We start from the raw sequence: 288358 nt of genomic DNA on the forward strand, positions 1-288358 counted from the left end.
GCCACTGCTGCCCCCCGGCCCCACCCTCCCAGCACGACCAGTGCGACCGGCCCAATCCAGCTCCCCTCCCCACTCCGGCCTCCCAGCTGTCCAGCCCTCCCGACCCCTACTTAATGGCAGCCAGTGCGGGGACAGGCGAGCAAGACCACTGACTCATTGTCTGTGTAATTGCTCTCCCTCCCTCGCAGCTCCACCATTAAGTGAGGCCTTCCACCAAGCCCCTGCAGTCTCAAGTGTTGGTGTTCGAGGCCCTCCTCCAGCCGCAGGTTTCACCTGCGCCTCATCCCTGGTGGTCTGTGGACCACTGTCTCCATTCTCTTGCTCCGCTTTTTCTCTCCTTTTTCACTCGTTTTTCCCCTCACTTCTATCTCCCCCCTTCACTCTCCTTCTGGGTCTTAACCTCCATTTTCTGTCATTTTCCCCTCATTTCAAGCTCCCCCTTCACTCTCATGTGTCTTTCCTCTGTTTTTCACTCGTTTTTTACCCTCATCTCAATCTCCCCCTTTCACTCTCCTGTGTCCTCTGTGTCTTTCCTCCACTCTTTCTTGCACGTTTGCTGCCTTATTTGCACTTTCTCTCTCTTTTTGCCTTTTTCCTCTTGCCTTTTTTAGCCCTGTTTTCCCTGCCGCTGCTGCCCCCGCGGCCCTCCCCCCTACCACAACCAGTGTGACCGGCCCAATCCAGCTCCCCTCCCCGCTCCCAGATGTCCAGCCCTCTCTGACCACTACTTAATGGCGGCCACTGCATGGTCTGGCCGCCGGGGTGCCAAAGGCAAGTCCGTCTGCGCCCGTCTGCGACCTGACTGCGACCAGCGCCAGGAACCCTGGATCTCTGCACCGCCAACGCTACGACCCAGCGGCCCTCCACGCTCTTTACCCAGGCTGCAACAACAACTGCAAGCTAGCATCACCAGCCGACACCCACGGACCCTTCAGCTGTCACCGCTGCCGGCACACCTGCAGCACCGCCAAGACCACTGACCCAGCGCAATCCGCCCGCTAGAACACAACTGAACCAAAGACCCTGCAATGCATCCTCCTCAACGTCCGATCCCTCCACAAACACCCCACCGAAATCTGGGACCTCCTCGACAGCAGTGCCCCGGAAGTAGCATTCTTTAGCGAAACCTGGACCAACACCACCTCAGGACCGGACATCTCCATCACCATTCCCCAAATATACAAGATCTCCAGGAAGAACCTCCTTACCCGTCCTGGAGAAAGAATCGCCATTGTCCACAAATCCACCCTCCGCCTGAGCACTCTCCCTGACGAGCCGACAGACCTGATGGAACACCTTCATTTCAAGATACTGGCCAGCCCTACCTCCACCCTCTGTTGAACCCACATCTACCGACACCCTGGACCCCGCAGACTTTTCACCAACTCCATCACGGACATCATCTCCCTGTATGCCATCGCTTACACCCACTACACCCTACTGGGGGACCTCAACTTCCACCTCGACAACCAACTGGACCCCAGCACCACATCCCTCCTGGACAACCTCCACAACATTGGACTCAGCCAGATCGTGACCGAACCCACGCACTCAGCAGGACACACCCTTGACCCCCTCTTCACAACAGGAAACTCCATCACCTTCAACCACACCACCGAACTCCCATGGATTGACCATTGATGCGTCCACTTCACCTTCAGAACACCCACCATCCCTAGACACTAGCACCTGCTCCCACGAAGAAACTGGACCAGAATCATCGCGATCAGCTAACCTCATCACTCAGCAACTCCACCCCAACCATCGTAGAAAACGACGACGCCAACACCGCAGCCCGAACCCCGCACAGATGGATCTCCAACAGCGCCAACACCATAGCCCCCTTAGGAAAAACAACAACACCCACGCCAAAAAAGCTAGATGGTTCACCACCAAACTTCGAGAGTCCAGACACACTTGCCGCCACCTCGAAAAGGCTTGGAGGAACACCAAATCCACAGAAGCCCACAACAACTTCAGAGGTCCCTCCAACGCCCACCACCAACTCATCAGAAAAACAAGGAAAAAAGTGATTGAAGACAGACTCTCCACTCATGCACACAACAGCAAAGAACTCTTCAACATCATCAAGGACTTTGCCCAACCTATCAGCCAGTCCACTGACATCCCTCCCACACAAGACCTCTACGACAAACTCAGTACCTTTTTACACCACAAAATCATGACAACTTCGACGAAGACAACCAACACACTGAACCCTCACCAACCATCCCTGACACCCTGAAGCCAGCGATCGACAACTGGACAGCCCTCACCACCGAAGACACACTGAAGACGAGGAAGTCGATCCAATCCAGGGCCCCCACGGACCCATGCCTCACCACATTTTCAACAGAGCCGCCGACACCATCACACCCATGCTCTGCCACACCATCAACCGCTTGTTCCCTGATGACTGGTAACACGCTGAGATCAACCCCCTCCTGAAGAAACCCTCGGCAGACCCCACCGACCTCAAAAACTACAGACCCATATCCCTGCTCCCGTTCCCAGCGAAAATCATCAAGAAAGCCATCAACAGCCAACTCGCAACATTTATTGAAGTGCACAACATCCTCATCTCCTCCCAATCCGGCTTCAGAAAAGAACACAGTACGGAAACCGCCCTCCTTGCCGCAACAGACGACATCCGTACCTTACTGGACAAAGGAGAAACAGCAGCCCTCATCCTCCTCGACCTCTCAGCAGCATTCGACACAGTCTCTCACTGCACCCTAATATGCAGACTCTACAATGCAGGGATCCAAGACAAGGCCCTCAACTGGATCCGCTCTTTCCTCTCCGGCAGAACGCAGCGGGTCCGAATCCCCCCTTTCCTCTCAGACCCTACACCTACCACCTGCGGAGTCCCCCAGGGGTCCTCCCTCAGCCCTACGCTCTTCAACATCTACATGGTTCCACTCACCCCCATCATCAGAACCTACGGACTCGACATTGTGTCAAATGCAGACGACACCCAACTCATCCTCTCCCTATCCAATGAACACAACACCGCCAGACACAACTTTCGAGGAGGCATGGAAGCCGTCACCAAATGGATGAAAAACAGCTGCCTACAACTAAACACAAACAAAATGGAAGTCCTCATCAGGGGCCCAAACACAAATGCCTGGAATGACACCAGGTGGCCCCCTGCCCTCAGAAGCCCGCCCACCCCCACGGACCACGCACACAACCTGGGAAACATCCTGGACTCAGAGCTCAAAATGGACCACCAGATCAACTCTGTCTCATCCTCCTGCTTCCACACCCTCCGCCTTCTACGTAAGACCTTCAAATGGATCCCCCTCAAAAAACAGAAAGACCCTCACTCGCACCCTGGTCACCAGCAGGCTCGACTACGGCAACACACTCTGCCGGAATAAACAAAAACCTCACCCCAAGCTACAGAACATCCAAAACACCGCCGCAAGACTGGTCATCAACCTGCCAAGCCACTGCCACATCTCCCAGCACCTGCGCACACTCCACTGGCTCCCCATCGAAGCTAGAGTCACCTTCAAGATGTTAACCCACGCTCCCAAGGCCCTCCACGACATCAGACCAGTATACCTGAACAGCCTACTCAAATTCCACGCACCCCAAAGGACCCTATGATCAGCCCAGCTCCCCCGCACCAGAAAGACCAGATCGGGAGACCGCTCCTCCTTTCGCGCGGCTAGTGCCTGGAACGACCTTCCGCTCCACCTCAGACAGATAACATTGCTCCCCATCTTCGCAAGAAACCTCAAAACCTGGCTCTTTGACAGACCCCCTTCTTGATGGACTGGAACCTGTGAGCCCCCCCAACACCCTCACCTCCTTGAGACCCTCACGGGTGAGTAGCTGTGCTTAACAAACACCTGATTTGATTTGACATTGCATAAACCCTCCCAAGTCAGTAATTAGCAAGCTAAAGATACTGTAATTTGATTATGTGTTGTCCAAATACTTGAGCTATTTCTAATGTACAAGGAACCTTTGGTACGTGTACGAAATGCCCCATATTACTCAGATGATTTACAACTACATTTTAGTAAAACCTTTGCTTGGAGGCATTTCCAAAATAAAATCCATTGACATTGTGTGCCAGGGAGCTGCAGGTGTTGGAATTAGACATAAGAGCCCTGCCAGTATTCTATTCCAGTATTCTATGGTCAGATTTGGCTTGGGCATGTCATACATATCGAGAGATGATTGTGGGCATCCTGCTTTAATGTGGGTCACCACAAATATCACTGTACTATGAGTAAAGTTTTCTTTAGGCCCGGACGTCCTGCTTAGTCAGAATCATGCAATGTTGTATCTGGGTTTCAGTGCAATACATCTTTCCTGCTTATCTGACTTGCTGCTCAGCCAGTGTGGATGTACTGTGGAATGTTGGTGTGCGTGGTGAGGTATGGAATGCCTGAGTGTGGTCTGTCAATTGAGAGTATGGGCTTAGCAGTGAGGAGTCGACCCCTGGTGGGGGTCTGTACTGAAGATCTATTCTATATCTGGTTCTGTACTGCTCTATGCTTGATATCTATGTACATCTAAGAACTGTATCAATAAACCTTTCATCTTTATACTATACCTTGACTACATGGACTTATTACATTCAATCATTTTAATACGGTTGCAGATTCTTAGCTGGTATAAATAAAGTTTTTTCCTGGTAGTCCCAGGAGGCCCTAGCCACAGGAGGTGGGCCTGTGCCTGCATTTCCCGCGCTGCCAGTGCTACAAAGCACCTTGTCATCTCCTGTGGCGCGGGACGCGGTGATTGCTTGCTGTTGCCGCCAGTGGAGGTGAGTGGGGACCCAATCACCTGGGTTCAAGTCATGTGCTGGAGTTGGTGGCCTGGCGACGGCGTCTTCCCCAATCTGGTGAGAGATAGAACGCACTTGGTCACCCAGTTGCTTGCAGTATTCTAGTACCAAATCATCAGATATGCTTTTCAGTTTGTATCCTGGCACCCATGCTTGCCGTATTGCTCTTTCCATCAGTATTTCATGTGGACTCAAGCCTGTGTTCCGATCTGGAATACTTCTGAGTCCCATCAAAACAAGTGGCAAAGCATCTGGCTATTCCATTTGAGTAGATTCACACATTTTTCCCAATCTTGATTTGATTGTGCCATTCAGTTGTTCTACTCCACCACTGGATTTCTACACTTCTACACCACTGGATTCAAGCAAGCCGGGCTGAAGACGGCTGGAATGCCAGAAACCGGTCCTCGGAAGCTTGTTTCCGGTCCAGGGAAGGCATGGCTTGGCAGTTCGGGCTGGACTGTTCCCATGAGGTTTATCCTTGGAGAAGGGGAATAGCAATTAGTGGCTTAAGTATATAGGAGATACAGTGACCAAGATGGGGCGTCTGAAACTGTACATCTCTCCAGAGAAGATTACCAAGAAAGTGTTGGTCTGGGTAAAGAAACACTTTTTATTGTTGGCCCAGATAGAGAGAGAAGCAAGAGAGCTATGCAAACCTACAGTTTGTGCTTAATTTTTTTAAAGTCTTGCCCAGATCAGCCTTACCCAGAAGTGGTCACCATCTCTCAACATCGGTTCCTTCTAACAAGGTTCAGGCTCAGTCTTCTGCACTGGTTATTGACTGAACCACTAGGATGGAGCACAGTTGCTAACTTGGGTCCATGTAGCGGATAGCTTTTCAACCCAAGATACCATGCATTTTGTCCTGTTTTGTGACCACTATCAAGACGTCTCATGTTGCCTTTGCTGAAAGCGATGGGTTTCTCACAAGCTCAACCTGCTCTTTTATATCTCCAGATGCTGCCTAAGGTTGCAATCTAATATGTCCAGTTTTTTAATGGGTGCAGTGAGATATACAAAGAAAAGACCTGCCCTAGAAGTGGGTTTTATTATTTTGATGTGAATGCATGGGCCAGGGTGACTATTTTACTTAACTGTATGGATTGGCTTTTAACTTACTGTTTTAATTGCACATTGGATTACATATAATTACTGAATGGTTCGGTTTTTAGCGTATTGCTTCTATTGCACACATTCTTAGATTTTATGAAAATGTTATATTTTTTTAATTTTGTATCTGGTCATTATTATTTCTGACTTTTATGATTGTAATTAATCGAATAAAGAATAATTGACTGACTGGCCTGCCTTATTATCTTCTCACATTGTAGAGCATCCCTGAGAAATGATGGAGGTTAGTCATCCTCTGCAAGAATGACATTGTATTGGTTGTTAAATGTGACAAGATATATAATTTAAATGTCTCAACAAATATACACTTCAATTTGTATTTCTACATCATAAACTCTATCAGGAGAGTTTACTTGCCTATCAGATGTTACAACTAGAGGTGGGCGAGCCCATATATTAACAGGTATGGCCAAGCCAGAACTGAGCCAAGGGTCTGGCTTGGCTCTTAGAGCCAGTGCATGAGCCGAGCCCTGAAAATATTGGCTATGTAAATCATACAATAAACATTGCCTGCAATTTGATAAAATCCTCTTCAAAATTCAAAAAAGTGCATTTCTTTAACATATGGAAGTTTTAACATTAATATGTCACATGATGGCACTGCACAGGGAACCACTTATTAAAAGGGGTTGGTCCACTCCCCTTTCTTCTGCTTTCTCAGCTTTTCTCTTGCTCCCTCATTTCTTTCTTTAAGATCTTCTGTCCCCTCTTGCTCCCTTTCTTCGCTTCCTCCATCTTTTGCTGTCTCCTGCTTCCCTGAGCCTTACTTGTCTTTTGTGTATTTCACCATACCGCTTCTCGTTACTCATGTCTTTTCGCTCACTCTCCTCACCTCCACCCTCATTTTTCCCCTCTGTAATCCCTTCCTACTCTTGCTCTCCTCTTTACTATATACACTGTCCTTCTTTCTTCCCAGTCTTCTTGATTCCTTCTCACATCTTCCTTCTCATTCATCCTATTTGCCTTTTTGCCCTACCGTCTCTTTCTTTCCTTTCTCTCTCCATGTTTCCTTTCTCCCTTTGCATTTCCAATCCATATTTCTCTGCCATGTGAGGAGATATTTAGTATTAGAAAGTGGAAAACAACACTGGGTGTGGGCTTCCCACAGTAAGGCCAAACCACTAAATAACTAGAAAACTAAACAAGTGCCAATACTGTTATCTTTGAATGGACCACCTCAGATTCTCTACAGAAAGAATTAAACTTAATGTGAGTGCGAGACTTGAAAATCAGTCTGAATGAATCACTTTTTATTTATATTTTTACGACATTCGTTAGTTATATTTCACCAAATTCTACAATCAACATACAACAAGCATTTGCAATGCAATAGGTCTCGCGTTAGGAAAGTTTGAGCTATAGGTCTTGTAAATGACAATTTTTTTATTTATGTGTTGGTTTTGAAAATAGCTAAATTAATAGCTTTGTCATTCACAATGCCAATAGTTATAACTTTCGCAAATGTGACACCTATAACCTGGGGTTGCGCTGAGTGATGCTGTGGTGGTGCTGAGTGGTGCTGTGGTGGTGCTGAGTGATGCTGTGGTGGTGCTGAGTGGTGCTGTGGTGGTGCTGAGTAATGCGGTGGTGGTGCTGAGTGGTGCTGTGGTGGTGCTGAGTGATGCTGTGGTGGTGCTGAGTGGTGCTGTGGTAGTGCTGAGTGATAATGTGGTGGTGCTGAGTGGTGCTGTGGTGGTGCAGAGTGGTGCTGTGGTGGTGCTGAGTGATAATGTGGTGGTGCTGAGTGGTGCTGTGGTGGTGCTGCTGAGTGATGTTGTGGTGGTGCTGAGTGGTGCTGTGGTGGTGGTGCTGAGTAGTGCTGTGGTGGAGCTGAGTGATAATGTGGTGGTGCTGAGTGATAATGTGGTGGTGCTGAGTGGTGCTGTGGTGGTGCTGAGTGATAATGTGGTGGTGCTGAGTGATAATGTGGTGGTGCTGAGTGATGCTGGGGTAGCGCTGAGTGATGATGTGGTGATGCAGAAGGCAGAAAGGCACAAAAAAACGAAAAGACGAGTCTAACAGAGGGCATAAGGGCAGAAAAAAAGGGAAAAATAAGTCTGCATACACTTTGCATCTAGGTGGGTTCAATCCCAGCGAACATTATGTCTCAATGCTCAGAATATTTGTTCAGACAAAATTATGCCGGAAATTTTACAAAGGCCACAGACACCTACTTTAAGGTACAGTGTCCATTCAGCAAAAAGATATTCAGAACTGGGACCAATAATACAAACGTCATAGTTATGAAGGTGTAAGTGCAAGGATACGGGGGTCTCAATATGAAATTTTCACCAGCTATCCACAGCTTAACAATTGCCCTTCATAAGAAGCATTTGAATCCAAGAATAAAACGCTTTTATCGAGAACAGATATCAGAAAAGAATGGTTCCGCCCGCAGAAAGTGGAGTATTCCACGTTCAACATGGCCGTCTGGACACGTGCGCAGTCTATGCCTGTGAAGGAAGCCATGCCCGGTCCAGGCAACCAACCGGATACCTGGTGCTTGTTTTCAACAAATTTCGGATGGTAGTGTCTTGTGTAATTGCAACCTTCTTGTAAACAAGAACGTCAACGAGAGCGTAGCCAAGTGAACCACGCAGCTACGGGTCACCCACATATAATTAAGAGGCAGAGGGTTCGGATGTCAGTCAGGGCTCGACAAATTCACTCGACCGCTCGCATTTGCGAGTGAGATTGATTAAGGACGAGCTATTTTTAGGTCCTACTCGCCCTTTCTGGCGAGTAGGAATACAAACTTGACACTTGACCTCTGCCTCTGAAAGCAGAGGAAATGTGACAAGATAGCAAGATTTAAAGGCATCTTTATTGCTCACAACGTAAATGAGCAATAAAAATGCTTTTAAATCTTGTTAACTTGTCACATTTGCTCAGTTTTCAGAGTTTGAGGTCAAGTTAATTTAAGTTAGGTCGAGGAGATTTTGTAGTTTACTAGACCTGCAGGTCTAGAGCATTTTGTATGATTTGTCGAGCCCTGTCAGTGTTGAGTTGCGGAAAAAAGGAGGATACAGAAAACTCACAAGTTACACTTTAACTACAGTAGTCGTTTCATGTAACTCATGAAGTGATTGAATGAGTTCAGTGCTGATTTGCTGAGGTGCTTTGAAGAAGGAATTCCGTTTTACAATGAACAAATTGTATCACAGACATAACTATGTACTGTCAGGACTTAAAAACAACATGTTCTTTTCTGTATAAGTGAATGCAATTTCAACAAGCATTGGCGCCGCGCGGCTGTAAATGTGACGCCGCGCGGCAATAAAAAAAACAAGTCGGATGGGGTGGGGGGCGGGGGAGAAGGGGAGTGAGCGAGTGGGAGGGAAGCGCTGGCTCTCGGCATTGCGTGGGCGGAGGGCACATTCCTTTGAAGTATGAAGCAAGCAGGCGGCTCAGGAAGCAAATGGAAAGCGCGTGCACGGACATACATGAACTCGGCGCAATCCGCCTGGTTTAGCTTTCCTGGTTTCAACTCAATAGTCTCGACATCTGCAATGCGCAAGCACATTGGCAGAGGTCGAGACCTAAAAAGGTTTGTATTTATATAGCGCTTGTTACCCCTGATGGGGTGTTGAAGCATGCTATTCAGGAAGCCCATAAAGTATAGCAGTGAATTAATATGGTCAAATATGAAAGTAATTTCAGTGGTGGATATTAGTCAGTTATTTGGAGTGAGAAGGGTAGTGGAGGGATAAAAAGGGAAGAAAGGTTTGCATTCATATAGCACTTGTTACCCCGATGGATGTTGAAGTGCTTTCCTTGCGAGTAGCACGCCACTCCGGAACCCATAAAGGATTAGTGATGAAAATTAGTATGGTAAAATATGAAGTAATTTGAGTAGTGTATATGTCATTCAGCTATTTGGATAGAGAAGGGCAGGTGGCGGGATAGAAGAGGGAAAGAGGTTTGCATTTATAAAGCGCTTGCTACCCCTGATGGGGTTTTGAAGCGCAAGTAGCACGCTACTCTTGAACCCATAATTATTATGTTGAATCAATATGGTGAAACATGAGAGTAATTTTTGTGGTGGATATGTTAGTCAGTTATTTGGATTGAGAAGGGTTGGGGAGGGGTAGAAAAGGGAAACGTTTGCATTTATATAGTGCTTGTAACACTGATGGGGTGTTGAGACACTTTATTGGCGAGTAGCACGCTACTCTGGAACCCATAAAGGATTAGTTGTGAATTGGTATATTTGAATATGGAATTTGAGAAGTGAACATGTTAGTCTGTTAATTTTGATTGAAAACGATAGTTGAGGGATAATAAATTGTGAAGGATTGTGCCCTTTTTGCAGCATAATATAGATACCCATACCGCATAACATATATTTGTGCCGCATAATTCTAGCAGCCCAAACAATGGTAATAATCTGTAGAATTGTTTGGCAGCTGCCATTATGATTAAGAAACCAAACCAGTATTTCGCATGGAACTCAGATATATATATATATATATATAGTCACTGAAAAAACCATAGGTTTCACACCAGTTATAGTTAGGTGGAAATTTTACTTGCATAAAACCATTGAAATTCCCACGTTATAGTTAGTTGGACTCACTATAACTTGCGCGTGCAATGCACTGCTGATGACGTCACATATTACATCACTCATGACATGGTCAGTGACATCACTCATGACATCTCAAATGACATCACTGATGACATCATCCAGTGAATGTGTATCTTTCTGAAAAATAAATATTTTTTATATATGTATATCTAAAGGTTGATGGAAGAATAAATGGGTAAATAAATGTCTAAATGGATGTTTTTTTGTGTAAAATTGATTGGTTAACTGACTTATTAAATGTATCTTAGTGAATACATATATTAGCGAGTAATGTTTGGGGCTGCCCTGTTTATGGTGGTGCTGAAAGGCCTGGCAGACTCCGAGATGCAAAGGATGCCGCCACGTCCTCTGCACACGCCAATGACTGTAAACTTACTAAACACCTGTAGAAGAAAGTGAGAGGTACCCCTTAACCAAAATCAAGAACGGAACCAGAGAAGCAGGCAGTCCTCTACGGCAGAATAGTGAAACAATTGTTTCCACCGGGAGGACATGACGAAAGCGCCCCTGGTTCCTTAATTTTTAAAGATAAAAGACGTCATTGGACGAGGAACATTGTTTAAGATACCACACGCCCATTTTCAGGATCCCCAATAGATAATTGAAGCGGGCCATGCATATATAGGAGAGAAAAACGGAAAATGAAGCAAACCCAGCAATCCTAGAAAATACCACGTCCCAACTGAACCTCATTTGACTATATCCAAAGAATATTCTTAAGGGTGATCCCATTGACCCCAGAAATACTACAGACAGAACGTAGTGTCTTGATAAAGGTGGCTTAAAACCAAACTTACCACCGAAACGTGTTGACGCATTTCCAAGTATAATTCTTTAACTCGGACACCTGTGTTGATACATTATAAGACGGTGCATAACACATGGGTGTCAGATAGAGTTTGAATATACACCTTGTATTGTACAATTGGATCTCTTACTGTTGTCTGTCCCCCTTATTTGTATCAATTTTGCTGGTCAATTTTGAATTTCCATGTACTTTTATTATTATTGTCATTTTTTAATTGGTTTTACTTGTGTATAGTGGTGCTACTGTCCACTTATTCTTTTTAATATATTGTGTAATTAATAAACTGTTTTTTTAACTTTATATACGAATTGTGCTAATTGCTTTGTGATCTAAGTTGTTCAATTGAACACCCTACTTAAGGGAACCTTTTCTGTTTACAACTTACTAAACACCACCACCACAGACACACCGGGCACGGCGCTCGCAGCTCTGGAGGGGGGGGGGGCACACTTAAGAGTCTGTACTGTGCGGGACTGGCAGAGACTACATGTGCCGCCCCAGCTCTGTTCCCAAACTTACACCAAGACATATTTAGGCTGCCTTTGTGGCTGCCAATTAGACGCTCTGTTGTCATTCTTTATTTGAATGTGTCATTTTAATCATCCCTGAAGTATGTTTGAGGATTGTATGTTTTAATCTCGTCTGACAAAGTTTCTGTAAACTTCTGGCCACGCCCCCTCTGCCACCTCCTTTCTAGGCGCGTGCGTCCTACTGTCGCCGCTCAAACGGTATTATCTACTCGAGGAACACAACAAAGGGGGTGGTGCGATGGGATGCAGAGATTAGGGTGGCAAAGATGGCTGTCTAGCGGACCACTCTGCCAGACCCCCGCGGTGATGGGCCTCTGCAGCGGGCAGTGCCCCAGAGAGTACACCTGCTTGAAACTGGCATTTCTTTTGTGGCACAGATCACATTGCCCTGTAAAGGGCATCAAGCGCACGTGCATGGAGCGCCCATGGTTCCGGTCAGACAGTTCCACGCTCCAATAAAGATAACATTTACTATATAGCGCTCCACACCAACCGTTTGCTGTTTAAAGGCGCTGTAAACAACGAGCGGTGATATTACCCTAATTAAACTACACAACTTACTGAGCTCAGAAAGTTGGAACCCTGAGCAGGGCTCTGGGGCTTTCGATCTGGAGTCTTGCAAACAGCTGTATGTTTCGAGGGAAAGTCGACTCGGAGAGGAGCTGTTTTATCAAACGGGCGTGTAATCGCCTATGTGTGCGGGCGAAATTACTGCACAGTTTGATAATCCCAAATTTGTGGGAATGTTTCCTAGAATTCAGGGGGATTACATCATTCCAGAGGGTGACAGAATTCAACCAATGGGCGATCAAGACAGGCCGTGTAGGTCCTTTTCTAGTGTTCTCACCTGTCGAGATGGGCCTAAGGATGTCAATATGTAAGAATATAATCGTGTCACGAAAACATGTTCACAGCTCAATCAAACCTGTTTCTTCAATCAACAACCTCCCTCTGATAGGTAAATAAACCCGAGACATTTGTGAAATCAGTGGTACATTGTAAGAGAAGCACTGCAGAGAGCAGCTGCAAAAACCTTCACTCTTCCACACAAAATATCCTCTCAAAACTGCAAAAGGGGGTTCACCAAAGTCCCATCTACGGGCGTAGGTTATGCTCCTTAAAAGGCTGCTCACGCAAATATCATTTTGTCTCCTTCAATATACTGATTTTAATAAAAGTAACTTTTTCGAAATATATTGTTTGGCCACACTAAAAACGAGCTCTTGGCATTGCTGTGGGGAGGGGGAGGACAAATGCGATTCACGGCCTGGCGGCCATGAAAGTGAAAGTACGGCCGGCTGTGGGAGGAGAAATGCCTGAGGATGAGCGCACGCTGTGGGCAGAGCCTTTGAAGTGAAGCCCTTTGAAGTGAAGCAGCGCACGCTGTGGGCGGAGCCTTTGAAGTGAAGCCCTTTGAAGTGAAGCTCTGGGAGGCAGGCGGCTCAAGGAGAAACGCGTTCACGAGCACATGCACTGTTTGAAATCCGCCGTTGGTTTGAGAACTTATTTTGCCTCCTATAATTCTCCCCAATCCATTCCTTGCGGAATGAAATAGGCGAGACCTAAAAAAGCAATACAAAAACAATGTCATAGTAAAAACAATTTAGTTCTCAAAAACTTCATCCTCTACTATCATACTTTGTTGATCAACAATACTTTCCATTCTTACACTCACACACACCCGACAAACATACTTTATTTACAATTCATTATACAATGGTACAAATAGGATCCGATCAAAAAGACAAATCTAAAAGAGATGCAAATGTTTTCACAAATCATAGGTACCATATACATCCCAATACACAATACGATTCATAAAAATCTAACAGTCTCAAACCAGGACTTCACAGAAATGTTTAAAAACATCAGCAAAGCAAAAAAAGTCTAAAAATCAGAACACATGTGTACACATAGCTGATTGTAGTACACAGAGTTGGGAACAAAAAAGGAAAAATAATTCCTATTACCAGAGACAACCGCTAAATCAAAACATAGATCAATTGTAACAACTGTGGACATTTATCCCAATGCAACCCACAGATTTTACGCAGTTTTCTCTTCAATGGACATCGATGAGTTTTGGTGGGCACTAGTATTAGGCCAACACCTTCTTCAGGAATATTACATAAAGTCCCAATCACAAAAATAAAAATCTGTAAAAAATAAACACAAAAAATAAACATTTTAAAACCCCAATCATGTTAATAAAATACATAGGTCCCAATCTTATTTGATACATCAACCCATTGTCCAAAACTCAACACACTGGTGATAATTTATTTTAGGTGTGTCACGTCTAAAATTTCCTCCTCTTAATTGTAAGTCAATGGGGGGGAAATATATTGTTTTCGAATTCTCCCTTGTTCCAATTTCAGACTTTTAGTATGCCATCTGTGGCACTGCCAGGGGGGCACGACGGGTGTGAATGTAAAGAGAAAACTTGTAATGTGCACACTGGATGGTCTGAAACACAGAACAGGATAGAAAAAGTCATTTGTAAAGCTGGAGACCACACTTGGTCGGCCAGTGAAGAACTGTCACCTTTTAAGTGAAAAAGTCCGATAGGTGACTAGGTTTCCACCTCACAACACCCACCCTCTTTGTGATTTATTCTGTGTAAGAGGGTAATGATAATGTTCTGTGCAAGTAGTGCCATATGAACAGTCATGTGATATATGTGTGTTTGTATATGGTATTTCTATATTACAAATTGTTTAATTTTGAAAAGAATGAGAGCCCAAAGCTCTTCTCAGGTGGTGCTATTAAAAATCGGTGCGCCAAATATAAAGGCGCCTTTATCTCACTATGTCTCTCCTTTCACCCTTTCCGTCTGATTATCCTTTCCCGTTTATGTGTCTATCTGTCTTTCTCACAGTTCAATATTTGCTGAGGAAAAATAAGTACTGTTGCCCAAAAGTGAGTGCTGACGGACCCCACCGACTCAAATTAAGGATAATAGTGGGCAGATAAAAAACAGAATTACATTTTTTTTAAATATTTTTAGAAAGTGCGAAATCGACCCAAAGGTACTGAAGCACTTTGCATGAGAACTAGCTACATTACACAAGGTCGGATTAATATTATTTTTTTTTAGGAATAATGAGATATTGAAGACAACACGGGTGGATCCCCAATACCAAACTCGGCAGCTCTGACCATATTCTGAAAAGTCGAATTTATGAAACGAACTGATAAAGTTTTAAGCTCAGAAAGCGAGCAGCACTGCCGTTTTATGGAGAGGGTAGCGCATTGAAGATATAAGAAGACGCCGAAGCTGAAGCCGCCTCCGCAGTCACCAAAGCTCTCGGTGTCCTCTTGTTGCCCACGCCTACGACGGTCGAGGCTGAGCTGTATTCATAGGCTGGTTGTCGGATGACGCACGCATAAATATCCCTCTTCTCGAAGTCTTGATGACGGGAACATCTTCGAACGGATTGATTGATTATCCGCTGAACTGCAATAAGGCGAGATGCGATGGAAAATAACGAAAGAAAAATAAACGGGAAAAGCACACTATAAAAGTTTCAAAATGGATAACAATGAGAAATTTAAATAGGTACTTTTTTATAAGGCATGGTTTTGTACGATTTATTTTTCGATAAAGCTCTTAAATTGACTTTGATCAAAATATTGTGATAAACTTGCAGTTACTGTTTGTCCGAAGTGGACAAACATATTTTTAGAACGCATTACAACATGGCGGCTCGCTCAAGCATTTAAATAAAGCGAGGGCGCTGAACTACGTTTCCCAGAACTCACAGCGCTGAAAGACCGGGAGAGTTTGAGTGTCAATTGGTAAGATCTAGCGAGGATCCGCGCGACCCTGCAAGTAGTTGGGAAATCAAAGAGCTTCTACTGAGGGAGGAGGTTGGTCTTGGAGCACGGCTGGGTGACTGTCATGGGGACATGAAATGTAGCCACAAGCAGCCGGTGGGAGCGGGGAGAGCCACGCCCAGGACACCGAGGCTGCAGGGGGAACATGGTAAGTATGGCCAATATTTAATTACAGGAAGACATCAGCCTTTATAAGGCGAATCAGTATAACATTGACAGGAAGGAGAGCTTTTCTTGTCGTAAAGTGCCTAACTTATAGCTCCAACTATGCTATCTTTGACGTAACAAGGGTTTATTGGCAGTTATCTTTTGTGGCCCGTGCAAAGTCTGGAGCACTAGGCCCTCAAGCAGCCATGCAAATGATCACTCAAACACAGTCTGGGTAATTGCCTTAAGGCATGTGCTCCCAGTCCCCTTTATTAGCATGGTCACCTGACCGTGACAGCTGTGATGGATAGGTGTGGGGTGAGTGTAGAGGCCAGCTCTCTGGGTGTGGCTGGTTACATATTCTAGAACGTGTTCAGTAGATAACTACATCCCTCCCAAACTTAATTGAAAAGAAACAAGTCCAACCTAATGGAAAAAATAAAACCAAAAAACGCCACTGAGTCTTCTGGCAGTCCGTCAGACAGTACTGAATCTCGCGATCGCCTGTCCGTGGGGTTTCAGTTCACCTCATACAATGTTGTTTATTCGCGCCTGCTCTCTTGGTGTTGGAGTTACTTTAGCTGTTTAAACTGGGGGTGCATTAGAAGCACCAGTGGAGTCTGCTGCACAGATATCTTTGAAAATGCCCTGGCTCCATGGTTGGCCAACCTGCATAGACAGATGATGACAGTTTTGTGGTTGAGTCTTCCTCGGAAGCCGTGGTGCTTCCAAGTATCTATGTTTGGAGCAGTTCCATACTTCCCTCGCTTTCACACAGGACGTTTTTGAGGCCCTTTTCACTGGGCTTCCACGGGACTGTCAGGACTGTGCAGTATCTCTCCCAGGCTGTGCGAAAGAGCCACTGAGGAATGGTCAACAAGACCACGTACAAGTCACTTGTTCCGCCAGAAGGGTGAACGTCCAGGGGTGGTTTTTGCGTCAGGGCTCCGCCTGTTACTTTCACCCCCTGGGTTGGCCATTGGAAGAGTGTAAAAAATAGAATGTCTTAATCTGTTTTTAATATTTTTTAACTGTACACACAGAAGACGAACCACTTGATTTTGTTGCTGTGGGTCATGATTTTCTGATTAGTTTTGTGTGACTGCAAGTGACGCTGATCCTTTCCATTCACTAAAGCTGCTTGTGGGCAGGCCCTGCTGAGTCTTTTGTCGGGCTGATGAGCGCACAGCCCTGGGGTCACATTTGTTATTTTAATTTTATTAATTTGTAATCCTACTTTTTTTTCAGGTTCAAGATGTGCATTTCGAACTAAATTAGTTTTGTTTCGCATATGTTTAAAAAAATTAATTTCTGATTGTTTTATTCTGTCTATCCAATTATTCAACATGTCTAATATTGTTGCACCCCCGCATTTTTTGCCAGCAGTAGGGGAACCTAAAATGGATTGGGATCTATAGTATCCAATGTTTTTAGCTTATGTTGATGTGTTAGAGGAGGACGGTTGCTCGGTCAAGAGGAAACTTGCCCTTTTAAGGAATTGCTTAGGAGGAGCAGGTTTGAAAGAATTAGCGAATTTACCTCCCTAGACGGTTCTGGGAACACCTATGTTTTTGAGATTACCGTTAAACAAATGAGTATTAGATTTGGCAGGAAGATCAATACTGTTATGGAAAGATTTAAATGTTATTCGCGTGCTCAATATGAGGATGAATCCATTGAGGATTATGTAGCTGCGTTCCGTACATTAGCTGGATCTTGTGCTTTCGAAACTATTAATTTTGAACAAGTGTTAAGAGATCAAATTATTATGAAAACTAAGAGTAAGAAGATCTAAGAACGTCAATAGATGGGTACGGAGTCTTCTCTTAGTGCTGTATTAAATATTGCTAAAGGGATTGAACAGTCCGAAAAGTTTGTTAGTGAAATTAGGGGTCAAGTGGTTAAAAGTAAGGAAATTGTTCCGGAAGTATTATTAGTAAAGGATCATTCCAATTCTAAAAGAAAATCTTCTTTCCCTCCTAAGAAAGAAAACATGGGAAAAGACAACAAGTTTTTGGGGAAAAAATCCCAAGTGGTGTGTTATAGGTGTGGTGGTTTTGACCATGTAGGAAGTTATAAAGGTGTCCTGCATGGAATAAAATATGCATCAAATGCAAAAAACCTGGTCATTTTAGCAAAGTTTGCAAGTCTTCGCAAAAGATTAATTTCATGTTCTGATCAGATTTCAGAGATTAACAGTCTTTTGTGTGTTGGTGATACCAAGTGCAAAGGTTTTCCTAGTGACAAAATATTAATAAATGGTAGAGAAATGTCCATGCTTATTGATTCTTGTGCCTGGTAGAGTATTATAGGTAGAAATGTTTTTGACAAATTTTGGAGAACTAAAAAATTACTTCTCCCTGATGTTCAGCCAGGTGGTTATTCTGGCCATAAAATTGATCTTGATGGATTTATGTGGGCGATCTTGAGATTAAAAACAGAAGAACTAGAGGTAAGGTTTACATTGCCACTAAAGGTGTGTCCATTCTTGGTTGGACTCACCAACAAGAAATGGGCATGAAGCTAGATCCTAATGCGTCTTCACCTGTTTATGTTGTACCTCCTGACAGTGAGGAATTTACTAATAAATTGAGAGGTAGATTTCCTTCCATCTTCACTGATAATTTAGGGGAATTTGTAAATTTTCAACACAAAATCATTTTAAGGAGGGCGCAATTCCTGTCAGACACAGGGTAAGAAATGTGCCATTGGCGTATCAAAAGAAAATTGTGAATCATTTTGTCTGATTTAGTGTCCCAAAAATCTTTGGGCCTACAGAATCGTCTCCTTGGGTTTCTCCAGTTGTTTTATCTCCTAAGAGCAATGGCGATCTTCGTTTTGTGTGGACCTTCGTAGTTTAAATAAGGAGATATGGGTCGATAGACATTACCCCACATACACGAGCTAATTTCAACACTGTCTGGTGCCTGTGTTTTTTCCACTATAGACCTAGCTAGCGTCTATCACCGGGTAGTTTTACACGAAGAGTCCAAATTTCTAACAACATTTATTACACCAGAAGGTATGTTTCAGTTTTGCCGTATGCCGTTTGGCTTAGCCCGTGCGGCGTCTGTTTTCCAAAGACTTATGAAGGAAGTCCTGGAAGGGTGTTCAGGTGCTATCGCCTTCCAGGACAACATTCTAATTTTTGGGAAGGACTATGAAGAACATGATAAGAACTTGGAAATGGTATTAAAATGTGTACAGGAGAAAGGCCTAACCTTAAAATTTTCTAAATGCAAGTTTAGACAAAATAAAGTGGAATATCTGGGACATGAAATTTCCTGTAATGGGATTAAGCCCAAGTTCAATCCTATTCAAAGTATTTCTAATGCTCCTGCTCCTTCAACGAAAGAACAACTAGTGTCGTTTTTAGGGCTAACAGAGTTCTACAGTAAATGTGTACAAGATTACTTGTCTAAAGTTCATACTTTGAGATCTTAGTTAAAAAAAATGTAAAATTCACTTGGAACAATGAACAACAATGTGCTTTTGAACTTCTTAAAAAATAAATTGTGAATGTACCCTTTTTAAGACCTTCTGAGGTCGGAAAAGATTGTATTGTAACTGTGGATGCTAGCAATGTTGGTTTAGGTTCTGTTTTAATGCAGAAAAACAATGGTGAAGAATATGTGGTTTCATATGCATCCAGAACAATGCGTGGTGCGTAATACAATTATTCTACTATTGAAAAAGAGTTGCTAGCATGGACTTGGGCTGTGCAACACTTTCGACAATTTCTGTGGGGTACTAAATTTCTTTTATGGACGGACCACAAGCCTTTAATCAATATGTTAGCTGGTGGTGGTGGTAGAACACTTACTGCTCGATTGGCACGTTTGGCTGCCAAATTACAAGAATTTCAGTGTGTGGTTGTGTAGCAGGGATTCCGTTCTCCTACTGAACTGTGCATAGAGATCTAGAACATCAGTGACTTAGGGTGACCCAAAACTCACCTCAGTATCCAAAATCCCCTTACCGAGCTAGCTACAGTGTCTCATTGGTCATAACAAACTCCCAATGACTTAGACAAACCAGAACATGAACTTAGGTTACCTCAGGTATCGTGGAACACATGAACACTCTTTCGCTCTTTAATCATTTCAAACCAGAACTTGGAGTAAATGAGGACACGTGCATATTTGAAATATTTATTAATCAATGCAATGTTCTCAAATGCAGTATCTTGTATAATACTAACAAACAGATTATAAGAATCAGTTATCAGCATAGTTACTAGTCCATAGTAAGCAAACGGTGATAGCATATTATAATGTTGAAATGAATAGGAATTAACAACACCTATTTCTCACCTCCCTATTTAGCATATTATATTATATCTATGAAGGTCTCTTTTGGGTTTTAGCAGGGCGGGCCCATACCTCTAAATGTCAGGAGGAGAAGATCACATCATCTGCCACCAGCTCTCTGTATGCGAAGCATCATCAGGTGTGTTCTTGCATTCCCTGTAACTCTATCTTAAACCCGCTTAGAGCCCAATGTTGGCAGCAACTGTATTTATGTTATGTCTAATGTGGTGCGAAGATCAGACCTCCCAGCAACCTTGTATCGAGTTATTCTTAGAGGGTTCAGCACTCACTGTTCAGACAGTGTACCAAGCAAAACTGATACCAGAGTAATAACATATTCTCAAATAAATCACATCGCTCTTCTAGGTTGAAAGCTACAACAAGTATGTGTCATGTGCAAACTGAAGCCGAAGGAAAAATGGCGTTTAAACATGTAATAAGCTCATGCTAACTTAACACAGTATATATAAAGAAGTATCTATATGACCCCCCCCCCCCCCCAATGATCCGAGCACGGTCAAAAAAGGAAAGCCAACACTAGAATTGAGACATAACATGAAAGCAGAGTTCAACAATATTGAGCCAAGCTAAATATAAAAATATATATGAATGCCTATAGTGGCCAAACAAATGTTATCAAAAGACTGCAACGCAGGGCCTCTGAAGTACAAGGATATAGGACTAGGCCGCATAAATCCAAATGTTTATAAGAAAAAAGGGCACTTTTCAAAAATACAAAAGTCACGTGCCATAATAATGAAAGTCTCCAAGGCATCTCATGATTGGACAGAATATGCAAAATATGCAGCAACAGCTTCCAACATGAAATCACTGTCATCATCCGAAAACAGTTCAACCATCCAATTAAGTAATGGGAAAGAACATACGTGCTCCTCCAGCACCGGATCCTCTAGCAACATCAGAGGACAACTTGGTGGGTTCTCAAGAACGCTATGTGCCAGAAACTCTTGCCCCGCTGCGGGTATGTCCCACTGACCCATTAGTCCATGCATCGCTGCCAAGGCCATAATCCTTTCGCCAGAACAAACCAACTCGTGAGCAACTACGGGGCTCATCAGGTGATTAAAATCGACGTCAGGAGATATCGTCAAGCAGAGACACAAATCAATGGCCCAGTCGAAATCGCAGCTCAGGCAATGAAACACAGGCTGGACACATGTGAAATAGGAAAATCGAAACGATAATCCAAAAGCCGTGCTTAAAGTCGCAAGCGGCAGGGTGCCATAGTAATCAAGCATCCGGTTACGAAACAGTGGCAGGAGCAGTTGAACGGCTTCTTGTGCAGGACGGGCATCCATGTTTTATAAAGCAAAACAATATCAAAATGCCTGCAGCCAAAGCCAGCAAAACAGGGAATCCGCCAAACAAACTTGAAAATATAGAATGAAAGAACGCGGGGATGACGCCAAATATTTTTTCAAAGGTAGTCACGAGACCACTGCTAACTAATTTTAAAAAAATGAGCGAGACCAGACGTGTAGGAGGCATTAAAGATTTGATGAACCAGCTCGCAGAAATGAAACGGCAAGTCAGTATTTAAAAGTGCCTGCACCTCTGTGCGTGTGTTAGCTATGTGAAGGACATAAGTTTCACGGGCCGAGCTCAGGGCCACTTCTTTTTGAGACAAAAGGGCTCTTATTCTACTCATACCATTGAACTCCGCTTTCAAGGTTGGGATGCGCGGCCAGATGGAAACATCTGAATTCCCATGTGTGGGAGGATCTAGAACATTTTTGCAACACACCACACGTTCCGATACAGTTACCACATAAGCGATACCGATAATTAAACCACAACACTCCTCGTTATTCAAAAGCAAATAACTACCATTTGTCAATAATGTGAATGTGGGAACTATCGCTGGAACTGGTGTGCCTTTCAAAACACAGGCTAAATTAGGCCGGTCCTGATTACAAGAACCGTGTAACTGGATGTGTCGGCATATTAATGAACTGTCAGGCGACTGCGTGCGTTCTTCACCATTAAGATTCACTTCCTTTCCATCCTTTAGACATCTGTATGTGTATGGTAAAGACAATGCCTCATGGAGGAATGCGCTGCCTAGTGGTTCATATCGCCCTATTGCAATATACCGCATACAATTAGTGAATTTGTACAAAGCAAATGGTAATGTAATTAATCCATGGATAAGCCACGTTGCAGCAGTGGCTTCAGCTACAGAAAACGGTAAAGATTCCAACCTTTCAATATGTAACATAGAAAATGATGCATCACGCATTGAAAGCATGCGCTGCTTTTCAGTCAAATTAAATGGGGCAAAGAGGGAAGACACGTTCATGTAACTCCAGGGCACACAGCCCACCTTAAGAGTCTGTAGTGTCCATGCAAACTGCATTACAGAACGCAATTGATTTTGACCATGGTATAATACAGACACCTCATCATGCACAATGTCAACAACAGAAGAAACAATATTATTCAACGTGTAAATTCGGGAAGAAAGCATGTTAATACTGTTATCGACAACTGCAAGCACTTTTTCCAAACTAGCTTGGTCAATAGCCCTTAGTCGTTTAGCAGCTTCAATTTGTGAAAATTTCCAAATCTCATTGTAAATCTCATAAATCCACCGTTTAGTTCTACCGTTAGCTGGGCCTTTTATAAAATCATTTAGATCTACATTATCACTCAACTGGGACAGATGCAGTTTAACAGCAGCTAATGTGGAATGTTGTAGCCAATTCTGACACAATTTGCCCACTGAGTAAGTTGTAACAGTATGATCTGCCTCAAAACGGGGATCAGGTCTGACTTATGTAAAACCTTCAGACAAACCCAGAAAACTACGTTGGCAAGAATCAGAGCTTCTATGCCACATCAGCCAACTCTTTGGATCCAAACTGGATACATTAAAGGATGAATTGTGCAATAGTGCTTGAAAATCACGAATGGACAATTTAGTGTAATTACTCCAACCTGAATATTCTTCCAATTCGGGGATGGTTGGTGTATTCAATTTTTTAGAAGTTGCCAATACAAAGCATGTTGTTTGTGAAATGGTAGAATTTAGAAACAACATGTGATTCGGGATGAGACATGCACGGTGCAAAGCCTCAGTGCCTTGTACCTGCCAATTTTTGGTACCCCAAACCGATTTAAGGTCAATTATTTCCTTCCATAGCTCGTAGCCATCTACAGCTAACTTGTCTAGAAAGGACTTCGAATACAGCAATTTAGTATCGGTAAGTCTAACTTTGGACATGGACTTTTGTGCCATTTTAAAATAAAACGACTCAGGATTTGATTGATTAAAGTCTGTAAAATAAGTGTATTTTTCCAGAAATGTACTGGAGCTGCCTTGTAATGGAGCTGGGCAATGTTCCCCCTGTGTGTAATTCACATTACCCCTCCTGGAACTTGTTTTATGCAGAAAATGATTACCATAATGTTGAAAGCAAAACAAATCAACATAATTAATAGAATCTAAGTATAAATCCTCAGCATCAAAGGCAGCATAATATTTCAAATCAGAGAATAATGCTTCTACGGCCTGAATATCCCAATCATGAGAACGGATGTTTTGTTTCACTACATCCCCCATATTCACTCTAAGCACATTCGGAACATTAATCACTTCAGTGGGGCCATGGATTTGAAATCTAACCGCATCCCACACAATCCCATCAAGGACAGGCCAAGCAGTGATGTTAACTGTATTCGACTCTCTTTTCAGTCTGTGTGCTGAATGTGACGAGGAAAGTGGGGCCAATGTTCCATTAAGGTGCCTGATTCCTGTTCTCTCTTTGACATAGTGTCCATCGATCAGACGGAAAAAATAAAACACAAAACCAATTGACATAAAAAGATAAATTGAAAAAAGAACTCGCCAAATATATGTCCAAGGGGGAATCAAAAAATGTTTTTTAAATAAGATGACATATGTTGCTAAACGTGAGGGTTTTTTTCAAATGTGTTGAAGTAGAGTCAAAAGAGAATCTGGATTCTATGGCCAAACGAGTCTGTAAATCGGGTATTGATAAATCAGTTGGATAGGTATAATTCAGGTCATCATTGTCATTTAATAGGAAATGTGTTCAATAAAGGACTGGAAACAACAGGCATCTCGAGGGTCACTAGAAGTAATGGCCAACACCGAATGTCTCACCATGGAAGGACAGGATACTGCCGGTGTCATGCAATGAAGAATCGACCACCCTGTGTGTCTTGACATTGTCAATTGAGATAAATCTGTTTTCCTTACGACCTGGAAGTGGTGGTAATATGACTGTTCTCGTGCCCTTCACTCCAAGTACCCGAACCGGTGCACGATATGAAGGACCAAATTCTTTCTTGTTATCGATCTTCTCTCGAACCAGTTCTCCAACTTGTGTTAGCCAGCCAACTACTGAGATCTGCAATGCAACATCCGATGTGGAGGGCAAATGTTCCTTAGCTAGACTGTCTCTGGTCTTTTGTAGATCCTGTAAAACATTGCAATGTTCTTCTACGTCAAAGGCTGCGGCCTGGGCCTTGCAGTCTAGACCGCCGAGGTCAGGAACATACATCTTGATACCAAAGAGCATTTAGTATGGGGTCCGCCCACCCAGAGACCTTCTAGGGAGATTATTAAGAGCACGCTGCACGCCATTGAGATGGGCCAAGCAGTTTCTGCCAGTGCCTATAACTCGAGCTGTCAAAGATTGCTTTAAGTCACGCTTCATCCGTTCCACTACACTGTTACCCTCAGGTCTGTATGGAGACGAAAACTTGACTTGGACCCCCAACGAAACCATAGCATCCTTATATGCCTTAGAGGCGAAAGCCGGACCCTGATCCGAATGGAAGGTACCACAGGCAAAAATCCCTACAAAGACACGCAAATCTCTTATGACAGTCCGTGAATCAGCGCTGCGATGGGGCCATACCCACACAAAGCGTGTGCATGAATCGACTGCTACTAAGATGTACTTATACGCAGTATCAGAAGAAAAAGGACCGCAGTGATCTAAATAAACGCAACCTAGCGGTTTATTAGATATGTACAACTGTGTCTGAGGCGGACGCGCAGCAGTCGAAGGCTTAATCTGCTGGCAAATGTCACATTGAAGGACATAATCGCGCGTCTGTTTATACAGTCCCCGCCACCAGAACCTTTGTTGTAGCTGAGTTACAGTGGCTGAGACGCCCGCATGCGCAGACGCCACACCTTCATGCGCCGCTGTAATCAAAGTAGCTATGCAAACCATGTTGGGAATCAAACGTTCACCAACACCAGGAATTTTCACGTAAGGAACCTTATCGGGACCTAAGTGGTATGTGTACTTCGAAGGGAACCCCGCAGGATATTTACCTCCCTTCTCAGTGGCAGCTACAGCTGCCAAGATGTCATCATCTATTTTACTTTTGGACCGTGTAACAGCTGCAACTAAATATTTGGATACTGCTGACTTCGCTGCTTCATCAGCCAGCGAATTACCGACAGCGTGGACTCCTACGCGCTGATGGCCGAGAGTATGAATCACAAACACGAGTGGTAACTTTTCTTTAAGTTCAGCCACTCGGACCCAGATCATTTTATGTTTTATTGTGCTACCCTTGGAATCACGAAATTCATTCTGAATCCAAAAGAACAAGTTCTCATTGTAAGACTGGACACAGTAGTAAGAATCACTTACGATCAAAGTAGTCACACAAGGATCAGCGTACTCCAACGCAAACATAAGAGCACGAAGTTCCGCTAATTGTGCGGTGCATTCCCCAAGTGTCTGCGTATGCACGACACTGGACTTGAACTCATCGTTCACCATGGCACCGACCACAATGGCGCACGCGGAAACGTAGGCATGTTTAGAGCCATGCGCAACCTGCGCCGAACCATCTGTTTAAATGATGCAATGGAAATCAAACAGGATAGTGTGGTCAGGTGAGGACCTAAAGGCTCTTGTCCCCCATCCAAATGCTGCCTGCACTCTACAGACCCTCTGACTTTCGCCCCTCCTCAGATATGCAGCAATTGTGAGATAGTTTTTGGCAGTGAAGACTCTGTGAGGCCCCCTAATCCCAAATCCCCACCTCAGATAGGCCTTAGAGCTGGCTTACTGAACTGTAGATCCCTAGCCAAACATGCTGATGATGTCTGGCTTTTACTTGAAGAACAGGAAAGGGATATCCTGTTTTTAACGGAAACATGGATTAAGGAAGACAACCTGACCTCCATTGCACTGGCAGTCCCTTTGGGATTTAAAATATGCCTCGCCAACCGCTCTGGGACGAAAAGAGGCGGTGGCGTAGCTATTATTTTCAGGGCTCGACAAATCCACTCGCCCGCTCGCATTTGCGAGGGAGAATGGATCAGGACGAGCTATTTTTAGGTCCTACTCGCCCTTTCTGGCGAGTAGGAAGTCAAACTAACTTTTGTCCTCTGTCTTTGAAAACAGAGCAAAAGTGACAAGATAACATGATTTAAAGGCACTTTTATTGCTCCTAAAGGGAATGAGCAATAAAGATGCCTTTAAATCTTGTTATCTTGTCACTTTTGCTCCGTTTTCAGAGACGGAGGTCAAGTGGGTTGCAGTCAGGTCGAGGGGATTTTCCATGGTACTAGACCTGCAGGACTAGTACCATTTTTCGGATTTGTCGAGCCCTGATTTTTAAAGAGCACTTAATATTAACTTCCTCAGCCCCCACAACTATTCAAGGAATTGAAGGCCTTCACTTCTGCTTTCAGGCGTGCCCTCAGCTCTCACTAGCAGGATTGGTGATATATCGCCCTCCGGGCGGCGTAGATCCCAACCTAATTACCCTACTGGACACGATTGTCCAGAGCTCGCTCCTCCACCCCCATTTCCTTGTGGTGGGTGACTTCAACATCCACATGGATAAACCCGACTGTGCCATGGCAGAGCAACTCAGAGCTACTTTAAGCACGGCCAGTCTTAGACTGATCAATGAGGGCCCTACACATACGGGGGGGCCATACTATTGATCTCATCTTCTCTAATATAAAAAATGTGCTGCCCGAGGTACCACTCCCCCTGACTTGGTCAGACCACTCACTTGTCCCATTCACACTGAACTTGGTGCATGACATTTCTACGTCAAGCAAATGTTACTTCCTAAAAAGGCAATGGAAAAAGCTGACCCCCGAGACTATGGGCCCTGTCTTGGCACAAACCACCCAATCTCTGACAAATAATGCCAATATTGATGCTCAACTCCTCAACGAGTGGATTGGAAAGATGGTCTCCTCCATTGCGCCAGCCTCCCGAGCACTATCAAAAAGAGACTCTCCCTCAGCACCCTGGTTCTCGCAGGAACTAAGAAAAGAGAAAGCAGCTTGTAAAAAGCTGGAGAGACTCTGAAGAGCAAGTTATGGCCTAGAGGAAAGAACTAGGTATAAGGAAGCCTCTAAAAATCTACGGAAAGCTATTAGAAAAAGTAAACAACGCTTTTACGCAGACTCGATTCTACAGGCAGAACAGTCTAGTAAACAGATCTTCAAAGTAGTACAGTCATTTTTTAAACCAAAGTGCATTGAGAGGGAGGTTGCTCCAACAGTTATGCTATGTGAGCAAATTTCCGAGTTCTTTGACCAAAAAATTAAAAAGGTCTATGACTCTTTTGGACCAGTAATAAAAACAGTGAAACAGGACCTCGCGAGTAATGGCGAGCTAGGTGAGACTTTCACCCAGTTCCTGAATATCCCCCTGAGTGAAGTAAGGCAAGAACTCGTCCGATGCAAATCTGGTTCACCCGACGACCCTTGCCCTGCAAAATTATGGAGCTCTATAGCCGACTTCGTAGCCCCTACACTTCAACATATCTGAAACTCCTCCATTTTTTCGGGCATATTTCCGGATGTATGGAAACACGCTACCCTCCTGCCCCTGAAGAAAAAGCCTAATGGGGATCCAGAAGATCTCACTAATCTCCGCCCAATATCCCTATTAGCTGCCCCGGGAAAAATGTTGGAGAAAGTCATACAGCGCCAACGGAGTAAATTTGTAGAAGTAAATAAAATCCTACATGAAACACAGTCTGGCTTCCTTCCCGGCTTTAGCACGGAAACAGCGCTTATTGAGGTAGCCGAGTCAGTAAGGTGGTCGATGGATGCAGGGAACTCGGCTATGCTGGTACTCCTGGATCTGTCGGCCGCCTTCGATACGGTGGACCACGCCAGACTACTCAGCCGGCTGGCCGAGATAGGGATTCAGGATAAGGCGTTGGGTTGGATACACTCTTATCTATCCCAGAGAACTCAGAAGGTGGCACTTGGGACGATCCCTTCGGCACCCAAGACCCTTGGCTGTGGAGTTCCGCAAGGGTCGGCCCTAAGCCCCCTTTTGTTCAACGTCTACCTTGCTCCTCTCTTTACGCTAATTGCCAACTGGGGTGTCAAGGCAATTTCGTATGCCGACGACACACAGTTGGTATTTCCATACTCCAAGATCACGCAAGAGTCCTTTTCAAACTTCAAAGGCTGTCTCCAAGATGTAGCACATTGGATGAATGCAAATAAATTAAGACTCAATGCCAATAAGACCGAAGTTATCTTTTTTGGCAAGGGTCCCCCTCCCGCGTCAGAACTTTGGTGGCCGATGGAGATGGGCCCTGCCCCCTCACCTAGTCACACGGCAAAAAATCTTGGAGTGAGATGGGATGATAGTATGTCTTTTACCTCCCATATCCAACAAGTTGCCGGCTGCTGCATGAGTAAACTGAGAAATCTCCGAAAAATCCTCAGACTCCTTCCAGAGAGCTGCCGAAAAACGGTTATCCACGCTACTGTTACCTCAATGCTGGATTATGCCAACGGACTCTACCTAGGCCTACCAAAATACCTGACACAAAAGCTTCAGGTAGTTCAAAATGCGGCTGCGAGACTGTTACTGCGAATTCCACTCAAGCAGTCAATCTCTCCGCATCTTCGATCCCTGCACTGACTGCCAGTTGCCAGCAGAATAAAGTTTAAAGCACTGACGTTGGCATTTAGATCTCTGCATGGCTCCTGTCCAGAATACTTGAAAAAACGCCTCCCCAGATATTCCCAAACCCGTGCATTGCGGTCCAATTGCCGTGTTCAATTGGCAGTCCCACGTACGAAAAAGGCTCGACTAGGCGGTCGGACTTTCTCGGCTAACGTCTCCGCTCTGTGGAATACCCTGCCACAAGAAATTCAACAGGCTCCTTCTGAACCCTGTTTTAAGACACTACTGAAAACTTGGCTCTTTATCCAACCCCGTTAGCTTTTCCATCATTAGCCCCGGGTCATCTGTGTTCTACTAGCGCCGGGACACCTCCTCGCGAGGTAGCTGTTGCGCTATACAAAATTCAGTATTATTATTATTATTATTATTATCCTCCAACGGCCGCATTGCTAAAGGAGCAGGATGAACAAATTCATACTGTAAGTACTCCTGCGACCGTAAAGTGGCGTCAAATATAAACGTGACATCCTGGGACGTCAAGGATGCAGCCCATTGAATCCACCGAGGGTGTAAAGCTTTGGAATTTGGTACACTGGCTTTCGTAACTGCCTCCAAGGCAGGACACGGGGTAACTACCAACATGCGCTTTCCATGTGACAGGGCACGTTCCTTAAGGATTGCCATCTGTACAGCCGTCAATTTTCTCCACAGTGGAAAATCGAATTTCAGCCGAAGTGTACAAGTGTGACTTGTAAGCAATAGGTACTGTAACTCCTTCATAAAAAGTTAGGTACGTGAAACCCACCGTCCCAGGGATAATTCTTATCACCAGGCTGGTCTGGTTATCACGAGTCTGTAAATATTCAGAAGCGAGCAGATCAGCCTGCAAAGACTGCAGAATAGCTGAATGCTCAGGCAGCCAGCATGATTTGGAAAAAGATGGTTGTATCAAAGCATACCAAGGCTTGATACGCTGGGCGTATTCCGGAATGTATGTTCTCCCGAAATTTAAGAAGCCCAGTAAAGATTGTAATTTTTTCAGTGTTGTCGGAGAGCGCAACTGTGCGCATTTCTCCAGGAAATGAGGAGCCAACCCCTTTCCTTCATTGTTAAGCTGGTAGCCCAGAAACAACAATGTGTACTCCGCAATGTGCGATTTTTCAAAGTTAAACTTGTAACCCATGTCTGCAAAGTTACAAATTATGCTATTAACTCGACACAGATGCTCCCAAAGTTCCTAGTCTGTGAGATAAATGTCATCCACATACGAACAAGCAACCGGGTCGATTCTCTCCAAAAGAGAGACAATGCGGGCGGAAAAAACTCCAGGACTATTCTTATAGCCCATAGGGAGACGCCGAAACATTTTTTGCACACCGCCGCATGTGAAGGAGGTCCATTGGGAACTTAGACCATCCAATCGATGGGCATAAAAACCATTGGAAATGTCAAGCGTGGTTTTGAACCGCTTACGCTCCAGACTATTCACTAGGGCAGAGCCGTGAGTATTCTGTACTGCACAGTTACGGCAATGCGAGTTCAAATGCCGGTAATCTAAAACCAAACGATATGAGCCGTCTGGCTTGTTTACAGTAAAAAGGGGGTTATTCATCGGTGACACACACGTTTCAATTACACCTTGATATTTCAATTGTTCAAGGATAGCCGCGACTGAAGCTTTGGCTTCACGTCGTATGGGATATTGGGGTTGAGGCTGCGGCTGAGACCGTAAAGGAATCTCGTGGCTTGGAGACAATTTATCCCAGCCGCATTGATTGCGGTACACAGCCGGCGCAAGCGCCAGAGCCCACTCTTCTGCAAAATGCAGCGCTTCCACTCTCGAAACAGTGTGCGCGAAACTGGGGAGGATCACCTCCTCCCCTCGCGGAGCTGCGAGAACAAAAGTTGGGGGCCAGTCAGCCTCCGAAAGCAAAATGCCATACGTAGACGAAAGATTTTCCCAAAATACCCCTTTTACAGTTCGCTGTATGTCACCTTCTATCAACAGGACAATTTCAAAAAGTCTATCGGGGGGAGCAACTCTTGTATCAGCTGTTTCAATCACAAAATAAGTATCAGTCGCTTACACCTCCAGTAGTGGACGGAGGGCCTCTCTCACTATGGTAATCTCCGCCTCGCTGTCCAGCAAGGTCAGAGCCCACGTCAGATTCCGAAGCCGCGTTCTCACTATCTGGGGCATATCGATGCGCTGTCAAGGTGGCGACTTTCTTCTTGGCAAACTGTGGTCTCTTGGGTGCAGTGCCTTCCTGCTGCACTCCACGGTTTCGCGGGCGGGGCTGACCACGTCCTTGTTGTCCACCCCGACCCCTGCCGCCCCCTCCTCCACCGGTTGTCGGGGCCGATGAGTCCTGAAAGGAACGAGGAGAGCATTGGTCAGAAGCCTGAAAACGTTCAGGTGATTTAATCATCGCGCGATCGCGCAAATCATAAACCCGATCCGACTGCGCAGGCAACGGAGACGCAGGACGAGAAACCTGCGTTTGTTGTTGTTGCTGTTGCTTACCCTGTTTCTGTTTTTTAGGCCAATTTTGTTTTTTGGACTTGGGCTGAACTTCCGTTTCCGAAGTTTGTCCCTGGGGCTGCTTTTTCTCCTTAACAGAAAAAGGCTTAAGACCCCTAGAAGTGCGACCTACGGTTTTATAAGCCGCCACAATTATTCTCGCCAACTGCCGGGGTTTTTCTGCATCGCGAAGCACCGCCAAAGCGTTAGCCACCTGAAAGTTCACTGCATCCCCCTTGACATTCGCAAGGATCAGATCGCAAACTACATCAAAGGTGCCACACAGACGCTTACCCAACTCAACCGCAGATTCCGGTCCGTGATCATCTTGAACACGTTTAAGGACCAAAGACAGCACGGACATAGACTGGGTGCCGTAGCACCGCGCATAGACCGCGGCAAACGTCTTACCCCAGGTCTCACAGTCAACAAGCTCAGGGGCCAAATCTTTCTGCAAACTAAGCATAAGAATCTGTTGCTTTTCACCAGGCGTCGTATTAGGAAACACAGCCTCCAGCTGGTCAAATTTCTCGGCAAGCCAGAAAGGAAAATCATCCTTATCCTGGGGCTTCTTGCCCATTACAGAATTCACCATGACAGGACTGATTTTCAAACTAGCCTGCCCTGCCGGAAGTGCCGCACACCTCCTGGGGCTGCACCCTGAACATTACGGCTTGTGTAATGCACTAGCGCTCTATATGTAAGGAAGAAGGGGTATCCCCGACTAGAGTTCCTAATTCGGGATGGGCATGGTATTTGAAAAGAAATAATTAGGAACTAATATTTAAACAAAGGACATAAGCGGACTAGTGACAGCACAAACTGTGATTAAACAAAATGCATGGTACAAAATTATTTTATTAAATATTCATTATGGTAAAAAAACATTGTTGTTTAATTATACATGATTATTGTGTGCATGCCTCCATTATATATGTGACTTTATCTACATATACAGACATATATTGTTAAATCTTATACATATTTCATGATTGATAAAGCGGAGGTTTGTTTTGGCACATATGTACATTAAAACATGGCTAAGTATGTCTTCTACGCGCGTTTCGGCTGAGGGCCTTCGTCAGGGAGCCATGTAGGTATCCAAGTGGACCTGAACGTGGGATTGGTGTTGGTTCTCACACGGTTGTAATCAGAAATGGATAGTCTGTCTTGAGGACTTGAGCGCTTTAATGTGTTTTATCTATCTGTTTCCGGTTTTCTATTTTCACATATCTTGCTATTTAGGAGTGAGCTCCCGGTATTAAGCTGTGAGGTAACTCCTATTTGGTGCGAGGCTACGTGCTGCTGATGCCCAGTAGGTGATGTGTTGATAACCTGTATACTGGGATTAATGGTTCTCAAGATGGGGGTCTGTTGACGGTTCTGGTCGCATTGACAGTCTTAGATTCGCGTCAACTGCATATACATTGGGGGTCTGTAGGCTTCTGGGCGTTAACACGTAGGTGCCCTCATGTTGATGGCAGTGTGGAGACACTTGGAGTCACTGGTGTTTTTTCTCTTGCTCGCCTTCCGATTGGGGGGTCCTGTCGGCGTCTATACGGGTAGCGTTACCCGTATAGACGCCAACAGGACCCCCCAATCGGAAGGCGAGCAAGAGAAAAACACCAGTGACTCCAAGTGTCTCCACACTGCCATCAACATGAGGGCACCTACGTGTTAACGCCCAGAAGCCTACAGACCCCCAATGTATATGCAGTTGACGCGAATCTAAGACTGTCAATGCGACCAGAACCGTCAACAGACCCCCATCTTGAGAACCATTAATCCCAGTATACAGGTTATCAACACATCACCTACTGGGCATCAGCAGCACGTAGCCTCGCACCAAATAGGAGGTACCTCACAGCTTAATACCGGGAGCTCACTCCTAAATAGCAAGATATGTGAAAATAGAAAACCGGAAACAGATAGATAAAACACATTAAAGCGCTCAAGTCCTCAAGACAGACTATCCATTTCTGATTACAACCGTGTGAGAACCAACACCAATCACACGTTCAGGTCCACTTGGATACCTACATGGCTCCCTGACGAAGGCCCTCAGCCGAAACGCGCGTAGAAGACATACTTAGCCATGTTTTAATGTACATATGTGCCAAAACAAACCTCCGCTTTATCAATCATGAAATATGTATAAGATTTAACAATATATGTCTGTATATGTAGATAAAGTCACATATATAATGGAGGCATGCACACAATAATCATGTATAATTAAACAACAATGTTTTTTTACCATAATGAATATTTAATAAAATAATTTTGTACCATGCATTTTGTTTAATCACAGTTTGTGCTGTCACTAGTCCGCTTATGTCCTTTGTTTAAATATTAGTTCCTAATTATTTCTTTTCAAATACCATGCACTAGCGCTCTAATCACGGCAATAGCGACAACATGAAGTCGCCTAAATTCACCTTAGTGACAATTGCCGTGATTAGGGTGAGGTGTAAATCCAGCCAAAGCAGGCCAATTTGCGCCTGGAATGGACAAAGGACCTAATCTCGGAGCGGTCAAAGAATGGGGTAGGGCGCCACCAAACCAAACTCCATGCTGCCAAACATCAATAGGAACTTCCTGTGCCCTGTACGGAGTATACTCAGCAGGTATAGGAGTGGCAGTGTATGAGTGGAACACTCCAGAATTTGCGTTCACCTCCGGAAATGTCACCCACGAATAAAAAAGTTCGTACGGGTAAGCATGTTCCGCACTCACCACCATAATCACAGCCAAGCCTTCCAAAGGAACATTATAAACCCGCAAATGATCACGCACCGCAATGCGACTATGCTGCGGAATGTCCACGGCTTGTGCCATGACAGCCCAGGAAAGAGAAAAAACAAAGTAAACCTTGTAGCACAACTGGGTAGTAATTCAAGGAAACCGTTTTAGATAGATTCAAGCTTGAAAAGACCTATTCCAAAAATAGGTAGGTTTTTCCGACACCACCGTTTACCGGAAACAGCAAAGAAGGGGTTCAGGTTTGAATGATATACTACTCGAGTGTCATGATATAAGACCACCAACGATTGGGCGCCATGTAGCAGGGATTCCGTTCTCCTACAGAACTGTGCATTGAGATCTAGAACCTCAGTGACTTAGGGTGACCCAAAACTCACCTCAGTATCCAAAATCCCCTTACCGAGCTAGCTACAGTGTCTCATTGGTCATAACAAACTCCCAATGACTTGGACAAACCAGAACATGAACTTAGGTTACCTCCGGTATCGTGGAACACATGAACACTCTTTCGCTCTTTAATCATTTCAAACCAGAACTTGGAGTAAATGAGGACACGTGCATATTTGAAATATTTATTAATCAATGCAATGTTCTCAAACGCAGTATCTTGTATAATACTAACAAACAGATTATAAGAATCAAAGTTATCAGCATAGTTACTAGTCCATAGTAAGCAAACGGTGATAGCATATTATAATGCTGAAATGAATAGGAATTAACAACACCTATTTTTCACCTCCCTATTTAGCATATTATATTATATCTATGAAGGTCTGTTTTGGGTTTTATCAGGGCGGGCCCATACCTCTAAATGTCAGGAGGAGAAGATCACATCATCTGCCACCAGCTCTCTGTATGCGAAGCATCATCAGGTGTGTTCTTGCATTCCCTGTAACTCTATCTTAAACCTGCTTAGAGCCCAATGTTGGCAGCAACTGTATTTGTTATGTCTAATGTGGTGCGAAGATCAGACCTCCCAACAACCTTGTATCGAGTTATTAGAGGGTTCAGCACTCACTGTTCAGACAGTGTACCAAGCAAAACTGATATCAGAGTAATAACCTATTATTCTCAAATAAATCACATCGCTCTTCTAGGTTGAAAGCTACAACAAGTATGTGTCGTGTGCAAACTGAAGCTGAAGGAAAAATGGCGTTTGAACATGTAATAAGCTCATGCTAACTTAACACAGTTAACACAGTATGACAGTTGAGTATGTTCCTGGTGGTTTAAATGTTCATGCTGACTGCATGTCTCGATTACCGTTGCTCGACACACATGACTTTGCTAACAATAGTTTTGATTTTGATGTTGCATATACAATTGATGATATCAATGGCGGAAACTCCAATGTTTCGTCTGATATCATTTCTGAATCTGAGTGGAAAGTGGCGATGTGTGAGGATGGTACGTTATCTAATATTGTAAAATTTCTGTAGGTTGGCCTGAGGAAAGGAAATTAACTGGTGATCTTTTGTCTTTTTGTAAGAAATTAATCTTTTATATGTTTTCCCATGGTTTTGTAACCGTGTCAGAGAGGCTGGCATCCAGGGTACTGCTCTGGACTGGGTGCGCTCTTTCCTGACCCATTGCCATCAAGCTGTCAGGCTGTCCCAGTTTTCTGCCTCTCAAGTCGAGCTGACCTGTGGTGTCCCGCAAGGCTCCTCCTTATCCCCTCTCCTTTTTAGGTCTCGCCTGTCGATGCGCATGCGCATCGAGCAAGCGAGACTATAGGGGCTCATCGACTCTTTATCTAACTTGCAAGGAATCGTGGCGATTCCTTGCAGTGCCCGTGACTTTTAAGGTCAATGCGCATGCGCATTAAGCTTATGCGCATGCGCATTGACCTTAAAAGTCACGGGCGCGTGCACGTCCGTGTTTGTTTACCCGCTCCGCCCCCTCCCGCCGTGTCGCATTTCTCCTCCCCCTCCCCTCCGTCTTGTACTCACCCTCTCTCCCATCTTGGCCCCTTGCTACCACATCACACCCCTCGTGACACACCACTTCCTGGTATTCAACTTTGTCGACCGGCTCCCCGCTCCGCCCCCTCCCGCCGTGTCGCATTTCTCCTCCCCCTCCCCTCTCTTCCTTCCGTCGGCTCCCCTTTTTCCACTCCCCTCCCCGGCCCCCCCCTTCACCACATCCAGATTGGCCCCTTGCTACCACATCACACCCCTCGTGACACACCACTTCCTGGTATTCAACTTTGTCGACCGGCTCCCCGCTCCGCCCCCTCCCGCCGTGTCGCATTTCTCCTCCCCCTCCCCTCTCTTCCTTCCGTCGGCTCCCCTTTTTCCACTCCCCTCCCCTTATGGAGCTGCGCTGCTCTCTTGTGACGCTTTGGATGCATTGTGGATCTATGGCTGCGTTTACTGCGGCAGCTCCCCCACCTGCAATACTGCGTGAAACTGCTCTGGGGACCTTTATTTTTACTAGGGGTGCATGACAGCCATTTTGTTTATTTAACGTCTTGGATGTCCCCGGACTGAACATGGGAGTTGGCCGATCAGCCTTGTAGCAGTGCTCTTTGAAGATCCTGGTTGACGAGACGGGAGCAGTGTCCTCCATCTGGGTTTTGTTTCTCAGGAGTGTGGAAATCTCTTACGTCATCGTTCAACTGCAGGTGCTGGGGCTCCCTGCTGGGACGCTTTCCTAGCTGTGCGTGGTTGAAATTGCTGAACCTCAGCTGGGGTGCGCCTGAATCCCTCTTCTACAGCCCCTGGGGCTCTTCTTGCTGCCGGGGGCCTTGCGTTTGCCTTACACTCCCCGTGTCTGTGGAGTTTCCATACTTTGATTGGTACTCCCCTCCCCGGCCCCCCCCTTCACCACATCCAGATTGGCCCCTTGCTACCACATCACACCCCTCGTGACACACCACTTCCTGGTATTCAACTTTGTCGACCGGCTCCCCGCTCCGCCCCCTCCCGCCGTGTCGCATTTCTCCTCCCCCTCCCCTCTCTTCCTTCCGTCGGCTCCCCTTTTTCCACTCCCCTCCCCTTATGGAGCTGCGCTGCTCTCTTGTGACGCTTTGGATGCATTGTGGATCTATGGCTGCGTTTACTGCGGCAGCTCCCCCACCTGCAATACTGCGTGAAACTGCTCTGGGGACCTTTATTTTTACTAGGGGTGCATGACAGCCATTTTGTTTATTTAACGTCTTGGATGTCCCCGGACTGAACATGGGAGTTGGCCGATCAGCCTTGTAGCAGTGCTCTTTGAAGATCCTGGTTGACGAGACGGGAGCAGTGTCCTCCATCTGGGTTTTGTTTCTCAGGAGTGTGGAAATCTCTTACGTCATCGTTCAACTGCAGGTGCTGGGGCTCCCTGCTGGGACGCTTTCCTAGCTGTGCGTGGTTGAAATTGCTGAACCTCAGCTGGGGTGCAGCCTGAATCCCTCTTCTACAGCCCCTGGGGCTCTTCTTGCTGCCGGGGGCCTTGCGTTTGCCTTACACTCCCCGTGTCTGTGGAGTTTCCATACTTTGATTGACTGCAGTTGGAGCTGCTTCTAAGCACGCTATTTAGTGCTGAAGAGCTTTATAAGAACATACAGCTTGACCCGTGGTCCTGGGGCCTTACGCTGAAGGCCTGAACCTCCCCCCGATGTGTGCTCTCTCTATGTGCTTCATTGGCACGCAGGCTGACCATAACATGCTGTCGCCTCCCCTATAGGGCCGAACCCCTAGTGCGGTGTTGTTGGGTCTGCCTTGCGACCCGCTGGAGGCTAGGATGGGCCGAGTGGACAGGGCACAACCGAAGATTTTATTTGAGCAGAAAAGGTCTATATCTCGAGACACATTCGCAGAAGACGCCTCCAGAATGCAGGAGCAGCCTATAGAAGATTTGCATCAGGATATCCGCGGCCTACTGGTGACCATGAAAAAACTTTCAGAGCTGTATCTCAGCTCTTGGCACTAAGATGGATGCATTATCCTACAGAATCGCCCGCGCTGTGCCTCCCGCTTTATTCAGGTATTTACACGCTCCCCCCAGCTCACCCGCCCGGCTTCACCAATGTTCCCTCGTCCCTCATTCCACTCCTTTATTCCCCCACTACAGATGTTGCCCATCCGACTGGAAGCACCTTAATTACTGATCTTCCGATCTACATTGTTTTTCCAGGTAACTCTGCCGCCTAAGCGCTTCATCTGGCCACTTCTCTTTCGCACTGCTCCGGTATGTCACCCCACCCGGTCCGACAACTTGGCCATGGTTTGAGTGCTTACTCCCAGATGCCACCACACTGATACTATGCCTTACGCGAGTGAATCAGCCCCAGGATTTCGACATCCCCTCCTCCTGCACTTTGACCTTACTAACCCACGGCTTTTGTACTTCCCATTCCTGGCCCCCACCTTGAAACTGTTCGTTGTCACCCTTTGTCTGACTTAATTGCACATCGCGAGTTCGGGTCCTTTGCCTCTCGCTATTCCGCCTCGGTATGTTCTTCTAGACTCACCTACCTGCCGGCTTCCTAGCCCATTACCATGACGTGATTGCAGACGTTGAGGCTACTCTCTTCATTCTGTTCTTCCCGCTTACTGCACAGCCACCGTGAGCTTCTTCGCCACTCTGTGTTTCACCCCTTCCCCCCACCTGGCCGCCCTTGCTCCCCTACCAATTGCCTACTCACCCAGATGCCCCAGAATTGACACACAACCTTATGTCCAGGCTCTTACTTCACCACCCTGGTAGTGTTCATGCCCCCTGCTCTCCCTCAACCCCTCACCCTCAACCCCTCACCCTCAACCCCTCACCCTCAACCCCTCACCCTCAATCCCTCACCCACACTCACCCACACTCACCCTCACTCACCCTCACTCACCCTCACTCACCCTCACCCTCAACCCCTCACTCACCCTCACCCTCACTCACCCTCAACCCCTCACCCTCAACCCCTCACCCACCCTCAACCCCTCACCCTCACTCACCCTCAACCCCTCACTCACCCTCACTCACCCTCAACCCCTCACTCACCCTCAACCCCTCACTCACCCTCACTCACCCTCAACCCCTCACTCACCCTCACTCACCCTCACTCACCCTCACTCACCCTCACTCACCCTCACTCACCCTCACTCACCCTCACTCACCCTCACTCACCCTCACTCACCCTCACTCACCCTCAACCCCTCACCCACCCTCAACCCCTCACCCACCCTCAACCCCTCACCCTCACTCACCCTCAACCCCTCACTCACCCTCACTCACCCTCAACCCCTCACTCACCCTCACTCACCCTCAACCCCTCACTCACCCTCACTCACCCTCAACCCCTCACTCACCCTCACTCACCCTCAACCCCTCACTCACCCTCAACCCCTCACTCACCCTCAACCCCTCACTCACCCTCAACCCCTCAGCCTCACCCTCAACCCCTCAGCCTCACCCTCACTCACCCTCAACCCCTCACCCTCACTCACCCTCACTCACCCTCAACCTCATGCTAAAGATTTACAAAAAAACCCATAAACAATTCTAAAAGCACTAACTCTAATGCTGCGAGACCTATTGCATTTCTAATGCTTGTTAATTTATACCTGGCCCCGCTAATCCGTTCTCTCCGTCGATTCAATGTCTCCGCGTTCAACTACGCGGACGACATTCAACTGGTTTTCACTATCGACTCCAGTGACCAATCTATCTCCACTTTCCAAAACACCCTCTGCTTCATCAGTGATTGGATGGGCACAAACCATCTGAAACTTAACCCCGACAAGACTGAGCTGGTCCTTGTCGGGGGGCCCTCCAATCCCTTGCACTCTTCCTTTTGGCCTGCCAGTCTTGGCAGCCCCCCTTGTCCCGTCAACTCAGCAAAAAGTCTGGGAGTTGTCATAAGTAACGACCTATCTATGACACCCCAGATCAGCGCTGTAGTTTCCTCCAGCCATTTCCAGCTCAGGAAAATACGCAAAATCTCCCGCCTACTTACCACCGATGCCCTTACTTTGGCCCTGCTTGCGCTAGTCATGTCTAGGCTTGACTACGCAAATGCTCTATACGTAGGCATTCCTGCATACCAACTCAGGAGACTCCAGCTGATCCAAAATCAAGCTGCTCGCTTGATTTACCATCAACCCAGAGATCAGCACGTTCAACCTCTCCTAAAAAGTCTCCACTGGCTTCCGGTTTCTGCCCGCTGTAAATTTAAGCTTGGTTGCATCATTTTCAAATCCCTCACTGGTCACGGCCCCTCCTTCATTTCTTCCTTGCTTCATCCTTATGTTCCCTCCCGCACCCTTCGGTCATCCCAATTGGCTTTACTTTCTGTCCCCAGATTCAGGCGGAAGAAACACGGTGGCCTTAGGTTTTCTTTCTTAGCCCCGTCTTTTTGGAACTCCTTACCTCTTTCTCTTAGGTTGTCCTCCCCCTACTCCACGTTCAGATCTTTCCTCAAAACGCACCTTTTTACTGTAGCCTACTACTAGCTGTCATCCTCTGTTATGTTATTTTCTGTCTCCTCCCTGCTCCCTCTGTACGGCGCCAAGAAACCTAATGGTGTTAGCGTGCTCAATAAATTAATTTAACATAACATAACATAACAAGAGGGGATAAAATAGTTCCTCCATTCAAGATAAGAGAAAACATTATTTCTATGGCTCATGAAGGACATATGGGCATGTCCAGCACCAAAAGATGTATTAGAGAGTTCTATTGGTGGCCGGGTGTTGATGGAATGGTTGATAAATGAGTCTGACTATGTTCTCCATGTTCTAAAAGTGATAAATCAGTCAAAACATTGTCGGCTTATGTTTCCCCTATTGAGTATGTTTTAAGCCCATTGAAGAAACTTTCCATTGACATTATTGGTCCACTTAGATTGTCTCCCACCAAGGATGTGTATGCATCAGTTCTAATTTATTACTTCTCTAAATGGCCTGAGTTGAAAGTTGTAGATAAAATTGGCTCTACACAAGTAATTGAATTTTTGGATGAAGTTTTTTGTCGTGAGGGTATTCCTGCGGAAATTGTTTCGGACAATGGTCCCCAATTTATTAGCAACGAGTTTGGTTTGTTTCTTGGTGGATGTGGTATAGTGCATTAAAGAGTGTCCAACTATAACCCTCAAGCCAATGGTCAAGTAGAATGCTTCAATAGGGTTATTAAATCCAATTAGCTATAAAAAGTGGTCTGGAGTGGAGAAAAGCTTTACGTGCTACTTTGCTGTCGTATCGTACTTCTCCGAATTCGGTCACAGGTTTGTCTCCATTTGAGATGTTGCGAGATAGAAAACTTGGCTCTAAACTCTTACCTTGGTGGATGAAAATTAAAACTTCACATGATTCTACTCTTGACCTTTCTCAAGTCAGGGAATAGGTTCAGAGGTATCAAGAGAAAATGAGAGGCAATGAACGCTGTCTGATCAAATTCTGTTCAAAATCCCGATTGTCGCCAAATTGTGAAGTAATCCAGTAGTCCGGTTCATGAAAGAATGAAGTTTATTCACAGCTTCTACATCCACAGTTAATCAAGTGCTATCTCCCTCTTCCCAACTCCCACTTGCAGAACGTCCACACCAGAGAAACCATAACATTCTAAAGGAAATGTTCTAACTAGGAATACTACGATCAGCTTGGCAAAGACATAGCCTTGAGGACCCGCCTCCACCCCCTGATGACGTGGAAGTCAAGTTTGCCCCGTGTGCTTCAGGCTGAATCCCTGTAGTGCCAGGAGCTTCACAACACTCGGGGAATGGAGAGGATTGTCACCCCATCCTTTCCCAACTCCTCCCTGTGACAAGTTGGGAAATGGTGGGGTAGAGGCTGCAGGCAGAAGGGATGGTAGTTTGTCATCAGGATTTCTGAAGACACACTGGGCAGACTCGAGGTGTCTGCTTCCCACGTTTCTGTTAATAGCAAGCTGTGTGAACACCACTTGCAGCTCCTGGGCTGGTGTCCGATTAGCAGCGGCACTCAGGAGCAGCTGCAGCTTGCAAGGAGTCAGGATTTGGGCACTGCCAGCGTGTATTACCTAGAAGAAGCCTGATCCCAACGGTTCCCGAGTGGACCAACTGCAGGTAGGTGAGTTAAAAAAGCAAAGTGGACATGCATCTGCAAAGCACTACAGAATCACCATCGGTGACAAAGCATGTTGCTCTGACAGTGAATCTGAATTGTTAACCGCATCGCTGCGGCGGCTATTCTGCCGCAGCGCTAAGGGGGCGGGGGGCCACGCGGCGCGCCCATGCTGGTGACGGAACCACTCCGTCACCAGCCGCGGTTGAGCTGTGCTCATGACGGGGCAGTTCCGTCATGGCCCCGCCCGCTTATTAGAATGCGCCCCGCAGGCGCGAAATCCTGCGCCGCGCAGGCGCAGGAGCGGTTCCATCATCAGCACGAAAAGGGTAAACCAAAGTCTGGACTCAGTCTCAGCACTGACAGCAGCAAGGAGTTTAATTGGTAATTAATGGCTAAAGTGTGCTTGCTGGAGAAGCACAAAGTTTTTGTTTTCAAAGTTTTCAGCTCTGATGGAGGAAATAAACTGGAACTCAGAATTCCTAACTCACCTCCTCAGAGGAGATTGGGAGGCTGGGGATGTCGGAGAGGCTGGGGATGTCGGAGATTATCACTAGCCATAAATCAGCAGCAGTGGTCATGGTGTCAGTCTGCAGTCAGGCCCACAGAAGTACTAGCCCATTAGATTAAATAAAGTAAATTGTCCGCTTTGTCGAGTGATTTAATGTTTGTGGCAATGCCGCCTTTCTTTTATAATACAAAACATTTTTAGGTCTCGGCTAAAAGACGCGCATGGCGAATATTCACATAGCCGTGGTGTTTTCCCACGTTCTGCACCACGTGTGCCAGTTACATTAGGGGTGAATTTAAAACGGTGTTGAGCGTGGGAAAGGCATGGCGAATATTCACATAGCCGTGACCCTTTGTGGCGTGTCCAACACAAGCCCAGGAGAGCGGGATGCAGGCTGCATTTTAACGCTGTCCACTTAAGGCACATACAACCAACCTGTTGTGCGAGTGGCCTTTTATGTTTAAAGTTTGGACTAGATCCGCCCCCGGGCCTGCTGTGCTCGACACCCCACCCATAGTGCCTCAGGACCTCTGCACACTTCAATTTATACTTATTTTAGCGTTTTGCAATCATGCTGAAGTCGAACTCATAGCTACAATGGAAGCATTTGGCCCGACGAAAAAGTACGTCTGCTCTGTGCAGTTTGTATGCAACATGCGCAGTTAATTGAGGGGGTGGGTGGGGGGCGAGGGGAACGGTGGATAAGTGGTGAGTGCAGAGTGGTGAGTGCAGAGTGGTGAGTGCAGAGTGGTGAGTGCAGAGTGGTGAGTGCAGAGTGGTGAGTGCATGAGTGGTGAGTGCATGAGTGGTGAGTGCATGAGTGGTGAGTGCATGAGTGGTGAGTGCATGAGTGGTGAGTGCATGAGTGGTGAGTGCATGAGTGGTGAGTGCATGAGTGGTGAGTGCATGAGTGGTGAGTGCATGAGTGGTGAGTGCATGAGTGGTGAGTGCATGAGTGGTGAGTGCAGAGTGGTGAGTGCAGAGTGGTGAGTGCAGAGTGGTGAGTGCAGAGTGGTGAGTGCAGAGTGGTGAGTGCAGAGTGGTGAGTGCAGAGTGGTGAGTGCAGAGTGGTGAGTGCAGAGTGGTGAGTGCAGAGTGGTGAGTGCAGAGTGGTGAGTGCAGAGTGGTGAGTGCAGAGTGGCGAGTGCAGAGTGGCGAGTGCAGAGTGGCGAGTGGCGAGTGCAGAGTGGCGAGTGCAGAGTGGCGAGTGCAGAGTGGCGAGTGCAGAGTGCACAGAGTGCAGAGTGCACAGAGTGCAGAGTGCACAGAGTGCAGAGTGCAGAGTGGTGAGGGCAGAGTGCAGAGTGGTGAGGGCAGAGTGCAGAGTGGTGAGGGCAGAGTGCAGAGTGGTGAGGGTGCAGAGTAGTGAGGGTGCAGAGTAGTGAGGGTGCAGAGTAGTGAGGGTGCAGAGTAGTGAGGGTGCAGAGTAGTGAGGGTGCAGAGTAGTGAGGGTGCAGAGCAAGTGTGCAGAGCATTGTGTGCTGTTGAGTGCAGAGTGCTGTGTATTGGCAATGTTAATGACAATGCCCATTTATTTTTGATTTAAAGAAAAAAAATGTCATGAGCAATGCCAATAGCTCTACCTTTAATGATGCCGAGACCATTGCATTGCAAATGCTTGTTTTCTTTGAGATCAAAACATCTCCATTAATGAGTAAAGCATGATTTATCAGTCTTTGAAAATAATTGAAGTCTCTGCTCTTTTTGAAAACTAGCTAGCTAACAGCAGCTTTTCTGGCGAAAGCATCCAATCCAATGAATGTCTACGCTGTGGGGAGTGTGTGATGTTAGTGAAATCTGGGCAACATTGATTTTCATCGATTTATGTGTTTGGTCACTGTCTCTGTTGATCATGTTAGTGACCTATACAGACATGAGTGCACTGCGGCTTTTGTGTGGACTTTGGAGGGTTTTGGTGTAACTGGAAGCATGTTGCTACTATGCACATAAACCAGAGACTGGACTCAGCAGTAAGTTCCTTAACTTGCTGTATGATTCCTTTTTAGCTCTGTAGAAGAAAATGACCTTGTGCTGTGAGGTATAAAATCCTCTGCTTGGTGGGGTGGTGCCAGGTGGGAAGATATCACTGGCCATAAATCAGCAGCAGTGATTATGTGTACCAGTTTGAGGCCCTGCCTCAGCAATAGTCAATTCGATTTTACTTGTACCATGCTCCTGCACTTACATTTTTGTTGTACTTTTTTGAACTTCAAGTTAGGTCCTAGCCTGCATAATCTTTTAAAAAGATCTCTAAACCATGCACTGAAGACTGCTTGTTTGTTTTAAAATCTTTGTCCAGCAATGGATTAAACACCTTTGAGAGATGTTTTCAATTTGTATGATTCGACAGGCCTTAAGACCTTATTCTGTATTGTCATTAAAAATTGAAGTCGTTGTTGTTGTTTTTTAAATTTGCTAAACAGCAGCTTTTTTGTTGAAAATCATCCAATCCTGTGAATGACTACGAGGTGTGTGTAGTGTTCATATAATCTTGCCAACTTCGATTTTTTGGTATTTAAATTTGGACACTGCTAATCAGGTTAGTGTATAAAAAAGACAAAAGTGCACAACCTGTGCAGTGTGGCCTTTGTATGGAGGGTTTTGGTGTCACTTAAAGCATGTTACTATGCATGTAAATCAGAGCCCAGACTCTGCCTCAGCAGCGAGTTACTTGGTTTGCTGCACAAAGTATTTCTTTTCAGCTCTGTGGGGGTAAGGCTGGATCCAGAAGAGGGGCAACTAGGGATGCTGGAATTGTATGCAGCATCAACACAATAATGCAATTACTCTGAAGGGGGTAACTTCAGGACCACATTTTTCTGTTTAGTCCAATAATATGTTCACACCTCACCATGAATCATTGTCTCCTTGCCATTGGTTAGTCAGATCCTTGAAATAGGTGTGATAACTGGCATCCACGTTCGTTGTCTCTCTCACTGATAAGAGAGAAAGTCTGGCTTACCTACAAAAGTAGGACATTTCCAAGGTACTTTAAAAGTTCTTGTATAAAAACCTATGAAAGCTATTAATTTTTGTTCCTTTTATCTCAAAGTTTGTTGCAAAATACATAATTTTATCCCATTGTTTGTTAAAGATTTGCATGGGAAATGGTGAAAGGCCTCCCAAAAATGCTGTGTCCTGTTAGTGAACTCCGATGCTTTACCCTCCTTCCTCCGCGCACCGCTCAGCCCACCACTCTCAACTTTCACCAGCCGCCACTGTGGGTGTCTCTGGATCTGTGTTCTTGCCATCAGGACTCCGGTGTGCAGTCATCTGCTAGATAGTCTTTACATAATCAGTCTCCCTCCGTGACCTCAATGTCTTCCTGGTGCCTGTCCCAGACCGGCTGCAAACTCATCTCTCTTGTCGGGATTCCCCTCTCACCGGAGTGCTCTTAAGGGTCTTGCCCTTGGATTGCCACATGCCTGTGTTGATTGTTCGGAGCCTCTTATGGGCCCCATGACTTGGGTCACTGAGTAAGTCCGAACAAGACCACGTCCAAATCTCTTGTGAAACCCCACGGGCGGATGGTACAAAGGGTTGAGTATGCTCTCTTCAGCAGGCTCCAGGTTCACTGGGTATAACATATGGTTTCTGGGTGGCCAGCTTGTGAAACCCCAAGGGCGGATGGTACAAAGGGTTGAGGATGCTCTCTTCAGCAGGCTTCAGGTTCACTGGGTAAAACGTATGGTTTCTGGGTGGCCAGCCTCTCACAACGCCAGGGATCCCTTGTTACCCTCCAGGTATTTCTCAGACATATTGCTTAATGCTGGATGTGTGGTGCTCCTTAAGCGGTTCTAGTGATTCACTTGACAATGTTGACAATTACTCATGACCGTCCGTGATCTTCCATTTGATGGGTCTATCAAACTCTTTTCGCTCATCATCTTCTTTGCGATTTAATTCGGTGGCCTTGTGCCACCCTCTTTTGCTCATCGTTATTCCTTGTGACGTGGCATCGTGCCACTTTTCTCATCTTTCCTCTTATTCTTCACGACCTGGCATTGTGCCACACTCTTCTCCCTTTTGACCAGGCCTCTTGATGTGACATGCACTTCACATGGACCTCCCTGGTCATGTCTTGTTCTAGGACTGATTCTCCGCTTCTCTGTCTCCTGACTAGACCTCGTGATTTGACTTTCTCGTCACAGTGACCTCCCTGGTCGCATCCTGTTGTATCTGTAGCACCTGACTCTTGTCCTGTTGGTTGCCCATGAATCTTCTCGAGAACCTCTCATGCATCCTCTTTCTCCCTGTGGACCTCTCACAGGTCCCATCCTTTAGGGATCTTCTTGGTGCTCAGCTTCATGAGTGGAAAGTCACTCTTCTTCCTTTGCCTCTTCTTCACTTGAGGACACACAGCTTGCGCCTCGAGGCTATGCCGTCACGGGTCAGAGGCTTGTCGTCACGGGTCAGGGCTGTTGGCCATTTATCTGGACAATGTTTACTTGAAACTTATGCAGTAACCACCCATGGCCAGCAAGTGGTACTGCAGCATTATTCCTGGGCCCCAGAAGCGTTCTGACCCTGCAAGCCTCGTCTCCCCTCCTCTCTCTGACTGTGCTTTCTTTGCTTATAGGGGAGGCTACCCTCTCTGCTGCGTGCATTCAGAGGAGGTAACTGAGGGGGGCATGCAATGCTGGTGCGGCGCTTCTACTGTTCATGCAAATGCGGGGTTTTGAAACTTGTGGACTGCGGGCGGGCGGCATATCTGTGGCATAACTTACAGCCAGTTGGGGCCACCGCACCCAAGTTCTTCATAGGGTTGTGCAGCCACCGTCCATACAGGCCATGGCCGCCTTTCAGGTGCTGCTGGGGTGCCTGTGTACACCACCTGGGGCAAAGTCAGTCTCGACAACTCTGCCTGCTCCCCAACACGTTAGGCAGGTCCTTCCGCTTTCGGGCGCCGTGGCACACTGCACCTCCCCACTGGGACACATATGACAGGCTGGGGCAGTCTGAAGCTGCTGCCGCAGGTATCGGCATCCCTTCTCGGGCACTCCTACCGGTATGGGCCACTGCAGAACATCGATAACCGTCCTTTACAGTTGGAGGGCTCTTCGCCCTGAATCAGCTCACTTGTGCTGCATCACATAGGGATCATGTGTGGGCGCCTCGGTTTGCCGGGTACACCCAACGTCGGCCCTGCCCTCTCCGTGTTTGCTCTTGGGTGCCGTCCTCTAACCCCTCACAGGCATTTCAAATGCACAGACCACCTCTTGCGGTGCAGGTCGACAGCCTGCAGGCGTCTTGATCCCAGTTCTTGCAGAGACGCCTTGTCCCGTCACTGCTCCCGGTTGCTGGCAGCAGGCGCATGGGGTGCCTAAGGCATGGGCCATACTATCCCGCCTCACTCAGAACTTCAGTGTCACAGCCAGCCTAAACGAGGGTAAGACCCGCTTGCTGCCATTGTAAAGTGTAGGGCCTTTGGCCCTCTCGCTGCCATGGACATGACCACACAGACACCTAGTCGGGGTACCTAGAACTGGCCCAAGGCATGTGCGCCTGGCCCCTTTTATTAGCAAGATCACCTGACTGGTGACACCTGTGATGAATTGGTGTGGGGTCAGTGTACAGAGCAAACTTTGGGGAGTGGCTGGTTACATAGGGTTTCTCGAATTTGGGAGGGATGAGGAGAAGGTTGTTGGAGCTTAGTTTTTGGCCTGCTTTGTGAGTTTGTTAGCGAGGTTACTTAGGATTTCGAGAACTTGTGTATTATGCAGGCTATTTTGAATAAACTCCCCACTTCATTAGGTAACCTGTTGAGTTTCTGGAGAGTGGCAGTGATATGATTGAATCACCTCTCTCCAGAGAACAGTCTAGCCACTGCGTTGAATGTTGACTTCATTGGCAGAAGATGGGTTATTGAAGTGCCAGTAATCGTTGTGTTGCTGTAGTCCAGCTTGGTTAGGATGAGGTTTTGGATTGCGGCCCTCAGGTCTTCAGAGGGAATAAATGGCTTTGATTTTTTTTTTTTTTATGTTTAAAAGTGAAGAAGGCACTTTTTACAGAAGCCTTGATATGTTCTCTCATATTCCGGCTTTTGTCGAGAGTAATCCAAGTGATTTGACAGAGATAGCTGTAGATAGTTTACAGTTTAGTTCAGTTAGACTGTCGAGCCAATGGTGCATGGGTTAGGGATTGTTTTTAGGGTTGAAGAGGCGTTTGGCTTTGTTAGGGTTTAATTTTATGTGGTTTTTTTAGGAGCCATGTGTGTATCAGGGAGAGAGTGTGTAGAGATGTTGGATGGCTGTGAGTGAGGTGATTTTGAAATAGATTCGGGTGGGAAGCAATTCTGGCTTGTTTCGGGATGAGTGCAAGAGGTCCATGTAGAGGTTGAAGAGTGCAGGGGATAGGGTTGATCCTTGAGTGACCCATTGGTTAACAGATGTTTCTGTTGCTGTAAACTTGTTTTTATCTTGATTAGGTTAGATCATTTATTCTGGTATGTTGAGAACCATTGTGGGATGATGCCACTGTTGCCTTCCCTCTTGTGTGAGGGTGTTGAGAAGAGTGTTGTGGTTGACAGTGGCAAAGGCTGCTGAGCTGTCCTGGAGGATGATGAGAAAGGCATCCACCTCGTCAAAGGGAGCTGTGTAGTCCATCAGTGATGTTCATGATTGCAGTCTCTGTACTGCAGCCTTTCCTAAATCCAGATTGGAATGTGTTGTGTAATTTGAATTACTCAATGGGATTGTTTAATGGAGAGAGGACACATTTTTCAACTGTCATGGGTCCGCTGCTACCACCAGGGATCTGCTATAGCTGGCAGTCTTGCAACGGTTTGAGACCCATAATATGCTGGCAGTGCTGCTGCAGCACTGCCAATCATGTTACGAGTTTCCTCACCACCACAGTTTTCATGGCAAGGAGCCCGCCATGAAAAGTGTGGCTTTGAGGAAACTAGGAAACTAGGGGGGACCCTACTGAGCCCCCTGTTGCCTCAGGGCCAGGGTATGCATGCAGGGCTCCCTGTCTGAATGCAACCTCAGTTCCTCCATGCCATGGAGACCATGGCATGTAGGAACGCTGTTTGGCGGTCCCAAGGCGATGCCTTCCTAAGTCTCACATATGAGCCGTAGCAAGGCACCACCAATTTGGGATCATCTGACCTGGATTCCAGTCAGATGCGGCTGCGGAATCAGTACAGGTTTGACAGTGTGGCAGGGAGCGCTGGCATGGCAGCCCGCTGCCACACTGCCTAACTCGTAATCAGGTTCCGAGTTTTTGATAAGGGAGGAGGGGAGAGGGGCAGAGAGGTGTGAGGTCGACTTTATGGATGATCATATTTCCTTGACTTCTTTTTCAGGTAAGATTTAAAATTTGGACCAGTTCGCATTCTTTTTAAGGATGGAGGTGCTTAGCGCTGTAGCTCTGGTATTCTGAGGTGTTGGCATTGTAGAGATCGACATCATTTGGTGAGGAGGTATGTGGCGGCCAATGATGGAGGCAGGGTCTTTGTTGGCCGGAGAAGGGGGAGGTCCAATGCATGTTATCTTGTCTGCAAAGAATTTAGCGAACTCTTCACATCAATTGGTGGATGCATCTGTAGGATGTTGCGCATGGAGCTTTGGTTGTTGATGATCTTGAAGAAGTCTTTGGGATGGTTTCTGGAGTGGTCTAGTTGGGCTCTGAAGAAGGCAGATTTTTCTCTGTAGATGTCTTTTATACTTTAGGCGTTGTTTAGAGAAGGAATAGATGAGCTAGAAGAGGGTTGGTGGCTCCATTTTCTGTCAGTCATTCTGAGTTGTCGCCTCTCATTGTTAAGGTCTGTGTTGAACCGTGATCTGGAGAATTCCCCCTTTTTTTTTTTTTGGATGGTGTCAAGAAGTTGTCATTTTAGTGTTTGTAGTGAGAGGCAAGTTGTTCGGTGGTTGACCTTTCGGGTGGGTGATCATATTTATTACAATATCATTTTCTAATTAATTCATTAAAAAACAATCCATCAGCAGAAGAGATCACCCCCTACTGTAATGAAAAAAATGTATTCAAAAGCTAGCCTTAGTTTTAATAACGGCTGTGTTGTACAGCCATTTTTGGTGTTTCTTTCTGTCTTGCAGCGCAGCAGGGTGTAAAGAGAAAAAAAATTAAGCATTTTAATTCTATATTTCCTTCCTACAACATTTTACCACAGTGGACGCCATTTTACTTTCATGTACCTTAAGAATTAACCCAAAACATAATACCTTGATATATTGCCGTAAAACAACACTGACTGTCCATGTGAAAAACATCATGTAAGTAAGCCACATCGTCCATAGGTTTCTACTAAAAAGAGTGGTGGCCTGTTGTCTAAGTGCTTAATGATCAATTTCCATGTCAAACCCCATAAACAACTTGCACACTTTCTGTCTTAAACACAGGGCTAACTGACTTTCACTCGTTACAGGCTCAGCCTAATTTCATTAGACACTTGACAAATTAAATTGTGAGTACTTTCTTTTGATTCAGAGAAGGAGTCTGGCACCAAGCCAGCTGGCAAAGAGGAAGCAGGGAAGTTCCTCCGATGATGAAGATTGGCACCCTGATGATGTGAGTTTTAATTTAATATCTTTCTACATTTTCTTTTACTGTGGTTTTTAAATAACATGTCTGTGAGGAAGTTTTGGTTGGAGCCCATTGGTACTATACATACCTCTTTGCTGAGCTGCTTAAATAGCCGTTGTGTGTGCAGGATGCAGAACCACGTTTGGTCATGTGTAGTAGCTTTATTATGTGGCCCTGTTGTCATGTAGTTAGTTCTTTATATAATCCCGCAAAAAAATAATAATCTTTCAGGAGCCTCAATAGACTCTTATGATGGTAACACATTTAACCCCTTCACTGCGGCGGCTATTCTGCCGCAGTGCTAAGGGGGCGGGGCGGAAATACGGCGGGCACATGCTGGTGACGGAACCGCCCCGTCACCAGCTTCGGTTGCGCTGTGCTTATGACAGAGCGGTTCTGTCATGGCCCCGCCCGCTCAATAGAACGCTCAGCGCAGGCGCGGAATTCGCGCCGCGCAGGAGCGTCGGGCGGGCCATGACGGAACCGCTCCGTCATCAGCACAGCGCCACCGCAGCTGATGATGGAGCGGTTCCGTCATCAGCAGGGGAGGGGTTAAAGACAATTTACCATGCACTTGCATGAGTTTGCGAAAAAAGGTCCAGGTGGAAAAAATGTTTGCTAAAATCAACCAATATTTACCTGAACCTAACTATTTGGTTGTAGCACAGACCAAGTACCTAAGGACAGGTAGCCGGGTCTTTTAGAGTTGTTCTGGAATATTCTGAGTTAGTATACCCTCAATTCTGTAGGGAGTCACTTTTAAAACATGATGGCTTTTTCCAGTGTAGCTGGCTTTGGCGTACATTTCTTGGTAAGGTAGTTGCTTGTATGTAGCTCCAAGACACTAATAACACCCACTTAAAAGTATTTGTAATTTGTACTATTACATTTCTTTAGGACACTAAAGATGTTACTGCTCACAAATCTTACCCAGCCTTTTCATTCTCGCACGTATCTACAAACTCATTATTTACTGCGCATGGAAACTCGTGTACCAAGTTATGTTTTTTATGCTCCTTTCAGGTTGAGCATTTAATTAACTCCCCTTTTGCTTATTACAGTACATGGATGTTTTCTTTCCCTATTTTAGCACATTATATTCTTGAGGTTTTGATACGGAGAAAGTTCCTCACATACTTAGAATTGTCTCACTCTGCCATCATTCTTTAAGGGCAAATGTAACCGCTGTACCTGATCTGCTTTGGGCTTCTATGCGCGTCACATAAGTATCCTGTGATTGCCAGTGTGATTTTGGGTTGCTTTGTAGACTAACCTGTAATGGAAAAACCCAGAAATTCCTCTTGAGAGTTATATTATGATGAGTCTAAAGACCTACATGAAAGGGTTACACATGAGTCTTATCTGCCGGGTTGCTTTTAGGAGAAGGATGTAGGAGGAATGCCAGGAATTAATCTTTAAAAAAAATCTTTTTTAATATCTAAAACCCCGATTGTCATTTTTGCGTATTTAAATTAAATGTGCTACTTCCTATATTTAGTCACTAGGATGTTCAGGTGTTACTGAGGGGAATATATAGAAGCAGATGCTAACAGCTACAGCCTGACTGTTATTTGTTGTCTGCTGTTATTTATGGCACTTGACTTTTTTTGTTTTTGTGGGGTCCATTTACCTTAGCCCTTCTCTTTTTCTACGTGGGCTTATGGCCTAGCCGAGAGTGCAAGACTCACTAAAAAATGTCCATTGGTCCATCATGAACACAGAATGAGGTGATGCTTGTGCTCTTTGCGAGTCTGGCTAAGATATTCTATGTGTGCCATACCTTTTGATCCCTCCCAAAGGCACCTGGGGCTTTTGCTTTTAGTTGTAGGTGACTGAGACTTATCAGATTACTCAGCCGATGAGTCTAACTCTTTGTGAGCCCACACGCATGCCTGAAGTTTGTTCTGCTTCAATTCCCAGTCCACCAGCAGTAGAACACTTTTCAAAACCTGTAATGTACCCAAGAATGGTCTCTATACTTGATGCATCTAGCATCAACATAGCTACTTGTGTTTGGAAATGGCCTTCCGTCCAGGAACAAGCCCCAATTTTACTCCAGAAGCAAAAATCGTATTAGTCCTTTTTTAGGTCTCGCGCCTGCGATGCATATGGCGAAGCCATATGCCATCGCGCAGGCGCGATACTATTGTTGCTGGGTCTGTTTCCCAGGAGATAGGAGATGTCACGCGCACGCTCTGGAAGGTGATCGGCGCCGGCCGCGCGCGCGTTTCCCAATCTCCTGTCTCTCTGGGAAGCAGACCAGCAAGCCCCGCCAAGGTACCACGAGCACGTCCCACGTGGGCGCCTACCACGAGGACGACCGCAGCAGCAGGGCAGCCTCGCCGCTCATGGCATCTCGCTCAGCGATCGCTCGCAATCACTTTCACCGCTCCTACTCACTGTGACCCGCAAAGGCGACAACAGGGAATAGACGCCGGACTCTGTGCGCGCTGCTAACACCGTAAAGTAAATATTCATCCCTACTACGCAGGAACTGCTGCTCCTGGCAGTTCGCTTTTCATTTAATTTGATAATGTGTTCAGCAAATGAAGTGGTGCGGGCTGCAGTGTTTTACCAGGACAAATGCATATTTTCAATCATTGTTTAACGGGGGCGGCTCAAGGCAGAGCTTCAACCCCCCACTAGCGCCGTGTGCGATAGGAAGAGTAGGCGCTATCAATCGTTATTGTCTGTCTCGCGTGCTGTAATTGCATTTGATAGTCCACTGATTCTTATGTCTGCGCTAATGTTGGGAACAGCGGATAGACAGATGCTCGGGACCAATCATATGCATCCAGTGGGCACTTTGATAAGTTGGCAGCGAGGTTCCGGGTTTGATGATAAATTGTCTCACTGGTCTCTCAGCCTCTCCTGCTCGCTCCTCAGTGATTGCTCTTCCCTTCCGCCATTGAGGGGTCAGGAGTCTCTGCTAAATTTAAAACTGCCATTATTTAAGATGTAGGCGATGCAAAGGCTAGCCCGTCAGTTGATTACACATCTGAACGTTACTTGTTTTTGGTTTAGCTGGTATGTCTTGTTTTTAACAGGGCTGGATGGATACTTTTTTTTTTATATTCATGGTTCTGAGGGGAGACATAAATTGCCATTCCAAACAAAGACGAGTTTTTTTTCTATTAAAAACCTGAACTGGCCCCAACAATTATTAAGATCTGTATCTTTCGCTCCCTGCGTGGATAACGAGCTCTCTCTCTGCTGGACACAGACGCTGTGTCTCGAGGCTCGGTTAATGAAGTAGGCCTTAGGTCGGGAAATTAGCAGGACTCTGACTCCGGAGCCAACCTTTGGTGACCCGGCTGTACATCAAGTGCCTCTGCCATGTCTTCCCTCGTTATCACCCCGTAACCATGTCAACCCCTCTTTGTTTTCATTTCCTGTAGCCTCTTAGCGAGACTGTCGGGTGCTCTCTGGCCAGGGACAAGAAAGAAGGGGGGAGGAAGTCACGTGCATTCTGCCTTTTATGTGCTTGCGTTTGTTTGCTTAAATCAATGGAAACTTCCTATAAAATACTTTTAAAAAAAAGCTAAACTCAATTATTTGTTTTGGAAAATGTGCATCACTCCCCTCGCCCAAGGCATGCCTTTTATTGTCCAAACACAGTGGCTAGCGTTTACAGCAATTTGAAGTGTTGGAGCCTAACTGACAGCAAAAAGCAGATTTAAAGTTTTACCCTGTGAAGTTTACCGACTCTTTAGGTTTCATAGCTACTTATACATGTTCATTAATGTGGCGGTGGCATAACGGTCAGAGCTGCTGACTTTGGAGCTGGGGAACCAGGTTAGAGTCTCGGGTGGGCTCAACATCACTTAATTTTTCCTGGCCTACCAAAAAATGAATGTGTCCTTGTTGTGTAATGTAACTGGTGCTCATGTAAAGCGCTCCAATACATTAGGGCGAGTTCATGCTGTAAAATACTGCAAAAAATAAAGTGTGTAAATAAGGGGAACCATACAGTGGGACTTTGGGCCCACAAGCCATGCAAGAATAATGCCTCATCTACCCATTGCTGTGTGGTAAAAGACAGCCATCACCCTGATGAAGAGAGTATCTTACAGTCCAAAGCTTTGGTGCCACTGTACCTGCTGCACTATTGATAGCTGCACCCTAGGCTTTTAAATGCAACACTGTAAACCCAACCACTTCTACAGCGCCAGGGTATCGGAAAGTGATTTGGGACCAGTGCAAAGGGTGAATGTGTGATACAAATACACTTAAAACACACTATATGTAGCACTTAGTTTGGATGTTTATAAATATTCTCAAGTTTATACAGATTGGGACTGAAGGCACTGATTTATAAGGTGATTTGTCCTGGATCAAACATTTTTGGGTAAAGTGGGGAAGCTGAGATTAATATAACCTGATGTCTCCTGCCTCTGTAGTTAACCACTGCGACACAAGAAAATTGGAGTTATTTAGAGTTTGGTGGACAAGATAAAAGTTATGTGTACCCTGTCAACCAAATTCGTGGTTCGCCAGCTCAATTTACAGACCCCCCTGGATATTGCTATTTTTACAAAAGTCACCACGAAAATTAAAACGGTGACTTAAAAAAAAAAAATCGGCTGATCTTCCGTTTATTTGCTCCTCGCTGTCGCCCAAAAAAAGGTGAGCAACAGGCCAGCTGTCATCAGAGGTGTAAAGTACCTCTGTCACGCCTGTTAATAACTTGCAAACGCCTGTATAGATCTCCCCAGACCCCGCCCTCTCCACTGCTCTTTGTCTCCATCAACCAGTGTTGCCATCAGTTTAAATGAAGATGAAAGTGGCAGCTCACTGTAAAGAGACATGTGTCATTTCGAAGTAGGTGAGATCCATTAAGTAAAGGAGATTACCACTGCTCCCACTAACTCATGAGTTTGTCACTTTCATAATAACTGGCTTCAATTGGTCCAATCCAAAGATGCTGAAAAACCTGACAACCGGGAAAGGACTGAGACATTGGACGCAGTGTCTATCCTTACAGGCATTCTATTGGGTCACGGAGTCAATGGGATGTTGCGGAGAAGTGTGGCTTAATGATTATAGCGGGAGACCCTGATGCAGAGGTCTAGCCCGGGACCAGGGTTCAATTCCCCACCTCGGCGGATGTTGGGCTCAAAATTCCACGGACCTGATAATTCTCGCCTGGGTGCCTATTCCAATCATGGAGTCCAACTCTGGGCAATAGCTTATTTATTTATTTTGAAAGTTTTATATAGCGCGAACAAGACCCTTGCGGGTATCAGAGCTCTTTACAAGGTAAGTGTCTTAGATACATAGGTACAAGGTAAATAACATAAAGTTCAAAGCTAGTCAATGATAGCGTAAACACCCTATCGTAGATACATAGGTATATGGTGCAAAACAAAACGTTCCATGAAGAACTTTTCTCTAGGCTCCAGATATTGCAAAATACTGCTGCAAGAATGGCTCTGAATAAGCCCAGACGTACCCAGTCCTGTCCCCTGCTGCAGTCCCTGCACTGGCTGCCCGTTAGGAAGAGAGCAATCTTAAAACTTCTTATCTTGGTGTTTACATTTTGCATTACAAATGCTATAGGTGTCCCATTTGGGAAAGTTATAACTATTGGCATTGTAAATGACAAAGCTATTAATTTCGTTATTTTCAAAACCAACACATAAATAAAAAATGTGTCATTTACAATACCAATAGCTCAAACTTTCCTAATGCGAGACCTATTGCATTGCAAATGCTTGTTATAGTAAGGTGTCTTTTGTTCCCCATATAAATTCTGCAGTTTAAATTGCACACTTGGGGAGGGTAGGACTTGTCAAGCTGTCCAGCAGGAAGGCTGCTTTCATTTCAGCTCTTTATGGAGTTTGCACGAACCAGGATCTTTACCTGCTCATTCTTGCCAGAGTCCTTGAACTCCCCACTAACTCTTGAGGGGGTGAGGGAGGGGGGGACAAATGAGGGGCTAAGACCAGCTGAGTAGAGGAAGATATTTCATGCTTCTAGCAGAGCAGTTGGAGAGGAGGATTTTGATTTATCCTGTAAGCCGCTCACCGCATGGGTAAGTAAAGAAGCAGAGTTTAAATGAGTGCCCATGCCGGTGAGTCACAGCTGAAGACCAAATTAAGTAAAATGGTGCTTTAACAGTTGGGGCGCATGCTGGGAGGTCCACAAACTCTGTGATGTCAGAAAGGGCCTAGATGTCAGGTTTGACAAATGGAAATCCAAAATGAATGTGCTGAAAGTTGCAATCCCAATCCATCATGTGATAGCTAGACCTAGCGACCTCATTAGAGCAAAGGATCTTTTAGATGGCATTTAAGTGGAAGGGTAAAGAAAGGGGAATTTACATTAATATCTTTAATCCTAGTGTAGCCAAGAGCAAACAAAAGGGGGAAAGACTGATGTGATGGTGCAATCTGCCACATACAGACCAAATACGCACAGCCCTCTTGAGAGCAGCGCACACTAGCTTGGCTGAATGGGAAATTCGGTAAAGTAAATGAGAGGGTAACCACACAAGAAGAAAAGACTAGACATTGAGGGGAAAAGGTGAACAGGTTTGAGGCCATGGTCATGCAGCAATCTGAACGTCTTAAGTCTGGTCAAACAAACAATGGCGTTGATGAAGAAGAGATCTCCTTGCCCAACAGGATGATTCTGGAAACAGAGGTAAGATGATGGCAAATCCGAGTTTTGGGGTTGCTAATTGGTACGGAGAGTTGAAACCACAAACACCCTGATTTATATGGGACTTGGAACTCATTGACTAGCATAATTCCCAATTTGTGGACAAATGCCATAGCCATAAATACAACAAAATCAACTGTGACTCCATCCTAGAGCGTGACAGTAGTAATACCACAAAATTCTTTAGGTTCTCTGTCTTGAGGGACCCAGAGAACATCTTGACGGATGCAAAAGCCAAGTGAGCTCCAAAGTAGCAAGGTCTCAAAATCCTGCGTCTCCTAGTTCTAACCCTCTAGAGGATACAAATAAAATTAAAACTCTAAATACACTGAAAAAGATGTTCATAGATTTGGGCTTGCAAGCGGGTCCTCTCCCTGATTTGTGTAAACTTATGAGGGGAACAACTATATTTTGTGGGAAATTAACATGCAAAACTAGTTTGAGTGAGGGAAAGCAAGAGATGAATGGAAGATCCCGGCATGGATACTTGCACCACTGATGCAGTGAAAGTCTTCTTTCTGTATTTTTTTCTTGGAAATGTAGTTTACGTTATAGAGGGTCCCAATGAGAATGTTGAATAATAACTTAAAATCATTAAAGGTAATGTCTGAATGTTTATGTGGTTTTTAACATATACATTGTTTTACAACGTTTAGTAGTCGGGCGGAGATGTTCTTTGCCCAATATCAAGATCATACTTGGGTTAGTTACCAGCAGTTTTCTCACTAGAAGCTTCTAAAACTGCCTTTGTTCAATTTGAGATTACTACATTGACTTAGCTGAAGTTTTCAGTGGGAAATTCCCTGCTTGTTCTGTATGATATGATTTGCTCACAAAACAATAAAAAATTCAAATAAAAAAAGTACAAAATGCCAACTGTCCATGTTGATGGAAAAAGTTTCTTCTTCCACAGGCCAACCATTTCATGAAAACTGGTAAGAATTCCTCCCCCTAGAGATGGTGGATTATTGCAATAATGTCTGCTGGCCTACCAAAATCACAGAAAAGGCAAATAATCCAGAGTTTGAACATAAAAAACCTCACAAGACCATCACAGGTCGTTTTGGCAAGAAAGGCCTACTCTATTTGGAAAGTCTGATCTTCCACAGTTCCACTATTTTCCTAGTCTTTTACTTCAGTGACATTCTGCTCTTTATGCCAAGTTCATGTATTCTACGGTATCTCTCTTTAGACGTTTCTGTTGATATACCACACGTTTCCACTTTTACTTATGGCCAATGCGCCATTCTTTCATTTGTCCCCCGTTTCACGCCATTGGATCCTCCTGCCCTACAATAGTTTCTCCCTTTCCCTCATATTAAAGTACCTTAGATTCCCCTAATGCGCGCACCTGCTTTTTAGAAAATCAGATGTTTATATTAGTGCTGTTTCTGCTATGTACATGGGGCTCACTCACACCCCAGAAGGCATGTGTAAAGTGCAGGTGCCCTGTAGTATGCATCCTAATCTCTGAACTCCACCAAGAAAGCATGCATGTCTAATATATTTGGTTCATTGAAATGAAGAAAGAATTGTAAACCTGTTTAACATATGAGGATGTGTTTAGGCCTCACCAACATAAACTCTGAACATAGGAGTCCAACATCCATGTTTTGATTATTAGGTATTTGATAGAAGTTGGCCATGGTTCCAAAAGCCATCCGAGCACTTTACAGAGGTAACTTTTCTTGTAGCATGATAATTAATTATAAAAGGCGTGTCAGACCTGTTCAGGGGATACTGGGCCGGCACAAGGGTGCTGGGGTCCATTTGCCTTTGCTATCTTGAGGTCAGTCCTGCTAAAGCTGTGCAAACAGGGCCATGTACACCCTTTCTGCTCTTGACACTTGCTACATTTCCTTCTCCAGATTGTGAGGCATTATACTTCAACATTAGTTCCTCTGATCAAGAAACCCTCGAAGGATTGTTAATATATCGCCCACCTGGCTCAAAAACAAACTTTTTAACAAACTTGTCGTCTTTACTAGAACTGGGTATGTTATCCAGATGCTTTATCAGCTGGGTGATTTGAATTTTCAAATCAAAGAAACCCAGCTAATCCAAAGTACCCTGGTCCCTGAGCTGGAAGCAGAGGGATCAGCGAGAGGTTACACTTCCTGGCTAAAATCTATCTTTGCCAAACTAGCCCCTATGACCGAGGCAGACAGAAATAGAAAAACTCTATCGGCCCCATGTTTTTCCGAAGCCCTAAGATTAGACAAACAAGCCTGCAGGAGACAAGAAAGAACATGGCGGAAAACTATGATGAGGCTGAAAAAGAACAATATAAGCTCATGCGAGCAAGCACTGTTTGAAGCTCAACTCGAGTAAAACCAAGGTGGTGCTTTTTGGAAGACTGGCTCCCCTTTGCTCACCAGGCTGGTGGCCAAGCATCCTGGACCCTCCTCGCACTCCGGTAGTGAAAGCTAAAAATCTGTGGATCATAATAGATGAGAAGCTGAATTTCAAATCACAAGTTTCTAAGGTGGTGTCTTCTGCATTTCTCACCATCAGAACAGTGCGTAAAATTCTTCCATTTGTTCCAAAAAGCGCTAGAAAGACTGTTCTAACTTCCCTTGTTTTGACCAAAATAGACTACTGTAATGCATATATATATATATATATATATATATATATATATATATATATATATATATAATATGATTCTACTGTCCAATCAACTTAGAAGACTGCAGTCGGCGCAGAATGCTGCTGTTAGATTGGTGCTAAATGTCCCCAAGCATCAGGGCCGGAATACAAAAGCTGCACTGGCTGCCAGTAGCTCAATGTGTGAAATCCAAGGCACTGTGTTTAGCACATAAGGCACTACACAGAGTAGGTCCACGGTTTCTTTGGCATATCTTAAACTGGCATTCCCTCAATAGACCGCTGCGATCGGCTACTGCCTTCTAGATGCCCACTTACAGAATCAGGATGACAAACTGGGGGAGGGGGAGGGGGAGGGGGAGGTGGAGGTGGAGGTGGAGGTGGAGTTTCAGTCATAGCACCATTAGGCTTTGGAACTCTCTCCGCTTGCTCTTAGGAAGTTACCTTCTCATTCATGAGTTCAGGGAAAACCTTAAGACATGGCTATTCAAAAACTAAGCTCCCTGTACAGTTTGCGGTCCGTAAGCGCCTAGACACCCTAGGGTATTAGTGCGCTATAGAAATTGTGATAACATTAAGAATGACAAGCTGTCAAAGGCTTTTCAGGGAGATAGTGATAAGGGTAGAGAGGTAAAGGGACACTCTAACTTTCCGCCCAGCACAGTGACTGTCTCAATAAAAAGATAAGTACTTTAGTATCACAGCAAAACGAAATACAACATACAGTAATAGAGGGTTCAGCTGCACGGTTCTGAAACACATCTACAAGGCTCTAGTCAAGAACAGAAATTCTCCTCAATCTACAGTGGTTTAACAGAGCTACTACGGTGCCTACAATATCTACAATGTTTTAAAAGTTATTGAAATGTCATAAGCAAAAATCGGGCACAAGTGTAAGTTCACTCTTAGGCTGTTACACGAAACTGCCATGTTTGGTAACTCACAGGTCAGTCTGTTTGGCTCTTTAGAAAAAGAGTTCCTGCTCAATTGTTAAGCGCAACACTGTCACCCATAGGGGTATCTGGGCTAAGGGTGGGCTTAGTTTGAGTACCACTACGTGGAATTCTGTAGAATTGATCAAAAACTCATATCACCTCAATTAATTAAACAGAAACCTCGCATACCCTTGATAAAACAAGTAACTCTATAATTACATGCAAAAAATGCATATAATCATCTCACTAAAGTGAAAATGAAAATACAGTGAGCAGTGAGAGAGGTGATGATTTTGGTGTCCTCACTAACCATGGGAGAGAACTAGACAGATGCCTTGAACACAAAGAGCACATCATGCTGAACGATTGGTGTTGGTCCCATCCTCCTAGGACCACCCCAAGCACAGTTATGGGCAAAAATAAAATCCCAAACTAAGGCCCTGCAAAGCATTATTGGTCGAGATCTAGAGTGCAGTGAATATTATAGTATCCAATATCAAAACATTCCTCAAGAGGCAGGCTCTCCCACTCAGCTGAGAACTAATACTATAATATTCACTGCACTCTAGAATCTTGCCCCGGATGCTGGTCCTGCTGGTATAAGCAAATAATTTCAGTTCGGATTTTAGAAAGTCATGGAGTTAAAAAATAAAGAGCAAGATTATTTGTTGGTACTAAACATTGAATGTCTATCTAGAAATGTTGCATATACAGAGTTTTGTAGTTTGACTTGTTTTGCACTTAAATTGTATCTAATATGTACCACTGTCTCTTTCTCCCACCACTCCCCGGCAATAGCCAGTTATGAAAGGAGATAATATAAAAACAATGGGTAACCATGGTTTGTCAATGAACATAAAAAATGTTCCACTGCTTGGCCGTCTGTTTTTATCTGTTCAAATTGTCATCTGCAATAGCGGAATGATAACTGTACTAGTCTTAATCCTAAACTTTTTTTTTGTTGTGTTACTTCTACAGGCTCCAAAGAGGCGTAAACCTGGTACTAACTCTCAGGTGCAGAGCTGGGAAACTTTCATATCACCTTTCCGAAAACCCCTGGCCCAGCTGACCAATCGACCTGTTTGCCTGGATAGCAGCAAACATGTAAGTTCCAGTGTTTTCGTACATGCAACTGCCTCAAAACTCGCGCCCTTTCATGGGCAAGGAAAGGTTTGCTTCTCCATTCACGGTCTTAGAGATTGAGACAAAGGCTGATGGGCCGCCTTGTGTTTCATTTTATTTTTTTTATTCTCTTAGGTTTTCAGCACACATAATGATTATTGTTTGGATCATCAAATTAATTAAATGACAATATAGTGAAAAGTGTAGGCTTTACATGGGAAAGTAAGTTATTTAGATGTCCTTACTAGCTTTCATTCACTATTAAAGTACCATTCTGTTATTCTATTTGTAGTTATAATGTTCATTGGTTGGTAGGCAAGTTGATCGCAATGGCTGCTACCCAGGTAGGCCAAGTTCCGACAAGAAACATCTTAGGGTTTTTCATTCATCGCTCACCGCCGCCTAATAAAACACCTAACTGCATTCTGCTGTTATGCAACGGTAGAGAAAAATGTGTGGACATAAGAAAGTTATTTTACTGTTGCACTGATAATCTATTGATAAGAAAGAGGTCACTACTGTCCTCACTCCCTTTTATAGGATATTCATAAGATTTATTTCCTTGCTGCATATGAAATTGAGTCAGTCGGAGGATTGTGAGGGCATCCCCATATCATCAGACCCAAACGAAAGTGACACATTTTAGCAGGTGTTTTCAGCAAACGTTTGAGTAGAACTATAGATTTTTGGATTTCTGTATTTCTATTCTGCATAATAATTCCGGAGAATTGTCAGTAGATCTCAGTACTTTCTGATATATTATTCCCTTTTTTTATTTTATGACCTGAAAACGAATTCCAATCTTTACATTGCATACTACTGTTCGTTAATGTGCAAAGTTCTGAAATGGTTTGTAATAGAAATCATCACTCTGTAGAGATGTAATAACATTTTTAAATTATTATGATTTTCAGGCAAGTCCTGAAATGTTTCAAACCTTTGCGAGCAGAAATAAAATTCTGCACACTACTTTTTTCTGGTCAGTGGCACCCTCTGCATCGCTGAAGGAATTTAGGAAACCTGGGTGTGTGGCTTAGTAATCACTATCTATAGACTATCGAATTTGGTAATAACCATCAGTGCCCAACTTGTTACACCTTCGTGTTTGATTCACCCTTATGGAAACTTTATTTCTTGCAGAAATATAAAGGTGAGCATTGTGCATCTTTGATGACTTGTTTCTTTAGCCAACCTACTCAGTGCATCTTCTGTGTCTTCTGTCTGAACTCCTGCACTGGAGTTCATTTTCCAATATTGCCTCAGTTAGACTTCAAAGCATAACTGTTTCCTGTAAGAGAAGACAATAATTGGTAACCTATAATTGGCAATGTATACAATATCATATCTTACATACCATGTTTTACTTGGCACTATTAAAAGTCCATAATTTTTTAATGTGTACCTTATGTTCATGTGTACTGTCTCTTTATAGGAAGTATTTATTCGAAGTATTTTGTCCAAGCCTTTCAAGGTTCCAATTCCTAATTATAAAGGTAAGTATTTAAAAACTCTATTAAGTGTGTTCTTTCTTTGCAAACGGAATGGTAAACTTATGAAGCTCTATATTTTTATCATATTCTTTACACCAATCCTCCAACCCCGGTTGTAATCAAATTCAGTGATGGCGTGCTCACACATAGCTGTTTCTGTCGGCCACAGATAAAGAAAATGACTTCTGCAAAAAAGCTGAACTGGAGCATGCACCAGCCCGCTTACCAATCCTAAAATGCACAAAGGACTTGGTTGTCCATCATCAATGTAATACAATGAGAATATAGTAAAAAGTGTGGGCTGTGTACCAGAACGTTTGGTATTTAGACGCCATTACTCGCTTTCAAACACTATTCAAGTATCATTCTCTTTTTTGTAATTTTAATTCTAATATGCAAAATAGATATGTACAACAGAAATTGAGAGATTAAAGTATAGTAAGGCCATTTTCAAAGTCGGCATAGCATAGAAGATACATTTGTGTTTTAGGGTCAGAAATGAGTTTTAAAATGTGACTAAAGTGCTCCTAGTTAATCCTACTGAACGTATCTTTTCTACACCACGCCAGCCAATACCCTAGCAATCATTGACTGCAAACAGTGGTATATTGTATGCTGAACAGACCCAATTTAACACCTGTCCGATACATAGAACACTTAGTAACTTATCGACCTAAAACTAACATGACCGCACCCCTTGCAGGCAGATTCATAGCAATGTTACTTATCTATTTCCCGCCAAGTAATCTGAGCTTCTTAATGGTAACCTTGTGCACCAGTATGAGGAAAGAAAACATAGAGATATAGTTCTGTAGATAAAGTAATAATAATCGAGACAAAAACATCTTATCTTTGATAAGATGTAGAACAATAATTTTAAAGTTCAATTTTTATAAATCCTTTAAAGCTGGAGCTAGGCAATGAATTAAAAACATGAACAATTTAGGATTAAGATTATTCCTTGGACTAAGGTACACCCAATGATTCAGGTATCTAATTGACTAACATTTGTTTGTACAAATCATCCCAAATGCTTTAGTTTGTTCAATGATTCAAAGCAAAATAACAATTGAAAAGGGCTTAAATGGCAGAGAAGTTTGGAAAGCGCAAATGCAAGACAGTAGATTTCATACATCCTTTAAATGCAAGTATTTTGTTAGTTTTTCTTTTATATCCATTGTATTCTCTGACTACCACCTTCCTCTTTGACACTATGAAGTTGGTGGTTTTTAGTTGGGAAGTTTACTTTGTTTCAAATTCAGTCTAACATTTCATGAGATTGACTGTTAATTACTTATTCCTGGCATAATGAAATTTCTAATAGCTACTTCCCCAAAAATTTGAGTCTGTTTTTTTCCTGATGTTTTAGGAGCCCTTGGCGTACGGGCACTGGGTATTAAAAAGGCTGGTGTCAGGCGGGCACTGCATGACCCCTTTGAAGACGGGGCACTAGTTCTTTATGAGCCGCCTCCTCTGAGCGCTCATGACCTGCTCAAAGTCGACAAGTAAGGCACCATACTTCGAATTTTATACAACTGTTCTCATGTGTAAGTTTATTTTCATGACGTAGGAGCTCGACCAGTGTTATAAGTGAAACGTGTAAAATATTGTGTGTGTGGAGAATATCCCTGGTATCACACCAGTTTTCTAAAATGTTATTGATTTTTTTGTTTCAAACTGGTGCTAAAGGTCAAAAAGCATGTGTAGCGTTTATACTACGCTTGGAATCGCTAATAGGCCCACATTCAAACAAATTCAAATATACCCCCTCCATGAAACATGTTTTGCTTAAGTGCAGTTTTTGCAAACCACCAACTACTCTGATGTTGCAATGAAACTTGGTAGGTACAGTTACAATTTTAGGGCAGTTTCATTATAATCTAGTCATGTGTAACAATGAAGTGATTGTTCATCAGAAGTTAATACTTTAGGCTTCCCACCTTTTCATTTAGAGGAAAGCTGTCCATCACCACATTTTACTTTTGGTTGAGTATTTATTTTATGTTCTCTTGGCATGCAAGACTCCTCAGTAGTTAGGAAATGTTACAATACAACGGTGCAGAAAAAATCCATCAACAGGCTAGTCCAGCAGTTGTAGAGAGAGAACTGACTAGTAGGTGGCCAATAAACGCGAGTTTGCCACCAGAAGTGGGACACCACATGCTGATTTGGACACAGTAATTCTGTGTCCACATATACTTCACGAGGACAAAAAATTGAATAGCTGGTCTTGGATGCAGAGGTTCTGTCCAGAATCACTATTGTCAGCCACATGCTATCCCTCCACCTAAATCCAGCCCACTTGACGTAAATTATATAGCTTGACTGATTAAAAGAAAATGTAACTCCGCTTCCAAACCTGTTTAATTATACTAATATGCATTTAACAGAAACTACAGGAACAGTATAGCGAGAACCTTATTGAAAACACATATCCAACAAACTCCTATAGCTGTAAAGCATGATAGTGCTATTTGAGAAGTCATGAAATTAAAGTTAGAAATTTGCAGCCTGCTGCTCAAGTGAAATAAACCTTGTCCAATACAAGAAACATGATCGTGTATTGACTTTGTAGGCAGATCCTCCATTTGGGGTGTGTGTGGAGAAGTGTGGCTCAGGGGTTAGAGGCGGCAGACCTGGAGCTTGAGTTCGGCCCGGGACCAGGGTTCAATTCCCCGCCTCGGCGGGTCTTGGGCCCAAAAATTCCACGGACTCGTTAATTCTCGCTCCGGTGCCTTCTCAACTCACGGGTTCACACTCTGCGACTCTGGGCAATAGCTTGCTTAATCTCCACAATGGCCCCTCGTGGTGGGATGCCTGGCTTTCACCGTGTGGATACCATGCCAAGGTTATCTCACAGGGGAATACCAGGACGGGTTCCCTAAGCAAGCGCTGAGATGCCCCCGGGTAAGTCGTGCGCTATATAAGACTCATTCATTTCATTTATAAGACTCATTCATTTCATTCATTTCATTTTTATTTTAATGTATCTCAAAGACAGAATTGCATGACTAAGTACTTGTTTTTTTTGATCCACCCCAGGGAGAAAGTGCCAGTCCATGTTGTGGTTGATCCTATACTGTGTCGAATTTTACGTCCACATCAAAGAGAAGTATGTTTTGATGACAATTTATTTTAAACAGTGTGCACACTAAAGATCTAGGAATTAATTCAAGTTGTTTTTTGTACTGCACACAATTGTTGGGAATTTAGATTAATGATTTAAAAAATCTGAAGATGCCTCTATCAAAAGGTTAGAATGCAAGGAGAAGGCCTCGGGCATTGCTCTTACTTTCTCCTGGGTTGATGGGTCTACTACTCCCTTACTGAACATAGTTAATCATTTCATCTGCAAATGCCATGACTGCTGTGGTGTCTTCTTTGTTTAGCCGTGCCCATTTGACCAAATCTGAAAAATAGTGGGTAATAACAATCACTTTTGCATTTGTAATTGTAGCAGGAGGACATTTCCAATCTGTTATGAGTTTCATTATGATCCAGTCTGCCCCCACTTGGTAATTAAATTGTGATTGTAATTATGTATGTGCAATGTATATTGCACAAACTTAGCCAAAAGGGAGCGAAGCACTGTACTGGATCAAAGGCAAGCATATAGTCAACGATTGATGGGAGAGGTTGCTTGGGCCTGCGAGCAGAAGAGTACAGTTAATGCATTGTGATGGCTTTAAAGAAGTGCGTAGAGATCTAGAAAGTTTTGAGTAGGGAGCTACCCTTTCTGACAGGAAAAGGATTGGGTCAACAATCATACAAAATACAGAGCTCCTTCTCCTGGATTTAGTAAATCATGAGTAAAGTACATCCCTAGGGGGATGTTCTCATTGGACAACAAGGGATTTGCAGTATTGTACGGGTTACCAAATTTACAACTAAAACAATCTGTTGGACCCACAAGAACTATAGAAACCTCATGCACACGGACAAAAGTTTATGTAAAATGTCATTCATTTATTTTATAAAAGTTAAAAATTCATAGTAACACAGAACATGTTATATGAAACAACAAGAAATACACTTTCAATTTTTGCAAAAATTTACACTCAAATGTTAAAAAGAGTTATGAGATTAAAAAATGCTATTATAGTTGGTATGTTTGACCAATAAATGTGATGTTTTAATATGTTGATGTAGACAGTGCTATAATAGCATTTTTTAATCTCCTAACTCTTTTTAACATTTGAGTGTATATTTTTGCAAAAATTTAAAGTGTATTTCTTGTTGTTTCATGTAATCTTTCTGGAGTATAATACCAATAAGTCGATATTTTAGTGAATGTTTCAGTGATCCCTATATGGTATGCAGAATGCCTAGCCCGATACGAGATCTGGTCCCATTCCTTATGGCTCAGCGTCCTGCCTAGTTCTCGATTCCACCGCTCTCTGCCTGGGTTGTGAAAGTGGAAGGGTGGCGGCTGCAACAGTTTGTAAAGATCAGAGATGTGTTTAGTGTCGGACGTGCGTGTGATCAACCACTTCTAGTATGGCGACAACCTCCTGTCAGCTAACTCCCGCACCTGTGGCTGTAACGCCCAATGCCTCGCCTGCCAATAACGCATCCTATCCGATTCGGACAACCGTAATTCCTCCTTGAGGCTCCGAAAAGGGAGGACCCCATTCGTGTCATACAATTGTGCGAGCGCCCTACAACCGGCTGTGCGCCAGTGCGTGAAGGCCCCTGGTTCCATCCCTGGTGTAAAGTCCGGGTTGTCCACTATTGGCGTAAACGGGGAGGGGAACGTAGTGAGCTCATGGACCCTGCAAGTGGCGTCCCACACTTTCAGTGGGACCCGCGTGACATAGGATGCATAAAGATTAGGAAGGCGGTGAGCCCTACGCAGAAAGGGCACCTCCTGCAGCGGGCGACCTGCGACTGCCTGGTCCTGGAAGAGCCAGGGTTTGTCTGACTCCCACCTACTCCACTCCACCAGATACCGCAATTGCTCTGCTTGAAAGTACTTGCGCAAATCCTGGACACCCTGACCCCCCGACTCCGGAGCCAACATCGTGAGAACTCTCTTAATTCGAGGTTTGCGACCCTGCCAAATGAAACGGGCTAGGACTGCTTGAGTCTGCTTGATCCATCCCTTAGGCGGCTGTAGTGGCAGTGCCCGAAACAGATACAAAACCTGGGGGAGGATTGTCATCTTGACCGCCGCCACTCTGCCAAGCCATGATATCATGCCCTTACCCCATCTACCCAGCTCCTCCCTGATCTTCTTACTCAGAGCCTCATAATTAGCTGTGACCGTTGCCGGCAACGTAGGAGCTAACAGTATACCTAGGTACTGTGCTTGGTGCGACGACCAGTGCATAGGGAAGAGCCCCTGCAACTCCGATCGAGTGGCAGCCGTTAGGGAAAGATCCAATGCACCGACTTCCCCATGTTCATGCGGAAGCCAGCCACTGACAAAAAAGCCTCCAGTTCGCTAATACACGCGGGGAGAGCTCGCCTCGGATGGTCCAGGGAGAATATCACGTCATCAGCATAAAGGCTGAGTGTATGGACATATCCACCCATTTTCACACCTGTCACGTCCGGGTTTTGGCGTATCCTCTGGGCGAACGGTTCCATATATAAGGCGAAGAGAAGTGGCGACAGTGGGCAACCCTGTCTGGTTCCTCTCTCGATGTTAAATCCTTGGGAGTTACAACCGTTCACCCGTACCACCGCAGTTTGAAACCTATAGCAGTTAAATACCATAGTGCGGAACTTTTCTCCAATCCCCATTCTCTCCAACACTCCCTCCAAATAGGGCCAGTGCACCCGGTCAAACCCTTTCTCAGCGTCGACAGATAGCAGCATTCGTTCCCCCGGGATTCTGGAGGCTTTCTCCAAAATGTGGACTATCCGCTTGGTGTTATCCACCGTCTGCCTCCCCGGTATAAAGCCCGCTTGGTCCGACTCTACCAATCCGGGCAGGTGGAGCGCCAACCTTGCCGCCAGGATCCCTGTATATAATTTTAGGTCAACATTGAGGAGAGAGATCGGCCGATATGAGCTGCATTTGGTCCGGTCCTTTCCAGGTTTAGGGATAACTGACACTGTCGCCTGTAGGAGATCGGGTGGAATGGCTCCCGAGATGGAGAAGGAATTAAAGAGTCTGGTTAGAATGGGTGCCAGCACGTCACTGAACGTCTTATAAAAGAGTGTGGAGACCCGTCAGGGCCCGGGGCCTTGCCATGCTTGAGTCTGGAGATGGCTGTAATCACCTCCTCAACCCTGATTTCTCTCTCCAAGTACTCTGTTTGTATCGGCGCCAAAGATGGGAGGGTGATCGTATCTAAGTATTTCTCCGCGTTTCCCTCCCCAGGAGATCTTCCGTATATAGCTTTGCATAGAATCGCCGGAAGGTCTCTGCTATCTGAGCATCGTCAGAAACCACCGCTCAGTCACCAGCCTCAATCTCTTTCACTCGACGACACTGGTGAGACTCTCTCAATTTATGCGCTAGAATCCGGCCACACCTGTCCCCTCCTGTATAATACGCATGCTGCAACCTCAGCGCTGCATATTCGGCCCTATCCATGTCCAACGCTGATAGGACTTTCCTCGCCGCCTTCAACTGCTTCCAGATTCTAGGGGCCCCCATACGGCTGTGCACCTGCTCAAATTCCCGGACCTTCTGCGTCCGTTCATCACGCTTCTGACGCCGTTCCCTATTCTCTGCCGAGGAGACAGCAATGTATTCTCCCCTCAGGACCGTTTTAAGCGCTGCCCATTGAGTTGCTAGCGAGGTCTCCCCATTGTCATTATGAGCCTGGTATTCTCTGATCGATTCCTTTATGCGCGTCACCACCATTTTCTTATGCAAGAGCGTATCTCTGAGCCGCCACACCCCGCGGGGTGCCGGTGTCGACGGCAGCGTGAAGACGCCCGAGACCGGTGCGTGATCTGACAGGGAGAGGACCCCAATTTCAGATGCTGTGGCCAAGTCACGGACTAGGCCAGTGACTAAAATATGATCCAGCCTCGCGTAAGTTTTATGTGCATGAGAATAGTAGGAATAGTCCCTATCTGTAGGGTGGAGGTGGCGCCATAGATCGTGGAGATCAAGATCAGCTAATTGACCCTTTCCAGTATGCGATAGTTCCCCCGTCTGTGGGTAACGTTGTGTTGATCTGTCCATAGAGGAATCGAGCACCATGTTCAGGCCCGCCCCTATAATGATATGCCTGTCTGGGGACGCTGTTATGTCCACCAAGGCAGAGTGACGGAAGCGCTCCTGATGGTCATTCGGGCTGTATACTGTCCCTATAGTGAGCGTCAGTGACCCCAGTTTGAACCTGTACGCCAAAAGCCTCCCTTTCTGCTCTGCGAGTTTGTGGAGAACCTCCCCTCTAAAGGACCCAGACACCAAGATTGCCACCCCGCTGTTTTGGAATTGTTCGAGGAAGAAAAACTGTGTGGGGAACTTGCGTGAGCGAATCCTATGGCAGTCACGCGCCAGCAAATGAGTCTCCTGCAGAAGGCAGATGTCCGCCTGCGTACCCTCTAGTAGAGACAAGACAGCTCTTCTTTTAACCGGATTGTTGAGCCCCTTAACGTTCAGGGTCACCCCCTTAAGGGTCACCATAATTAATCAAACCAAAGCGGCAAGAGCAAATGAGCAATAGCTGTAAGAGGTAGAGCCGTGGCCAGATAAGCCCAGGAGCCCCCTTCGGGGCAGCATGTACACACCAAAAGCTCTGGATGGAGCCCCACTCCCTTACCCTCAACCTCCTCCCAACTCCCAACTCCCCCACCCCGAACCCCAAACCCCGGCAGAAACTCCCCAACCGCCTCCCACCTTCCCCTCCCTTGCACACCACAACCAACCCAACCCCAACTGCTCCCCACTGCCCCCCCCTCTTCCAGTCGGGCCCAAGGATCCATTGTCCCAGTCCAGTCCAGGATGGACAAGTCTGTGGAAAAATAATCAAGTGGGCGTCCGGCCACAACCCACTCACCATTCACCCCCCCTCCCCCGGATCCCCAAACCTGCTATGTCAGTGGTGCTTCATCGATCTCCCCCCGGAGTTCTCTCAAGCTGTCAAAGTGACCTCGCCGGCTGCAGTAGACCTGTCCACCTCTTGGATGTCCTCATCCATGTCCGCTCTGATTGTGGTCGAGTCCGGTCGTGCTGAGGACTTGGAGGGGCGCCTCCGTGTCACCGATTGCCAACCATCCCTGGTAGTGCAACGTCTACGTGGAGTAGGCACTGCATAGTCTGTCGCGGTGATCCCCAAGACGCTACAAATATCCTGCAAAGAGCGAAGCTGGAGGAGTGTTCCATTCCACCTGAAGATGAGCCGGAAAGGGTGGCCCCAGGAATATTGCGTGTCGTGGTCCCTCAGGAAGTCTGTGGCGATTTTGAAAGCTTTGCGCTTCTGAAGCGTGATCACCGAGAGATCCTGAAAAAGGGCAATCCGGTGTCCCCTAAAGCTTAGGGACTGCTGCCGTCGAGCTTCACGGAGAATCCGCTCCTTCAAAGGATAGTCCGGCAGGAAGGCCAAGATATCCGGCGGGGGGGCCGAGGCCCGGCGCGGCGGTCCCACCCTGTGTGCTCTGTCTATCCTAATGACAGTCCATCGGCTCACCTAAAATCTCTCTGAAGAGGTCCTGCAGATAACCTGTCGCGTCCTCCCCCCTCCTCTCCGGATGGGACGCCACGGACCCTAATATTGTTTCGGCGAGAACGGTTTTCAAGATCCTCATTGTGTGCTTGGAGGTCAAGCTGCTTGTCTTGAAGACGCAGCACCTCCTGCTGCAGTTGAATTATCTCCTCGTCTCGGGTATCTCCCGCTGCTTCTACAGTGATCACTCTCTCGCCCAATCCATCTACTTCTCTGCGCACTTCCCGCACTTCTCCAGCCACCTCCTGTTTCAGTGCTTGGAAATCGTCCCTGAGTGAGCTAAAAAGAGATTCCAGGAAAGACCTGGTCACTGGGGGCTCGCCACCCACTGCCCCCTGGGAGCTGCTCGCGGGGCTCGACGATTGCTGACCCCTATCTTGCCTCGCCGGGCCCCTCGTTAGCATGTCCTGCTGCGTTCGATCCCCCTTCTTATTTCCTCTGTTGCCAGCCATGACACCTCCTAAAGTGCTCTCTTGGAGCAGCTCCAAGAAAAGAGGCGAAAGTTCCGGGCTAGTCCTGCCCAGTCCGGTAGGGAGCTTAGAGCTGCAGCGTCTCTCTTCCTCGTCTCACCACGCCCCTCTCCACGGCCCGGGAGTCGGGAGTGCACCCCAGCGGCCCGGTAACAGGGCACCGGGATCAGGCAGCACGGGTCCGCACCCCGCAGACCAAACCAGCCATACCCAGTGAGGCACCGGCCCAGCGGGAAAGCTGTGCCTCGCAATAGTGTCCTATCCACTCACCGGGCTCCGGCTCCCCCGCTTTGCACCTCCGCCACTACTCCGTCGTGGCTCACAGTCGTCGTTTTCTGAGACCTGCGCGTGCTCTCGGGCCATATGCCGGAGGTATCCTGTCGCCGGACCACAGTCCTGGCGCCACTCCCGGGCCCGCTCGGACGTCCTCTCCTCACTCCACGCTTGAGACCGATCCGCTCCAGCGGCCTCCCACGCGTCGTCCGGGTCTCGTGCGGGGTCGCGCCGTGACCGCGCACCACCAGTTCTGCTCCCCGGACAAATATAGCGAGCCGTCGGTGTGATTCAGGCCCCCGCTTATGATCCCGGGTTCTCCGGGCCTCTCCCTTGTTTGGCCCACCTTGGCAGCTCAATCGTTACTGGGGCCGCGTGTGTTCGGCGCTCAGGCCTGCGCTTCCGCCCTCCGCTGCTCGCTTAGCGAGAGCTCTATCGGCCACCTCCCGGTCCTCTTCAGCGCGCAGTCCGAACCTGAGTCTCGATGCTCATTGGGGCTCGTCCGCCATCCTTCATCGGTCACCGTCGCAGCCCCGAAATTCGGGCTCCAGAGGCGGCCGGAGGAATCCTTGGGCTAGGCCGCGTCCCCGGTCTCTCTTAGTTAGATCAGCGTGCTGGGACTCCGCCTCTTTCACTCTTGCGTGCGATCCCCGCTCCACTCGGGGCGCCAACACACTCTTGGGCCGCCACTCACCGCTTCCGGGCCATAGAGAAGTCCCACCGCTGCCTCATCAGAGATAGTTTATGATTCAAAACATAAGGTGCTACAAGGGATTTGTTTCAGAAATGTTTGCTCTTAGTCAACGAGTGGTGTCACAATTTCACACTCTTAAGTATCCAAAGGATATCAAAATTGTTCCGAGTTGGCGTCTAACGACAGCATTAAAGGAGATGACATCCTGCTATCATCTCCTTTAATGCTGTCGTTAGACGCCAACTTACAACCACGCTTTATTGTTTAATTTGGGTTGTTTGTTTGAATTAGCTGGAGCTGATACTCATTGTTATGAACCATAGAAAAAATTTTTTTGTCTTTCTTCGTTCATGACCTTTTTTGCTTGAATTAATTTATGTTTACATCCCTTGTCACTTTTACAAAGTAAAGATTCACTTCTGAACAAACCTTCCTGCTTTTGCTCTGTTTTATCTGTGCCTTCCATGCATTTATGCTGTGCTCGGAACAATTTTGATATCCTTTGGATACTTAAGAGTGTGAAATTGTGACACCACTCGTTGACTAAGAGCAAACATTTCTGAAACAAATCCCTTGTTGCACCTTATGTTTTGAATCATAAACTGCCCAAGCCTACAAGGGTTTATTGGGTTTCCCTTGAGAGAAATATCATCAGAGATAGAGCACTGCGGTGCTCCGGACAGCCGCCAGGTAGGCCGCTAAGATGGCGACCCTCGGCTTCGCTACTCTCAAACTTCCGAAAGGCAGTCCCGGTGCAGCTCCAGGGGTCAGCAGAAGTACGTACTCCGGTCTTTCCGCCTCCGCCGTCACCCCAGCGCCAAACGGGGGGAGATCGGCAGCTTTTCCATGGTCTAGGGCTCCGAGGTCGGAGGAGCTCGCGGAGAGTGCGTCCGCTCACCTCGCCATCTTGGCCACGCCCCTCCAAGTGGTGGTTTTAAAACTATGGTAAATTGCATATTCAATTTTAAAAGATGGCATATCCGGATTCACTGACCAGGTAGCAGGGACAACTTTTGGCACGGGCGAGCTGGGCCCAGGCCATCATATTATCTTTCTCCAAAGCACTCTGATATCCCTCGGGATCAAGTTTGCGCTGTATAAAACTTCATAAATGAATAAATATAAATAAACTCCCCTCCCATGGACTCTCACCTCCATTTTAGGAACTGAATAGCTGATTAAAATGAGTTCTGACGTGGCAAAAGGTGTGTAAAAAGGCTGGTCACTTGATTAAGATATTCATCCACAGCCTCGGCATGAGACCAGAGAGCAAACCAAAGCCCCCTCACCCCCCCACTAGAATCACCAATGCGAGGGGTACATAGGGAAAGATTGAGGGGGAAGGGTCAGGAGGGGTGCCAAATGTAGTTTCGCCTGGGGCACTGTCTGAGGAATGCCCGGCCCTGCCAGGTTGGTGTCATTTTTGCAGGTAGACGACACTGAGCATCAGAATACAGCATCGCTGAGTAAAAGGCTTTGTTAATCTGACTCGGAGAAATTAGAGAAAGTTCTTCTGTTTACAAGCAAATTATGCAGAGGCAATTGTTAGTTTAGTCTGACAGCTGAGACCTGCTCTGCCTTTTAAATTTCTGCTGTAATTACAAAGGGGTGGGGGGTAGGAGGGGCACTCCGTCAAGGTCAACAGAGGAAACCGGTTGTGCATTCCTTGCTGATGAAGTAATCCACCTAACTGTGTGGAAACTGCAGAGATTTCGGAGGTGCACTTGTTTGCGTCTCCATGATAAATAATACATTGTTTCCGTTCCGTTCTGCTCCCCTAAAAAACAACATAAAAACGTCTTTATAAAATAATCACCCACTTGAACTTGTGCAGATTTATGCGCATGGTGGCTCGTGAAGTGGGCGCCATGCTAAACTATAAAAATAATAAATCATACAAATGGGTGCTGGGCAAAAACATTTAGTGCTGTGCTGTTACTATGAAAGTGTGCTCCATGCTGGAACTTAAAGCACGGCACCGGAGGCAGGAGGGGAATGAGGGGCTGGGATCGGGCAACATTCTTAAAGTTGGTTTTAACTGATTTCGGCGAGCCAGCAAATGTGCAGCGCCATTCTTGAACATGACAAAAGAACATAAAGTGCGCCTTAACCCCTTGCATGCGGCCGCGATTCTGCGCATGTGCGGCAGAATCGCGAGTGGGTGGGTTTATGACAGCCCCCAGCCGTCATCAGCACAAGAGCACCGTAGTGCATGACGGCTGGGGGCCGTCATCAGCATGGAAGGTGTTAAAACCACAGTGCTTTAAAACACAAAATAAAGAGCGGCCGCACTGCTTAAACAAAACAAGACTTTGCAAGTTTAGGAGAGAGCATGTCGTGAATGCAATAAAAAAAAAAACAAGCGCAGTCCTCACCGAGACCTAAAAAGTTGTCGCCACGCCATTGTGGGAATGGAAAAAGAAAGTGCTCCCCTAGTAATATGAAGACACTGTGTCACGCTGCGGAGTAAAATATCCAATCCTGATGGTTGGGGCCAAAAGTGGACACTGCGGTAACCAGGAGGGACTAAGAAGCCTCCTTTACTGATGTGTATGCCATTATCTCTGAAGAGAGACCAGCCACACCCCAAGCGTTGCATACAGCTATGTAGGCAAATGGTTAGTTTCGTCTCTTGAGTTGAACCTGCCACTTCGGTATAACAGTATATACATCGCGCAGAGAACGATCAGGTTACATGCCATCTTTTGTTACGGTTCTGCTAGTGGTTAGACTACAATTTCTAGAGTGCTGATGCACGCCCTGCAGTTTATGATAAAGGGGGTGATGAAAATGGAGAAACTACAGTTTCCTGCAGGCCTCGGTTACAAAAAAGCTGAGACGAATATTACTAACCTATGAAAAGGAGCAAAGGAAAAGTTTTCCATGGACATAGACGACAGCCAAGAACTGCACGGCCATGGCTCATGGATGGTCCGAGTCTGCCATGTTAGAATTTTAAAACGCTATATTTTCATCTTATTGTTAAAAAAAAATACAGTGATAAATACATAAGTGGTTCTTTGAAAACATTTTCAAACATTTTTGTTCTAGAAAATCCTAAAAAGAAACATATCTCTTTGAGATATTATGAATAGGCTAGGATTATAAAATTAAATTACAATGAATATTAAATATGATCGTATTTTGAAAATAGAAATAATTGGTTCCCACCAGTAGTCGCACGAGGTCGCAGTGAATATGATGGCATGGTTGGAACAGTTTTTCTTCTTTAACTGTTTTTGTATAGAGGTTTTACAATGCAATGCTCTCGCAAAAGAAGCTTCCCAGACAGACACATAGATGAGATCTAATGTTCAAAGTTGTATGTGTTAACAAAAGGTTAGAATTTCTCAAGTTATCTAATGCATGAAGTAACCACAGTGCTCAAAAGAACACGTTAGCTTCTTTTAGATTCTTTACGGTAGTGCTTTGAGGAAGGCAAATGAGTTTCCCTGATGTTGGAGCATGAAAACAGTGCTCCGGGCGAAATCAACATGTTAGTTGTTGTCATCAGAAGTTGCGGGGCCAGCATTCCCGTGGCTTGCATCACTGGGCTTTTTGGTGGAAGCTGGTGCTGCAACGTGCCTCCCTGTCCTTCTGAGAACGAAGGACACTAGGTGACAATCCCCGTCGATCAGGTCCTTTGCCTCAGAGCGGTCGGCCCGCAGCGTTGGTTCTGCTGATCCTCACTGGGGGAGCCCCAGTTACTAGGGCAACGCCGAATGAGCTGCGCTGCAAAGGCTTCCTTCGGCTCTTGTTGCAACTTAACAGAGGGCGGCTGCTGCAATCTTGATCAGCGATCAGAGACCTGGTCCTGGTAGGCTGTAACTAGACCTTTGTAACACAGTAAGACCGGAAGTTACTGCTTTGTACAGATAAATGTACTTCCTAGTCACTATTGTGACCACCTTTTCCTAAATAAGAGCCTTTTGTGAGGACCTAATAAACAATTATAACTACACAGAAACAGGTACATCTACTGTGACTCTGAGCTAATCGCACGAGACACATGGTTGTTATGTCAGTCTCTCAATAGGACTGTCAAAGCCCACTTTCACAATTACTGAAGGGTCAAACATCCTTTTATTTAAATCCTGAAGATGGTCTAATGGACGCAAGCCAGAAATAGACCGAAACGTCGAAATTCACAACATTTTCTTCTTTATCAATGTATAATTTATTTAGGAAAAGGTGGTCACATTAGTGACTAGGAAAAACATTTATTTGTACAAAGCAGTAACTGCTGGTTTTATGAAATTTTTGTTGTACTCCCCTTTTTTTATAAAACCTTTTTTGCAATACTCTAAAACACTTTTGAAAATATACACCAGTGTGCTCATCTTTTCATCTTTATCTTTTTGCTATGTAAGATTAATACATGTTGAAATAATTGTGAGTAATATCCTATGATATAAACGTTTAGAGACCATCAAATTGAGACAGCCTGTCTAGGTTTCTCATTTTGATTGAAAGACCTTTGTAAGGCCCCTTCTACTGGTCAGGGGAGGACCTACTTTTCTAGGTGGATCTAGGCTGTTAGATCGCCGCTTTAGCCCCCTGAGGAGTTGCTGCACAGATAACATGATTTACAGCTGTGTTTACAGAAACGGACCTTAGAGCATTGAAAACAATGAGCTCTCTGGTCAAATGATCTTAGAGAAGGGGAAAAGTAGTCCCTAAACAGATGTTACAGTGGGACAAACTGAAACCTACACTTCCCAGGGCGATTCTCCAGGGAAGTAAAGAATTGTGAAAAAGAAGCCAAATTACCCACTGCAAGCAAGGATTTTTACAAGACTACCGACTATACAAATCAGAATGATGGGAAGAGTCAAAGCCCACAAAGTATATACAACAGATCATCCGGGCGGCGCAAGCGCCGTTTAGGCTTGACCAACAAAGCAGCTCTGCAATTCATAAAAATCATATAACACAAACGGTCTGAGGTCTTTCCCGCAAAGAGACTACAAAATCATTAAATGCATCATTCACTGTACAAAATAATCATCACATAGACAAAGATGAGAGAAGGATTGCAAAAAATACAACACTTTGTGTAAAGCCAGTTGTAGTAAATCTAGGGAGCACATTGCATTCGTCTTCATTAATATAATGTACGTCCATTCCGACAATCAAAAAAAAGTATCCCACCTTGGTAATAGATGGGTTGCACTACTCATCAGCTGGTACACCATACGCTCATGGGCGGGGAAAGAAGCAATACCTTTTTGTTAAATAACCCTAAAACACTCTAGTAGTATCATGCTTCATTATCGGGTTCACCCTGACTCCTAAAGGTCCGGATGGGCTCAACAGTATTCCAAGGAGCACTTAGGAGAATAAGCCAAAGGGTTTTAAAGATTAAAAATCCTCCATAAACTCCAGGTATCCCTTTATTTGCGTAGTTTCAGGGGAAATTAAAACAAAAGAACAAGGGGTTGTGAGGATTTAAAGGTCCTATGACCCTGGTGCCAACATGTTTCAGCCTTTAGTGTCTGGCCCGGGTGGGTCCTAGTCTTTCTTCAGGGCAATTCAGATTCCCCCCTGCATTACAGTAAGGTACTACTTAGTCCCCAATACAATGTGAAGATAGCTGCATCTAAGGACTAGGCTGGAATATACTTATCTTTGATCCGGTACTTATGCTTTGTGTCCAACCGAGAAGTCCGGAAGAGTCCCGGTGGGGAGTAGCAGATTGACAGTGCACTGAAGTGGGAAGTAGGGGGCAAGTGATCATTAGACACCCTATCGAAACTCAGGTCCCTCTGTCAGTCTCTAACTGGGCCCGGGGGTAAAACGTACTGGGGAAGCCTCAGGAAGAGTTGAGCAGACGACCTGAGGGAGAAGGTACAGTTGAAAGCGGAACTTTCTCATGCCAAGTTCCTGCAGGAGAAACGAATAAGGTTCAAACTAGGTGGTAGAGAAAATGTTAACTGCTAATTTCTAGAGGAATCAAGGTCTGTGTCAGCTGCCTAGAGAAAAGGTGGTAGGAAGCCTTTTGGCCAAGGTGAAAATCCCTCTGGGAAATTCTAGTCACATACATTCTGTCATTGAGCCTGTTTATATGTATCTTCTTAAGCTGGGAAAAAGTATATGCATATCTTTTATGTAAATGTGGAACGATTTAACACTGCTGAATTGAGTTCTCTTAATGTTATTTGAAATGTGGGAAGATCTGATAAAAATTGCACAGTGTATCTAATTGTAAACTACTGAGAGAAAGAGAGTAAACAACAAGAATATTTTTATAAAACAGCTCGTATTTTTACACAAAGATTGGTGTAGTGTCATTTTTGAGTGGAATTTCCTTGAGTTTCTGCTGGGTGGTATGCAACCTTCACACATGTGCCTCTATTAGAGATTGTCTTACCCTAGGCCAGGCTACCCTAGGTGACCTGACAACTTTAGGTTCCAACATATTGGTGTCTAGCGGTGGGATGAAAGCTGTGGTTGCGACTACTCTGCAGTAACTAAGTGTAATCCACTAACCTACACCTGGAGTTTTCTCCTAGCGGCCCTCCTAATTTTTACTTTTGCTTTTTCCAAATTTATTCCTGGTGGTGGGGTGGAGGTAGCTTCAGGTTGCCCTTGTAACTCTATTCTTTTTGTGTGTTTAACCTTGAATTGCCTTTTGCAAAATGGAATTTGCACTGGAAGAACTGGACACTTATTCTGTGGCCCAGCTAAACGATTTCTGCCAACAAATGGGGGTGTTTTTTTAAGCGTGGTGCCAAGAAGGGGGAACTCCAGACCAGTTTGAGGGCTTGGGTGGAAGCACGCAGAGAAGGGAAGGAGTAGGATGAAGGGACAGACCGGGACACGGTCATAGAGGTAGAGGGATTATTCCATCCTGAGGTGGAAAACCTACTCCCAGGACCAATGACCTACTCTAGGAGGGGCAGTAGTGTCTCCGGGGGAAGCTTGACTGAAGCGGAACTCACCGACAGGAGGGAAATGAGGCAACTGAAATGGGAGTTGGCCAGGCTAGAACAGGAGAGGGAAGAGCAGAGGATGGCTCATGAATTCAAACTAAAAGAGTTAGAACTCCAGGCCCTGCAACGTGGACCCTCTCCTACTCCGAATGGTGGCAGCGAATCTAGAGAACCAACCAGGGAGACCAGACCCTATTTGCCTAAGGACATAATTGCCAGCTATAGTCAGGGGGATGATACAGCCAAATGGTTGGCTGCCTATGAGGTCTCCTTAAGAGCCCATGGGATCCAGGAAAAGCACTGGGGTGGGTGGGTTGTATAGGTATATGCCTCCTACTGGTCGAGACACCTTGTTAGCCTTAGAACCGGAGGAGCAGACCATCTACCACACCATGAAGCTAGCATTGATCAGGAAGTTTGGGTTAACCCCAGAAAAGTATCGCCAGAAGTTCAGGGGGAGCCACAAGTTAAGCACCCAGAACTGGGTGGACTTCCTGGATTATGCGAGGAAGGCATTGGAGGGCTGGGTACGGGGCAGTGAGGTGAAGGATTATGAGGGGTTGTATGATCTTTTTTTGAAAGAGCATCCACTCGAGAAATGCTTTCCCGAGCTGCGCCAGCACCTGGTGGACAGCAAGCTGACAACCCCCGGAAGCTTGCAGAGGAGGCGGACATCTGGGCAAGTACCCGGGTGTCCTCAAAGGGGACTGGAGGGGATTCCCAAAAGGCCGGACAGGGCGCCCCTCAGAAGAAGGAGGGGGGAGATAAAAAGCGGGAGTTCTCTAAAGGTCCCCAAAACAGTTTCCAGGGAAAGGGAACAGGTTTCACCCCTAAGGCTAACCCGCCCAGAAACCCTCATCCTGGCCAAAGCCAGCAGCCAAGGGTTGTCCACTGCTTCGAGTGTGGTGGTGTTGGACATTATAAGGTCAGATGCCCAAAGAGACCACCACCTCCCACCGGAGGAAAAGCCCCGGGAGTAGCTAGTGTAGCGCTTGGGGAGGAGTTGCCCTTAGATAAGGGGGGTGAGTGGGCGGGTGTCACCTTAGTGTCCCTGGGAGAGCGGGAGATGGTTCCAAAGATCCAGGTGCCCCCGAATACTACAAAGTATGGGCAGTGGGTCACCATCAATGGCCATAGAGGGGAGGCTCTGAGAGATCCAGGAGCCAGTATGACTATGGTGAGAAGTCAACTGGTGTCCCCAGAGCAGGTGGTTCCCAATGTACTCCACCCCGCCGCGATGGCTGACGGCAGAATGGGCGACTATCCCGTGGCTGTGGTTCCCTTTTGAGTGGGAAGGGGTTGCAGGTTCACTTCGAGTTGCCGTAAGCCCTGCCGTGCCAGTTGATTGTCTGCTGGGGAATGACATGGAGCACAATGCTTGGAGAGAGGTGGAATACCGGACGCACTCTGCGATGCTGGGTACACCTGACTGGGCCTGTGTAAGCACAAGGTCTGCGACTGCCCGGAGGGGGAGTTCGCCTGGGTTGGAGCCTGGAACAATGGCCCAACCCTCTGCCAAAAAGGGACAGACCCGAAGACAGGAGAAGCCTGCCTCGGCTTCCACACCCCATGAGACAGATCGGCCACCTGCGGTGGTGGACCAGGAGTCCGTGGAGGGGGAAGTAGTTTGTCTGGAGGACCTGCCCATCCCTGCTGAGTGGCATGTGGAGGGAGGGCCTACCAGAGAGGAGTTCTGTAAGGGCCAGAAGGAGTGCCCTACCCTTGAGGGACTGAGGCGACAGGCTGAAGCCCAGGCAGCAGGGGACGTTGCGGGACACTACCACATTTACTGGGAGGATGAACTCCTCTACAGTGAACCCAAGGTACCCTTACCTGGTTCATCAAGGGCCTTGGTAGTCCCGCAACAGTACCGAGCCTTTCTGCTGGAATTGGCTCACGCAATACCCTTGGCAGGACACTTAGGTCAGGACAAGACCTTTGCTCGGCTTGTCCCCCACTTTTACTGGCCTCAGATGAAAGTGGCGTCCAACACCTACTGTCGGACATGTGTATCCTGCCAGGCCAGTGGGAAAACAGGGGTGAAGCTGAAAGCTCCCCTGGAACCACTTCCTGTCGTTAGCACCCACTTTGAAAGGGTGGGCATCGACATTGTGGGGCCATTGGATCCACCAACATCCATCCACCAGGTTTATCCTGGTTCTGGTGGATCATGCCACACGGTACCCAGAGGCAATTTCTCTGAGGACTGTCACTGCACCTGTGGTGGCTAAGGCCCTAATGGGGATCTTTACCCGAGTGGGTTTCCCCAAAGAAGTTGTGTCCGAAAGAGGGACCAACTTTATGTCAGCATACATGCGGGCAATGTGGAAGGAGTGTGGAGTGACCTACCGGTTCACCACTCCCTATCACCCCCAGTCAAATGGACTGGTGGAAAGGTTCAACAAGACCTTGAAGGGCATGATCAGAAGTCTGCCTGAAAGCCTGCGGAGGAAATGGGACGTCCTCCTACCCTGTTTGCTATTTTCCTACAGGGAAGTGCCACAGAAGGGACCCCTTTGAGCTTCTGTATTGGCACCCTGTACGCGGTCCTCTCAGCCTGGTGAAGGATGGATGGGAGAAGTCTCCCAGGAAACCCCCCCCCAGGATGTGGTGAGCTACATGCTGGCCTTCAGGAGCCAAATGGCGAAGGTGTGGAAGCAAGCTTCTGACAACTTGGAGGCCAGCCAGGCAGTAATGAAGGAGTGGTATGACCACAACGCTCACCCGGTGGAATTGGAGCCTGGCCAGAAAGTGTGGGTGATGGAGCCTGGAGAGCTAAGTGCTCTCCAGGATCGCTGGACAGGCCCCTTTGAGGTGTTGGAGAAGAAGGGTAAGGCCACATACCTGGTGGACCTTAAGACCCCACGACAGCCCCTACGGGTGCATAATGCCAACCGACTCAAACCCCACCATGAGAGGCCCGAGGTCATCTTAATGATGGTGACTGATGGGGGAGAGGAAGCGGAAAGCGAACCCCTCCCAGACTTGTTCTCGTCTCAAGAAAAGGATGGGTCAGTGGAGGGAGTGATTATCTCTCCAACCCTAACTCCTGAACAGCGGGAGGACTGTCGCCAGATACTGGAGCAGTATTCTACGCTGTTCTCCCTTGTCCCGGGAAGGACTCGCCTGTGTACCCATGACGTGGACACAGGGGACAGCCGACCAGTTAAGTCAAAGACCTACCGGCTGTCCGACAAGGTGAAGGCTAGCATCCATGGTGAGGTTGCCAAGATGCTGGAGCTAGGAGTTATAGAACCTTCCAACAGCCCCTGGTCCAGTGGTTCTAGTGCCAAAAGCCGCTCCACCAGGCACCACTCCAGAACTGAGGTTCTGTGTGGATTACCGGGGACTGAACTCAGTTACAAAAACTGACGCTCATCCGATCCCTAGGGCGGATGAATTAATTGACCGGCTGGGAGCTGCCCAATATCTAAGTACCTTTGACCTCACTTCGGGGTACTGGCAGATCTCCCTGACAGATGGAGCAAAGGAAAGGTCAGCCTTCTCCACGCCTGAGGGACACTTCCAATTTTGCGTGATACCCTTTGGGCTCAAGAATGCCCCTGCCACTTTTCAGCGGCTGGTGAATCAGGTCCTCTCCGGAATGGAGGATTTCTCCGCTGCTTATCTGGAAGACATTGCTGTCTTCAGTAGCAGTTGGGAAGATCATTTGCAACATTTGCAAGCAGTTCTCCAGGCCCTGAAGCAAGCTGGATTGGCAATCAAGGCCAGCAAATGTCAGATTGGGCAGGGGTCGGTTGTGTACCTTGGACACTTGGTGGGTAGGGGGACAGTGCAGCCCCTACAGGCAAAGATTAAGGCAATCATGGCCTGGGAACCCCCCAATACCCAGACTGAGGTCCGAGCTTTCCTGGGCCTCACAGGCTACTACCGTCGCTTTGTGAAAGGGTATGGCACTATGGTAGCGCCCCTCACAGAGTTTACCTCAAAGAAACAACCTTGACGGGTAGTTTGGACAGAGGCTTGTCAGCAAGCTTTTGAAAAACTGAAGCAGGCAATGTGTGCGGCACCGGTCCTGAGGGCCCCAGACTTCTCCAAGGAGTTCATTGTCCAGACAGATGCATCAGAACATGGCATTGGGGCAGTGTTATCGCAACTTAATGAAGAGGGCCTGGATCAGCCTGTAGTTTTCCTATCCAGGAGACTGCTTCCCCGGGAACAGAAGTGGAGTGCAATTGAGAGGGAAGCTTTTGCGGTGGTGTGGGCTCTGAAGAAGTTGCGGCCATACCTGTTTGGCTCGCACTTCCTGGTTCAGACTGACCACCGACCCCTTCGCTGGCTAATGCAGATGAAGAGGGAGAATCCCAAGTTGCTGAGATGGTCCATCTCCCTACAGGGAATGGACTTCCGGGTGGAACATCGGCCTGGAGTAGGCCACGCCAATGCAGACTGTCTCTCTAGGTATTTCCGCCTTAGTGATGAGGACTCCCAAGGGGTTGGGTAGCTCTCCCCACTTTCAGCTGGGGGGGACGCGTGTTAGACCTGTCTGGCCTTTTGCGTAGCTCCTCCAATTGTTCATTTATTTTGTCCCCTTTTTGCCCCTCATACCTTTATATCTTTTTGACTCCACCAGATTTTTATATGTTGGCCTGGGGGATGGATGCTCTTTTGCCCTCATGATTTTTCACCTCAGGCCTAGGTGCCTTTCATGACCGGAATTCATCCAGGTCCACAAAATGGAGGTTAACAACTGCCATAACTGCCACTGCCTAGTCCTGACCCATATGTTAGAATAGGAGCATTCCAGAACCTTCTGGCCCCTTCTGGACCTTAGAGGGTCAGCCTATAAAAGGCGGAATGCTAGACAGCCATTTTGCTGGTACCCAGTGTTCTATGAGGTGGGACTGGTGTGGAGTGAGGCAAATCTGAGGTGGAGGATAGAGCTTACAGAGAGTAGGATTGACTTGTGGGCCAGCTGATCTCCTGTACTGACCCATCCCTATCCAGTGCTGACCTATCCCTGCCATAAAAGTCCCCACCTGGAAACTCCTGAACAACCGCTTAGAGACTCTAAGGTAATGGGCCCAGGTGATTGTGACTGAAGTGTCATCGTCGAGGGAGAGAGAACCCCCCCCCCTCGTTCCTCCCCCCCTCAATCCTGCAGGACCAAACCTGAAAGCGGCGGGCCTCAATTGAACCCCATCTTGTGGTCTGCAGCAGACTGGACTCTCATTGTGGTCTCCCTGTGCCGGGGGTCTAGTGTGCCCGTGGGCGTCCTGCCTGGTGCTGAGTTGTCTTGTGAATAGCCAAGGACGGGGGAGCAACATCTGAGGAAGCTCGTCGGAAGAGGCGGGCTCATCAGGGCGTGAGAGCACCGTGGAAGAAGCTGCCCGGAGAGGAGCGTCAAAGGAAGTGTCTTCACAACGTACAGAGCGCAGGCCCAGTAGCGGTGGGTGCGCGTCGGGAGCAGTGTCTCCCTAACGGAGCGTGCGCAGTATCAGCCGCTTTGTGAGGGGGCGTCGAAAGCGGCGCCTCGGTGTCCTGAATCAGTGCGCAGGTCCGCTGGTGTCGATCTAGAGGAAGGCACCGGACGGCGTTGAGAGGCCACCGTCCCTGCGGAGCGCTGAGGTGAGAAGGGCGGGGCGGCTCCGGCATAGGCGGCTGTTTTGTGAGCCTGCACCTGATCAGAGTGCTGTTCGGCGGGGACTGCTTGTGGTGAGTGCCTAGCGGAGCCTGGCTCCATTCAGAGCGTGCAGCGCTGCCTCCTGGGAGTGTGAACTACCGAGAAGTCCGGAAGAGTCCCGGTGGGGAGTAGCAGATTGACAGTGCACTGAAGTGGGAAGTAGGGGTCAAGTGATCGTTAGACACCCTATCGAAACTCAGGTCCCTCTGTCAGTCTCTAACTGGGCCCGGGGGTAAAACGTACTGGGGAAGAATCAGGAAGAGTTGAGCAGGCGACCTGAGGGAGAAGGTACAGTTGAAAGCGGAACTTTCTCATGCCAAGTTCCTGCAGGAGAAACGAATAAGGTTCAAACGAGGTGGTAGAGAAAATGTTAACTGCTAATTTCTAGAGGAATTAAGGTCTGTGTCAGCTGCCTAGAGAAAAGGTGGTAGGAAGCCTTTTGGCCAAGGTGAAAATCCCTCTGGGAAATTCTAGTCACATACATTCTGTCATTGAGCCTGTTTATCTGTATCTTCTTAAGCTGGGAAAAAGTATATGCATATCTTTTATGTAAATGTCAAAGGATTTAGCACTGCTGAATTGAGTTCTCTTAATGTTATTTGAAATGTGGGAAGATCTGATAAAAATTGCACAGTGTATCTAATTGTAAACAACTGAGAGAAAGAGAGTAAACAACAAGAATATTTTTATAAAACAGCTCGTATTTTCACACAAAGATTGGTGTAGTGTCATTTTTGAGTGGAATTTCCTTGAGTTTCTGCTGGGTGGTATGCAACCTTCACACATGTGCCTCTATTAGAGATTGTCTTACCCTAGGCCAGGCTACCCTAGGTGACCTGACAACTTTAGGTTCCAACATGCCGCTTCTGGATAACACCTAAAACCCAGATGCGATTCACACATTTGCCAGTTTAATCCACATTTTGTGCAGTGGGACAGTGTCAATGGCATCACTGCTATATAAAACCAGCAAATAGCCTGCCCCTCTAAATATTGCAGTATTTGTCTATTTAATGTGACTTAATAAAGACCTGATTATGAACTGACATGCTTTCCAAAATGTGGCTTGAACTTCCGATACAATATTACATGACGCAAACATGTTTTTTTTTGTTGGCGTGGCAAAATTAGTGTTGCAAGCAACTTTCTTGGTGGAGTATCAGAGAGAGATGCGACTAAGTGACTCCAGAGTGTCAAGATGGGTCTTTCTTTTTTCTATAATTTAGCCTGATGGAGGACACCAACTAGGAAGTATAGCACAGTGAATTATACAAATTTGAAAACACCAATTTGCATGAAATATTAACATCTTATTACAAATCCCTTCTGGTCTAGGGCCGCTCACTTCATTTAGTCTCTTTAGACCGATTTAGATTTTATTCTGATCTAAGGAACTATAGACTTGCATAGCAAAAGTTGATACATGAGGGTGAGTGAAATGTACAATCCAAACATTTCAGAAATGCTTGTAAAAGGGTCCTTTGCCTCTGCTCCTTTCCCTTTAGAAACCACATTTAAAACTGGTTTTGAGTCACCAGCTTCAATAACTATTCATAGAAGGCCATAGGAAATAGCATAATTTGTGTTTGTAAAGTGCATATAACAGATATTTATTGTTACCTAACTCAGTGTATTTATTTTATCGACCTTGGAAGACTGAAAGGCTCAGATGACCCACCAGGTTTCAAACCTGTGACCATGAGGTCAAACACCGATCCCTGGAGTGGATACATTGGTTCACTGAGCCATCAGACCAGATAAAATAAAATTGTTTTTATCCTTTGACGAAAGGATCTAAAATTACATATTGCCTTCCCTTGGGCTTTTAAAGGGATCTTGCTGATTCAAAAATTGTGACTTGGCGATTTAATAAACTCTTTTCTGACTCGCAATGATGGTCATGCAATCCTTTTTGTCACCAGTGGGTAGGGTATTGTTAGCTGGGCAACAAGCAGTTTAAACCACTCAGAAGTATTTTGATTGTCTGAATAACGAAAGAAATACCCGAAGTCGAATCCTCACATTTAGACAATTATCTTTGTGGTAGAACTGAAGAAATCAGTCAATACACACCTTGCCTGATCCAAACATCACCGCCTCAATTTTAGATGAATGTGTTGCTAGCAAAGAGAAGGACATGGAAAGTTGACCAGTTTATTTCTTTGTCTAATCAATCGTCCTTATTATCTGAGGAAAACCTAGCAAAATGTAAGACTATGTTCCATAAGGGTAGATTCACACACTCATCCATTAGCGAGGACCCTTTTGAGGAATTAAAGGAGATATTTCCCAGGCAGGGGATTGTTCATTGCAATAAAAAAAAATGAAGGACCTGTTTCTCATCTTAGTGCGATCTCTAGAAAATAAGAGGCATGGTACCCAAGTAGCATAATGGCCAGTAAATGTCATCATTTTATATTAAATAAAATCCCCATGGATCAAAATTTCCCAATCGCCTAGAAGGGGGAAATTAGAAGAGCCATTTGCCTTCCAGTGGACAAGTAAGTGGAGATGTGAGGGACTGGATACTGAAAGTGGAGAGAGTCAAAGAAAAGAAACCTAAAGGATGGCACTATCCTTTTCAGATGAATTAAGGTATTGACTAATCCCATTATTTTAGTCCAGAGCCAATCCCTTAAAGAACATACCTCCTTAATTGCTTGTGAAACCTCCAAGAAAGGAAATTGGCCATCCACCAGGTTTCCTGTAACCTAGTTCTTCCAAAACAGGTTCATATAAAAGGCATTAATACTGCTGTGTTCCAACTAGTGCAATACACTATATCACTCAACTGTGAGTCAATATTAGGAGCAATCACTGAACACATCTGGAGGGAACATGGGAGAAAACCAAGAAGCTGACTGAGCAATCGACTGACTAGACCTGAATCTGCGTTAACTAATATAATCTTTAAAAAAGTTTGTTTCATGGCATCCTGTGTGGCAAGCTGGTCCTATTACTAAAACTACTGTATAACATCATATTTACAATTGTTTAATCTTGAGTTTAATCCTGTTTTTTTTCCTTTCAATTGTTGCAACTATGCTTTCTTCTCCTCGTTAGGGAGTTAAATTTCTTTGGGAGTGTGTAACTGGCAGAAGGATCCCTGGTAGTGACGGATGCATCATGGCTGACGAGATGGGTTTGGGAAAGACCTTGCAGTGCATCACACTTTTGTGGACTTTACTACGCCAGAGTCCAGATGCAAAACCTGAAATTGAGAAAGCTGTTGTGGTGTCACCATCTAGTCTGGTAAAAAACTGGTACAACGAAGTTGGAAAATGGTTGGGAGGAAGAATAGAGCCTCTAGCAATCGATGGGGGATCAAAGGATGAGATTGACCGCAAATTAGGTACAGATATAACAATATAATTTAATCTTTAATTGAATATGAATGGCTTTTAAGAATGAGTTTTATATTAACTCCAGTTTATTTTACTCTAACAAAATGTAAGCCTTGTTGAAAAAAACGGTTCTGAGAGAAATGTTTGATATATTGTTGAGGAAATCTACATCTTGGCAAAAAATTTGAACAAATAATGCATAAAATTGTGGCAAAAAAATTGAACAAATAATGCATAAAATTGTGGCAAACATCTGGTGAGTTTTCTAGAGAAACACAAGTGTGTATATATAGACCTCCAGATACATTCAGTCTGCACATTCTCTGTCTTCTAACAATGATCAGAATTGTGTTTTTAGATATTTTTCACCTCAACTTCTAAAGAGTAAATTATGTTCATTCCTTTTAAACATAGCCGAACAATGTAGCAATGTAGCAATGCAATATAATTCAGATGCACATTGTCCATCATTACAATAATCAAGAGGAAATACTTAAGCAGCCTCTTCAAATTATTAGGATAAAATCTGGGTGTGCGTTTAAAACAAACTTGAGCATATCCAACAGCATTCAAAGCTGTTTGTGTTCTAAAAATGCGGCATAAACAGATAGTATACGGAATAGTATACAGATAGTAAACAGACAGCAGCATCAACATGATGGAAGGAATGTTTGCATTAATCTCAGCCACCACCAAATGCTGAGGACCCTCATTTTAGAGCTTTGTGTTTTGCCCCCGATAAGTGGGAATTGATTGAATCTTGTATAATAAAGAGACTTATTTGTTGGAGTATGTATCACTGTGGCAGTGAATACCTGACCTCTTACAGGATACAATACAGCTTGGCATCTAGACAGAGACCCTCCATATGCAAATCAGCCTTGGTCCTGCATCTGTAGGAACAGTACCGCTAGGTCAGGACACCTCAATTATTGGCTTTACTTCCCCCAACCCACCAGACAACTTCACTTAGCATCACTCTCACTCACTCACACCCTGCATCCACAGAAGCCAAACGGTAAGTTGAACATTCACCTACCAAGCCGCTAAATCCTGGAACGACCTCCCCCCAACATCTTGAATTCCTCAAGAAGCTGAAGACCTGTCAATTCAGTTAGTCTTCTTGTGGGACCATTGTCACTGCCTGTATTTAGGCCCAGCCTCACTACACACATACTTTCACCTACTCAGCGCCTGGACAACCAGGGCTCTACAAATCCACATTACATTACATTACAGTGTGCTTAAGGTGTGTACTGATAGAAACAACAAGGTGATGGAAAGAATGTTTCAATTAATCTCAGCAGCCACAGGTGAACACTCGGGACGATCATTTTTCTCTCACCAGGTCGCTAGGTTGAGATCCGCAATATGAAAATCAGTGTTCGCCCTGCTCCAATACGAACAGTCTAACCTGAAGGGCCTTGGCAGGTCTCCTCCAGATTACATTTCATGAGACTGAATGAGTATTTATGAGCACAGCCTTGTCTCTGGTTAGCACATAGCATTCCTCTGCATCAATGTGAGCAGATTCCTATGTATTTAATCTAGCCTTCATTTACTTTGAGATACCTGCTGTTTGATTTGGGGGTCTCTAGTTGGCAGAGGTTGACCAAATAGGGACCCTTTCATCTAGTCAGGGTAAGGGGCTACACTCCTAAATTAACCCCTGCTCATCCCCTTGGTAGCTTGGCACGAGCAGGTAGGCTTATCTCAGAGGCAGTGTGTAAAGCATTTGTGAAAACATACAGTAATATAGTGAAAACACTACAGATGGACAACACAGATTTAGAAAAATATGCAATCTTTACTAGACTTAACACAAAACCAAACGATAACAATCCACAATACTGTACTCAAAATAGGCTTTAAAAAGGTAGAAAATAGCTCAGTTCTCTTAAGGTTGTGAAGGCAAAACTTTACTCTCAAAGTACCTTGGATGCGTAACGCAAAGCAAACAATAGGGTTGCAGGGAAGGTGATGCGTCAATTCCTTACACTCTGGGGAGTGGATGCGTCAGTTCCTTTTTGCTGCGATCCGTTGCAATGACACTCCGGTGCGATGCGACATAAATGGCGTCTTGGTTACGGTGTGACAACGTAGCTGTGATGCGTGCACGCCCGACGGTGACTCGATGATCTTCTGAGCCGCGACCAGCCCTGCGACACGCTTCTCCGGTGATGCGACAGCGACCTCTGCGGCGGTGACTCGCTTCTCCGGTGATGCAACGCGGTTTGGTGATACGATCGTGGCAGCGGCGGCACGCTTACTCAGCGATGCGACGGCAACGCTTCTCGTTGTGGAGTTGCGCTTCTAGCTCCCAGTGACACGCAGTCTCTCAGAAGGTCCAGCACAACAGCAAGCACTTCAATTCCCAGCAAGGAAATTTAGCGGGGAGCTGGGGGTCTTGTGTCCCTGAGACTCCCCACTTCACGCTGGGGGGCACCATGGTTTACCGCCCTCCCGGAGCTTTCTTGAAAGCACTAGACGATGCCATTGCTCCTCGCGTTCTCCTTTTCTCTAAGGTCTTACTCCTGGGCGATTTTTAATATCCATTTGGACACCCCAGAGACACTGAATTCTCGTGCTCTTATGGATTTATTTGACTTGACGCAGCTGACCCAGTGGATTAAGATGCCTTAGCATACTGGGAGCCATTTGATTGACCTGGTTTGCTCTAACTTTGATGTCTCTGTCATGGACCCAACACGAGTTACCAGGTCCGATCACTTTCTGATCAGGTTCTCGTGCGCCATGGGGAAGCCTTTCACTACTTCGGCTCTGCCCCATGGCCTGCCCTCTCGGAAGATCAACATCCCGGCACTATCTGAGGCACTGCTACTTGTACGCCCCGCACCTGTTCATGATCTCGGGGGGAGCGGTGGATACCTTCGACGCCTGGGTTAGCCAGGGGGTTGGTTTTTCTTTCAAACCCCCTGCTTGTAGACAACAGAGATCTTCTCCATCTAACCCCTGGTCTTCGGGCACTTTGAAAGACCTGAAATGGTGGTGTAAAAAATTGGAACACGTCTGGCGTACTGTCCTGCCGCCAAATCTGCCCTTCGCTTTGCTCAGAGGGACTATTATGTAGCCATCAGGAAAGCTAAGAGCGACTTTTATGCGGAACGGATCGCGTACACCAATAATAATAGTAAGGAGATCTTCTCTATTTTCAGAACCTTTTTGTCTCCCTGCGCTTAGCAAAAGGTTCTTACGGTTTTCCCCCAATGGTGTTAGGAGCTGTCCTTCTTTTATATCGACAAAATACAGTTGTTGCGTGTTTATCTAGGTTCCTGATCGATACTGCGACCTTATGCCCCTATTCGGCTATAAATCCATTTATTCCCTATATTGGCATAACCGTTCAAGTGCGATATTCAGAAAGTCATCTCTGGCCTCACACGAACAGAGCCACATTCCAGCATAGTTCTCTGCCACTTCCTTTGCGACCAATTAGTGCAATGACAGAGCAGAAGTCACTATCTGATATTCCTAGATTAACACTCCGAGTTCTTCAACAAGATAAAAACTCAGCAAACCTGGAAATCCCCGCTTGCTGTGTTTTGATTAGTAATGGAACTCTAATGAGCAACTGATAGCTATCACTTCCTAGTGACATCTTTAATTGACGTCTTATGTCCAGCAAACTTGCGTCAAACCAGGCACCTGTCAGGTATAAATATTACCAACGTTGCCTTAAGCAATTGCCTGTTGCTAGCTGTCGTGCACCCTGTTGCTGGTGTCCCATTGCTGCTGCATACAGTACGCTGCTGCTGCTGTCCCTGTGGTGGTGAAGCTACTGATACCATTATCGCTGCTAAAGCGCGAATGATGGTGTGGTATGCTTAGGAGCTGAACAGCCGTCCCTCTGCGAAGAGCCCAGCAGATTCCAGCTGCCCGCGGACGCTGTCCCCCCTCCTTCCTCGACGCGCTGAAGAGCCGCTGCCTTTCTCGTGCAGAGAAATCCAGCTCCGGCGTTTCCGGTCTACCCTTGCGGGTGACAGGGATATCGACCCCCTGAAGGAGATACCAGACCTCCATCATTCTATTCAGAGGTATGGTGTTGACTAAACCCTTAGATGAGAATTCTTGAAGCAAACCTTGGCAAAACCAACTTAACTTAAAGCTACTTACTTACTCCCCTTCCACGTGTTAGGCTTAGGTCAGGCACACTGGGGTAGGCGTAGTTAGAAGCACCAGTTGAGTATTTTAGCCTAATGTATATATGACTGTATATATGTTTTATTACTTTTAAACCATTGTATGGCTAAGAAACCATATCAATGCTTTTACAGTATTATTTCGCAATCCTTATCTTACTGTACGTACTCTTTATAATAACAAGTCTTGCAATTGTGGCAATACATTTCTCTTGTACGAGAAGAAAGACTGTTCAATAAATGTTAACCCTTTATTGACAAACGCCCGTCTCTCTATTCTCTACATATTGTGAAAGTAAACTGCACTAACCTGACTGAGTGAAATACATGTCTATTGTTTCACACGACCCTAGAGATCGACTCTTGATCTGAGGAGCAAAGTTGTCATGTTGCACGGTTGTTGGAAAGCTGAATCCCTTCTTGTCTGTGCCAGGGAAGCTGATCACTTCCCATGCAGAGAAGAAAGTTTCCAGTGACCTCTGAGCTAGTTGGTAACACACCCAATTAAGTTTAGCATAGTCAGTGGAGGCCTGGAATATCCGCAGTTCCACGTCGATACTACTGTTTGTTACTCCAATGCGCAGGGCCTAGTGGGAAACTAGGAACTACACTACACAGTCTATTCAGGACAGCCTAGGGACTTTCTCTGTGTAGCAGAGAAAATCTTCCTCTTTATCTCCTCTACTCCTCAGGGTGCCCACCTCTTTATTTACTCAGTTTCTGCCCGCAGAGGGGCTTGATATTTTAGCCATTCCTAAATCTCTTAAGTCAGGCTCCCCCACAGACCCTTGTCCGGCTGGAGTTTTAGCTGGGGTTGCCGAGATTGTGTATCTAGAAGCAGCTGCAATTATCAATTTATCTCTCCAGACTGCCACTGTCCCGTGGCAATGGAAACAGGCCAAACTCCTTCCTCTTCCTAAAAAACCCACAGCAGACCCTTCTGTACTTACCAACTACCACCTTATCTCTCTTTTGCCAGCTTTGGCAAAAGTTTATGAAAAGGTGGTCTTTCGACAACTCTAGACCTTTGTCGAAGCCTCTGGGGCACTTCAACTGGCCCAATCCAGGTTTAGGACCTCCTATAGTACAGAGACTGCGTTGGTTGAAATGGCAGAGACGGTTAGGGAGTGTCTGGACGGAGGTGGCAGGGTGGCTCTGATTTTGTTGGACCTCTCTGCCGCCTTCGTTACGATACAAAAGAGGGTGGTAATGGACGGAGCATCTGAATCAATCAAACACACACCCAGTCAAAAGATCTGGGTTTAATCCATCACCGTTCTTTAGCCCACTCTGCCACCCCAGTTCAGACATGGCTATATGCAAATCAGTCTGACCCTGTGCCTCATGGGAACAGTCCAGCCCGAACTGCCAAGCCATGTCTTCCCTGGACCGGAAACCAGCTTCCGAGGACCGGTTTCTGGCATTCCAGCCGTCTTCAGCCCGGCTTGCTTGAATCCAGTGGCAAAGTGAGCAAGGGACTCACGTCTGAGTATACCCTGCCACACTTATGGCGGCCAAAAGCGGTACAAAAGGGGGTGGTAATGGACGGAGCATCTGAATCAATCAAACACTCACACCCAGTCAAAAGATCTGGGTTTAATCCATCACCGTTCTTTAGCCCACTCTGCCACCCCAGTTCAGACATGGCTATATGCAAATCAGTCTGACCCTGTGCCTCATGGGAACAGTCCAGCCCAAACTGCCAAGCCATGTCTTCCCTGGACCGGACACAAGCTTCCGAGGACCGGTTTCTGGCATTCCAGCCGTCTTCAGCCCGGCTTGCTTGAATCCAGTGGCAAAGTGAGCAAGGGACTCACGTCGGAGTATACCTTGCCACACTTATGGCGGCCAAAAGCGGTACAAAAGGGGGTGGTATCGTTACGATGCCACATCCGCTCCTTTTCGCCTGGCTTTCAACCATTGGTATTGCCGGTCCCACCTGGGATTGGATAAAATCTTTTTTGGATGAGTGCACTCAGCAGGTCTGTATGCCTCCCTTTTCATCGTCCGCTGGGAAGCTATCCACAGGAGTCCCTCGGGGCTCCACGTTGAGCCCTCTGCTTTTTAATATCTATCTGACCCCTCTGATTTTCCTAGCAGAGGAGCTGGGTGCTAAAATCTTAGCCTCTTCCGACAATACCCAGCTCCTATTTACTTGGAAGGACTCCGACCTGGGCACTTACACCGCCCAGAGGTGCCTCTCATCTGTGTTCCATTGGCCTGCACGGGCCCAACTTAAGTGCAATGAGGAGACGTCTGAGGTACTTTTGTATGGGCAGTTTCCTCCGCCTTTTAGAGAAACCCTTGAAACCCAAGATTTTCTTGCCCCAACTCAGAAGGCGGTCCAGCGAGGAACTTGGGGGTCTGGTTTGTAGAAGATCTGTTTTTCTGATCTTATTAAAAAAACTTACTGGTGTCTGCTTCGGTATTCTTAAGACCCTTAGAAGGTTCTTCCCCTTGTTCCAGAGGTCGGCTAAGGAAATGGTAGGTCGAGACTTTATCCTTTCCCGCCTCGACTACACCAATGCACTGTTCGTCTGCATCCCTGGCTATCTGATGAAAAAACTGCAAACTATACAGAATGCTGTGGCTAGACTTCTGTTCAATATCTCCAGGAGATCTAGTATTCGGCAGCATTTGCGTGATTTGCATTGGCTCCCTGTGGCCCAGCGGGTGCAGTTCAAAGCTCTTACCCTAGCCCACAGAGCCCTTCATGGCCTGGGGCTTTCTTACATCAGGGAGTGCTTTGCTTTCTATACTCCAAGCCGTTCTCTGCGATCAGCCTTTCTATCCCGGATGCCAATTCCCCGGTTTCGAGGAACTCGGCTGGGGGGGTCAGTCTCTCTTGGTGAAAGCATCAACTTTATGGAACACTCTTCCCGCGGATTTGCGGTATAGCCAGGACTTGCGTATTTTTAAGAAACTATTAAAAACTCACCTTTTCAATCAGCTCACTTAATTTCTGCTCTCTGCCACAGCTTACTCACGCGCCAGGACACTCCAGAGTATTAGTGCGCGCTACAAATCATTTATAGCATAATATAACAGACTTCAAGCAGGAGGCAAGCACAGTTCAAGCCCTTGGAGATTCTTCTTCAAGATGATGAAAGCACACTCAGTATTTTTTCTCCTTTCTTTGGCAATGACGCAAACACTGCAGGCCAACCCCCAAACACATAGTACAGAGGTAGTTTCCTCCTTCAGCTTCTCTGGTTCTTCTCCTCCGCAAAGGGTCGTCTTGATTTCCAGAAGTGATCTAAAGTGCTGGGGTCTGGATCCCCCTTTTTATACACCAAAATCCTTTGTCTCTAATGGCAGAGAGTGGATGTACCTACTCCAAATCAGTTCTGTGCAGTCCTGGAGCACTTTGTTTACAGGACTCCTTTCCTTTGGCAGGGTTTTGTTCTTAACAAGAGGACTGTCCCCAGTGTCCACATCATGGATTCAACAATCAGTGACACTAGGGAATTGTCCCAACAGTTGGCCACAATCCTCCTGCTGCTCAGGGGTCAGGGAGTTAGAGAGGTTTACACCCTCCACTGACCCATCTTACTCCTTGACACACAGGAGGTCAGAAAGAGGCTCAGACTCTTCTTCCATCCCAACATCTGTGGCTAGGAGCATGCCCACATCGGACCTCTCTAAGTGCGGCTTCAGGCGGTTGACGTGCATGGCCCTCAAAGGGTTCCTGGGAGACTGCAAGTCCACCAAGTAATTGCGTCACACCACCTCAAAGGGTCCGGTCCACTTATCTTGGAGCGCACAGGGCTCCACTTGGGCCATGACTCACTCATTCTGACCAGGCTAAAGCTTAATGAGTGGCATTCGGATCGTACCACTGCTTCATTTCCTTCTGGCTGGCTTCCAGATTCGCCTGAGAGAGTTGCTTTAGTCGCCTAGTCTGGTTCCTGAAGGCCAGCATGTAGCTAAATACATCCTGGGGAGGTTTCCTGGGAGCCTGCTCCCAGCCTTCTTTGACCAAACCCAGAGGTCCTCTCATTGGGTGACCATAGAGAAGTTTAAAGGGGTTGAACCCTAGAGACTTCTGTGGCACCTCACAGTAAGCGAAGAGAAGGCATGGTAAGAGTACGTCCCACTTACGCCTCATAGGTTCCTCAAGACCCATAATCATGCCTTTAAGGGTCCGGTTGAATCTCTCAACCAGCCCATTACCTTGGGGATGGTAAGGAGTGGAGAACTTGTATGTTACACCACACTCCTGCCACAGGGACTTCATATACTTGGAAATGGAGTTTGTACCACGGTCTGACACCACCTCTCTGGGGAACCCCACGCGGGAGAAAAGCCCCATCAGTGCACGTCCCACTACGGGAGCCTTCACTGTCCTGAGAGGGATGGCTTCCAGGTACCGGGTGGCACGGTCCATCAAAGCAAGGATCAACCTGTTGCCCATGGCTGTCTTGGGATCCAGGGGCCCCACAATGTCAATGCGCACGCTTTCAAAGGGTATGCTGACCACAGGGAATGGCTGGAGAGGATCCTTGTGCTTCCTCCCACTCTTTCCACTTGCCTGGCAAGTCTGACCGGTCCTGCAATGAGTGTCTGAAATCTTGCTCATTTGGGGCCAATAAAAGTGGGTGACAGGCCTTTCAACGGTCTTGTCCTGCCCCAAATGTCCTGCTAAAGGCACATCATGAGCCAGCCCCAGTAGGAAGGCTCTGAAGCGCTGGGGTACCACCAGCACACGGGCTGACCCAGGCTCACCAACTTTAGGCTCACTATACAGGAGACCATTCTCCCAGTAGATCCAACGTGATCCAGACTGATCAATTGCTGCCTGGTTTGCAGCCTGTTGCCACAAACCCACAAGAGAAGGGCACTTTCTGCTCCTCGCAGAACTCTTCGGTGGAGGTTCCTCCTTCCTGCTGCCAATGGGTCGCTCAGGCAGGTCCCCCAGTTCAGCTACCTGTTCCCCTGTAGGTTCCAGGGCATCCCCCTCAAGGTCTGCCTCCTCCTGGACTGTGGGAACTGTGAGGGCGGGTTCCTCGCACCCCCTTCCTCTTCTCTTTAAGGAAGGCACCTGGGCCACTTTTTCAGGCTCCAGGTCCTCTTGAACACCCTTACTGGCTGCCATAGACCGAGTGGTCACGCAGGCCCTCTCAGGCAAACCCAACATCTCTAAATAAGCACTTCGCTCCACCTTAGCCCAAGGATAGCTCTCCAAATCGTTACCCAACAGACCATCAATAGGCATGGCTGGCCTCACAGCCACTTGAAGAGTCCCTGAGACCACCCTCCCCCACCCCCCTCCCACTCCAAGGGAACCTGAGCCACTTTGCAGTGGCTCTCAGTGTTGTCAGCTGCGACAACTGGGTAAAATGCATTGGGGATTACTTGCCCTTCAGACACCAGCTGTCAACTGACCGCTGTCACACTGGCTCCGGTGTCTCTAAGAGCTTCCACCCTATGGCAATTGATGGTCACCCACTGCCTGTACTACTTAGTGTTATCAGGCAGCTGGGTCTTGGGGACCACCTCACAATCTCCTAAAGAGACTAAGGACATCTCTGTGGGACCCCACCCACCTTGGGCATCCATCTCCATCCCCAGGGTTACACTAGCCATCTGCCGGGGTGGTGCACCAGTCGGTGCGGTCTTCCAATACAGTGGACATCTCGCATCATAAGACCAGTGGCCCACTAGACCACACTTAAAACAGGTCTTGCGCCCCATTTGAACAGGCTTATCTGTTGGAGCCCCTGCCTTCTTCTCAGGCGGAGGCTGGGAACCCTTCCCTTGGCGATTACTTTGGGGCCCTTTTTGGAACTTCCTCTATTTACCCTTGTCCCCCCACCTCCACTCTTCTGCTGGGGACCCTGCCCACCTTTGGCAAAGTCTCCCACATGACCCTTTTGGACCCGGTGCTCGCCCAGCGGTCCGCCTCCTCAGCAAGCTTCCTAGGGTTAGTCGGCTTACTATCTATCGGGTGCTTGCGTAGCTCTGGAAAACAGTTATTGGACAAGTGCTCCTATTCAAACAAATCATAGAGCACCTCAAAATTATCCACTTTGGTACCCTTCACTCAACGATCCAATGGTCTGCAAAAGAAAGACACATATTCCACCCTAGTGGTAGACTCCAGTTTTCTGCAATTCCTAAAACTTTCTCTGTATAACTCTGGGGTCAAACCATATCTTGACCTTAGGGCTCCCTTCATGTGGACATAGGACACCTGCTCCTCTAAAGGTAAATCTAACAAAGTGATGAGCGACGCCCCTGCTACGGAAGCTGCACTGGCTGCCCATTGAACATCGAGTGCAGTTCAAGTGCCTCTGCATTGCCCATAAAGCTATCCATGGAGAAGGCCCTAAATACATAAATGATAGTCTGAAAAAGTACACCCCGGGCAGAGCCTTCCGCTCCTCCAAAGCATGCAAACTAACTCCACCGAGATTTAATCTTAAATCAAAGGGTGGCAGAGCTTTGTCGGTCCTCCTTCCGCAAATCTGGACCGAGCTACCAGCAACCTTGCAAGGGGAGCCAGTGCTACTGTCGTTCAGGAAAGCGTTAAATACCCACCTGTTTAAAAGATTACACCTATACTTTAAACCGTTCTGTGGTCACGGGCGGCCCATCCGTGGCAGTGTGTTGTGTTTCTTTCTTTGAAAAGCGCTTAGAGACCAGTGGTGATATGCGCTATACAAAACTATAGTAACATAACATAACAAAGTGTCCCTCCCATCACTAACAAAGCGGCCCCACAAACCTCTCCCCAATCCTTTTCAGGGATCCGGTGGGCCAACATTGCAGCTTCATAAGCCCTAAACCATTGACCAATATCCTCATTCTTGTGGAAATCTTTAACTACTTCTTTGGGGATGTAGGCTCTTGCTTCTACAGGCATTGGCAATGCGCTGCCACCAGAGTGAGGAATCGCTAAACATTTGGCCGTGTATTCCAATTCCCTCAACACTCATGTTCAAAATGCATGTTCTTTTCCTCTAAGGCTAACTTCTTCACTCCTAATTCCATCCCAAGCTCTATTTTCTTGCTCTCTGTCTTTCTGACCATCCATTTTGAGCCCAGCTAGCTCCAACTTGTGCACCCTCCTCTCTCTGTCCTCCAGCTCTCCTGGGGACAGACCTTTGGAAGAAACACTGCTGCCTGCCCCAGAAGGTACTTTCTCACCGGTAAAGCCCACTGGCCTCTCAAGCTGCCCATCTAAATTCTCTGCCTCCACCACCGGCTCCTCCGGATGCTCACTGGCATTCCTAGATTCTACCCAGGTCCTCTGCGCCTTTTGGTATTCCTCTTGGTGAGGCCTTTCAAAGAGATTTTAATTTTTTTGCACAGGGCCATGAGGTTTTGCACATTGTAGGTATCAATCCTCTCCTCTTCCAATTCAAGGTCAACACATGCAATAGAAGTTTGATTACTCGTGGTAGAAAAGACTGCCAGTTCTCAAGAATCAAAAATAGAATAGCCGGTCCAAGGAAAAAGCTCTAACAAATGTATGTGGTTGTGTTATGGTCTGCACTCCCTAGTAGTGTACACCAATCACTGTATATGAGTAACAAATGCAAATCCAAATCCCACTACTCCAACCAATGTTAGATTTGGGGGTCTCTAGTTGGCAGAGGTAGGTACCTTTGACCAAATAGGGACTCTTGCGTCTAGTCAGGGTAAGGGGCTACACTCCTAAAATAACCCCTGCTCACCCCCTTGGTAGCTTGGCATGAGCAGGCAGGCTTATCTCAGAGGCAGTGTTTAAAGCATTTGTGAACACATACAGTAATACAGTGAAAACACTACAGATGGACACCACACAGGTTTAGAAAAATAAGTAATCTTTACTAGACTTAACACAAGCCCAAACAACAACCATCCACGATACTGTACTCAAAAATAGACTTTAAAATGGTAGGAAATAGCTCAGTTCTCTTAAGATTGTAAATGCAACACTTTACTCTCAAAGTACCTTGGATGCGTAACGCAAAGCAAACTAAAGGGTTGCAGGGAAGGTGATGCGTCGGTTCCTTACACTCTGGGGAGTGGATGCGTCGGTTCCTTACTGCTGCGCAGGGGAGTTGATGTTAGCTTCCTTACTGTGTGGGGAGGTGATGCGTCGGTTTCTTACTGCAATCCGTTGCAATGACGCTCTTGGCGTCTTGGTAACAGTGCGACAACGTAGCTGTGATGCGTGCATGCCCGAAAGCCGTGCGGAGACTCTATGATCTGAGCCGCGACAGGCCCTGCGACATGCTTCTCCGGTGATGCGACAGCGATCTCTGCAGCGGTGGCACGCTTCTACGGTAATGCGACCCGCTCCGGCGATGCGATGGTGGCAGCGCCGGAACGCTTACTCGGCGATGCGACGGCAACTGCTGCGGCGGCGACTCGCTTCTCGTCGTTGAGTCGCGCTTCCAGCTCCCAGCGACACGCAGTCTCTCAGAAGGCCCAGCACAACAGCAGGCACTTCAATTCCCAGCAAGGGAATTCTGGGGGAAGCTGGGAGTGAAGTCTTGTATCCCTGAGACTTCAAGCAGGAGGCAAGCACAGTTCAAGCCCTTGGAGATTCTTCTTCAAGATGATGAAAGCACGCTCAGTCCTTTTTCTCCCTTCTTTGACAATGAAGTATCACTGCAGACTAACCCCCAAACACACAGCACAGGGGTAGTCTCCTCCTTCAGCTTCTCTGGTTCTTCTCCTCAGCAAAGGGTTGTCTTGATTCCCAGAAGTGATCTAAAGTTCTGGGGTACTGGTCCTCTTTTTTATACTTTTAATTTAAAAGCTGTGTTTAGTAGCACCTCATAGCAACAGCATATAGAGTGAGAAACCCCATTAGAACTCAAAAGTGAGAGCACTACCAGTGAATGATTCAGCAAGGGGCAGGGCACGTGTGAGGTCTTGTTCTCCCCAATTTACATACATCACAAGAAACCACGCAGAGGTCTAGCAACGTCCTCATTCTCTTGGGTCTAAAGCAAAATGTGATATCCGCAGCAGCTGGGTTACTCTATACCCAAACATCCAAATTATCCGTTGGTTCCATAATTTGTAATTTTTTTGTGCAATAACAATCCACAAACCAGCTACCTCTCCTATCGCTCATAGACAGTATGCTTGCTTATGACCCATTACAGCTCTCTGCTACCTTTGACGAGGTACACCCTATACAACTATAACATACATACATACAGACATTAACACTTCAAAATGAACATTGCCCCTATTTATACTGAGGTTGAACAATCTTCGCAAAGAAACTTATGTAAAAAATGTAACTTAATTAATGTTATCACTATGTTGACCTGTGGTAGTTTAAAGATAGAAAGAAAAGAAATATTCCGAACGTGATTAAAAAACATTTGGTGAAATTGTTTAAGGGCCTGATTGCGACTCTGGAGGACAGGGTTACTTCGTTGCAAATGTGACGGATATTCCGTCCGCTAAATTGCATTTCCATTATAGCCTATGGAACTTGAAATACTTATACGGAGTATCCAATTCGCCAAGATTGTAATCAGGCCCATAGTCTTTCAAATAATTAGTGCTGCCACGTTACAAAAGTAGAAAACCGCAAAGTAAGCCTTAGTAAATAAAATAATGTCTCAAAATAATACATTTTTCACAGTTAATCGAGCAACTGCTGTACCTACTTTGTTTACCTGTAATTCAGGTGACCTCTTGAGGTTACCTCTGTCTGACCATTTGCCATATAATATTACTCAACTCTTCCAGTATAGCCCCTTTACCATTGAGCTTATACAAAAGGACACCCTGACTTGCATACATAATGTGAGTTACAACGTCATCATTAGGAGCCTTGTTGCAATGCCAGAACTTATAAGATGGCTTTCTTACAAGTATTCATTTGGCTACATAAAAAGCATTTTTCAATAAGAAACCCTTCAAAAGACTTGTGTTCACATATAAAACATTAAGGGTAATCCAATAAACATAACAAATGTGTGCAGAAATGCCATCAATAATCTAGGAGTAACCCTTCTGATAGCAAACATCCCAGTCGGAGTTGATTTGATGGTAAACTTAAAATAGTTTTATAAATCCCAACGAGAGGTACCCGCTATATCTATTGCACAAGGATGAAGGGCTGAGTCAGTTCTGTCTGTTTTTGAATCGGCTGTGTTCAGGGTTGCACAACAACTGTAAACTTTAACTAGGAAGTCTTGCAGCTTTCTGTGTCACCATCTCCACATGTAATCATTGGATTCTTGGCAGAGCTGCAAATTCCTACTCTATTATATGTCATTTTATTAAACCAAAAAAGGCATGCTGCTTATTTTTGTGGGAGGTGATATTAAATTATTTGAGGATCACTGCCTTATAAAATAGGTCTTATTTTGCATGTATGTATGCTTTTATGTACGTGTGTGTATTTGTGAAGTGTGTACCAGGATGGAGAGGAATAGTGCTTACCAAGGGTAGGGCCCCAGGAATACGATTAAGGATAGATTACTATATTTCAGATGAAAGTTTAGCCTAGGTAGAACTTAATTTCTGAATTTAATTGTACTTTTTTTGCAAACTTTTCTGAATTATATCAAGTTATATTTTTGTGAATTGGCCACTCACCCTATGAATATATACTGACTTTTCAAACGTTTGCACAGTGATGTGTGGTTCTGTGATTATTTCTCTCATTAGAGCAATGACTAATGGAACAAATTGTTTCTTTCTCTGGTTTAAACATTCTACCATCATCCTGGATCAGTTCCCGCACATACACAATCTGTTTTATCATAGTGTAAGCATATGTCCTTGAAGCCCTTTTGTGAGGATGAAGGATGCTTTGAGGCTGCCTAATGACATGCACACTTTTCTGTAATTCCTCCAAGCTTTGTCCTCCATAAATCATTGCCATTAATCACTCACTTCTCCCACATCTGCTTCTTTAGCTGGATTTATGAGCCAACATGGATCAAGAGTACCAACCCCCATCCTGATAATTTCTTATGAGACTTTCCGCCTTCACGCTGAGGTGCTGCACAAGGGGAGTGTTGGCCTGGTCATCTGTGACGAGGTGAGTTATTCCCGTTACTGCTCAAATCCTTTTTTGATCACAACAAAGTCTTTGGTTCCTCCATGTACACAGCCAATTTTATTTTTTTGCAAATTTACCTGTGGCATTTGCATTAATCAGAAATGATTCATTTTGAGCCCCCAATAAATTAAGCAAATGTGTCCACAACACAAGTGGAGGGATTTTATATTGAGATCAAATTTACGAGAGATGACTATATTGACCATCGTATCTTTTTTTGAGCTTTTATATAAATGCAAATTAACAGCAACAAAAATTAAAAATAAATCCAAATAATGTGCATTATTTCTCAATATTTATCAGAATCGACAACAATGTTACCCAAAGATAATGGAGAGGAATTTGGATTAGGAAAGGGGAGAGTGCATGGATTGTCAAGGAAGCTACCACTCACATTGTGGAGGGGTATGTAATAGATGTGCCATAGGACGGATCCTATGGAGCAATGGGATCTAAATATCAGAGGCCTCCGCGATATATTTGTCTAACTGACAACAAGTACTGTTGGAAAACCTATGGATAGCCTGCAGTGGGGATCATGAATGGCGTACGCTCCAGATGCATGTCACTCATTCCTGCCAAATGTTGTCTTTTCTCCTGCCGAGAAATCCAGCTCCAGTGTTTCCAGGCTACCCCTGCGGGTTGCTGGGAAATCGAGTCCTGAGAGAGAGAGAGAGAGAGAGAGATAAGACCTCCTTTATTCTAAACCAAGGTACGGAGCTGACTAGACCCTTAGAGAATTCTTGGAATAGATTTGTGGCAAAAGAATACTAAACTTTAGCTACACCTCACTTACTTCTTCCCTTGAACCAGACCTATGTTAGGTACACCGGGGTAGGCGTATTTTAGAAGCACCAGTTGAGTACTTTTAGTCATTATTTATTAATGTATGTATTTTATGTTATTTTATATGGCTTAGAAACCATATCATGCTTTTACAGTATTACTTTATAATACTCTTCATACTGTACGCCTTGTACTTTATAACCAGTATTACGATTGTAGCAGTTCACTTCTTATGCTTGAGAAAGAAGACTGTTCAATAAATACTTTTTATTGAAAACACCCCTCTCTCTATTCCTCAGCACCTCTGGTGAAACAAAGCGTGCACCATTGACTGAGTGAAATAGCTATCTATTGTTTCTGCGACTCTAGAGATTGATTTCTTATTCTTGGGAAACAAAGTTGTCATGTTTATGCGGTTGTCAGAAACTAATCCCTTCTTGTGAATTCGAGAAAGTTTCTAGTGACCTCTTAGCTAGCTGACACTCACAATGAAGTCTAATATATTCGATAGAGACCTAGTCGACCTCAGTCCTACGTCTAAACTATAGTATATGTTATTCCAATGTGCAGAGCCTATTGGGAATATAGGAACTACACTACAAGTTGAGTCATTTGATTTTGTCCATCTGCTTGGAGTCCAGTATGCTAAGTGGTTTTGAAGAATTTTTATTGGGCAATTATTTTGTATTGAAGGCTTTAGTGGAAATGGTAGAGCACAGGGGGTTCTCTATTCAGATTTTTGAAGTGTTTATCCCATTTGGATGTTGGTGCAGAATCTGGTTCGGTCATGTGAAAATGTAACAGTTTATAGATTTTGGAAGTGTTATTCCAAAATCCATTAATCCATTTTCAAAAGAAGAGAACCTATTTCCAGATCATATTTTAGCTAATAATAATATAAATATATAATTTTTATTTTATTTTTTAAATAGTGTAGAAATTCAAGTTAGATAGATTTGTAGTCTGTTGGAGAGTAGAAATGATAGGGGTCCTGATGTGAAGTATACATATTTAACTAGAGAAAATGTAAAGATCTATGAAATGATGTTTTTATGTGTATTTATTGTATTTTATCATGTGCTTTTATAGCTATTGTCTAGCCAAAGAAAGAAAACCAGAAAAATACCTTTAACGGCCCAGCTTTGATCATAGTCCATTAGCAAATCAATGTTTATTTTCTTAATATTTCATGGGGATAAAAGATTTTGAAATACACTTAGACATTTATTTTGTCTGAAAGGAGGAGTGTCTTCCCTGTGTCTGTTAGGATTTGTTTGGAGTGAGATGTGCTAAAGCGGGCCTTTGTGAGGGTTTTTAAAAAAAATCTTTTTATTGGTATTTCATAAAGTGTTGTAGAACAAAATTTGCCACAACAGGATGGCTCAACATCTTGAAATTTCACTGTATTACAGCACTCCTCTCTCCACAATTCGTAGACATAGTTCATTACATTACTACATGTATCCTCACATTTGTTTTACATTACAGTTATACATCAGGGTTGTTTAGATATTCAATCAGCCAATTCCAGTAGTTCCTGGGTCGTGTTCTTATAGGCAATTCTTCTTCATAGGTTAGCAGAGTGTCTTTACAATAAATCATGTCTTTTATCCATTCTTTCGCCTTGGGACTCTGTCTACTTCCCCATCCCTTTGATACTCTGCGCTTTGCCATAAGCAATGCCATTACACAAAATTTACGCTACATTGCCCGGATTTCCGGCAACAATCCCAATAAACAAGCACGTATGCTACATTCTATGCAGGAATCTACCATTTATTCCAATTTATGTACCACTTGCTCCCAAAATTCGGCCACTCCTCCACAATACCATGCAAGATGTTATGTTATGTTATGGAATATTTATATAGCGCCTATCACTGCCGGTCTCTAAGCGCTTAACAGAAGAACATAACACACTGGTGCCCATAGAACCCTCAGCTGTTCCACCGCCTAAACTGTCATGAAAGCCTTTCTGAAAAGATGGGTTTTTAGTTTCTTTCTGAAGGGTAGAAGCTGTGATTCCTCCTTCCAGGTGGGCGGGAGCTCATTCCACAGTTGCGGGAGAAGCACAGACCGGGCCCTGCCTCCTTTGGTTTTTAGTTTGAACCTGGGTTGAGTCAGATTGGAGGTTGGTCCTGAGCGCAAGGGTCTCCCGGGAACATACCTCATCAAACGTTGCTTGATGTACTATGGGGCTTTCCCAAAGAGTGCCTTATGGGCCACACAGAGACATTTAAACTGGACTCGAAATTTCACTGGAAGCCAGTGCAACTTCTGAAGCAGGGGAGTTGCATGCGAGTTTCTAGGCAGGGAGTGGATCAGCCTAGCTGCATTGTATAAAATCTGCTCCCTCAGCCCCACACCTTTGGCACCTTGAGTGTTGGTGAAGCCCAAATCTGTGCAGTCTAGCTGGTGTGTGATAGGTTTGATGCAAATATTTGACATGTATCAATCGCAGGTTACCATTTGGTGACAGTAAACCTGTTATGGACCCAGTTGCAGTCCACTCATCTTCCGTGAGTGGATCAATTAGACATTTGTTCCACTTTTGCAATGCTTTGTCGGTTGTGGCTCCTATATCTTCCTGCAATGATGTGTAGAGTCTGGATACCAGGTGCTTGGGTTCAGGTGATGTAAGGAGCATTTGCAGTGTCAATAGTGTCGGTGGTTCGGCAGGGTAGGTCGGGTATAGTGCCTGTATCGCTTTCTGAAGTCTATAGTACGTAAACTTAAAAAGCAGTGTTTGATTTTGAACATATTCGTAGTCCCCTAAGGTCTTGAACATCCCATCCTGATACAAGTCTCCCATTTTGGCCACCCCCACTCGCTGGAGCAATTCCATTCCCACCTTTTCTTGCGTTACCGAGATGTCAGGATGGAAGTGCAGTGGCAACTCTGGTGAATAGAGTGGGAGTTTATTAGTCTTTTGACATATTCGTCTCCACGCTGTTGCTGTTGTATCTATTGTGTTTATGTCTTTTATGCAAAGGAGCACGTTTATGAGTTACAACTGCATCTAGCGGTATTGGCAATGCATCTCCCTCTTCTATTGCCACATGTGGAAGATATGGGATTAGGTGGTACCAATAATGTGCATATTGGGCTTGCGCACATAAATAATACAGGTACAGGTCAGGAGCCTTGAACCCCCCTCGTGAGTAAGGCAATGTCAATGAGTGTAAGTCAATCCGAACCGCTTTGCCCGCCCAAATCAATATTAATGTCATAGTGTTTAGTCTGCGGAACAGCGCTGCAGGCGGTGTTATGGGTATATTGTTAAAGAGGTAAAGTAGTTTTGGCAGTACTACCATCTTGACAATAGCAAGTCTGTCTGCAAGTGATAAAGGAAGCTGGATCCACCGTTCTATTTTGTCCTCCAGTGCCGATATCACCCTTCCATAATTCGTTCGAATGACTATTTCAGGGTCTCTATGAAACCAAACTCCTAAGTAGCGCTCAGGTTCTGTCTGCCACGCTAGTGGGAAGTCAGTAGGGAAGCAATGCGTATTATCTGTTAATGGTAGTAGCACTGATTTGTGTGTGTGTGTTGTATTTGTATAGCGCAAACAGTAACCCGTAAGCATCCCGGCGCTTGTACTCCTACCACAAGGGAACCCCTCCTGGCTTTTCCTTGTGAGGTGTCCACTCCTGGGCATCCCATGGTGAAACCAGGCATCCCTTGTGTATCGGGGGCCGTTGTGGAGATTAAGCAAGCTATTGCCCAGAGTTGCAGCGTGGGGCCCATGCTTAGATTCGGCACTGAGGCGAGAATATCCAGTCAGAGGAATTTAAGCCCGATCCCTCCGAGGCGGGAATCGAACCCTGGTCCCTGGCCAGTGTTCTGCATCAAGGTCTGCCGCTCTAACCATTGAGCCACACTTCTCCACATTTGGTCCAATTAATCCGAAGTCCTGACTGTCTTCCAAGTTTAACATATTCTCTCAATCGGGGATTCAAGTTTACCTCCGGATCTCGAACATACAGTAACATATCATCGGCATATAATGATACGTGAAGGGGGCGATTTGGAAATTGTAATGCCGAATAGTGATGTCCCTGTCGCAGTTTACAGGCCAGTGGTTCGAGAGCTAAGGCAAACATAAAAGGGGACAGCGGGCACCCCTGACGCGTGCCGCGAGCTATGGTTATAGGTTCTGATATGTAATTATTTACCCGTATACGGGCAGTGGGGGCCGTGTAAAGTAGTTGTATCCATTGCAGGAATATCATCGGAAATCCCATTCGTTTGAGTATAGTGTGTGGATAGGTCCAAGCTATGGTATCAAAGACTTTAGCAGCATCCAGAACTACCGCAGCCGCTTTGGCCTGGGGGGTTAGGTAATGTGCTAGCGCAAAGAGGGTTCTTGTGTTGTGGGCCTTAGAGCATGTGGGTATAAACCCTGATTGGTCAGGAAGGACCAACTTTGTCATCAGGTACTTAAGTCTTGTGGCCAATATTGACGACAGAATTTTGGTATCCACGTTCATCAGGGATAATGGTTTATATGATTCACAGCTCTCCGGATTTTTATCCGGTTTCAGTAGGGCCAGAATCGTTGCTTCTTGCAATGTCTGTGTCAGGTAGTAACCAAGTTTCCACGGGAGCGAAGAAGGATCCCTACACTTCCAGGACACAGGAGCAAGAATGCGAACGGATACGCACTCCTGTCTATTGTCCCCTAAAAGTATGAGGGAATTACCCTAGGAGTGTCCACCACTCTCATCATACGAGGGGGTATGCAGGGTATAGCAGGAGTAGTCGTAGGTGGATGTCCAAGCTAGAAAACAAAATAGGCAATACACATAATATATCCTTATTTCACTAACCTTCATGCAGGAGTCATTGACATGCGTGATTATTCAGGTGTGCTTACCCCAATTGTAAATTAGGCAGGCTTTATCGAAGAGTTCTAGTAATGGGAACTGGATAATGGGTAACTGGATATAAGGAATAGAACTCTCGAGGGACATTCACACCAGACAAACACAAAAACAAAAATAGGGGATGTGAGGAGCACCGGCCGGCTGTTGTGGGCAGAAACAGCGGAGCAGTACACACACGAGGAGAGACACCCGGCCCTAAAAGGAGGCAAGGGCGGAGCGCTCACTCTCACAGGAAGGGTTAAACAACCAAGAACTCGCCATGTATTTCATTCATACAACAGAAACGAGAAAAAAGGAGCCAAGCGAAATAACGCCCGCGAAATGCGTGAGAAAAGCAAGGGTAGTCGCGAGTAAACTCTCGCGTAGAAATTCAAGAAATGCCGGAGCTCGGCAAAGACACTCTCACTCTGTAACAACCAGCCAGCGGCTGCAGGGTCAGGGGAAAGAAGGCAAAGAAGCAGGAAAGGTTCCAAGGAGACTCGCAGGATTCCACAGGACGCCACCGAACCTCGAACCAGGAAGTGAAGAGGGGGCGTGGTACCGGAACAGTAAGCCAAGCAAAGGCTACGTTCTGCCGTGCCTCTTTTCACTGGTTAGGGAGCGTCTAAAAACAACAAGCTGTGTGTTTGTAGGGACCTGGGTAAAAGACCACAGCCCAGCAACCTCGCATGTCAAGGCTATTGATTCGTAACAGTCTGTGGCAATAGCATTTTCCCATGTGCATCCCCAAGCATTGCCACCATGTGAGGGGCCAGTAGATCCGCGTACGTTTTATAAAATTCCCCAGTAAATCCGTCTGGCCCTGGTGCTTTTCCATTTGGGAGCGCTTTCATGATCTGTCACCTCTTCAATTGTGACAGGTAATGAGAGATATGCTCTATGTGCATCCGAGAGCCAGGCAAGAGCCACATCGTCGCAATATTGCTCTATTTCTGTAGCAGTGGCCGTGGTCTCTTGCGCATACAGATCACCATATGTGTGCATAAATGCTTTTAAAATACCCTGTGAAGTATGCTGCGGGACACCCTCGTTGTCACTGACCACTTGGACCACCACGGGCGGCGGCCTTCCAGAACAAATGTTCGCTGCTAATACCGCCCCTGGTCGTTCCCCCCCCCCCTCTCCAAAACTCCTTGCCATATGACGTTTAGTGACATATTTCAGCTCGTCGTCCGCACTTTTTTGATATTCCGTTATTTCAGTTCTAATTTGTCCTAGGAGGGCTGGGTTTAGCGTTTGTGTGTATTCTTTTTCCAACTCACGGATTCTACCCTCACGTCGCTCTAGTGTCATGCCTGCCGAACCTGTACTGACGTGGTTGGCAAAGACATGGTTGGCAAAGTTCCGCTAATCACAGATGAGCGCATGCGCAAGGACTGGCGCATGCGTGAGCAGACTATTTAGTCCTTCCTTGTTGTTGTTACGACGCTTTGCGTTCGTTGCGGGATTTGTGCATTGCTTCCGGGTTTGTTGGCGACCGGACTGCGTCGGGGATAGTTTGCTGTGCTCAAGACGTCTTCCCGATTGCACCCTTCGGGTGTAGAGCTAAGTGCTAGTGGTTCTTTTGATCTGCAGTATCTGTGGAGGAGGATAACGTCCAGGGCAGGTTGCGCTGGAAAGTCTGTTTATTTTTGATCGTTGGTTTACGGAGTTGGTATCCGTGTTAGTTATACCGACGGGGGTGATTTATGTCATTGTCAGGAGTGACTCATATATTGTTTCAGCGCTCCAGGACATCTTTTTGAATGTTGATCATAGACACAAAACAGGTACTACTGATTCCTTAAGGGGCTTCTAATAACACGTGAAGTTCTATAGAGAAACTAAAACGTCTCCATTGTGTTTTAGGGAATCAATAGTAGAGGACCAGCTGACTTCTTGTGGAGAAACAGGGAGACATTCTTCTCAAGGCACACCACGTATTTGGTACATTTGTATGCATTATTCATTCTATACAGTCACATTTAGGGTAGGCACTTAGACCTAATATTTATTCCTTATTTACAGGAGTGTTCTTTCCACTGCATATTTGTTGGAACTGGGGTCGCCAGTCCCCTAGGGTAGCATGGCACGAGCGGGTAGGCTTCCGAAAGCTTATGTGTAAAGCGACCATACAGCACACGCAACCACTGAGTCAGAAACATGAGCACGCAATTAGGGACGCCACTCCAGTGAGCTTGTGTAAAAACTCAAGTTAACTTTATTAAGATAGAGCAGGAACAGGGTATTTAGGAATTCATCATAAAATTAGCTTCATAGATCTCCTTTCAGATACCTGTGTGTCAACACTTGGCATTAAACTTCAGTTGAATAAATATTAGATATTTCATAAATAATAAATATTGGATAAGTACATTTTTAGTAAAACACAGGCCTGACCTATGCCTTGCTCCTGGTCAGCACCTGCATCAAATACATTAAGGAGTTATAACAGAAAGCATTTAAATAAATAACAGTAGGCTTCTACTTTTTACTCCCCAAGCAAAGCTGAGCTTTTCAGAACAGCAACATGTCAATAAATCACTGTAGGCTTCTAGTAAATTTACCACTACGTGGAAGAAAACATTTCATTAGTTAGGCATCAACCTTTCAATCAATGTGGATTTCACCATATTATGCATTAAGACATTTCATTGGAGGCCAAGCATTTTCTTAGCAGTAACCTCTTTATCCTACAGTTTAAATTATCATCTAAGAGGGCATCAGCAGACCCCTAACTAGGGTAGAATAACCCTCCTACTAGGTACGAACTAACATCTCACCACCCCCCTGACTAAACAGGCCATTAACACTCAGGCAGGAAGAACCATCCCCTAAGCGTAGGTAAAACATTTCCTTAGTCAGGAATAACCCTTTCAGGGAATAGGAGTAACCCTTCCTTAATCAGAAATCAACATTACACTAGAAGTCAAGCATAGGCATTTCATAAAACAAGAATGGGCAACCCTTTTAGGTAAATACTGCATTAGGCAGATATCCCATTAGGCCTAAATAACCCTGACTTTAGGTAGGGATTGACCACCCTCCCTTAAGCAGGAATAACACACTTCACTGCGGGTAAAACATTGCATTACAGTGTAGCTATGTCCATAAAGCATTAACATGTCCCTGCTCAGCAATCAACAGTTCATTAGGTCAGAGGACATTTCATTAACCATTATGCAAAACATCTCTTTAAGGCAAAAATAACCCTTGCCTAAGGTAAATGAGCCTTTCATTGAGGCAGAATCAACATTTCTTAAACCCAGAATACTGTTTACCTAAGCAGGGATCCTCTAGGCTGGAATAAAACCTTTCATCAGGCAACACCCCTCATTTAGGGCTAATAACTCCTTTATGCCGGGCTACACCACTTCACTAACCAGGCAACCATATCCTTACACAGGATGTAACATCTCATTAGGCACCTGCAGGTTTTCTGGTCAGAGTAGAAACCCCTTCCTTCAACAGGCCACTTGGGCTTAACAATAAATTAGGGGCAGGCTTATCCTCAGGCCCGACAGTCTCTGGAGACTAAACAGGCCCCCAGGCATGCATAGTGGCGGGCACGGTTAATCTGGGGCTCTACAAGGCCTCGCAACACTCGAGGCTCTTTGGGGGCCAACGGGGCCCAGTCCCAGTCTTCCCAGGGGAGGGGCGAACTCGGGGCCTCCTCCGGCCTTCCGCCCGCCTCCCCTGGGGGTTACCTTACTTCTTTGGCCCTCCGGGGTCTTTGCGCAGGTTCTGGAGCCTCACGCGACCGGGCGCGGTGCAGGGAGCAGCCACAGAGCACCAGCGCCAGTCGCAAGGCAGTTCCGGCATTGTGGGGCAAATCGGAGGGGGCTCTCAGGCTTCCCGGCCCCCTCCGCGACGAGCCTTGGCTTCTCTCGGGCAGTCGGGCTTCTCCCGAGGTCTCCTACACGTAGGTTTCCTCAATGCAGTGCCGGCTGCCGATCACAGCGCGGCCGGCAGAGACCAATGGTGGAGCGGCTTCCGGCGGGGGCGCGGCCTATGACGCGGCGCCCCCATCACGTGAGAGGGGTGACTGGATTCAGGCCTAATGCGGCTTCTCCCTCATACGCTGCGGCCTACCTCAGGCTCTGGAGGCCGCCGCAGGAATCCCTCACTCTCCGGCCGGGCCGCGGCGGTGACAGCGGCCCCAGGTCACGCCGAGACACAGCGCCTTTTCTCCCTCACGCCTCCGGTTGCTGAGGCGGCCCTCTCCTGGCACTGGGGGCCGCCTGGGGGCAAAGCACGGCGTTTCACTAGGCGCTACAGGTAGGCGCTTGGCAAGGTTGCGATCAGTGGCGCTCTTCCACTACTTCCGATCGCTTCACCGGCACAGCTACATAAGAGCGCTTTTCAGGGGTCAACAGTGGAGCAATTAACAGCGCTTGGCAGGTTACTTCGCAGCGCTTTACCGGGTACAAGTCTCAGTTCACAGCGCTTTTGAGGGGAGCAATTATCAGCGCTTTTCACAGGCAGGCAGTCTATAGCGCTTGTCAAGGGAACAACTACTTCCAGCACCTCAGCGCTCCTCACAGGGACAGCTGGACAGCGCTAGGTAGGCAGGGCAGGTAGCACAATCAGCTCAGTGAGCCAGCGCTTAGTAGATATCGCCTAGGCCATCAACAGATTGCCAGGCTACAGCGCCTGGACAGTTTCTTTTAAAAGCGCTACACTAGTAACTCAGCTAGGTGAAAGCCATTTCCAGTTTGAACAGGACAGTCCACATGTCAGTGGTAGGTTGCCAAAGAGGTCCCAGGTGGCGTCAGGAAGTGCTGTTTCTTGCGCCCTTAGTTTAGTTGCTTAGTTTTCTGGTTCCTTGAAGGGGGGATAAATTGGTGGCTGGTGTTCCAAGTTTTTCTCAGCCAATCCCTTCAAGTGGTCCCTGGGGGTTCCCTTCCGCGGGGTTAGGTCAGTGGGGGGGGGAACAGGATACCTCAACACTTGTAAAGCAGCACACTAGGCCCTGTCATTCCAGCATCATAAGACCCTGCCCTGACCCCCACTGCCTATCCTCCTGCGTAGGTACTTCCCCAGGTCTTCCCCTCAGCTTCTCTCCTCAGGAAAGTTCCCTCCCTTTCCTTTTATAGTGCCAGTTGACAGTTGGTAATGGCAGTTGGTGTCACCTCACCTGTTCCAGAAGGTTCCAGGAGGTGCTAGGTGGTTCCACCATTCTACCTATGGGCAGGCTGGCAGGCTAAGATGGATACATTGCCTGAGGGTTCCAGCCAGCCCCTGGCTACTAGAATGCGCCCACTAAACCACGCTGCTGCAGCAGTGGACTGTGGCAGCCATATTAGGGGTAGAAGGCGCCTGCATTTTAACACTAGTTTTACACTACACAGGCCCTTCTCCACTACACAAGGCCTACACACTGTTGTTTCAATAGGGGCATTCTAAATTAACAGGGGATAAAAAGCGAAAAATTTCTGGGGAAAGGGCCAAGTCTCACAATATTACTATCGACTTCTTCTGTGAAGATAACAGAATCCAGTCACGTCTAGGTAGATGCATTGCTCACAATGTCCAGGTAGCCCATATTGATGTTTAATGAGATACATATAAAAATAACCACTTCAACGTCTCTATTAATCAGTCCTCTTAATTACAGGAGAAGATCCTGAAGACCATAGAGTGGGTTGTCCAGTTCTCTACGCATCCTGGATTCCTGATTCCTGTGTCTCCCCCGCCTTTCCTTGTTTTGTTTTCCTGCTTTCCCTGCATTGGCATCATCTCTGTTCACCAGTGTATATATATTCCTTGGTGTAGAGTGAACCGGTGTAGGGGAGTTGTGGATAAGCTTCATCTCCGTGGTGTTTCCGAGGCATCCAACTATAGGACACGACAGAACGCAAAGCCTCTAACTAAATTGCCGCCCAAACACCATGGAAGTGACGCTAACTGATTTAGCCAACATGATGGGAAACCTCCAGTTAGAAACCCAGGCATTGGCAACTAGACTGGACAGAATGGACAGGGATGGAGCTGGGGCAGCCTCTGGCACACAGGCACAAGTTATACAAGTAGTTACTCCCGCTCCCCCTTTACCTCTTGCTCCCCCAGAACGTTTTTCTGGCGATCCTGCACGATGTGCAGCTTTCATCAGTCAATGTCAATTGCACTTTATGTGTAAACCCACTTGTTTCCCTACAGACCAATCTAAAGTAGCTTTCATGATCTCATATTTGGGGGGCTCAGCTTCCAATTGGGCAATCCCCTTAATAGAACGAGATGATCCTTTATTGTTGGATTACGACAGATTCAAGGGCGACCTCCGTAAATTATTTGACAAACATACTTTCACCCATGCGGCTGATACAGAGTTGCTTCACTTGAAACAGGGGAACAGAGATCTGTCAACTTATATAGCAACTTTCAATCGTCTAGTAGTAGAAGCTGGCTGGCCACAGGACAAACGTAGTGCTTTATTTTATAAAGGGCTACGTGATGAGTTAAAGGATGCTTTGGCACATGTGGTAGATCCCCCAGATACTTGCCCTGAATTGATAGATTTAGTGGTGAAATTAGACCACAGATTAGGGGAACGTAGAAAGGATAAAACGAAGTATGAATACAGCAAGACATTCTATAGAGAAAGAAAGACAGAACCTGAATCTAGTGGGGTACAGGCATCAGAAGGAGTAGAACCGATGCAAATAGGGAGCGTGAAGGGTCCAATTAGTGAAGCAGAAAGACAAAGGAGACGAGATCATAAATTATGTCTATACTGTGGTAAGGCAGGCCACTTTCTCCGTGAATGCCCTATTAAGCCGAAACAAGGTAGGAGGTCGGAAAACTAGAAGACCCGAGGCCGAAAGAGACTGAGGCATCGGGTCATTCCGGATCTATAGTCTCCTCAAACAATCATATGCAGAGTCATTTCTTTGTGCCTTCTTTATTGCAGTGGCAACATTCTCAAAAACAAATACCCATTATGATTGACTCCGGGGCCTCCGGTAATTTTATGGATCAAGGATGGGCTCAGCAACATAACATTCCTATAACACAGAAGGACAGCATAGAAGAGGTGTGTACCATTGACGGTAGCACTCTCAAATCAGGGCCCATAACGCAATCTTCTGAACCCATCCTAGTGACATTAGTTGGGGTACATACAGAAAGCATGTTCTTTGATTTGATTTTGTCACCACAATTTCCTGTAGTTTTGGGCTTACCATGGTTAAGAGCCCATAACCCTGCGATAAACTGACAAAAGGGTTTTATTGAGTTTGATTCCGAATTATGTAAAGAACATATTAAACATTCTGAGTTACACACTGAAACGGGGGTAGGAGAAGAAGACCACTCCCGAGAGTATGAACCAGATGAGACCACTAAGAGTTGCAACGCTATCTCCAGTACAGAATTACCAGTTGACGAACCAGACACTTCCTCACCGGAGGTTTACCTTCCTTTTTTGTCCATATTCGATGCCAAGGAGGCTACTAGTTTACCCCCGCATCGGGTATATGACTGCAGGATTGATTTGCAAGCAGGAGCGCGTATTCCCACTAGCAGAGTGTACGCCTTAACCGAAAAGGAGAATGTATATTTGCGGGAATATCTCGATAAGATGTTGGAACTAGGTTTCATAAGGGTATCCCGATCTCCTGCATCGTCAGCTCTTTTTTTTATACCGAAGAGAGAAGGGGGTCTGCGGTGTTGTATTGACTATCGTTCCCTCAATTCAGTCACCATTAAGAATCGCTATCCGCTTCCTCTCATTGCCTCGTTGTTGGATCAGGTGAAGACGGCTAAATTCTTTACGAAATTGGATCTAAGAGGGGCCTACCACCTCGTAAGAGTAAGGGATGGAGATGAATGGAAAACGGCGTTTTGCACAAAATTCGGTTTATTCGAATATTTAGTCATGCCGTTTGGCCTATGCAACGCCCCCTCTGCATTCCAGTTTTTCATTAATGACATTTTGCGAGACATTTTGGATCAATACGTTATAGCATACATTGATGATTTACTGATTTATTCTGGTACATTACAAGAACATATTCACCATGTTCAATCCGTTTTACAAAGATTGAGGGACAATAATCTGTTCTGTAAGATGGATAAATGTTTTTTCCATAGGTCACGAGTAGCCTTTCTAGGATATATCATTTCTGCTCAGGGGTTGGAAATGGATCCTCATAAGGTGCAAGCCGTAGTGCAATGGACCGCCCCTGCTTCGGTTAAGGAAGTGCAGCAGTTCATTGGCTTTGCCAATTTCTATAGACGCTTCATTAACCGCTTTTCAGACATAGTGACACCCATTACCAGGCTCCTCAAAAAGGGAATCCCTTTCATTTGGACTGTCGAAGCTGATACTGCGTTTACAGAACTAAAGAAAGCCTTCACTAGCGCTCCTGTTTTGAGACATCCTGATCAGTGTAGTCCCTTTGTAGTGGAGGTGGATGCTTCACAGGTCGCTGTGGGAGGGGTGTTGTCACAAGTCCATCCTGAAACAGGGGAATTACATCCCGTAGCGTTCTATTCACACAAACTAACACCACCTGAAGTGAATTATGCGATAGGGGAAAGAGAATTGCTGGCAATAAAGAAGGTACTAGAGGAATGGAGATCCTATCTCCTAGGAACTAAATACACGGTGACTATCATCACTGACCATAGAAATCTCCAATACCTTAAGACAACCAAAGCCCGTTCTATGCGACAACTACGATGGACCCAGTTTTTCAATGGGTATGGTTTTGAAATTCACTTTCGAGCTGGGCGAAAGAATGGGAAAGCAGATGCCCTGTCACGGTTAGGGTTTGATCCTTTACCTTCAGGAGAGGTTCCACCTTCTATCCTAGATACCAAGAAAATCATAGGTGTAGTAGGCACGGAAGAGAGGTTTCTGAGGGAGATACATGAGGCACAGCAAACCCCCCAAGCTCTGGAGTATCTGAAGAGTCAAGAAACCATTTGGAAAGATGGTTTAGGATATGTGATGGGTGGTCTATATATCCCAACTGTGCCATTGAGACACAATATTTTACAATGGTGTCATACACAGGGATTGGCGGGTCATCCAGGATGCAAGAGAACTGTGGAAATGGTGAAACGTTATTGTTGGTGGCCCAGTATGTCACAAGATATACAAGATTTTGTGAAGGCCTGTCTTGTCTGTGCTCAGGGTAAATCCTCTCACATCAAACCAGTAGGATTGTTAAATCCCATCTCGACCCCTCCAGGTCCATGGCATACAGTATCTATGGATTTTATAGTTGAATTACCTCGCGCAAGTACAGGGAACACTACAGTATTAGTTGTAGTAGATCATTTCACTAAAACTGCCCATTTCATTCCCTTACCTGGTTTGCCTTCTTCATTGAAACTAGCTCAAATATTTTTAAGGCAGGTAGTTCGGTTGAATGGCATACCTTTTTGTTTTGATCACGGATAGAGGCACCCAATTTGTCTCAAGATTTAGGAGACAATTGTGTGGGCTATTACAAGTGGAAGTACGTTTGTCATCCAGCCATCACCCCCAAACAGATGGACAAACGGAGAGAGTTAACCAGAGTTTAGAACAGCTGATTAGATGTCAATGTCTTCAGTCTACGAAAGAGTGGGATGAAGTCATCTGGTTAGCGGAATTGGCATGTAACAACAGTCATCACTTCTCCACTTTGTTCACTCCTTTTTATGGTTCACATGGGTTCCATCCCCGAGTATTACCTATCCCTCTTTCCATCACATGCAACAATCCCTCAGTATCTGCCTTAGTACAACATTTGCAAATGGTACACAATGCCGTTATGGAAAATTTAGATAAAGCCAAGACTCAATACAAGAAGGGGGCGGATGCACATAGAACACCAGAACCTGCATATTCGGAGGGTGATAAGGTGTGGCTGTCTTCTAAATACATTGCCTTGAAAGGGGCTTGTAAATTTCAACCCAAATTCATTAGGCCTTTCGCAATCTCTAAAATCATTAATCCAGTAGCCATGAAGCTTGATCTCCCTGTGTCCATGAGAATTCATCCCGTATTCCATGTCTCGCTCCTTAAGCCTGTCACACCTGGTACACGTTTGCCAGTGGGTACACCACCAGTTGTTGTGGATTCTGAAGATGAATATGAAGTGGAGAGTATTGTCGACTCCCGGAGAAGTAGGGGTAGATTACAATATCTAATACATTGGAAAGGATATGGAATTGAAGAACGCAGTTGGGAGCCTGCAAGTCAGGTTCATGCCCCTAGACTGATACGTTTGTTTCATAGACGCCATCCTGGTAAACCCAAACCTGTTGGGGGCGTTTTGGGAGGGGCGTACTGTCATGCCTGCCGAACCTGTACTGACGTGGTTGGCAAAGACATGGTTGGCAAAGTTCCGCTAATCACAGATGAGCGCATGCGCAAGGACTAGCGCATGCGTGAGCAGACTATTTAGTCCTTCCTTGTTGTTGTTACGACGCTTTGCGTTCGTTGCGGGATTTGTGCATTGCTTCCGGGTTTGTTGGCGTCCGGACCGCGTCGGGGATCGTTTGCTGTGCTCAAGACGTCTTCCCGATTGCACCCTTCGGGTGTAGAGCTAAGTGCTAGTGGTTCTTTTGATCTGCAGTATCTGTGGAGGAGGATAACGTCCAGGGCAGGTTGCGCTGGAAAGTCTGTTTATTTTTGATCATTGGTTTACGGAGTTGGTATCCGTGTTAGTTATACCGACGGGGGTGATTTATGTCATTGTCAGGAGTGACTCATATATTGTTTCAGCGCTCCAGGACATCTTTTTGAATGTTGATCATAGACACAAAACAGGTACTACTGATTCCTTAAGGGGCTTCTAATAACACGTGAAGTTCTATAGAGAAACTAAAACGTCTCCATTGTGTTTTAGGGAATCATTAGTAGAGGACCAGCTGACTTCTTGTGGAGAAACAGGGAGACATTCTTCTCAAGGCACACCACGTATTTGGTACATTTGTATGCATTATTCATTCTATACAGTCACATTTAGGGTAGGCACTTAGACCTAATATTTATTCCTTATTTACAGGAGTGTTCTTTCCACTGCATATTACTATCGACTTCTTCTGTGAAGATAACAGAATCCAGTCACGTCTAGGTAGATGCATTGCTCACAATGTCCAGGTAGCCCATATTGATGTTTAATGAGATACATATAACAAGCATTTGCAATGCAATAGGTCTCGCATTAGGAAAGTTTGAGCTATTGGTATTGTAAATGACACATTTTTTATTTATGTGTTGGTTTTGAAAATAACGAAATTAATAGCTTTGTCATTTACAATGCCAATAGTTATAACTTTCCCAAATGGGACACCTATAGCATTTGTAATGCAAAATGTAAACACCAAGATAAGAAGTTTTAAGATTGCTCTCTTCCTAACGGGCAGCCAGTGCAGGGACTGCAGCAGGGGACGGGACTGGGTACGTCTGGGCTTATTCAGAGCCATTCTTGCAGCAGTATTTTGCAATATCTGGAGCCTAGAGAAAAGTTCTTCATGGAACGTTTTGTTTTGCACCATATACCTATGTATCTACGATAGGGTGTTTACGCTATCATTGACTAGCTTTGAACTTTGTTATTTACCTTGTACCTATGTATCTAAGACACTTACCTTGTAAAGCGCTCTGATACCCGCAAGGGTCTTGTTCCCGCTATATAAAACTTTCAAAATAAATAAATAAGCTATTGCCCAGAGTTGGACTCCATGATTGGAATAGGCACCCAGGCGAGAATTATCAGGTCCGTGGAATTTTGAGCCCAACATCCGCCGAGGTGGGGAATTGAACCCTGGTCCCGGGCTAGACCTCTGCATCAGGGTCTGCCGCTATAATCATTAAGCCACACTTCTCCGCAACATCCCATTGACTCCGTGACCCAATATAATGCCTGTAAGGATAGACACTGCGTCCAATGTCTCTCAGTCCTTTCCCGGTTGCCAGGTTTTTCAGCATCTTTGGATTGGACCAATTGAAGCCAGTTATTATGAAAGTGACAAACTCATGAGTTAGTGGGAGCAGTGGTAATCTCCTTTACTTAATGGATCTCACCTACTTCGAAATGACACATGTCTCTTTCATCTTCATTTAAACTGATGGCAACACTGGTTGATGGAGACAAAGAGCAGTGGAGAGGGCGGGGTCTGGGGAGATCTATACAGGCGTTTGCAAGTTATTAACAGGCGCGACAGAGGTACTTTACACCTCTGATGACAGCTGGCCTGTTGCTCACCTTTTTTTGGGCGACAGCGAGGAGCAAATAAACGGAAGATCAGCCGATTTTTATTTTTTTAAGTCACTGTTTTAATTTTCGTGGTGACTTTTGTAAAAATAGCAATATCCGGGGGGGTCTGTAAATTGAGCTGGCGAACCACGAATTTGGTTGACAGGGTACACATAACTTTTATCTTGTCCACCAAACTCTAAATAACTCCCATTTTCTTGTGTCGCAGTGGTTAACTACAGAGGCAGGAGACATCAGGTTATATTAATCTCAGCTTCCCCACTTTACCCAAAAATATTTGATCCAGGACAAATCACCGTATAAATCAGTGCCTTCAGTCCCAATCTGTATAAACTTGAGAATATTTATAAACATCCAAACTAAGTGCTACATATAGTGTGTTTTAAGTGTATTTGTATCACGCATTCACCCTTTGCACTGGTCCCAAATCACTTTCCGATACCCTGGCGCTGTAGAAGTGGTTGGGTTTACAGTGTTGCATTTAAAAGCCTAGGGTGCAGCTATCAATAGTGCAGCAGGTACAGTGGCACCAAAGCTTTGGACTGTAAGATACTCTCTTCATCAGGGTGATGGCTGTCTTTTACCACACAGCAATGGGTAGATGAGGCATTATTCTTGCATGGCTTGAGGGCCCAAAGTCCCACTGTATGGTTCCCCTTATTTACACACTTTATTTTTTGCAGTATTTTACAGCATGAACTCGCCCTAATGTATTGGAGCGCTTTACATGGGCACCAGTTACATTACACAACAAGGACCCATTCATTTTCTGGTAGGCCAGGAAAGATTAAGTGATGTTGAGCCGACCCGAGACTCTAACCTGGTTCCCCAGCTCCAAAGTCAGCAGCTCTGACCGTTATGCCACCGCCACATTAATGAACATGGATAAGTAGCTATGAAACCTAAAGAGTCGGTAAACTTCACAGGGTAAAACTTTAAATCTGCTTTTTGCTGTCAGTCAGGCTCCAACACTTCAAATTACTGTAAACGCTAGCCACTGTGTTTGGACAATAAAAGGCATGCCTTGGGCGAGGGGAGTGATGCACATTTTCCAAAACAAATAATTGAGTTTAGCTTTTTTTTTAAAAGTATTTTATAGGAAGTTTCCATTGATTTAAGCAAACAAACGCAAGCACATAAAAGGCAGAATGCACGTGACTTCCTCCCCCCTTCTTTCTTGTCCCTGGCCAGAGAGCACCCGACAGTCTCGCTAAGAGGCTACAGGAAATGAAAACAAAGAGGGGTTGACATGGTTACGGGGTGATAACGAGGGAAGACATGGCAGAGGCACTTGATGTACAGCCGGGTCACCAAAGGTTGGCTCCGGAGTCAGAGTCCTGCTAATTTCCCGACCTAAGGCGCGCTTCATTAACCGAGCCTCGAGACACAGCGTCTGTGTCCAGCAGAGAGAGAGCTAGTTATCCACGCAGGGAGCGAAAGATACAGATCTTAATAATTGTTGGGGCCAGTTCAGGTTTTTAATAGAAAAAAAAACTCGTCTTTGTTTGGAATGGCAATTTATGTCTCCCCTCAGAACCATGAATATAAAAAAAAAGTATCCATCCAGCCCTGTTAAAAACAAGACATACCAGCTAAACCAAAAACAAGTAACGTTCAGATGTGTAATCAACTGACGGGCTAGCCTTTGCATCGCCTACATCTTAAATAATGGCAGTTTTAAATTTAGCAGAGACTCCTGACCCCTCAATGGCGGAAGGGAAGAGCAATCACTGAGGAGCGAGCAGGAGAGGCTGAGAGACCAGTGAGACAATTTATCATCAAACCCGGAACCTCGCTGCCAACTTATCAAAGTGCCCACTGGATGCATATGATTGGTCCCGAGCATCTGTCTATCCGCTGTTCCCAACATTAGCGCAGACATCAGAATCAGTGGACTATCAAATGCAATTACAGCGCGCGAGACAGACAATAACGATTGATAGCGCCTACTCTTCCTATCGCACACGGTGCTAGTGGGGGGTTGAAGCTCTGCCTTGAGCCGCCCCCGTTAAACAATGATTGAAAATATGCATTTGTCCTGGTAAAACACTGCAGCCCGCACCACTTCATTTGCTGAACACATTATCAAATTAAATGAAAAGCGAACTGCCAGGAGCAGCAGTTACTGCGTAGTAGGGATGAATATTTACTTTACGGTGTTAGCAGCGCGCACAGAGTCCGGCGTCTATTCCCTGTTGTCGCCTTTGCGGGTCACAGTGAGTAGGAGCGGTGAAAGTGATTGCGAGCGATCGCTGAGCGAGATGCCGTGAGCGGCGAGGCTGCCCTGCTGCTGCGGTCGTCCTCGTGGTAGGCGCCCACGTGGGACGTGCTTGTGGTACCTTGGCGGGGCTTGCTGGTCTGCTTCCCAGAGAGACAGGAGATTGGGAAACGCGCGCGGCCGGCGCCGATCGCCTTCCAGAGCGTGCGCGTGACATCTCCTATCTCCTGGGAAGCAGACCCAGCAACAATAGTATCGCGCCTGCGCGATGGCATATGGCTTCGCCATATGCATCGCAGGCGCGAGACCTAAAAATAACCACTTCAACGTCTCTATTAATCAGTCCTCTTAATTACAGGAGAAGATCCTGAAGACCATAGAGTGGGTTGTCCAGTTCTCTACGCATCCTGGATTCCTGATTCCTGTGTCTCCCCCGCCTTTCCTTGTTTTGTTTTCCTGCTTTCCCTGCATTGGCATCATCTCTGTTCACCAGTGTATATATATTCCTTGTTGTAGAGTGAACCGGTGTAGGGGAGTTGTGGATAAGCTTCATCTCCGGGGTGTTTCCGAGACATCCAACTATAGGACACGACATCTAGTTGCTGGCGTAAGTCTTTCAGAATACCCACTTGAGTGCTAATACAGACACCTCTAATGGTCGCCTTAAATGCTTCCCATAGGAGCCCAGGATCATCTGTAGTAGGGGCGTTTATTTCAAAGTATTCCACTATAGCTATCCTTATGGTGTCTGCATATAATGGGTCTATGAGCGCTTTCCCGTTGAATCTCCAAGTAAATGGCGGGGGTACATAATGGGGGAGCTTAAGCTTAAGCATCACCGGGTTATGGTCTGAGAGGGTACAGGGCTGGTGTGATCTCTCCTCTACCCATAGTGGTATTTCAGATGATCCCAGCCAGTAATCTATTCTGGACCAACTACCATGTGCTGCGGTGGTATGCGTGGCTTCTAATTGGGTAGGGTGTCGTAGTCACCAAAGATCATATAAGTAGTTTTCTCGCATAATGTTGTGCAGTTGTGCCAGTGCACGTCTGTGTGGTTCAGTGGATGTGGTGGACCTGTCAATCTCTTCATTAAGTGCAATATTAAAGTCCCCTCCCCATATCAGTGGTGCGTCTGGTAATGTATTTATGGTTTGCCAGAGGGTATGAAAGAATTCAGGGTCATGCGTGTGTGGTGCATAGATGTTGAGCAAGTTAAGTCTCTCCTCCCTCAATAATCCTGCATTCGCCACAAAACGCCCTGTTGTGTCCGCCTGTACTTTCTCCACTTTAAAATTCAGCCCTTTCCGAATTAATATGAGCCCTCCACGTGAGTAAGATGAGTATGCAGCCCCATGTAATGATTCCACCCATCTGAGGCCTATGCGGTTCGGTGTGCGTGGATCTCTGTGTGTCTCCTGTATGAATGCTATATCCATATGGAGTCTAGTAAAGTACGCCAATACTTGTCGTATTTTCTTTGGGTTTTTAAGACCCCGTACATTCCATGTCATAAATGTTAGCGTATCGGTTATCGTTCTCTCAGTCACACTCGACCCATCTTGTTATGTTCTTGGTTCATGTGGTACCCTGTGTTTCCTCTTATCTCCGAGTAGATTAACGAAACTGTGAGTATGTCGTGAAATCGTCCTTATTGGAGTTCGGCAGTGCGTCTCAAATGCAGTGAGTTAAAACTAGGATCTTCAGAACTTCCCCTCTCCCCCCCCCCCCCCCCCCCACCCCCTCCCACTTTGGCAACCCAATTATGCCAAAGACATACCCCGATTACAACAGAGAACAGTTCGTAACTTTGGTAGGGGAACACCCTGTTGGGGGGGGGTCTATCTAGGTCACACATCTGCATCCAACATGTGTGGATGTAGCCAGGTTATCAATTATATCCAAGCGTACACATTTGTGATTAACTTCAAGCATAAACAAAATTAATATGGCATCTAGCACACATTTTGGATTTAGTCCGTGATCTAGTACTATCATTACTGATCTATTTCAACACGGCAGTGTCACAGTATTGTTTAATATAAATCCATAGCATTAGTGAGTTTAGCTCAGGCTAGAACAGTCTCCAGTTTTGCAGCCGTGCAACAGGTCTCTGCATTTCATATATAGGCCGTGCAAGTTTATGAGTTCAGAGATGGCAATCTAGGTGACCGTTTGCACACCACCTACCCCCTCATACTCACGAAATGCAGATATATTTATCGTCACCTTACCGTTCATATCTTCCATCTTTGTTACCTTGTGACTGGCTCAGAGCCACTACTTAGCGTCTCTGCTGCGCGATCAGACTATACAGTACAGTTCTGTGTGCGCAGGGCCCCTAATCGCACAATTTGTAGACTTAGCATCATCTCTCAACATCCTCGCAAATTCTGGAGTCCAGTCTGGTACTAATCATTCAGAGTCTAGTTGCTGTTCGGCACGTCTTTGCTCCCGCCTTCGCTGATGTAGCCGCTTAATGAATTCCTGAGCCTCCTTTGGGGTGTGGCAGATGGTAGATTTGCCATCTTTCGTGATCTTCAGTCTCGCTGGGTATAACATTGCATATTCCATCACCATCTCTCGTAGTTTTTGTTTCATGGGTGCGAATTCTCTACGGGCCAGTTGCACGTTCATTGTGAAATCCGGGTAGAATTCTAATTTGTTACCCTGGTATTCAATATTTTTCTTCTCTCTTGCCATCTTCAAGATTAGATCTCTGTCTCGGTAGTTCAAAAGTCGGGCCACTATGGGTTGTGGCGGTGCCCCTGGTTTTGGTTTGAGGGCAAGAGAGTGGTGTGCTCGCTCGATTATGAAGACCGAGGATAAGTGCTCCGCTCCGAAAATGTTTTTGATTAGCTCCTCTACTTAGGTCTCCATTTTCCCAGTGTTGGTGGTCTCTGCTAGTCCCACTATGCAAACGTTATTTCTTCGGGACCGCGCTTCCATATCCTCAGACTTGGATTTGATGACCTCGAGAATTTTTTCCATTTCAGTGCATCTTTGCGTGGTGGAATGGGATTCATCTTCTACCGATGATAATCGCGTTTCGGCCTCCACAAGGCGTTCGCCTTGCTTATCCAGCTTTGCTGCCATATTACCCACTCTTAGCGTGATAGTGTCCAATTTCCCATGTACATCCAGCAGACTTTTTTGTATATCCTTTAGTACCTGCTCCAGGCCAGTGGTCTGCACTGCGTCGTCTCCCATGTCGTGGTCCGTTTGGGCTGTGGACCCTTTCGTAGATTTTTTGGGTCCGTCAAATGCTATTTTGGTTTGCACTTTTTCCGGCTTGCCCATCGTTGATATGCAGACGGGTGCACGTGTGCGAGCAGTGGTAGGGGGCGTTTGAATTTTTTAATTTGAATGCAGATTTGTAAAGCGCGTAGCTCCCTAGGGCGTCCCAGCGCTGACAATCAACCTGTAGCTTTCAGACAGGGAAGTAATGGAGATGGGTTATGGGAAGAGCCACGTTTTTAGTAGCCTGTGAAAGGCTAGTAAGTTGTGTTCTCTTCGGATGGAGAGTGGGAGGGAGTTCTACAGCTTTGGAGCATTGTATGAAAACAGTCGCCACCCCAGAGCGGGCCTTTCTTATTCTGTGGACGCTGGCCAGGGAAAGGGAGTCTGATCTGAGTTGTCTGTTCGAGTTGCTCTGTGCGCTCCGGTGGGGTAGTCCCTCGTGCGCAATTCCGTGCGGGTAGTTCACGCATTCACAGCTCCCAGTTAATATTCGCAGTGCTTCGCGCGTGTTTTTTAATGCAATGCTTAGCAGGGCGTTTTTACCGTGATATCTGACCTGCTACATGTCCCGCTGAGTTCTTCAGTCCTTCTCACGTGCCAAGCGATAGAGGTGCGATTGCATTGAAAGCGGCAGGCTTCGCGGTCATGCGGTTCAATGCCCTGCTTCTCCGTATATGGCGGTCAGTTTCACGCTGCTGCTCACTGCCTCAAAGTGGCAGTGAGCAGCAGCGTGACTGCATTACGCTGTTTTTATTGCAATAGTGTTTGTGATCGCCGCTATTGGTCAACATACTAGCGTGCTGCTGGATGCAATAATAAGTTCCCGTAACATCAATAATTGCGCCACCCCTGGCACTGTGTCCGCAACGCCGCCATTTTAGGTCCCCAAATGGCCTCCCTTCGTCACCATTTTCATCCACCAATCCAGCTATGTGATTCGTCGCTAAGTGCCAATTCGCCAGCTATGAGCAACTCAGGGCTAGGTTTCTATGCAGAGCGATTACCGCAGTAGAAAGTGCGCATGGGGGTATATTACGCCATTTGTTCAGGCTAGTGACTTTTGAATTGGCGCCATTTTTATTTGTCAGCAGTCAGTTCGATTGCTAGCTGCCTGCAGTTACGGTTGCTTGTCCTTCAGTGCACTGCACATATGCCCTCACCAGTCTCCAGCAATCTTCTCCAGTGGTCTCGGGTCTAATCACATTCTACCGGCATTTGGCAGTCAATCGTGAGGAGTCTCCGGCGTCCGATGTCCTCGTCCTTTGATTTCTCGGGATCGTTTGGGTAACGGATCGTTCTAGTATAAGTTTTTCCCTGTTCCGGGGCATAAAAGCACTCCAACGTATACTCTGATTGCTCCCGTCATTTTCCGATCATCGTGCAGTGCCTTCATTACCGTTTTGGTACGCTGGAAACACTATTTTTAGCCGCTCGTATAACCTGGCCGGCGGAGCTGCCTTATGAAGCAGCCATTCTGCTGTGCGCCCTCTAGCGCCCCCCCCACTCCCCCCCCCCCCCCCCCCTGGCCATTGTGAGGGTTGCAATAATGTGGTAAGGGGATGTAGGAAGCTGGCTCTTTTTATATTGGACCAACACGAGGTGCACTGTGTAAAGAGCCCAGGCACACCCCAGTTGGTTTACAGAGGCACAAATGATAACTCAAATGCTCTCTTTTGTGGTAGTGTGAGTGAAGAGTTAGGCTTATCAGAGGGTAGTGCTAAGGATTTGTTGTACTCATAGAGGCAATAAATGAGACGCACACTCAAGAATAAATCCAAGACTAATTAAGAAAAATCTGTCGTATTTTTATGTAAATTTTGATAACTAGAACTTTATCAAGTAAGTACTTTTTCTAAAGATGAATTTTTACAGGTAAGTAACTAATTCACTTAAATGCTTCTTTACACAGCAATGCTGTTGCATACAGTTATGAGATCGGTTTCTGGGGGGTCTCCTTTGGGACTTAGGGTAGTAGGGGGCCAAGGTCCAAAGTACCACCAGCTGTTACTCAGTACCTTCCCTGGGGCATCCGGGTGCAGAGGTGCTGGTCCAGTTGGGAGCTGTGCTCGCTACGCCGGTAGGAAGAAACAGGCTGCATAGGGGGACTGGGAACATGTCCGTGAGAATGGGGGGCTTGGAACAAAAAAGCACAGTTGGTTTGTCATTACCCGTGCTTGGGCGCAGAGTGGAAATGTCCGCTGGGCTCTGTGCATTCCGGGCCAAGCGCTGTCTGTCTTCGCCGTTTGAGGGTGCAAAATCAGGACAGCTGGGCCACTCTGAAAGTGGGTCTCTGCTGTGCTGGTGTCCCTCAAAGGCCACTCGTTCTTGCTGGAGTGCGGATTGCACTCTCACAATCTTTGCTCCTGCAGATATGTCCACACATGTAGAATGGTACACCCTGCCTATGGCCCGCTGTAGGCATGGCACACTTTTCTCTGCAACATGGCACACAGCCTGCAACAGTAGTTTGCATTTTGGAGCTGGGGGTCCCTTTTGGGTGGCATAATGCATGCTGCAGGCCTTGGGGACCCTTCGTTAGCCTCCTTGCCCTAGGTACCAGGGGTACCACTTTCCAGAGACTTTCCAGAGACTTACAAGGGGAGCTAAAGGTATTGCCAATTGGGGGAGCAGATGTACAGTTTTAGGGAAAGAGACCTAGCACTGGGGATCTGGATAGCAGGAACCCATTACACTTCTGTCAAAATTGCATCTGATACCAGGCATAAGGTCGGGGCGACCATGTCACAAAAACTTTTTTCTACAGGGGAGAAGAAGTGTAATCTTCAATATAAAGCCAGAGGGGTTGTGAAACTGGGTTGTCAATAGACCAATGTGCTCCTTGAGGGGCCAGGAATGTGGTTTGGCAGTTAAACCAATTAGGGAATTTACATCCTCTGTCACTGAAGTCTAAACTCAATTTTTTGTAGGAAATGTTGGTTTTTATTTTTTGTTTAACCATATGAATGAGGGTGTTTTTTTTCCCCACTGAGGCGAAGACCCAGTTAGATGACAATGGCAGTTTAAGGAGGTGTGTTTTTGGGAACCTGATATTCTCTATAACACACCCATCCTTCATCATTTTAATCCTGCCCTTGGGGCCCGCGAATAAAGGGTGATGAAGGGCACCCATGAGCCAGTTTTAAGCACTCTCTTCGCTGCACTTTTTCTATCACGGTACCCAGTCACCGGGTAATACACACCTTGACACTATTGCTTTTCACTTTTATGTTGTTTGTCCTCCCTATGCTCCATCCTGTGCGTGGCTATGCTAGGATGTTTTGTAAGCAGATCCGACGATGAAGCATATCACACACATTTGTGTGTGAGTGAGGGCAGTTTTCAAAAATACAATTTATGCCACTGCATGCCCATCACCCTATTTCAGTTTCTTTTTTCTTCACTCTACCACTCTTGGTGCTATCATGTTATATTAGGGGGTTCGGGGTAGACAAGATTCATTGACCCTCTCCCCTTCTCTGTGAGAAATAATCTTAAATATAAAGCCAGAGGGGTTGTGAAACTGGGTTGTCAATAGACCAATGTGCTCCTTGAGGGGCCAGGAATGTGGTTTGGCAGTTAAACCAAATAGGGAATTTACATCCTCTGGCACTGAAGTGTAAACTCAATTTTTTGTAGAAAATGTTGGCTTTTTTGTTTACCCATATGAATGAGGGTGTTATTTTTACACTGAGGCTAAGACAGTTAGATAATAATACCAGCAGCATGCTAGAAATAAAATTGATCGAAGGAATGATCATCATTTTCAAACGTTCAACTGAGCCCCACCACAAAATATGTATAGGAGAGCAGATGTCCAACAAGATTTTTTCCAGGGCTTTTCATTTTCATTCAACGAGCATGGGGATAGTCATTGGAGAACCATATGCAAAGATATTTAATAGGATGAGGCTAGCAGTAGGATCCTGAACTACCTAGGCATGAGGGGTAGACAATGCAAATTTAAAAAAATGAATTGTGTATTTCTCTGTTCAGCCTGTATGTTGAAACCTCAGAGAAGTACTGTATGATTCCTAACATAGTAGGAATGGTGGAACTAGCATTTTCAGAGAACAAGAAAATGTCTTTGGCATTTGCTGCAGTTTTAAGCGGAACCACATCAAAACAGAAGCCCTAGATATCAGTGGAATCACTTAGTAGCTTTAGAGGAGGAGCAATAGCTGACAGGAACAAAAAGGAGAAAGAGGACAGCCTTGGCGGGGGCCCTGCTGAAGTGGGAAGGCATCTAATAAAAAGCAATAGATTCTCACTTTGGCTGTAGGAGCAACATGTAAAGCCATAACCATTTTTAGGTTGAAGCCTGCGTTGCAGCGTATGCGCTGTAGCAGGCAAAGAGATATTGTCAGGAGGGGTTTTCAATACAGCATGAAGCCACGCCCCTTTTTTCCATTGGCAGGCCTCTCGAAACTGAGGCCTGCCATTGAAAAAAGCTCCTGTTTTTCAGATGTGTCTTCTCTGGATACCGCCTCTCGAGGACCCCATGACCTGCCTTATGGTATCACAGCAATATTTCTTGAAATATCGCCTTGGCAACCATGAGGCAGGTCAGGGAGTCCTGGAGGGGCAGGATTCAGTATCCTGTTTCCGCCCTTTTTTTTTTTCGTTTGTGCCATTATTTCGTTGGGAGTCCTCGGAGGTAGAGGTTGTGGGGGTGAGGCGCTGCTGGTCAGTAAACGGTGCTTGTTTACATTAGCATAACTTTGTAATACCCAAAAGAGCTATTTCTGTGAAAACATTACACTTCGGTCTAAATTTATTATTAAAACTGCGTTTAATAGCCCCAGCGGATCCTCTGAACGTAGGTGAATTTTGCAAACGAGAAGGGCCCAGTAAACTACTCACAGAAGGTTACCAAAGACACAATGTGTTCACTACTCCTACCTGCTCTGCTAACGAGCACCACAATTACTTTGCAGCAGAGGCATAGGCAACCTCGGATAGCTCAGTCCAGGGTGCGGGCAGTTAACTACTTTTGTGAGGTAAACTACTCGGTGTACATTGAGTTGTATCACCGCAGTAGAAACCAGCAATACTGAATGACCTGTTATTGGTATTATTGGCAGTGAGCAAGTAGTATATCTGATGGGTTTTTCCCCGTGACCCACTGCATCATTCCTTCTAAAGCCTGCTATTAAAAGGGAGAGCTCATTCAAAGGCAGCCATTTTAGCTAGCTGCACCAGCATCAAGGCCTGCCACGTGCATGACTTAAGTGCACCCGCTGAACAGGCAGGGGAAACCCAATTTACCCTTGTAGGCTTGGGCAGTTTATATTTGAGGTCAGGGGAATGCTACAAGGGACTTGATTCAAGCAAAGCAAAATGCACTCAGTTAGGAGTCGTATGGAAAATATCCCACTCCAGAGTATCAACACGATAACACATAAAACGAACAATCTGTACTAATGGAATGAATCTCTGGAAGGAGGAGAATCCAAGAAACACGGAAGAAGTAAACCTGTATTTAAAGAGATTTTTTTATAGGTTTAAGAAGATATAAATCATACATAAATGTCTGGGGAGACAAATAGAAATGAATTAAAGCAAAAAAGTTGTGAACAGAGGTATAAGCAACTTAAGCACATCAGTTCAGAACTTAACATCAACTCCAAAAAATTGCAGCAAACAACCAAAATAATTAATCAACAATGGTTGTGAGTATGTTCCAAAGAAACAGTGGTGGAGATGATGAGGTTGTCGACGTTTCGGTCTACATTGCTGTCGTCGAGAAGACCATCAGGACCAAACAATTCATTGCTGGTTTCCCGAACCCGCTGTTGACGGATCTAATATGAGTTGAAGAATTACTTGAAATTAAGTTTCACTTCACTATCACGATCAAGGTGACTGCTACTTATCATCAGATACTTTGTTTCATCACAAGCAAAGATTGATTTCCTGCCACCTACGTTTGATACTTAGCACATTCGTCAGATAGGTTCCTTTTTGTTCATTCACAGGGTTTTTACCAGCAATTAATTGTTTGGTCCTGATAATGGTCTTCTCGACGACAGCAATGTAGACCGAAACGTCGACAACCTCATCATCTCCACCACTGTTTCTTTGGAACATACTCACAACCATTGTTGATTAATTATTTTGGTTGTTTGCTGCAATTTTTTGGAGTTGATATTAAGTTCTGAACTGATGTGCTTAAGTTGCTTATACCTCTGTTCACAACTTTTTTGCTTTAACCACATCGCTGCTGTGGTTATTTTTCCCCTGTGCTGGAAATCGGTATTCTCCTGTATTCATGACGAGCTCAGCTCGTCATCAGCACAGCTCAACTGTGCCTCATGACGAGCTGAGCTCGTCATGAGCATGGAAGGGGTTAATTAATTTCTATTTGTCTCCCCAGACATTTATGTATGATTTATATCTTCTTAAGCCTATAAAAAAAATTCTTTAAATACAGGTTTACTTCTTCCGTGTTTCTTTGATTCTCCTCCTTCCAGAGATTCATTCCATTAGTACAGATTGTTCGTTTTATGTGTTATCGTGTTGATACTCTGGAGTGTGATATTTTCCATACGACTCCTAACTGAGTGCATTTTGCTTTCCTTGAATTAAGGGCACCTGCAGCAGCGATATTCCTAACCTCTCTTGGCAGGAGCGCAACACCCATTGGGCTCACTGGGCTTCAGTCCCCACCGCCCCCCCCTGTCGCGCGTGTCAGCCCGGGCAGAGACAGTTCTGCGGGCTGGCGACTGTCTGATTGCAGCAGCACCGAGTACTTCACAGGTCTTTTAAAGACCATTTAAATGCTAATGAGGCTATTCTTAGAGCCACCCGGCCTATCGCTGGTAGAATTAGCCCCCCTCCCCCGAATTTTTTCACTAGGGTTTTCCATGGCAGTTCAGCGAGGAAGCTGTAGCCATTGGAGTTATTGGGATCTAGCCTTGCTTCTTGGAGCAAGGGTGATTAGCTGGCGCTTCAGCGCTGAAAGGAAACCTGTTCGTATGGATTTGCTGAGGAAGTCTTGCCATGTGCTATGCCAGTACCTGAGGTTGAATTTTTGAGAAAGCTACAGCACAGGAATCACCAGATTCCGCTATGTCCTCAAGGTTGGCCATAAAAAAGGACCCCCTACGTGGGGGGCGGAGGAGGGTGAGGGGGGCTGATCGAATGCACAAGTTTTAGAGGCAAGGTTTTGCTCAGGCTTGTGGCAGTTTTTATTTTCTACAGCTTTTGGTGAATAACTACCGTAGGGTAATGCACACTGTGTTCTGACAACAGCTCCAGAGGTGTAATGGAGAATAAACATTCAGAACGGCTATGAAGAGCTTGCAATGGCTGCTCATTTACCTATAATTCTTTCTGTGTTTGGAGAGGAGTTGGCTTAACAGCTAGAGCGGTCGACCTCGAATCTGGGGAAATGGGTTCGAGTCTCTGCAACGACGCTGAACATCCTGTGATTCTGAGCAAAATCCCTTATCTCCCCGTGCCTAATAAAAACAAGCATTGGCATAGCCAATAGGTCTCGCCTTTGAGATCTTATAAGTGTTTAGCCAGACCTATTGGCTATGCCTTTTACTTACATTTTTAAAACCAAAATAAAAGGCATAGCCATTTCAAAATGCCAATAGCTCATAGAAAAAAGGCAAAGCCAATACGTCAGGCAAAACACTTATAAAGCCCCAAAGGCGAGACCTATTGGCTATGCCAATGCTTGTTGTAAATTAGAAGCGAAAAGTATGATGGTATAGAACTTCTTCTAGAAAAGGCCTGGTCACCTTCATCAAAGGCTTTTTTCTGCATCTAGATCTATGGCAACGGTAGGGGACACAATAAGGTGGGCTTTTTTGATTATATGACAAAAGACAACACCTGGTTGTCTTTTGCCAACGTACCTTTTAAGAAGCCTTATTGATATCTATGTACCAACTTGATCATAATTGTTTCTAGGCATTATGCCAGGATTTTTGCATAAATGTTGTCTTCCATAGTAATTAAGGTGATCTGTATGTAGTTTTTCGTGTCCTTATGTATTTACCATCTGTCGGGATGATGACTTTCATCTCCTCCACAGCTGTACCAGAAACCTTATATGAGTGGGCATAGTAGTGAAAGGCTTAAAGTGGAGAAAATATAGTAGGCAATATGATTTTATACAAGCTGATTAGAAGTCCATCAGAGTCAGGGGCCTTGCCACTGGGAATTGACTTAATAGCTTCAAAACTTTTTTTCATAATACGTTTGTTAAGAGCAGTTGTATCTAAGTCAGCTATCGGGATGGGGTGTAATTTATCATCTAGAAATTGTAAACACACCTATTTAGCAGTAAGGGTGGTTGGTTTGTACAGTGAAGCATAGAAGTTTACAAATACATTATTTATTTCTTTAGTTTTAACTTTAGTTATTCTGTCCATATATTTGATGTTGGTAATCAGGGATTAGTGTCTTTTACATTTAAAGTAGGCTGCTAGTGTTTCACCGTGTTTATTGAGATCAATTATTTTTTAGCTTTCTACGTATTGACCCCTTAATGAACTCATTTACTAACTATTTTATTATATTCATATTTCAAGTGTTTATCAAACCGTATAGAGTTTTTGGTTGTCTGTGTTTTAATTAAGGGCTTTGATTTTCAACATTGAGTCGAGAGCTTTTAACAATTTATTTTTCTTCGACATTTTGATAATTACTAGGTCTCTAGTATAACACTTTAAGGTATCCAATAAGGTGGCTGGGAAAGATACAAAATGTGAATTTTCTTGTGTGAATAATTCTAATTCCCTTGTTATAATCTTGACTTCCAAATTGTCGTCTAACAGTTCTGTATTCAAATGCCAAGGATTATTTTTCTCAAGGCCCTGAATAATGTGGATAGTTATGGAAATCGCAGTATGATCATATATAACTTTGGGTTCAATTGCAGCATCACTGAACAATTGGAGAATGGTGATATCACCCAATAAATAGTGTATGCTTGAATAGCTCATATGGGGCGCGGATTGAAATGTGAAGTTGTGTACAACCGATTAAAGGGCCTCAAAACATCATCAAGCTTTTGGCTTTGACAAATATTTGGCAAGTCCCTATGTGCTTTTGGTGGTCTGAATTTGAAAGATGAGGGTCTGTCTAGTATTGGATCCATGGGGAGATTAAATTCCCCCTCCCCGCCAGATAATGGAAGCGTTTTGTGGATGAGAACTCATTTTGAATTTTGCGAGCCCCAACATGGGTTTATCCACTAATTTAAAATATAAAGATTTTCTCAATTTATTTTGCCTAGTTAGGAGCCATCTATCCGCATCCTCTTGCTCAGTGGTGAATATTGTTGGGCCTGAGCGTTTAGAAGGCAGAGTGAAAACCCCATTCTTTTTTGCCGCCGCTTCTGAGCAATAGGATGTCCTCTACCGAACTCGATCTCATAGACGCACCTCTCAATATGTGATTTTTGTTTCCTGTAAGAATACAAAGTCAACTTTAAATTTACTACACACTATTTACTAATTGTCCTTCTTTTTGCCTGGTGATTCAGGTCTTTTGAGTTAAGGGATGTTACTTTAATTGTACTCATGGGGCCAAAGGTAAGTTTGGTAGATGAGACCTGGTGCTATGTTGGTGCCTCATAAGCCTAGATGACACCTGTGGGGGCAAGATAACAGACAATGGGGGTACCAGGGCATTATGGGGTGGAGAGACCCCCACAATCAAATAAGAAAACCAAAAGAACCCCAATAAGCCTCCCCATCCCACACCTCACCCACCATGAGCAGTCTCAGAAAGACAACATCTAAGTGTTGGAGCAGATGGGGAACCTTAGAAAGAAAGATACAAAGGCCCTTCGAAATCCCAAGGCTGTAGTAATGAGGTACCATTAGCAGTGGTAACCCTTCTTGAACACAGTAACCCAAGTTATGAGACCCAAGACTGCAGAGAATGCATTAACTTGTAAAAAAAACAATCTGCACTTCTGACCATATGTAACATAGCCATATTAGGTGGTAGAAGTCGTGAGCAGAAAATATCTATATCTGAAATGATCATACCAGAAGAGCAATAAGTGAACCAACAATGAAGCTTGAACAACCCTAATAATGAAGTATAGATTGATGTTTAAAAGGCTAGGGGATTGAAGCAAGCAAGGGTAAGTTCAGTCTTACATGCTACTTTATTGTTGGCGTTCACATGGCAGTCGTCACAGTGGTATGATCAACCAATATAGACATCCCAAATGTAGCTTATTGGAATATATCTTAGTAGCCAAACAAGTTGGGTTGGCCCCAAGACCCTTCAACAACTTTGCACGGTTTAGAAGCTCTTTTGGACAGCTCCCTGGCCCAATCAGTGAATATGGCCCACACTTCTTTCACCCACATATGCCTTCTGAAAAAGATAATCTTCATTTATAACTCTTTGAATGCACCGATAGCAACAGTTATCATTCAATCATATCTTGACTCTGCTAATTCAATCCACCTGGAACTCCAGACAAAATCCTATATCGACTGCAACTCGTTCAGAATGTTGCGGCAGAAGTGCTTACAAACACTGCCCGAAACTTGCGCGTATCACCAATACCGTGGTCTGTACCCATTCAACCTCACATAGCCTTTCTAGCCCTAACAATCTTCGACTAACTTCTTCACCTCAGATGACTTTCTTTTCTGGCCAATAATTGTTTCTTCTTTCACCAGTTACACGTGATAGAAATTTTCTCTGCTCAGAAAACAAATTCTTGTTTGTCACCACTAGGACCAGAACAGTCTCTGATGGAGAGTGCTTGTCCTACAGCAACGTCAAAGCTGTAGAACACTCCTCCCTCGAGTTTGCAGGCAGAAGCAAATCTAGCCTGTGTTTGACACTAGATGGAAACCTGGATTTTTAATAATTGGGTATCTTCCAGCATCTATCTCTGGTCGCAGTTAGGGTTTATAGTTGTAGCTTCCTAAAGCAGGAAGCAACATCGTCTGTGTACAACCACAATACAACAATTATAACATTACTTTTATGTTCGGGGCAAATAGCTACCTTTTTAGGAATGAATAAACCTTCACAGGGAAAGCCACCTTGTAATGCACCCAAGCATTATCCTAATAGTAGATTTGCTTACATTGAGAGTGCTACTAAATGGTAGAATTTCTCTGTGTATATCATATTTTTCCTGATCAAGTGAATGAGGAAATTAATTTTGCATTCTCAAATGATTTTTTTTTTTGCAGATGCAAGTTGCACTTGGGTGTACAACCACTAATCTGGCCCGAGGTGCCCTTTTAAGATTCTTGTTGGTTACTTAGATAGCTCTCACTTGTGAACAGATCACCATTACTGTGACCATGGACATGTCTTAGACCAAGTTTATACTCCACCCTCTCTTTTTTATGCAAGCTGAGGGAGAGGGTCATGTACCTGTAAATTTTGCTGATGAAATAAAGCACTTTGATGAACTGATTCCTGCTCATTGAAGCTATTTGTGCCTTTCTGTTTTTTCTCCAGGGGCATCGGTTAAAGAACTCTGAAAATCAGACCTACCAAGCCCTTAACTGCTTGAAAACTACTCGCCGTGTGCTCATTTCGGGGACACCTATTCAGAATGATCTTCTTGAGTATTTTAGCCTCGTGCACTTTGTCAATGCAGGCATTCTTGGTAAGTGAAATCGCTTGTAATGCAACGTGAATGGTTTGCAACATACCTTCTATAAAGCAAAACACCAGCCATTTCTCTGTTTTGTTAGATTCTGGGTGAGCCATGAGCTGGTACTAGAATAAGAATCTGGGTAGTCTTTTATATTCTTTTTAAGATAACCACTCTGCCTCCATTTAGTTTTAAAATTGTCTAGGAAATAATTAGACTGCCGTTAATTAATGATTTCTTTCGGCATTTTCTGTTTTAAGTTTATATTTCAAAGGGAAAAATACCAGCTTTTTTATTTTTCTTGTCTTGACATAAAAATACACACAAAATCATGGCCAGGTGGCAACCTTGAGGGGAACAGTTGGGTGCTAGAATGTAATTCATCGTGGACTCTGCCCAGTTGGAACATCAGGTGCCTAAATCACAGAACTTACAAAGACCTTAAATGGTAAAGGCATAGGATTTCCCTTCACTTTAGCTGTACTCAACAAACTATTCTGATTTATACATTTTCCTGCAGATTCATCACTTTATAAATGTCCTTCAGGTGCCAGACGGGATCTGGAAACTTTTTTTCCCCCAGCAATGTCTCTCTAGCTCAACCAGGTGGTGCCACACCACTCCAGCTTCCCCAGGTGTGATGGCATCTGGCTAAATTGGTGCCGTCTGGCATCTGTTCCTGTTTTTCCATGCCTCGTTAATGTGGCTCCGAATTTCTTCTTGTCTACATACTGGCAAAAGTCCACAGCGAATCCAGCAGAAATAAGTCAGATGTCACATCCTAAGGTCTTGGGGTGTGCACACTGTTGACGATGTCACAAAAAGATGGCCTTATCAGATCCACATGACATCTGGATGTGGTGTCTAGATGCCTGCATCTGTTGCTCTTCAGTGCACTCAAAGGCTGTATGGGAGAGGGAGTCCAAACTATTCTTAGAAAGGGCATGCAGGATTTGTCAAAAATGGTCTCTGTCCCTCCCATTCATGTAAGGGTGCGGTTGCCTCGAATGATGAGCCTACCAAAACCACAAAACATAACACCAAAGGAAGGAGAAGTCCTGTCATTAACCAGGACCATTCAGAGACACATTTACTCCATTCCCTCGCTCTGATTTCTTCCTCATCGTCTGAGCTGATTCTGGTGAAGTTGAAGGCAAAGTTACCAACTCAATCCTTTCCAGGTCGAGGTGTTTCAATAGGTCATATTGGATTTTGTCAGCACGGCCTGATTGCCTCTGGTCCTCGCCATGGTGTCTTCCAAATTTCCTCCTCCACAGAGTCTGGCCTTGGCCCCTCATCTGAAGAACTTCTGTCTACCAGGCTCTAGCCCTGGCACCTTCAACGCTGCCTATGATGCTATCATTGCTGCCACCTTTGCATCTGTTATGCTTTGAAGACGGCAGACATTATCTTAGTGGTGAAAGAAAAGGTTTGTGCCTGCTTGGATGACAGACCTCTGTCCCAGGACCTCCCAGGTGCTCAGAGATTTGCTCGACTTACACCCTCCTCCCTCTTTATATTACAGATGCTGGCCTTTGCGTTGACCTGCAACATATAAGTTGTCTTGACATGCAACCAGGCCCTTCAGGCCATCCTGCGGAAGAAGTCTCATACATTTCCTCTGTGGGGTGGAAAGCAGTTGAAGCACTGGAATTTCCCTTGCCCATTGCTGAAATTAAGTCTAATATCTTCATTGAAATCTTGCAGTTGCCCTCAGGGGTGGGGAGAAGGGAGACTCCTTTCTTGAATTCTTTAGGACTAGACATGCCACGCCATACTTGCTAAGTCTTTACAGGGACAACCCTCCCAGCAACCGCTTAATTGCTGTTTTCAGGACAGCAGTGGACTTGCAGGATGCCAAGATCAGCCTCTCTGCTCTTCATCTTCTGCTGAATCTTCATTCTCAAAACCTTTGAATCTTACCACCAGCTTCAGTTGTGAGAAGGGTGTACAATTTACCACCATTTGGGAAATGCTCATGACTGATCGCTAGGTGCTCCAGCTTGTCTGCAAGTTAAACGCTCTCCCCGCTTGTCCTCTCCACCAGACTGCCCTCTCTCAGACATAAGCCTCAATCCTGCAAATGGATGTACTTACCCCTTTGAGCATAGGGGCCAACGTAGGGGTGCCCTTGGAGGAGAGGGCTGCAGTATTTTATTTCCTTTACCTTTTGGGTCTCAAGAAGTACAGGCAACTAGGATCATTGTGATCCGACGGCTCTTAAATCTTTTTATTGGACTGAACAACTTCAAAATGCAGTCCTTGAACTAGATTCTACTGGCCTTCAATGCAGGGATTGATTTTTGTCCAGTGGCGGCTCCTCCGCTAAGGCGGAGGAGTGTTGCCCCCACTGCTTTCAGAGCAGTGAAAAAAGGAAAAATGAAATGATAATGACATGGTTATTATCATTTTATTATTTTTAGCTACGGGGTGGTGGGGCTGGGGGTCACAGGGGTAGGAGTGTTGGGCACACTCTAAGTGCATATGACTGTCTTGAGCCGGCCAAACAGTCATGCACACTTTGCATGTTCCCCACCAGGCTGTAATGCACAGCCAAACCACGACGTTCAGACCAATGCACCAGGGTATTTTTTTTTACCCCCTCACCCTGCCCCACCACCACGTTCCCTGCCAGCCCCCACTGTTTTTATCATGGATCTTAATCTACCTATCTTCCCTTTTCCCAGGAATTGCTTCAGAGTCATCTGGAGAGAAAAAAGAGGTGCCTAGCGCTAGTCATAAACTCTTCAATGACCCTTCTGCTCAACTTTAGTTTTCGTATCCATGCCCAAAAGTCCCACTTTGCTCCCGACTCAGAGGCTGGTCGTACCTGCTTGAATGCATTTCCTCTTCCTCAGAAAATCCAGAACCGTCAGCATCATATCCTTAATATCTGCTTCAGACTCACATCTCAGTTCTTTAAGTCTTCTGCCTGGTGGGCCTGAATTCCTTGTGTAGCAATTTGGTGCTGCACATCAGATCGCAAACTAAGGCACTTCGTTGATGCCTGGGATGGCAGTGGCTCCAGTATCCTAGTAGCCTCTACGTAGAGTAAATTTTTGACTGTTGTCTCCATTGGTAGGTGTTTGCTCCATTGGTAGAGGTGTCCCTTTAATCTGTCAGTTGGTAATCCCTTCTGTCCTCTGCAGTTTCAGACCCCTCTTGTTAGGGACGCTTCCTTGGTGCTCATCTGGGCGAGATGGCAGCTCCAGGTCTTTTGTCTGCATGAGAATAAGTTGCCCATAAATGTGCTGTAGTCACATACAGTTAGCCTTGCTCTGAATAGATGTCTTCCTTCAGTCTCAGCAGCATTATTCAAGTTCTGTAAGTCTTGTAACCAACTTCCATTGCATCAAGGGACAGGGAGGTTGGTGTTCGGCTCTCAGCCTGGCGGGGAACAGCGCAGGCCCTCCTGGCCACATTTGTTATTAAGCGGGCCTAGCCGCCTTTGTATGGATTCGAGGGTGATGTCACCCATGTGTGCACAGCGCTTCAGGGAAACTCCACAGTGAGCCATGGAGTGTCAGGGGCATCACGCAGCCCCCGCCCCTAATCTCGAGGAGCCCCTTTCAGCCCACCCTCCATCACATCCTGATCCAGCTCTATTGTCAGCGTTGTAATTTTGCTCTAAGTTTTTTTTTTTTCTTTTTTTCAAGGATTTGAAAGTTGCATAGAAGTTCAGTGACCACTTTCTCACCTGTAAAAGCCTCATACACACTGCCCACTCCTAGGATTCCGGTTTCACTTCATCTGAAAGTTTTCTTGTTAATCGCAGCTCCAGACGGGCACTGCGATTAACCTGAAAACTTTAACAAAGGCCCACAATCACCCTGCAGCTGTGCTCCGTTAAGAAAAAAATGCAGTAACTCTACAAACATGGCATGTAAAGCGCACGCCGTGTTCGTAGACTTGCTGTATTTCTCTTCTTAATAGAGCTAGGCTGCGGGGTGATTGTGTGACTGTTTTAACTTTTCTCTGCTTGGCATAGCGTGCCCCCCAACTTGTATTTTCCAATTTCTGTCATTGCATCCAGATATGATACAACAAGTAACATCATACCTACAACAAGTCGGACTATTGGCTTTGTCAGTGGTTGTTAGGTGCATAAGATAAATAAGCAGCAACTATGGCTTTCATATAAAATTGAAAGCACTGCCACTCAAAGCCCTGGTGACTCCACGACAATGCCCCTGAGTTTCAAAAAGAGAAGGGAAGCAAGTGTTTGTGAAGAGAATGCTCCTGACAGATGGATCAGTCATTTACACACTTGCAGCTGCCATCAGCTCAGACCTGAATCTTGGCAAGATTAAAAATCTTGGCAAGGCCTAACCAGCTTTCCACCCTTCTTAGTTCGTTCAGATGAGCACGGTTACATAGAGCAAGCGTTTAGAAATGACAAGATGGCGAAAAAGGCTCCTTATAGAACCCCCCAACGTCGATATGCAGAGCCGCTACTTCTGAAACATTGCCATACCACACTTGCTGTCTTCTGACATACCTTTTGTCCTTTGTTCTTCTACTCCCCAGCTTCTCTCACCATCTCCTTCTCTTCTTTTTCTTCTTCCTCATATCAGTCCCGCTCCACATTTACCCACATTCCCCCTTTTCCCCATCCCATTCTTGTCTCCATAGCCCTCTCACTTCCTGTTCTCTGCTTTCTTTCTTACTGGTTTTCCATTCTCCGTTCTGCCTCCCAGTTCACCAAAGCCTCTGGCTGCCTTTCTCTTTCCATCCCTCTCTTAACCAATTTCTCTATTACCTCTTCCCCATTACTCCTCTTTGCGCCCTGACTTTTTTTCTGCTTTGTTCCGCTCTCCCCCTTTCCCCGTCACTAAATCCTATTTCTCACTAGTCTCCTCTCCTTTTCCTTCAGGCTATGTTACAATTTTGAAAACACATATTTATTTATTTTATTTATTTATTTTTTAAGCTTATAAAGCGCGCAGCTACCCTCAACGGGAGTGTCCCGGAGCTATGGACAGAGAGCAGTAATGAGTATCTTAGCAAGGCTAAGGGTTGGAGAACAGCCAGGTTTTTAAATTGCGCCGAAACAGGCATTCAGATTCAATCATACGAAGAGATAGTGGCAGGCCATACCATGATTTAGCAGTAATAACTGCAAAAGCTCTGCCCCCCATTCTTGAGCGACAAATACGGGGAGGAGAATTAGATAATTTGATCTAAGTGATCGATTGAACTGGACAAGCTCGAGCCTGGCTCTGAGATATGCAGGCCCTTGGCCTTTTATCGCTCTAAATGTCAGGACCAGGGATTTGAACTGTATGCAGCTAGTCACAGGCAACCAGTGTAGCTTCTTCAGATGAGGGGAGATTGAGTGACGATAGTGGATATTACATATCTGCCTTGCCGCTGCATTCTGTACAATCTGCAGACGTTTAATCAAATAGGCCGGAGCTCCCACTTACAGACTGTTTGCATAGTCCAAGTGTGATGTTATAAGAGCGTGAATGGCGGTCCTACGTGTGTCCATAGGCAGAAAAGATAGAATTTTACGAATCATGCAAAGTTTGCCATAGCACGCAGAGGTGACCTTATTTATTTGATTCTTGCAAGACAATTAGTTGTCTAATTGAAAATCCAGGTTCCTAGCGGAGTTCACTGGTACTGGTTTATTAAAAAACAGCACCTCTGTTTTATCCGAATTGAGCCTGAGAGTGTTGAGTGCCATCCAAGATGAGATGTTGCTCCGGCAGCGTCTAAAGTTGGAAAAGCTACGTCAGAGTAATCTATCCCATACCACTATCCCTGAATATTAGATAGAAGCACATTTAGAATTTGGACCAGTGTGCCTCCGCAGTGTCGGTGACCTGGCCAAAAAGGACATGAAAAAGCTGAAATTGGATCATAAATCCAAAACGGTCCTAATCAGGGGCCCCAGAAATAAGTTTGCCCCAGAGAACGCAAAATCCTTAAGATGTCCCAGTGCATTTGTCAAAGTTTTCATGTTAATCGCAGCCCCCATCATGAGCTGCAATTAACATGAAAACCTTAACAAATGCACACAATCACCCCGCAGCCCAACCCTATTAAGAAAAGAAATGCAGCAACATAGCTTCCAAAGTTTCAAATTGCAATGTGGGATGTTTTCATATTTTCACTGTAATTATTAGTGCCATTTGAACAGGGTTTAGTGCTGGTGGCGCCTGGTGTGACGATGTTTGCTGGCACCCCAATGACCACCTCCTCCACGGATACTCTCATTACCAACCTTTAACAGTGCCCCTCACGTCTCCATAACCTCCCTCTTTCATATTTATTATGTTTAATAGCGCCACTCATACCAGTGTAAGGTGTTAAGCAATTTAGATCGCATACACATTACACAGAGACACTGAATCATAATGTGTAAATCCATGTTAAGGAAATATTACATCAGACCGAGAAATACAATTTCTCTTCTTAACAGAGCTGGGCTGCTAGGGTTTTAAGCAAAAGTTTAGAGTGATATTTGGCGCTGCATGCATGCGCGGTTGGGTTCCTGGCGCACATAGCCATGGCTGGAGAGCACAGAGACCGTACACTGCCACACATAGAGGAAAAAAATTAGAGCGAACATTGGTGGGGGGGGGGTGAGTTATTTTGAGTTACGCCACTAAGTACTGTGTGAATGGTTGCTTTAATACAACCGCTCTTAATTCGCAACTATTGCCATACTAGAATCAGCTTTGCATACAACTACCACTACAAGCATACTAACGCATAGGGTAGACTTTATGTAAATAGCGCCCTGGCAAAACCGAATTTGGCACCACCACCAGCGCCTTCCGTAAAAAAAGAAAAATACTAGCACCCCTGCTCAGTTGACTTTGAGCCTGAGAGTGTCATACATCCTACATACACTTCCCCCCACCCATAAGTCTTTATCGCTAAGACTAGCCTACACGGGTGAGTAGTATCGCCTTACAAGTCCCCGATTGATTGATTGGTGTCTTGTGCCTCATGTTGGAAGCTGTTATGCCTGTCATTGTTGGCTCTGTAGCAGGGTATGTTCCTAGTAGCAGAACAATTTGTGGGCACCCTCAATGTGTAGGTGAATGCACAGGCTCGCCTCTCACTGGAGGACCAAGAGTAGGAACTTAATTCCAAAGTGACAGAGAAGATCTTCAGATCGGACGGTTAATCTAAACCTCCATACTACGGCCCTGGATAAGAAGTGTTCTCCGTAAAAACACCAGCTACGGTGACTGCAGTCCTTCCCAGGAATGACAAGAAATATAATTCTGTAGTAGGGGATCTCTGTGTATAGTCATAATCTAGTGAATAGTCCCGCCCATGTGCGTGGACCCCAGAGCAATCAAAAATAATCTCTTAAGTCGTCAAAAACTGCAGACCTGCACAGACACTTAAGAGAGAATTTAAAGATAGATAATGCAGCCTATATCCACAGGCTACACTGTCCAGTACTTCAACTAGAAATTCCACCAAAAACCCACAAACAGCAAAGCCTGTCCAGTGTTTTCCACAGAGAAAAACCTTCCCCTACCAGTCAAAAGCCTCTGGAATGATAGAGAAAGTAGTGGACAGACAAGCCCCATAGGCTGCCATTATGTGGCTCAGAACAGAATACTGTGCCTTTAAGAGAACCTTCCAGAACTATCTCAGTATCCCAGAATGCACAGCAGGTCCCTTTTTACTTTCAGGTTTTTTTTCCGGCTCCTGCAAGCAGGACCCTGAAGCATTGAGCTCTCTTTTTGTAGGGTTTTCTTTACCAATTTTTTCACTTTTCAAGTGTTTGAGTGCTTTCATTTGAAGTACTTTGGTGCTTTCTTCCTAGTGTGTGTATTTGAAAACTCTTTTATTTGTCACAATGCCTGCTTTGTTTGACAAATGTCCAGAGTGTTTGAGGAAGAAGGCCAAGACTGACCCACACGAGGTGCGCATCATCTGCCTTCCCTCATTTCATGTCCCGGAGGAGTGTGACATTTGCTAGAACCTCTCCAGCAGGACCTTGAGAGAGAGGATTAAGATCAGGCTCCAAAGCCTGGAAGATAGAAGACTGAAGGCACAAGGTGGGTCTGCCCATGCTGAGGCCTCTGGGGGGCTCACCAGGGGCAGGAAGACCAGCAAACGTCCCTGTTCTCCGCCGGCCTAGATAGCACCGACGACGGCCTCGAGAGGGATGACAGCAGTCTGTTCCCAGTCTCCCCAGGGCTCTAGGTCGAGGCGACATCGACGTTCGGCGTCGAGGGAACTGACTAGACCACCGGACGGTATCTTCGTCGTCATCGACGTCGAGAGGCGGCCCGGCGTCGGCGCTCGCTGTCGGCGAAGAGGAGGTCGGCGCCGAAAGGATCCTTGACGTCGAGGAGGACGTCGAAGTCTCGCAGGCATTCGTCGTCGAGGAGACGTTCGACGTCGAGGAGACGTTCGACGTCGAGGAGACGTTCGTTGTCGAGGAGACGTTCGCCGTCGAGACGAAGGCGTTCCCCGTTGAGACGGAGGCGTTTGCCATCGAGATGTCGAGAGAACGACGGTTGCCGTCGAGGCTGCGTTCTTCGACGCCAAAGAAGCACAGAAGGAGTTCTGGCGCCAGGAGTTCCTCTGGGTCCGCTGGGACGCGCCAGTGACTTGCGCCGATAGGCTTTGCCTCACCATCGCCTCCGCCTAAGAAGAAAAGAGAGTCACAGGGTTCTGTGTACTCCGAGGTATATACACCTCCTAAGCCGAGGACACCTTCCCCTCCTCCTCCCTTGCCCAAGTATCCTCCACCGCGGTCTCCCACTCCGCCTCCACCACCGCCCCTTCTTCATTTTCATCCTCTGCTTCCTCCTTCTGTACCGCCTGTGGTTCCTGCAGAGGACGGCTTCACTACCACGGTACCCAACGCCACCTAAGGAGACTCCTCAGCCGAGGCGCCCGGTCAGGCCGCAGTCGCTTGCTCCTGTGAGGCCTGTGGAGCGTCCGAAGTCGCCTGCTCCTGTGAGCCCTGTGGAGTATCTGAAGCCAAGGAGATCACGTTCTCTCTCCGACCGGAGGGGGAGATCGCGTAGTCGTCACCAGTCGTCGACAAGCTCAAGACGACGTCACAGGAGGCGCAGATCCAGATCCCACACAAACTCTTCTGGGACCAGGGAATACTCGCCAACTTTGTCGGAATCCCCAGGGACGAGGGTGTCGCCTGTAGACGATATCGTCTCATTCCAAGATGTTCTGCTGAGGGGTGCGGCTAAGTTGGGCATCACAGTGACGGTGCATACGCCCACGACGTCCGTGATTTTCGAGACGCTACATAAAAAGCACTGGTCTCGACCGTTGCTGCCTCTAGTACCAGGATTGGTGGAGCCAGCCGAGGAGTTGTTTCTCACTCTGGCGGTGACTAAGGCGGCCCGTTCCAGGCTTCTCAAGAAGTACCGGGCTCCGGATTCTGACCCGGCTTTTCTTAGGATGGATCTAACACCAGACTCGGTCATAGTGACGGCGACTAGGAAGCAGCATGCCACCACCCCGTCGTCTACAGTGCCTCCTGATCAGGAGAGCCGCTGGATAGACTCTGCTGGCAGGAAGGTCTGTGGGACATCGTCTACCACTATGAAGGCGGCCAGTGCCGCGGCCTTGCTATGGCGGTACGATCGAGCCCTATGGGAGTCCCTCCAGCAATTCGCTGAGCTCCTTCCCCGAGAGAAGAAAGAAGATTTTCAGGAGATTCTGGATGAGGGGATGTTGGTGTCGAACCAACTCATCAGCGCGGCTGCTGATGTGTCCATTCTGGCGGCGCATGGGTACTGCCATGGTGTCAACCAACGGCGCCACATAGGCAAAAAGATCTCCACCATTTCAGGCACTACTGTGCCTGATGCGAACTCTTTAGCAATCTTTGAATGGTATGGCCTCCAGATGCCGTCTGATATTGCACAATATCTGGATCTTCTGCCGGATGACAAGAAACAGTAACCATGAAAGGTATTGCTGGAAGGAGAATGATCCATTTCTGAATTTATTTATTTTTAATTATTTTATTTATTACCATTTATCATAAGAAGCATACATCTGGTGATGGATTACATCAGGTTTGCAGTTAGTCATCAGTATTATCAACCCTCAACTTCCCCTCCCGCAATAACTCTTCCCTCCCCTCCCACTCCCAAAAGTCCACCCAACATTTCATCAATGCATAGTGTATAGTGAGTCAAACATAGGCCAATTAGTGATATTGTACCAGTTTGGGTAATCCATCATGGTGCAGTCGAAAGAGCGCAAGGTCCGTAAATTGGGCTCGACCCCGGACACCATCCATTGCATGGGATCTCCAAGCATTTGCAGTAACTCAGCTTACAAGCCATTTCCCTTTCCCGTCTCCCTCGATAAACCTCATGCCGCCGCATCCCTCTCAGAGCTATCTATTCCCTCCCCATCCTTTTGCTCTCTGAGGTAGGTCAGAAGCGGGCCCCAAATGTCCTTAGGTCTAGACTTCATTGGCAGTTGTTCAGCATATATGAGCAATTGTTCTTGCCATGTGACCATATCCTGGAGCTATCCCTTAAATTTGGGTGCCCTCCCTCTGCCCCACCTGCACGCCACCTGGCGTCGTGCAATTAGTATGCCCATTAAGAAAAACCATCCATGTGGGGTGGCAATGTCTGCGACTAGTCCCAGTAGTGCCCTTGTAGGCAGTGGTTCAGTAGGGAGCCCCAACATGTCAGTGAGCCCCGCGAAGACCGCCATCCAATACTCAGCCACTTGGGGGCAGTTCCAAGACAAATGCATAAAATCAGCGGGGCCCTGCTTCCATCTAAGGCACCTGTCGTCTTCCCTCAAGCCTATCCTGTGTAATCTAGCAGGTGTGTGTAGAGCAACATGAGATGCAGGGAGGTAAAGACCTCCGGTTCGGTGGGAATTCAGGACATGCGGCCCACACACTTTGTCGGAGTCTAATGTATAGGAACAAATCCATGAATGTAAAGGGACTGTCACCATAAAATTGTTCCTTGGTCCGGAAAGTCCCTTCGAGGAAGAGATCCCCCCCCCCATGTGGTATACTGCAACCTGGTCAGCAAGTTTTGACAGATTTTCTCAGTCGTCACCTGTTAAGTCGGGCATACACGTAGTGGTATTCTAGGGGAGTATAGCTGTGTAACGCCTTCAACCCTAGCCAGCCAATGCAGTGCTTTAACCGTGCAGTCCACGGTAGTGGGATCTTTATCTCTCTCCTTGTATGGAGCTAACACATATCCAGCCGGAGGGACCGGCGCCATGTGGCCATCCTCAACTGCAAGATGGGGCATGTAGGGGGGGGGGGTGGGGGTGGTACCAGTACACCGCGTAGTGCGCCTGAGCACTATAATAGTATTGTTCAAAATCAGGCACATTGAAGCCTCCGTACCGATAAGGGAGTGCCAGGGTGTCTAGTTTCAGCCGTGCGTGTTTCCCTCCCCAGATCAGTCTGATAAGCTGCGTTTTGAGGGTGGCAAAAAATGTGCACCCGGATGATAAGGGATGTTGATAAATAAGTATAGAAATTTGGGTACTATGACCATCTTGATTAGGGATATTCGCCCGGCCATCGACAGAGGGAGTTTGATCCAACTCGTGACATTGTCTGTCACTTTAGTCATTGCTCGGCCGTAGTTCTTTCTCTTGAGTGTGTCCTTATCCCTAGAGACATGTATCCCCAAGTTCTTAACTTCCGTGTCCTCCCATTGCAGTGGGTAGTCTAGGGGATGAGGAGGGGTATGCTCTGTTAATGGGAACACTGCTGACTTTCCCTAATTTATTTGCACTCCAGCAATCGCTCCAAATTTGGTGATTTCTCTTAAGACCGGGTTCAGGTTATCGGCAGGGTTGCGAATATACAGGGTAATATCGTCTGCGTAGAGGGAGACCAAGACCTGTCTGGAGGGGTAAATAAGGCCCCTCTGATTATGATGTTGGCGCAGTTTGGCGGCGAGGGGTTCGACTGCAATAGAAAACAGTACCGGAGACAATGGGCAGCCCTGTCTTGTCCCCCTAGTAATGTGGAAGGGATCCGAGCGAGATCCATTAAGCAGGACTCTTGCCAACGGCGCCTTATACAGTAGTTTAACCCATTGTAGGAACTGTTCCGGCATCCCCATGTATGCTAAAGTCCCCACCAGATAATCCCATTCTACAGAATCAAACGCTTTGGTGGCGTCTAGAAAGACAGCCACCGCAGCGCACTTACGGTCAATGTCCTGGAGGATCGCAAAGAGCGTGCGAAGATTATGGGACGTAGCCCGATAAGCAACTAATCCCGCCTGGTCCGGTAACACTATTTTTTTCAAGAAGGAGATTCAGCCTAGTGGCAAGCACCTTGGCCAGAATTTTCGTGTCGCTGTTCAAAAGAGATAGAGGCCGGTAGGAATCGTAGTGATCAGGGGCCTTACCGGGTTTGAGCTAGGACAGTATGTGCGCTTCTCGCATAGTGTCTAAGAGTACGCCCTCTTCCAGCGCCTCACAATATACTGCCTTGAGGATGGGAGCAAGGATGTGGGCATATGCTTTGTAAAAGTCAATGGGAATACCATCCGATCCAGGACTTTTACCCGAGTTCATGCTCATGATTGCCTCTTTGATTTCATCCACTTCGAGTTCCAGCGCTAAAAAATTTTGTTGCACGGCTCCTAGCCAAGCGAGGGCAACGTCTTCAAAAAAGTCCCTAAGATTAAGCTCAGATTTCCTCCCCGATGTGTATAATGCTTTGTAATAGTCAGTTAGGATATCCAGCTCGCCCTGTAGGGATCTACCAAGCTCCCCTTGTTCGTCCCACAGCTCCGGGACATAGTTTCGGAAGCGGGGAGGTCGTATCGCCCCAGCCAGAGACCTCCCCGGCCTGTCTCCCTCCCCGTACCGTCTGGCCACTGACTGCTTCCCCCTAAACCTACACTCCCTTTCAGCTGCCTCATTATATTCTGTCAGCTTCTCCCGTATTTGTGCCTTCAGGGGACCTGAATCTCCGTTAACCCTGTCCTCCCTCACCAGTGCCTTTAAGTCAGTCTCCAAAGTTTGCAATGTGCGTCGGAGATCTCTTAAGATCCCACCTCCCTTGGAGATACACAATCCCCTAACAGTTACTTTAAATGCTTCCCAGACCGTTGTGAGACTCGCAACTGAATTCTACCATTTCCTGTTCTAGCTCAGCCTTGAAAACAGCATCCTGGAGATGCAAGGGGTTGAGCCTCCAGCTTGGATAGGGTGATATATCAGCAGGTAGCTGTAAGGAAACCTTCACAGGGGAGTGGTCAGAGAAAGTCCTGGCCAAGTGGTGCGCCCCCCCACCCAGTGGGACATGCCTTTTGGCAAGAAGCACATAATCTAATCTAGCCCATGTGTTGTGAAGAGATGAGTAGTGTGTGCCATCCTTCAGCGCAGGGTGTAAGAAGTGCCAAGCATCCACCAGGCATTCCGTTGTAATAATGTCCTGTAATGTGCGCTGAGAGGAGGTGCAGTGCGTTGCTGTGGCGTGCGCCCTATCCCAAGCGGGGTTCACAACTGTATTAAAATCTCCTCCCCACACCAGATATCTGCTCCCCAATGATCAGATTTTTCCTCGTATCAGTTGCATATATTGAGGGTCATCGACATTCGGCCCATAATAATTTACCAACACAATGTCATGCAATCGTAGTGACCCCCACAGCAGACAGTACCGTCCCTCTGGATCCACCTCCTGTCCCCCCTCCACAAAATGGACCTCGCTTTTAATAAAAAATCTCCACCCCCCCTGGCATAGGACGAATATGTGGCTATGAGAAGCCCAGCGGGTTGCGAATTGAGGGGTGCTGCCCCTCCAAATTGGTTTCTTGCAGCAAAGCAATATTGATTTGATGCCTGTCTAAGTACCCCAAAATCTGCCTTCATTTTCGAGGGTTAGGCCCTGGTACATTCCATATTATTACGTTAAGGCTTGCGCCTCCTTTGCCTCGTTCACCCATAGCCATGAAGTTGACTTTGAACCTGCCACCCCCACGAAGCCACATTAACTCACAGTACTTCATCGTGTCGTTAATATGTACCCTGTCCCTCCCACTCCGGCCGCCCCAACTTGCCAGGAAGATACATCCCTCCCCCCGGAAAAACACTCATAGGACCTAGGGTCAATATTTGCAAATAAGGCACCATTACGACAATAAGTCACTTAGGGGTAATGCCCTCAATTGGGGGTCGCCAGGGGCCTCCGCCATTACCACTCAGCCTCTCCTATTGCACCCATCCACAAACCCGATCTGACGGGACGAGGGCGAGTGGCCGGGCGTCAGTATCTGCCTTCGCTATAATACCAACATTCATACATCACCAGTTTGTGGAAAGTCCCATAGTTGCCTTGGTGCGGTTCGTCTCGATCTGCGGAGGTCAGGAAGGTTCAGATAGCGGTGAATGAGATTGTGATCTGTGTCTCGCAGCTGCTTCCCGAGAAGCGGCGCGCCGGTCGTTCCTGAGAAAATCCTCTGCTTGTTGAGGCGTAGTAAATATGTGCTGCCGGCCTCTGTGGGGGATCCGTAGTCAGGCGGGGTACAGTATTGCGTACTGAAGACTGTGGGACTGGAGCTGTTTCTTCACCGTAAGAAACTACCGGCGTGCTTCCTGCACCGCTTGCGGGAAGTCGGGGTAAAATGATAGTGTGGTATTTTCATACTCAATGACAAACTGCGCTGAGAAGGATTCTTTGCCAAAAAGGTCTACCAACAGCCGCTCCATGAAGTCTTCTAACCTCACTGTGTTGGTTGACTCAGCCAAGCCTAGCATGTGGACTTTATTTCTCAGCGAGCGCGATTCCAACTCTTCATTTTTGTCCGAGATGACTTTCAGGAGCTTGTCCATCTGTGATAAGTGTTGCCTGCTAGTGCTCGCCCCATCCTCAAGGTCTGATACTCACAGCTCAGCCCCTTTCAGCCGTTCCTCGTGGCCATCCAATTTTGCTACGACTTTGTCTAGGCGAAGTGACATTGTGTCAATCTTCGAGTAAATGGATGAGAGGCTCTGCTGTATACTCACTAGCATATCTTTCCAGGCAACATCTCTCGCCTCATGGGGGCCATCGTCACTCTGGCCTTCGAGTGTCAAATGTCAGCTTCGACTGCCTAGGCTCCGTCTTCCCCATCCCATCAGTTGGGTCCAGCCCGAGCTCCGCCACCCGGTGCAGGAGGGGGGAGGGTGGGAGGCATTTGTGTCGCTGCAAAGCGCAATGCCCAGCACATAGGACGATCCACGGTTAACTCCCCAGGGCCACCTCCAGATATGCGCAGCTCTGGCCTTGCCTTCAGGTTTTTCCCCCTGCGACCCAGTACAAGGGAGTGATTGACGTCTCTGCCCACGCCAGACTCCGGTGCGGGCAATCAAAATGGTGGTCGTGTCTCTCTGCGCAGCGGGAGCGGTGGTGATTCTAGCAGGCGTGCCCTAAGCAGTGCAGATTTACAGGGCTATGTGGGGGTCAGTCACCGCCGGCCTGGCGAGGCGGTTTAGTTAATCGGTGGGTCAGTTCTCCGTGCACGGCGGTGTGGCCCAATGTCCCGTGCCCAGGATGCCACACAAAATGGCGGATTTGTCGCAGGTCGCTGCTTGCCTGTCCCCAAGAAGGAAGCCTCTCCTGTTTGGCTCTGAACTGCAAGTGACCAACTTATGCGCCAGTGTTCAGTCTCCCCTTTTGCCCCCGCTACCGTCAGCCCGATGCGCCGCTTTCTCCTCACCTCTTCTGGCGCAGCCCGTAATGGTGTCCCTGGCAGGCTCCCGCGCCCGTCCAGTGATCGTGATTACCAATGAAGCAGCGCACGATTTCCCCTATGCCACATATGGCAGTGGTTGAAGCGGGCAGGGAAGCTCTGGAGGGAAGGATGCAGCCCGCTCCGTTTTCTCGCCAGCCGCCGCCGCCTCAGGATATGTAGGCCGTTAATCACCGGCCTCGCATAACGGGAGCAGCCGCCTCGGGTCTCGAGCAGCAACACTTGCAGCACTTCGCCCCCAGCTACCTGGCCAGTATCTTCTGTCGCGGACCTCTCGGCGGGTTCAAACTCGCTCCGCTGACGCTCTGCACCTTCCCTAATTATCGATAGGCAGGATGAGGATTATGATTTATATTTCGCCCAACTCGGCGGGAGCTTCACACCAAGTCCGCCATTTCGGTCTGGCGCCACCTAGCGCCCCCCATCCATTTCTGAAATTATCGATTGTGCTGTGGACGTAGCCTCGCTGGGGTTTCGGCAGCTCGCAGGCGCAGCGGTTCTTTGATGCCAGGTTGGCTTAAAGAGACCACTTTCGGTCCTGAGGTACAGGACATGCACAAATGTCACTAAACAGTATTTTGTACATGACTTGTTTTCATTTGATACAAACAAACAGCTCATAACGGAATGAAGTCATTCTGATAAAGATTGAGCACAAATTTAAAGAATACTAGTTTTGTTTTTTTCTCCTTGTGTGTGTTGAGAGTATAATAATAACTCTTCAGTATTCCATATATTGTATTTTGAAGTAATAATAGGTCTAACCGACAGAACCGCTTTTTCTTGAAACGTCTATATTACCCAGGTTCTGAGGGATATCGGGTTACCCCATTATTTGAACTACCATACTGTGGAGTTCACCATAGTTCTAAGAGTATCACTAAAGGGTTTTTAGTCAGGGTAAAGAAAAGAAAAGGTGCACTGCTATATATAAACGCAAATTTATTAGAAACACTCAGTGTGGTGCAAAAAAGGGTGGGGGGATAAGCCCTATAACCCCTCTACGTGTGTGTCAGCCAAGGCCAGCACACTGGGAAATTGCAACAAAAACCCTTGCACACAACAATATAAATAACAGTGTGTGTCTATGTAGACACTACTATGCAGTTAGAGCAAAAAACAAAGCCTGTTAGAAAACAAAAATGAACATCAACTGGTCCTTGGGGGATAGAGTATTTTAATGTTCTTATGGGTAATCCAGCCAACACGTGTTTCGTCGCATGTGGGATTATCCTCCTGCGACTCCTCAGGGCTATGATGTATAGGACGTCTCCGCCGGTGCAGGGCCCAGGACTCTACTATCAATATAAAGGTGCTTCAAGGAAAACAATCAGAAAAAAAGTTAATTGTAACCCGTCCACAATTCCTGAAAGGGTAGTTTCGATCAGTGTGGGTAAACACGCTGGTGCAAATGAATCAGTTCTCCTTACTGCTTCAAAAAATCCGACATCAGAAGTGTCATGCTCCGTAGTGAAATGCTCCACGGAGATGAACACCAGGTCCGTATATTAGGGCGAGTACGGGAGAGGGTAACTCCTCATATCTACAGTTCCGTTTGCAGGTCAATATTTGTCCCCATCAGCATTATGCGCATTCGGTGTTCGGTGTTCGTTATGCGGTCCGGAGAATGACACTTCTGATGTCGGATTTTTTGAAGCAGTAAGGAGAACTGATTCATTCTCACCAGCGTGTTTACCCACACTGAGCGAAACTACCCGTTCAGGAATTGTGGATCTAGATGTACTTCCCTGAATACCTTCCAGTATGAAAGCATTTAGCAAATGATCACATTCATTGGATGGTGTCATCAGGGATGTCATTTGAGATGTCAACAGCGATGTCATTTAGCATGTCATTTAGCATGTCATGAGTGATGTAATGTGTGAAGTCAGCAGTGCATGGCGGGGTGCAAGTTAATAGTGAGTGTAGTCCATTATTAACTGGTAAATTCTAGTGGCTGCACCCTCCCTCCTGCCCTCAGCGCTCCGTAGTGCTGCTACTACCCCTGCCACCTGCTTGTCTGTAGTTTAGCTTTCTAGAGCATTAACCTTAATTACTATGACAAAAATAACTGCCTCATTCTGTTATTGTCTAAAGGAAATGCCTTACGTTTTGCAGCGTTGGTTCAATCAAGATGGCGTCAGGAATGCCACACGTTTGCCATAAATACAAATATTAGGTCTCTAGTTGTTCATTAGAACACTGAGATGACCTGCATTAGAACACTGGGGAGTTAACTTACACTGGTGCTGAAAGTTTGTTTCAGTCTGCATATCAGAATGTTCATCTGATACGGATGACAAATACATTTGAGGACTTACAGAAAATATGTCCTTATTGTAGCTTGCTAGAGCACTGCCATAATTACTATGGCAAAACTACCGCCCTCGTGTTGTTAATTTTTAAAGAAAATGCTTTAGGTTTTACAGCTTTGAGCCCATCGGGACAGCTTCAGGTGTGCTACACTATTGTCATAAATACAAATGTTAGCGCTGCAGTTGTTCCTTTTAACGCTGTGACTTTGAGAAGCTGCAGTAGAATAGTGGGGAGTTAAGTGACGGAAGCTTAAATGTACTCTCAACATCAGCAGCTGTCAAATGTCAGCAGGTTTTACTGATATAGATGAGAAATGCATTTGAGAACTCATTAAAAATGTGTCCTTATTTTAGCTGTCCTCAAGATGGTTTCCAGGGGGGCACACTGTTGTCAATAATCACAGAATATTAGTGCTCTAGTTCATTAGCACACTGGGGGACTGCAACAAAACACTGGGGAACCAACTGACAAGCTGCTTCTGTTGGAAGTACATGTTTTACTCAGAAATTCAGATTTTATTCTCACATGGGTGATGAAGTGTCAATATATAGCAAATGTGCTTTCATTGTAGCTTCTGAAGCAACCTCCATAACCTCTATGAGAAAATCATGAGAGAAAACAGTTTTCTCTCAAACATGGTTTATCAAATCCCATGGGACGGTTGCCATTTCTCAATGGGTAAAATTACCTCACAATACACCACAATTCCTAAAATAATATGGTACGACCAACAAATTGTTTATATTGTGACTAAAATCTGTTATCACCGTTTAAATTTGCTCCTTTTTGTGACCTCAAAAACCTGTTGTTCACTACAGTTCATCTCAATGGGACAAAGTCCCCAAGTTCAGCAATGTCTGCCACAACACGTTGTCCCTGTTGTGGCCAACCAATCAGGAATGACTTGTTCCCTTTAAAGTGACCAATCGGGGCACATCTAGGCACAAACAGTCCATGTCTACCTAATTTGTTTAGCCCCGCTCATGACCACCCTTAGCACCTCTTTAAATGTGTATTTCTCAAACAGCTGATTGTTTTTACACCAAGTAACAACAAACATTGGCATACCCAATAGGTCTCGCCTTTGGGACCTTATGTGTTTAGCCAGTACTTTTGTAGAGCATTGTGGCTGCTTTGCATCATGTTGAAAATTTCTAATAAAAAAAGTGTTAAGCATTTTTGTTACCTTTATACAAACCAGGACAACATTATATACAACTGAACAACCTGGTTAAAAAAAGATTTTAACATAAAAAATGTCTTCTAGTTTTTGTGTACTTTCACTGCTGGCAACTTCTTCCTGTCTGTTCTCATGCTTGTTTGTTATAATTGTTTTTGTTATGGGGGAGTGGGACATAAATAATGGGGGAATGGAGGTTGGAAAACAGTAATTTAATTAGAACAAGAGCAGCGGACGGACACTAGGGGAGAATCAACAGATGCCAGATTCCGAGGGCAGACTGGCGTGATGCTTAGGTGATGTTTAGGTGATGCTTAGGTGGTGCGCTGATCCAAAATGGTGGTGATGAGTGATGTTTGGTGCTCAGGTGGTGCCACTATATGTCATGGAATGGTGGTACGTTGTGGATTGTGTAGTTGAAATATGTTCGGTGTGTAATTATGTGGTGTGTATTGGAAATGTGTGGTGTTGAATTGTGTGGCCTGGAATTGTGGTGTTGAGTGAAATTATGCTTAGTGAAATTGTCATGGTGTGGAGTGCATTTGTTGATTGGTGGTATGTGGAATAGAGTGCATTTATGTTCCATTGAGTAGAGTGCAATATGTAGCGTGTAATTATGTGGCACAGAGTGGCATTATGTGGAGTGTATTTATGTTGCATTGAGTAGAGTAATTATGTGACTTGTAGCTATGTGGAGTGTATTTATGTTGCATTGAGTAGTGTAATTATGTGGCTTGTAGCTATGTGGAGTGTATTTATGTTGCATTGAATATACTGTAATTATGTGACGTATAATTATGTTGTACTGAGTGGTATTATGTGGAGTGTATGTTGCATTCAGTAAAGTGTAATTATGTAGCATATAATTAATTGGCACTGAGTGGTATTATGTGAAGTGTATTTGCTTTGAGTAGAGTGTAATTATTTGGCGTGTAATTATGTGGCACTGAGTAGTATTATGTGGAATGTATTTGTGTTGCATTTAGTACAGTGTAATTATGTGTCACTGATTAGTATTATGTGGAGTGCATGTTGCATTGATTGCAGTGTAATTATGTAGCATATAATTATGTAGCACTGAGTGGTATTATGTGGAGTGTATTTATGTTGCATTGAGTAGAGTGTAATTATGTGGCGTGTAATTACGTGGTACGGAGTGGTATTATGTGGAGTGTTTTTATATTGCAATGAGTAGAGTGTAAATGTGGCGTGTAATTGTGTGGCATTGAGTGGTATGTGAAAACGCCATAAGAGGCTGGGGAATAAGAGCTATGCACGGTGCATCCTTGCCTCGCATGCTGCCTGCGTTGAATGCCTAATGGTTGAGCTTTAACAACATTTGACTGTTGAAGTTAATCCTAAGTAAACCTAAAAGAAATATGTGAAGAAATACTGTGCAACCTACCGTGCTCACATGCAACTCAAATTATAAGGAGCTCTGTAAAATAAAACATGTATTTCCTCACCTGGTTTGCAGGAAGTGGTGGCAGAAAGTAAAAATAAACCCAAAACAAGCACGGATGTGAAAGTGACAGCGCTATAAATTAGCAACATGATCCATGACCAGCTGCCAGCCTGCGTGCCGCTGCTCGCTCCCGAGACCCAAAGGCCATGGGAGTGAACGTTTAGAGGAAAGGCGGGACATACACCCATCTTTGGCCATTTGCGTGCTTTCATTATTCAAAGCCACACACAAAGGCCAATGGAATGTGTGGCAGGAGTCAGACCTACACGGAGAAGTCTCTGGGAAGTCTGGAGTGTTTCTGAGAGGCCCTCTCCTAGAGCAATGCATCCACGCTGAGCTAGGCTAGACCTAAAAAGCATGTGTTTTTGAAGTTCTAACTTTCTACCAAATTTGGAGTACATCAAATATTTAACAGCTTAATAGCATATTATCTATTTTGATTTGCAGAGTTCTATGCATTACATATGCGTATTCAGTTATAATAGATGTTCTGTAGCCTTTTGCAGTCTTACTAAAAAAAGTTTTTTATAGCATTTGGTGCCCTTGTTCTAGTGGTAATGTCAATTTTCCCTTATTTTATTTAGGAACAGCCCAAGAGTTTAAAAAACGCTTTGAGATTCCTATTCTGAAAGGAAGAGATGCAGATGCGAGTCCCAGTGATCGATTAAAGGGAGAAGAAAAACTGAAGGAATTAATTAGTGTTGTTAACAGGTAAACGCTGTTTTAATAGATTTCTGTTTGTGCAGCACTCTAAATTGTTGTATGGTAGTTGGCATGAAGCCAAAGAACTGCTGAACTCTTTCTGATATTCTATAACTATATAATCCTTAAACTCAGAGGGAAGCAGTAAGGAATCCAAGTAACACTTGCTAGAAGAGAAACATGACTGATTTGGAAAGCTTAACAACTACATTGTGACATTGCAGAGATCTGGAAGTGACTGGAAAAGAAAAGCATTAACCTTCTTGTCTAGAAAGCATTACAAGTTATGGCCACACTTAGTTTTTTAGCAAAAATTCAGACATGTGAGAAAGAATTGAAATGACACCAATATTTGTTGTTGAATTTACCCGCTACTAGCCCTACAACACACGGGTTGTTGGAAAATATTTTTTCCCCACACCAAAACAATTACCTTTTTGCCCTGGGTTTGTTCATTCCTTTGTTAAGCAGCCATTAGGCCCGTGCAGTTCTGCAAGCCCATTGCTTCCCTCATTCAAATCCTCTGGACTTTTAATTGCGCCTGTTATTCCATTGCAATTTAACATTTGGTGACGCCAGAGTGTTTCCTTTAACCCTTCAGTCAAGTCTATCCCTCCATTCAAATAGTTTTTATAAACATAATGAAGAATTGTGATATTTTGTTAAAAATTACTTTCTGCTGTATGGATAGGATTCGATAATGACTTATTGACAATACCACTAGGCAATTTTATTCTCGAATTACTGGATCCCCTTTCCAATCTCCTTTTTTACTGACACAAAATCTCTATGAAGAGCTCCTACCATCAGGATACCATTCAGATTAGTAAGATACTTATGTGAATGAACAGCAGGCCCTATAATGAAGCATGACCCCATTGATAAGGGAGGGGTTTGTTCCTTATGAGTAGGTTTAATCCAAACACTGTCCTTTCAGACTTTGGGTGCCGCAAAAATTATGCAGAAAAGTAGGCAACATCACAGAGATCCCTGCTTTATTTGCATCCCTTTTAGGTGAGTCAGATTTCTTTCTGTTTGGTCTACTGTGTGTGCCATCCTATCTTAGATATGGTAGTAACTGAAACTAAAATCTTAAAGAACTTGCATCATGTTTGGTTGTTAGATCAAGCCAGTTTGTTACATCATACTTACCTGGACCATGACCAGTTCTTTTCAACATAACTGGTTCTTAAAACCATGCCTGTTTAATACATTGTTCCCACCTAAAGGTAATATGCTCTGTTTATTCATATAAACCAATAGTAGGTTGTGTTTGTGTTGGCAGCGTTTCTTGTGGATCCAGGAGGTTCGCCTTAAAACACATTTGTTTGCTCATTACTTCATGAATGAGCTTCTCTGCATGGCCATGATTCGTTCTGACTGGTTATTTTATCCCTTTGCTGGTGATGAGAAAGAGTTGAGGGGTCTTGTTGACTGATAGGTGTGCATATCTGGATCCAGTCAAAGTTAGAAGGTGTTACTGAGTTGTGTTTGCCTGCCGGAAGGTTACCTCACCTGGCACATTCTTGAATAGGAAAGTGGAACGGGAAGTAGGCATAGTGCCCGATTCTGTGGGATGGTTTGGGGATGATTCTACTTCTAATCTAAGAGCTAAGCATTCCCTTCTTTACTCATGTAGTGTAGCTAAAGGGGGTTAAATATTCTCTTGGGCATGTTTGGAAGGCGTGCAGTCTTTGGAAGACACTGGCCACACAGTCTCATTCCATGGTGCCATTGCCTAAACTTGCAGCAGTGTTTAGGCCCATTTATGGGCTGTTTAGTAAAAAAATGTGGTGTGGTCTGGTTTGTGTCTGTCCATGGTATGCGGCTGTATGAAAATGTAGGATTGCTGTTTCTCTGAGATTACCAAGAACCCGTAGACATTCTGCCAATTTAAATGAACCTACAGTAGTCACTTCAATGTAGAATCCTAAGTTCTTGGTAAATGCAGTGAAAATCACTTGAGTGAGTAAATAGAGAGTAGAGGGTCTGGTGAGTCAGAGAGCTTGAGTTCTTGCCCGGGAAGCAGGCCTATCATCAGGATGTTTTTGATTTTGGTCACCTCTTCCCATCCAGTCCTCTAGGAGTTAGGCTTCGGAAATGTGGGTGAGCTGGTCTACTGACTTAAAGGTGCTTGTGCATGTTCTGGGTAGGATTAGAAAAGGAGTTTGCTGCCCCTAATTATGTTTATAATGTGGATGCCTTATTGTGGTGTAATCTGTCAGAAAATGAAAGACTGATGTTGCTATCTGCTTGAGTAGCGATCACCTACCCAAATTTCCAATTGGTGGTTTTCGTCACCTTCCTGAGACAGTCACCCAGTGGAATAAAATGTGAGCCGAGTCACTAAAAATAAATCCTGGTTCTTGGAGATGCACACGTGGTATAATGGGCTTAACCCGCTACTGTTGATTCTAAATGTGTGTTTTTAATGAGGGGTGTGAGTACTGATATGAATGATGTGAAAATTGAACTGTTATGATGCTATCAGACTACTTCATGGGTGAGCCATTCTTTGACTTGGAGGATATGAAGTACATCACCTGGGACCTATAAGGAGAGATGCGTGCAGAGCCAGGCTCCAGTCTTGACTGAAAAGTGAGTTTTAAAGCATTGTTTTCCTGGATCCCATGCTTTTTTCCCCTGTGAAAAGGGTGTTTAGTCATTGCCATGATCGTGAGATGGGTGATGCTTTGTAAGTCAGTTTGAGAAAACTTTAAATAGTTTTGAAGATTTTCAGTGTTGAAGGGCTGACTATGCTTATTTGAACTAAGATTCTTGAGGGTAAATTTTGCATTTTTCAAGTATTTGAGTCCAAGCTGTGTATATCTTGTGTATTCAGTGCTAGACCATTAGGGATTGGAGAGTCTGATATTGGCAAAACACGAAGTGGCGATGTTGTCTGCTTCTTGATGGTTAATTTATTGAACTTGGTGAATGTGAGGTTGCAGGATGTGGAAAAGGGTAGGGAAACGGATGTCATTAGACAGGTCCTCTGAGAAAAGTTTTGCTTTGTGCCTGAATGGAGTTACTTTCTTTGTTAGACAGCCAGAAAGAAGATAATGAAGTCATCTGTTAATGCCAAGTGAATGCAGTCTCATTGAGGTGACGAATCTAAATAAGGTTGATCACTCTAGGAAGTTCTCTTATCTGTGGTAGTGAAAAGTGAGAGGCAACGATCAAAGTTCAAGATGGCGACCTTGAATGAGCTCGGTTAAAGAGTGTGTTCAAAGCACATTGCGATGATTTAATTACCTAGATTCACAATTTGGGGTAGGTCTAGGACATGGGTTGACTGAGGAGCAGTGAAGGGGATGATGAGTCTGATGCCTCCCAAGTAATTGTTTCACAGGTTAGTTTTTGGCAGGAGGTTGCGGAATATGGCACTGTTGATTGGTATTTCTCTGTTGTGGCGAAGTATAGGGTTATTGACTTTAACAAGAGTTCCTGTGGGTGATCACAATGTCTTCTGCTTTAGTATGTAGTCTCTTTTACAGTTTAATGAATTAGTTGTAGAACTCCAACACCTCGTCTATGGGGAAAAAAGAGGGGAACCTGTATGAGATCATAGGGAGAGAGAGCAGTGCAGGATGCTAGCATATTTCAGGAGTGTGCATGTAAAGATGCATCCGGCGGTGGAGGATACTATGTGAGTGGTTTATGGCTGTAGGCTGTGCAGTGAGTATTGTTGTAATGATAGAACTGTCTATTTGAGGGAATCTGTGGTTGTGGAGTGGGAAGAAGCGGACGACTGTTGGGACCCAGAAGGTTGGTGATGCAGTTGGCTGGATGAGTGGCAAATAAGGAGCTCCATTGGCTAGTCAGACATATGAGATGGACCCTTCCACAGTTGAGCTCAGAGGAAGTAAGGGGGTTTGAATCCAACAAGCTGGTTAAAGAATGCTGTTTAAGTTTCTTCCTTTTAAGCTATTTGTCTAAACTCATTCTTATTGCTTTTCATAGTGCAGTTTGTTCTTTACGTGTGGACTAGTTTTTTAACTATTCACTTGAAGTTGACAGTGAGGTTTCTTAACGTCGTGCAGTTTGCCTTGCATGAGACGCTTGCATGAGAGGCTTGCCTAAGTTAAAAAATATGTTATGAGAGAATGTTTTATTCCCATGCACCTACTTTTTCCAGATGTTTTCTTCCGCTATTTGTTTTGGAAGAATGGAAATTTTTACAAAAAAAATCGTCCATGAGTTGAGAAGTAAAAAAAAACTATGCAGATCATTGTTTATTTATTTGTAAAACGTTCAGCAAAAGTGTGTGTATGCTTTGTTGAGAAGTATTACAAAACGAATTAATTCCTTCTCTCTTATAAAGTACTCATTTGTTCTTATGTTTATATTCTTCCAGATGTCTAATTCGTAGAACGTCGGATATTCTCTCTAAATACTTACCTGTGAAAATTGAGCAGGTGGTTTGTTGCAGGTAGTGTATAACTTTACCAGTATTTATTTTTTACTATTCTTTTCCTCTGAGGTTAGCATTTTACTGTATTAATATATTGCATTTGCATTTATATATAGTAATACATACACCGTATGAGGTGGCGAAGCACATTTACAGGTTGGTAGCATGCTATTCCACAAGAGTGCTATTAAAGCAAGAGACTGTCTTCATGGGGCCTTTGCGTAGTGTATCGATTTCATGAATGAGGACCCAAAGTGTGTTCTTGTCAACCGTAGTTTTCCCTTTAAATTCACAGATAGGTGCTGCAACATAGTAGGTGATAGGTTGCTTAAGCATTAGATGTTAGCGTTTGTACGGCTAACTTGTTTTGACTGCAGAGGTGCCTATGGGGGAAGAGTTTTGGAGTTGTGTGTATGTCAAAAATTACTCAAACAATGTGGCAGCAAGTTTGTAGCCATGCCTTCTGATAGTTGTGAAAGAGGATGAGAATTTAGGGTTGTAAAGTTTAAAGCACATTAATTAAGGAGCCTGGAAGCGTGCCTTCACCAACTATCATATGTTCTCAGAAGTGTCAGAGGAGCAACCCTTAGGAATGGGCATTTTACAACCAGCTACAGTAATTACTCCCATGGGTCCACCGTGGACAGAGACACAACCAACTTTTGACTAGCCACTATATTTGTTCTGAGGGCTCCAAGAGCAATTAATGAGAATGGGTGGGTGATTATGCAACCACTGATAGTATATCATCTGCGGAGTCGAAGTAGTAATGGCAGGCAGTACCTGTAATGCAAGCAGCTGTAGTATATATTCTATAGAATTCACACAGGAGCAGTAGAAAAGTAGTGTTAGGCAACGAATCATAGTATGTTCTGTAGAATCCATACAGTAGTGTGTGTTATTAGTGTAGCGTTATGCAACTAGTCCTAGTATGTTCTGTAGAATCCACACAGGAGTGGTAGAGGAGTAGCGTTATGCAACTAGTCCTAGTATGTTCTGTAGAATCAACACAGGAGTGGTAGAGGAGTAGCGTTATGCAACTAGTCCTAGTATGTTCTGTTGAATCCACACAGGAGTGGTAGAGGAGTAGCGTTATGCAACTAGTCCTAGAATGTTCTGTAGAATCCACACAGGAGTGATATCGGAGTAGCGTAATGCAACTAGTCCTAGTATGTTCTGTAGAATCCACACAGGAGTGATATCGGAGTAGCGTAATGCAACAAGTCATAGTATGTTCTGTAGAATCCACACAGGAGTGGTAGAGGAGTAGCGTTATGCAACTAGTCCTAGTATGTTCTGTAGAATCCACACAGGAGTGATATCGGAGTAGCGTCATGCAACAAGTCATAGTATGTTCTGTAGAATCAACACAGGAGTCGTAGAGGAGTAGCGTTATGCAACCAGCCATAGCATTTTCTCTGTGAAGTCTTAAGAGGAGCAATCCATAGAAATGTGTAGCACAGCCGTTCATAGTGTATGCTTTGAGGAGTCCACACAGGACTGGTAGAGGAGCAGCCTTCATACAACCAATGATAGTTGAAATGAGCTTTTTACGACTAGCAGTGCTGCATGGTTGAAGAGCCCACCCTGGAGAAACTCCAGGGATTGAGGAGTATACAACCAGACATAGTGTTTGCTCCCACCCAGGAATGATAGAGGGGTAACCCATGGTAAGGCGCATTAATAGAAGCAGCTCTTCAACATGGTCTGAGCAGTCCACCTAGAGGCAGAGAGGGGCCCAGTGTGAATTGTTAGTATAATAGCATTAGTATTTGCTTTAAGGAGTGCGCCTAGCAGCCATCTATAGGCATGGTCTATACACATCCATGCAATGAGACTGGTAAGAAGTGGGGTGGGGTTTAGAGACGTGCAAAGGAACATCAGGGGAGGGGTTCTGTCCTAAAGCCTTTTCTAGGCACAAACAAGGAAGACATCTCCACCCTTCACCTAAACCCCCAGACTGAACACCCTGGTAGGGGAGGTTAAGTAAGGGAATGCAGTAAGTTCAGGGAAAAAGACCAGGCAGAGTTCATTCATATCACCCTCCAAGGAGCAACTCCATCCCCAATGTTCAGAACCAAAATCCACCATCATCAAGCCTCACCTGCAGAGAGGCAACAAGATACAAATAAAGCAGTAATAAGCAGTGCAGTAAATATGTTTTGTGCAGTTCACTTAAAAATCAGGTACACTCTTAAGTACGGTTTAGCACCCCTGTGGGAATCTCCAAAAGGAAACTTTTCTTTTCTGTGGCCCAGATTAACCACTTAAGGCTCACAGGGGTTTCCACAGGTAGGCAAAGTAGACAGTGTGGGCCAAGCCATCTGTTGTGTCATTGGAAGGCACTGATTTGTGGCCAGCTCAAGGAGACGAGAACCAAGAGTCAGGTTGGGCCATGGAAAAGGGACACTATAGCAGTTACTGTGATTAACTGTGGGTACTGGTCCGCTCTGGCGAATTACAAAGCACATAATGGTCTGTTTGAGAGACCACCTTTTAAGGTTTGGTGTATATGTTTGTTTTGATTTGGAGTCTGTCTAGTCATGGGGACATGTGGTTTCCCTGCTGACACAGATTGAAATCCACCAGCGCAGAATGTGCTGCCAAGGTTCCAAGGCTATCCAGCATTTTGTGATGTGATAATCAGACATTGCTGTTTGGTTGAAGTCTACTACCAAGGCATGTATGTATCTAGGATTTGACTTTTATATCCTTCCACACAAAGTGTACCAAAAGAGACTTAATTAACTTTAATTCCCATTCTGATAAAGACATATTCAGAGGGAGGGTATCAGAATGGAGGGCATGGGGGGGTGGATGAAGAGTTGTGGATAAAATAGATGGAGACCTGTAAATGGAGATAGTGAACAAGGTAGCATGGAATGACAGAGGAAAGGAAGATGGAATGGAAAAGGAGCGAATGATGAGGGGTAATGCAGAAAAGATGGGAATATTTTATTTATATGGTCATTGATGACTTTGTATGTATCGCGTGAGAAAAGTCCTCTGCTTCACTTTAAGTGCTTCATTCCAAACAGCCCATGAAGCAAATGATCCAGTAAGTAAGCTGAGACTAGTTGTTTCCACTTCTGAGCATGTTCTGTAATTACAAAGAAAGTAATGCCTTTAGAAGTTCTGCATAAAAAACTATTGGCTGGGTCTTGCAGCCATGACTAGAGGAAACAATATTCCCAGAGATTATTTCCCAAAACTCAAGGCCAACTTTAAAATACTGTGGAAATGGCTGTATTTTAAGTATTGTTTCATTTATCTAAGGTTTTATAGGCAGTCTGACCGTGTGGTCTGTGAGTCTGTCTCATGCTTATTCATCCACTCCCCAGCCCTCGTTTCACATGACTCCTTAAGCCCCATCACCTCACAAAAAACTTTAACTGAGTCAGTTCTTGTTATTGGAAGTGTTACGGTCTCCTTCCATTTTCCAGAGAAGAGTTCCATACACACATAAAGGTGGGGAACAACTGCTAGAGAGCCATCTGACTCCATTCACTGACTGAGGCATGCACCATGTGTTAATCGATCTCAGGATCTGCACTTTGAGAATATAGCAACACTAGTGACATCATGCAGGACCATCATAAAACCCCATTGCTTTTTGAAGCACAGGAAACAAGATCTGCTTTAAGTTGGTGGGACCATTGAATACCCTACAAGAGCACATTCAACCTTTCCTTCGACTGGGCCACTTGTGTCTTCTTTTTCTGCAGTTCTTCATACATTTTCATCCCCAAACCTAACTTCTTGCTCGCCTTCCCTCTCCCCTTCTATACCCCTATCTATCTTTCTCACCTACCCCTTTTTGTATATACTTTGCTCTGTTTTTCCACCTACCAGCTACCCCACACAGTACATGAAATCCCTACAGTAGAATTAATATTGCTATGTTTGAGGTGACTATTCTCTCAGGAACCAATGATTTACCAATCACAACTCCCTTCTGCTATTTGTCCTCCTTGGCAATTTAATGTGTGTATTCCTAAGACTCTCAAAATATTACTCTACTTTTTCTGATCACTCACGGACTGTCCTCTTATCATCTAGAATAATTTCAATTGTTGAAATGTTCTGTTTAACGACATTTATTTAACACCACCTTATACTCTTCTACATCAATATGCATATAAAGCCTACTTATATTTGGGTTCTGTTTTGTTAATAAAAATGTAAATTAAACAATCCTTGCAGATAGATAAAAAAACCCTTGTAATCGCTTTGTTTCTAAGAGAGGCAATGCCAACCTTTAAGAAGAAGGTACACGCAATCATTGATCTGAACATTGAACCCTATGCATGCTGTCACACCTGTATCACTGGAATGTTGACTTGTTCCAGGCTCACCCCTCTGCAGACCGAGCTGTACAAGCGGTTCCTGAAACAAGCCATGCCAGCAGAAGAGCTCAACGAGGGGAAGATGAGCGTTTCTTCATTGTCATCCATAACATCACTGAAAAAGCTTTGCAACCGTGAGTATAGCTTCCCATGGCCTGTACCGGTTTGTAATGTTATTAAAAGATAGGGAAACTGTGGAACTATTTCCATCTCCATTGTTTTGCAGAATCTATTTCCTTTTACAGGTCCAGATATTGATAGACACAGCTACAAGAAGATAAATATGAAACTGTTTACAGTTGCAACATATGAGCTCAACAGATAATCTCACAAAGCTTCCAATCTGTGGTGAATGCAGAAGCTCCTGTGTTTGTTTGTTACATGAAAACTATAAACATGTCCTCTACAGTCTACTTCAAGGGTCTCTTTGAGATAAACACCCCCTCTATGGATCAGTGCAAAGCTGCTTCAAATTGACTGCAGATCCGGACAGTAATTGGGTATTAACGTCTACTTGTGACTAGCTCTGTAAAACCGATGTAAGTGCTCCTCAAAGTACCAGAGAATCCCTATCAACAAAGTTAATTGATTATCTGGAAATGTATTCAACCTCTTATTACTTTCCTTGGACTCTACGGATGAGTAGTTTCATGCCGTAAAGCTTTGAATTTCATCTTTGAGTTTTCTAAAGAAATACTGCAATTTGAGTATTGCCATGTTACATGCATATGGCTCAGTGTCTACTTTTACAAGCTGCTGTTTTTCCACAGATAATGCAGAGGCCTGATTTTTGTATTTTGTTTCCTATTCTAGATCCAGCTCTTATATATGAGAAATGTGTAGAAGAGGAGGAAGGATTTGAAGGAGCAGTAGATTTATTTCCACCCGGATACAGCACCAAATCTGTGGAGCCACAACTCTCAGGTACTGAAAATGCTGCAAGGATTTTATTTCCATGGCTCCAGCCTAAGGCCTCGTGTTTTTTAAAACATTACTTTATTGGCATTTCACAATAGTCATGGTCAGTTCCAATTAACAGGATGTAATGTAATGTAATGTAATGTAATGTATGTGTCTTGTAAAGCGCACTGCTGCCCTGAGGCGTCGTGGCGCTGTAGACCGCTGGGGAACCCGTCCTGGCTATCACTGTGAGATGGTCCCTACTGGGTATCTCCAAGGTGAAACCAGGCATCCCCGGCGTCTGTGGGGGGCCGTTGTAGAGATGAGGCAAGCTAATGCTCAGAGTTGCCGAGTGTGATCCCTGGTTAGAGTAGGCACCGAGGCAAGAATTATCGAGTCCGCTGACCCTGGTCCACGACCCTGCCGCGTTGGGAATTGAACCCTGGTCCCGGGCTGACTCCTGTTTCCAGGTCTGCCGCCTCTAACCAGTGAGCCACACCACTCCACTCATCTGAATACAAATACAAATAAAAAAAAGAGTGAATGATAACAAGTGGATTGTACACACGTGCTGCACACAAATATACAAAAGACACCAGAACATTTTAGGTCGGTCTAACAAGGAAGGAGCTCTGAGGTATCATTAATTGTCTGTGTCATTTGTTGAGTATCTCTCCATGTAAATGACTGGCATATGAACACCGTCCTCTTTGTGTGGGTCCAGCAGATAAATGATGACTACCCTCTGTCTGATCTGGAGCAGGTAAACATACTGCCTAAGGCTATCCATTTAGTTTCCCACCTCGCCGGTTTATCTAATATTTGGTTTTGTAATATGCTATGTGATCAGGTCTACCATCGCAGACTAATGTTGGGGTGTGGAGGATGCGAGAGGTGATGGGGGTAGTAGAGAGAGGTGGACGTAGACCAACAGCACATCATTGTGTCCTTAAAGATTAAGTGGGCCCTACTTAGTTTGTATGAGGACCATTACCAATGATGTAATACATTGAACTAAGAGTAGTACATTTGCTCTTCTCGGAGGGAGGTATTCCATAATCTCCTTCCATTCTTCTTAAGGAAAGACAACTCCCAGTCATTCCTGCCAGTAGGTTTTAGAAAACCGTAGTGTGTTATTAGAGTAGACGTTATCAATAAGGATCCTGTATACGTTCAAGACCCTATATAGCCCTAGATAGTCCCCAATTTCTGAGGTATTCCAATATGGGGAATCTGGCAGGTGCACAGGGTCTCGTCCCAGTCTGCCTCGTAAACATTGTCTTTATTGCCAATACCTCCAGTGTTGTGAATGAAGTAAGGAGAAGTCTGCTTGAAACATTGCAAAGGTACGGAAAGTATCCACACTAAGAAGATCACCAATAGGGTTGATTCCCCTGGTTGCCCATGTTGGCCAGCTAACCGGCTTAAGTCCTATGCGTATGCCCTCATTTGACCATGATGGTGCTTCCTTGTGGACCATGTGGTCTATTCCCAGCAGCTGGTGTGCACCTTTCAATGCCGTCCTCATCACCCGTAGCCTGGGATAGCAGTAAGGAGATCGGGATACTGTAGTGTCATAAAGGAGTCCTAAAGCCTTCGGAGCATGTGTTCGTGTACGCTACCAGTGTACCTACTGGGGTTGTTTATCGACGGGTCCCAGAAAGTAGGCCAGCTGAGGTACATGGTGGACAAAGTAGTACATATGCACATCGAGGATGTAGGAAAGTGCCCCTTTTGCATGGTTACCCCCTATCTTTTGCCAGATGCCTGATGCTAACTTGACTGTGTGTGTGCTGGTACTCTGCTACCCAGGCCCCAGCACCTGTGTTGTTTCCCAAAACTGTACCATTGCTTTTACAATTGGCACACCTCTGGGCCACATATAATTCACTTGTATTAGGTAACAGTGGTACTAAGGGCCTTGTGATCCGAGACGGTTCCTTAAGGCTGCAGGATGTATTTTTCCACCCTAAGGGGCCCCACACCAAACACATACACACTGCCATTGCAGCTACATGTTGTGACTAAACTAGGAGTCGACAATGCACACCTACCTGGGTAGGTCCCGTTAGAAAGTTGCCTAAAGAATGGCTCTATCTGTGTTGCAGGTGTCCGTGCTGGTGGCATGAAAGGTTATTCGAATTACCCTCACAGGCCCCATGCAAGTTAATACCTTGGCACAAAAGTATACCGCTTAGTGATTGTTTACACTCATTACCACGAAGAAATACATTTTTGTTGTTGTCACTATAACATGTATGTGTATAAGGTAATTTCCATGATGACTTAATGTATCCTTTACCCAACCTTTCATACTGGCCTGCCGGTATATACTCAAGGCAATTTTGAAACTGGAAAGTTGTTATCGGAATTGTGATAATCCCGTGTATTATCCATTCAATGACCGGTCTTTCTGACATTGTCAATGGTAATCTCTCAAGTTTTTCGATGCTCAGGATTGTATAGTCTGCTCCTTTTTGTGCCAAACTGATTTGTTTATCAGTAAGGTTAAAGATAGAGAGCAATGACGTTGTGTTGATTAAACGCCATGGCACATAGCCTGAACGGAGATTTTGCAACGTCCAGCCTAGCTGTACAATAGAACGTAATTGGGACTGGCCATGTTGTAACATCAGCATGTCCTGGTATATTATATCAATAGCAGATGATACAGTACTGTCCAGTGACTATATTCTGGAGGACAGAGTCATTAACCCATTGTCCACAACAGAAAGTGATTTTTCCAAATGAATACGATCAATTTCTCGTATTTTCTCTGCTGTTTCAATTTGAGTCTCTTTCCATGCCTCGTTGTAAGCAGCATATATACTGGCCGCTGTGAAACGTTTTTGACGCTGTTTGCGTGGTCCCATTATGAAATCTCGCAAGTCAGCACCATCTTTAAGTAAAGACAAGTGTTGCTTAATTTGTGCCAGCGTGGATGTTTGTAGCCATTCAAGGCATAGTTTCTCTACACTGTATGTTGTTACTATCCCTGGATGTTGTCTCTGGGAGTATCTAGGGTCTGGTCTGGATATTTTTAACCCCTGTAATTTGTTCAGGAATCTGTCTTGACAGTTATTCGTGTCTGTAGGCCAGATTAACCACTTTTTCCAATCTGGATGTGTTCTGTTTTCATTTAAGATATGGGATACGTCTACTTCAATATCAGGTATTGGCTTTGGAATAGACGGTTTGTTAAGGTCTTTAATCTTGGCTAGACCAAGACAGGTTATTTGTTGAATTGTGTCATTCAAGAGCATTATTTGTTCTGGGATCATGCAGGCTCGAAATAATGCTTCTAGGCCTTGTACCTGCCAATCTTTTGTACCCCAGATGGTTTTTGTTTCAATGTTATTCTTCCAGAAATCAAAACCAAATGTAATCTTTTTTTCATAAAATGCTTCTGAATATATCAATTTAGTATTTGTCAGCATAGTTTTTGTCCCTATTTTATCTAACAGTTTATAATAAAATGTTTCTGCATTACTTGTGTTCAACCCTGAGAAGTATTGGAATTTCTCATAGAATGTTTTTGAACTGCTTTTAGGTGGAGTATCACAATGTTCCCATTGGTTATATCTAAAAACATTTCTAGTTTGAGCAGATTTATGTAAATAGTGGTCTGCATAATGGGTTAAACAGTACATCTGTTCATAATTAGATAAACCTTGCAAATAATCATTGTTAGACCTGTCTGGCTTTTTGCGTAGTCCCTCCAAATTATTATATATTTTGTCCCCTTTTTGCCCCTCATACCCTTAATAATTTTTGTGTCCACTAACTTTTTCTAGGTGTTGGTCAAGGGGATAGGTGTTCTTTCCCCCCCCTCATAGTTTTTCACCTCAGGCCCAGAGGTCTGTTCTGACAGGAATAGTTGGAACCACAAAATGGTGGCTACCAACTGCCCTAACTGCCAAACCCAGAACTTGCCCATAGACTAGTATAGGGCGTTCCAGAACCTTCTGGTCCCTTCTGGACCACTGAGGGTCAGCCTATATAAGGCGGAATGCTGGGCAGCCATTTTGTCTACCTGAGAGAGTCAGCTGGAGGACAGGCTGTAGCTTAAGGTGGGGGTAGGGTAGTCAGAGGTTTGGCCCTATTGATTCACCTCCCTTCCTTGGGGTATTTGTCCTATCCCTGCTGCGTTGGATAACTGGAGACCCTGGGCGCCTGACCAACCCCTAGCTTGAGAATAGCGGGGTGTCAAAAGGAGAAGGAGACTGCAGCGCTGCGGAGCGCAGTCCTCTGCCCAGTGAGAGAGACCTTTGAAAAGGGGTATCCTACATTCCCAATCCCTGCCAGCACCAAGGGTTAAGAAGTCTCTGAAGGATAGAGACTGGGAGCTGATAAGTGAAGAGAAAGTTAGCCCAGGTCCCATTGCCTTGGGTGAATAGCAGACTTTGGCCAGTGTGTCCCTGTGGGACCTTACCTGAAACTCAGTCGACAGAACTCTATTCCTTCCCAGGAAACGAAGGAAGGAAAGGGGAGCCGGTTTATGTGGCAGCGCTAATCTCGCCGTGTGCAGGACCCCCAGGGGCACCGGCCGCGTCATGGTGAATATGCCACTGTTTTGAAGCTCATTGAGCGCTACCGTGCATGCCCCAGGCTTTCCCACTTCCTTATCGCACGAGGGGCCTAGGACCGAGCAGGCCCGGAAGAAGAAGCGTCCCCCCACTGAGACAGCGCGACGAAGCAGCGTCTCTTCAGCGGAGCCAGCGCAGCGGAGGCGGGAGCAGAGGCGGGTCTGGAAGCGAGGTGAGAGGCGGTGCAGTGTGAGCGCCTCGCGCATGCCCAGAAGTATAGCGCGTCCCTTGCCCACAGCGAGGAGAAACTGAGGAGGAGCGCCAGGAGTCCCCCGGCGGCGGAGGCAAACGGGAACTTCTCTCCCCTGCTCGAGCGCCCCACAGTGAGGCTGGCGTGAGCGGGAGGAGAGGTCTGTGGAGCCCAGAAGCGGCTCAGGAGATTCGGCGGAGACTGCCTCTTTGGTTTTGGCGCCACGCAGAGGGGAGCTGAGGGGCCCCAGAGGCTGGTGAATCTTACCAGCGTGTGGCTCCCTTTTGTCCTGCCCAGTGCTTTCCCCACCCTCTGGCGCAGCAAGACTATCACCGCCTGTTCTGGCACAAGTAAGGAGGTGTTCTGCAGGGGGAGAGTGGCGCTAGAGTACCAGGGATTAACTCAGACACTGGTCATTTCTTTTCCACAGCTGTGTTGTGCAAAGAGGGGAGTAACCTGAGGAAACTCTCAGTGACTGTATACTAGAAAGAGGGGGATATAGGCGCTGTGAGAGACAAGTATAGTGCACTGCAAAGTAACCATACCTAACTAAATTCTGGAAACTGATTGAATGCACTATTGAAATTGTCTATTGATTTAAGTTAGCAAATTTGAAAGTGCTATTACTGATTTCCTGACAAATGTAATGTACTGTGGAAACTAGTTGATAAATTGCTTGGCAGTCTAGAAGTATACTTGCTATTTCCAAGACAAACTGAAGTATATTTAGTTGTGAATACTGAAAGTAAAGAGCAAAGATTATTTTTATAAACCAGTACATATTTTTCTAACAAAGTGGTGTAGTGTCCTTTTTAAGTGTTATTGCGTGGATTTACTGCTGGGTGGTTTGCAACCTTCACACTGTGCCTCTAGGATTGCATGTCTTACCCCTAGGCCAGACTACCCTAGGTGACCTGACATCCCAGGTTCCAACAGATTGGTGGCTAGCGGTGGGATCCTGACTTGGCTGCAGCTACTCAATAGTAATTCAACGCAATACACTGACCTACACCAGGAGTTATCTCCTTGCGGCCCTCCTAATTTGAATTTTGTTTTTTTCCAAATTTATTTCTGGTGGTGGGTGGAGGTTAACCTCAGGTCACACTTCTGGGTTCTCTCCTGAGTGCTTATTTTATTCCATAGGGAAAGGTGGAATTAAATTTTGAAGAGCTAGAGTCCTACACTGTGACCCAACTCAAGGAATGGTGTCAGCAACAGGGGGTATTCTTTAAAAAAGGTGCCAGGAAAAGCGAGTTGCTGACAAGCATAAGGGCATGGGTGGAAGCTCATTCAGGGGAGGAACCGGACACAGAAGGGAGTGACAGGGGCACTGTCCTTGAGACTGCAATATTGTACCAAGCTGGAGGGGGGAATCTGCTGACAGGTCCCAGGACACCTTCGAGGGTGGGCAGCAGCGTCTCAGAGAGGGGTTTAACTGACGCCGAGCTAGAGGATAGGAGGGAGGAGAGGAGAATGAGGTTGGAATTAGCTAGAATGGATATGGAAAGGGAGGACAAGAGGTTAGCCCATGAGCGAACCACAAAGGAGATGGACCTACAAGCTTTAACCCTAAGGTCTCCCAATCCAGATAATGGTGGCAGCGAAAATAAAGTGAATACCAGGGAACCCAGACCCTATCTACCCAAGGATGTCATTGCCAGTTACACCACAGGCGATGACATTGCCAAATGGTTAGCCGCATACGAAGTTTCTTTAAGGGCTCACGGGATCTTAGTAACTCACTGGGGGGGTGGGCTGTATAAATACATGCCACCTGCTGGCAGGGACACCTTGTTGGCTCTGGAGCAGGATGAGCAAACCCACTACCCTACAATGAAGGTGGCACTGGTGAAGAAGTTTGGACTTACCCCTGAAAGATACAGACAGAAATTCAGGGGAAGTCACAAACTGAGTACCCAGAATTGGGAAGATTTCTTAGACTACGCCAAGAAAGCTTTGGAGGGTTGGGTCAAGGGCAGCGAGGTGAAGGATTATGAGGGGCTGTACAACCTATTTTTGAAAGAACACCTCCTCGAGAAATGTTTTCCCGAGCTGCGCCAACACCTGGTGGACAGCAAGCTGACCAATCCCCGGAAGCTTGCAGAGGAGGCGGATACCTGGGCAAGTACCCGGGTGTCCTCAAAGGGGACTGGAGGGGATTCTCAAAAAGCCGGACAGGGCGCCCCCCAGAAGAAGGAGGGGGGAGATAAAAAGGAGTTCTCCAAAGGTCCCCAAAATTATTTCCAAGGAAAGGGAGCAGGTTTCACCCCTAAGGCAAACCCTCCCAGAAACCCTAATCCTGGCCAAAGCCAGCAGCCAAGGGTTCTCCACTGTTTTGAATGTGGTGGTGTTGGACATTATAAGGGAGATGTCAGATGCCCAAAGAGACCACCCCCTCCCACCGGAGGAAAGTCACCGGGAGTAGCTAGTGTAGCGCTCGGGGAGGAGTTGCCCTTAGATAAGGGGGGTGAGTGGGCGGGTGTCACCTTAGTGTCCCTGGGAGAGTGGGAGATGGTTCCAAAGATCCAGGTGCCCCCAAATACTACAAAGTATGGGCAATGGGTCACCATCAATGGCCAGAGAGGGGAGGCTCTGAGAGATACAGGAGCCAGTATGACTATGGTGAGAAGTCAACTGGTGTCTCCAGAGCAGGTGGTTCCTAATGTACTCCACCCCGCCGCGATGGCTGACGGCAGAATGGGCCGCTATCCAGTGGCTGAGGTTCCCTTTGAGTGGGAGGGGGTTGCAGGTTCACTTCGAGTTGCCGTAAGCCCTGCCGTGCCAGTTGATTTGTCTGTTGGGGAATGACATGGAGCACAACACTTGGAGAGAGGTGGAATACCGGACGCATTCTGCGATGCTGGGTACACCTGACTGGGCCTGTGTGAGCACACGGTCTGCGACTGCCCGGAGAGGGAGTTCGCCTGGGTTGGAGCCTGGAACAATGGCCCAACCCGCTGCTAAAAAGGGACAGACCCGGAGACAGGGAGAGCCTGCTCCGGCTTCCACACCCCATGTGACAGATCGGCCACCTGCGGTGGTGGACAAGGAGTCCGTGGAGGGGGAAGTAGACTCTCTGGAGAATTTACCCATCCCTGCTGAGTGGCATGTGGAGGGAGGTCCTACCAGAGAGGAATTCTGTAAGGGGCAGAGGGAGTGCCCCACCCTTGAGGGACTGAGGCGACAGGCTGAAGCCCAAGCAGCAGGTGATGTTACGGGACACTACCATATTTACTGGGAGGATGGACTCCTCTACAGTGAACCCAAGGTACCCTTACCTGGTTCGTCAAGGGCCTTGGTAGTTCCGCAACAATACCGAGCCTTTCTTCTGGAATTGGCTCATGCTATACCCCTGGCAGGACACTTAGGCCAGGACAAGACCTTTGCACGGCTTGTCTTCCACTTTTACTGGCCTCAGATGAAAGTGGCGTCCAACACTTACTGTCGGACATGTGTAACCTGCCAGGCCAGTGGGAAAACAGGGGTGAAGCTGAAGGCTCCCCTGGAACCACTTCCAGTCGTTAGCACACCCTTTGAGAGGGTGGGCATCGACATTGTAGGGCCTTTAGATCCACCAACCACAGCTGGTCACAGGTTCATCCTGGTCCTGGTGGATCATGCCACACGGTACCCAAAGGCAATTCCTCTGAGGACAGTCACTGCACCAGTGGTGGCCAGAGCCCTAATGGGGATCTTTACCCGAGTGGGATTTCCCCAGGAAGTTGTGTCCGACAGGGGGACCAACTTCATGTCAGCTTACATGCGGGCAATGTGGAAGGAGTGTGGAGTGACCTACCGGTTCACCACTCCTTATCACCCTCAGTCAAATGGACTGGTTGAGAGGTTCAATAAAACCTTGAAGGGCATGATCAGAAGTCTGCCCGAAAGCCTGCGGAGGAAATGGGACGTCCTCCTACCCTGTTTACTCTTTTCCTACAGGGAAGTGCCCCAGAAGGGAGTGGGCTTCAGCCCCTTTGAGCTTCTGTATGGGCACCCTGTACGCGGTCCTCTCAGCCTGGTGAAGGAAGGTTGGGAGAAGTCTCCCAGGAAACCCCCCCAGGATGTGGTGAGCTATATGCTGGCCTTCAGGAGCCAAATGGCGAAGTTGTGGAAGCAAGCTTCTGACAACTTGGAGGCCAGCCAGGCAGTCATGAAAGAGTGGTATGACCACAATGCTCACCAGGTGGAATTGGAGCCTGGCCAGAAAGTGTGGGTGATGGAGCCTGGAGAGCTTAGTGCCCTCCAGGATCGCTGGACAGGCCCCTTTGAAGTGTTGGAGAAGAAGGGTAAGGCCACATACCTGGTGGACCTTAAGACCCCTCGACAGCCCCTACGGGTGCTGCATGCCAACCGTCTCAAACCCCACCATGAGAGGCCCGAAGTCATGTTGATGATGGTGACTGACTGGGAAGAGGAAGCGGAAAGCGAACCTCTCCCAGATCTATTCTCGTCTCAAGAGAAGGATGGGTCAGTGGAGGGAGTGATTCTCTCTCCCACTCTAACTCCTGAGCAACGGGAGGACTGCCGCCAGATCCTGGAGCAGTACTCTACGTTGTTCTCCCTTGTCCCGGGAAGGACTCACCTGTGTACCCATGATGTGGACACAGGGGACAGCCCACCAGTGAAGTTGAAGACCTACCGGCTGTCCGACAAGGTGAAGGCTAGCATCCATGGAGAGGTTGCCAAGATGCTAGAGCTGGGAGTTATTGAACCTTCCAACAGCCCTTGGTCCAGTCCGGTGGTGCTCGTGCCAAAAGCCACGCCACCAGGCACCACACCCGAACTGAGGTTCTGTGTGGATTACCGAGGACTGAACTCAGTCACAAGGACTGATGCTCATCCGATCCCTAGGGCGGATGAATTAATTGACCGGCTAGGAGCTGCCCAATATCTGAGTACCTTTGACCTCACTTCGGGGTACTGGCAGATCTCCTTGACAGATGGAGCAAAGGAAAGGTCAGCCTTCTCCACGCCTGAGGGACACTTCCAGTTTTGCGTGATGCCCTTTGGGCTCAAAAATGCCCCTCCCACATTTCAGCGGCTGGTGAACCAGGTCCTCTCTGGAATGGAGAGTTTCTCTGCTGCTTACCTGGACGACATTGCTGTCTTCAGTAGCAGTTGGGAGGACCATTTGCAGCATTTGCAAGCAGTTCTCCAGGCCCTGAAACAAGCTGGATTGACAATCAAGGCCAGCAAATGCCAGATTGGGCAGGGGTCGGTTGTGTACCTTGGACACTTGGTGGGTAGGGTGACTGTGCAGCCCCTGCAGGCGAAGATTGAGGCAATCATGGCCTGGGAACCCCCCAAGACACAGACTGAGGTCTGAGCTTTCCTGGGCCTCACAGGCTACTACCGTCGCTTTGTGAAGGGGTATGGCACTATTGTAGCGCCTCTCACAGAGCTCACCTCAAAGAAACAACCTCGACGGGTAGTTTGGACGGGAGCTTGTCAGCAAGCTTTTGAGAAATTGAAGCAGGCAATGTGTGCAGCACCGGTCCTGAAGGCCCCAGACTTCTCCAAGGAGTTCATTGTCCAGACAGATGCATCAGAACATGGCATTGGGGCAGTGTTATCGCAACTAAATGAAGAGGGCCTGGATCAGCCTGTAGTCTTCTTATCCAGGAGACTGCTTCCCCGGGAACAGAGGTGGAGTGCAATTGAGAGGGATGCTTTTGCGGTGGTGTGGGCTCTGAAGAAGCTGCGGCCATACCTGTTTGGCTCGCACTTCCTGGTTCAGACTGACCACCGACCCCTTCGTTGGCTGATGCAAATGAAGGGGGAAAATCCCAAGCTGTTGAGGTGGTCCGTCTCCCTACAGGGAATGGACTTCCGGGTGGAACATCGGCCTGGAGTGGACCACGCCAATGCAGACGGTCTCTCCAGGTATTTCCGCCTTAGTGATGAGGACTCCCAAGGGGTTGGGTAGTTCTCCCCACTTTCAGCTGGGGGGGACGCGTGTTAGACCTGTCTGGCTTTTTGCGTAGTCCCTCCAAATTATTATTTATTTTGTCCCCTTTTTGCCCCTCACACCCTTAATAATTTTTGTGTCCACTAACTTTTTCTAGGTGTTGGTCAAGGGGATAGGTGTTCTTCCCCCCCCCCCCCCCCCCCCTCATAGTTTTTCACCTCAGGCCCAGAGTCCTGTTCTGACAGGAATAGTTGGAACCACAAAATGGTGGCTACCAACTGCCCTAACTGCCAAACCCAGAACTTGCCCATAGACTAGTATAGGGCGTTCCAGAACCTTCTGGTCCCTTCTGGACCACTGAGGGTCAGCCTATATAAGGCGGAATGCTGGGCAGCCATTTTGTCTACCTGAGAGAGTCAGCTGGAGGACAGGCTGTAGCTTAAGGTGGGGGTAGGGTAGTCAGAGGTTTGGCCCTATTGATTCACCTCCCTTCCTTGGGGTATTTGTCCTATCCCTGCTGCGTTGGATAACTGGAGACCCTGGGCGCCTGACCAACCCCTAGCTTGAGAATAGCTGGGTGTCAAAAGGAGAAGGAGACTGCAGCGCTGCGGAGCGCAGTCCTCTGCCCAGTGAGAGAGACCTTTGAAAAGGGGTATCCTACATTCCCAATCCCTGCCAGCACCAAGGGTTAAGAAGTCTCTGAAGGATAGAGACTGGGAGCTGATAAGTGAAGAGAAAGTTAGCCCAGGTCCCATTGCCTTGGGTGAATAGCAGACTTTGGCCAGTGTGTCCCTGTGGGACCTTACCTGAAACTCAGTCGACAGAACTCTATTCCTTCCCAGGAAACGAAGGAAGGAAAGGGGAGCCGGTTTATGTGGCAGCGCTAATCTCGCCGTGTGCAGGACCCCAGGGGCACCGGCCGCGTCATGGTGAATATGCCACTGTTTTGAAGCTCATTGAGCGCTACCGCGCATGCCCCAGGCGTTCCCACTTCCTTATCGCACGAGGGGCCTAGGACCGAGCAGGCCCGGAAGAAGAAGCGTCCCCCCACTGAGACAGCGCGACGAAGCAGCGTCTCTTCAGCGGAGCCAGCGCAGCGGAGGCGGGAGCAGAGGCGGGTCTGGAAGCGAGGTGAGAGGCGGTGCAGTGTGAGCGCCTCGCGCATGCCCAGAAGTATAGCGCGTCCCTTGCCCACAGCGAGGAGAAACTGAGGAGGAGCGCCAGGAGTCCCCCGGCGGCGGAGGCAAACGGGAACTTCTCTCCCCTGCTCGAGCGCCCCACAGTGAGGCTGGGGTGAGCGGGAGGAGAGGTCTGTGGAGCCCAGAAGCGTCTCAGGAGATTCGGCGGAGACTGCCTCTTTGGTTTTGGCGCCACGCAGAGGGGAGCTGAGGGGCCCCAGAGGCTGGTGAATCTTACCAGCGTGTGGCTCCCTTTTGTCCTGTCCAGTGCTTTCCCCACCCTCTGGCGCAGCAAGACTATCACCGCCTGTTCTGGCACAAGTAAGGAGGTGTTCTGCAGGGGGAGAGTGGCGCTAGAGTACCAGGGATTAACTCAGACACTGGTCATTTCTTTTCCACAGCTGTGTTGTGCAAAGAGGAAAGTAACCTGAGGAAACTCTCAGTGACTGTATACTAGAAAGAGGGGGATATAGGCGCTGTGAGAGACAAGTATAGTGCACTGCAAAGTAACCATACCTAACTAAATTCTGGAAACTGATTGAATGCACTATTGAAATTGTCTATTGATTTAAGTTAGCAAATTTGAAAGTGCTATTACTGATTTCCTGACAAATGTAATGTACTGTGGAAACTAGTTGATAAATTGCTTAACAGTCTAGAAGTATACTTGCTATTTCCAAGACAAACTGAAGTATATTTAGTTGTGAATACTGAAAGTAAAGAGCAAAGATATTATTTTTATAAACCAGTACATATTTTTCTAACAAAGTGGTGTAGTGTCCTTTTTAAGTGTTATTGCGTGGATTTACTGCTGGGTGGTTTGCAACCTTCACACTGTGCCTCTAGGATTGCATGTCTTACCCCTAGGCCAGGCTACCCTAGGTGACCTGACATCCCAGGTTCCAACAATCATGTTCTGTAAATGTTGCTGACAACACTAAATCCGACATCATATTATTTATACTTTCAAAATCCCAATCAGAGAATGTACTTGGTTTTACAAAGTCACTTAATGAAACCTTAAACTGATGAGGATATTTCAAGAGCTCGACCGGGCCATATATTTCGTAATCAGTTATGTCCCAAACTACCCCGCCGGGTATTGGAATGGCTGTGACATTCACTGATGATAGTTCTCTTTTCTCGATGTGAGATGATTTGTGAGGCTTCAGAACTAAGTTGATGTTCTGACTTGCTGTGTCCATTGTACTGTAATAAATTTTCCTAAAATTAAAACTAAAATTAGGCATAGTAGGAGTGTAAGTACCCGTGATGCAATCCAATGCTCAATCAATGGTGCATTTAGAAATGCTTCTGTGAGTTGATGAAAGAGTTCTGTTGCCTTTTCTTTAAAAGTCTTTGTTGCTGGCGTCACTTCAGGTTTGCTTTGATCTTCTCCTTTTTACCAGCAAGGGGCGGTAGTACAACTGATCTTGTTCCGTTGATTGCTAAGACAGGTACTGCTTTTCTGTAAGAAGGCCCAAATTCCTTCTTCACCGCTATTTTTTCTCTGACCAGATCCCCAATCTTTGGAATCCAGACAGGTCTTGCTGGGACAGGTGGTGTGTCTTCAGTGGTGGTTGGCTGTTTTAACTTTGTTGCTCAGGGCGTTTCTTGTTTCATTTTAGTCCTGTAAAACAGCCAAACGATCTTTGATGTCAAAGTCTTTTTTCTTATCTTCTACCACTGAAGCAAGACTATCTAAGTCCTGAACATATACATTCTAGTTCCGAACAATAGGTTCAAGGCATGTGGGCTGCTGAATTCATATCTGTGCATAGATCGCCGCCTAGTGTTAGGTCCGGATGATTGCACATTGTTGTCCTGGAAGAGTCTTCGAAGTATCACGAGATAGGTGGCTCCTCCCCTGGACTACAGTGCGCATGGGCATCAACTCCATCCCCAGATTGTTTTTTTCCGCCATTGGGTTCGGATGTGTTTGGTTCCCTCCTGTCGGAATCGATAGTTCTTAACTTTACTTTGATTGAGACCAAAAGGTCTTTAGGACTTGCGTCGGTATTGTCTTTCGTTCGGGTTCGTAACTTCCTCGGCTCAGAACCGACATTGCTCTTCCGCGTGCTTTCGGCGCGGAAGGGCCTAATCGACGCTCCAACCTCTTCATCCATCATGGAACGAAGTCCATTCAAACGATGCCCGGTGTGTGCCTCGAAGTACCCGCATATCGATGTACACCCGGTGTGCAACAAGTGCTTGTCGCCGGACCACGACGAGGCCAAGTGTATGGCCTGTTCCAGGTTCCGGTCCAAAAAGACACTCCAGCTCCGTCGAGCTGCGCGCCTGGAGGCCCAGCAATCTGCACCACCGCCTACGGACATCTTTGATGCTGGGGATGTCGGGGATGACGATATCCAGGAGATCACGGAATCTACGTCGGAGGACGACTACGACGCAGAGGCCGAGGATTTCGATGAAGTCGTCGAGGAGGTAGGGGACGACGACGGGGCCCTTGCCACCGTAGAGGATAGCTCGGACGAGGAGCTTCCTCAGACTGGCTCCGGGGCCGTCCAACATCATGAGGCCCAGGTCGAGGGATCGCCTTCGGGCCTTACCCGAGACCTTGATGTACGTTCCACGGCTCCGCATTCCGGCCCGGCCACGGACATTGATACCGAATCACTCCCGGTACCTCAGAAACCGAAAGTGAAACCTACGGTCTCGACGCCAGAGATATCGAAACCGAAAGTGCGGATCGCGCTGGTCGGGTCGAAGACTTCGGAGGCCTCAGCGCCGAAGAAATCGAAGATGGCCGTCGAGTCGAAGACCCACGCCAAAATGGCTGACCCGAAGGCTACTGCATCGAAGCCAAGGGTTAAGGGGTCCGACGCAGCCGCATCGGCGCCGAAGACGGTCGACGCCAGCAAGGGTCGACTCGATCACAAGAAAACGGTTGACGACCCCAAGAAGTCCACTCTCGATCCAAAGAAGCGGCAGGATGACCCGAAGTCCCTCTCTGCCTCGCTTCCACTCGACAAAACCAAGGGGGCAACGCCGAGTGCGTCGACTCCGAAGGGCGCATCGTCGGTCGCCGCTCCAAAACCAGCCGCTAAAGACTCTATCGAGCCGGCGCGTCCATCCGCCTCGTTCACAAAAAAGGTTACGGAGTCCCTACAACGAATTAGGGAGGGGGCCGCAGCAGTCGAGCCGAAGGACCCTGTGCCGCCCAAGCCTCTGGAGAAACCGGCGAAGGCGCCTACGCCGATACTTTTCACCTTGCCGCCTAAGACGGCGCCGAAGGCTTTCGCGGCTAAACCGGGGGCCGGAGTGCCCGAGAAGGTGTTTTCGACGCCGAAGCAGTCGTTGGTGGTCCCGGGCCCGCGGCAACGACCACTTGCAGAGGAGGAGCGTCAGGAGCTTTTCATCGACGCCAACACAGGCAGACTTTCCCTCCTAAAGAGAAAGATCACCCCTGAACCACAATTGGAGTCGTACAAGATTCCACTCAAAAGGAAGATGGACTCTGCTGGTACCTCTGCCTTGATGGAGCCCATTTCGCCACAGGCTCACAAACTCTCACCCACTCATTCCAATGTAAAGGCAGGTGAAGGTGACGACGAGGATGAGTACAGCTATCCCGTCTACACAGACCCAGAGGATGTGACTGAACCATGGTCTGCAGGTGGCGATCCTGGGGACCCGCATTCTGGACAGGAGCCTCAGTTTTTCTCAGCCAAGACTTCCCCCACAGAGGACTCTGCGGCTTTCAATGCCCTCATCGAGAGGGCAGCAGCCAATCACAACGTCGAGCTCCATGCTGACCCAGTGGACGTCGACTTCCTCTTTGACACCTTTTCAGTCTCTGAAAAGACTGTAAAAACTCTGCCAATGCTGAAGGGTGTGTTGAAAAAAACAGAACAAGGTGGCTGGACAGGAAGATTTGACAACACAACTAGATGCCACGTAGTCAATATATACCACGTGAACACAGGGCAAGAATCCCAAAACAATACAAAATTCAGTGACCAATGTGAATTGTGATACTATACAGTGCAAAAACTTCAGGGTTTAAAGAAAATATGTGTCCCCGTCCTGAAGAGAACCTGGAATCAAGCCGGTTCGAAACGCGTTGACATTTCCACCCTGTGGCAAACACCAGGGGTGCCCCTAGGATAGAACTTTGCCAAATATTTTGGATCCTAGTTGAGCAACCCGGTTATAAATATAGAACCACAGGATTGGTTGACAGGCAGGCTCTCCATTCTACCACCTCCGCCTGTCCCATGGTCCCATAGTCCGATGGACTGGTCACATATTTTCTTTAAACCCTGAAGTTTTTGCACTGTATAGTATCACAATTCACATTGGTCACTGAATTTTGTATTTTTTTTTGTGTGTCTTGCCTAACTGTGTTGCTTGATTCATGTTTGTTAATGCTGTAAATTTGTAAAAAATTGTACATTTGTAGATATTGTTTCCATGAAACCACTGTCGTAACAGTTGTGTTGTTTGTGCTCGTGTCCCTAAATCTTTAAAAAACTTGAGTTCAAAAAAGAAAAATAAATTTGCTTTGGGATTCTTGCCCTGTGTTCACGTGGTATATATTGACTACGTGGCATCTAGTTGTGTTGTCAAATCTTCCTGTCCAGCCACCTTGTTCTGTTTTTTTCCTATTGTTGAGATCCAGGCTGGGCAGACGTTGGATCCAATACCTTCACTGTTTTACAGAAGGGTGTGTTGAAGCACGCGGCTGAGGTGTTCAAAGAGCCCACCCGGGCGAGGGTCATCAACCCGAGAATCGACAAAAAGTACAAGGCGGCGCCCACTGATTCAACGTATATTAAGGGACAGTTGCCTCTGGATTCCCTGGTTGTCTCCAATGCCCGCAAAAGAGCCAACTCACAGACTACGGGTGATACTCCTCCCCCAGACAAGGAATCAAAAGTCTTTGAGGCTTCAGGGAAGAGGGTGGCGGCACAGGCAGCCAATATGTGGCGCATATCCAACACGCAGGCGCTACTAGCGCGTTATGACAGGGCACACTATGATACTCTAGAGACCCTTTTACAGCACTTACCCGATCAATATAAGGAAGCGGCAGAAATTTTGATACAAGAGGGGAAGCTTATCTCCAATGCTTCCATTAAGTGCGCTCTGGACGTGGCTGACACCGCCGCACGCGCAATCAACACTAGCGTTATGCTTCGTAGACATGCATGGCTGAGGATATCTGGGTTCAAGCCGGACATTCAAACTACCCTCTTGAACCAGACGGTCAACCCAGATCACCTGTTTGGCCCTGAGGTTGATACCACCCTTGAGAAGATGAAGAAGGACACCGACACTGCAAAATCTATGGGTGCCTTGCAATCCCAGCAGTTTCGGAGTGGGTCCTTTCGTCGCTCCAATACTAGGGACGCCTCAAGGGGTCAACTTTCGCAGTCAACGCAATTCTACAAAAGCAACACCCAAACTTCTTATACCAACAAAGGTCGGGGTGGATACCGTGGCAACAACGCCAAGGGTAGAGGAAGTGGCAACAACAGCTCCAGGTCCTCCACCGCCAACAAACAGTGACGCCTTGTCACTGCCCCCCGACCACGCAACACCGGTCGGGGGGAGACTCCAGCAGTTCCTGCCCATGTGGAAGTCCATCACCACGGACAGGTGGGTCAGAACACTTATCCAATACGGTTATTGTCTGGAGCTCACATCCACTCCACCCAACATACCCCCAAGACACCGTCCTATGTCCGGCGAGCACTTGCACTTATTGCAGCAGGAGGTCACAGTCATGCTGCAAAAAGGGGCAATAGAGCTCGTGCCCTTGCAGGAAAGAGGTGCGGGAGTTTACTCCCTGTACTTTCTTATTCCAAAGAAGGACGGATCCCTCAGGCCCATCCTAGATCTCAGGCCCCTCAACTTTTACATCCTATCAGAGCATTTCCACATGCTCACACTGCAGCAGGTTCTCCCACTGCTTCAACAGGGGGACTTCCTGGCAACTCTGGACCTGAAGGATGCGTACTTCCACATTCCACTACATCCTTCACACAGAAAATACCTCAGGTTCACCATCCAAAACCAGCACTACCAGTTCAAGGTTTTGCCTTTTAGGGTCACCACGGCACCCAGGGTTTTCACAAAGTGCCTAGCGACGGTGGCGGCGCATCTGAGATGTCAAAACATCCACGTCTACCCCTATCTGGACGACTGGCTCATTCAGGCGAAGTCGGCCCAGCAGTGCGCCGACCACGTGTCCCAAACCATTCACCTTCTGCACGATCTGGGGTTCTCACTGAATTACCCAAAATCCCACCTCCAGCCCGCCCACATACGGCAGTATCTGGGTGCGACCATAAACACTCTGGCGGCCACGGCACAGCCGAATTCAGTGAGAATCGACAGCATTCAATCGCTGATCCAAAAATTCAGACCTCAACACTCGCTTTCAGCAAGAGTGTTCATGCAGTTGATAGGCATGATGGCCTCCTGCATCTCCATTGTCCCGCACGCGAGACTACATATGCGTCCGCTTCAGGAGTGCTTGGCACGTCAGTGGACTCAGGCTCACAACCAGTTGAAAGACCTAGTGTTGGTGAGCGGTCGGGCATACAACTCTCTGCATTGGTGGAATCCACGAAACCTTTGCAAGGGCCGACCGTTTCAGGAGCCTGTGCCACAGATTATCCTGACAACGGACCCTTCTCTCCAGGGATGGGGAGCGCATGTACTCCAATACACTGTGCAGGGACTATGGACGCAGCAACAGGGAAAGATGCACATCAATGTTCTGGAACTGATGGCGATCTTCATGGCACTAAAGGCCTTCAAAGTACATCTATGCAACAAGGTCGTGTTGATTCGGACGGACAACATGACGGCGATGTACTACATTCAGAAGCAGGGAGGCACACACTCTCCGCAGCTGTCTCATCTGGCTCAGAGCATGTGGAAGTGGGCCATTCAGAGGAACATCTTCCTCATGGCAGAGCATCTCCCGGGCAAAGACCATCAGATGGCGGACCTGCTCAGCAGGCACAGCCACCAGATGCACGAGTGGGAGATACATCCATCAGTACTCCGGCCGTACTTCCAAAGGTGGGGTCATCCAGAAATAGACCTGTTCGCCACAAAGGAGAACGCAAAATGCCAAAGCTTCGCCGCCAGGTTCCCACACCCACTGTCGCAGGGCAATGCGATATGGATGAACTGGTCAGGCAAATTTGCGTACGCTTTTCCCCCAGCATCTCTGATTCCGCTGGTGGCACGCAAACTCAGGCAGCACTCGATGACTCTCATCCTGGTTGCTCCAACGTGGGCTCGCCAACCATGGTACACCACGTTTCTGGAACTGTCCGTGGTACCGCATCAAAGGCTACATCTCACACCCAGCCTTCTGACGCAGAGCCATGGCGACATTCAGCACCCAGATCCGCAACAGCTCAACCTGGCAATCTGGCTCCTGAAGTCCTAGAGTTTGGCTACCTGAACCTACCTCCCAATTGCATGGACATCATTCGGGAGGCGAGGAAGCCCACTACTAGAGCCTGCTACGCGGCAAAATGGAAGCGGTTTGTCATTTATTGTGCCAACCACAACATTAATCCGCTGGATGCTTCTATTCAGAACATCATCTGTTACCTGTTCCATCTGTACAAGTGTAATCTGGCCTATACTTCCATTCGCATTCACCTGTCTGCAATGGCCGCGTATCTCCAAAATAGACAACACCTTTCACTTTTCAAGGTACCTGCCATTTAAGCATTTCTGGAAGGCCTCAAAAGAGTCATTCCGCCACAGACTCCACCAGCTCCTGAGTGGAACCTCAATGTGGTTCTTACCAGACTGATGGGTCCTCCCTTTGAGCCACTGCATTCCTGCGAGATTCAGTTCTTGACATGGAAAGTGGCTTTCCTCGTAGCAATTACATCGCTACGGAGGGTTAGTGAATTGCAAGCCCTCACAATCCAAGAACCATTTATCCAAATTCATTCCAACAGAGTGGTGCTCCGCACTAACCCCAAGTTTCTGCCCAAGGTTGTGTCTCAGTTCCACATCAACCAAACAATCGAATTGCCTGTTTTCTTTCAAAATCCTGAGTCACTGGCGGAGCGGATGCTCCACACCCTTGACGTTATACGGACCCTAATGTATTACATTGATAGGACCAAGGATTTTAGAAAAACTAAGCAGCTCTTTGTCGCCTTTGCGCCACACCACACAGGTAACCCTATTTCCAAGGCTGGTATTGCTAGGTGGATCGTTAAATGTATCCAGATCTGCTATGCAAAAGCAAAACGCACTCTTACCATTCCACCAAGAGCCCACTCCACCAGAAAGTTGGGGGCCTCTATGGCTTTCCTTGGAAACATTCCCTTAGAGGACATATGTAGAGCAGCCACATGGTCTACCACACACACATTTACTAAGCATTACTGTGTAGATGTGCACTCCAAACAGCAGGCAGCTGTAGGGCAGGCTGTTCTCAAGACACTTTTCCAAACTGCTGCAGCTGGCACGGGCGGCCGCCGCTAATGGAGGGACTGCTATATATTCTATGCACAGATATGAATTCAGCAGCCCACATGCCTCGAACTGAATATGCTACTTACTAGTATGCATCTGTTCTTGGCATGTAGGGCTGCTGACATTCATATCGCCCGCCCTCCTCGGCGCCTGTAGCAGCTGCAGTATTCACATATATACTCATAGCATGGTCATCGTTCACTGAGTTTCACTCCATCTTGGCCACAATGGCTAAAAACAATCTGGGGATGGAGTCGATGCCCATGCGCACTGTAGTCCAGGGGAGGAGCCACCTATCTCGTGATACTTCGAAGACTCTTCCAGGACAACAATGTGCAATCATCCGGACCCAACACTAGGCGGCGATCTATGCACAGATATGAATGTCAGCAGCCCTACATGCCAAGAACAGATGCATACTAGTAAGTAGCATATTCATTCGTACGGGCTGAAACCTTTTAGAGAATTTCTTGGCAAGTTGTTAAGACTACGTTGGACACTTGTTAAATGCTGGACCCACCCATCACCCGAACCTAATACCTTTGCCGTTATAGATTGCTTTATGTCTCGGTTTTTTCTTTCTACTACCCCGTTTCCCTCAGGATGGAAGGGACAAGAGAACCGCAATTCAATGCCCATGCTGGTCATGGCCTCCTTATAAGCTCGAGAGCTAAAAGCAGGACCCTGGTCAGAATGAAGCATGGAAATTGCGTATGTGCCGATAAAGACTCGCAAATCTTTTATAACAGTTCTGGCGTCAGCCGAGCGCTGAGGCCACATTTTTAAGTGAATGTAGTCTTAAAAAAAATTAATAGGACGCTGGATTTCATGTGTAGACAGCCCTATGCTACCTACAGAAATAACCATGGCATTACTCCGGTTGGCTCGTTACTGCGGTCTCTGGCGCAGTCTGGACAGCTCTTTACAAATTTATAATGGTGCAGGCTCATCCCCGGCCACCAATATTCTGGTTGAAATTCTGTCAGAGATTCCTTCATCTGTTTGTGCCTCGGACCTTCACCCATGTGTGCGTCTGCTATTAATAAGATTCTCCGGTTCGTGTTTGGGATTACCCTATCCCCCACTCCAGGGATTTGAGCAAAAGGAGCGGAGTTTGCATCAATTACGTATGTATAATTTAGTGGATAGTTCACAGGTAGTGCTGCACAGTTGTCTTTTGAAGACTTTTTTACCGCCAGCATGGTTTCCCCGTCTTGTATTTTTCTGAACGCTTTTTTGTGGCTACGGAAGCCGGTTTAGTTGCTTCCGTTGTGGCTTTATTAGCCAATAAATTCCCTGCAACGTGAGCGCCATCACGTTGATGACTCAGAGTGTGTATCACGTGAGTCTTTTGTAGTTCTTTCTGTAAAAGAACTACTTGTTTCCAAAGCATTTTATGCTCGATTGTGGCACCTGTGTCATCTTTGTAATCATTTTGAACCCAGTTCTGCAAATCATTATTGTAAGAATTGACGCAAAAATGGGAATCCCACAGGATTGTGTCGGGAATTCACGTTCGGCATTTTCAAGCGCCATCTTTAAAGATCTGATTTCAGCTCTCTGAGCCGAACATTTTCTCAGTGATTCAGTTTGTTATTTTCGGTCTGAATTTACCGCAGAGCCAGCGACCTTTAACAATCGCGCAGGTTGCATTGTATGATTTATCATCTACATTGTAATGCTGTACAAATCTGTCTGTATAGATTATACAAGAGTACTGTTCAAGGGGCAGAATTTCGATTGACAGAGGATATTCTTTTTCATATTTTAACTCATTCAGTTTTTTCATGTTCGGGACAAAATAGTATGTCACGTCTTCTGCAGCAAGAGAATTTTCCCACTGTATCCATTTCGGATCTAGTGCCACTGTTTTTAGATTTACTGGGCTGAATAGCGCCTCGAAGGCTGATTCTGCTGTGAAAACAGTGATTCTTTTGCCTTCCGCTAGTGCTCATTCTTTCGCTACAGCAGTTTGCACTGCCTTTACAGTATTTTCTGTGAGACTGAATGTTTTTTCTTCTTGTGTGTACAAATGTGATTTGTAAGATATTGGTATCGTTTCTCCCTCATTAGAGGTCACGTACGTGAATCCGTGTCTTCCTGGGATGACCTGGATTACAAGGTTGCGTGTATTGTCACGTGTTTCTAATTTTGTTTTAGCTAACATGTATGTTTGCAGTGATCTCAAAATTTCTATGTGCTTTTTGAGTCCAGTTGATTGGTTTAAAATCAGGTTTTATTAATTCGTAGAGAGGTTTAACCCTCTGCATAGTTTAGAATGTAAGTTCTTCTGAAATTCAGGAAGCCTAGAATCGATTGTAAATTCTTCAGCGTTTTTGGTGCTTGGAGTACAGTGCACTTCTCTAAGAAGTTGTCTGCTAGGCTTTTGCCTTCACTTGATAATTCGTATCCTAAAAATAGGACAGTTAGATGGGCAATTCGTGACTTTTTAAAGTTGAATTTGTAACCCTCTGCTGCGAACCCAAGTATTATGGTGTTCACTCTTTTCAAGTGAGTATCCAAGTCGTCGTCAGTGAGATAGATGTCATCGACATAAGATAATGCCTCATCATCATACATTTGTAGTTACTCTGGCTGAGAATAGTCCTGGGCTGTTCTTGAATCCCTGTGGAGGCCTACAGAAATTTTTCTGTGATCCCATTATTGAGAAAGCGGTCAAGTACCTGCTTTCTGGTGCAATATTTTGACAAAAGAACCCATTAGATATGTCTAATGTTGTTTTGTATTTTTTGCGAACTATATTATTCATTAGTGCCGCACTGTGCGAATTTTGTACCGCAAATGTTTTGCAACATGAGTTAAGGTGTCTGTAGTCCAACACTAGACGATACGAATCGTCCGGTTTGGAGACAGGAAACAAAGGATTGTTCATTTGAGAGGTGCATGTTTCAATTACCCCTTGGTATTCAAGTTGATCTAAAATCTCCCTGACCTGTTTTTTAGCTTCTTGCTTAATTGGGTACTGCCTTTGTGCAGTTGGTTGACATTTTAACTGGATTTTGTGAGGAGGAGAGTCCTCATCCCATCCTACATGATTCTTATATAATGCAGGTGCCTGGGCTACTGCCCATTTCCTTGCATATATATATTTAGTGTGAATTGGAATGTGATTTGAGAAGGCAGGCATAATCATTTCTTCGCCATGAGGGCACTCCCTGACAAACTCTGGGGGCCAATCTTTCTCAGCTAACAGGATGTCATAGCCTTTTGAGAGGTTATCCCAAAATAGACCCTATTTTTCCTAGTCTTATCTCCCTCTATACGCAGTGTTATTTCGTATATCTTATGAGGTTCGCTAACTCTGGTATCTGCAGTTTCTACTTGAATGTATTCATTCATGTCCACTGTCTCCAGATGACTCATCAGGATCTTGCGAGCTATGCTGATTTCTGCTGCGCTGTCTAGCATTGTCTGTGCCCACTCTCCGTTTTTCAGCTGTGTCCTCAGTATTCTCGGCATGTTCGATTACTCGAATACTGGCTACCTTCTTTTTTGGAAATAGTAATTTTTTACTTTGAGCAGGTTCCTTGTCTTTGGACTTGGTGTGCTCTTCCCTTGGATCTGACCGTCCTCTTCTTTCCGATTTCTGCGAAAAAGATCGAGAGGGACGTGTATCAATACTTTGATATCTATCAGGCTTTTTCAAGTTATCCCTATTTCTAAGGTTATATCTTTTCTCAGAGTGCTCCCTCTGGGGAGACTGGTGTTCTCGATTCGGAGTTCTTTCTCTCCGTCGAGGAGACCTTCCTCTGGACTGAAAAACTTTTTCTTTGGGAGCGGATTGTTTATTTCCATCCCAGCTCTTTTTAGGAGTGTTTAGATTATTTTTAATAAATGATTTTTCAGGATTTTCAAGTAGTTGGGGTTTTACTGGTTTCCCACCCAAACTATCTCTACCTAATTCTTCATAGCATTTTTCTATTATTCTGGCAAGCTCAATTGGTTGATCTGTTATATCTGTTTCTTTCAATTTCTGGCGGATCGCCACAGATGCTGCTTCTCCTTTTATGTTGGCTAATAATATAGCCGAGACCTGCTTGAAGTCATTAAGTAATTTCATACCAAGAGTTAAAGCAGGTTCTGGGCCGTATTCATTCGGAATTTCTTTTAGCACATCTGGTATTACCGCCATGGACGGAACACCATGTGTTTTTGTGTAAATGGCAGCAAAGACTGTACCCCAAGTGTCACAGTCCTCCACATGTGGTGCGACCCCCATTGGAAGGCAGATAGCCAGAATTCTGTGTTTCTCAATAGGGGTAGTATTCGGGAATACTGCCTCTATTTGAGTAATTTTCTGTGCTAGCCAGAATGGAATTTGTTCCCGTTTTGCTGGAGTTTTTCCAAGACATGATTGTATGTTCTGTGGTGTTATTTTATTTGTGTTCCCCTGATGAGGGGTTAGCTGTGGAATATTAACAGCTGTTTGGACTGTTGCAGTCCGCATTACATATTGGACTAACTGTCTGTATTTTAATTAATAATTTTAGCTGTGCTAAAAGTTCTTCTTTTGACATTTTTTCAATGTCTGGATGTGGTGTGTAGCTGGCTAGAACCGGCCACGTTGCTCCTGGTCTACCTAGTGGACCGAGCCTGGTAATGTGATCGTTATGTTTTAGGGCGCCTTTAAACCAGAGCAAGTGCTCTTGGTATTTTAATGGGATTTCAATCTCCTCGAAAGGAGCGTACTCTTCCGGTGGTTCCTCTATTTTGTAATAGTGAAACTCGTGTGTTGTAGCGTTTGCCGCTTGAAAGTTTATCCATGAATAGAATACCTCTGTCTTCCGATATTCGTGTGCCTCTATCACGAAAATGACTGTACCACCTCGTGATGTCAGTCCGTTTTCTATTAGATTTGAAGTTATAGTTTTTCTTATGTTTGCCGGAATGAGGATGGCATTCTGGTCATTCTGTAGTTGATCTGCTAATATAGCAGCATCCCTTTCCTCATTACTATCTGGCATTTTACTGTCAGAAAGGTTTTCAAGGAAACAAAGATTAGGTGCACAATATTTTGGAACACTGTATCCTTCAACGTTGACTAAACCAGAAACTCTACATAGGAATCTCTTCCTACTAAGTTCCGGCGGATTTTAACCTTTCACCCACTCCAGACGTCTATAGGAGTATTTACGGGAAAAAGGGTCTGTGTGAAAAAGCACGACTGAGTTACTCTGACGTCTTGCGTTACTTTTATCGCCTTACCAAACGTTGGGCGCCATGTAGTGTAGTTCCTATTTTCCCTATAGGCTCTGCGCATTGGAATAACATAAACAGCAGTGTAGACGGAGGACTGCGGTCTTCTAGGTCTCTACTGACTATGTTAGACTTAATTTAGGTTTGAGCCAGCTAGCTCAGAGGTCACTGGAAACTTCCTTGACTGAATAGGAAGTGATCAGCTTCCCTGGCTCCGACAAGAAGGGATTCAGCTTCCGACAACTGCATAAACATGACAACTTTGCTCCTCAGAATAAGAGTCAATTTATAGAGTTGTATGAAACAATAGACAGCTATTTCACTCAGTCAGTTGTGCAGATTTAATTTCACCAGGGTGCAGAGAATAGAGAGATGGGCGTTTTCAATAAAAGATATTATTTATTGAGCAGTCTTCTGTCTCATGCAAGAGAAATGAATTGCCACAATTGCAAGACTTGTGATTATAAAAAGTGCCTACAGTAAAAGGAGTATTACGAAATAATACTGTAAAAGCATTGATCTGGTTTCTTAGCCATAAGATAGTTAAAATGAATAAAATATATACATTCATATATACATTGGCTAACGACCTCAACTGGTGCTTCTAACTTCGCCTACCCCGGTGTACCTGACCTAAGCCTAATACGTGGGAGGGAGTAAGTAAGTAGCAGTTTAAGTTAAGTTGGTTTTGCCAAGAGTTTGATTCAAGAATTCTCTCCAAGGGTTTAGTCAGCACCTTACCTCTGGAATAGAATGTAGGAGGTCTGATATCTCCTTCTCAGGACCCGATATCCCAGTCACCAGCAAGGGTAGGCTGGAAACGCCAGAGCTGGATTTTCTCGGCAGAAGAAAAGACAGTGTCTTTCTCAGCGCGTCAAGGAGGAGAGGCAGCGTCCGTGGGCTTCTCGCATCTGCTGGGCTCTCTGCAAGGGGACAGCTGTTCTGCTCCTGTATTCACCACCACCGTGTGTTTGCTTAAGGCAACGTTGGTATATTTATACCTGAAAGGTGCCGAGTTTGACGTACGTTTTTGGACCTAAGACGTCAATAAAGATGTCACTAAGAACTGGTCGTTCTTACAGTGCTCGCAGGAGTTCTATTACTAATCAAAACCAAGCAAGCGGGGCTTTCCCAGGTTGCTGGGGGTTTGGTATGTCGAAAGAACTCGGTGTGCTATCTAGGAATCTAAGGAAGTGGCTTCTGCTGTGTCATGGACTGTCATGGACTGCAGAGGCGTGTTACTGAAATATGGCTCTGATTATTATGCCATTTATAGGGATATGTATTGATTATAGCCGTATAGGGGCATGAGGTCACAATATTGATCGGGGTCCTAGATAAAACTCATCCAGGTCATCCTCTTTCAGGGCCCTAGTTTCATGGCACCAGTTTTTGTTCTATCATGGCTCTGCGTATCTGGCGCGGAAAAGCTGTGTATAAGAAGTGACGTCAGCGCGCGAGGGCGGCGTCTAAGTACTCCAGCGATGTCATTCCGGTGCTAACGACAACGACGGACGTGGAGCCGCGGACGACGCCTACCGACGCGCAGGGGTATTGCTACGCAAAAGTTTCAGGATCCAGTCTGACACCTGGGGATATTCTAAGGTAAGGAATCTATCACTAACTAATATCTCTTACAGATATATCGTTACACAAGTAGTAACTTGTGCTTTAGTATCTGTGTACGAGTCCATGGTTGACTTGATGTCCAACAGTTCCCTCAAGATAGTCTCTTAGGTAACAGTGGCAGTGGCTGGTGTGGAATGTTTAGCCTTACCAACATGTCAGTAAATTGGAGCTGGTAGGTTGATTTTCCCTTTGACACCCAGAAGAACAGTGGGTCCAAGGCAGAAGGGAAAGAGGTTGGATCTGATCGTTGGACTGTTATCCTGAATAGGTAAGGATGTATATGGGCAGTGTACAAGGTCGATGGGAGCCCTCTTAGCGCAGAAGTGCTGACAGCAGTAATCTCCAAAAACTTTCTTACAGTCCCATGCAACCATGTGAAGACCCAACTAGAATGTCTGTGTGCCAACCACAGAGAGAAGAGACCTGAAAGCGCCACTCAGGTGAGCCCTTAGGGTTAAAAGTAGGGAAATCGGACGTTAATAGCTGGGGCCATTAAGAATAATTTACTCAGACGGCGATAAAAAATGCCCCAATCATTAAGGATCTTGCATGAGGATGCACAGGCTGGCTACAAGCATAGGTTATTCCCCAGTCCCTCCAGACCCCATGGAAAGGCAGAGTAGAAGCGTGTAAACCCAGGCCCAACGTCGTGGGAAGAACATTGGTATAGGCCGATTGAACTACGGGCCTCGTTCAGCAAGACCAGCCCTGGGTCGGATGTAACTAAGCTGTCATCTCGGTGGGGATTCTGAGGCAGGATACGTGTCCTTTGACAGGCCGCCCCGACATGGAAGAGCCTGATGCACATCGATGCAGCGGCAAAGTGCGGCATAGGATGTTGATGAAAGCCCAAGGCGCTCCGGAGGACGTAGAGGGGAGGGCATGGGTGGTGGGGCAGAGCTTATGTGGTCAGGAGATACTCTGAGGCCATCTGTGAATGCCTGACTCCTTCAGACTGCATGCCCTGGGATATGGATCAATGCAGTGCTTGGGACCATCTGTTAACCACAGTGAGGCAACGGGTGGCCCGTGAGAACTAACGTGAGCCGCCCATCTTGGTTAGGGCCAGACTCAGCCCCTCAGCCATGGTTTCCAATCTTACGGTCATCAGACAACCATTTTTGTTCCCTTATTGTAAGAAATGGGGGTTACCCAAATCTCCAAGGGGGTAGCATGGCATCAAGCGGGCAGGCCAAACTTCGAGGACATGTGAAGCATTCACGCAGTACCCACAGACGACACACCAGTCACACCACAAAAGAGTCACAACACTACCTTTTGGTTGGAAAAAGATTAAGTTTAGTGATGTCTCCAACCTGCAAGGTAAAAAGGAACAAAATAGTGGTAGTCACAACAAGGCGCCAACTGGCACCAGAGCCAAGTACTTCAGAGGGGGATTATTTACATGGGACAAAAAGGGTTGAGTCCATAGTCCATAGCTGAAATGTAAAAAGGTTAGCACTTGGCACGTATCATCAATGACATCTATGTAAGGGCAAAATTCACTTGGCGTGTACGCCCATTAAGCATGTAATCAAACATTAGGGGTAAGAACCCAAAATAGCTGGCATTGGCGATTCCTGCAAAAAGAATAGGAACCACCCGGCATTAACATCAGGCAGGAACACCTGTAATAAAACACAAGGTTTCTTCCCCCCTCCACCTAGGGGAACTACGCGTCAGGCAGGGCCAGCTCAGGCCTTCATCCTTGGTAGTAGGCTGTAATTTCAAAAGGCAACATCCAACATATCCCCTGTAAGGAAAGACATCATGGCGTCCCAGCATCCACTAGCAGGTGGGTATAACCATAGGACTATTAAGCCACCTTCGCAAGATCTACAGGGCATGCAGAACCCCAGTGCTATAGCCTTAGGGAGAAGACCTGGGGAACATGACTCCTTAGCCCCCAACCTGCAACACAAACATCAGGTAGTGCATTGGCATCAATAACATATGAACCAGGCTTGAATCCCACTGCACCTGGGCATCAATCCCCTAGCTTAGGCGTAACACTGGGCATGTCATCACAGCACATTATCATTGGTCCCCCATCACCATAAATGCATGAACCTTATCATACCAACAGGGGCCACATTACCATAGCTGCATTACCATAGGGCACCATCACCTGTGAGGTAAACAGAGGGAGCGGTTCAGCAGGGGTAGAAGCACAACCCAACTCCCCAAATAGACAGGTCCACTGTAGGGACAATTAGTCTCGACCGACTACTGACAGCGGGGAGTCCCTCCGGGTCTTCGGGGGGGGTGTTACTCAGTCCAGTGGGTCTCCTGCGTACCTCCAGGGCCTTCAGGACCCAACAGAAGAGGGGTGGGGGCGAGCACCGACCCTGTGCCCCGTTGCCCTCTCCACTCCCCACACAGTTTAATTAAGGCCCCACTCACCGGCGGTCCAGGAGATAACCCCTCTTCCCATGCTGGGCTCACTCTCCTCAGTGGCTGGTGCGGGGCTTCCCTGGGACTCAAGGCGGAGGGGGCAGGCACCGGCAATGTGCCTCGAAGCCCCCCCGCGCACAGCACCTGTAAGCGGAGCTCCCCTCCTCTTCGGGGGAATCACCCGGCCCCTCCTCCTCGCAGTAGCCTGGGCAGCTCAATCGGGGCTCCCTCGACCTCCCGGGAGCCCCACAGTTTCTTTACTCCGGCCGCGTCAGATCGGGAGGCGGGGCTGGCACCGACAGTGTGCCCCGGCCCCGCCTACTTCCCCAGACCCTCTCCCTCGGGGCACAGACCAGCGGGGTGGCCTCCCGCTCCGGTTGCTTCTCTCGGGGCTCCCTCCTTGGCACGGGGGCCCTGCAACGAAGCTTCACCCGGGTCCCCCTCCTACCTCACGGGGACCCGGGGCTCCGACTCGGCTTCTTCCTGCCTTCCCGGGCCGGCAGCCAATCTCTGCGCGGCGGGGGCGGGCCGATGACGCGGCTGGGCGCCCCCGTCACGTGACGCGAGTGCCGCGGCCTCAGGGCCTAGCGCGGCCCCTTCTTCACTTCGGCGGCCCTCTCCTGGTACCGGGGGCCGCCGCAACAATACCCCCAGCAGTGGGGGGGGGGTCCCCACGACAGCGCCGGTGATTTCCAGCGGCAGTAAGGGGTAGGCTCCCTTATTAATTAGTTATTTATATCGGCCAAAGCGCGCCTCCACAACAGCGCTAATCACAGGTTGCTAGTCTCCTCAGAAAACAGCGAAAACGGCGCTATTCACAGCCCACTGCCCCTCCCTCAGTCCACGCAGTGGGGGCAGGAATCTGGCACTTCCTCAGCACTTCCAAGTTATAGCGCTTCCCAGGCAGTACAGTTTAGGTCAGGGCAGCAACAGTCCTGGAATTTATAGCACTTAGGTAGGCAAACCAGGGCTTCCAAGTAGGCTCCTCACAGCCCTGTGCATCCAAAGGGGCCACAGCTTCCTGGGGGCGCCAACCTCCCCAAACAGCGTTTGACAGGCGCACCTCTCGGAGGGGGGGCGAACAGTTCCACAACCAGCCCCAGGGGCACACTCCTCACCTCCTGGGGGTTCAAGCCCACAGCATTCCTCCTCTTCTGGGCACCTCTTTCCCCCAGCGCTGGCGTAGTTCAAGGTCCCACAGCGTCAGGGACCTAGGTAGGGTCCTCTCTTGTCAGGGGCCCATGGGGACAGCAGAGGGGGGGGGTGTATACGGGTGCAGGGCCCAGCTCACAGGTCCATGTGGCGGTAGCACCTCACAGCAGGTCCCCTCTCTTCTTTGTCCCAGCGCTGACTGACTCTCTGGTGACACTTCTCCCTATTTATACCCTCCCCCAAGGCAGTGCCAGGACCTTCTAGAATGTTGGCACATCTAGCCTAAACTGGTTCTAGGGGAGGGGGTGAGCACCCTGGGTGCCAGGCTTTCCCTCCAAAAGCTAGGGGTAGCTGGGTAATATTATCTAGACCGCTGACCTAACGCAGTCAGGTGGCACTACCCAGGGCCATGGCATCCATTTTAAGACTCAGTACATTTTAGTCAGGTACATTTTTAAAATGGGGATTGTTTTCTGCACACCATTTAATAATATTTAATTTTACACCAGGGCAACTCCTACCACACATGGTCCATACATATTTAATACCATGGGGGAGACATCCAAATTAGGGGGGCAAAAAGCGAAAAATTTGGGGGGAAAAGGCCAAGTCCAACACAACTCCCCCCCCCCAGCCAAAAGCCAGGGTAGACTGATCAATGCCTTGATGGGCTTCCCTGCTTGGGGCGGAAAAAGGTGGACGCAGGCCTGCAACTACAGGAGCACCTGCAGTTTCTCCTCCACTCTGGAACCCAATGGTTCTCTCTCGCAACCCTCCCTTCACTAACAAAACCACCCCACTGGTGTTCCCTAGTGGGATGTTTCTCCTTTCTAGAGTGGGAGGCTCTAGCCTCAGGCTTGTAATTCTCTTGGACCACTCTCTTCTCTCCAAATTGCCACTGGTCCACCCATCTGGGGTCTACACCCTCAGACTGACCAGCCCTTAGGGGCGAGGCTCTCCTCCCCCTACTTCTCCTCCTAGGGTTCCTCCATCTCCTACGCCTGGGGACACCCTCACACAACTCTCTCCCCAACCTGGAGTCGAAACCCACAGGCTGAACCGGTGACAGGGGCGAGTCCTCCCTCTCCCTGCACCCCCTCCCAGAGTTCCGCACCCTCCTACCCGGAGAAGTACCCCTGGGAGTCACTTCCGGGGGGACTCTGGTTACAGATGTCCCTCCCACCAGGGCAGACAACTCCTGTCCCTGGCCACCCAACCCGGGGTCTGCGCCCTGTGGCTGAGCCGGTGACAGAGAAGAGACCTTCCTCCCTCTGCACCCCCTCCCAGAGTTCCGCACCCTCCTGACTGGAGTAGTACCCCTGGGAGTCAATTTGGTAGGGCCCCGAATTACGGGTACCCCACCTTCCAGGTCAGGCAACCCCTGAACCTGGAACCCCAGTCCAGGATCTAGACCCTGTGACTGGTCAGACCCCCGAACCACTGGAGCTCTGGTTATTGATGCTCCGGGTTCTCCTGACATAAGGGGATCCCTCCCTCTGGATGACACATCGGGGCAGCCTAGCCTCCCAAGCTGGGGTTCTCTTAAAGAACACTCCAGGTCCGGTGGCCGCAGCTGGGGCACCTTGGGACACCTCCCCGTCTCACTCCCTTCAGGATCACTCCCCTCAGCCTTCCCAGACGCTCTGGCACTTACCCAGAGGTCTGCCTCCCGTGCAAGTTCCCTGGGGTCTGAGAACCCGCACTGCAACAGATGGTGACGCAGTCTTGGGAAACTCCTCAGCATGTGCTCCCGGATAACGGCATGGCACAGCCCTTCCCAATCCTCCACTGCTCTCCTCACCACCCAATCCTCCAGTACAGTCCAACACTCCTCCTCAAACTCTCCCCAGGACTGATGGGACAGCTTTACCTTACCCCTGAACACTAACCCGTCCTCCTCTTCCGGGGAATCAGGCACGGTCTCCTGGGCTTCGGGAGTGGGACTCCTTGCACTGGACCTACACTCGCTGCCACCACTGGATCCCACCCTCCTCGGTGAATCCAGACTCCTAAAACCACTCTCAGGGGACAACCTACCCACCTGAGCTGATCTCTCTCTGGCGAAGGCCCTCTCCGCCTCCGCCATCCTCTCCAGCGCTAGGACTTTTTCAGTCTCTAGTCGCTGCTCTTCTACCCTCAGTTGCGCTAAGCCCTAAGCATGTCTGAGCTTTGCCAGCGCCAGCTGATACTCCCTCTCTTCTCTCCTATCTACCCACTCTTCTGGGGACAGGGAAAGGGATGGGGCAGTGCCCCCGGGACTGGACCCAGTGCGAGACTCCCTATCTTCGGTGTCCTCCACAGCTACTGGCGTCTCTGCCCTCTCAAACTCTTCCTCCTCCTCATCGGAGTAATTACCTCCCAGGGTTCTGGATGGGGAGCCCTCTCTCTGGTCTCTAACCCACTGACCCTTCAACACCTCGGGGGGGTAGTCAGATAAGTCCCCATTAATCTCTAAGGGCTCTCCCCTCTTGAGGGCCTCATAGAGAAACAAATTCCTCCTAATGTTCCCTACTGGGGGTATCCCTCTCTCCTGGAGGAAGTCTATCACCTCCTGTTCGGTGTACTCCATCAGTTTCACTTCCTGGTAAATCAACCCCATCGTGGCGAGGTACACCCGGGACACACCCTCCCAGTGGAACAAGGGGACAGGTCAGAACACTCTTCAGGAGGAAGCAATTTAGCAAACAATCTTCCAAACAATAATCCCCACCACAAGGCTCTACTTGTGGTGTAACCTGTGGCCGCTGTGGTACTGCGCGAACACAAGTCCTATCCCACCGCTTGCCACCAATGTAAGAAATGGGGGTTACCCAAATCTCCAAGGGGGTAGCATGGCATCAAGCGGGCAGGCCAAACTTCGAGGACATGTGAAGCATTCACGCAGTACCCACAGACGACACACCAGTCACACCACAAAAGAGGCACGACACCACCTTTGGTTGGAAAAAGATTAAGTTTAGTGATGTCTCCAACCTGCAAGGTAAAAAGGAACAAAATAGTGGTAGTCACAACAAGGCGCCAACTGGCACCAGAGCCAAGTACTTCAGAGGGGGATTATTTACATGGGACAAAAAGGGTTGAGTCCATAGTCCATAGCTGAAATGTAAAAAGGTTAGCACTTGGCACGTATCCTCAATGACATCTATGTAAGGGCAAAATTCACTTGGCGTGTACGCCCATTAAGCATGTAATCAAACATTAGGGGTAAGAACCCAAAATAGCTGGCATTGGCGATTCCTGCAAAAAGAATAGGAACCACCCGGCATTAACATCAGGCAGGAACACCTGTAATAAAACACAAGGTTTCTTCCCCCCTCCACCTAGGGGAACTACGCGTCAGGCAGGGCCAGCTCAGGCCTTCATCCTTGGTAGTAGGCTGTAATTTCAAAAGGCAACATCCAACATATCCCCTGTAAGGAAAGACATCATGGCGTCCCAGCATCCACTAGCAGGTGGGTATAACCATAGGACTATTAAGCCACCTTCGCAAGATCTACAGGGCATGCAGAACCCCAGTGCTATAGCCTTAGGGAGAAGACCTGGGGAACATGACTCCTTAGCCCCCAACCTGCAACACAAACATCAGGTAGTGCATTGGCATCAATAACATATGAACCAGGCTTGAATCCCACTGCACCTGGGCATCAATCCCCTAGCTTAGGCGTAACACTGGGCATGTCATCACAGCACATTATCATTGGTCCCCCATCACCATAAATGCATGAACCTTATCATACCAACAGGGGCCACATTACCATAGCTAAATTACCATAGGGCACCATCACCTGTGAGGTAAACAGAGGGAGCGATTCAGCAGGGGTAGAAGCACAACCCAACTCCCCAAATAGACAGGTCCACTGTAGGGACAATTAGTCTCGACCGACTACTGACAGCGGGGAGTCCCTCCGGGTCTTCGGGGGGTATTACTCAGTCCAGGGGGTCTCCTGCGTACCTCCAGGGCCTTCAGGACCCAACAGAAGAGGGGTGGGGGCGAGCACCGACCCTGTGCCCCGTTGCCCTCTCCACTCCACACACAGTTTAATTAAGGCCCCACTCACCGGCGGTCCAGGAGATAACCCCTCTTCCCATGCTGGGCTCACTCTCCTCAGTGGCTGGTGCGGGGCTTCCCTGGGATTCAAGGCGGAGGGGGCAGGCGCCGGCAATGTGCCTCGAAGCCCCCCCGCGCACAGCACCTGTAAGCGGAGCTCTCCTCCTCTCCGGGGGAATCACCCGGCCCCTCCTCCTCGCAGTAGCCTAGGCAGCTCAATCGGGGCTCCCTCGACCTCCCAGGAGCCCCACAGTTTCTTTACTCCGGCCGCGTCAGATCGGGAGGCGGGGCTGGCACCGACAGTGTGCCCCGGCCCCGCCTACTTCCCCAGACCCTCTCCCTCGGGGCACAGACCGGCGGGGTGGCCTCCTTGGCACGGGGGCCCCGCAACGAAGCTTCACCCGGGTCCCCCTCCTACCTCACGGGGACCCGGGGCTCCAACTCGGCTTCTTCCTGCCTTCCCGGGCCGGCAGCCAATCTCTGCGCGGCGTTGGCGGGGGCGGGCCGATGACGCGGCTGGGCGCCCCCGTCACGTGACGCGAGTGCCGCGGCCTCAGGGCCTAGCGCGGCCCCTTCTTCACTTCGGCGGCCCTCTCCTGGTACCGGGGGCCGCCGCAACGATACCCCCAGCAGTGGGGGGGGGGGGGGGTCCCCACGACAGCGCCGGGCCGCGGCGGCGATTTCCAGCGGCAGTAAGGGGTAGGCTCCCTTATTAATTAGTTATTTATATCGGCCAAAGCGCGCCTCCACAACAGCGCTAATCACAGGTTGCTAGTCTCCTCAGAAAACAGCGAAAACGGCGCTATTCACAGCGCACTGCCCCTCCCTCAGTCCACGCAGTGGGGGCAGGAATCTGGCATTTCCTCAGCACTTCCAAGTTATAGCGCTTCCCAGGCAGTACAGTTTAGGTCAGGGCAGCAACAGTCCTGGAATTTATAGCGCTTAGGTAGGCAAACCAGGGCTTCCAAGTAGGCTCCTCACAGCCCTGTGCATCCAAAGGGGCCACAGCTTCCTGGGGGCGCCAACCTCCCCAAACAGCGTTTGACAGGCGCACCTCTCGGAGGTGGGGCGAACAGTTCCAGGGGCACACTCCTCACCTCCTGGAGGGTTCAAGTCCACAGCATTCCCCCTCTTCTGGGCACCTCTTTCCCCCAGCGCTGGCGTAGTTCAAGGTCCCACAGCGTCAGGGACCTAGGTAGGGTCCTCTCTTGTCAGGGGCCCATGGGGACAGCAGAGGGGGGGGTGTATAGGGGTGCAGGGCCCAGCTCACAGGTCCATGTGGCGGTAGCACCTCACAGCAGGTCCCCTCTCTTCTTTGTCCCAGCGCTGACTGACTCTCTGGTGACACTTTTCCTATTTATACCCTCCTCCCAGGCAGTGCCAGGACCTTCTAGAATGTTGGCACATCTAGCCTAAACTGGTTCTAGGGGAGGGGGTGAGCACCCTGGGTGCCAGGCTTTCCCTCCAAAAGCTAGGGGTAGCTGGGTAATATTATCTAGACCGCTGACCTAACGCAGTCAGGTGGCACTACCCAGGGCCATGGCATCCATTTTGAGACTCAGTACATTTTAGTCAGGTACATTTTTAAAATAGGGATTGTTTTCTGCACACCATTTAATAATATTTAATTTTACACCAGGGCAACTCCTACCACACATGGTCCATACATATTTAATACCATGGGGGAGACATCCAAATTAGGGGGGCAAAAAGCGAAAAATTTGGGGGGAAAAGGCCAAGTCCAACACTTATGATTTGTTATTTTAAGTGTTTTGTCTGTCATATGTCAAGTTGCTTGAATATTCCTGCTTGCGGTGTCACCAGAAATTGAGTGAAGGAACTCTTAGACATAGGAAGTTTGTATATGAAATATTTAATAGGAAGGATGTCTTTTGAAGTTTACTTTCATTATCTTCATGGGTTGTGGTTGAACAATTAAGATAAAAAAAATAAGCGGTTGTGTGAGCAGAGCATTATACTTGATTGTTCAGTATGCAAACTCCTTACTACAGAGATAAGGGATTTAGTTCATGCTAACCCTGGAGAAAGGCATCATTGTTTTTGTAAAAGGAATGCATCAGAAAAACAAAGCACTTATACAATGTACCCTGAGCCTTCCAGTCAGCTGCTTAAAATCCCATGAAACCCAGTTTTTTCGATCTCCAGAGCCAGAAGACAAAACACGTGCCTCCATAACAGATGTGCTCTGGAAATGTAGCTCAAAATTTAACTAATTGCGCAAGTACAAAATATGCAACCAGTGAATCGCCGTGTTTGGTAGCTCATTGTTCAGCAGCATGGAATCTAGTCAATCTCTGGTCCTGATCAAATACGTTAAAATAAAATTCTGTTGTTGATCTTTAGTTAGCTCCTCATTAAAAGTCAGATCTTGATGATCTTTTGATTAGGAAAGATATTCATACCAGTCAAGTGAAGATCTGATATTCTTTCACATTCCCACAGGGCAGGAGAGAAAATTTACTATTTTAACTGACCATGACTAATGTTGTCCGCTTTTTGTAGGTTTAATGTAGAACGTATTACATTGCTATTCATCATTCCTGTGCATTGCATTATTGGATCATATGTGATTCCTAATTCCAGCACACCAGACAAGCCATCCTCTCGTATGTTGTCAACAAGTATTGTTAGATTTTACTGTCACTTGATTTTAATACTAGAAATGGGCAGATCTTTCGTGCTTGCCAAACTCTCCCCAACATGTATCTGTATAAAACTTTATGCATATTTCTATGTAGGTGCAAAAATGACTGCTTATTCAAATTGTAAATATTGTTTATATCTGAAGGATATCGGTACATTCTGCGAACATTTGAAGAATTGCTTGTGATCTACTGTCCACCGATGACTTATTAGTGTCTCGCAGGGTTGTTGAAAGTCAATCAGTGGCTCACCTATTTTGTATGCAAAGTTGTTACAAGGTGTGTGCATGTTCACTGCTGGCCCTTCTAGATTAGGAATTACCAATATATGGCCACCAGTGATACAGCATTTATGGACTAAACAGTGCAAAAGGGTTTAGGCAGCATGGTAAAGTATTGTTTCCTAAAAACATGTTCATAGAACCTCTTCAAATGTGACTGCCACAGGAAAGTAGCGTTCAACACCATTGCATTCAATGGTTTTACCAAATGTTTCAGCTTTTTAAGAGATGCAGTTATTGATTTGGATCACTGTCGGCCAATAATCCATGCCTTTTGTAACCCCGGTAGTATTCCATCACAGTGTAATGTATCTGTTAAGAAATGTTTACAGCCCAAAGCTGCTTATTGTTCATTTTGGTATCCTTTTTGCTTTCAGGGAAGATGTTGGTTTTGGATTACATTCTGGCACTTACCAGAAGCAGCAGTAATGATAAAGTTGTCCTTGTATCCAACTACACCCAGACATTGGACCTCTTTGAGAAACTCTGCAGGACAAGGAGGTAGGATATAAACCATTCAAAAAGTAACATTTCATGAAATACCTCTTTTCTTTCAAGCAATCATTAAATTGCCAATATAACATCAACATGTAAGTTCAATATATTTGTTCCCTTCGATGGGTGGCACTACATCAAACCCAATGCTAAACTATAGTTTTGGCTCTTTTAATGAAAGTGCTTCTTTGATGGCTGAGGTCATGTTTGCTTGTGTGGATCAGCTAGTGGGTGAATGCAAGAATGAGTCAATGTGTGTGAGCAGATAAATGCAGTAAAATATGAGGGGCAATAAAATGAAAAGTGAAAGAGATAGGTAAGACACTAAGCAGAATTAATGATGGTGCAGTAGAATAGATGTGAGTGCAACTGATAAGAGGAGTGTGTGCATCAGACTAAAAGCTGTATGTATGGCAGAGTGAGAGATGCAGCGGCAACAGAACTAGAGCTGCAAAATCACTAAAATAATAAAATGAATGGAAAGTGCAGAATGAGTGGAGCACCTGCAACTGAACAAGAGCTACAGGTGCATCAGAGTGGCTGTAGCAGGGTAAGAGGCAAACCTGGTATGCAGAGGAAATGTGAGGTACAGATTAGTGCTAATTTTAGGGGACGTGGCCTGACTGCCGTAAAAGGCGCCCACACTAGAGAGAAGCTCCAGGATCCCACGTCACCCTGACCATATATCCACAGAGCAGCTGAGAATATCCTTGCCACTGCACCCTGGGATTACAGCCAGACTGGGAGATCACTGGAGACATGCAGCTCCGTCAACACTCTAACGCCAGTTAGGTCCGCGGCCTACCGTCTCTGCCTCCTGGGTGCTGAGCCAGATCAGGGCTCTTGCTGGGCCCAGTGGAGTGGAGTCAGCCCCTCTCCATTCTGGACAAATTCTTCATCCTCCACTTGTCTGCGCCCGGGCCCTTGGATTTCTAGGCCTGCCACGGCCACCTCTGATTGCTTGGCGGGCAGGCTGCTTGTTTCTGTTCAGGGATAGACTGGGTGGGCCTGCCAATACGCATATCCCAGGGGCCACAGGCAGCTGCCACACCTCGGGTCCGCGCGCATCCTTCGAACCCCACCGAGCATCAGGGGTTCAAAGGGACACCTGCTACCTTGACCGCTCGGGGACAGCTGCAGCGCTAGTGGCCAGGGCTGGGCTCACCAATCAACCACTCTGCTGCAAGGCTCTGCTGGGCCTTGTGATTCCCCCACCTCAGCATGGAGGAAGCACAAAAGAGACCAACCCTCATCTCCAGCATCTGGGGCAGTGCCAGTCTCCTTAGCCTTGGGGCCCTCCCACTCTGCATTGGTACGGTGACGGTTTGCATCTAATTTGATGAGACTGGGAAGCCTACTGGGTCTCCACTGGTTGGACACGCTGCACCGGGGCCCTCCCGTTGGTCAGGCTGTGTGAATAGGCCAGCGGGGAGGAGTGTACCTTTCCATGCTTCCCCTTCCCACCACCTGATCGCCAATTGTCCTTGTTAGGGGCCCACGGCTGCCTCAATACAAGGGGCTCCCCCACCTGCGGGTCACCACCACTCTACTCTCCAACATCCTCTCTTATTAACCGACAATCACCCATAGATCTGTAGCTGCTGAGGCCCACACGAGCTTTATGGCCGCTCGATCAGGGGCCTATCTTGGGCAAGTCTGGCTTTGATCCAGACAGAGCAGTCACATGAAACCGAACCCTGGTTCTCCTCAAGGGCTGGCACTGTAGTTAGGACCGAACCCATGTACGGATTCGTTGGATAGGATTCTGGTATCGATAGCTCAATCCTGCACAGCATTTGAAGTAAATTGGATTCCCTCTCTTGTGACTTCACTTTTTTACATGAACAGTGTATAAAAAATTAATAGCAACAATACATGTGATTATAGAAGTCTGACATTGCGCACAGACCCTCTCTAAGCAGATGCAGCTGGTCATGGAACTGTTACATATAGCCACAGACTTCAAGATGCCGAAGAGTGGTCGCGCCGCAACAATATTCGTATATTAGGGCTACCCAAACACACTGAGGGAACTAGTAAAAAAGACATTTATGGAGACTTGGCTGGCAACGGACAATGACCCAATCAGATTTTCTTCATTTTGTCATAGAGTGGGCACACGTCTAAGCACAACATGCCTTGCCCCTGGGGTTCTGCCAAGAACGGCTCAGTTCCTAAATTAGAGGGCTCATGATGCCATATTAGAGGCCGCCCGAAAGATGAGCATGAAAGTAAGAGATAATCCCAAAGTGATGTTCTTCATAGACCCTGGCAGTCCAGTGTTAATGGCCATCCTTACTAAGGTAAAAATGAAACTCTGCGATTTGGGCCTTGAGTATGCTTTTCTGTCACCAATGAAACTCCAGATCTCCGCTTCCAGGGCATTCCAAGTCTTGGCTTCTGTCAGGAAGATATGTTGCCGTGCCCAAAGCTGGAGGGAGAGGCAGTGGCGGCATCTCTAAAAGATCTTTCAGCAACGCCGCAGCTACTGTGTTCTGACACCAATGCTTCCAACCATGCACAAACTACAATCAGAGGAACCCAGCCCTGACTCTATCTAACTTTCGATGTTTACAGCACAATCAGTTGAGGATATAATTTGACTCTCCAGACCTGTGGGCTACAGCTTCTGTGCTCATGATTATGGCCAATTGTAAGTCAATTTCTAAGGTGGGTAGCAATTGCTCTTTATTACAGCAGCCTGTGGGATTGATTATTTGTTACTCGGTGCTCTTCTCCTAATTCTTCCATGCTATTGCTCCTTTAAGCCATGCTCCCAAGAACTGCAGTATGTGTCATTGCTATAACCGAAAACCGCTCCTGCAGTAAATCCTGCTCCTCTACCAGGCTCGGCTCTTCTGAGACAGCGACACGCCTTCTGTTCCTTGAACTGTTTTAGCTTGGACAACTGAATAGTTACTATTATGTTATGATTTTTTTTTTCTTGTTTTAAGGGAGTGTAGGGTGTTTTTCCTTTTAGACAGATATGTTTGCGATCTGTATGATATTTGTTGTATGGTTATATATAAATTGCTTATATATGCTATCCAGGCACGCTGCACTGCCTCCTATGCGCCACACTCTGATGTCAAATACTACTTATCCTCAATCACATGACTCTCATTTGGCTCCCTATACCCTACCGCATCATCACTCCCTTTGGCTGCCACATATAACCTAATTTCTTGGAATGTCAGGGGTATGAGTTCTATGTAAAAGCGCTGTAAGATCCATGCAGCACTGGTTCAATGGCAAATTCAACTTTTCTACAAGACACACTTGACAGCCAAGAAGGTCTCCAAGTTACAATCAAAGTAGTGGGACCAGAACTATGGTACAGGCTTCTCGGGCTATGCTGGTGGCATTGCACTCTGGAGCATGGCGGGTCTTCCTTTCCAGATGGCTGATGTGACCACAAACAGATGGCCGGTTTATGCTGGTGATGGGCCGACTAGATGGATGACCCTTACATCTGGGGGTTATTTAAGCTCCTCACACTGGCCAGTTGGCCTTTTGGGCTCGCCTCTCTACACTACTTAATTATTGGTATGTTACCCACTAGATCGTAGCCGGGGACTTTAACTGTTTGGGAAACCCTAATATCGATAGGTCCACTCCTCTGCTATTGCACTTTTCAGCGCGGCTTAACACAATGCATTTTCAACAATAATTAATACAATCGGACACATGTAACACTTGGTGCCTCCGCCATCAATCTCGCCTTGAATATTCTTTCTACTCTCCCGTACACAGGATGTATTCTCACCTCGATCACTTTTTGTTCACAACCAACCCCTAAACACCCTGGTCCCTTCTGTCTTTTACTATCCAAGAACTCTATCTGAGCATAACCCATTAAAGACTGCTATTACTTGGGGTAATTACTTAGAGACTACTTAGTCCTACTTAGAGACTTCAGGTCCCCATGTTGGAAGATTTAATCTTTCATTAAATGGTTGTGGGTCATGTAGACATATTGTTTCAAGAAAAGTGTGGGACTGCCCCCTCTTCAATGATTGAGTGGGAAACTTTCAAAGTAGTCCCTATGAGCTTATTTATGCATGAAAACCACAGTGGGCATCCGGCAGACACTCTTCAGGGAACTGCAGCTCTAGAGACTACCATACTCAAGCTGGTGCAAGTATTTTTATCCTCTCCCGATGGCAAGTTGCATACGTCTCGGTTCAATTGTTTAGATTGTCTGCAAACCCTCTGATGTAATGAATTTGCGTTATATTGAGCTAAAATTCTTAATGATGGAGATCAACCCAGTCGGCTACTGACAAAATTGGCTAACTCTCCCCTGATTGGGACTACCCCACTTTAAATACAACTGATATCTGAGACCACAGCTTTAATTCACGTTGACATTAGTAGAATCCTACAGCTCTCTATATCATGCCCCAGTTGCCACATTGGCTACACTTCTTGCTGCATTTGTAGCTCCGATTTTCTGCCTCTTGAGACCTGACTCTCATTTGGGGCCCATATTACTTTCCTCAAAATCAAATCCGTCCTGTATGATCTTTCCAGAGGAAAAATTCCTTGTTCTGATGACATGCCAGCTGAATTATATACCTTGTTTGCACAATCTTTGGCACCCATGTTAGAAGCTCTGTATGCAGCGATATTTGCTGCTGGCAACCTCACGCTTACCCTCAATGAAGCTCTTATTTCTACAATGCTGTAACTTCAAAAAGGCTTCTTATGGTCATCTGTCGATTTATAAAATCCGTACTAAGATACTAACCTGTGGACTACTGCCAAAATTCCCTGATCTAATCCATGAGGTCCAAACAGGTTTCATCCTTGGGCGCAATACCTTGCGTATCCTTTGCAGATTGAGATATCAAGGAGGAATCCGCCAACGACCATCCATTATCCTCATGCATCATGTTTGACTTAGAAAAAGCTGTTGATTCCCTCCACTAGGAATGTATGCATGCAGTACTGCAACTGTTTGGATAAGGCCCATATTGGTGCACGCACGTGCAGATAATGTACTCAACCCCTTCTATTTGAATAAAAACCTCGAAATGTATCGCTGCCTTCTGGCCCAAAAGCAGAGTCCACTATCGGGGATGAACTCTTTCCCCACCACTATTCGCTGTGGCGATTGAGCCACTGGAGGCTTGCTTAAGATTACTTGGCACGCATTGGGGAATACCGTATCGAGGCTAAATTCATAAGTCTCGTAATGCAGACGATGTCCTGCTGTACGTCTGAGATGTAAGCGATGATCTTTCACCTCTTGCGCGTCTTTTTGATGACTTTGCAGCGACCTCCGGGCTCAAAGTAAACTGGGTAAAATCCTTCATTTTCACACTGCATGCATCCTATTAGTTAACTCATCTGTGATTAAACTCCAGATTTAATCAGGAATCTGCCATGTTTCAATACCTAGGGATAGAGATATATTTTTTATTATAATATACTTTCCCATACTTATCTGATGGAAAGCAATCCTAGCAATGTGATACGATCCCTCTGTGCTCAGTTTCCTTTCTGGTCATCCCTTTTCACTCTTGGTCATGGGCGAGGAGCTCTGATGAAGATGGTACACTACCCCGCTTATTCTATTACTTTACAAATCTTCCTCGGCCCCTTCTTTAAACCACTTTACTCCACTCCAGTATCTCTGATCTTGGAATCTGGCTGTCACCGAGTAGTGCTTTTCACTCTGAAACTTCCTAGGTTAGCCCTGCAGACTTTGAATGCTAGTGGCTGACCTGCTGTCTGTCTGGTTATAGGTTTACTCTCAAACACTTTCAGGAAGGCTCACTGCTTTACTTGCTATGTCCCGCTGATCAGTACACTCAACACCACCCGGGGTTACTCCGCACTGCCCTTTCATGCCTTGCCATGACCTGTAAGCTCACTAACACAAAACTGCCTGAAGCCCCTGCTCGGTCTTCTCCCTTGTACAGAACAAATTCGCTTTGGGCAACTCCGTCAGTAACATGCTGCAGGCTTATCTACTTTGGGAGATCCATTTGTCAAAGGTGAGCTGCTGGACTATCCAATAATATCGAAAGACTAACTTACACCGGGTCAATTCCTCACGTATGAACACCTTAAACAATCATTAGCCACACTATTCCAGTTCCGATGGCAAGAAATCTATCAGGCACTCTACATTATAAGATCAAGTGGCAATTTAATCAGATGTCCAAATAGAGCCTACTTGCACCAAATCTAGATCTTCCCTTTATGCTAATTGGTAGACTGATTTGGCTAATTCTCCACATGATTCAGACTGGGCACAAATGTTGGAATACGCCACACGGCTTCCGCTTTAAGTATATTCAATTTAATATCCTGAATCGAGCATATGTTATCCTGAATCGAGCCTACGTCATATTCCCAGGAGCGGTACAAAAGGGGGTGGTGATGGAACACTGCTGTAATGCCAGAAACCGGTCCTAGGAAGCTTGTTTCCGGTCCAGGGAAGGCATGGCTTGGCAGTTCGGGCTGGACTGTTCCCATGAGGCACGGCACAGGGTCAGACTGTATTGCCAATGGCCTTTTCTGAACTGGGGTGGCAGAGTGTGCTAAAGAATGGTGATAGATTAAACCCAGATCTGTTGACTGGGTGTGAGTGTTTGATTGGTTCAGATGCTCCGTCCATCACCACCCCCTTTTGTACCTCTATATTCCCAGGAGCGGCGCTACTTGTCCCGCTGCTTGCAAATAGGCACAGAGCGGGGGGACCTCCTGGAGGGAGGAAAAGGAGGCTGGAAAAGGTTATTTGTTAAGGGTTAAAATATTTCCTAAAAAATAAGGAAACATTGTATGCCAATTTCTTATACCCCAGAACTGCACTAAAGTCTTGATTTGATTAACTTTATTGTTATATACTAGGCCGTTGCTACACTGTGTATCTCCTAATGGCATACATCAATAAAAATATTTTTAAATAAGGGCAATCACGGTTTTGATCACTTACTGTGTTTCCAATGGTGACATCCCACTTGAGGGACCAAGGGGACCAGCTCGCTTGTACGCAACTACAACACTCAATCATTATCCAGTCAGTGCTTTTCCTTTTGATATGACACACACACACACCCCTAAATACTGGGCATTAAGTTACAAATAAGTACTGTGAGGCAGATTGAAATATCTTTTTTGACCCCTTCACATTACTTTTATCTCCCTCATGGTTCCTGAACCCTATAACCACAATACACCTCACTAATACTAGATGCAGTATCCCAATAGAAGAGTCTCATTATTAATAAGGCAGGCCTACTGGCTTTGTCAGGGGTCACCACAAAATTAAAAGAAGCTGCTTTTATAATGTACCAGTGCAACACCATTAAAGTGAATTGGGACAGTACTAATATGCAATCCATGTTATGACCGACCATTGAAGTCAGTGGTGGTAGTACTAACGGTCACTAGCATTAATTATACTGTAAAACCTTGTGTTGTCAACCATTGTCAGTAAAGCATTGTGTTGAAAAACATGTGTCCCTGAGTCTTTTTTACTTCTGTTGCGCTGTTACTGCACCTTTAGAATCGGCCAACCGGGGTACCCGCACTTCAGAGTTTATGAATGACAAGCTCCAGCCTTAGGGGGCCTTAAAGCAAGAGAGAGCCTCTCCCGGTGTCCTAATGATACCCTGGGAGACTGCAGGCAACTGTTGTGAAAGTGTCTCAGGGGTGGCCTGGGTCACAGGGCGTCTGCTACTGCACTTTTGCAACCCTCCCACAACCCGCTTGAAGAATGTTGGTGGTGCCCCAGCCCTTCCTTGGGGTACCACAAAGACCATATCAACATTTTGAGGCCCTTTTAAGGGCTTATACGGCACTCCATTTGCGATCGGCATGAATGTTAAATGAGTAGCTTTTCTGTTTAACAAATGCTTGTTTTCCTTTTTCTTTTCTTTTTTTTCCTCACTAAAGCGGCTTAGCTCTGAATTTCCTTTTTATATCCAGGTGCGCCTACCCATCCAATGGAGCTCCCGGGGTGTGCCACATTCAGGGGCAACCTGGGGAGCTTCCCCCCGTGTTGCTCCGCCGGCTCCCTGCTTGGCCAACACCTCTTCTGGTGCCTGCAGCTCATTTGAGAAGCAGTTAGAGTGGTGCGCCCCAGTACCCGCCAGGTATGGCTTTAGAGAGCAGAGTGCCCAAGCCCCTACTTTGTCTTGGGGTATTAAGTCCTGTGACATCCATGTTGTGCCTAAAAGTATGGAGACCCAAGGGACCAAAGTTCTAACAAGGATGGGGCCCCAGGCACGCTACTTACCTATCGTCGTTGCCCTCATCCCTCTCCCGTGCCGCAAGAGCGTCACTCGTCTGTGGGTGTGTCACAGCTTGTCCGCGAGGGCTGGTTTCCGACCAGTTGGGGGCGTGGGTTCTCCGTGGGTGATGCGGCCCTGCGTGTCGACCCCTATCCACTGTTCCCCGGTGAGGGGGCGTCGAGAGCCCAGATGGAGACATATGCGGCGGCTTTGCAGCCCTTGCTGGCTTCTCCACCTCCTGGGACGTCAGCGGATCCCCTGTGCCATGTGGGGCCCTCCGAAGCGTTGCCGGTGGCTTCGGCGCCGGCTAGTCCGGATCCAGGCTCACTGGATGTGGTGCTGTTGGGTTGCGGCCCTTCGGGGTTCCCTCCTTCGGACCACGGCGCCTCTTCTTCGCCGCAAACTCCTGCGGGAGTCCCTGTGGTGTCGCAGGATGTCGCTGGGGCTCAGATCGCATCCCCAAGCCCTTCTTGGCCCTTTGACAAGGTGATCCTGTCTAAGGCCGAGGTGACGCCACTATGGCGCCGGCAGCTGCTGGCCCCAGCGTTGCCACAGGGGTCGACGGACCCCTCTTGACCTGTTCTGGGTAGGGGCTGGAAGTGGACCCCTCGTTCCTCTCCGGGGCCCTCTCGTCCATCCACGCAGGCGGCTGCCTCGACCGGAGGTCATGTTGGGGCGGGCGGCTGCCACAGGGGTCGATGGGCCCCTCTCGTGGGTCGAGGCTGGCGGGGGGTTCCTTGTAGGTCCCCTGGTCCCTCTCGCCCCTCCGTGCAGGCTGATGCTTCGCCGGAGGTCGAGTCAGAATTGGCGCCGCTGCGGGGGTCGGTGACCCTCCCTCGTTCCCCCATGGGCCGCGGCTGGCTGGGACTCCTTGTAGCTCTCCGGTGGCTTCTCGTTTGACCACCTCTGCTCCATCCCAGCCGCATTCCCGGCGCCGGGTGGAGAGGTGGAGGCTCGGCCGGCGTCTCCTATGGTGTTGGATGACGATGACGACGCCCTGCTCCAGGTCGTGGATCGAAACAGCATCGAACAGGCGTCAGATCGTGGATGAGGCCTCCGACGTTCCCTCATCTCCAGAGGTTGTGCGCCTGCTGGTGTCATCCTTACCGGAGACGGGCCGCCTCGTCGTGGCATTCTCCCCGGCGCCATCAAAAGACGGCTCCTTGCCGCGGCTGCGGCCATCGCCGCAGATGCCACAGGTCCCCCACTCTTCGGCTCCTTTTTCTCCCTTTCGACCTTGGCCCTTGCCCGCTCCGGTTGGCTTTGGAGACAGCCGCCTTAGTCTATGCCGTCGCCCACGGAGGAGCTGCTTTCTCCACCACGGGGCCGTACAGAGGCGGCCTTCGCTAGCCCTGTTTCCACAGCTGTGGGCATTCTGCGCCTGGGAGATCCGGCTGCCCATTTCCCTGCCGAACATCTTTTGGAGGTTCTCCACCAGGGCTCTGCCGGCCGGAAACTGCTGCTCCCCTTTGAAGGTTCACTCAATTCCTCTCTGACTGGGAGTTGGGGACACCCCGCCACGGGGGATTCGGGGCCCCAACACCTTCGACACCTTCCGGCGTCGCGTGACCGGGCGTGTCTTTCCCCTCCGCCCCTCTGCCTGTGGGCCCCTGTTGCGGATTGTCCTTCCTTCCATGCCGTCGCTGTTAGCTCCACCTTCCCAGGAGGCCCGCTGACTGGACTCCTGGGGCTGCAATATGTTTGCTTCGACCAGTGCGGCTGTGCTGGCACTTAACACCTTATGTGTGTTGGCTAGGGCCACCTCTTGTTTGTGGGACTCGGTAGAGTCCCTTGGGTCTGCAGCTTCTCCAGAGGGTGCTGGTGTTGATTTGCGGCACCATGCGTTGGATGGCCGGGAGCTGGCGGCGTTTATTCTTCACTCCGGACATCTCAGAGGTTCTGGGTCATGCCATGGCTCCTTCGGTGGCCCTTCGCCGCCATGCTTGGCTTAGGGACAGAGTGTTCCCAGAAAATGTGCGGGAACGGCTAGTGGATCTTCCCTTTGATGGCACCCTTTTGTTCCTCACCCCAGCGTATCAGCCGTCGGAGGTTCTTGGCGGGGCTTCGGCCTCCTCCTCCTCCTCCTTCTTCTCCCCCCTCAGTGACCGGTGAGTTTGGCTAGCTCTTGTTGAACTTCTTCTTTCCTTGGGCAAGTCACTCTTGTTGTTGTAGTTCTGTGTGTTTTATGGCCACCGAGTTCTCCTTGTGGAGGCTGTGGTTCTGTTGGCTGCTGGACGGCCCTTCTTTACGGTGTGTTTTTGCCTGGATTACCTGCTCAAGGTTGCCCCTGAGATTAGGCCTCCTGTGTATTTTCTCCTGGGCTGATTGATAAGCCCTCTGCGGGGAGTTTTTCCCAGCAACTTTTTCAGTTGTCCTCTGCTGCAAAGGTTCTTCCAAAGAGGGTTCCCATATTTTGGGACTTAAATTACCATAGGTTGGGTAGTGGTAGCTGTTATATAGCTTATGCTGGGCTGGGGGGGTTGTGGTCGCCTTCGGGCTTTTGCTCTCCGTGGTGTTCATGTACGTTACAGGTGCAATTTCCCCTTTGCTGGATTAGACTGTTTTCGTGGTGCCCCGGGGTGTCTTCCTCGGGGTCGCTGCGATGTGTGGCTGGTTTGGCCTGCTGTCTGTGGCCTGGAGTAGTGACTTTGGTTTTGCTGCTTGAGATGTCCCCCTTCTTGCCTTGGGGTGGGGGGGGGTCTGTTGGACTAGTCCCCTTTGGAACCCTCTGTTATGTCCAGGCTGGTGTGGTCCTTTCGCAGGCCCTCCTTCCCGTGGGGTATGGCTAGGGTATCTATTCTACTAGAAGGAATCTGCAGCTAGTAGTCTCTATCAGTTGTACGAGTTACTTACCTTCGGTAATGATGTATTTGGTAGAGACGATGCCGAAGTCACACCGGATTCCCTCACAGAAGCACCTTTTCATCGGAGCATTTCTGGGTACAGCGCAGTTTCTGGCTTATCCTCCTGAGCAGCGAGTCTGGGATATTTGGGCTATGATACCGATGTTTCAGCCTCAATCCCGGATTTCGATGCTGGGCCTCATGGTCTCTGCATTCTGCTGGTGGGTCATGCCAAGTGGCATATCTGGGCTCTGCAGTGGGACCTGAAGTTCCAGTGGGCGCAGCATCAGAGGAATCTTTCCGATGTTGTCCATATCTCGGAGGGAACTGCACTTCAATTGTAGTGGTGGCTCGTGAGTCAGGTTTGGGTCAGCGGCAGATCCCTATCACTTCCCCAACCAGAATTCACAGTAGTGAATGATGCGTCACTCCTGGGATGGGGCGGCCTCCTGGGAGAGGCGAAGATCAGGGGTCTATGGAGTCCCTGCTCCACATCAACCTTTTGGACCTCCAGGTGATCAGTCTTGCACTGAAGGCATTCCTTCCTTCTGTCAAAGGAAGAGTAGTGCTGGTGGTCACAGACAGCACCACTGACATGTGGTACTACAGCAAACAGGGCGGGGTCGTGGATCCTATGTCAAGAAGCTCTTTGCCTTTGGACATGGCTGGAACATGAGGGCATATGGTTCAACACCTGGCAGGTTCCCTGAACGGCAGGGCGCAGTCTAACTCTGCCGCCTGTGCATGATGGATCACGGATGGCGTTTTCACTTGGAGGTGGTGCAAGGTCTCTTTCGGTTCACCACCAAAAAGAACACGCAATGTCCGCAGTTCTGCGCATTGGAGTATTTATACTTTTTCCTTCAGCCGTGCAAGAGGTAAGTAAGCACTGAGGTTTTTTGTTGCTTGAATCAAAGTTTTGGATATTCATATATTCTCAGGAAATGTGTAACGTGTGCAGTGTCTCTACTTGGGCGTGGTTAGAATTTATCTTTTACGTCTCATGTTTTGTATATATTTCGATTTCCTCACTTGGTGTGTTTTTTATAGAGCATGTTCAAGATAACAGTTTAAGAATATTTACACAGCTTAACATTTGGCATCTTCAGATGGTCCTGAGGAAATCATGGCTATTTGAGAGCTATTCCAAAATTCTTTTTCAAAATGTAGTCTAGGAATCTCTGTTCACCTACATTTTAGACAATGTTCACAATTTTTTTTGATTGCTTCTCCAGACGGTTGTTTTATTTGCAGATAATTGTCTGAGAAACTTGTTTGTGGTTTTGATACTGTTCATGTTTGTCTGTTTTAAATCTGTTTCATTTGTAGTATATTCTATTGACACCTGTCTCTCATCTTAGATATCTTTATGTCCGATTGGATGGCACCATGTCCATTAAGAAGAGAGCAAAGATAGTTGAGCGTTTCAATAGTCCATCTGTGAGTACTGCTTGTAGATAACGCTATGGTGTTACTATCGTATTTATTTAATTTTTTTGTAGACGTTGCACGTACGTGAATACATTGTCATTCATAACTTACCTCTTTGGCATCAGTCAGAATGTTCTGTTTAATGAAGCACAAGACTTATTTATCAGTGGAAAGCCAAGGTAAGGGACATTGATAGATAGTCTTATCATGTATATTGTTATGTTGACTTGCAGCATAATGTACAAAAAGGGTGAATAAAATGTAAAACTCACGCATTAAGAATGCACGTTCTATTTGAGATAGCTTGTGACTTGTTATTGTCCTGGTCATAACAACCTCTGTTAGTTTTTTGAAGACACATTTGGCAGTTACAATCAGTCTGTAAAGGAACTTTTAAAATACTTAGTCTTATTCACCTTTAAAATGCCAGTGTGGCACAAAATAGAACTTTACCTCTAGCATCGTAGTTTTTGATCCTATGGACTATCTGTGTTAGCAGGATCAAGTGCAGCAACTTGAACGTTCAAAACATTCATATTTTGGACTCTTCAAGGTGTACCATATGGCTCACCTCAACGATTGATTCAACTAGAGATTTATAGGCAGACTTTGAGGGAGTTATTGTATTTGGACGAATTTGTAACCTTCCCCTGGTTGGCCCACATCCGTAAATGGCTCACTGAGTTGGGTCTGAGCCATTACTGGGTAACTCAGAGCTTGCAGACCTCGGACTCAGAAAGAGATCAGGTCCTTATACTAGGAATTTATAATGCGTAAAGTCAATTTAAATCCAGAGTTTGGAAGATTGTCTATTCAATTTCTGTCTTTTAAATCGACCCAGAGTTTTGAGCCTTTTCTGAGAAGAGATCCAACTGTAATTGGCAAAGTCACTTTATATGAAATGTAGGTATGATATCCTGCAAATCAATGCTTTTACAGCTAAATGGACAAACTTTCGGGTGACAGCCAACGATTCTAAATACGCACTGTGTACACTAGGTGCCAATGAGGACAATGTGCATGTTCTATTCTTCTGCGCAGCATATGCTACCCCCAGACACAAGTGGATTAAGCCACTCTGCAGAAGTTTGAACATCAGGATCTATTTAGAGTCGTTCAGAATATTAAAATCTGATAGCCGACAACTTATTGCATTTGGCGGTAGTACATTTTTGTTGGCTGCCAGTCGCATAAGATATAGGAATGGGCTAAAATTCAAATAAAAAAAATTTTTTTTAGGAACACAGATTTTTAGAATTGTATGTGTTTTAATTTTTATGGTCCTAGATTGAATTATCTGTCGATTGTAACAGCAACGCAACCTAAATCGGTGTTGCATGCGAGAATTGAACAGTTATCTTCGTCCTGTATCGGCACGAATTTTATTAAACTATGTGCAATAGGGGCGAAGACTAAAAGGAGAAAGATTTAATTTGTATATATGTCTTGTATTTTAGTCCCTCGTAATCTATATATGTTTTAACATCTGCATTAGATGAATGAAATTTGCAATATGGATAAAGATTGGTTTTGTATGCTTTGATGATTCTTGGAATCGAATAAAGATTTTGACTGATTCAAGTCCAAGTTTGATGTCTCAAGTTCTGTGCCTTGGACGTCCATAATTGAATTTGTGATATCAGTGGAAATAAAAAAAGCTTTATTTTGGTACAAATAAACAAGTGCATTACTGTTTAACTCTGGAAGAGCAGGGAGCCCCCTTTGCACTGTAGGCTATGAATTAATTGTGATAAATATTTAATTTTTTGCAGAGCCCAGAATTTATTTTCATGTTGAGCAGCAAGGCAGGAGGATGTGGGTTGAACTTGATTGGTGCCAACAGACTTGTGATGTTTGACCCAGACTGGAATCCAGCAAATGATGAGCAGGCAATGGCACGTGTATGGCGTGATGGTCAGAAAAAGACCTGTTACATTTACCGGCTGCTTTCGGTATGTTCATTTCACCTTTCTCCGAGCTGATTTGCTACCCACATGGTTTTATCATTTTGTGAAATTGATAATGAAGTATTGTGATCATGCATTTGAGAATTGTCACATTGACCGCGTATTAATAGATCCTGGAGGCTAACTCTGCATTTTGCTCCCCAACTTCTGTCAGCCAGTAACTAGCATTTGAAAAGGAGTGAATGAGGTGTGAACTTTATCTCAGGAGCAAACCATAGTTTGACCTGAAAGGGCAGCGATGACCCAGCTGACCCTGACAGAATGTGCCAGGGGTGCTACAAGGATTCTTTTTCACTTTGAAGTGTCAATTCCTGATTGGCAGGTCTACTGGTATTTTTCATATGATAACTGTGGCACACTTTAACGAGGCCTCCACTGGCCAATGTTATCGGACATTTGGCAGGGTCCTTTTTTTTGTGCCCCCACCCTCCGTGCAACAGCCAGCGGGGGAGGCAGTGGCGGGCAGGTTTTAAGCAACCTGACATGGGATACAAAAGAATGTTTTTGGCGTCCTGCCTTCGTCCTTTGAAGATCCCTGCGTGGTAGATGTAAATCAAGCAGACACTATAATTTCAAAAAGAGTCCCACTGTGATTGGGGCTTGCCAGTGGCAACTGGACCCTCCTGTTGACCTCTGCCTGCCACATGTGAGTCGCTAAGTGCCTCCCCTGAGGTCCTGAGAGGCTGTAAAAGTGTATTTCTGTGTTGGATTGGGACTTAAAATACCACAGTCAGATAGTAAAATATTTAACCAGGACAGACCTGGATAGTGTTGCTGGCCTGCCCTCTATTGTGGTCAAGGCCAAATTGCGCCTAGGTCCTGTTTTGCTGCGACCATTGACTATCATTGGAAGTTTGTGCTTCTTGGCAGTATTTCTCCTTAAAATGTTAAAAATGTAAATCTCTGCGCTGGTCGACAGAGGGCTTCACTTATCTTGGTCTCTACATCACCATGGATGAAGCAGCCAGCCTAAGGCGTAATATTAGGCGGGTGTTCCTTAGTTTTTAGGCGGACGTTAAACGCTGGAGGAAACTCCAGCTGACCCTAATGGGAAGAGCTGCCATGTATAAAATGGTTACACTCCCCCAACTGCTCTGTGTTGCAGAACACTTGTATTAAGATTTCGGACACAATATTTAAAGACATTGACAATGAATTGTGTTTGCTCATATGGGATGGGTCTCACCCACATATTGCACTCCAAACACTACAGAGAAATCCATACAATGGAGGCTTGGCCCTCCCGGATATTAGAGCCTACTATAGGGCTTCCCACTTAATTGCTATCAATGAATGGATCCATGCACCAGGAGACCCCCCGGCATATAGATTGGAAAGGTTACAATTTAGAAATCGTACTTATATATTTATGGAGGCAAGGGATGTAGTCGATTGCTCCAGGCAACCCAAAGGACGCGTGAGGCGTGGAAAAGTGTGGAGAGACAGATAGGGTGGGTTCATAAATGCACTAGGGAGACCCCTTTGTGGGAGGGGACACAGTTACCTGAGATAGGAAAGCTGAGAGGCTTTAGACAGTGGGACTTAATTGGTATATCTAAACTAGGAGATGTCCTGGACCATGGTGTGCTGGCTCTCTTCGACACACTTCAAACTAGATACCAGCTCCATGACACACAGGCAAATGCCTATCTTCGTCTGAAACATGCATGGGCCACGGAGGGGGTGGATGAGGCAACCCTTCCGGGGTATGCCCCACTAGAAGGTAATTACTTCAGGAAGAGATCTCAAATAAAGCGATTTCGTTGACCTATAAAACCCTACTTAATAATATGCCAGATAAACTGGGTCCACTCCGGGAGCACTGGGAAAAAAACACTGGGGTGCTGGAGGATATAGATTGGGAATCTGTTCTTATGCACCCACGCGAAGTTGCAATTAAGTTACGGCTGCGCCTTATTCAATACAAAATTCTGCATACAGTATATTTTGCTAGAGCAAAATTGCTTACAATAGGGAAAGCTTCCTGCCCAAATTGTCTTAGAGGCCATACAGTAAGTGGCACCTTCATACACACCCGTTGGGAATGTATTAAGATGCAGAATTACTGGGAGAGGGTTGTGTGAGAGCTACATGATATACTAGAAGTCCAGATAGAGTTAGAACCTCGGTTTCTCCTCTTTGGAATTCCGGCAGACGTGGATATCCCACGACGCAAACGTGTACTGGCCAATCTGGGGCTAGTGGTGGCAAAGCGGTACAAAAGGGGGTGGTGATAGACGGAGCATCTAAACCAATCAAACACTCACACCCAGTCAACAGATCTGGGTTTAATCCATCACCGTTCTTTAACCCACTCTGCCATTCCAGTTCAGACATGGCCATATGCAAATCAGTCTGACCCTGTGCCTCATGGGAACAGTCCAGCCCGAACTGCCAAGCCATGCCTTCCCTGGACCGGATTCAAGCTTCCTAGGACCGGTTTCTGGCATTACAGCAGTCTTCAGCCAGGCTTGCTTGAATCCAGTGGCTAAGTGAGCAAGGGACTCACGTCTGAGCATACCCTGCCAACTTATGGCAAACAAAGCGGTACAAAAGGGGGTGGTGATCCATCACCACCCCCTTTTGTACCACTTTGTTTGCCATAAGTTGGCAGGGTATGCTCAGACGTGAGTCCCTTGCTCACTTTGCCACTGGATTCAAGCAAGCCTGGCTGATGAGGGTTATTAACCCGAAACCGGTCCCAGGATGCTTGTTTCTGGTCCAGGGAAGACATGGCTTGGCAGTTCGGGCTGGACTGTTCCCATGAGGCACAGGGTCAGACTGATTTGCATATGGCCATGTCTGAACTGGGGTGGCGGAGTGAGCTAAAGAATGGTGATGGATTAAACCGAGATCTGTTGACTGGGGGTGAGTGTTTGATTTGCTCAAACGCTCCGTCCATCATCCCCTTTTGTATCGCTAGTGGTGGCAAAGCGGGACAAAGAAAAACATTGGGGGGGGCTCAAGTACCAACACTGAAAGAGTGGAGGGCATGTCTCGATTTACACATGATTGCGGAACAAGTGGCATACAGGGCCAGGGGCTGCCCTCGGAAATTCAGGAAGATGTGGGCACCATGGATCATGTATTATGGCCTGAGGTTGTGGGGGAGACGGAGGAGGGGGGATAACAGGTGGGAGATGTGAGCAAAGAGCCTTGAATGATGTAATGATAGTTCCCAATTTTTGTACCTATGAACAGTGTAACCATGACCCCTTCTTTTTCTACGAACAAGTGGCTCAGACCCCCTGTGGATCCAACTAAAATGGACATTTAATTTGTACAACTGCTGTATCAGTTATTGTGCTTTGTCCCTATAGTGCATTGTTTATTCATGCTTTGTTTGAAGTTTGTTTTATTCTTTAAAAAAAATATATATTAAAAAAAAAATCTGTTGTTCCCCTTATTGGATTTTTGTCATGTTTGTGCCATTTTGTTTAATGAATTTTACTTTATTTTTCAAATTTATGTGATTTTTACTGTTTTGCATTTGGACTTTATTACAGTTTTAGTACTACATAAATACTTTACACATTGCTGTATGTTAAGCCTGTCTGCTCTGTGTCATAGCTACCAGGGGGTGAGTGTGTATTCATGTAGTGACTTTAGTGGTTCACCATGACAACAACGGTTATTATTACTTGCGGTGGGTACTTACCCTCCTTAACTAATAACCCATTTTCTTAAGCTTACCTATCATGACAGTCAATCAATGCCTGCCAATGAGGATCACTTTAGGATCTTGCTCATAGTTCCAGGTCAGGTTGTTGGGAGCTGAAATGTAAAAGTTCTCTTCTTTCCTATTATTAATTCCTCAGTTTGGCTTTTGTCTCAGACAGGGACCATTGAGGAGAAGATACTTCAGAGGCAGACACACAAGAAGGCACTGAGCAGCTGTGTAGTAGATGAGGAGCAGGATGTTGAGCGCCATTTCTCCATCGGGGAGCTGAAGGAGCTGTTTACGCTGAATGAGGCCACAACAAGTGACACACATGACAAGTGAGTCCTCTAGTTATCAGCCATGGGTTATCAGATATTAACTTTCTTGTGTGTCATATGATCTCCGCTGAAAAACAGATGCAACATCTCTCTGGTTAGCTATCTGCAATTCAACCAGATAGAATACCTGTTCTCTGCTAGTCTTAATGTAATTGAACGTCATGGATTTTGCCTGTTGTATTATAAAATGCCTATACCTGAATGGTCACAAGGGTATACAGTTATTGCCCCAGGTTTGTATGGTAAGCTTGCTAGGACCGCTCATTAGGTAACTCTTCACTATCATCCTATGACTTGTTCTTTTTCTTACTCTACAACCTTGTAAATACACTTGGAAAAAAATAAAGTGATTGAAGCCAACTTCATAGCCCACGTTGGTTAAGATTCCTCTTCGTTTCAGGCATAATATTCACAATGCCAGTTTAATGTATTTAAATCTTGATCGTCTGCAGCTTATAAAGTTCATAGGTCCTTCCAGTCTTGAACAGATGCTCTTTTTATATCGGACATGCCTGTTACTCTCTTTATTCATGACCCCTTCAATTACCTGCTCAGAGAGTGCAATAAGATCATTTGTCCTGCAGAGTAGTTCTGGTGAGAGTACCTGCCTCCTGTATTGCAACAGGTGCGAATGTTGAATCGTAATGTACACTACTTTACTTGCCTGATAAATACTGGATGTTCCCATACTTATAGATGAAACTGGGAAAATCATAGCTTCAAAAAGATTGTGAAAGCTGGTAATTGTAGACCCAAAAAGAAAATCGCTTGCTTGAGGTGTATTGCCCAACAACAAAACTTTAACTCTGGCAACAACCATCCATAATAAGTTCACAGCGTCTGAGTTTCTTCCATGCTATCTTGACACCCTCAGAGACCGAAAGAAATCTAAGTAAGTAAGTAAATAACTGAGCTTATAAAGCGCCTGGTTACACTAGCCAGTGTGTCCCCGCGCTGTACCGCTGAGGAACCCATCCTGGCCTGTTCCTGTGAGGCGCCCACTCCTGGGCACCCCAAGGTGAAGCCAGGCATCCTTAGCGATTAGGGCCGGTGTGGAGATTAAGCAAGCTATTGCCCAGAGTTGCAGAGTGGGACCCATGATTAGAGTAGGCACCGTGGCGAGATTTATCGGGTCCGCGGACATTGAGCCAAAGACCCTGCTGAGACAGGAATTGAACCCTGGTCCCAGGTCAGATCTCTGCATCAGGGTCTGCCGCTCTAACCAGTGAGACACACTTCTCCACAATAACAATATACTTAATAATAAACATGAATTGTAATACCGTGCAACACTTTCCAACCTATAGAGGGAGGGCTTAACTAGAAAGGTTACAACTAACATCTTTGTGACTTTGACCTCACTGTTACAAAGGTGAAGCAGACTTCAAGGGGACAACCGAGTCTTTAAATCTTTGTGCTTCCTAAGTTTAAGTTCTGCCTGGCCTTCCAGCTCAGAGGTAACCAATGTACCTTTTGTTTCTAATTGCGTTTTTGTCACGGGTAAGGCTATATATATATATTTTGTATTCCAACACATATACTCGGACTTAACCTTGTAACTCTATTTCCAGGTAACAACCCAAATTCCGCAATCAGCTTTCTCAATGCCAGAACTGAACCCTGATAATGAAGAACTTAACAATGGAAATGTGTTCAGGGCATTGCATGCAACCTGTTAGAGACAGTCCATGTACTTTCAAAACATCACAAATTTGACTGAGCGTGTAGAACACAAATAGCAGAAAAGTTACTTATTTTGAATCCCAATTAACCGGATATCTTGATTTTCAGCACCAGAACGCTCAGCACTTGGCTGAATATAGAGACAACAGTGGCAGTGCAGAAGTAAGATTGCAGAGTAATGTTCATGCATTACTCAAAGAATTCACGCCAATATCTTTAGCATTACTCCTCTACCCACAATGTCAGTAGTTTAAATGCAGTGAGTTTTCTCTTGTGTATCAAACCAGTTTTGCCAGCTTTGTCTTTTTCTAGGTTTATCTGTTTTTATTACAGCTTCTTTAAACGGACATAAGGTATTTGGAACCTATTTTCAACTCCTGGAATGTCAAATAAAAAGCATTCCTAATATCACAGTAGTAGATGGAGTTGGTGATTTAAGTAGGAGGAGAATGTGGCAGTAGGTGTCTTTTTGAAGGTTGAAATTAGTTTCAGTACGTAATTCAAAATGAAGTTTATTCATTGACTGATCAAAGAGCATTGCAATTCCTGACGCCCATTTCACAAGATAGCTATGAGTTATAATGTGTTAGAACCAGGAATCTGTGACTTGGCATAGCTAATAACACCTTTTGTGTCAGAAAAAGGCCACTGTTGAGGAATATGGGGTATCTTGCAAAGTCCTGCTGTATTACAAGCAAGTAGTCATCAATTTCATGGCTTTGTGGATGGCTGCTCGCTAGAAAACTGTGTAAAACAATAGAAAATGATTCCCATTTAATTCATGATGTCCTTTTTGTTGTAGGTTTAAGTGCCGTCGATGTGTGAATGGCCACCAGGTGAGGCCCCCTCCAGATGGCTCTGACTGCACATCTGACCTCTCACAATGGAACCACTGCGCGGATAAGCGTGGCCTGCAGGATTCTGCGTTGTACTCTGCATGGGATGCTGCTGTCAGCTTTGTATTCCATCAGCGGTCTCACGAGGAGCAGCGAGGCGTTCTCTGACATGGATTTCATCCTCGACAAACCGGTGGAACCACGCAGGGCAGTAAAAACCCTCACTCAAGGACCAGGCTTGCTGAGTGATAAATTGCATTGGCTTTCTGGAATAAGCTTTGCTTAGGACTTGGAGACAAAGGAAGCTCAACGATGAGAAGTCAAGGTTTATTTTAAAGGAGTATTTCTGTGACTGCTCTTTGCACACAATAACAACTTGTCATCACCTATTTTTTACAGTTGGTGCTTTTTGATTATCAGACTTTCAAGAGACTAAGGCATCATGGAAGTTCAATTTTTCAATTAGGTTGTGATACTCGGCTTATGTAAAAAAAATCTTTTATCTTATGGACCAGATTTCTTTGTGGTGTTTGTCGGATGGTGCTTACTTTCATTTGGTTTTATCAATGTATCCGCTTTCTTATCAAGGGACCGACTGGTTCTTCGGTTGTACATTTCTTTATCTATAGGAGGACCTGGAAAAGAGCACAGTGAAAATATTTTTGTAAATGTGCGCCACAGTAAGAAATCACCTTTCCAGATGCCATACACCAACTTATTTTGGAAATTTCAAAGCTTTTTTTTGTCTCAGTTTGCAACTGTCAGCAATGTATTGTTTATAAAAATGTCTGAAATTTTACTTAAACATTTGTAGATAAAGTTAAGTTTTGTTTATAACAACGTTTGTCCTTTTTCAAGCCGCTGTGTTTAGTCATTTATGGCAGTGGCCTTTCTAATGGATTGGAGCAAGCATTGTTCCTCATTAATAGGGAGTCCCCTTCTTTTCTTAATACTTCACATTATCCTTGAGCGCCCGTAGCCCCATGGCCTCTTCTATTCAAAGTACTGTCTTGAAGACCAGAAACTAAACAAAAGATAAAGCAAGCAGCGGCCACTCTACTCTTTTAAGAAAGATAGACATGCGGGAGGAGTCTTCTATTATGGAAGAGTGGAAATATTTTGCCAAGTAGTTAGTGCTGAAATACCATTTGAAGGAAACAACATGCTCATGTTTGTTTGTTTTGTCCATAAAGAAGTTGTTCAAGCAAATGAAATGCCAGTGGACTTGAACAATACTGCTAAACTATTTGCAGGTTGATCAATCTGCTTTACTGAACATCTACAATAATCAGTTCAAGCTGTACTGGACTGCAAAAAAGACTATTCATTTGAACAGTTTTGTTTTTAAATAATTATTAATTGTGTTAAGTTTATACAAAGTTTGGTCCCACAAATTTAAATCGTTTAGAAAAAAAAACTGGTTGAGAAGAAATTGTTCTCCTTGACAAAGGTTTATTCTGGTGCTCTATGAAAGTATGGATAGTTCAAGATCTTAATGTCCAGAGACCTTAATATCTGCTCTGAATATCTGTATCCCTACTGTACAATTGATGTCTCCCAGCAAGGCAAATATCAGAATGTAAAACAGCCACATTTTGGCAGAAAAAGGGTTAGGCATTAGATCCTGGTAATCCACAATAGAGCAAAGCTTAAGTGAATGTTGGTGCCATTGAACAGAGTTCTAAGGGAAAATGAGATTGAAATGTTATTCCTTAAAAGGACTTTTAAGATAAGCCCCAGTAAGAAGGCTACATTGGTGAGGAAATCTACTAAGAAATGGCCAGTCCCCCTGCAACTGTCCGGGGCGTACTTGAATGAAATGGGAAAGCAGAGGATGTTTCCTTTTTCCTTTTTTATATTGCCTGCTACACACTATTCTGCCTCTTGCACTTTTTGTGTGTTTTAAAATTCTGTTTTACTTATTAATTTGTTTTATAATTTTTATGTAAATATTAAATGAGCACATGTCAGATGACTGAAACTGTTTTAATAAACTATACTATATTGAGTGGGCTAGTATTCATGTGCTATACTCGGTTTGACTATATAGTGGTAGGTAGCCCTAGCATCCATCACCATTCTTGGATTTCATTCTTGGTTAAATGGTCATTCACAAGCTACTGTTTTTCAATCCGCCTTCTCAGTTGTACATCCATCCCTTGCCCACTAGTTTTGTTGATTTCTTACTGCTGTATTTGTTCCCTTCTAATCCATGGCAGGTTGTTCTCTGTGTGATTCCTCCTGTTAACTACCATGTCAGCTAATCCTTTATGAACTGTAATATTCTAATTCAACTGTAGCACAGCCTCTTGGACAATCCGTACAACAGATCTTTCACTGGCTATCCTATCGCTATTCATTCCCCAACCTACTCGGCACCGCCCAAATCTTCAAGTCTTTTTTTCTTCTGTACGTAGCCAGCCGTTGGCTCTATTTTCCATAGACCAGTGATACTTTTCTTGATTGGAAAAAAAAGACAACGTCAACCTGACTGGTGGATTACCTTGTTTCAACTTTTGTCAATGTATCTGTAAATGTAGTCTTCTCAACTAACTCTCAGATAATGCAACATGCAATACACCAAAAACATATTATGATAAAATATGTAGAATTACTTTCAAACCAGTGCCTAAAAAGAATTATTTCTACCCCATGCAGTCAAATATGTAGAGGTTCATTTGGGGGAGGGTTCCATACTTAAAATTCTTATTTAATTTTAAATACAAAAGAAGAATCTGGGGTCTATTGAAAGATATTTTAAATATAGCACGCAGGAATTTTAAAGGAACATTTAGATAAACACCCTGGTCCAAAAAATGTATATTAAGCTCTGCTCTGTTTAAGAACATGTCCTAGAGTTCTTACTTTTAGTTTGTCTTCCATCAGGTTCTTAGAAAGTCCTTGTTCAGGCTGAGGGAACTGAACATTTTTTGCATTTATAAGGACCAATTAAATCATACTGTATATTTGAGGTAGGCATGCTCCACCAGTTTACCAGGCTTCTTACCAGTGCTTGGGGTTGGATGTCTTCCCTGAGTGAATGGTCTCTTTAGCAAAATGATTTTTTTTCTCTATTCCTATTCTTTGGCAATTGTCCATTAATGATCACATTTAGTGTACAACTACCGCAGAAAAAGTGACAGAAAAAGTGACAATGTATTAGATTTAAGGATCTGCCTGCCCTCTATACTTTACACAGGTGATACTAAGATGTGCCAATATTAGTGCTTCAGAGCGGCCCCACAACCCTTGCAGAACTTGGGAACTAGAAGTTGTTCTAACAAGTGTTGAGGGCATTCTGGAAGGCACTTTAGGGTAGGTGAAGCATTCACCAAATGTATATGCGACTTGTTAATGGATCACCAAGGTGATGTTGGTTGTGTATTCAAATGTTATCGTTATTGTACTTAAAGGTGTCGATTGCTGTGCACTTCTCATTTGAATTGGGACCTGGGAGGTTCTGACTTGTGTTCACACAGTGCATGGTTGCCTTGGAGTTGCCTGGTTCTCTTGAAGGCTTCCCCTTAAAATGGTGCTGGAGCAGGCGACCTTTGTAATGAGTTGTTTGCGAGCAGAGCAATGTGAAATCTTCATGCATCTATGTTCTAATCAACTTGAACTTGTTGTTATCTTCCTTTGTCTCAAAGATGTTGTGGAAGTGTATGAGTAGGGTTTCACTGTATGTGCCGGGGTCAGATCTGGTTGTCAGTCAATATCTGAAAAAAACAGGTTAGTGTTAGATTCCTTACCTTAGAATATCCCCAGGCGTCAGGCTGGATCCGGAAAATTTTCGTCAGCAGTACCCTTGCGTGTCGGTAGGTGTCGTCTGCGGCTCCGCGTCTGTTGTCGGCGTCGTGATCACCGGGATGACGTCGTCTGAGTACCATCCGCCACCCTCGCGGGCTGACGTCAGTTTAGCCTGTTTACCAGGACACGAATGAAGGGGAGGACTGGGATGCGTCTGAGGACTCTATGGCACAGCAGTGCCAGTTGAGCCAGGTCTGGGCAGACGAGCTAGGGGAGGTCAGTGGTCTGGACACTTCGCCCGACACTGGATTCATCTCTCCTCCCTAGGGGACTACGGAGGAGGGTGCGACTTATGTTGTGGTGTTGCGCAGGGCAGCCAAGGCTTTGGCTCTTGAGCTCCCTGCTGTGGCCATGAGGACCAATCTCCTCACTGAGTTGCTTCAGCTGCCAGTAAGCTCCTCGGAGCCTCTACTGCCGTTCAATGAGGCCCTCATGGACGTTCTGTTGGGCACCTGGTCCAAGCCCTCCACAGTGCCCCCTGTGGATCGGAAAGTGGCCCGACGCCACCGCCCGGCTCAGGGCGACCCTAGCTTTCTGTCCGTGCACCCCACCCCGAGAGCCTGGTGATCCTGGCCTCTGCGTTCTAGACCGCATTCCCGACCGCTCCCCCGGACCGGGAATCCAAAAGGTCTGATCAGTTTGGGAAGAAACTGTTCTCCTCATTAAGTTTGGGGTTGCAGTCTATCAAAACTGCTTGCCTTTTGGGCCGTTATACCCACTCTTTGTGGGACACGGTTGCGGACGTGCTGCCCCAGTGACCGGAAGAGGCCTGTGCCCGGCTCGCCCAAGCCCTTGCGGAAGGGCGGGATGCGGCGCGTTATTCCATCAGGTGTGGACTGGATTCCACAGACTCGCTGGGGAGGGCGATTTCCACGACTGTGGCGGTTCGCCTATTTCTCGGGGGATGTCCAGGCCACCCTCATGGACATGCCCTTCGATGGCAGTCGCCTCTTTAGAGACAAAGCAGACAGCGCGCTTGAGCGTTTCATGGACTCCAGAGCTACGGCCAAGTCCTTGGGCCTGTCGGGCCAGCACCAGCAAACTTCTGCTTTTCGCCCCTTTCGTGGCCAAGGAAGTGACACTCCCTCACGTCCTGCCAGCCACAGGCCGCAGAACCAGCCCCAACGCGGCAGCGGACGTGGTGCCGGGGGACAACGGCAAGGTCAGTCCACATCCGCAGCATCTGTCTAAAAGCCTTCCTAGTCTGACTTTTCAGGCCCATTCGACGTCAGTGGGGGGGGCAGGGTCCGCCATCACCTCCATTGGCGCTCCATCACGTTTGACAGGTAGGTGCTGCAAATCGTCTGAAGGGGCTAATCCCTCCACTTCGAGGCTACCCCTCCAGCCATGCCACTGCAATGCCACCGCATGTCGGGGGATCACTTGCAACTTCTGCAGGAGGCAGTTATGGCCCTCTTGGCCAAGCGCGTTCCTGGGCCAGAAGTAGGACGTGGTTGCTACTCCCACTACGTTCTGGTGCCCAAGAAGGCCAAAGGAGGCCTACGCCCTATCTTGGACCCCCGTAGCGTCAACGAGACTGGATGGTGGCTTTGGACTTGCAGGACGCATATTTCCACATCCCCGTCCTGCCGGCCCACCAGCGCTACCGGCAGTTCACGGTAGGCCACGAGCACTTTCAGTTTACCGTGCTCCTCATCGGAGCAGTTCTGGACTCGGCGCAGTTTCGGGTTTATCTCCCCAAAACAGCCCCCCCCCCCCCGAACAGCGGGTTCAGGATATTCAGACTCTGATTCCGATCTTTCAGCTTTTATCTCGAGTTTCGGTCAGGTTGACGCTGTGGCTCTTGGGGCTGATGGCCTCCTGCATCCTTCTGGTGCATCACGCCACCAGGTGGCGGATGCGGACTCTGCAGTGGGGCCTGACGTTTCAGTGGGCACAGCATCAGGGCAACCTGTCCGACCATGTCCTGATCTCGGAGGGCACTGCGAGTCAGTTGCAGTGGTGGCTCACGAACTGCGATTGGGTCAGCAGCAGATCCCTCTCCCTACCCCAACCGGAGCACATAGTAGTGACGGATGCGTCCCTCCTGGGATGGGGGGGTAACATTGGAGAGGCAGAGATCAGAGGCCTTTGGCCTCCCGCGGAGTCCCGGCTCCATATCAACCTTCTGGAGCTGTGGACGATCCGTCCTGCGCTGAAGGCATTCCTTCCCTCCGTCTGGGGAAGTGTAGTGCAGGTGTTCACGGACAACACCACCGCCATGTGATACTGCAACAAACAGGGTGGGGTGGGGTCGTGGACCCTTTGTCAGGAGGCTTTGCGCCTCTGGACATGGCTGGAACACCGGGGCGTCACCCTGGTGGTTGAACACTTGGCAGGTTCCCTGAACCCCAGGGTGGACAAACTCAGCCGCCGGATCGCGAATGGCGTCTGAACTCGGATGTGGCGCAAGGTCTCTTTAGGCAGTGGGTAGAGCCTTGGTTAGATCTATTTGCCACCGAAGAGAACGTGCAATGTCATCAGCTCTGCGCATTGGAATTACCAAGGCGTTAGACGCTTTTTGTCGCGAGTGGAGCTGCGGTCTGTTGTACACCTTTCTGCCTATACCACTTCTGCCCAGAGTGCTGAGGATCAGGCGAGACGGGCCCAAGTCATCCTTGTGGCTCCGGACTGGGCACGAAGATACTGGTATCCCGAGCTACTCAGCATGTCAGTCGATCCCACGATTCGTCTGCCTCTTCAGGAGGACCTTCTGTAACCGCAGCAGGGGAATGTCCTCCACCCAACCTGTCCAGCCTCCACCTACATGCATGGAGATTGAATGGCGACAGTTGAGGCCATTTGACTTGCCTCCTGAAGTCTGTGATGTGATTCTGGCAGCCAGGCGTCCCTCCACAAAATCGATATACGCCTGCAGGATGAACAAATTTGTGGCATGGTGCACAGCAAAGGCTGTGGATACACTCTCTGCCCCCCTTTCAGAGGTTCTCCTCGTCCTTCTTTCTCTTGCCCAGCAGGGCTCTGCTCTGGGCACTATCAAGTGCTACCTCTTGGCCATTTCAGCCTTCTTAAGGCTTCCTGGTCAGCCTTCTCTTTTCAAGTCCCCTGTTGTAAACAGATTCTTGAAAGGCATCACACCCATTTTCCTCCTGTTCCCTTTGTGATACCTCAGTGGGACTTGAACCTTGTCCTGACTTATCTGATATGTGCTCCCTTTGAGCCACTTTGTAACTGTCCTCTTCGTCTTCTGACTCTTAAGACTGCATTCCTGGTTGCCATCACCTCTGCCAGGAGAGTGAGTGAGCTCCAGGCTCTATCTTCTAAACCTCCTTTCCTCTCTGTCCATCCGGACAAAGTTGTTCTGAGGACTTGTCCTTCTTTTCTGCCCAAGGTGGTCACAGCCTTACATATCGGACAGTCCATCACCTTGCCCACCTTCTTTTCACCTCCGCATCCTTTGAAAGAGGAAGAGAGGCTCCACCGTCTGGACCCAAAACATGCGCTCTCCTTCAATCTAGACCGCACACGCCAGTTCCAGGTGGACGACCAGCTCTTTGTTGGTTACATGGGCGCTAAGAAGGGACGGGCGGTGCACAAGCAGACCATCTCTCGGTGGGTCGTGTTGTGCATCAAGGTCTGTTATTCTTTGGCAAAAAAGAGCCTCCTGTAGGGCTGCCCGCCCATTCCACGCGGGCCACGGCGGCTACTACTGCCCTGGGTCGGGGAGTACCCTTGCAGGACATCTGTCAGGCAGCTACATGGGCCTCGCTGCACACGTTTGCTAGGCACTACTGCCTGGACAGCCAAGTCCGGAGAGATGGCTTTTTCGGTCGATCCGTTCTCCAGGACTTTCTGGTGTGATCTTTGATTCGCAGACCCACCACCGGGGTTGGTATTGCTGGGGTATCTTTTCTAAGGTAAGGGATCTAACACGAACCTATTTCTTTCAGATGCACAAGTTACTTACCTTTGGTAACTATATATCTGTAAGAAACAGTAGTTAGTGTTAAATTCCTTAACGCCCCACCCATCCTCCCCGTTCAGCGAACCAATATCTAGGGTTGAGGTATCTCCCTTTGAGGGCCCTAGTTTCATGGCACCAGTGTCTGTTTCTATCATGGCTCTGCTTTCCTGACGCGGAAAGCTATGTACAGAACTGACGTCTGCACGCAAGGGTGGCATCTAAGTACTCCAACGACGTCATCACGGCAGTCACGATGCCGACTACGGACGTGGAGCCGCAGACGACGCCTACCGATGCGCAAGGATACTGCTGACGAAAACTTTCCGGATCCAGCCTGACACTTGGGGATATTCTAAGGTAAGAAATCTAACACTAAATACTGTTTTTTACAAATATATTGTTACCGAAGGTAAGTAACTTGTTCAGTAAGTGCCGTCTTTAGTGTTTTAAAAAATTAAAAAGTTAGGATCTCCTTATCTTTGTTGACTCATGTTAAATACAGTGCTTGGGAGAAAAATGATGCAGTTTAAATATGACGCAGCATGGTCAGTCATGTCATCATGCTGCAGAAGAGATATGAAGTCCTCCTTAGTTTTGTAGGTGGGCAGCCTAATGAGCTGAGCAACGCTGGTACCCAATTGATCAAGGAGGATGCCCTCCTGGTTAGGGTAACTGCTCTCCCCTCGCACAGCTCCATCCTTCAGGCACTGCCCCCAGCGCCTTATGGTCTCCAAGTAAGGTGTCTGAGGCCCTTCTCCACCCACAGGCTCCTGCCTTCGCGTCATCCCTGGTGGTCCAGTGGGAGAGCTAGTCTGCTCTGCCAGCCTTTCTGTTTTGTCTGGTTGTGCCTTTTTGTCTGTCTGTGCCATTTATAGATTAAGCGTCAGCGGATGTACACTGTCTGCAAGACCTGCTGTCATCACAATACGGAGTGTAATCCCACCTGCTGCGTGCAATTGGTTCACTCCTGGGTCGCTTATCTTTACAGGCTCCCTATTGGTTAGCAGTCCCATACATCACTTCGGGTTTTATGGGAGGAGCACTGGTCATCTACGGTTTCCTTACACTTGTAAGTATTATGTGTGTTCTTTGGGGACTAGTTGTTTCACTTATTCCCTACTTCTGTTTATGTATTCCAGCGCCGCACTTTATAGTTAGCATGGAGCCTGCTTTTATTTACTTATTTTTTTAATGCCTTCGGGCGCTGCGCTTTATATTTAGCACGGCGCCCGCTTTTAATTATTTATTTAGTTGTGCGCATTACTTGTATAGCGGCGCCCGCTTTGGTTTGTATTTTGTTTATGTGCGTTTGTGCCGTCCAAGAGCTTCTTGCAGCACTGCTGCATCTCTAAATTCAAACCCAACCCCCTTTCCTGCCACGTTCTCCCCTCAAGCTTCGGTCCGCTTTTAATTATTTATTTAGTTGCACACAGTATCAGCGCCACGCCTTGTATTTAGCATGGCGCCTGCTTTTAATGATTTATTTAGTTGCGCGCAGTATTGGGCACCACGCTTTATATTTAGCACAGCACCCGCCTTTGTTTGTGCGCCATCCAAGAGCCCCTCAGAGCACTGCTGCATCTGTAAATTCAACCCCCCCTTCCCTGCCAGGTTCGCCTCCCCTTGCGCTTCCATTGACTGTCCACAGTCCCCACAGCTGCTAGCACTCCCAGAGGACGGCCACACAAGGCAAAACCTTCTTCAAACAAGCATTTACAATGCAATAGGTCTCACATTTACGCAAGTTTAATGTATTGCCATTGTAAATGGCAATGCTATTTATGTTTTCCAAACAAAAACCTAGATAAGTCATCATTTTACATTCACGATGCCAATAGCTCAAACTCCCGTAATTGCAAGACCTATTACATTGCAAATGCTTGTTTTTTTCACTGTGTGCCATTTTTCGGTTTGCTGCTTTCACTGTTAATTTATATTTTCCCATTTCCTTTTGCTCCCTTTTCCTGCCTCTGCTGCCCCTATGGCCCTCCACCCCACGTGTTCCCACTCCCAGCTGCTCTCCCTCCCCCGACCCCTACTTAATGGTAGCAGTTGTGCGGCAACGCCACTCGTCCGCTTAAGGCAAGCCCGACCGTGACCAGCGCCAGGGACCTTGGTCCTCCGACCCCTGCCGCTGCGACTCGGCAACCCTCCACACATTCAACCCTGGACGTAACAACAACTGCCAGCTCTCAACGCCAAGCATCATCCAAGGCCTGTTCTTCTGCCGACACTGCCAACGCACCTTCACCCACCTCCGGATCCCGACAGCTACCGCCAACCCACTGGACGCCGGCACACCAAAAACCCCTGAGCTGTATCCTCCTCAACGTACGCTCATGCAATCAAAATCTGGGACCTCCTCAACACCCTTGCGCCTGATGTAGCCTTCCTCAGACCTGGACCGATGCCAGTTCCACACCTGATATCGCAACTGCCATCCCCGACAGGTACAAGATTCAGAGGAAAGACCGTCCCAACCACCCCGCAGGAGGCCTTGCCATCATCCACAAAAGCTCCCTCCGACTGACTACCTCCATCTCGAACAACTCAGCGCCCCCCCATGGAACACATCCATTTCCAGATCCAGGTCAACCCCAGAATAACTCTATGCAAACTCTCACCTACAGACCCTCCTGGACCCCGCAGCCCGTTCACCAACACCATTGCAGACCACATTGCCCCCCCCACTCCCTCGCCTCTCCGGACTACATACTGCTCAAAGACCTGAATTTCCGCCTGGATAACTTCAGCAACCCATACTCCACTGCCCTCCTGGATAACCTTGCCATCATCGGAGTGAAGCAAATCAACACCACCCCAAAGGCGGGACATACCCTTGAACTCATCTTCGCCAGAGTAACCAACATTTGCTAGTTAGTGAGGCCCTTTACCTGCTGAAGTCCAAAGTGTGGATTGAGCCTGTCTGTCTCCTAGGAGATTCTGAACAGGAGAAGCAGCTGCCCAGCCCCCAGGCCAGCATACCATTGGCTATTCAGCTACCAGGCAAGTCTGAGCCCTTCTCTCACACCGGCCCAGGCCCCTTAGGGACTTGCTGGGTGCACCCCAAATCATTCTCCTCCGTCTTGTGAGTTGCAGTCCAACCTCTGTAGTTTGTCCCTCTCATTCCTTGGTGACAATTCTGTTTTCCCTCCAAGTTTCTCCTTTGCTCTGTGCTAAGACCTGTATGTTAAAACTGTGCACTCCCAGCCACCATTTTGTGTTCACAAGCCAGTGAAACCAGACCCCCTGCCCCCCCAACCACCAGCAACAGGTATTTTTCTACATCAGAGGGTGCTTCTGTGAGCTGCTTAAACTGTGTTGTACTAGGGCCTGTGCACTTCGTTTTTTGGCTAGCAGGGGGGGGAAAGTTGTATTCAAACAGTATTGTTAGATTTCACGTTAGTGAGGCCCTTTACCTGCTGAAGTCCCAAGTGTGGATTGAGCCTGTCTGTCTTTCACTATTTTATCCCTCTATTACCCATTTCAGTCGAAATTAACAGACTAACATGTTCACTTCTCAAATTCCATATTAAACTATACTAATATACTACCCAAATACCTGAATTACATATCCACTACTCAAATTACTTCATATTTTTTTTACTATACTAATTTTCAACAGTAATCCTTTATGGGTTCCGGAGTGGCGTGCTACTCGCCAGAAAATTGATTCAACACCCATCAGGGGTAACAAGTGCTATATGATAGCAGATCTTTCTTCCCCTTTTATCCCTCCGCTATCCTTCTCACTCCAAGTAACTGACTAATATCCACCACTGAAATTACTTCATATTTCACCATATTAATTCATCACTAATCCTTTGTAGGCTTCCTGAATAGCGTGCGTCAACAAGCGCTATATAAATACAAACCTTTGTCCTCGTCTATCCTTCTGCTATCATTCCAAATCCAAATAACTGACTAACCAATCCACCACTTAAAATGTACTTGCATGGTTCACTATACTAATTCAACACTAATCCTCTATGGGTCCCGGAGTAGCGTGCTACTCGCCGAAAAAGCGCTTTGACGCCTCGTCAGGGGCTATATAAATGCACTTACAATACAATACAGTCACTCCATGCACTCACTTTGGATGTATCACTACTGCATCCACTTCTCCTACTTGAAATCCACGGCACTCAAGCCAATACCATGCCCCGGCACAGAAACTGGAGCAAGATCACCGAAGAGCACCTCGCCTCCGTCCTCAGCTGCACTCCTTCTCCCACCACGATCTATGCCAACTTTGCAGCCAATGAACGCCACAAATGGATTGCCAACTATGCCAACACGCTCGCACCCCTCCAGAACTCTGACAGACAACACACCACAAAAGCCTCCCGGTTCAGCACGGACCTCCGAGAATCCACGCGCTTGTGCCGACGACGAGAAAGCTTAGAGGAACAGCAAAACCCCAAAAGCAAGCACAACCCACAGGACCGCCACTACAGCATACCACCAACTCATGAAATCTACGGAGAGGAACTTTATGCAGGACAGATTGCTCTCCAATCCCAGCAACTCTAAGGAACTCTTCAACGTCCTACAAGAATTCACTAGACCCCCCAGCGAAACCTTTGACGTCCCTCCCTCCCAGGACGTCTGCAACAAACTCTGCTTCTTCTTCCACCACAAGATAAGGACACTCTAGGACAACGTCGACTAACGTGACCAAGACACCGACCCAACACCTTCCACCAGCAACTCCACTCAGCCAACCATCCTCGTCTGGACCCCTGTCACTACAGAAGACACTGCAAAGACCATGAGGAGCATGCACCTAGGAGCAACCGCTGACCCCAGCCCGCCACACATTTCCCACAGAGTCGCCTCCACCTTCGCACCAGAACTACAACGAACTATCAACTGCACCCTCAAAAGAGGCACATTCCCTGACTGGAAACTCGCAGAAGCCAAACCCTTCCTCAAGAAGCCCTCCTTAGAGTCGACAGACCTCAAGAACTACAGGCCAATCTCCCTCCTCCCCTTCGCTGCTAAAGTCACCAAGAAGATCGTCAACGTCCAGCTAACGAAGTTCATAGATTCCAACGACATCCTCAACACATCTCAATCCGGCTTCCGCAGCAACCACAGCACAGAGACCACCCTCCTTGCCGCCACTGATAACGTCCACACGCTCCTTGACCAAGGCCACACTGCTACCCTCATTCTACTAGATCCCTCAGCAGCCTCAACAGTCTCTCACCACACATGAGCCGCCAGACTCCATGACGCCGGCATATAGGGAACCGCCCTAGGCTGGATGTTCCTCGCATGCCGAACCCAAAGAATTAAATTACCGCCCTTTCTCTCCGAACCCACAGAGATCATATGCGGAGTACCCCAAGGATCCTTCCTCAGCCCCATACTCTTCAACATCTACATAGCCCCCCCTTGCAACTGTCGGCAGAAAACACTGACCTAGTATAGTATCCTATGCTGACGACACCCAGCTCATCCTCTCCCTCACCAAGGAACCAGACATCACCAGCCTCAACTTCCAGCAAGGAATGAAGAACGTTGCTTCCTGGATGAGCAGCAACTGCCTGAAGCTCAACTCTGTGAAAACAGAACTCCTCATCCTCGGATCCACTTACTCCGCTTGGGACGACACCTGGTGGCCCCCTCCCTCAGCAACCCTCTCACACCCATGGACTATGCTGGCATCATACTCTACTGCTCCCTCACCATGAACCGACAGATCAACGCTGGCTCCTCCACATGCTTCAACACCCTCCACATACTTCGCAAGACCTTCAAATGGATCCCCCTCGGAATCCAGGACGACAGTCACCCATGCACTCCTCACCAGCAGGCTAGACTACAGGAACGCCCTCTATGCCGGAATCAACAAATCTGTTCTCAATACACTCCAGGCCATCCAGAACGCCGCAGTCAGACTCCTCCTCAGCATCCCCTGACAAGACCACATCATCCGCACTTCCGAGACCTCCACCAGCTTCCCGTAGAAAAAAAGAGTGACCTTCAAGCTGCTGTCACACACCTACAAAGCCCTCCACAACACCGGACCTCAATACCTCAATGAAAGAATCTCCTTCTACACCCCCAAGGCAAACCTCTGCTCCTCTGACCTAGCCTTGGCCGAAATCCCCCACATCCACAGAGCCAGAACGGGAGGCAGATCCTTCTCCTACATCGCGGCCAAGACCTGGAATGAACTCCCATCCCCCTTCTTCCCCACCTTTCCTCCCCCCTAGATCAGCCGACACCTCACACTGCAAGCATTCATGAAGAGCCTCAAGACCTGGATTTTCGGATGACCGGAGCTGCCCGAAATCCCCCACGTGCTTTGAGACCTTCATGGGTGAGTAGTGCGCTCTACAAATCCCTGATTGATTTTGATTGATGTGCTGCTTGTTTAATCATCTGGGAGGTTAATTCAGCGAACATGGTGTTCTTAGACGAAGTGAACGCTGCTCTGATCAGGTTGACACCCTGTGACAAATGGCCGCAGGTAAGAGCAGGGGTGGGCACCTGCCCCAAAAATCATGCCGCCCGGGCAGATCCCTCCCCTCCATCCCGCCTCCCTTTGGTACGCCACAGCTACAAAGTGTTATTGTGACCTAATGCTTCGTGAGAATGCCCCAAATCGGTTGCTTCCTCTAGGGGTTGTGTGCTCCAAGGGCCCTCTGATGTTTACATTTAAAGATTACTCTGTGGTACTTACCAGGCTTAATACCAATCTTTGGGCAGGAATGTCCCCTGCATGTTACTCAGGGGCATATGTATGAAGCCTGATTCCCGTTCGCAAATGGGCCATTTCTCAGAATGACATTGTTCATGACCATGAAATCGTTTGCCAGATAATATGGTTTATGAGGTCCGGGTTTTTTATGGCTCTGAAAGTTAGGATTCAAAACTAGCCATTTTACTCCATTCAATTGCCATCTGCCAACACTGCATGATCAATTTCCATGGACAGAGGGCCGTTCCTTTTTCTATAGACCTCAGTGAGGATTCTCTTGCATAGGGCAGTGGCACCTTGGCATACTATCTAGTGACACTGACACTTGCCGTGAAGAACATGGTGCACTCACGTTGTGTAAAGATGACTCTTGTAAGGTAGAATTCTTGCAGGTAGCAAAATCTGCAGCTTGAAGGCTCTATGATTACAATCTGTTCAATGACATACAGGGCCATGGCTGACCTTTGAGGTTGCATGCCTCTCTATGGAGAAGTGTGGCTCACTGGTTAGAGGAGGCAGACCTGGAAGCATAGGTCAGCCCGGGACCAGGGTTCAATTCCCGGCTCGGCGGGATCTTGATTCCTAAAATGTCCATGGACTCGACAATTCTCGCTCCGGTGCCTACTCGATTCACAGGTTCACACTATGCGACTCTGGGCAATAGCTTGCTTAATCTCCACAACGGCCCCTCTCGGCGGGATGCCTGGCTTTCACCTTGCGGATACCCTGCCGGGGTTATCTCACAGGGGAATACCAGGACGGGTTCCCTAAGCAAGCGCTTAGAAACCGGTTGGTGATTTGCGCTATATAAATTCCTGTACATTTACATTTACATTTGCATGCACCTTTATCCATTCCAGTAATTTGTGTGACTCCCTTGGTGACACAAACCAGGACATGCAAACCAGACTCTACGTTATAAGGCCTGTCCATGCCTCCACTGAAGTTTAACGTACATTTGGCTTTAACGGTTCACCTGGTTCTATTACTGTTGCACCTTGCTCAAACTCTTGAATTCAGAGGTCAACTGGGATACCTTTAAAGTCTTAATCAAGGAGGTTTACCCACAATGTCTGCACCCAGGCATGTGGTACTAGTCCCCTATGAGACACAGGTGCTAATGAATCCCACCTTGATAATTCTACCATCTCCTAGCAAGCCCTTCGTCTGAGAGGTCATAGATCCCACCTCAACCTTCTGTACTGAAGATGGATGCATGATTTTCTTAAAATATTGTTTACTTTTGTGGCATCAGTTACTGATCTGGGTCCGGTAAGCTATTGTGTGTCTCGTTAGTGCCTCTAGACCAAGCCTTTGTTGTGGCAGCACCTTTCTTCACCCAACTCTACCCTGGTAAAGAATTAAGTTCCTTGGAAATATATATGTATATGCCAAAACAAACCGTCTGAAGCTGGTGCGCTCGTTGCTAGCGGGTGCCGGTCTCGAGGCCAGACAAAGCCTCATATTTAATTCAGCAGCAAGGATTAAAAAGACTGCATTCCAGTAAACAGGAACTTTAGTGAAGCTTGTTTACAATTTCAATTCAAACTTTATAGTACCACAAATGTTGCCATAGAAAGATGTGTAGTCTGATGTATAAAATACTTTGATGATCTAATGCAACTTGTTCAGACATGCATAGACATTTTACAACGGACAGCTAAGACCATTAATACAAGGCACTAATAATGTGCCATTTGATAAAGTTTGAATTGAAATTGTAAATAAGCTGATGGGGGGTGATTATGTTGTGCTAGACGGTCTTAGGTCTTATGCTCGTACGAATATTATGATTTTCCCCCGGGCCTCCGATGGGGGCCCGGGGGAAATAATGAAAATTACTGTGTATGTTTATGATTGTATTTTACTTGCTCATGACAAGTTGCAGTCGATAATAAAGTGTGTTAAAAAAAAAATTGTAAATAAGCTGATGACTCTGAAAGTACAATAACCAGAATGCATCTCTCTGGTTTTTATGATGCACTATATAAGGGTGACACTAAAAACGGACTCACTACAACTTGAGAAAGAAAATCTCTTGTTCAAAACGTTGGCGGGTGGTGAATGGTGGTGGAATTTATCATGCTTGAATAAACAAGCTTCACTAAAGTTCCTGTTTTCTGGAGTGCGGCCTTTTTGATCCTTGCTACTGAATATATATATATATATATATATATATATGCAACAACTCGCAAAGTACTACGCTTAGGCACGAAAATCTCGAGCGTAGACCAACTTGTGCTCCAGCATTAATAATATATTTTTCAATCCCACATTCGTCAAGACGCGTTTAGGCCGTCTAAGCGGCCTTGATCACCTGATCATGCGCAGACACTTCTCCAAATTTAAAGTGCTAGTGCATCATACATTTCATGGACATGGACAAAATACTTAACAGTTTAAGTACCTTAACAGAATCCGATTACATTTAATAATCTGCATCTTTCTTTTAGGGATATTTTTGTATATATATAATAGCTGCTTAAATGCACACAATATTAATACATTTTACCCATTCTGTGAGAATATTCATTTTCCTTTACTTGGAAACTAACCAAGGCAAAAAACTTATCAGCATAAATGCTTTTTTTCAAATTAACTTTTGAATGTCCTTCTTATGATGCAATAGATATTTATAACTTGTTGCGTGCTCACCTCTGTGTATAACTAACTAAACCTTAAATTGATAAAATTAAAAACTGCGAAGCATCACTGAACAGGAATATCACTAGGCAATTTTCAAATCATACATAGACTAAATATTTGCACCTGTAAACTTTAATATACTATATATAGCTAATCCGAAAAGAACCATTCAATTTAAATGATTCATTGAACGATAAAGTGCCATCGTGCTACAGTACTAGATTTTCAAAAAAATTCAATTATTACATCATTGAACCATAAAATGCCATACTGCAACAGTACTATGATGAAAGTGTCTTGTGCCTAAGTATCAGACTGTAAAGTGACTTATTCTTAAAGAGTGCAAAAAATAGAGGCATAACGGAGATTCAATACCATAAAGCGAACTATGTACGCATACTATGTGCAAATGCGCTTCCTACTAATCTGTCAACATGTGTGCAAAGTTTTTTCAGGACAAATATAAAACGAGAAATCCCTTTATGTAATAAAATAAGCTATACTCCATGATACTACTACAAATAATTGGCTAAAAGACACCTGAATAAAAACTACCCAAATATCTTAAAAACCAATCGCTTAAAACCGTATTCATAAATTAAGTTTAACTAAAAAGGGTTACATTATATTCGCTGTCCTTTACCCTGATAACCGGTTAACCTACAAGGATACAGTTAATATACCGCATTGTAGGGCGTTCATTTAAGACATTCTAGTGTACACATATAGCAGATGACATTTCTTCTTTATATTGTTTGAACGGACTTATCACAAAAATGTGTGGAGATCCTCTGTCGCATTCAACCCTCCAGGCCACTTAGAATCGAACTCCAATATGTAGCTTGTTTCTGTTCATCTAAGCTTAGCTTCTCTATCCCCTCCTCTCTTAGTCGGTGGTATTGACTATAGCAAAGTATTTTAAATATTTGGGGTTGCTATCATGTACAGCCTGGAAGTGTCTTGCGACCGGATAGTTTTGACATTTATTTGTGATGGCCCTCAAATGCTGTAAGATCCTTTTGTGCGCTGCCAGTATTGTACTGCCTATATACTTAAGTTGGCACTCGCATTCCAGGACATACACACAATACTCAGTTTTACACGTGAGGTGTTGTTTAATTTCTTTGTTTGTGCCTGAGAACGCTGTTTTATAGGTTTTTGTATTAATGCCAAACTGGCATGCTCTGCATGTCAAGCATTTATAAAAACCCTTCCTAGATGGTAGCCAGATATCTTTCTTGAAGCTTTCCTGACTGTTTCTTGATAACATGTTTCCCATGCTCATAGACTTTTGAAAAGGTATCGCTGGGTTTGAGGGCATATGGTCACCTATCACAGGATCATCCTGGACAAAATTCCAATTTCTTCTTATTATGCTCCTCAATTCTTTCTGTTGTTTAGAATATGTTGGAATCAGTCAGACCTGCTCCACCTTTCTCTTACCTACTTCTTGCAATTTTTTTGTTTTGTAAGTATGAAGTTCATCCCTAGGTTTTAGCTGGGTCTTTTTCATTGCAGTTTCCACTACCTTCTGGCTATACCCTCTGTCTAGGAACCGTGCACAGCTCTCCAACTGCTTCTGCTTCGAATCCCCTGGGTCACTACATATGCGTCTAATGCAAAGCATTTCCCCATATGGTATACTTCTTATTAGATGGGGAGGGTGCGCACTAGTTGCGTGAAGCAATGTATTGCCTGCAGTCAGTTTTCTAAAAAGGGTAGTTGTTAAACCATTGTTTACAATTAAGACCTGTACATCTAAAAATGTCACGGAAGGTTTTCTGAGGTTAAAAGTAAATTTTAGATTAAAATCATTCTGATTAATATCTTCAATAAACTTCAGCACACTCTCCTCTGTCCCACGCCATACAATAAAAAGATAGTCTATAAAACGCAGCTAGGATACAACATGGTCCGTGCAAATCTGGTCATATTTTCGCCTGAGGACCAGTTCCTCCCACCAGCCCATAAATAAACAGGCATAACTGGGGGAGAAACTGGCCCCCATAGCTACTCCTTGCACCTGCTGGAAAAATTGGCCATTGAAAAGGAAATTATTATTTTCTAAACAGAAGTACAACATATCTAGTAACATTTTCGTATGTTGGGCATATTCTATTGGTCTTGTGTTCAAAAAATATTCCGTGGCCTGAAGCCCATCCATAGTCTTGATATAGGTATATAATGAACATTCATCTAATGTGACCAATAGGAAGTCCGAACACCATGCTAGATCTTTAATTTTTGCAAGGAAGTCACTTGTGTCCTGTACATAGGATTCCAAATTCTTCATGTGGGTCTGTAGAAATTAATCAATATACTTGGAAAGGTTCTCAAGTGGCCCTTCACAAGCGGCTATAATGGGTCTTCCGGGTGGAACCGTTGGGTTTTTGTGAACCTATGGGATGAAATAAATATACGGTACCAAAGGATGTTCTTTCTTAAGAAATTTATATTCATCCCAACTCGGGAGACCCAAGCTTTTCCATGCCAAAAGGATACTACATAATGTCTCTTGTATTGCCTTATATTTCAAGGGGTTACTTTTTTTGTAACATTCGACATTGTTCAATTGGCTATACGCTTCCTTTAAATAGTCCTCAACTGGCAATAGGACGACATTCCCGCCCTTATCAGCGTTTCTTTTTATCAGTTTTTCCTGTTGCAATTTTAAGATCAGTTGATTATATCTTCTTTCCTCATTTGAGTATTGTTTCTTTGCTTTGTCTTGCGTGGGTCAGTTTCTTAATTTGCGCTACCACATGTTCACCTAATATATCTAAACCATCATGTGCTGGCAATGGGACAGATTTGGATTTTAATTTAAAGGGTGTTGCTGGTTTCTTTTGTCCTTGCAGGGTAGAGGTTTCTTGTATATTGGCCCCTTCCCCCAAAGCCAAATGACAAATATCTTGATACAGGTTTGCATCTGAGACCAAAAGTCCTAGGGGTTCAATCATGTGGGGATTTGGATATTGCTCCATTACTGATTTTTGTAAATGGATTTTCTTGAACTTTAATTTGCGGATGAACTGATACAAGTCTGCCCGCATTCTTGTGTAATTAAAGTTGGATTCTGGGCAGAAACTGAAGCCTAAACAGAGCAATTGTATTTCCGCTTTGGACAAGTCAATGGTGCCCAAGTTAATAACTGATTTTGATTCCAGAATATCATCGGCTCTGGTAGGACATTCTTCTTCTTCTTCCCTTATAGTGACTAGTTCCTCCGGGCACGTCCCGACCCCGCTTCTTTGGCTCTCCACTGCTTGCGGGCCTGGCGTCTCCCCTTCTCCTTTGGCACCTTGTTTTGCCACTGTGCCTCCAAACCTTGGTCTCAGCGTATCCCGCCTGCTTTGCTTTAAAACATCCAACTCCTCCCCAATGAAAATTTTACTCCAGCTGATCTCCTTGCACCTTCATTATCTGACCCGCTTTCTGCTGCTGAGCTAGACACTGAGGAAAGTTCTATTTGATGTCTTCCAGTCCCTTTATTTCCTTCATTCCGTTTGCTGGCAGTAGCTGCCCTTAAACTATCATAGCGTCGTGCAAACATAAAAATCTGCCCATTGGCGTAGTCATCTCCGTCTCTTTTAAATTTATGAATCTTCTGTATCTTAATCTTTTCCTCTTCCTTGGCTACTCTACTTTTCATTTCATCTCTCAATTTGGATTCTTGTCTGGGATCTCCCCCTAATTGCATGATGCTGACTTCCAGGGCATCTATTTTTATCTCTAAATCTGCCCCATCAATCTCCGCATACTTGACAAGAATTTGCACAAGGCGTCTTGATGACTGGAGGTTACACTCACCCCACTCAGCCATCATCAAGGGATTGGGCGACTCATAACTGGGGGCAAACATGATACGCAGCCCCCTGGGAATTCTCCCCACATCCAAGTATCTTTTTAATGAGTGCGCTTCCCACCATTTAGACTGCTCTTGTCTGGGGAGTTTCTCCAACTCTTTAAATGATTCATTGAGACTAGTAGACTCTGCTCCTGCCTCTATATTCGCCTCTGGAATAATGGTAGTTTCAGTCTCCAGGGCATCCGAAAACATTTAGTCTGCGGCGAGCTCTCGGGCTCTGCGCACGTCTTTTGACATTTTTTGTGGGATTAAAGTCTTTCAAAATATGCTTTACCGCCTCAATAAGCCTTCACGAACAAATGGCCGCTGTATCCCTGTCTAGACACACAGTCCCGACGGTTCAATATTCGCCCAAAATATAATGCTTGCTTGGCTCCTTGTCGTTGGGAAATACCTCCTGACCCTTACAGTCACAATTGCAATAGCTCTTACCGTGTTTCGAGGTCGACTTGGCTGTTGCATCCGCCGTGTACCTGCTCATTCGAACGATATTCGGCAGCACTGGCAATGCCAGTGCTGCCGCTTATCTCCTCCACGCTGCGCGTTGTTAGTTTGCGCTCCTTCTTGCTCCTACACCCCAACACGCACAGTACACCAACTGAATACTTTAGATTTGACTGAAAAGCTAATTATTATGTTAAATGGACTTGTTCTGCATTCAAATACCCGAGGGTATCTTTGCACTGGCTACTGTGTGATGTGAAGGAATGACTTATAAGAATATAAATAACCAGGTCTTGGGAGATTTCCTATAGTCAGAAGATTTGTGGAGGATTTAATGTGATTAAGCTTGTTCCAGCCGGTGGAGGCACTTGACATGAGAAAATACAAATGAAAGAGCAAAACGTGGACCTGGGAGGGAGAGACACAGGTGAAAAGAGCCACATGACGTTTGGGACAAGCACACGAAGGTAGGAGGAAGCTGGGATGTTAGCACAGTGGAGGGGAAGACAGCAGGAAAACTCACTGGGGCATATTCTCAAGGAGTTATCGCAGAGTTAACAGCACTTTATCGCAATAAATGTATCACCCCATTCGCAAGCTGTTGCTAACAGCCCATAGCACCAGTTTACCTGCGATAGCAGCCGCAAAAAAACATCACCACAGATGACCCCGACAACTATCCCTAATGAGATGCAGAGTATGCGTTCCCATGCAAAAAGCTGTGACAACACTACACTGCAACATTCTCAACAACTAGCTAGATCTGCAATACGACCACAAAACATGCAATAAGGTGCGTTAGCAGCAGGAAACTAACATCTGCTCTGACCTGGTGTAAAGTCAGACTACAGGCTGCACCACAAGAAGGGAGCCCAGCCAGAGCCACGCCAGAAAGGCAACAGATACCATGGAGCCACTGAGCAGGCATCCCGGACACCCACCGCCCACCCACTGCCAGGACTCCCCCGGACTACCCTGCCCCCCTCCGGCCAGAGACATGCCACATCAACTACACAGAATCATGTACCAAATAATCAGCCTGATGTCGCACAATCACATCTGGTGACATGCATGTGTCGTCACAAAAATGAGCATCACACATTCACCTTCGAATCAACAAATGAAAATGTATTCAAATAAACACAGAACAGAAATGAAGACCCCTCGGGACAATCCGTAGGTCACAGCCTGCAAGACAAAAAACATTATGAGAAGGTGTGTCCTGCGCACACCAAGGGACAGAGAGCGAGAGAGAGCGAAAGAGAGAGAGAGAAAGAGAGGGAGGGAGATCTAGATGGACAGAGAGAGGGAGAGAGAGATAGACGGACAGAGAGGGGGAGAGAGAGATAGACGGACAGAGAGGGGGAGAGAGAGATAGACTGACAGAGAAGGGGAGAGAGAGAGACAGAGAAAAGGAGAGGGACAGGGAGAGAGAGAGTGCCGACACTGCACACCAGGCCACACTGCTCACCTACTGCCACTGGTGTGTCTCCAAGGACGTGCCGGTATGTAGTGCAGTTCACCAGGTCCCACATCTGAGACAGCCCCGTCACCTGAAACAGAGTCCAGATACATGAAGGGCACAGTACATACAATTAGAACAGAATTTTCTCAGTGCAAACGGATATTTTTAGTTATTTAAGTTTTTCTGTTTAATCTTGATGTGCTACACCATCTGTTGCACTTTGTCTGGCAGTGCCCTTGCAAATCCAAAAACGTGTGGATCAGGAGCTCCTTTCTCTTAGATGTGTGCACCTTTGTATTAAAAAGTAATGTTTCTCCTCTTCTTGATACCAAAAGAACATTCACATACATTTTTGTTGATTTCTCATCAAAAGTGTTATTCTTAATTTTCTTTCTAGTATAAACATCCTTCTCTTCCAGGGGATCCTCATCCAACTCGTAAGCACTAGAATATTTCTGCCCATGTGTGTCGAAAGGACCACAAGAACCATAATGCTTGTGTGCATACGCCCACAAGGGCGGGACTGTTTATCAAATATAGGGTCCTTCTCAACTGCCGCTCTGCTTATTGACATTTTGCCTGTGAACAAGGGCACACGGAGTGCTCGAAACGTGTTGGGCTTTGATCATTTGAAGGGGATATTGTTTCTCTGCTGCCTGGTTGTTCCTCCATTAAAGGCATCCAAACTTTTGTTATGTGGCATTTCCTCATTGGGCAACTTGTTTTGTGGATATGGAGGCGGCCTGGCCCAGGTCGCGGAAATGCCCTGCCGTCAAGCGTACGGAACCGGTGTTTGGAAACCTCCAGACACAGCGGAGCAAAAGGGCCGTGTGGACGGATGTATATTAACCAGCATGGCGATATGCTCAGCCCCCATTCAACCTACTGGGGAAATACTAGACGTTACCCTTTGTAAAACGGCACCCACTGGGACCTTCACTATCGAAAGGACCACAAGAACCATAATGCTTGAGTGCATACGCCCACAAGGGCGGGACTGTTTATCAAATATAGGGTTTTTCGCAACTGCTGCTCTGCTTACTGACATTTTGCTCGTGAACAAGAGCACACTGAGTGCTCGAAACACGTTGGGCTTTGATCATTTGAAGGGGATATTGTTTCTCTGCTGCCTGGTTGTTCCTCCATTAAAGGCATCCAAACTTTTGTTATGTGGCATTTCCTCATTGGGCAACTTGTTTTGTGGATATATATATATCTAAATATATATATATATATATTCACAGAAAAAACCATAGGTTATAGTCCATATATAGTTAGGAATTTGCATTTACAAAACCTTGAAAATTCACTGAAAAAACCATTGGTTATAAACCATATATAGTTAGGAATTTGCATTTACAAAACCTTATTTTACTCGCATAAAACCATTGAAATTCCATATATAGTTAGATGCGCTAACTATATATCGCGCACCCGCAATCCACTGCTGATGATGTCACATATTACATCATTCATGACATGGTTAGTGACATCACTGATGACATCTCAAATGACATCACTGATGACAACATCCAGTGACTGTATGTTTCTGTAAAGTTAAAATGTGTCTTACATATTGAAGAATGAGTGGATGTATAAGTGTCTGGAAGAAGGATTTAGTAGGTGCATGACTGACTGTATGAGAGAATGATTAAATGTGTCTTAATGAGTGCATGGGTTAGTGACTAAACTATCTTAATTTGTGCATCATTATATCTGTTGCTCTACAAACTGCTGCATGTGTTGATCAGTAGCTATATGAATAACTGTATGGGTTATTGATTGGTTGTCCAAGTATTTGTATGGGACACTGAGTGTGTGTGTATGGGTAGCTGGGAGGTGTGTGACTCTGTACATAGATTTGTGAGTAGTTGATTCACTATATGTATGGGTTCAAAACTGCATGTGGAAACAGCTGTATGGGCGGATGACTGTGTGCATTAGTGTATTAGTGAGTGAATGGATATCTCAGTGCTACATGTCAAAGTAAGTACATATGTAAAACACAGTACATGTGAGAGTTGACATATATAAATAACTGTGCATAAGAGCCAGTGAATGTGTGAGTGGCTGTATGGATCATTGTGAAGTTGTATCAGGGATTGTATAACAGAGTAAATATGTGTTAGTATATGTTTGAATAAGTAAGGTGTGTATAACTGTATAGTTGAGGAAATGGAAGTGTGATTGATTGTTTGCATGACTGACTAGGTGTGTGAGTAACTCCATGGATGAGTGACAGTCTGTGACTGTCTGTTTACACTGATTGTATCTAAGGTTATATTAGAGTCTGAAGAGGTTCATGGTATTATCACATGAATGATATCATCAGTGATGTGATCAGTAATGTCAAATGAGATGTTATCAGTGATTTTATCAGTGATGTCATTTGAGATGTCATCAGTGATGTCACTAACCATGTCATGAATGATGTAATATGTGACATCATCAGCAGTGGATTGCGGGTGCGCGATATATAGTTAGCGCATCTAACTATATATGGAATTTCAATGGTTTTATGCGAGTAAAATAAGGTTTTGTAAATGCAAATTCCTAACTATATATGGTCTATAACCAATGGTTTTTTCAGTGAATTTTCAAGGTTTTGTAAATGCAAATTCCTAACTATATATGGACTATAACCTATGGTTTTTTCTGTGAATTTCAATGGTTTTTTAATAGCAAATATCAAAAGCTGTCAAATGTCAAGTACGTGATAGGTAAAAACGTTTTCGTGTTTATACACGATGATGTGCTTTGAACGCTGCCCCCCCCTCCCCTCTTTTCTCTTAGTAGTACTCTCTCTTTGCAGATAGTGAAGGGTAGTTAACGCAGACCTTTACCCCCGTTGTAATCCGTCGTACCTGCTTGTCTCTCCATTTGATTGATTGTTATCCAAGCATTTACTGTTTTAGAATTGGTTCTCTTTGGATCATTCTCTATTTACAAACAAGCACAAAGTCGCAATACTCTGTTTAGTCTTTGCAGATAGTGAAAAATCGTTTAAAAAAATAAAAGTAATCGAGCAAAATCAGTAGACCACTAATTGGATCTCTTTTTGACCTCGCTAAAATACAAACATTAGGAACAACCCTTCATGAGAAATACGAAAATAGTGAGATGAACTGAGCTCCACACCATGATGGCTGCAAGACAGCTCGACTCCGCCACCCACCCCGCCCAAAATAACAACAAACCCTATGCAAATATTATAAATATATACAACACACCAGCAAAGTAACAGGGTAAAACATTTTATTAAATAACTATTTACATAACTATTTTATACTTTTTGTTGCCCGATCCGGCTAGCTCAATCGATCGAGCATGAAACTCATGCACTGATAGCAAGCGTTGCTGCTGATGCTATGCAGACAAAAACTGGTTTTCAGTTTGTACATTCTTTAAGATTTTTCCATCCAAGGCTGGTTGAGAGTTTGTAGAACGATGGCTTCAGATTTTCTACATACGGTGTGGTGGCGCGGACTGGGAGGGGGCGTTTGGATCCTGCCCCTTCCCCAAATAAGATTTTCATACGTGAGTGTTCGTTCATGCTTTTGGTCCCTGAGTTGCTTCGATGTCACTGCCTTACACAAATGGCATAAGTCCTGGATGTTGAGTGCCATACTTCAGAGTTCTAAGCAGCGCTTGTAACACTGTCTAAACCTTATTTGCACCTGCTGCAGCTTCACTATTCAAAGTAAGTGGGGTCCGTTTGTGGACCTGACTGCATTGGAAAACAATGTGATACGGTGCCTCCCTAAACCGCTTGACGGAGGCCCCCGAGGGGCGGTGAGATGGCGCGGACTGGGAGGGGGCGCTTGGCTCCTGCCCCCTCCCCAAGTCGTGTTGCCCTGGTGTGGCCTGAGATCGCCCCCGACATAGGCGGCCGGCTCCCGGGGTCCGGCGGAATTTTTTGCCTTTTGATGACTCTTCCATTCTGGACCTTGTCCCACAATCCGTTTGACCTGAAGACACGCTGTAGTGGGGCGCCCCTTTACCGTTTTAGTTGCCATTCCGCCCGCTTTTGCTACTCTGTGCCTCTTCCGCCATTCAGCTGTTTACCGCCCGCTCTTGCGACTACAGCGTCTCGCTCACCATGTAGTTGAGTTGCTCCCGCTCTTGCGATTTAACAGAACTTTTTGGACTGCTGAAAGCGGTTGTATTCCGACCGCTGGTTGGTGGAGACATTTTGACTATATTCTGGACCTGCGTTGTCGCGTAATGCGTCATATGACGCGCCGCGTTAGCGCACCCGGAAGTGCTCCGGTGCGCAAGGCGCAGCTTCCCGGAAACGATCCAGAGCGCGCCGCGCAGCGCGTAACGTAAGCATAACAGGTCATGTGACTTGTTAATAAAACTTTTCATTGGTTCATTTTACTTTTGTTTTCCTAATGATGTAAGACTAGGTCATGTGACCTAAAAATAACACTTTTCATTGGATTAAAACATTTTTTTTCCCAAACGATGAAAGCCCCACCTTGTTTCTGGATGTTTCAGACTGAAGCTGGCGTCACCATGAGAGCACCACCATCTCGTAGCTCCGTCGTGGCCATTCCGCAAGCAATCATGGCAGCCGGTCCCCACCGGAAGCCTGCGGGAGTCGAGGGCCCCCAAGACTTTTGTAGAACCTTCAAGGCTAAGGGGACGCTTTCGAGAATGGGACCCAAGCCCTGGCAGACAAGCGTCCGAGTTCCAAGGTGTCCCAGGGCCATTTTACTGGACCAGGCCCAAATCCGAAGAGCCGGCCGCCATTTTAAGAGTCCTGTGGCAGCCGCCTATCGCTGCACCGCAAGAGTGGGAGCAACTCAACTACATGGTGAGCGAGACGCTGTAGCCGTAAGAGCGGGCGGTAAACAGCTGAATGGCGGAAAAGGCACAGTGTAGCAAAAGCGGGCGGAATGGCAACTGAAACGATAAAGGGGCGCCCCACTACAGCAGACGAGCCTCCGCCATGTGCTTCAAAACTGCATACGTATCTCGTGATATCAAGGTTGGGCAACCAGTACACAACAAGCAGTTACGAGTCCCATTTACACCGGCGCCATTTTGGGCGCGGCTGGGCAGGTCCAGGATCTAGTCAAACATAACAAATGAGGCTGACGTCTCTGAAGCAGTTGACGCACAGCAGGACATAGCAAATAAACATGAAGTCTCTAAAGCTGTTAACTCACTGCAGGACAAAACAAGTGAACCTGAAACCTCTGGAATAATTGTCGCTCAAAAGAACAACACACAAAACTCTGTAGAGCCTGAAGAAAGAAAAACAGAAGGGCACTGTAGTTTCAGACACACTTAACACTAATGACTTAACAAAGATATCGTCTGTTTATGAAGCAGTTATCATGTTCACAGAATTGACAAAGAAGTGTGCAGACACCAATGCTATTAAGAAACACAAGGAAATCCCTAACGCATCAGCATTCTCGGAAGAGGTTGACACAGATAACATCTTAAGGAACAAAGAAAGGATGAGGAAGTTATCACTTTAGTTTTTTCATCAGCTAGCGACAGCAAGAAACACATTGTAATGGAGATTAGAGAGGCTACGGATGGATGAATAAATTATCAAAGAAATGGCGACTCCCCCCTTTAGCAGATTAGCTAAATCTTTGCGTAATTTGGACATTAAAGTTATATTATTGTTGTTGTTGTTGTTATGGTTATAGTTCTGGTTAAGTTCAGCAAGAAACACATTGTAATGGAGATTAGAGAGGCTACGGATGGGTGAATAAATTATCAAAAGAAATGGCGACTCCCCCCTTTAGCAGATTAGCTAAATGTTTGCGTAATTTGGGCATAAAAGTTATATTATTGTTGTTGTTCTTGTTATCGTTATAGTTCTGGTTAATTTCCATTCAGAGTGTCCTACACAGCACCACTCTAGGTAAACACTACTTTATGTAAAACCTGGGACATAGCACTCATTGAAACTATAGTTGGTCACCATGGGGTTTAAAGAAGGGATGGTTCTTCACCTGGGTGCCGTCCACAACTCAGCACGTTGTGCTGCCTTGGGACTATTCGCACAAAAGACAGCTTCTGACCATTGCTGTTTTTTTTTGTCAAAAAATGTTTAAATATATTTACAGTTTTTGTTGCGTTCGTTATATTTAAAAGTTAATAAAGTTTTATAATCCTACTTTCTTGGAGTACTATATTTTTTTTTAAAAATCGGGTGAATGGGGCCTTGAATCGGGTTATTGTCATGTGTGGGCTTTGCAAGTGTACTGCTACAGGATCGGACATTTCAAACTCAAATGCACGTTCTTTTTCTTACCTTTCCGAAGCATGGAGCGCAATAGCAGGCAGAGAAAGGGTGATGCAAGTGTTGAACACTGCCTGGCCTGGCAAGTTGCTGGCAGTGCCCCCCCCCCCCCGCCCGCTCCTGAAAGAGGGCACACACACACCGCCGCCCCGAGTACTTCACAGATCTTTAAAAGACCATGCGCTTGTTCATGAGGCTTAAATGGTTTATCACCCCTTCTAGAACCCCTGCATCGACCCTCTGACGTTTCCTGGAAGAATTAGCACGTAACACAATACCAAGCCCTGTCAGCTGAAACCCCCGAGGAATCGTGGGGCACATTATCAAGGGGGTTTATTTCCGCTTTTTTGGCTTTAAAAGCCAAGAAAGCGGAGATAAAATTATCTCCCTATTACCAAGCTGTCGCTAACACCAGTTAGTGACAGCTAAAAGGAGATAGCGACCATCTTGGGCCCCGCTTTGCATGTCAGTGATATTTATCACTAATGACATGCAAAGTGGGCGTGCCAAGATGTTAGCGACTGGAAACAGTCCCTAACATCGCTATCTCCTATTACCAACTTTTGGAGATATTCGCGCTAAGCGCGAATATCTCCAAAAGCTAACACCTGCCCTGAGCAGTTTTTAGCCATGTTATCCAATGGGAGGTGGATAACATGGCTAAGAGCATTTGCTGGATAATGCTTGAATATCGCTGACTTTTCAGCGATATTCATGCATTGCGGCCGTTTTTTATCGCATTTGCGATAAACCTTGCTAATAGCAAGGTTTATCTGCGATAAAAATCGCCGATGTGCGGCGATAATTTTTGTCTCTAAACAAGTTAGAGACAAAAATTATCGCTAGTTGTTGGTAATATGCCCCCGGGTTTTTGCTTGCAGGAATCGGGAGGCGGGAGACTAGCACTGAAATCAGTAGTCTCACGCCTGAATCGGGAGGATTGGTATGTCTGGATTCTCTACAGCTGGGGCCATAAACTACATCCGCAGGGCTAGGTGATAGCCTGGGTCCGGCCTGGACAATCGGACACAGAGGAAGAGGAGTGTCAGAGGGTGCGGTAGTGAATAGGGTGAAAGGGAGGTGTCGGGCTGGCACAGGGTGTGATTCTCAGGGAAGAGCAGCGCAGATGGGGGGAAGTATATGGCCCATGCATGAGAGAGAGAGCGGGGGTGACCAGTGCGTGGGGGAGATGCTTGCGAGGGTGGGGAGCCGTGCTGAGAATCGACGGCGTGCAGAGAGTGGGTCTGGTCAAGGCATCTAAAATGGCTGCCGTGCACGACAAAATTGTGGCATTGGACAAAAAGGCAAGATGGCGCAGACAATGTTTATCAATAAGGATTCATTTATAACAAAATATTTTATCGCACTGACAAATTGGCGGTCAACACTTCCTGATTTCCATCGAATCGAACGTTAACAGACGTCACGCAGCAAAAAAAAAAAAAGCTCACGCACAGCCGCTGGAAGACATGTATCAACATATATGAGCCTCCTCAGCCACCCTCAGAAAACATAAGGGATCAGGATACGTCTCCCGCACCCCCTTATACCTAGTAATTTAATTAAAACGAAACACAAAATGGCGAATTCCCGTTTCGCTACCAGTTTGCGGCCCAGTTCGCGGCCCGGGAAGCGCTTCTACCGTGAAAAATAATTTTTTTTTATTTTCCCCACGGGACCCTTTAATAACCCCAACATCATTCCTAGGGGGTCAAGAGGGGTATACCTTGCCCCCTTTCATTAAATTCCCCCTTCGTTTTTCACCTCTTCTTCTCTCTCGATCCTACCGAGAGATAAGATGGCGGCCGCTCCGGACTGTTTAGAATGTTGACAGACACCGGAAAGCCAATCAGCTTCGCATCGCAAAGTTCCGTTTCGCGAAAAGTAAGCGGACCGGAGCGCAGCCCGGAGCGCTGTTACAGATATATATCTTGTTTTGAACGTTAATTTCTCAAAAACCACTGGAGCACATATATTGAGACCTAGCAAAGGCACATCGGGCTAACAGTCCCTACAATTTTGCCAAGTTTCGTGCAAATCCATTCAGCCGTTCGAGCTAAAAGTGAGGCCAACCGCCCTATGGAAATTAACATGGGGAAAACGTGTTTTGGGACCCCCCTTTTTTCTCGGCCCCCCCTTGAGGAAACCCCCCCGAATTTTCAGGGGCTGCTCAGAAACAAAATGTGCCATTTTCCTGAAAATTTCAGCCGATTCCGTCCACAAACGCCAAAGTTATTAGACATAGAATTTTCAAAAGTTCCATAGACAAATAATCCTAACTATATATACCTACTGGCGACACGCCAGTAGGTAATATCCACAAAATATATATATATATATATATATATATATATATATATATATATATATACAGTTTCCACCCTCAGCGCCGGTTGCACGCGTCAAAAAACGAGAGGGACAGACTCTTCCTTTCTTTTCAGCAGCCGTTGTAAGTTTTATTTTTTTCATTTCAATCAGTGCATTGCCGTGCTCAAACCAAACGCGTTTCGGCGATCCCAGTCGCCTTGCTCGCTGGTAACAAGTGCTCACAATCCCTTTCATTTTTAAATAAACACACCACCAATCCCCAATCACCACAAAATCATAGAAATCAACAACAGACTCATACCGGCATAAGTATACTGACATTAAATTAGAAATGCAAGGACAAAAAACCTTTTTTACGATTTCTGTCTAAATACCCCATGTGCTTAACTAATTCAATTCATTTGTAAGATAAAGCACAATTCATATAAATTCAATATATACATAAATAAATATATATACATCGAATTTAACAATGGGGAATAATTCACCTCACTGTATAAATACAATAATTACTTACATTTTATACACAATGTTAATAAAAACATCATATAAAATTGCCTGCACATTATTCATACTGTCAGTAATACCATTAGTTCATGAAACCTTGACTGGCAATGTTATATATCTGTATTATGCCTTCATTGGATGACTGGGGATAGTGTGAAAATAATCACCTCAATGTGTAGTTATGAGCTATGTGAACTCCCAACCGGGAGTGTTGAAGTAACATCCAGAAGTAAAGGGCAGGAAAAACTTTGGCATGATGAAATCAAAGTTCGACGTTAATACCTGTGCTAATACAATTTATCTCAATAAACCGGTAATGATAATAAGTTTTAACCAAGCCAGGGAAAGAAAGAGCTCATATTTCATTCAAATGTCATCAGCTGACCACTCCATGTTTATAGGTATACCAACTCCATGATGGAGATAGACCACTCACTATGATGGATATAGTTTTAAAACATTAAGAACATACAGAATACTACCTATGTTAAAAAATGCGTCAAACTGGCGACTCTATTAAATACATAAATAGACAATTCATAATGAGTCCATATCAAAACTCCTACCTCGAGATATTTAAAGACCATTAATGTTTATGCGACCAACTATTTACAAAAAATGATGTAAATCTTCACAAATATTAAGCCCCCTAGGGGTCTTTGTGTCAAGTTCCACTATATACCTTGTCTCCAATCGGCACAGCTGTTTTTCTCTATCACTGTCTCTTTTGTTTAACGGATCGCTATCTATCACAAAATACTGCAAAACATTTACGTTGTTATCATGTTCACTTTTTACATGTCTGGCCACCGGGTACGTTGGGTCAGAATTGACTGTGGCTCTCAGGTGCTGCAGTATTCTGGCCTGTACCGGTAGCTTTGTACTGCCTACATATTTAAGGCCACAAATGCATATCAACACATACACGGCAAATTCCGTTTTGCACGTGTAGTGCCCCTTGATCTTAATAGGGGTATCTGAAAATGCATTACTGTATGTGGTGGTATTGGAACCAAATCTGCAGGCCCTACACGAGCTACATTTATAGAAACCGTTCCTGGCGGTTAACCAATTGTCTTTGGTATATAGTTCCGGGCTGGTCTTAACTAGGTCTGTTCTCACGGAGTGAGCCTTACGGAATGTAAAATTAGGTTTATTTACGTACACTCCATTAAGGACATTGTCGGTCATCACTATAGGCCATTCTTTTGTGATTATCTTCTTAATAGCCTGGGACTGTCGACTATAAGTTGTAATAAATCTGCAGATCTTACTGGATTTATCCTTATGATCGGTTTCAATTGTCTTCTGTACTTTGTTCAGACTACTAGCTTCTACCACAGTTTTCTTCTGGAGAAGCGCTGCTCTATCTATCAGGTTAGCTTTTCGCATGGCTACCCTTAGATTTTTCACTTTATAGCCACGCTCAAGCATTCTACCCTTCGCTATTGTTTGTGCTTCAGCGAGAGCTTTGTTGGTGCTACATGCTCTTCTGAATCTCAGGAACTCACTAGCTATGGTGTGGTGGGGGTAAAAGCTGTTGGCATAGAGCAAGGTACTGTCTGCCGTTGGCTTCTGGTAAAGACTTGTTTCAATTTTACTATCCTCTATAGTAACCAGAATATCCAAAAAACTAATGGAGGTGGGATCAATGTGGTAGGTAAACTTTAGATTTAATTGATTCCTGTTAATGACATCCACAAAATTCTTGGCCTCCATTTCCGTTCCCTGCCAAATAATGAAGATTTCATCAATAAACCTCCATAGTCTCACAATGTGTTTACCAACAAGCGCGCCATGCTCACTCGTGACGACATGCTTCTCCCACCAGCCCACATGTAAACATGCGATATATATATATCCTACTGGCGGTTGCCAGTAGGTATATATAGTTAGGACCTGGTTTCCATAGGAAATCCGCAACATTCTATTTGGAATAACTTTGGCGTCAAATGAGGAATTTGCGGCGTGCAATTTTCGAAAATTTTGGCCAGCTTAGTTCTGCTCCTTCCTTGAAAGTTTTGGGGGGATTCGTCAAGCGGGGGCTGAGAAAAAAGGGGGTCCCAAAACGTGTTTTCCCCATGTTAATTTCCATAGGACGTTTAGACACAACTACTACCCGAATCGCTGAACGGAATTACACCAAACTTGGGAAAATTGTAGGGACTGGTACGCAGAAGTGCCTTTTTTTTAAATGGTGTAAATCCATCCAGTAGTTCCTGAGAAAATCAAAAGAGAAAAAATATATATATCTATAGCAGCTTACTGTACTCTCTACCATTCCGAGCACAAGCTGCATGCTGATTGGCTGCCAATGTCTGTCAACACTCCAAACCAGAAAGTGTTGGCAGCCATCTGGTGCTTCGGTAGACTGAGGCACAGGAAAGCAGAAAAACAAAGGTGCAAAACACGCAAAGGGAGCAGGGTAGAAGCACCCTGTGACCCCCTAGGCCTGCTCAGGGGGTCCCATAAGGAACCCCCAGGCCCAAAAAAATATTTTTTATTTTTTTTAAATTGCGGGGTACGCGTACATGATAGCACCTCATTAAAAAGCATTGCAGTTAATAGAAGGTTTTAAGACTTTAGTTACATTATAAATCATTTGTTGATGGTACCATACTCATTTTAGGAATTGTGATGTGTTCTAAGGTGATTTTACTGTGTGAAAAAGACTTCTGCTGGGATATCATGAATCATGTTTGAAAGAAAACTATTATCTAATGCTTTTTCCACAGTGGTTTGGAAGGGGACCTATAAGCTAAACTGAAAGCATATTTTCTGTAAATGAAAAATTTCCTAGCTATCGTAACGGAAAGTTTCAATTCTATTAACCACATGGCTGCTGCCATTATTTTTCCCGTATGCTGGAAATTGCTCTTTTGCTGCAGTTATGACGAGCTCAGCTCGTCATCAGCACACGACACCCGTGGGTGATGACGAGCTGAGCTCGTCATCAGCAGCGAAAGGGTTAAGGACAAGGAGGCGAGGATTATGCAGTCCTTTCTTCTCTTTATTTAAACAGCAAATTTAAAGTGGACCAATAAGAAAACTTTTACATAAACTTCAACTCCCATGAGCACATGGGCCACAGTGTCCATAACAACTGCCATCCAATCACGGGGCTGTCCACTGTATAATCAGTCCTGACGTCCCTTCCTCTTCCTCTTCTTGTCTGCGAGGAAAGATTCCCAGGGCGTACATCATTCCTTCTGGTCATGTCCTAAACAAATATGAGACAACCGTTATCCTGATTCCTTCCCGTATACGGAAGCAGAGAAGCAATATACAGAGTTGCATAACCAGGTAACATTTGAAAAATGTCCTAAGTGAGCTCAGAATAATCACACCTGCTCCAAAATCCTGATAAAGAAATACTTCAACAGTCTCACCGTCAACGTGAAACGAATACAGTTGCATTAACATTATCAAACCCATTCAAAAGACTTACTTACCGAAACTACGGAGATTCCGGGTGGGTGAGACCATCGAGTCTCGGCAGGGATAATCCTCGCCTCCTTGTCCTTAATAGAATTGAAACTTTCCGTTACGATAGCTAGGAAATTTTTCATTCTATGTCAGGACGGAGGCGAGGATTATGCAGGTTTAAAGCCTGTCCACCACCAATTCTGCTGCACCATAGATGGGTTTGAAGTAAAATTTCTTGAATATGGACTCTGAGGACCAGTCCGCTGCGGCCATAATATCCTCTAATCGGCCGCCGACCTGAATAGCCTTAGAAGCCATTGCTCCTCTCGTGGAGTGAGCTCCAAATCTGGCCACGTCCACCCCCGCCTCGGTCATGATCCAACGGACCCACCTGGCGATGGTAGGAGAGGAAACCGCTTTGAACGGTTTCTGCAAAGCTATGAGGAGTTGACGTTCTCCCGGGAGGCGGTATTCTGACGTCAAATCCTCATACGCCTTGAGGCACCGTACCACACAGAGATTGGGTTGGTCTGGAAAACAAGGGTAAGATACCGACCTGATACTAGTCTTCGTTCTTCTAGCCACCGTAAAGGTGACTCCGTCCGGGGTGAACGCCCGTGCAGTAATATCCAAAGCCCTAACATCGGAGACACGTTTGCCCGAAACCAAACAGAGCAAGATTGCCAACTTGGCAGATAACTCCTTTCTGGAGAGATATTGATTGTCTCTCCAAGAATAGAGGAAACGGAGAACGATATTGACGTCCCAGAGGGAGTCATATCTGGGCTCCGGGGGCTTAGACAGCCGGGTACCCTTCATCAATTTACAAACCCAAGGGTGCTCACCAGCCGGTCTCCCATCGATAGGGGCATGCCCAGCCGAAATGGCTGATCTGAAAGAATTGATAGTCCGATAGGCCAGTCCTGAATGAACTAACTCAGCTAGAAAATTCAAGATGTAGCTAACATCTGCCCCCACGGGGTCGGTGTGTCTTCCCACACACCAACTACGCCACCGTTGCTAAGCCTAGCGGCACCTCTTGACATTTCCCGGAGCCCAGGGTCTATAGACGAGGGCCTCAGCGTCCGCCTTTCAAACGTCCCCTGAAGAAAAACCGCCAAGCCAGGAGGTGCAAGATCATCAGAAGCACCCGCGGGTGAGGTTCTTCCAGAAGAGCCCGGTAGCAATAGAGGGAACAGGGCAGTCGAATCGGGCAGACTCGAGACAGGTCCAATAGAGGGAACCAGGCCTGGGCCCGTCAGAAAAAGGATCACTAGGATCCGGGACGCTAGTTGTCGGCGAACTTGAGCCGCCACTCGAGAGACCATGAGAAAAAGGGGACGCATAAGCCTGTTCCAGTGTACAGTCCTGCAAGAATGTATGAACTGCTGTTGCCTCCGGGCCCGGCCTCCGATTCACAAACCTCGGGAGTTGACGGTTGAGGCGGGACGCGAAAAATCCGCAGAGCACGGCCCCCGCCAGTCCATCAAGGCCTGGAAGACCGCCTGATGCAGTCGCCAATTGTTGAGGTCGGGGAAGTTCTTGGAATGCCAGTCCACAATTGAATTCTGTGTGCCCGGAAGATACTCCGCCGACACCAAAATAAGCCTCTTCGCCCAATAGTCGCCGAAGTCCTACGTCAGGTCTGCCAAGGTCCGATGCCGAGGCTCGCACTGGCGATTGATGTACTGTTCCGCTGACACCCTGCCTATGCGCAGCAAGAAGCAGCCCTATCTCTGCTTCTGAGTCAGAGACTTCCTTGCGCGGAAACCCGTTAGGTATTCAAAGCAAGTGATGTGAAGCTGGAGGAGCGCCAAGTAATTGACGTGGAGCTGGAATCCCTCCTCCGACCAGCGGCCCCCCATCGTAATATTGCCGCAGTGAAAGAGCACTCACAGCCCCATTGAACTGCCCGTGAGCCATCTATCTCGCTACTGAAATGAGCCTGGAAGGAGGCTACTGAGACATGCTAGCCGTCGAAGGGAGATTCCGTCTTTCCGTAGGACTTGGGAGAGCTCCTGCGAAGCTGCGCCCCTATGAGGGAGGCCGACTCCGAGGCCATGTGGAACCCCAGAAAGAGAATTATCTCAACGAAATTAGGACAGCCTTCAGGGAAGTCAGTACCAACCCCAGCTCCTGGGGCAGAGAATAGTCAAGTTACAGCGCAACCTGTTCCGCGATTGATCGAGAAGTAGTATATCGGCGAAATATATGATCCATTGTACGCCCCTCTCACGCAGTGTCCAAACCACTGATCGCAGGAGCTTCATAAAGCACCAAGGGGCCGAAGAGAGGCCGAAGGGGAGCGCTAGAAACTCGATAAACCTCCCCGCCACATAGGAATAGGGAAAAACTAAGATGAGGCGGGAAGATGGGGACTGAGCGGTAGACGTCTGTCAGGTCCAGACGTATCATCCAATCCTCCCTCCGAGGAAGGTACCGCTCGGGGGATGAATCCCCTCCATTTGAAGTGGCAGTAGACCGGCCATTTGACGAAGTGCAGCAGGTCATGACCGGGCGAAATCCTTTGTCCCCCTTCCGGACCAAAAATGTAGCTTCGTTGTCAAGCAGAACCCTGCCCTCGGAGGAATACTAGAGGGCGAGGGATTGCACCCCGACGGGGTGAACCGTGGAACTCTGTCCGGAAAACCGGACTGTTTGGAGAGCCCACGGGTCTGAAGCGATTTGCACCGGTCGTGGAGACGTTCCCGTAGCCTCCCCCCCCCCCCCAGGGCGGGGGAAAAACAGGGGGAGGAACCTCCTGGTGCAGTGGCTCCGCCACGGAAGCCCCTTCCGCACCCCTTTGCCGGCGCTTGTACCGGGGTAGAAATTTGCCTGTCGACCGTCATTCCGGTCGTTGTACGACTCTGCTGGTATTTTTAGTATTAGGACCTTACGGTCCCAGCAGAAACCCATCCAAGAATATCTTTTTAGCTGACGTCCGTGCTCTGTCCAGAGCGGAGAAAGTGAGGACGGGTTTGCCTAACTCCATTAACAAGGTTCGCCAGACAACTTGCCTTATGCAATAGGCCCTACATTTGAATAGGCCAGGTCCCCAAGCCTAGAATCTATTGCAATGAGGAGAGACCTCCTCTGCTCCGCCGCCAATGCCCAGTTCGCAGTACCCAAGAAGCACAGGGCTCGCCGTGCCCAACCTGCCACGACCTCCGTGGACATCGACGTCCCCGGTTCCCTGGCCCTTCCGGCCAACTGGATGATCTGAGTCCCGGGGCCCACCGCGTCCTGGAGCTCATCCTGACAGTTGAGCCATAAACGATCTATGCCCTTCTTAGGAGCCGTCAAGAACTCCGCAAAGAACGCGCAGAACATTTCGCCTTGCTATTAATCTCCGGGGTGACAGCCAACCTGTCCTCCATTGCGGGCGAGGGCACGCACCCCGCATGCGCGTCCAAGCCTCCTGGTCCAGAGGTTGGCGAACGTTACCCGCGACATACGCCGCCAGCTTAAGATCCAGGATCCATTCCGACACTCGAGGGTGGTAAATCTCATCACCCTCCCGGGCCCCCAGAGGCCGTCGGAAAAAGCTCCTCCTCATCCTCCGAGGAGTCCTCATCCGTAACACCCTCTCCCTCCAAGGGGAAACCATCCACATGGTCCGTATCCGGGGCGACCTCGTCGCCATCTTCTCCGGGGAAGAACCCCTCCCGGCAGGGTATATGTGTTAGCGTCCGCGCACTCTTACTGGAGGAGTCTCTCAAGTGGTCAACTCCGTCCCCAGGTGCCCTGCGTGACGTTTAGCAGCATTCCTGCCCCCACCCTGCGCGCCTCCAGGTCCGCGATTGACGTGCCCTGCGGTACCAGACACCCCGGGAAAACTCATGGGCAATAGTGTCCACTCCTTCCCACCAGGGCACCAGCACCGTGACAGAGCCTGTGAAAAAAACGCGCGACCCACCTTCGGCGGCAAGGGTTGGGAGAAGCATACATTTTTACCTTCTGAAAGGGGTATATTGCCTGCACTGAGGTTGGATACTGTGAGGGTGTGAGCACCAAACGCCCTTATCCTAAAATACAATAGGGCAGCCCCCTCGCCGATGCTCTTGCAGCCTAACTGCTCAAAATGCAGGTGCAGTACCTGTTTCCGCCACCAGATGGCGTCTCGCGCAACGCGCAGTCAAGAATCACCACAGAGGGTGTCAGGCGAGGGTTGGTGAGGCGAAAAGTAGACCGCCTCAGCGCGCCGCAAGGATGGGAAGAAGACCGCGAGCGCAGCTTCTCCGCACACTACGGCGCCCCACAGAGCCGGGGAAAACACGAGGGCGCGTCTCACACGGTCCGCGATGGAAGCGGCAGTAACGGCGCAAGCAGCGCCTGGCGCGCGTCACTCTGCCGGCTCAACAGCGCTAGTAAGCGCACTTCAAGAAACATAGTATAAAAGCCTATGTCAAATCGCCTAAAGCATCTCAAACAATAAAAAATACCACACAAGTCAAAAGGATATTAAAGCTCAACAGCGCCAGTAAGCACACTTCAAGAAACATAGCCTAAATGCTTAGGTCAAATCGCTTAACGAATCTCAAACAATAAAAAATACCACACAAGTCAGAAAGATATGAAAGTGACTTATCTGACGAGCAGAGAAGAAAAAGAGGAAGAGGAAGGGACGTCAGGACCGATTATACAGTGGACAGCCCCGTGATTGGATGGCAGTTGTTATGGACACTGTGGCCCATGTGCTCATGGGAGTTGAAGTTTATGTAAAAGTTTTCTTATTGGTCCACTTTAAATTTGCTGTTTAAATAAAGAGAAGAAAGGACTTCATAATCCTCGCCTCCGTCCTGACATAGAATTCACATTATCTTTCTCAGTCATGTGAGAATGAAGTCTGACATTCTCAGTAAAACATGTACATCCAACAAGGACAGAGACTGTCAGTTGATTCCTTTGTGTTCTACTGCAGCCTCCTAGAGTGTTCTAAAGAACAACTAGAGCGCTAACAGTCCTACTTATTACAAAGGTATGGCACACCTGAAGTCATCTTGATTGGAATAAAGTAGTAACTCTTAAAACATTTAATTTAAAAAGGAACAAAATGAGGGGGTATATTTTGCCATAGAAAGTATGATTAGTGCTGCAGAAAGAAAAATTACGGCACATTTTGAGTGACTTCTCAAATCCTTTTCTATTTAATTAAAAAATTCTGACATGCAGTCTCCTAAGATGGCCACCAGAGACAAAAGAACCAAATTGTAGCCCAAATATCACCCAGATGTAGCCCAAGTATAGCCCAATGACAGAATGTCTCAGAGTGTTCTAAAGAACAACTTGAGCGCTAACAGTCTTATTATGACTAAAGTATGGCACACCAGAAGCCATCTTGATTGGAATGAAGTGGTAAGTCTGAAAACATTTAATTTAAAAAGGAACAAAATGAGCGGGTTCATTTTGCCATAGAAAGTATGATTAGTGTTTCAGAAAGAAAAATTAGAGCATGTTTTGAGTGACTTCTCAAATCCTCTTCTATTTCATTAAAAAAATTCTGACATGCAGAATGAACCATGCACTTTGAATACCAGCAGCAGACTTCCCTGGTGAGCAGTAGTTTAATACAGTGATCTAATGAGCAACTAGAGTGCTAACATTCAGAATTTATGGCAAATGTGTGACACATCTGAATGCCTTCTTGATGGAACCAAAGTAAACAAGCATTGAAAATGCAACAGATCTCGCCCTCGTTTAAGTTAAAGCCATTCTGTTTGTAATGAGGTGGCTTTTTAGCTTTGCTTTTATTAGTGTTTTTCACTAGTTTCATGTAAATAACATGCATGTGTATGCATATATGTATATGTATGCATGCATTTATATTTGTATTTATATAGATATGCAGATTATATATGTATATATGTATGTATATATATACACATACATATATATAAATGCATATGCATATATATGCATATATATATATATATGTGTATATGTGTGCGTGTAGAGAAAGGTAGAGAGGTAGCGGTAGAGAGGTGGAGACTAGTAGAGGTAGAGAGGTAGAGAGTAGAGCGTGAGTAATAGAGAGTAGAGAGTGAGTAGTAGAGAGCAGTAGAGAGAGTAGCAGAGAGTGAGTAGTAGAGAGTGGTTTGCTTCGTTATTTAAATATGCATGATATATACAGCAATTTGCATTGAAGAATGAGTGGAAATATAAAAATAAATATTTGGATGGAGGATTTAGTAGCAGTATAATTGACTGTTTACTTGACCAATTTATAGTGTCTCACTAAATATAGTGGATAGTGACTAAACTGTGTGAATATCTGTATCACTTTGTCAGTTGTTGTGTAAACTGGTTCTCCAGTTGGTAACTAGCTATGTGAAAGTCTATATTAGTTATTGATTAGTTAACTGAGTATTTGTATGGGAGAGTGAATGTGTGTGTGGTTCGGTGGGAGGTGTGTGACTGCCCAAAGATGTGTGAATACTTGATTCACTAGATATATGAAGTTAAAACTACATGTTCTAACAGTTGTTTGGGTGAGTGAATATCTTTATGGGTGTGGTGATGAGCAAATATATTTCTCAATGGTACATGTCCAACAAACTAGAAAAATAAAAGGCAGTGTATGTGTCAGTTGTTGTATATAAATAAGTATACATAAGACTCAATGATTGTGTGAGTGACTGTATGGATAACTGTATACTTGTAATAATGATTTTATAATTCACTAAGTATGACTTACTATCTAAATGAATAGATGAAGTTGTGTTTGTATAAGTGTGTAGCTAAGTAAATATGTAAGTATGATCCATTGTTTGCATAGGTGAGTAGGATGACTTAATATGTGAATAGGATGTGTGCTGGTGAGTAATGTCGATATAGGTGTATAAGTATTTTTGATAGTGTTCTATTGTTCATTGACCGCATGTATGAGTGAATCTACAGGTAAGTGATTAGATGTGTGTATACATCTATGAATCACTGAGTGGGTTTTTAGATACTTGTATTGCTGTGACAATGGATTCAAATATGATACTCTGTATTTTACAAAGAGTGATGAAATATTTTACTAGTGTATGAAAAGGTGTATGTGATTGTCACGTGGATGATGTCATCAGTGATGTCATCAGTGATGTCATTTGAGATGTCATCAGTGATGTCACTGACCATGACATGAATGATGTAATATGTGACCTCATCAGCAGTGGATTGCGGGTGCGCGAAATATAGTTAGTACAACTAACTATGTAGGAGCAATTTCAATGGTTTTACATGAGTGAAATGTCCAGCTAACTAGAACACCCCTAAAACGTATAGTTTTTTGAGTGAATTTTAAAGGTTTTTTAAATGCTAATTCCTAACTATATAAGGCCTGAAACCTATGGTTTTTTCTGTGAATTTCAAATGTTTTTTAAATGCTAATTCCTAACTATATAAGGCCTGAAACCTATGGTTTTTTGAGTGAATTTGCAAGGTTTTTTAAATGCTAATTACTAACTATATAAGGCCTGAAACCTATGGTTGTTTCAGTGAATTTCAAAAGTTTTTTTAATGCTAATTCCTAACTATATAAGACCTGAAAGCCCACCAGGAATCTCCAGTATGCGCCAGGGAACTGCATTGCAGAGAGGTGTAATGAAGCCACGTCCCTTTTTACACCTCTCTGTAACACATCCCCCGGGTGCGTTTGCAGAGGGGGAACTAATTCCCCTTGCATACTGGGGGTCCCTGGGGGCCAACTAGCCCACCTTGAACCCGCGGTATGTGCCAGGGGGCTGAACTGCAGAGAGGTGTAATGAGGCCACACCCTTTTTTACACCTCTCTGCAATGCAGCCCCCGTGCATGTTTAAAGAGGGGGAACTAATTCCCCTTGCATACTGGGGTCCCTGGGGCCAACTAGCCCACCAGGAGCCTCCAGTATGCACCAGGGGGCTGTGTTGCTTTGCCCCGGAGGGTGGCGGTCCCCGGGGCAGTGTGGGGGGGGATTGGGCACCCCCCACACTTCTTCATCACTATGCCCCCGCGATTTGGTCCCCCTGGGGGGTAATTTATAAAAAAAACATACCCGGTTTAAAAAAAAAAAAATTGGCCTAGGGGGTCTTTGTGGGAGCACCTCAACAGGCCTAGGGGGTCAGGGTGTTTCTACCCTATCCCCTTTTTCTGTTCTACACGTTTGTTTTTCTGCTCTCTTGTGCCTCAGTCAAATGAGCACAAGATGGCTGCCAATGCTTCCTGGTTTGGAGTGTTGACAGCCAATAAGCATGCAGCTTTCTCGGAAAGGTACGCGCACCGTCCGCGTACCGTACGCATACGTTTGCGGACCCGTGCGCGCACGGTACGCGCACACCGATTTTTCGAATTTTTTCGTTTTTTTGCCATGGGGGGGGGGGGGGGGGGGGGGGTCCTAGTGAGACCCCCTGAACAGGCTTAGGGGGTCAGGGTGCTTCTACCCTGCCCCCTTTTTGAGTTCTACACATTTGTTTTTCTGCTTTCTTCTGCCTCAGTCTACCGAGGCACAAGATGGCTGCCAACAATTTCTGTTTTGGAGTGTTGACAGACATTGGCAGCCAATCAGCGCAGCTCACACACGCGAAGGTCTATGCCCGTCCGCGCACGTATATATAAATAAATATATATTATAGTTAGCTGGACATTTTACTCATACAAAACCATTGAACTTCCCCCGTTATAGCTAGTTGTACTCACTATAACTTGCGCGCCCGCAATCCACTGCTGATGATGTCACATAATACATCATTCATGACATGGTCAGTGACATCACTGATGACATCATCCAGTGAATGTGGTTTGCTTTGATATTTAAATATGTATTATAAATACACTACTTTGCATTGAAGAATGAGTGGATATATAAATATAAATGTGTGGATGGTGGATTTAGTAACAGTGTCATTGATTGTTTCCTTGACTAATTTGTAGAGTCTCACTATATATAATGTGTAGTTACTAAACTGTGTGAAAGTCTTTATTGCTTTGTCTTCATTGCTATGTTAAAGACTATATTTGTTATTGGTTTCCTAACTGAGTATTTATATGGGTAAATGAATGTCTATATGGTTTGGTGGGGGGTGTGTGATTGCCAAAAAATGTGTAAATAGTTCATTCAGTAGGTATATGAGGTTAAGACTACATGTTATAACAGTTGTTTCAGTGAGTGTATATGTTTATGGGTGTGGTGGTGATGAAATATGTCTCTCAATGGTACATCTCCATTAAACTTGAAAAAAGGCAGTGTATGTGACAGTTATATCTAATTAAGTGTGCCTAAGACTTAGTGATTGTATGAGTTACTATATGGATAACTGTATACTTATAATAGTGATTTTATAACACACTAAGTGTGAGTTACTATCTATGTAAATAGATAAAGTGGTGTTTGTATAAGTGTGTAGGTGAGTAAATGTATGTATAATCAATTGTTTGCATACGTCAGAAGGATGCATTTATAAGTGAATACAATGTGTGCTGGTGTGTAATGTTGAAATAGGTGTATAAGTATATTTGATAGTGTTCTGTTGATTATTCACTGAATATAACGCTGAATCTATAGGTAACTTATTAGATGTGTGTATAGTTCTATGAATAACTGAGTGGGTGTTTAGAAATTTCTATTGGTGTGTCAATGGTTTCAAATATGGCACTTTCTATTTTACAGTGAGTGATGAAAGATTATACTAGTGTGTGATGAGGTGTATTTGATTGTCACATGGATGATGTCATCAGTGATGTCATCAGTGATGTCATTTGAGATGTCATCAGTGATGCCATCAGTGATGTCACTGACCATGTCATGAATGATGCACTTTTTGTGACGTTCCGGTGGCGCAGAAGACTGAGTGATATTTATCAGGCAGGATTAAGCCACTTTTTGTGGCGTAATCCTGCCTGATAAATATCAGTCCCTTTAACGCAGTGTCCTGCGTTAAAGGGGTGTGCAATGGGTGTTGCTGGGGGCGTCCCCAGCAGCATCCATGGACTTGAGTAATTTATAGCATCCTCAAAGTCAGTCTTTCAAAAATTCCCAAGTATAGGACATGATAATCCAAATCCAAATGTTTCTCAAGAAAAGTCATAAACCGTGTCCGTGGGTCATATCTGCCCAAACGCCAATATTCCGAACGATTGAAAATTACTTTTCTTGAGAAACATTTGGATTTGTGCCAAACTTTGGAATATTCTCCACTACTCTCTACTACTCACTCTCTACTACTCCAATACTCTCTAATACTCACTCTCTACTACTCATTCTCTACTACTCTAGTACTCTCTACTACTCTCTCTCTACTACTCACTCCCTACTACTGACTATCTACTACTCTCTACTACTCACTCTCTACTACTCACTACTACTCACTATCTACTACTCACTCTCTACTACTCACTCTACTACTCAGTCTCTACTACTCACTCTCTACTACTCTCTCTCTACTACTCACTCTCTACTACTCTCTCCTACTCACTCTACTACCTACTCTCTACTACTCTCTCTCTGCTACTCACTCTCTACTACTCACTCTCTACTACTCTCTACTACTCACTCTCTACTACTCACTCTCTGCTACTCTCTACTACTCACTCTTTACGACTCTCTATTACTCTCTCTACTGCTCTCTTCTACTCACTCTACTACTTACTCTCTACTACTCACTCTGCTACTCACTCTCTACTACTCACTCTCTACTACTCACTCTCTACTACTCACTCTACTATTCTCTACTACTCTCTGCTACTCTCTCTACTGCTCTCTACTGCTCTCTACCACTCTCTACCACTCACTCTCTACCTCTCTCTACCTCTCTACCTCTACCTCTCTACCTCTCTACCTCTCTCTACACGCACACATATTCACATATATATATGCATATGCATTTATATATATGTATGTGTGTGTATATATATATACATATTGTTTTAATATGCTTTGCACCATTTCACTTTATTTTTGGACATGGTTGATTATGAATGTTAAACCGTTTGAGCAAGGCAACTGAGTGAAAAATGATGAAATATGATCAGTCGATTATCGATAATCATATTAACGTCCATTATTGAAAGAGTGCCTTAGGGCAATTGTATGTTTACATTGAATCGTAATCCTGTGATAAATTGCACATTTAATGCTATGATCAGTTATTATATTGTTATCATAGTGGCATTCTTTTTGCACCATTGCATGATTTTGCACTAGTTATTTGTGCACTTTGGCAGAAGTACTTTAATGTAAATATGTAAATGTATTGATATAGTATTTATTCTATTTATATATTTTTTCACTAGGACGATTTACTATTACAGATTGATATATTCTTGTATTTGACCATTATCAACAAACTCATGATTGTCTACTTACTATAAATAATGTGGTATTTAACCTGTGATTTATATAGCTTACGGTAAAAAACTGCTATAAAATGCATGCCTTCTAAGATATTACCGAAGCATACCTAAGAACTATTCAGAATCCATAAGTATTTCTTCCATGTCCATTTTTAATTCAAGCATGTGATCAACTTTTTTCAACAGAAGCTGTCTCTTTAAAAGAACGGCTCATTATGTTTGACACTGTCATGTGAACAAGGCTCCCCGGAGCCGAAACGTCATGCGATGTGCTTGCACTAATTAAACGAATTGCCCGTACTTGGACCATGTCTGCGTCTTTCTGTAGAGTGGGGGGAACGCCTCACCCTGTGGAGTTCAAGCGCTGATTCTTTGGATATATATACATACATATATAAACATATATAATCTGCATATCTATATAAATACAAAAATAAATGCATGCATACATATGCATGTTATTTACATGAAAGTTTGAAAAACACTAATAAAAGCAGAGCTAAAAAGCCACCTCATTACAAACAGAATGGCTTTAACTTAAACGAGGGCGAGATCTATTGCATTTTCAATGCTTGTTTACTTTGGTTCCATCAAGAAGGCATTCAGATGTGTCACACATTTGCCATAAATTATGAATTTTAGCACTCTAGTTGCTCATTAGATCACTATAGTAAAGCTACTGCTCACCAGGGAAGTCTGCTGCTGGTATTCAAAGTGCATGTTTCAGTCTGCATGTCAGAATGTTTTTAATGAAATAGAAGAGGATTTGAGAACTCACTCAAAATTTGCCCTAATTTTTCTTTCTGAAGCACTAATCATACTTTCTATGGCAAAATGAACCCCCTCATTTTGTTCCTTTTTAAATTAAATGTTTTCAGACTTACCACTTCATTCCAATCAAGATGGCTTCTGGTGTGCCATACTTTTGTCATAAGTAAGACTGTTAGCGCTCTAGTTGTTCTTTAGAACACTCTGGGACATTCTGTCATTAAGCTATACTTGGGCTACATCTGTGTGATATTTGGGCTACATTTGGGCTCTTTTGTCTCTGGTGGCCATCTTGGGAGACTGCATGTCAGAATTTTTTAATGACAGAGGATTAAAAAGTTGCTAACATTCGTGCCAAGAATTTTCAATTCTATTAAGGACAGGAGGTGAGGATTATGCTTTCTCTATTTCTTTACTGAAAAAACACAGCAGCCAATCAGCACACAGTAAAGAAAAAATGAACTACAATAACCATGGTACCTGGGCAACCATAGAGTACTCAACAGTATATAAAGGGTCATAGAGGTCACAACTTCCTCTTTCTTTGTCCATAACAGTCAATCAGGTAAAAGTCAAAAGTGATAAAAGAAAAACCCCAAAGGATCCGCGAAGAACGTCACGTAGAAAGGTCATCCACAGGCCGAAATGAAGAGGCAACATCTGAAGTCCTCTGGAACGAACCATGGCCAGCAATTGGAGAAGCGAATCCAAACTTCATTTAAGGTCGGAGCCTGAAAGGAGTAAAACAGAGTCGTAATACCCAAACCCATAATGGAATAAAGCACAGAAACCATGATAGGGCGGGATACATGGCATAGAACAGTTAGAAAACATGGCATATCATAACTGTACAAATCAAATGCAATTAACAGTCAGAAAACAAGGGTGGGATAATCCTCGCCTCCTGTCCTTAATTGAATTGAAAATTCTTGGCACAAATGTTAGCAAATTTTTAATTCTACGGCAGGACAGAGGCTCCGATTATGCTTGTTCAAAGCTTAGCAACCACCACTGAAGCAACATCTACAATTGGTTTAAACTAGAAGGTCTTGAACACAGATTCAGAAGACCAGTCAACGGCTTTCATGATATCATGAAGACCGACACCCAAAGAAAAAGCTTTGGAAGCCATGGCCCCCCGTGTTGAATGGGCACCAAAGAGGGAAACATCAATACCAGCCTCCAGCATGAGCCAACGCAACCAGCGGGCTAGTGTAGCCGGAGTGACGGGCTTGAAAGGCTTTTGCAAAGCAATTAACAATTGACCTTGTAAATCGTGTCGAAAAGGTGCAGTGCTTACCTCGTACTCCTTGATGCATTGGACCACACACAGTTGAGGGTTGTGGGGAAAAGAAGAATAAGAGACGGTAGACTTATTGCATTTAGTCCGTCTCGAGACAACAAAAGTGACGCCATCCGGGGAGAAAGTACGACCTGCAAGGTCCAAGGCCCGAACATCCGAAACCCGTTTGCAGGAAACCAAACATAATAACATAGTTAGCTTGGCCGAAAGTTTTTTGCGGGAAAGCAAAGAATTTGAAGGCCAGGAATCCAGGAAGCACAAAACAACCAACACATCCCACAAGGCAACATACTCTGGACAATGAGGTTTAACCATCCGGATGCTCCTCAGCAATTTAGATATCAAGGGATGTTCCCCTGCCGGTTTGCCATTGATTTGGACATGACCCGCGGAAATCGCAGAACGAAAATTGTTCACCGTTCTATAAGCAAGCCCAGAGGAGGCCATGGAGGCCAGAAAATTGATAATCAGAGCGAGATCTGCTGTAGCGGGATCCACCGACCGCTGTGAGCACCAATCACACCATTGTTTCCAAGCTGACGCATAACGCTTGTGTGTGTTGGGGGCCAAAGCTTCACTGATAAATCGGGCAGCGTCTCCAGATAAGCCTGGGACCTTCCAGCGTCCCCCGAAATCCTCCACGCTACCAGACAGAGCTGACCCGACAGAACCAGGGGGTGAGGTTCGCGAAGAGGATCCAGCAACAGGTTCCACACGTGGGGGAGAAGGAGCGGCGTCGAGCAGCTCATCTCCAGAAGAACCGGAAACCAAGCCTGAGCCCTCCAAAGAGGAGTGATCAGAATGAGCTCCGAGAGAAATTGTCTCGCACGGGCCAGAACCCGGTGAATCATCACGAACCTGCGCATTGAGACGAGAGGCAAACAGTTCGAGGTGACAACGCCCCCAGATCTTGGACAACAGCCGAAAAATTAGAGGATGAAGCCTCCAATCGCTGTAATCCCTCAGATGACGAGAGTTCCAATCCGCAATCCGATTGTCGCGGCCCGGTAGGTATTCTGCAATAACTATGATCCGACGTTGCAGTAAAAGATGCCAGAAATCTTTCGCAATCTCTGCCAGAAGTTTGGACCTGGTGCCCCCAAGCTTGTTGACATAACGCACCACCGAGACGTTGTCCATTCATAAAATAATGCAACAATTCGTCCGCTGAGGGGACAGACAACAAATCGCAAAGGAGCCCGCTAGAAGCTCCAAACAATTGATATGAAGGGCCAACTCCTCCTGAGACCATCTGCCCCCCGTGGCCACCGGACCGCACCGGGCTCCCCAACCCCAACGGCTGGCATCGGATTCGATCACCACATCCGGTGTCTTTCCGAACAGCGCACGCCCGTTCCAAGATTCCATGTGGTCCAGCCACCACAACATCTCCGCTCGGGCATCCGCCGTCAGAGGTACGTGATCCGAATACCGCAGACCCTTCTGCAGGTGTCTGATTTTCAGATGCTGAAGCGCACGGTAATGTAACAGACCTGGAAAGATCGCCTGAATCGAAGAGGACAGAAGACCTACTTTTCGAGCCACCGATCTCAAGGAGACGGTCTGTCGCGATAAGACCAATCTCAAGTCCCTCTTGATGGACCTGATTTTCTGAATGGGCAAGAGGAGTTGACAGGAGACCGAATCTATCCGAAACCCAAGGAAGTCCATTGATTGAGACGGAGTGAAGTCGGACTTCTGAGGGTTCACAAGAAACCCTAGAGATTGTAACAGATCTATGGACCAACGCAAATGAGTCCGTAAAAGAAGAGGGCATTGCGCCAGAAGGAGAACATCGTCCAGGTAAACTATCAGTCGAACCCTGCGCGACCGTAAAGACTCCATCACTGGACGAAGAAGCTTCGTGAAGCACCACAGAGCTGATGAGAGGCCAAACAGAAGAACCTTGTACTCGTACCAGGTTCCGAGCCATTGGAACTGAAGGTAGCGATGATGAGGGGCGTAAATTGGCACCGACAGATAAGCATCCTTCAGATCCAGGCGGACTATCCAGTCACCCTCCTGAAGCAGGTCTCTCAGAAGATGGATGCCTTCCATCTTGAAATGACGGTACACCACTCCGCCTTTGAACTCCTTTAGGTTGAGGACCAGACGTGAACCTCCTCCCTTTTTTTCGAATAGAAACACATTGCTGACGAATCCCTGCGGATGAGGTGTCCTGGAGACTATGGCTCTTTTTGACAGAAGAGAAGCGACCTCCGCAGAAATAAAGTCCTGATCTTGTTGGGAAAAAACAAGAGGAAGAGGACGATGATGTTGGTAAGGGTGACTGTAAAATTCTATTTTGTAACCCTGCACCGTCTCCAACACCCAGGCATCCAGGCATCGTTTGAGATTAAACGCCAATTTGGGAGAAAAAACTGTATCCTGCCCCCCAAAACCACATCTGATGCAAGAATCAAGCTCACCTGAGTTTGAGGAATCCTGACGTCCTCCCTGGTTGCCGTTGTAACCGCCTTTCCTGTACTATCCCCTGCCCTTCCGAGAGGGGTAGAAATTGGACTTGTTGGTGTTGAAATCCTGACCACCTCTTTGGGACTTGGAACCTGGTTGAGGTTATTGATCTCAACCACGGCCGAACGAGCGTCCCCGTCGTCCGGGCCTGCCAAAAACTGGGCGAAAGGCCCGACCCTGATTCGATTGGGCCTTGTCCAACCCACTAAAGGTGGACACAAACTTGGTGAGCTCCTTAAGGAATGGGGAACCAAACAACAAGCCCTGTGCCTGAGTCCCCGACTCAGAATAAGCCATATCAGTGAGTTTGGGGTCCAATTTCAACAATATTGAGCGACGGCGCTCAGAGGAAATGGCACAGTTGGCATTCCCCAAGATGCAAACAGCTCGTTGCGACCAACCCACCAATTCATCCGGGTCAATGAGGGTGCCGGACTCTTTGGCCCAATGGCCCAAGTCAAGGATTTTTGTTAGAGGACCCAGAAGATCCAGAATCTTTTCCTGGCAGGACCGCCAAGATCTATCTAAACCCTTCTTGGGGTCTTTAGAATATTTTTTCATATAAGTGACCATGGTGGGGTCCACCTCGGGGGTCTCTGCAAGCTTGTCAGCGAGGTCCGGACGCGGACACTCCGAACGCAGATAGGCATGCACACCCTCTCAAAGGGCTGGCGTATGTGACATTGAACGTAGTCTGCCACCTCTGGGTAGGACAACTAGGATGAAGAATTGGGATGGACAATATCGGTCGGGTCAAAAGTTAACATTTGTGGAATGGAAGAGGCATCATCATAATGTTCCTTACACACCTTTTTGGAAGGAGGAGGACGCGAGGGCTCAGAGGATGAAGTAGACGAAGTGTCCCCATGTGAATCAGTAACTGGAAAAGAGTGGCAAGGCTTGGCTGATTTTTTGGGAGGTGGCGCAGAAGAAAGTGTCTTTGCCAATTTTACAAAATCTGAATGATGGGGGTTCTTTGGAGACTTCTTAGCGCGTCCAGAAGCTTGCGGCAACAAACCCTGTTGCGCAGCATATTCGGACAAGTGGCGCTTTAAAGGGGCAATGGCTTGAAATAAGGCCTGACCCATCACATCATCAATGGAGCCAGAGGGCTCTTCATCTTCATAATAGTATCCTTCCTCGTCATAGTAGTCTCCCATGGCGACAAAAAACTGCCAATATAAGTGCCCACACGAGGAAGAAGGGAGTTATCAACAGCCAAGGCCAATTCAGGGGGAGTGGAACCCCAAAGCAAGCCAAATACAATGCAGGAGAGAGCCTGACAGCATAAAAAATAATTCAAGTGTGGAGGGAGGGCTTGCTCAACAAAAATAAGCCACTCTAGGCAATGCCTATGCATAATTTTACAACCCCCCAACTATCCTGTAAGAGGACGTAGCAGGAAACCAGCAACAGGCTTGTGGGCGCTAGCTGTAACACAGCCGTCAAAATTGCACTCAGTGGAAAGGCGCCGGCCAAGAGAAGCGTCGGACCATGAGGCAAAAGTAAACAAAGGCTTCGTGCATGCGCGAACAGCCGCCTGTCGAGAGAAGAGACGCGCAAGCTCAGCGCGCGTCTCTCGTTTCCCAAACTCCCGCTCCACAGAAAAGAACAGGCGCGAACAACGCGCGCTTGCACAGGGGAGGTGACACACGCTCCCCAAAACAACGCCGACAAAAACAGTAAACCGGCAATGAAAAAATTCCCAAGAAATGAGCAGCTGATGCGCTAGAAAGCGGGAAGGGCAAACAACGAGCCGACACGGCGGCGAGATAAACAGTAAGCTCAATAACAATATAAAATGCACAGAATAACCATCAATAAGTAGAAAGTGCACTTAACTGGCTGCGAAGCAGCAAAGAAAGAGGAAGTTGTGACCTCTATGACCCTTTATATACTGTTGTGTACTCTATGGTTACCCAGGTATCATGGGTATTGTAGTTCATTTTTTCTTTACTGTGTGCTGATTGGCTGCTGTGTTTTTTCAGTAAAGAAATAGAGAAAGCATAATCGGAGCCTCCGTCCTGTCATAGAATTTGAGAAGTCACTCAAAATGTGCCCTAATTTTTCTTTCTGCAGCACTAATCATACTTTCTATGGCAAAATGAACCCCCTTATTTTGTTCCTTTTTAAATTAAATGTTTTCAGACTTATCACTTCATTCCAATCAAGATGGCTTCTGGTGTGCCATTCTTTTGTCATAAGTAAGACTGTTAGCGCTCTAGTTGTTCTTTAGAACACTCTGAGACATTCTGTCATTGGGCTATACTTGGGCTACATCTGGGTGATATTTGGTCTACATTTGGGCTATTTTGTCTCTGGTGGCCATCTTGGGAGACTGCATGTCAGAATTTTTTTATGAAATAGAAGAGGATTTGAGAAGTCACTCAAAATGTGCCCTAATTTTTCTTTTTGCAGCACTAATCATACTTTCTATGGCAAAATATACCCACTCATTTTGTTCCTTTTTAAATTAAATGTTTTAAGAGTTACCACTTTATTCCAATCAAGATGGCTTCAGGTGTGCTATACCTTTGTAATAAGTAGAGTACAAGTAAAGTAATGTTTATTGTTTAGTTAGTTAAAACCATAACAATTTAAAACAAGTAGCAAAAGCGCAATTTTGCGATAAGCAGTTAAAAGCAGGAATTTAAGTATAAATCATTTTGTTTCTTTAAAAGTTCAATGCAGAAAGTTAGACCTCGTTTGCCCAGCTTCCGACCCTTTTAACAAAGCTTTTTAAAGGTTTTAAGGAATTTGATCAGTCTGCCATGCAGTCGGGGGTCTGATGGGCTCAGGCAAGCCATTATTGCGGCATTATTGCGGCTCTGCAGATCTAATACCTCTTTCGTTGAAACTTGTCTTTAGAAAGATTACACGTTCAGCCCGCAGTTTTTTGCATGTGCAAATTATATGGATAAAGTCTTCTTTGTGATGATCGCACAGCCGGCATGATTTAGGGCCTGTGTGTAATAAGTAGGACTGTTAGCGCTCTAGTTGTTCTTTAGAACACTCTAGGAGGCTGCACTAGAACACAAAGGAATCAACTGACAGTCTCTGTCCTTGTTGGATGTACATGTTTTACTGAGAATGTCAGACTTCATTCTCACATGACTGAGAAAGATAATGTGAATTTACAGAAAATATGCTTTCAGTTTAGCTTATAGATCCCCTTCCAAACCACTGTGGGAAAAGCATTAGATAATAGCTTTCTTTCAAACATGATTCATGATATCCCAGCAGAAGGCTTTTTCACATGGTAAAATCACCTTAGAACACACCACAATTCCTAAAATGAGTATGGTACCATCAACAAATGATTTATAATGTAACTAAAGTCTTAAAACCTTCTATTAACTGCAATGCTTTTTAATAAGGTGCTATCATGTACGCGTACCCCGCGATTTAAAAAAAAAAAAAAAAAAAAAATTTGGGGGACCTGGGGGGGTCCTTGTGGGACCCCCTGAGCAGGACTAGGGGGTCAGGGTGTTTCTACCCTGCTCCCTTTGCGTGTTTTGCACCTTTGTTTTTCTGCTTTCCTGTGCCTCAGTCTACCGAGACACAAGATGGCTGCCAACAGTTTCTGGTTTGGAGTGTTGACAGACAATGGCAGCCAAACAGCATGCAGCTCGTGCTCGGAATGGTACAGAGTACAGTACGTATTGTATGTATGTATTGCGTATTTGTATAGCACGAACTGTCGCCCAAAGGGTATCCTGGCGCTTTGACTTATCCAGACCAACGCAAAACACAGCACTACACTGCCCTGGAGAATACATGGGACTTCAAGCCTTTCAGTAAGCTTACAGTAAGCTTACAGTAAGCTGCTATACATATATATATATATTTTTTTTCTCTTTTGATTTTCTCAGGAACTACGGGAGGGATTTACACCATTTAAACAAAAGGCACTTCTGCGTACCAGTCCCTACAATTTTGCCAAGTTTGGTGTAATTCCGTTTAGCCGTTCGGGCTGTAGCCGTGTCTAAACATCCTATGGAAATTAACATGGGGAAAACGCGTTTTGGGACCCCCCTTTTTTCTCAGCCCCCGCTTGACGAATCCCCTCAAAACTTTCAGGAAAGGAGCAGAACTGAGCTGGCCAAAATTTTGGAAAATTGCACGCAACTTCCTCAATCGACGCCAAAGTTATTCCAAATAGAATGTTGTGGATTTCCTATGGAAACTAGGTCCTAACTATATATACCTACTGGCGACCGCCAGTGGGTTATATATATATATATATATATATATTCACTGGAAAAAAACATAGGTTTCACACACGTTATAGTTAGGAATTAGCATTTAAAAAACCTTGCGAATTCATTGAAAAAACCATAGGTTTCACACGTTATAGTTAGCTGAACATTTCTCTCATACAAAACCTTTGAAATTCCTCCGTTATAGTTAGCTCAGCTAACTATAACATGCGCATCCGCAATGCACTGCTGATGATGTCACAAATTATATCACTCATGACATGGTCAGTGACATCACTCATGACATCTCAAATGACATCCCTGATGACATCACTGATGACATCATCCAGTAAATGTGTCTTTCTGAAAAATATTTTTTTATATATATGTATACCTAAAGGTCGATGAAAGAATAAATGGGTAAATAAGTGTCTAAATGGATGGGGTTTTTTGTAAAATTGATTGTATAACTTACTTATTAAGTATATCTTAGTGAATAGATGTACTAGCGAGTAATCTTTAAATATTTAAAAATCTGTATCAGTGTCTCACTTTGTATATAAGTGGCTGCATGGGTTGGTGAGTAGCTACATGAGTGTGTATATGGGTTATTAGTTGTTTTTTTGAGTACCAAAATGAGTGTTTTTACGGTTCGGTGGGGAGTATTACTTAGCGCACAGATGCATGAATGACTGACTCACTGTTTGTATGTGTTTTGAAGACAGCATGTGTGCAGGACTGTATGGGTGGATGAGTGTGTGTATGCGTGTGTTAGTGAGTGAATGACTGTCTCAATAGTATCTTTACGAGTAACTACATATGTTTTAAACTAGTATATGTGAGTATTGATGTATATAAGTGAGTATATCTGAGAGCGACAGATTCTAAGACTTACTGTATAAATAAGTATGTGTTTCTATAAGTGATTGTTTTAGAGAGTAAGTATGTCTACGATTCTGTAGAAGTTAGTGTAGTGGTGGGTGTTTAGCTGTATATGCAAGTAAATGGATATTTGATAGTTTATTTGCATTTGTGTGAGTAACTCTATAGATGAGTGTCGGTTTATAACAGGATATATAGGTGTATGAGTACATATGATGAGTCAGTATATGTATGAGTGACTATATAAACTGTTTGTGAATGAGTGGATGTGTATGTAGATTTTGGGATTACTCAATAGGTTGTTCTAACTATAATTGGCATCTCCATTTTGAAAAAAATTTTAGTTTCTATTTTTGATTGTGTGTATCAAAGGTTATATTACAGTAAGAGGAGGTGTGCCACAAGGATGATGTCATCAGGGATGTCATTTGAGATGTCATCAGTGATGTCATGAGTGATGTCACTGACCATGTCATGAGTGATGTAATATGTGACGTCATCAGCAGTGCATTGCGGGCGCGCAAGTTATAGTTAGCCAGGCTAACTATAATGGAGGAATTTCAAAGGTTTTGTATGAGAGAAATGTTCAGCTAAATATAACGTGTGAAACCTATGGTTTTTTCAATGAATTTGCAAGGTTTTTTAAATGCTAATTCCTAACTATAACGTGTGTGAAACCTATGGTTTTTTTCAGTGAATTTCATAGGTTTTGTAAATGATAATTTATAAATGTATTAATTATTATGTCTTTCTTTTTATACTGTCTTATATTTTTAATATAAATATTTATATTTATTTTATTTTTTAGATTATACTACATATTCCTATTATAAAATAATAACAAAACTAAATTGCAAACTAATTTTTGGATGAATTATTGCTTGACGTCGGTTGCAAGTTTAACACAGCTCCAGCAATTCTCTTGGGGCCCTATGCTCACAATGCTGTATCAATCCTTACACCTGCTTCAAGCATGTGCAAGGTTTTGACGCAGCATAAGCTCAAAAGTCACTGAATAAAATGTTATACATTTCACTCAGTCACTTTTAGGAGGCCTTGCTGCACCCCCTTCTTCACAAGAAAGCCTCTTCTGGCGCCGTGCTTTACAATGTAATACACCCTCCAGATGCGTCACATTGTTAATAACACACACCATGGCACTTCTTTTGCACCACCGCTGTGTCACAAAAGTGACAGAACGGCTGTGTAAAAGAGGCACAAGGGGATTGTAAATCCGCCCCTAACACATACCAATTCACCAAGGCACTTTCACCAGCAGTGCAAATTGAAACATAGACTTGTAACATATTTATGCACATATGATACATTCAAGTGCTTCGGACATACTACAGTATACTATAAACACCTTATAGATTTATGCTGTAGCAGTTCCTTATATTTCTGCACTTTCACATTCTCCATACACTAGTAACAT

At 46.0% G+C, this 288358-nt stretch overlaps 1 protein-coding gene across 1 annotated transcript; it reads left to right on the forward strand.

Moving 5' to 3' along the window:
• Nucleotides 1-15630: 15630 nt before the first annotated feature.
• Nucleotides 15631-232597, forward strand: RAD54L (RAD54 like). The gene is made up of 18 exons (XM_086952343.1): nucleotides 15631-15855; nucleotides 51332-51412; nucleotides 62611-62736; nucleotides 64187-64247; nucleotides 65614-65749; nucleotides 67287-67356; nucleotides 89951-90239; nucleotides 105272-105396; nucleotides 140203-140353; nucleotides 161582-161708; nucleotides 166057-166131; nucleotides 170463-170593; nucleotides 171273-171383; nucleotides 209467-209590; nucleotides 222035-222113; nucleotides 223877-224056; nucleotides 227907-228070; nucleotides 230556-232597. The coding sequence occupies exons 1-18, from the start codon at nucleotides 15853-15855 to the stop codon at nucleotides 230755-230757; spliced, it is 2235 nt and encodes a 744-aa protein (XP_086808469.1). The 5' UTR covers nucleotides 15631-15852; the 3' UTR covers nucleotides 230758-232597.
• The last annotated feature ends 55761 nt before the right edge of the window (nucleotides 232598-288358 follow it).

Source organism: Lissotriton vulgaris, chromosome 1_1, assembly GCF_964263255.1.
Source record: "Lissotriton vulgaris chromosome 1_1, aLisVul1.2, whole genome shotgun sequence".
Lineage (NCBI taxonomy): Eukaryota > Metazoa > Chordata > Amphibia > Caudata > Salamandridae > Lissotriton > Lissotriton vulgaris.

Excerpts from the sequence above, each read along its gene's own strand:
- RAD54L (XM_086952343.1), top strand. Across the intron at positions 64,248-65,613 it reads TCCAATTCCTAATTATAAAG|GAGCCCTTGGCGTACGGGCA; the intron begins GTAAGTATTTAA and ends CTGATGTTTTAG. Across the intron at positions 209,591-222,034 it reads AAACTCTGCAGGACAAGGAG|ATATCTTTATGTCCGATTGG; the intron begins GTAGGATATAAA and ends CTCTCATCTTAG.